Genomic DNA, 257588 nt, shown 5'->3' with positions numbered 1-257588 from the left:
GTTTGTAATGCTTGTCGGTCATTTGTATTTAAGGTTAAAATCCCAATTATGTCAATTAAATCTTTAATACATACATTAACCATTGTTGTTATAAAATGCATAGGCCTATGGTATCATTGTTATGTCTATAATCAGTTGACATATCACTTCCTCCTAAAAGCTAAACTAGGGATTGTGCTGGCTTAATGATTATCGATCTCGAGTGCTAAAACAAAAGGATGCAGATTCAGTCCGAGGCAGGTTACTAAAATTTCAGTCCTGATGCATTAACATTGTGCCAAAAGAACATGGCTAGAATAGGATCACTGATATTAGTGTACTGTAAATTGCATTACATTTAGATCAATGCATTTTGCAGAGGCTTTCATCCAAAGCAACTCATGATGCATTCAAGACGTGTGTTTCTTTGGGAATCGAACCCACAACCTTAGCCTTTCAGCATCATACATTGACAATAAGTTATTCGAACATAATATTTTTGTCTTTTGAGTTTTACAGTAAAATTGTGTAAAGTTATATCCACCATTACAACTTTGTTGCCATGATGTGGTAAACCCTGTAGGCAATTTTATCACACTAAAATTGTGTAGAACTGAGATTTTATCACACTAAAATCATATCAACACATATAATGTTTACGTCTTGTGGCTATACTTTTAAAACAGTGTGTATTTTATTGTTTATGGCCTGGCCCCATTCACTTCCATTGTAAGTGCCTCACTGTAACTTCGATTATTACATGAACGAGGGATGAATAAAAAATATTTTCTGTGGTAGTCAACATTATACTACAAATGCTGTCGATTGAGCTTAACTTGCATTGAACCCGGAACATACCTTTAACACAATATAAAACAAAAACACTTGTTTTCAGAGAATATATCTTGAATTACAGTAAGTCTATTTTCTTACCCCTTGGGCAAATTCTTGTTCTAAGCATAAACCTCACAATATTTCGTTAGATTTAAAAATAACTTGCCAGTGTGGTAAGAAAAGTAAACTTAATGCATGATATATTCTATGAAATATTACATATCATTATTGTTGCAACACCCCTTTAAATATAGTGTAACTGCAATGCAGAAAGGTCAAAGGGGGCAACAACATACCCCATTCTTGGCTTTAATGGTAAGCAAACAGTGAATAAATGATCAAACTAAGTATTAGATCACACCCACACTACTTATGATGTTAAAGGGATAGTTCACCCCAAAATGAAAATGTCTCTCATCATCTCTCATGTGTATGACTTTCTTTTCTCTGCTGAACACAAACAAAGATTTTTAGAAGACTATTTCAGCTCTGTAGGTCCATACAATGGAAGTGAATAGGTACCAAAATGTTGAAGCTCAAAAAGCACATAAAGGCAGCATAAAAGTAATCCATAAGACTCCAGTGGTTAAATCCATGTCTTCAGAAGCGATATGATAGGTGTGGGTGAGAAACAGGTCAATAGTTAAGTCCTTTTTTACTATAAATCTCCACTTTCACTTTCTTCTTCTTCTTCTTTTTTTTTTTTTTTTTGTCAATTTGCATTATAGTAAAAAAGGACTTAAATATTGATCTGTTTCTCACTCACACATATCATATCTCTTCAGAAGACATGGATTACACTTCTGGAGTCTTATGGATTAATTTTATGCTGCCTCTATGTGATTTTTGAAGCTTCAAATTTTTGGTCACCATTCATTGACTTGTGAAGACCTACAGAGCTGAGATATTCTTCTAAATAATTTAGTTTCTGTTCAGCAGAAGAAAGAAGGTCATACACATCTGGGATGGCATGTGTGAGAAACTAAAGGAAATTTTAATTTTGGGGTGAACTATCTCTTTCATAAATTCAAATTATTCTTGTTAGGGTAGAAAAAGGACCAGCACATATGAGGTTTAACATCAAGCAACTTATAGCACATTCAATGTATATGTTTAATTATATGTATGCATGTAACCTTAGCCTTGCAAGCTACATGCGCTACTACTTGAGCTACAGAAACTATTTGTTGTATATTGCTTTGGAAAAAATACAAAATTGTTAATGTAATCCTAAATGCATAAAAACTGCATATTTTCTGTAAATTTACATTCTCGCTCCAAACATATATTGTAAACACAAAGAGAAGACTAATCTAAGACAATCTATCTCAGAAAACAAGAGTGAATTGGACCAAGCGAAAGGAAAGTTTGAGGCTAAAAGTCTTCCAGGCATATTTCCTCTCTCTGACTGCAGGGGAGAGAGTATGCTAAGATAGAAAGTATTATTTTCCTAAATGGAAGGTGTCAGATGGTCATGCTGAGGTGATCAGCTGTTCGAGATCACTGCTCCCCATCTGCAATTTGTGACGTGTGAAAGATTCAGCCCAAATGTGCACACAAACTGGAAATCCACAGCACTTTTTCTTATCAGTGCCAAGCAAGATAACCAGCTGCTTTACAGATCAGGGAACATATCATATTAATATCATGGAGTGTTGTGATAGCATCTTGTTTGTAAAAATATATTTTGTTAACTAAGTGTAGTGGGACGGCAACCTTTGAAAGTGGCTCATTTATTTATTTATTTTATTTCGCACATAAAAAGTCTGCTAAAATCATATTAGGCAACTGGATGGAACAAGAATTATTTTGTTTAAATAAATGGAATGCTCTACATTTATTTACTACAGCATTTGGATTTCATTATCAGTACAAGATGATAAAATGGTAAGGTAGTGTGGAATTAGGCTACATATAATTTAGCGTGTCTTTATGGTTTAAATACCTCTAAATACAGTTTAACTGCAGTGCAAAGGTCAAAAGGGCTTTAATGAATCCCCATTCATGGCTTGAATGGTAAGCAAACAGTGCATTAGATGGCACACACTACTCATGATGGTAATAAATGATCTTGTTAGGGTAGCACAGGGACCAATGCTTATGAGGTTTTACCTCACTGTGACTAACAAATTACTCTACTGTCAATAACAAATCTGTGTTTAAATAACAGACTATATAATGTGATATGCAGCACAAGGGATTAGAGATACTTAAAGTGTGCTAACTTCAGGTGGAAGGCAGTGTAGAAGAAATATCCGTAGTATCTGTTGTCTAATACAGTGGTTCTCGAAGTGGTTCTCTATGGCATTCAAATATGCCCTGTTTGCAATACACATGAACTAGTTATGAGTTTGTGTGTGCATTTCTTCTACTCTGCTGCTTTCTTATATGGTGGCAAGTGAATGTAGCTAAGCATCACTTGTGTAAACAAAGACGTCCTTGCGATGCACCAGATTTGAATCGGTAAAGAGGAAGATTGTCTGTGAATACTTTAACTTAAGGCTATTTATCACACAAAGCTATCATAAGACTTCAGAAGATTTGGTATATAGCACACAAGGGATATGGTGCCTTTATGTGGTTTTGGGCCTTGATAGTCACAATCACGATCCCCTTGTCATTGTGCCACATGGATGAAAATTAAGACATACATTCTATAGCTTTTTGGCTGTTTAAATATTTATTTTTTAACACAAAGTATACAAAGCTAGATGAATGTAGGCCTTAAAAAGGACAACAAATTAATTCCTTTTATTTATTATAGATAATTTTTCCCATTACTTAACAAAACAGTGAAAACTGAAATAACACATGCAGTTTTCACAATTGTCGTTATTTTATCAATCAGATTATGGTGTTAACTAGAAAGTTTTTCTAGCTTCAAAGTGGGGCGTGACCAAAAAATTGTTACTCTAGTTTATCTAGTAAATGACTGTAAAATGGCCAGTAAATTACTATATCATCAATAAGTACATCATGGGCAATTTCTGTAACGTCACTCATTAATTACAGTAAATTAGTTTTTATCTAACGATTACAGTAACAAACTGCTCCATTAACATCCATTGTGAGTGCCTCACTGCAACCCAGATTTTTCCTTGTTTTAAAATAAAGGAGGGACACGCCAAAATGTATTTTAGTTGTAATCAACTTTATGCCACAAATGCTGTCGATTGAGCTTAACTTGTTTTGAACCTGGAATATTCCTTTAATATAAATGATCAAATTGATTTATCATTGACACATCACAGAACACAGTTTAAAAAATACCTTAGGATATTAGATATCAGCATAGGCCTACATCATCTAATGTTACTAGATTTCTACATTTTCTGAACATTTCCTTGTTAAAAGTTGCTGACACAATGCTAGGGTGTTGTGGGTGGTTGCTAGAGCGTAGCTATGCAGTTGCTAAGGTGTTTTGAATCATTTTTAGGGCGTAGCTGGGTGGTTGCTAGGGAATTCTGGGTGATTGCTAGGGTGTTGCTAGTAAACAAGATGTTTTGTTATTTATGTATGCAAAACAATTTGGTACAGTGTTGGGTTCCCTCTTGTTGTCCAATGTAAAATGTGGTTCCTGGAGCAAAACCAGATGAAAATCACTGTGCCAATGTATGGTGGATATTCTAAAATTGTCAAAGATAATATGAGATTTTATGAAAAAAAATACTGTCACTGCGGCCCACAGTGGTGTTGATTAGGTGTGGAAAGTTAGGCGCGGTGTGTCTCCATCACATATGGGGTTCTAATGGGCGAGTCCTGGACCAGGTGGGCCCTGGCGTTTAGAGACCTGCAAACGATCACTCATGACAAAGAAAACAGCAGAAGAAAAGAGAGACAGGGAGAGGGGGGGTTTATAAGGGTAGTGGGGTGTACCTCAGGGAGCAGCTGGGCTAGGACAAATGCATGATGGGATACTGGAGGGACACTAGTATGCATGTGTTTGCATGTCTGTGTGTGTATGTTTGCATGGGTGTGTGCCACAAACGGGTAGCCACCCTCAGGGTTGGCAGCGGCGAAGGAGCCGTGTGCGCTGGAGCAGCCGTGGACGCAGTGGTGCGATCACCTGGGGAAGGTAAAGCCAGCAGAGCAGAGCTGATGCTTATTTCTGGGGAGAACTGGGAGATTTTATTTGTTAAAGTGCACATGAACACTCCCCATCTTAAAAAATGTATAAAAAATTATATGAACAAGGAAAACCTCATGGGAATTGGAAGTGTTTTTTGAGTCAGATGCTAAATCAGTACTGTATAAGAATATGTGATTTGAGTTTGATAATGTTATGTTTACTTCAAAAGATTTTATTTGCATTTTGATACATTGGGCCTCTTTGAGTGTGTTTAAATGTAGGGTACATCAGGGCTAAATGCCCCCTGGGTTTAAAGGAACTTAAAGGATTTTTTTTTTTCTCTCAAAATGCTAAATAGCAACAAAAACTACCACAGCACTTTCCTTAAAGGGATAGTTCACCCCCAAATTTAAATTTTCTCATCATTTACTCACCTTCATGCCATCCAAGATGACGTTCTTCTGCAGAACATAAATGAAGATTTTTTTTGAAGAAATTCTCAGTTCTGTAGGTCCATACAATGCAAGTGAATGGTGACTGAAACTTTGAAGCTCCAAAAAGCACATAAAGTCAGCATAAAAGTAATCCATATGACTCCAGTGGTTAAATCAATGTCTTAGTGTTGAAACAGATCAATATTTAAGTCCTTTTTTACTGTCAATCTCCACTTTTACTTTCACATTGTTCTTCTTTTGTTTTTCGTGACTTTGTGCATTTTGCCACCAACTGGGCAGGGAGGAGAATTTATTGTAAACTGCTCCAAGATGTGTGTTAAATAGAGGTTTAGCATAGACCAATAAATACATACAAACTCCACATCCTACCTACTTACCCATTCTTATGACAAATAGCACAGATAAATACAAACACACACACACACACACCATCCTAACACAGCTACACAGAGCAACACACCATTATTACATCTATAATCATCCCCCTCCTTTTGCTAATCTTACACAAACATTCAAGGCAAAAAAACAGACATTAAGTCTTTAATTTCTCTCCACTCTTTTGTTCTGACACCAGCGTTTCCCCCGTCGAAAATGTGCTTTGTGTCTAATATGGTCAGGGCCACACAATTACTCCCTCCAGTGAAAAGTGAAACAAATGCAGGGCAAGCAGAGCATTTAGCATTATCTGCGCTCCTTGGATAGTCTAACAATAATAACTGTAAGACAACGTCAAGCTGCAGCTGCCAAGCTCAGATAGCATCCATTAGAACTTCGGAAATGAAGTTTAACTCAAAATGGAGTGAAATAAAGTGCTGGAAACTGTCACATAGTGGAATTATGGCAAACACTTATATACTGCATAGTGTATATACTCTATATGTGTGTAGTCACTCTATAGAGTGGCAAGGAATTTGTCATACCACAGGACCATTTAAAATAAGACAAAGTGAAGACAAAAAGTTATTAAAATTAAGAATAACTTAATATGTGTTACCATATTGCATATGCACATCATCAACATAAAATCTTGATGTTGAATTACAAACAAAATTCATGGACATGTTATACTGTATGTCAACTACACACACACACACACACACTCACACACACACACACTTAGTTTTATGATGTGAGATAAATATTGATTCATCTAATGTGCTCTGCTAAACTGCCAATCACATTTACTATATATACACTGTCAAATCGTTAATAAAGTTAAAATCTCAAGGCAACATGATGCAGTACGATTTTTGAGTTCTATCAACAACTATCTTAATAATTGTCCTCAGTAACATTGCTTTGTTTAGTCCATTTGAATTTGCTCACTAAATGCCAAATATTCTTGTTGAGAGAACTGCTAATTTCTTGTTCAGCCAACTATCAATTCACAATACGAGTGCTTTTGTTTTGTCGCCATTTCAATGTTATGCTGTATATGGTTTTAAATTACTTTTACATGAAGATAACTGCAATATTTTCCTCTGAAGAAAGATGTGTCTTGCAAGGCAAGGCAGCGCATACAATTTTTTGATAAAGACACACAATAGATCTCAATAACACACAAACCTCTATAATGGTGACAATCAACAAACCTCATTAAGTTAAAAGATAATCTCTTTAAATCACTACACCACAATTAACTAACAGTATAAATAATAATAATAATAATAATAATAAAACACACACAATAACAGCATAAATAAAGTGAGAAAACAGCAAAAAAAATAAGCATTTAACACTTACCCGCATAATTTATTCATGTTGCAGTGCACACTGGGAACTCACAAATCAGCAACATTGTTCAATATATATTTTGTTTGGACTCGGTTAGACTAGGCAACATTTGGGGGAATACTGTTGGACAAAAACATGTGTTTTTATGGAGAAGCAAAGTAATTCACCTTTCATAGTATCTGTAACTCAAAAACCCCCATAAGCTGGATAAAATTTTTATTTTTTATTACAGTGTACATGACTATCACAGGTTAATGACATATGTAATGAGATACCGCGGATACAAAACTATATCCACAGTAATTTTAAGTCCTAATCTAGGCCCAAAAATGTTCTTAAAATGTACCCATTTATAGTGACAGGTGTATACTATACATATATTTAAAAAATAAAATTTTTTAATGGAAGTGCTTTTATAAATTTAAAAGCTTCACATTTCTGCCTTTAAACCCTCCAAAAATTGGCCCCATTCACTGTGTTACATCCCATGTCAGTCGCCTCTCAGCAGGTGTCCGCTGAGACCTGTGAAAAGTTTCTGCAATTATTTAACCATAAAGTTCAAGAAATTAAAGCCTCTATTAAGCCCTTGAAATTTCATTTAGCACTGGTAGCTCAGCCTCTTGGCTCTTTAACATGCTTTCAGCCAGTCTCCTTTGCCCACCTTGTTGATTTGGTGTCTGTGATGAAGTGTTCTAATGGCAAGGCTGATGTTCTGCCTCCATGTTTGTTCAAATATTTTTTTTCTACATTGAGCTCTGCTGTGCTATTATCAATAACTCACTAGCTAGTGGGTTGAGCAGCCATTGCTCAAAAACCACATATTGATCCTACTGTATTTACCAACTATCTCCATGTTGCCGTTAATTTCTAAGCTGCTGGAGAAAGTTGTTTATTCTCAGCTAAACTCATATTTGAAATCCTTTAACATCTTGGATAAGTATCAGTCTGGCTTCAGAATGTTTCATAGCACAGAATCTGCTCTCCTGAAGGTCACTAACAATATTTTGCTCACTCTTGATTCTGGATCATGTGCAATGTTAGTTTTATTGGATATGAGCTCAGCATTTGACACTATTGATCATACAGTACTTTTAAATAGGCTGGAGTGTATGGCTGGTATTCAGGGTCTGGCTCTGCAGTGGTTTGCCTCCTACCTTAGAGAGGAGTTTCTCTGTGCATATAGGAAATTGTTCCTCTTCAACAGCCCCTCTATCATATGGTGTGCCCCAGGGCTCTATTCTGGGACCATCATTATTCACTCTTTATATGCTTCCACTGCACACCATATTTCAGAAGTTCAATAAACTGACAACTCCCAATTTTATTCAAACCTGGTAGTAGCATCAATTTTAAAGTGTTTTGAGGAAATTAGATGTTGGATTGCGGATAATTTTATGCAATTAAATTAAACCAAGACGGAAGTGATGATCTTTGGCCCGCCCAGGGACTTGCTCTGCCACTGAAGCCCAATTAGGGCCTCCATCTGCTAATACACATAAGAATGTCAAAAATCATTCGGGGGCCTGGGTAGTTCAGCGAGTAAAGACGCTGAGTACCACCTCTGGAGTTGTGAGTTTGAATCCAGGGCGTGCTGAGTGACTCCAGCCAGGTCTCCTAAGCAACCAAACTGGCCAGGTTGCTAGGGAGGGTAGAGTCACATGGGGTAACCTCCTCGTGGTCACGATTAGTGGTTCTCACTCTCAATGGGGCACGTGGTAAGTTGTGCGTGGATTGTGGAGAGTAGCATGAGCCTCCACATGCTGGGAGTCTCCGTGATGTCAGGCACATTGAGCCACGTAATAAGATGTGCGGATTGACGGTCTCAGAAGCGGAGGCAACTGAGACTTGTCCTCTGCCACCCGGATTGAGTAACCATGCCACCACGAAGACCTACTAAGTAGTGGCAAATGGGCATTCCAAATTGGGAGAAAAGGGGTAAAAAAAAAATAATAAAAAATCTTGGGGCAATTTTTGACACGTCATTACTTTTCGACAGACAAATAAGTGCTGTTATGAGAGGGTGTTTATTCCAGTTAAGATCAATTGCAAAGTTGAAACATTTTCTTACTAGTAAAGATCTTGAAACTGTAGTCCATGCTCTTATTACCTCATGACTGGATTAGTGTAATTCTCTGTATGTTGGTTTGCCTCAGTAATTTCTCAGTTGCAGATGGTCCAAAATGCTACAGCTAGATTTTTAAAGGGGTATAGAATTTATTTTAAAATTTTGATCTATGTCTAGAAGACTCTGACTGGTCTTGCTCCACAATACATTTGTGACCTTTTGCACCCATACTCACCTCCTAGAATGCGGAGATCTTGTAACCAACTTTTTCTATCTGCTATTGTTGCAAGTCCAAGAGAGATTGAGCATTCTCTGTTATTGCCCCCAAGCTTTGGAACAGTCTCCCTACTCACGTGAGGTTGGCCCCATCCTTGTCTAATTTTAAGACTTCTCTTAAAACGTATCTGTATCTTTTAATAATATCTAGGGTCGTTTTATATAAAACTTGATTGCTTTAGATATTTGTTTATACTATGTCTGTAACATGTGCTGGCAATGACGAAGAGGAGAAGATGAAGAACCCAAGTGCAGTTGTCTTTACAGAACATGAAATCCAAAAACCCTAACTAAATATAAACATGACTTGACTAAAAACATGGCTTAAACATATACACTCACGTTCAATACTTGACCAGGGACAATGGAAAACATGAGGGCTTAAATACAAGACATGGGAGAACATAAACCAATGAACAAACAGAACTCTAACAAGATAATTAAACAATAAACCAATGAAAACATGACATATGAACATGGAGGGAAAACATAGAATCACATGACAAGGGAACAGGAACTAAACTTTTCAAAATAAGACATGAATCAACAAAATACACATGACACTAAGGGGCGGCTCACGACGCCCCAACACAAAACATGACAAATTCAAAGTTCTGTAGGGAGCTGGGGGGGGGAGGGGGGTGTCTTGAGGCGTGGGGTGTGTGACCAGGGCAGAGTCCGTGGGGGGTGGAGCCATGAGAGGCTCGAGGGGCGGAGCCATGGAACTTGGTGCCCGGAGAGTAGCCGAAGAGTCGAAGGGCCAGGGTGGAGCCGATGGCAGGGAGGACCAAGGTGGTGCTGGAGGCCCGGAGGAGCAAGGCGGAGCTGGGGGATCGGAAGACTGAGGTGGAGCCGGTGGAACTGAGGACCAAGGTGGAGCTGTAGGGAAGGAGGTCCCCGGTGGAGCTGACAGATCAGAGGGACGAGGCACAGCCAGAGGATCGGAGAGCCAAAGCGGAGCCAGGTGACTGACAGACCAAGGAGGAAAGCCGATAGGCTGAAGGACCGCAGTGGAGCCGAGGGAACGCCGAGCTGAGGCAATGTCAAGGGACCGACAGGCCAAGGCGAAATCCAGGGCTCGGAGGGTCCAGGCGGGGTCGGAGGGCCGAAAGTTCCCCTTGCCTGCTCAGGAGAACTAAGGGTGGGTATAAGAGTGGGAACCATCTCTAAGTCCAACTGCTCAGGTGTGGCTGTGACGTGGCTTGGAGCAGGCTGAGGCGTTGCTGTGACGTGGCATGGAGCAGGCTGAGACGTTGCTGTGACATGGCATGGAGCAAAAGATGGCGCTAACTCAGCGACCATGACTAGGAACTCTGGTTTGGTGGCTATGACGTGGAACTCTGGCTCGGCAGTGGCCATGTCATGGAACTCTGGCTCGGCGGTGGCCATGTAGTGGAACTCTGGCTCGGCATCCGCCTCCCCCACAGTGAACGTGGAACCAATGATATGTAGGGCGAGGTCGATATATTGAGCCAGGCTGAGGGAACTGCGACCGCCAGGCATCAAAAAAAGAAATGGACTCATTCAGTCCAAATCTAAAACAGTCTTTGAGGGCAACCTCATTAAAGTCTTCTACGTAATCCTCCAGGGGACGATTCCCCTGACGTAGGCATATGAGCCGAACTGCTGGGTTCATAATTCGGTCAAGTATTCTGTAATGTGTGCTTGCTGCTGGCAATGACGAAGACGGAGACGTGAATATGAAGAACCCAAGTGCAGTTTTATTTACAGAACGTGAAATCCAAAAACCCTAACTAAATATAAACATGAACATGACTTGACTAAAAACTTGACTTGACATAAACGTGGCCTGAAATAAACATTTACACTCACATTCAATACTTGACCAGGGACAATGGAAAACATGAGGGCTTAAATACAAGACATGGGAGAACATAAACCAATGAACAAATAGAACTCTAACAAGATAATTAAACAATAAATCAATGAAAACATGACACATGAACATGGAGGGAAAACATGAAATCACATTACAAGGGAACAGGAACTAAACTTTTCAAAATAAAAGACATGAATCAACAAAATACACGACAATGTCACTCTTTTATCTGTTTTGTACAGCACTTTGGTTCAACTGTTGTTGCTTTTAAGTGTGCTTTAAAAATAAATTTGACTTGACTTCCATTGTAAGTGTCTCACTGTGAACCTGATTTTTGCTTTTTTTTTTTTTTTTTAAGAAAAGTTGGGACAATAAGAACTTACTTTTTGTGGTAATGAACATTATTCCACAAGTGCTATTGACTGAGCTTAACTTGTATTGAACCTGGAATATTCCTTTAATAAAGAGATTTTATTAAATGTATGATGTTCAATTTTCACCAGGTCAGTTTGACTGAATCTGTCAGATTCTGGAATTCTTTAATGCATTTATTAAATACAGCAGCATATCTTTATTCCGTCCAATCAATTTCTGATTCAACTAAAATGCACTGCTAAATTGCCAATCATACTTACATATTACATATGACATATCCATCACAGGTTAATGATAGATCCTCTTTCATATTAGACCCAAATAAAACCATTATGTCTCTTCTAAAGTATTTATTGTCTCAGAGGAGTTTTAATAAAGAGATTTTGTTGAATGTAAAATGTTTAATCCCACCAGGGCGATTTGACTGAATCTATTCTGTTCAAAATGGGGTGCAGAAAACTGTAATTTTGGCATGTTTTCATGCATTTATTATACTGTATACCTCATTAATTCTTAATTCCTACAAATTCTGACTCAACTAAAATGCCCTGCAAAATTTCCCAACACATTTATACTACATATGACCATAACAGGTTAGTGGTACATTCACAGCCCAAATCAAACCCTCATTTCCCTTCTACAGTATGTTTTATTCTCAAAGTGGAAGTATTAATAAAGAGATTATGTCGAACGTAACTCGTGTTTGATTTGACTGCATCAGTTCTTAAGATTCTGCATGGCTTTAATTCTACCCCCCTGCCCCCCCCCCCCCTTTTCTGTTCATCTGCCTCCGTTTCATATAATTCCCCCTACTGCACCCATCGAATTGGCACAAAACCCTTCAAGATGTCCCCAGCAGGCTCGTGCATCGCTGGCTGCGTAGTAGACTGTGTGGTTTCCTTTAAACAGCTGTAATTTGTATTTCCAATCACTGTGCTGATTTCTGCTCATTATATCGCTGTTTCACACCGGTAAGTGAGCAAAAGTTTGGATTGATTGACTCTAATTAACTAAAAAACTTTCCAAGCCAGGGGTTTATTACCATGCTAGCTAGCCACAAATGTCAGAGGCTTTCACAAATTATTATCCTGTTAAGATGAATGTGTGGGAAGGCAGGGAAGTGTGGAGACAAAGAGAACATATATTATTTTCATGACGAATTTGTTTATCGGTCTAATTTCCCCCTCTTTTTTCACATTTTCAGGTGTCTTTTTTTTCCAATTAAACAGACACAGACTCACAAGCATCTGTACACACTTCAAGGGCTGTCATCGCCTTCAGCATGAAGTTTGTATGCACGTCTTGTAATTATGATCTCTTCGCACCACGAGGGCCAAATTAATATTGAATAGACCATCAGAATATTATACATTTGGGTCTTATAGTCTTAATCATGAGCACAGGGACATGCATAAATTTAATACATGACAAAATACATTTTGAGAGTTGCTAAAATGATTGTTAGCTTATTATTATTTAAGTTTCATGATATGTTCGCTATTGGGCCACATACAGTATTATGTAAACTGGTATATGTATAACTTCATAGTACATATGTATTCATAGATAGATATATTTCATACTACTACAATAAAGCAAAAATGTATACATTTTTATGGATTTCATGGAACTGATCTGTGTTGTAAGTTAATAGTCAGTTAAGAAAAAAAAATATGCTAACAAGTCTTCTTTAATATCTCAATAGTTTCTCCTGGACAGTGAGATCAATGGAGAGGATATTGAGAAATTGAGTCTATTTCTTCTCTGGTTTTTCTCTTGAGAACAAGACAACAGCAATTTCACATGAACAAGACAACAGAGATCTCAGCAATGTCACAAACTGTGCTTGGATTTGTCTTCCTTCAAAAGTCAGATATTTCAATAAGAACTCAAATATTTTTCACCAAATTCATCCAAGACCAAATCATCTAAGCTGTGCCATCCACAATAATTTTATAGCTCTATACTTTTTTCTCCTAAAGGATTTTAGAAAAATCATCTGAGACAAAGTTGATACTAAATGAAATAAATGAAATATACCTATGTAAGTTCAATACAGCAATAGTTTAACCAAAAAGCACAATTCTGTCATAATTTACTGTGTGGAACTCAGAAAGAGAGATTAGGCAAAAAGGTGCAATAAAAGGGAATGTTTACTAAAACTGTCATTCTGCATTTTTGTGTATCACGGAAGAAAGTCATACGTGTTTGGAACAACATAAGGGTGAGTAAATGATGACAGAATCTTCTCCTGAAAGAGCAATCTTTGATCAATAAAGTTTCTTCTGGTTTTGTGCATTTTTAGTCACATAAAACTTGTTGCATCACTATAATGATTTGTGCTTTTATGAAATTTCGGGAAAACTGTGACTTAGAATTAGTCCAAACAATAGGTCTATATAAGCTTTAAAATTTGTCCTCGATTTAGATTTCAAAAGCTAGTAAAGTGAGTGTACAACACAGCATCTGTGCATGCTATGCGTAATAGAGCCGTCTGACGGTAGCTAACCCACTGTGAGGTTTGATGCATGTTTCTGTTGAAATTAATGGCAGTGGTGTTTCCTGGCCTGGTGTCATTTATTTCACAGGATTGATTGAAGCCAGGAGGAGCAGACAAATGTGTTTGGGAAGTGTTCTAATTTAAAATATGGCTGCCTGACCTGGAAGAGATGGGAAAGAGACAATTCATCCTTCAAAAACATGACCTGGGCATCCAGGGTGCCTAGAAAGTTTAATGCACACTCAAAAGAGTGCTTTGAAACACTTCAGTACAGTGATGATTTTGCTTAAATATATTCTCAGCATGCAGTCATGTGTTGTGGTATGGAATACCTGAACTGTATGTGGCCACTATATTAAAGCTGTGATTATATAGACTAAAGCAATGAGCTGTTACAGTGCTACAGTAATTTTACTACGTTAAAGGCATGACACAAAAAGGGTAATTCCCTAAGAATGAATTCCGCACGCAATCCCGTTCTTGCGGGCCAGTTCTGAGCAATATTTAAGATGAGGATGCAGCAGACCACCGTGATCTGACACACTGCTGGGACTGTACAGCATTATTCCACTACTGTTATCCAGACACATGAATCATCTCTTTAACATGCCAGAAGTGCGCTTGACTACATTGCTCATCTATGGCAGGTTAAAGCGTTTTTCAAGGAATATTCCCAGTTCAACAAGTTAAGCTCAATTGACAGCATTTGTGGCATAATGTTGATTGCCACAAAGATTAATTTTGACTCTTCCCTCCTCTTTTTTTTATTTTTTATTTTTACAGTGAGGCACTTACAATGGTGAATGGGGTTTACCAATTTTTGGAGGATTTAAAGTCAGAAATGTGAAGCATACAATTGTATAAAAGCACTTACATAAATGTTTCTATTAAAACTTGTGTATTATTTGAGCTGTAAAGTTGTTTAAATAGTTGTTTTTATGGTCTTTTTGGGTTTACGGCATTGCGTCGTCATGGCAACGGAGTTATAAAATTGGATATAACTTTACACAGAAAAAGTTAGCAAGTTATTTTATCATGCTAAAATCATGTTAACATGCATACTGTTTACATCTTGCGGCTTTACTTTTAAAACAGTGGGTGTTTTAACGTTTACGGATTGGCCCCACTCACTTCCATTGTAGAATTTTTGCTTTTTTTTTTTTTTTTTAAATAAGTCGGATAAGTCGAAAGTCAAAATTAACTTTTGTGGTAATCAGCATTATGCCAAAAATGCTGTCGATTAAACGTAACTTGTATTGAACCTGGAATATTCCTTTAAACATCATTTGATCATCATTCAGTGAATTACTGCTGCCATGGTTGATAGTAAATAGAGGTCTGCATTCCTGCGGGACCCGATTAGATTTCTTGCGACACGGGATAAAATTTCAGAGTTGAAGGCGGGAGTGGACGGTACTTCTCATGACAAAGAGTGGACGGTACTTCTATGAGATGTAGATGGGAGCAGGCAGAGAATAGAATGAAAAATCCAATGTGGATATCTTTTTTCTTTCTTTTTTATTAAATGATTAATGCAAAAAACAATAATAATTGTTTAATTTTACAACTAATTTATTTTTGATAACAATAAACTGAAAATATGACTTAAAAATGTGCATATAAAATGGTCAGTTTAGTGTTAAGAAACCAACCTCAGGCAAGTCAGATGGGCATCATTTCACACGTCATCTTATAATAGCAATAACAGAAAAAATAAAACATTATTTGTATAAACCTAAAGTCTATTTGTTAACATAGAGTAAAATTCAGCGGGAGCGTTTGGGTGCGGGACAGAAACTTGCAGGAACAGGATGGGAAAAACAGTCCCGCACAGACCTCTAATAGAAAACGTACAAAATCTCTTTTTAATGAAATTCACTTTACCTGCTTTCCTCAGGTGGTAATAGCACAATCTAATAAGAAAGGGGTCGTGTTTGCGTGAAAAGGAATGATAATGACTTAATTTAAAAACTCAAGACGCAGTGCTATTTCAGCGCTGATTATTAGTGCTGATTGCGAATGGTTAGTGAATAAGACGCAGGGTTTTGCACTGAAAATCCATGTGCAAAAGTGCCAAAAGTTTATTGAATTTGTCCTAAAGTGTTAATAGTCTTGAAGCTAAATTGTGCAATTTCTGCGCAACTAGTGGCACCAAATGGAATTGCAATCTGTTTGTTTGAGAGGCCGGACTTCAAGACAAAACAATATTCACTTAACCAATGGCATGAGTCTGGGGCAGGACTTCCTGTTTGACAGGAGAAATGTTTGAAAATTGTTTAATGTGCTCTGTTTAGTCCTGCAAAAATTACATCACCTTTAACTTAGTAAACCTTGATTAAATCAGCGTTACGCAAGGCTTCGAGTGGCCTATACAACAGCAGCAACAGCAATATGCTAAAGACACCAATGTTCAATAAATAATTACCTTTATTAACCTCCTGAGACCCGAGCGTGACTGCTGTGTGCATTTTCCATTTCCCTTTTTTGATTTGTAACTAGTTACACCTAATACACATGCAAAAAAAATTTTTCTTGAGCAAACAGTTTTCCTAAAAATGTACGTCCTCCTGTGTGCTGTCTGTCTGCACTGGTCTCAGAACAGTCCGAAATGCACCTTATTTTCATCCTAACTCCATATAAAGCCATATAAATCACCTTTTTTCTCTCAATAAATATAGGATTTCTAAGGAAAAAAATAGCGCTATATTCCACGTCAGTGGTCATTATGTTTAACAGCATAACGTTTCGTGATAAATTGCTCATATGTTACAAATAGCATATCGTATGAAACAAGAGACTCTAATCTTTTGACTCATGTTATTTTGTCACATCACAAGAGTGTTCTGAACTGAAATCAGTCAGTTTCAATTAAATAAATTTATGCATAGCGTATAATGAAGACAAAACACACAGTCCATGCATGAGGACACAGGGTTGCACGTAATAATCACAATAAGTATTTCTTCTGCCAAGTAATATAGTTCATTAACCTAACTGCAGTCTGTTTATGGTTGCTTAGCAACATAACAATCAAATATAATTCTATGAACAAATGATTGCTGCATTAATGTACAGTAGATATACACACTGGCAGTCAAAAGTTTGGAATAATGTACAGATTTTGCTGTTTCGGAGGGAAATTGGTACTTTAATTCACCAAAGTGGCATTCAACTGATTACAAAGTATAGTCAGGACATTACTGATGTAAAAAACAGCACCATCACTATTTGAAAAAAGTCATTTTTGATCAAATCTAGACAGACCCCATTTCCAGCAGCCATCACTCCAACACCTTATCCTTGAGTAATCATGCTAAATTGCTAATTTGGTACTAGAAAATCACTTGCCATTATATCAAACACAGCTGAAAGCTATTTGGTTCATTAAATGAAGCTTAACATTGTCTTTGTGTTTGAGTTGCCACAGTATGCAATTAACTGGCATGTCTTAAAGTCAATATTAGGTAAAAAAACGGCAAAAAAGAAACAGCTTTCTCTAGAAACTCATCAGTCAATCATTGTTTTGAGGAATGAAGGCTATACAATGCTTGAAAATGCCAAAAAACTGAATATTTCATACAAAGGTGTACACTACAGTCTTCAAAGACAAAGGACAACTGGCTCTAACAAGGACAGAAAGAGATGTGGAAGGCCAGATCTACAACTAAACAAGAGGATAAGTACATCAGAGACTCTAGTTTGAGAAATAGACACCTCATATGTCCTCAGCTGACAGCTTCATTGAATTCTACCCGCTCAACACCAGTTTCATGTGCAACAGTAAAGAGAAGACTCAGGGGTGCAGGCCTTATGGGAAGAATTGCAAAGAAAAAGCCACTTTTGAAACAGAAAAACAAAAAGAAAATGTTAGAGTGGGAAAAGAAACACAGACATTGGACCACAGATTGGAAAAGAGTGTTATGGATCTTAACCCCATTGAGCTTTTGTGGGATCAGCTAGACTGTAAGGTGCGTGAGAAGTGCCCGACAAGACAGTCACATCTATGTGCTACAGGAAGTGTGGGGTGAAATGTCACCTGAGTATCTGGACAAACTGACAGCTAGAATGCCAAGGATCTGCAAAGCTGTCATTGCTGCATGTGGAGGATTTTTTGATGAGAACTCTTTGAAGTAGTTTAAGAAGTTCTGAACATTTTTTTCAAATTGTAATAGTAATTTTTCAAGTTATTAATGTCCTGACTATACATTGTGATCAGTTGAATGACACTTTGGTGAATAAAAGTACCAATTTATTTCCATAACAGCAAAATCTGTACATTATTCCAAACTTTTGGCCGCCAGTGTATCTATAAACAGTAGATATTAATTTATCTACTTACTTACATTAGCTTCGAATGTGGCTCATCCAATCAGATTTTAGAGCCTAGAAAACTATCCGTACTTTAATATTGTCTACACCTGTCTACTATGTCTAAAGAACTCAGAACGACTAGTTAGTTGAAGAAAGTTTGAAGGCAGCTACTTGCCACTATAGACCTTATTCACAGCAGTGGCATTTTTTAAATTTTTGAACGGAATGACAAAGATGCTGCTACTGTGAATAAGGTCTATTATCTACCAGTGGACACTGAAAACACAGAAGGGCAGGACACAGATCCTCTCTGACAGTCTCAAAAGTATCAAAAGATCTCTCTCACTGAGTGTTTATTGAAATAGTATGTTTCTTCACCATCCATAAAGATCTTTGTCTGTATTCTCTGCTTAAAAAAAAAGTCAAGTCAAATATATCTTGCAGCACTTTTTCAGGAAACAGACATAATTTCTGCATAACCACCCAAAACTGTTTTTCAGTGGTTCTCTGGCCTTAGTTTCAGCAAAAAGCTTTCTTCTAACCAAGAACTGTTTTTCAGAGTATAGGGTTCCTGAACTAGCTATGCAGTTCTTTGGAGATTAAAAAGTTCTTCTTGTTATATTAAAGGTTCTTCAGATCAGTATATTGGCTTCTGGGGTCTTTATAACACCAGTACTGTACATAGATGGTTTTATATAGAACTAGACAATAAAAAGTTCTTTGCAGAACTTCAAAAGGTTCTTAAAGAGATTTAAATTTAAATTCTGTTGTGGTTTACGCACCCTCATGTTGTTCCAAACCTATATTACTTTCTGTCTTCCATGGAACACAAAATGAGATGTTAAGCAGAATGTCTCAGCCAACAGTCTCAGTCACCATTCACTTTCATTGCATCTTTTTTTCAAACAATGAATGTGAATGGTGACTAAGGCTTACATTCTTTCTAACACCTCCTTTTGTGTTCCGCAGAAGAAAGAACATCATATGGGTATGGAACAGAAGGAAAGTGAGTAAATAATGACAAAGTTTTCATTTTTCCATTTTTGATTCTAACTGTATAAGGTTAGGGGTGTTAAATGCGTTTTATTTAGTACCATGAGTGAGTAAAAGTCTTAATCAGTTTCCAAAGATCTAATGGATAATCTTATCCTAAACTATTACGACAGGGATACCACTTTTTGATGTCTTTTCTTGTCTATGATACTTTCTGTCAATTGTAACTGACATGTCATTATGTTACATTACACCGGGGGAGATGCAATAAAGGCACATGGGTTAAAAAAATAAATAACTAAGAAACAAAAAGGCGCATATACCACAACATCAAAATGGAAAGTCATTTTTGCAAATGAAACCTATTTGTCAATAGAGCACATCAGCGTTATGAAGCGGGGGTAAATTAGCAGCCTTGCATTTCCGTGGGGTTGTGCGGAATGCCAGTGGGTAGTGTTCACAACATCCCTCTGTGCATACTATTTACCCCTGGATTGCTTCAGGCTAATGTCTCAATAATTTTCCGTCTTTTTTTTTTTTTTTTTTTTTTTTTTGCAGGTCCTTCCCACAAAGGACTTGACTAATGATCCATGGTCAAAATGAAGCATTCAAATTTATTCATTAATCATTCATCTCCAGCTCATTGAAAATGCTAAACTTCCACAAAATTAAGATTGAATATTGAAAAGTGATTGAGGGAGACAGCTCTCGGAGGAGACAAGAAAAAAGGGAGGATAAACAACGAAAAAAAGGAGAAAAGGACACAGAGCGAAAAGAAGTCGAGACCAAACCCCTAGTCTGGTTAGGGTTACACAGGTATACTATCTGCTAGTTAAGGTCAGAGGGGTTTAAGTAGGTGTAATTAGATCCAAGAATCTAGAGAAGCGTAGAATTTCTGTCAACACAGCCCCCTAATTATTCTCTTTTCCAATTAATGGTGACATAGATTAATTATCTGATGAGGCAAAGCCAATTGCAGTCACTCACCCTGCTAAAATTAGATAATTCCTGACAGCGGCATGAAAGTCACCTGTTTCATTGTTAAGGATTGGGTTGTGAGCAGCGGACAAGGGAGAGTGAAGCATACTGACTATTTAAGTAAGTTGTCCCGGCCCAGGTGAGTGTCCAATTACTCAGCTATCTGAACTGTAGGTATCTTCCCGCATGATCCATCGGCATCTGCGACGGGTCTGTTTGGTTGCTGTGGGACATGGCCGATAGTTGAGTCATCTGTCAGTGCAAGTAGGAACTCGGAGAGGTGGTGGATTGGGTTTGATAACTCCTCCTGTTTAAATAGTCAAGCAAATGGAATCAATGAGTGTTGACTGATTAAGTAAAAAAAAACTTCAGTGCAGTCGAGGACAGTGGCAACCACCATAAACGTACAAAAGCAACACCAATGCTTTGGCCTCAAGGAGGTCAATAACACAGAGAGCTACTGAATTTGTCAGCATTCACATTCATCCCAATGTCAGTTGATGACTGTCGCATTTTCGGTACAACAACAACAACATGATATTGCCTAATTATATGTTGCTTGCAAAAGAAATATATGCTGTGACACCGTCAATGGAAAAATTAGCTTTTTGCCTGCAGAATGGTGTTGTTACAGTATCTACCAGCAGGGCTGGGAACAGCAAACTTTTTAACATTTTTTATATTGGAACTGAATGATTTTCATGACTTTTGATGCAACACTGTACTAAAATACTCTGCTGCTACCACTAAGTCACACTGCAACCCTGCTATTGAATCAGCAGCGCGAAACATGCAGTGTTATCAGCATAGTTCGACTGCCAAATGAATGACTTACCGTATAAGCTGGTTTGTTTGAATCTAGCGTGAGAAACATATAGTGTGAGTATTATAGTCCGATTCCCAAAAGATTAACTCCTTAATGAGCCGGTTCATACAATGCGACCAGTGTAGCCTGATTCCAGAAAGAATGAGTCTCATGAGCTGCTTAATCTGATCTACAACGCGAAGCATCTAGCACGACCAGAGTACACCAATTCCTGAACACATGACTCTTTTGAGCCGGTTAATTTGAAACAACAGCGCAAAATATACATCTTGACCAGGATAGTCCGATACCTGAATGCATGACTCTTACGAGCCGGTTCTTTTGAATCTACAGCTAGAAACATATAGCGGGACCAGTGTAGTCCACTTCATGAACGAGTGACTCTTATGAACCAGTTCATTTGAATCTACAGCACTAAACATACAACATGACCAGTGTAGTCTGGTACCTGGACGCATGAGCCAGCTCTTTTGAATACAGCTCGAAACACGCAGCATGACCAGTGAAGTCCAATTCCCGAACAAATGACTCTCATTAGTCGGTTCTTTTCAATCTACAGCATGAAACATCCAACACGGCCAGTGTCGTCCGAATGACCCTTATGAGCAGGTTCTTTTGAATCTAAAGCATAAAACATACAGCTTGACCAACGTAGCCCGATTCCCGAACAAATGATTTATAAAGAGTCGGTTCTTTTGAAAACCAGCCAAGCCTTGATCTCTATGTTACAAACCTACAGAGCAATAGTGACGCTCCTGCCCTCATTTGAGACTGCCGAGAGCTGCCTCGGCCTTTTATTTTGTAAGACAGGAGAGCGAGATTGACAAAACGAAGGAATAAGAGAAAGACAGGTTGCACAACACTCCTGGTGAACAGCGCAGACGTGTTCATTGCACGTCTGTTTTTTAAAAAAAAACTCAGCAAGCAGTCTATCTGTTAAACTGCATTGCACTTTCAACCAGCTTGGGAATCTGAGCTGGCCTAGTCATGCAGACATTTTCTGACTAACTATTATATAAGAAACAAGATCTTGGATTACGGTCCCACGAGAGAAGCACAGTGGGCATTCGCTCCAATTATTACTGGCCATTCACAACTCTCCACCCTGCTCTCTGTTGCTTGCAATTGTTAGTTATGCCATTCCTGATGTAAACTTGCATAACCCGAAACTGAGTGGCCAATCTTGCAGCAGCGTTACGAGATGACAGGCTTGCATGCTTTCTCTCTCTTTCTTTATACTCTTCCCCCACTTCAGTAGAGCTGCTTGGAAGCAGTCATTTGTTTCTCGGGAAGACACAGTGACAAATCAGTAGAACTAGTTTTTGTCCGCAACCTTCTGCAGCTGAGGTTCCTTATGAGTAAATGGGTGGACATCTTTTACTTGTGGTATCCTATGGGGAATACGTTCAGATAGAATCAGCATGGATAAAAAGTCTTTGCACTCAGGACAATGAAATATTTGTTTTTGAAGTTGGTTTGAGATTGTTGAGTATGTTGTTGTTCAAGACTCCAAAATGTGTGAAAATAAAACCAAAGTTTGTTACTAATAGAGAATTAAAGGGATAGTTCACCTGAGAATGAAAATTGTGTCATAATTTAGTACTCAACCTCATGTTATTCCAAACCTGTATGACTTACTTTCTTCTGTGGAATACAAAAGGAGATGTTAGGCATAATGTTTCAGACTGACAGCCTCAGTCATCATTCACTTTCATTGTATGGATTTGGAATGACAAGAATGTGGTAAACACTCCATTTAATTGAGAATGGTAAAGAATCTTGAACAGAAAGAGAGTGAGAAAGAAAATCGATGCAAGATAAAAAACTTTTATTTAAATTTTTGTCTCAAATTGAGTCATCTAGTGCAATGGCTGATTTGTTAGTCTGTTAAAAAGCTTGACCTCTTTTTTCTGGTATGTATACTGTACATTAAAAACAATACTGCCTTACAGAGGCACAATGTAGTAAATACGCCAACACTTAAACAGAGAAATGACTTCAAAGTTACTTTTATTTTAGTGTGGATTTTGCAATTGCTGTAAAAGTCTCTGATTCTGAGCAAAGACATTCTGCAAAGGATATGTGTTTTAATTTTCTGAATCATTATTTTTTTTTATAGGATAATGTATACTATATTTACAATTATTTAAAAATAACAATTTACATTTTAATTATTTAATTGCTATATATTCAATTATTGTTCTTAGAGGGGATTTCTCAGCAAATCTTTGTATATGTGATTAGCCCTAGTTAAAATACTTATTCGTAATCCAGCTTAATATGCAGAGGCAACTTATGCCATTTGAAGGTTGATTTCCCTGAAAAATGTAAACATTGTGGCTCTGTAGTGCTATAAGAATATTGCTCTGTTTGTTTGAGCATCTGACCAGCCCGACACAGTAACATGGCTCAACCAATAGCATGAGTTTAGGGTGGGAATATACTGTATGTTTGTCCGATCAATGGAAGATGGAGGGAGTATTTGGGGAAAGCTGTCTGAAAACAATTACAATTTTTGCAATTCCATTTGGTGACACTAGTGGCGCAAAAATTACCAGACTCACTTCAGCTTTAATGCTATGCGCTGCAATACTGTGGTTTGTAATGTAAAGTCAAATCTCATGCTTGTGTGTGTGTGTGGAATCCAGGGGAGGAGATCAACGCTCAGCTGTGACAAAGTTTCGGGTAAGGCTGCTCCTTTTGTCCTTCACACTCGGAGGAGCCTGAAGAACTCCTCGTCTTCATGCTTCATTCCCTTGCCTGACTTCCAGAGCCGGCCTCCCCTGACTGAGCCAAAAACACACCGCCTTTCACCTCATTATAAACGTGCATAGCACACCTTCCACTGAGACCAAATATCTGCTGTGTTAGATCACCATGGTTACACTATTGCAATATAAGAAATAATAATACAATTGTAGTAACAGGTTATGCAAACTTTCGTCATTAGTCAAATATGTTTATTGACATTTAATTTGTGTTTGTGTGTCTTAAACCAACTACATTTGTGAATTAACACGTTGAGTGCTGTGACAAGTTTTGTTAATACTATATTGTTATACAGGTATAGTGATTTTTGAGAAGTCGGACAAACAGACCTTTGATCAGACATGAACGCTAGGCATCTGCGTACAGGACGCGTGACTCAAATTTTGTAAACAGATGAGTGCTCAAGCACTGAATGCATGCGGCCCGATTTTTCAAAATGTGCGCATACTCTGGAATTATTTGCACTAATTAGTGGGTCAACAAGGTGGCAGCACTCAAAGTTGAGCCGTTACTATCACAAAGAAATGCTGGAACAAACAACAGGAGATGAAGGTGGAAACAACAACAGTGGATGTGCACGTCAAGATTTCAATGGTGAGGAGATTCCCGCATTGGAATAACTCAAGTCTGAATGAACATAAAGACATCTTTATGGGTGTAAACTCCTAAAGAAGAATAGTCCAGTATCTCATAGCAGTAGTAGCGCACATGCGGCAACCACCTGTGTATGTGCGTACAGTAAAATGAAGTATACTTTAAAAGGCTGAGCGTTTGAGTGTGCGGACATGCTAAGCGTTTGTGTCAAAACTGAAGTATAGTTTGGGCTTAAAGGTGCTGTAAGTGATTTTTTTATGGAATGGTATGCAGAAAATGTTCCTTCTCCTTGAAAGATATGTGAAAAACATTTTGTTACCACTGGTATTATGAAGCTTGAATCTATGGTATACTTTGGCACCGGTATAGGCTACTGTGCAACTCTAAGATCACATAGAACCATCTATTTATTTTCTTACTTTTGATTTAATATTTGAGTATATGAACTGGCTAAATGGACCTTATAATTTTACGTACATTTATTAACAGCCAGACATGCAAAAAACAATTGCTACAATCCGCTGCTGATAGGTTTATATTGATTTGTTGCATCCTCTTGTGGAGGTAGGAGACAATGTTTATTCAGAGTCTTGTAGAGTTTCCCCCCATCTGAAATAATGTCTTTAAAATGCAAACATAATTTGAATATATAGTAATTAGAATTTGAATAATATTTCAGTGAAAAATCCAATTTAGTTTCTCAGCCCTGTTAAACAGCCCTAGTATACACATAAAACGGACTTCAACCGAACACGACGTTGTGCACATGCTCCAAAAGATGTGCGACGTGTGTTAAACCCATCATATTTCTCATCCTTACTTCATATATTTGATTACACATTGTGCCATGTTACTCATATATACTTGAATGGACAGATAAAGACTAGCTCAGCTACACAAAAACCTGCAGTAGCTTGATTATAACTGTGCTTGTAAACGTACTGACTGGGGCTGTTAATTGAATGCGTTAATTAGTGAAAAATAACATGTTAAAATAATTAACACAATTAATCATGCCCCTGACCTGTATGTAAATACTGGTATAAGGAACATGCCTATCATCGGAGCAATTCAATTGATGTACCGCCTTGATGCAGTAGGGGGCAGTCAACGCTCTAGCTGTACACGCAACACTCTTCGTCAAACCAGCAAGCAGGCAGCATAGCCTTCCACAGATGATGCGTTCTTGCACTCAGTGACAGCTCGACCGAGCGCAAACGAAATGCAGGGATCTCGAGACATCTTTTTCAAAGTTTCAAACTAAGTTTAACTTGACATAGCTTCCTAATACAAAGCGCTTATGACTAGAGGCACTGAAAACTATTGAGACACAACACAACCACAGTGAGCCGTTCCAAAAGCATCCGTCTGACGCACAAGTACATAAACCAACAATTTTAAATAGAGCAGAGGGAAGACGGCCAATAATACGGTCATGTTCAATTATATGGAAATAAAAACAATTTCACTTTTAAAGCCACTTTTTGTTTTGTCTAAATGCTTTACTTATTTGTTTCTACAATATGATGTACAGTATTTGAATTATCTGAATTACGATATTTATTAGGTCTATATATCATATTTATAATTATTTTAAAGGGATAGTTCACCCAAAAATGAAAATTCTCTCATCATTTACTCACCCTCATGCCATCCCAGATGTGTATGACTTTCCTTCTTCTGCAGAACACAAATAAAGATTTTTAGAAGAATATTTCAGCTCTGTTGGTCCTCACAATGCAAGTGAATGGTGACCAGAACTCTGAAGGTCCAAATTTCACATAAAGGCAGCATAAAAGTAATCCACAAGACTCTAGTAGTTTAATCCATGTCTTCTGAAGCGATCCAATCGGTTTTGGGTGAGAACAGACCAAAATGTAATTCCTTTTTCATTATAAATCTTGACAGTCTCCTTGGCAATCATGATTTCAAGCTCAATTACACTTGTAATAAGAGACGGCAAGATGTACAGTGAAAATAGAGGTACGTTTTGGTCTGTTGTCACCCAAAACCAACTGGATCGCTTCAGAAGACATTGCTTTAACCAATGAAGTCGTATGGATTACTTTTTTGGACCTTCAGAGTTCTGGCCACCATTCACTTGCATTGTAAGGGCCAACAGAGCTGAAATATTCTTCTAAAAATCTTAATTTGTGTTCTGCAGAAGAAAGAAAGTCATAAACATCTGGGATGGTGTGAGGGTGAGTAAATGTTAAGAGAATTTTCATTTTTGGGTGAACTATCCCTTTAAAATACCTTTTTTGGGGGGCATTCTCAGTAAATAATGGTATGTAATTCATTCGATTAATTAATCTGCACATTATGTAATTAATTTGATTAAAAATTTCAATCAATTGACAGCCCTCGTACTAACTGATAGCAACTGTATCTCAAGTGTCAAGTGACCAATGGTGCGCCAATTTGAATATGCAGAATGGAGAATGAGGTTTCAGAGCCGCAGCAAAGGGGGAAGATTTTCAGTGAATAATGACTTAACTTTCAGTCTGTTCCTCACACAAAGCTATCGTATGGCTTCAGAAGAATTGAAATATAGCAAAAAAGTCAAATAGACTACCTTTGAGGTGTTTTTCGTCCTTTTTGGAGGTTGAAAGCCATAGTCACTATGAATTGATATTTGTGTTCCACAGAAAACAAAACAGCATATAGGTTTGGACTTAAATGAAGGCGAGTAAATTATGATAGAATTTTTATTTTTGGTTGAACCATTCCTTTAATCAACATCATTATTATTAATAGTTCATTTATTTTGCTACAATGTCCCATCTTATCAGTGAAAGTGACCATTGTCCTTACTTATTAATAGTTTCATAATAACATATCTGTATATCACAATTAACCATCTTAACATAATCAAGCCTTAACCTGAATGCCTTTGGGACACATCGTTGTATATGATACAATACTTACAAACAGTTGTGTGAGTGTGTGGGTTTGTGGGGGTGCTAAAGAGCCCATACCTGGAGGGCTTTCATTTTCTGGTTGTTCTGGTTGGAGAGGGCCTGGAAGTGGGCCAACTCTGCCTGGCTGTAGACGCTGCGGTGTTTGAAGTATTTTAGAATGGCTTTGTGCATCCTCTTCTGCAACAAAGAAAGCTGGGGAGGAAAGAAAAGAGGGGGGAGAGAGAGAGAGAGAGAGAGAGAGAGAGAGAGAGAGAGAAAGAGGGGGATCGGTAAGGCAGGAGAGGAAATTAATGGCAGTGTTCAAGAAGAATGATGGAGGGGAATAGAGAAAGCAGTCAATAGCCCATTCTGCAGTACACGGAGCTGACAGGAATTTCACAGTCTCTTGCTCTCCCTGCCCACTCATGTGCACTGGGCGGAAACCAGTCACATCTGGCTGCCAGGATGGGGGGTTAATTTTCTCTAAATGCTTCAGCGGTTTTGTTCTAGCTCAGGCAAACTCAGTGACTGCAAAGCTGATGAGTAAAATATTTCGACTTCACTCACTTTAACTTTGTTCCAATCCCCTCAAGACATATTTTACACATACACAAAGAGTCATGAACCCCCCGCCGCATCGAGAAATTATTCCGAGTGCACTGGAAAAAAGGAAAAATGGAGAGAGAATGTGTGTTTGTGTATGACAGAGAGAGATTAGAGGAGAAAGGAGAGAGAAAGAAAGAAAGCATGCTGTTCTCTTTATTATATGAGCAGTTATTCTGAAAAAATAAAAGGGGGGGCGGGGGGGCTTGTTGATGTCGCTGCTTGTTGCGCCCCATCTCTCATCTCTTCCTTTAAGCTTATCATTGCTTGGCAATTTGTTTTTCGAAGCATGAAAAAACTAAAGCGAATTAGCTCAGCCTTTAACTGAGTGAGTACAAAAAAGGTCCTTTATGAAGCTGTCAAAACCTTCCGTATTAATGCTACAAATAAAAAGATAGTTAAAAATATACAGAAATGACCTACGGACAAAAAAACAACTTACATTCACTGAGCTTGTATGCTGGACTTTGTTGGTCACCAAGCTTGGTTAGCTGGTTTAAAAGAGGTTTTAAGCACTTTAGGCCAGCTAGACCAGATTAAACCAGCTTTGGCTACAGTAAAACAGAGCTACATGATACTTGTAAAATGCCAGGATGATAACTTCAGGAAACTGCGAAAATGATCACAGGAGATATGTTTTTTTTTCTTTATATCGTAAAGAAAATCTTTATGTTTATATCTGAGCTGTGTGATGAGCATCCAGATTGTTTAAAATGCACTCATATGTCTTTCTGGTAGGACTTAGGTGGTACTATTACAAATCTGGCACCAACCATTTTGTTTACAAGGATTAAACTCATTTGGGGAAGTTTAAGCAGAGCTGTTTCAGCATTTAGGCCCAAGGTTTGTACATGTTACTACAGCAAGGGGGCGTTCTAGTTCTCTCTTTCAGATTAAACTGGCAAAGTCAAATGCTAAATGCCTATGTTTGTCATTATATACGTTAATCGGGTCAGTGACGTGACATAATTTTTATTTATTTTTTGTCCGGATCTATTAAGTTATTCAAAAATACTTTAAAAATGCAATTCACACAAAACAATTACATGAGTACACCTCTATTATGATGAATATGTTTTCAGTTACTGAGTTGAAAGTCATTTATTTTTTATGGGGCTTAAAGTAAAAAATGTCAAGTGATGTTACCATCCAGAGAAAAATCAAAGACTCGTTAATTCCTGAAAAAAGAAATATTGGCATGAGTAGTGCAGAATAATCTTTTATTATAATTTCTTTTAAAAATAAGCAGTGAAACCATTTTGTTTTAAAATATTATTAATATTTGAAAAACTTTTGTCCACCAAATCAAAGTCAGGTGGTGTAACCAACATGTAGTTTGCCATTTAGTTGAAAAATGTAAAAAAATAAAACAATAAAAATAAAACAAATATAAAATAGAGAGAACCCTTTTAGAAACTCATGAATGTGTATGAAGTAAAAAAACATAATAATAAAATAAAATAAAATAAAAATAAAACAATCAGATATTTTGACATTTTTATGAAACGGTGCATTTTGTTCAGGTGATATGGATAAAACATTTTGATATTCTTGACTCCATAAATGTGTGAAAAATATGTTTTTACTTAAAAAAAATATATATTTAAAAACTTTTTTTAAATTAATGATAAAGTTATGTATGCTCTCATGTATTTAAGGTGCAAGGAAAGTATTTTAATACCTTTTAGTTGATGGTAACACCACATGACATTTTTAAAATCATTAAATGTAATTTTTTTGTAGAAAATGTTTTTCAAAAATGTATAAAACGAATAAACACTATTCTTTGAACTTGACATATGTTTTAACCCTTGTGTTCCCATTCAAAAATACCCACTAAGATTGTTTATAAATCTCTCATATTGCATATATTATCACAAGATATTGCATTTGATTTTTTAGTAATTATGATTTTTGTACTCCTTTTTTTGAACATATTTAAATATATATATATATATATATATATATATATATATATATATATATATATATATATTTATGTATAGAAGGATTAATTGAACTGAGCTTATACTGGGCCAGTGTAGGGCACTTCTTGCGGAAACACAAAAGATAATAATTACGTAATAAATTAATAACCACTTGCTTGATCTGAACAAAAAAGGTGTCATTTTAAAGCCTAGAATGGACTTTACAATGCATATAGCTGATCCTACCAATTCTTTATTTTAATTTGCTGATAAATTAGAACTGTTTCGTTCTCATCATTTGCAAAATTGTTACCACAACAATGATAGTCAGAGTTGGTAAAACCATAAAAAAAGTTAAGATAACCATGTGTTATATATCGTTGGAAAGGTCTCAAATAGTAGAATGCAATGAGCAAATTTGTTTCACTCAGAGACTGAACTGCAGTGTGTCTTAGTGTATGAAATACCCACTGACATAAATATAATACACAGAGGTCTCTTTTTTGTCAAATTTTTCCTTGTTACTTATTGAAAATACATATAACATAGACGATGACGTATCGTAACTTCCAGCAAACTATCCCGGTTCAAACGAGCCCAAACGCAACATGATATGATATAGATCTTGAAATATTCCTCAAAGAGTGTACATGCAAAGATGACGCACAAGAGGGCGCTCAACACACAGATGTGTGTGTATTTGTATGTGTGTGTGTGTGTGTGTGTGTGTGTGTGTGTGTGTGTGTGTGTGTTTGTGTGTGTGTGCACATGTCCGAGGACTTTGTGTGTGCAAACACACATCCACATATGTGCTCATCTAAAGGATTATGGTGCTCCTGAACACTTAATATTTCTGTATTTTGTACTCTTAATCCATTTGTTTTCAAAGGCTGGTCATTTTTGACCAGGAACACAACAATAAAAAACCAATAAAATGTTAATAAAATTGTCAATGTACAGATTTTGCTCTTATGGAAAGAAATTGGTACTTTTATTCACCAAAGTGGCATTCAACTGATCACAATGTACAGGTGCATCTCAATAAATTAGAATGTCGTGGAAAAGTTCATTTATTTCAGTAATTCAACTCAAATTGTGAAACTCGTGTATTAAATAAATTCAATGCACACAGACTGAAGTAGTTTAAGTCTTTGGTTCTTTTAATTGTGATGATTTTGGCTCACATTTAACAAAAACCCACCAATTCACTATCTCAAAAAATTAGAATATGGTGACATGCCAATCAGCTAATCAACTCAAAACACCTGCAAAGGTTTCCTGAGCCTTCAAAATGGTCTCTCAGTTTGGTTCACTAGGCTACACAATCATGGGGAAGACTGCTGATCTGACAGTTGTCCAGAAGACAATCATTGACACCCTTCACAAGGAGGGTAAGCCACAAACATTCATTGCCAAAGAAGCTGGCTGTTCACAGAGTGCTGTATCCAAGCATGTTAACAGAAAGTTGAGTGGAAGGAAAAAGTGTGGAAGAAAAAGATGCACAACCAACCGAGAGAACCGCAGCTTTATGATTGTCAAGCAAAATCGATTCAAGAATTTGGGTGAACTTCACAAGGAATGGACTGAGGCTGGGGTCAAGGCATCAAGAGCCACCACACACAGACATGTCAAGGAATTTGGCTACAGTCAACGTCAGAGGCGTCTTACCTGGGCTAAGGAGAAGAAGAACTGGACTGTTGCCCAGTGTTCCAAAGTCCTCTTTTCAGATGAGAGCAAGTTTTGTATTTCATTTGGAAACCAAGGTCCTAGAGTCTGGAGGAAGGGTGGGGAAGCTCATAGCCCAAGTTGCTTGAAGTCCAGTGTTACGTTTCCACAGTCTGTGATGATTTGGGGTGCAATGTCATCTGCTGGTGTTGGTCCATTGTGTTTTTTGAAAACCAAAGTCACTGCACCCGTTTACCAAGAAATTTTGGAGCACTTCAGGCTTCCTTCTGCTGACCAGCTTTTTAAAGATGCTGATTTCATTTTCCAGCAGGATTTGGCACCTGCCCACACTGCCAAAAGCACCAAAAGTTGGTTAAATGACCATGGTGTTGGTGTGCTTGACTGGCCAGCAAACTCACCAGACCTGAACCCCATAGAGAATCTATGGGGTATTGTCAAGAGGAAAATGAGAAACAAGAGACCAAAAAATGCAGATGAGCTGTAGGCCACTGTCAAAGAAACCTGGGCTTCCATACCACCTCAGCAGTGCCACAAACTGATCACCTCCATGCCACGCCAAATTGAGGCAGTAATTAAAGCAAAAGGAGCCCCTACAAGTATTGAGTACATATACAGTAAATGAACATACTTTCCAGAAGGCCAACAATTCACTAAAAATGTTTTTTTTATTGGTCTTATGATGTATTCTAATTTGTTGAGATAGTGAATTGGTGGGTTTTTGTTAAATGTGAGCCAAAATCATCACAATTAAAAGAACCAAAGACTTAAACTACTTCAGTCTGTGTGCATTGAATTTATTTAATACACAAGTTTCACAATTTGAGTTGAATTACTGAAATAAATGAACTTTTCCACGACATTCTAATTTATTGAGATGCACCTGTATAGTCAGGACACTAATAACGTGAAAAATTACTATTACAATTTGAAAAAAAAATTCAGAACTTCTTAAACTACATCAACGAGTTTGTAACAGTTCAAGGAGGAGGTGGGAACTGGCTGAACAATCAACATAGTTTTAATGCAAAACTCAACATAAAACAAACATAAACCATAACACAAACAGACGCGCACAACGCGGCCGCGTGCGTCTTTCTCTCTCGAACTGGCGTCTCCGGCTGCCCTTTATCTCGCTTTCCCATTGATCAGCTGATTCAGCGCAGGTCATGCTCCATCACAGCCCGGCCACGCCCTCCTCCTCATCACACTCCTCCCCCGCCCGATTCAGGCAGGGGTGCCACTGGTCTGACTAAGTCCCCATCTCTGGCTGCCCTTCCGGCTGTTCTGTCAGCCGGTGGTCCACCCCACTTCCAATGAACCTGGCGGGGAGAGACGAGGGGAGGTGTGGGGAGAGGGAAAGGGCGAGCGGAGACACAGAGAGAGAGAGAGGAGAGAGAGAGAGAAGAACTTGTTCACTGGCTCCCGGTCGCGCTGTCGCCTGGTCCTCAACTGCTCCTCCGCCCTCTGGCAGATGCCAGCTCGCACCTCCCCTGGCGGATGGCAGCGAGTCTTCCAGCCCCTGGCAGACAAAACCGCTCCTCCCCTTCTCGACAGATGGCCACGGTTCCTAAGGCTCTCGGCGGCCGGCAGCGACCTCTCCTTCCCTAGGCAGATGGCCGTGGCTGCTCCCCTGGCGGATGGCAGCGGCAAGGACTCCGTGACAGCGCATCCCTCCTCCTTCCTGGGTTTCGGCACCACTGTAACCGTATAAGGATGGGCAAGGAGGAGGCGGGAAATGGCTGAACAGTAAACATAAAGTTTAATGGTAAGCTTAAAACCAGCATAAACAAAGTGCAGCGCGGTCGTGTGCGTCTCTCTCTCGAACCGGCGTCTCCGGCTGCCCCTTTATCTCGCTCTCTCGCTGATCAGCTGATTCAGCGCTGGCCGTGCTCCATCATGGCCTGCCCACGCCCTCCTCCTCGTCACAGAGTTCTCATCAAAAAATCCTCCACGTGCAGCAATGACAGCTTTGCAGATCCTTGGCATTCTAGCAGTCAGTTTGTCCAGATACTCAGGTGACATTTCACCCCACACTTCCTGTAGCACTTGCCATAGATGTGACTGTCTTGTTGGGCACTTCTCACGCACCTTCTCAAGTCATCCGGGTCAAAATTTACCGGAACACAACGTAAGGTTTAAGCTAGATTTATATGCAAATTTCTCATTTTTATTATCTCAGACAACCTTATTTGTCAATGACCCAAACTATATTAAAAAAATATAAGTATTTGATGTTGATGCCATGGTTGCAGTGTCCATTATAGTGGTTTGGTTTGTTGCATGACAACAGACATCTAAAGTAATTTAAACTATAATCGACTGACACAAATTCACAAGAAATAAGTTTGAATTTGTCAGCATACTGTTATTGCAGGAGACCACATAAATCCTGCTTTGGTAGAAGCTTAAAATCTCTCTTTGTCCAAATATCAGTGAATAAGTACGATGAGGCTAATACAGACACCTGTCACTGCCAGTACACATTTGCAGGGGTGTAAAGTAATTGAGTAAAAATACTTAATTATTATATTAAAGTATTATTTTTTGGGATGTATACTTTACTTGAGTGCAATTTAAATGGAATACTTGTACTTTTACTTAATTACATTTCCAAAGAAAAAATAGTACTTTTTACTCCTTACAGTTTTATTTAGTACTCACTACATTTTTGCAGATAATTTTCTTTTGTCTTACTGGACTGAAGCTGCCTTTTGACTGCATCCAAAAAACAACAGATGACAAATTGAGTGTCGCACGGCAGCTGTGTGGAGTTCTGACCATCTGCAGAGGCAGAATTTCGGATCTGATTTGAGCTTCGGATACGTTGAAATATTTGTGTGTCTAGACCGCATGTAACCGCCTGACTGAATGTGACGTATTTATTCAAAACTATGAGCACGAAATGAGAAACACTGACGGTTTTTGTCCTAAACTTTATTCTAAACACCTGCTACTTCTACAGATTGGACAGTTATGAAGTAAAAAATAATCAATCATGTTGCAAATATATATATATAAATATACTGTATAAACAAAAGGCTTTTGTAATTAAATGTCTACATGTAATAATTTTTTACACTTGCCATTTTTAAATCATATCTATGAATTTCTATTCCCTACTCCCTATTTTCTGAATTATTATTGTTGTTGTTAGGCAGCTGTTAATTATAATAATAATAGTTATATAAAACCAAAAATGATAATGATTATAACAATGATAGTAAAAATTATGATATCTGAGTAAATATTAATTAAATGTTTTTTTGTTTTTTTTTCTCCCAATTTGGAATGCCCAATTTCCAATGTGCTTTTTAAGTCCTCGTGGTGGCGTAGTGATTCACCTCAGTCTGGGTGGCGGAGGATGAATCCCAGATGCCTCTGAGACCGTTAACCCGTGCATCTTATCATGTGGCTTGTTGAGCATGTTGTTCACACCATCCACCGTGGCAATCACGCTCAACTCACCACGCGCCCCACTGAGAACGAACCACATTATAGCGACCATGAGGAGGTTACCCCATGTGACTCTACCCTCCCTAGCAACCGGGCCAATTTGGTTGCTTAGGAGACCTGGCTGGAGTCACTCAGCACGCTGTGGGATTCGAACTAGTGAACTTCAGGGGTGGTAGCCAGTGTCTTTTACCACTGAGCTACCCAGGCCCCCAATTGTGAATTTTCTTGAATTATCCATCTGCTCAACAGCAAGGTTTGGTAGCAAACCTCAAAAAAACAATTCACAAAACCAACAACATTACTAACTTTCTTCAAAGCTTATATTGAATTTATTCTATCTTTCTCTATGTCTCAAGGGGCTTCGTGCTCTTACATCGCAATTCATGAGTGCCTTCTCCCATGCTCCCTGTGGCAACTTTTTTGCAAAATAAAATTATGTGGTTTATTACACGTCTCAGGGCAGTTTCGAAGTAAAATGTCCACTGTGTGGCAATAAAAGTGAGTGAAATGTTCTCCCGAGAAGATGAGGTTTTTAAGGTTAATTCTCTATCGAGATTTAAATCAAGAAAACCTATCTTCCTACCCTAAACCTTAAACCTAAACCTAACTGATAGTGTCATAAAAAGCAAATGTTAGATGAAAAACACAATTTCTGAAACAACCATGTAATTTTGTGGTGCTTCTATGACACTCTGGGCTCACGTGTCGACTCGTGTGCTCTTCAGGACTCGTATTCTGACGCATATGCTACACTCTATCAGTCGAGCTACCGCGCAATTTGATCACTCATAAACAAGCTTGTAAATGTTGTTGGTTATTCAATGCAAACATTAAAATAAGTCATGCGCTATAGTAAAAGTGTTTTATTTGTCATAAGATTGCATTATGTGAGGAACAGAGCGAAAAATATATGTTTATGAACTGATAATCTGTTTTACTCTTGATTTAAGTGAATGGGGATAAAAGGCATTGTTGTTTTTGCGCCTCTAATGTTCATTCCATCAGGAAATTGCCATGTTACATACAACAGGCCACATAAAAATAATTTTGCAAAAATGTATTTATTGTAACATGATTCTTTGACTAGATTGCGAATGCCACTGGGAGAGAAATATGAGTTATCGGAGACAGTAAAAAGGCGACTTAACAAACCAATAAAATTTAACAACATCCTCTCTCACACAATCTCCTCTCTTGATTTCATTCTAGCTAGGAAAAAAAGTTACTTTTTACTTTTTAATACTTATGTACAATTTAATGTGAATACTTTTTTACTTTCACTCAAGTATGTTTTTGGCTAAATACTTGGACTTTTACTTGAGTAAAATTTTCACTTAGTATCCATACTTTAACTTAAGTATAAATTCGGAGTACTTTTTACACCCCTGCACAGTTGCAAATAACCAAACCTGTAGAATGTGAAAATTATTGATTTACTGTTCAATCCAGTAAATAACTAATAGAAATAACTGCCTTCATTTCAATTACTTTACAACGTTATCATTTGCTCAGTAAAAAAAAATACACATTGTTAATTCACACCACTCTTAATAGACCATTATGACCCTTAACATACTCTCCATAGAATAAAAAATCCTTATTTAAAGTTAAGGTGTCATAAGAATCCATATTTAATTGAGTGCAACATGGCCTTCACCTCCTTACAGATCCCTATAGAACTTTAAGAACAACTTGTCATAAAACGCTATGAAATATAAGACAATATTCACTGTGAAGTAGAGAAAGCACTACCTCCAGTCTGAAAATAAACAACAAACTGTAAAAGAGCTGAATACTGAGTAAAAGAAAATCAGGCTTTGATCACGAGCGTGGAGAATCCCGTCCACAGGATTTGCCTTTTGCATGCATTTCTCACTTGATAACATTCATGTACTTAGATGATGAGGAGTTGTTCGAGTATTAGTCTTTAGGGGAACAAACAATGTGTCTTGCTCCTCAGGAGAGTTTTACCATCAGCAGTAGAATAATAAATCATATTAAAATGACTTGCGGCTAAAAATAATGTTATATAACTAAAGTGACAGATTATGTGTAGATCAGAAGCTAAACTATAATAATCTCTAGCAGAAACAATGCTAACATAACAATAACAATCTGCAGACTAATGTCATGTATGAAAGACACAAAGCTTTAAAGCTGAAGTGTGCAATTTTTCTATGTTAAAATACTTTTTTTCTCTCCCACCTTAACCAAACCAAAATTATGGTAAAAATAAATAAATAAATAAATACATGGTTACTATAGTTTTTCTATTAAAATGCATGGTAAATATTGTGGTAACTATGGTTTTAATACAAATACCCCAGTTCAACTAACATTACTGAAGTAAAACCAAGATTAATTTTTGTTAGGGACAAATTAAAGGAATAGTTCTCCCAAAAATAAAAATTCACCCTCATGCCATTTCAGATGTGTATGACTTTCTTTCTTCTGCAGCACACAAATTAAGGTTTTTAGAAGTATATTTTAGCCCTGTAGGTCCATACAATACAAGTGAATGGGTGCCAAAATGTTTACGCTCCTAAGATCACATAAAGGCAGCATAAAAGTAATCCATATTGAATCCATACATTCAGAAGTGATATTATAGGTGTGGGTGAGAAACAGTTCAAAATTTAAGTCCATTTTTGCTCGAAATTCTTGTCCTTGCCTTGTAGGGGGCGAATGCATGAAGAATGTGAATCACCAAAACCACAAGGAGAAGAATGTGAAAGTGAAAGTTAAAGTGGAGACTGACAGAGCGGGGAGGAGAATTTATAGTAAAAATTATACTGATCGTAATATATTGATCTGTTTCTCACCCACACCTATCAAATCACTTCTGGAGACATGGATTTAACCACTGGAGTCATATGGATTATTTTTATGCTGGTTTATGTGATTTTTGGAGCGTAAACATTTTGGCACCCATTCACTTGCATTGTATGGACCAAAAGAGCTGATAAATTCTTCTAAAAATCTTAATTTGAGTTCAGCAAACTATTGAGAAGGAACGCAAACTATTGCGAGGGAATGCAAAACTTATTGCGAAGAAACACAAACTATTAAAAGGTAATGCATAGCTTTTAAAGAGAGAATGTAAAACTATTGCGAGGGGACGCAAAGCTTTTTGAGAAGGAATGTTTGGGAAACCCATTCGAAAACATTCATTATCATTATTTTTGCAATTCCGTTTGGTGATACTCATGGCGCAAAAATGACACACTTAAGCTTGAACCCCTTCTGGTAAACCCTGGCACCTGAAAACATATTTGCATGGTTAGCATTTTTTTTTAAATATGTCATATATGCCATCCTCACCAAAACATACTGTACATAAATTCTGTTTGCCACTGAATAATGTACAGCACTGTATAGGTAAACAGTGCACTACCACAGAGTTGCTTTGATGAATTCCAGCAAAACCACCCATCCTTTAGTGATGGACGTACGTGTCATATTAGCATTTTCCTGAACATTCCAGAGATATACGCTGGATCTTGCGAGTGTTTGGATCTGCTATGCTCCTGTTTCCCCTCCCTGCCACACATGCACGCCAGAGCAACGCTGTCATGAAGCTTATCTCATCGTGATTAGATTACTGCAGTGGCCTCCTCGCTTACTGCCCAACTAAAACCAACCACCTATGACAGGCCGCGCGAGTCGAGCATGCTCGGGTACGCCGTTCCACTGCAAACCTCTCTCTCTCATCACTATTTTGCATGCCTGCTGTCTATCTTTGATCACAAAGATAGACATGGCTGTATCATGCACACATGCAGAAAATAGCATTGATGTATATGGGTGTTTCTGCATACGGGTGTTGTTTCATCATGTTTATTTACAGTCATTTGTCTACTAACAATGACGAAAAAGTGTATTTGCTTGCATCACAGGAAAATTCTGCCACTGTTGTAATTTTTCCGAAAAAAGATTAACATTTTCACCACAATGTCATTTCCACAACATCTCAGATTTTGTATTATTGAATAGCATTCTGTGGTGGAGATGTTTTTTTTATAAAAAGGACCAACTTCTTTGTCTTGTTAAGGCTAATTTCATAGCTAGCATTTTATGTATCCTAAATGGAGACAATAAAATCTTATTTTCACAATTTTTGCACAATTCGTCAAAATTACATTCTGAAATGACAGAAAAAATGCTCAAAATAAAGAGATATTTACCTTTTTTTCTTTACAAATCACATTTCATATCTCATACTGCTTTTCACTGACATTTTGTCTCCTTGGTAACCAAAGTGCACTAGCATTATTGATAAACATATTTAATTGTCTACTAACAGTGTCCAGTGTCCATGCATCACAGGGGAAATATGTGATGAAATGACGGTGCTGGAAATGGCATTTTTAATGTTTTTGAAATAAAATGGCAGATTGTTTTGCTAAGGCTGATTTTAAAGATAACAATTAATGCATCCTAAATACAGATAATGAAAAAATATTTTCACACTTTTTGCATAATTTGGCAAAATTACAGCTTGATTGGAAATGACGGCCATTAAAAATATTCTGCTCACAAGTTACATTTACGTTGATTTTTCTTTTGTTTCTTCCAACATCACTTGTCTCATATTTCATCTCAAGCATACTCTTCATTGACACTTTTGTCCACTTGGTTAACAAGTCCACTAACTTTAGAAAAAACTTAATGCCACAACTGCGGGACAGTCACAGTTTGTGTAAAAATTCATATGAATTATTTTCATACAATAAATATTAAAATAGTTTATGATTATTTCACTCTTTTTTCTAGGACAAGGGTAAAACAATAAGGCATTTGAAAAGTAGCAAAAATAAATGAAGGCAAAAAAGTTTCCAAGTTTTTCAGTTCACCTTTATGTTACTAAAAGTAAAGAGCTGTTTTAATAAAAGTTAGTTTTAATAACATTAAACCCCTGAGACATGAGAGTGACCATAAATGAAGAAACACCCATATACACACATACAGAAAAGCCACACACTATTTGAGATGATGTGTAAATGTGTATGAGAGAGTGATTTGTTGTGTTTGTCACAATGAGAGTTACCTGCTTGTGATCTTGGAAGTAGACTTCTGCTCTGTTTCTTTTGTCAAAAACACAAATGGCCTCTTGTCTGGCAATCATTAGCTCTTCTTGCAGCTCTCTGTACTCTTGTGCTAACTTCAGATTCTTGTTTAGCGCTTTCTGTAGATGAATCTGGAACAGATTGGCAGAGAATATTTCCATTAGCCTTATTTTTTGAGGTTTGATGTTATTGACGTAGTCGCCATATTGAATTTCAGCCCTGTTTATGTACTTTATTACTTATTTGAGAGTGAATAACGACTTATATGATGGTCTGTTCATCATACAAAGTTTTCATATGTCTTCAGAAGACATGGTATATGACACACAGGTCACACAATAGACACTTTTATGAAACTTTTGGGTGCTTTATTAAGCGTTAAAGCGAGTTACCATGTACTGTCATTGTGATGAATTCAGCCAATGGGGCATTTATTAAATTATTTTCTTTTGTGTTGCATAGAAGAAAGAAAGTCAAATGGGTTTGGAACGATTAGGGTGTGGGTGACATGAATAATCACTTTTGGATAAAGTATACCTTTAACCTCTACACAGACGCCATGAAACAAAACCTCTTGGCTCCGAATGCAGTAACTCTAGTAACTGTACAAGTATGTAAACAAATTACAATAAATAACTGTCTGATTTGCATGCCTCCCCTCATCTCGACAACCATCGGAGACACATGAAGAGAGAAAGAGAGAGGGCTATGAAAAGTAGAGACACAGAGAGAGAAGAGAATCTTTGCTCTACCTGGGAATAAGGAATAATGAAGTGTGTCTGGATAGTAAAACGAGCCAGTGCTAAACTGATGAGTTTAACCCAGCACTGAGAGTGGCAGTAAACATGACAAATGCAGACTATTGATTTAAAGCTTAATTACTGCATGCGGTGCTGACAAAACCCGTCTGATGCACCTCTGAAGTGTAAATGGGACAAATTACACTTCATTGGCCATAAGAAACTGATGGTGTCTGCACTTTGCGTCCTACTGCTTTTCTACTCACTAAACATCTGACTTCATCAAGTAAACAAGCTACATGAGAATATGATGAGGGGATAAATAAATCTGGATTGAGCTCATGAGGAAGATCACAGTGGAGAGTGTCCATAAGTGCAGGTTAGTTTAAACATGTTTCGGCTGGTTGTGTACAGAATTGCGGAACTGTTTAAAACGGTTACCACTGTCACAAGGTTATACTCCGTGCTTTGTTAAAGTCAACATGAAATCAAAATGGAGCCTGTTTACTTTCTTAACACATGTTGATGGTCTTATTGTGAGCGATTCTTTGGTGCATATGATTCCAAAGAATGTTTGTCTTTGTAATCTTTCATCAAAATGCAATAACTTGCTCCGCTGAAATGATTCCAATCATCTGCGAAATAGAAAAAGCTTTTACCTGACGTATAAAATAAAGTCCCACCTTTTTTTATTGTTGAATGTCCTATTTCATGTTTAACTCAATGTGTCCCTATTGTCGAACTGGCAGAGCATGCACTGAAAACCCTAATAAGATGACTTTACTCAAAATATAGAATGAACTTAACAATTTAAGTTAAGGTAACTAGATGCAAGTAGACTTTAAATGTTGTTTTTCTACCTAATAATTTTAGTTGAATTTACTCAAATTTAGATCATACAACACTCAAATCAAATAATAAGATTCAATCTCAATCTCCAAAAATAAGATCAGAATTTATTCTAGGTCAATCATTAATAAACTACACACAAGATGACATAGATCACTCTAATAGTGTCATCATACGAAACAACTATTCGCAACAAAACAACACAAATAATATTACAAAAGAGCTAAAAAAAAAAAAAATCTATGAATTCTTAATAACAACTACTGAAATGCCCCCATAAATTCCCTTTGACCAAGGAAACAGAATTAAATAATTCAAGAGCAAGGAATTATGGGTACTCCCCTCAGCCTCAATTTTGTATCAATTGTTTGAGTTATTTACACTTAACATGAATGAAAGTTACATTTATATAGCACTTTTCTGACACTACACTCAAAGTGCTTTACACAGTGAATAGGGGACTCTCCTCAACCACCACCAGTGTGCAGCAACCACCTGGATGATGTGACAGCAGCCATAGTGCACTAGTACACTCACCAGCTATTGGTGGAGAGTAGAGTTATAGAGCCAATTAGTGGATGAGGATTATTAGGAGGCCATGATTGAGAAGGGCCAACAGGGGTAATTTAGCCAGGACACCAGGGTTACAAGAAGCACTCAAGGATTTTTAATGACCACAGAGAGTCAGGACCTCAGTTTAACATCTCATCCAAAGGCATTAGGACCCACACACAGCACAGGTGAACACCCCCTGCTGGCCTCCCTAATACCTCCTACAGCAGCAACCTTACTTTTCTCCAGGAGGTCTCCCATCCAGGTTCTGGCCAGGCTCAAACCTGCTTAGCTTCAACAGGCAACCAGTCTTGAGCTACAGGGTGATATGGCTGCTGGCAACTTCTTGCATCTATAGATTTTTTAAATAAATAAGTTCAAGGAACATATATTTTTAAGTTATGTGCCCAAAACGTACTTGAAAAATTTCAAGTAACGTTTAATTAAGACAGCTTGGTTTTTCCAGTAATGACAACATTAGGGTTTACAGTGTGGTGCAAACAACAAGGTCATGGGTTCAATTCCTAGGAAATGTGCATACTGATTAAATGTTTACCTCGGATGTTTTGGATGAAAGTGTCTGCTAAATGCATAAATGTTAAGGTTCTATAAGCACTAAATACTCTTTCTGGGCACATTAAGCCATTGCGCTAATGTGGGCAATGAAAGTTAGAATTTGGCTTGCAACATTTCATGATTGGTTCATCCATCATTCCCTGTCCTCTCTCTACTTTGTCTCTGTCCAATAAATAATAAAAAAAAGTTTATTGTTTAAGTAAATAAAAAAAAGAGTAACCATTGGAAAAATCTATTACAGCAAGTAATGTGTGGTTCCTTATACATATTGTGACAGTTCTGAGGTGAAATGTCTACTTAATAGCGCTAAAAGCTAGTTAAATTTTCTCCCAAGTGAGTTACATTTACATGCTCTATCGAATTTTAAATCAACAAAACCTACCACCCTACCCTAAACCTTAAACCTAACCGATGGTGTCATTAAAAGCAAATGTGACATGACAAACACAATTACTAAAGCAACCACTTAATTTTTATGTTGCTTCAATGACACTTTTGGCTCACATCAACTCACATGCTCTTCAGGACTTGTACCTGGTCCTTTTCATTGCAAGAGCAACACTCTATCAGTTGAGCCACCGCACAATTTGATTGCATTCGAAAAAAGTCGTAAATGTAGTTGATTATGCAATGCAAAAATGAAAATGTATCACTATATACATGTCATGCACTAAAGTGAGTGTTTAGACGTCACTGGATAGCATTGTGTGAGGAATGGGTCGCAAAGTGTTTATAAACTGATTATCTGCCATTTTATTTGTGATTTGAGTGAAAGGGAATAAAAGTCATTGTTGTTATAGCGCTTCCAGTGTTTATTTCACCAAAAAACATATAACGAGGCACGTAATAATCATTAAACAAAAATGTTGTTAAAGTTCTGTGATTCTCTGTGACAAGGTTGCCGAAAATACATGACACCCAAAAATAAGATCACTTGTTCCCATCCAGTATTGTGCGTCAACATCCATACTTCCTGTTTACATTTATCTGATGAATGTGACGTCCCAATGTTGCCCATCCCTAAATTGTGCCGTTAGGTCAATTAAAGGCATTTTAACGCTGTGTCTCTTTGTTGAGCACATTAAGTGGAAACATTTCTGTTGGGCGATGAATCTTTGTGCCGCGTTTATTGTTTCCTGTGAGAAGTCTAAAGAGACTCTCTGCTCTGTTGCCCTGCAGCAAGTTAATGGCAGACTGCCTCTATGAGCGAAGACTTTTAATTCGGCTCCCGTCTCGCACCAACAACTTGTTTGGAGTTTGCTGCTTCTGCGCGCATGGCGGATTAAGCCCCATTGCCTTTTCTTGTTTTGAACTAATGCATTCTTGATCACCGTTTAATGAAACTATATACCACATGGCGATTTCACATTAGATAAGCCATGTGAGACTTTCATCAGGAGCCGGGGCTCTGACTGAGGCCATAATCCGAAACTCAACTCCCCCAATAAATAGCTTTTCCCTCTGAAAATGAAGTGATAATACGTGGGTTTCATGCAAAACTTAACATATTATCTCTAAAACAAAATTATAAGAGCTTTCGTCAAATTGTTAGAGGAAACGTTTGTAGAGGTGAATTAGGGTGCTTAATGCAGTCCACACACACACACACACACACACACACACACACACACACGCGCTAAAATAAAATGCATTACATTAGGATGAATACACAATTGTTTGCTTTACTAGTACACCCAGAGTTTGTCACAGTAGCTCAGCTGGTCTTCTGTTTGTTTCTAGGGCTAGTTCACCCCAAAATTAAAATTCTGTCATCATTTACTTGTGGAAGGGGACTGGGTCTGTCAAGCTCCAAAATGAAAAAAAGAAAAAAAGAAAAAAGAAAGAAAAAGGAACAGACTGAAATTTAAGTTATTACTTCTTGGGGGCCTGAGTAGCTCAGCGGTAAAATACAGGCTACCACCTCTGGAGTTCACTAGTTCACTAGCTCAAATCCCAGGGTATGCTGAGTGACTCCAGCCAAATCAAATCACTTTTATTGTCACACAACCATATACACAAGTGCAATAGTGTGTGAAATTCTTGGGTGCAGTTCCGAGCAACATAGTAGTCATGACAGTGATGAGACATATACCGATTTACACAACACAATTTAAAATCTAATATTTTAAATTGGTCTCCAGGTCTCCTAAGCAACCAAACTGGTTGCTAGGGAGGGTAGAGCCACATGGGGTAACCTCCTCGTGGTCACAATAATGTGGTTCGTTCTCGGTGGGGCGCGTGGTGAGTTGAGTGTGGTTGCCACGGTGGATGGCGTGAAGCCTCCGCACATGCTATGTCTCCATGGCAACACGCTCAACAAGCCACATGATAAGATGCACAGGTTGACGGTCTCAGATGCGGAGGCAATTGGGATTCATCCTCCACCACCCAAACTGAGGCAAATCACTATGTGACCACAAGGACTTAAAAAAGCACATTGGGACTTGGGCATTCCAAATTGGGAGAAAAAGGGGAAAAATCTAAAAAATAAAAATAAAAGTTATTATAACTCTTCCCTTCCACTATAGCTCTCAAATTAAATATGGTACAAGAACCAAAGAAATTTTATGTGAACACACCATTTTTGTAGTCCGTATGACTTTTGTAGTCCAGCAGAGGGGATGATTATCAGTGAATAGTGACTTAAATTTCAGTCTTCCTCACACACAGATATTGAATGTCTTCAGAAGACTTGGAATATAGCGCAAGAGTTGTGTGGACCACTTTAATGATGATTTTATGCAGATTTGTTTGTAATTTTGGAGCTCAATAGAACCAGTCCCGTCATGGTCATGAGAAAACACTGCTTTGATCTTCTAAATGTTTAATGAACATTCAGAATTTATAATTTGTATCATCGGGCAAACATAACATGATCCATCACGATGCAAAGGTAACATCTAATCTAAATATTTAAATATTTATAAAGGTAATTTCAGCTTGTATGTTGATTGGGGTAGATCAAATCCCTTAACCAATCAAATGTACTCTTGCATGTTTGACTTCAGATGATCAGTTTTCCCATTTGTAAAGAAAACATTTGTTCCCCTGTATTATAAATATATAAATAGGCAGTAGCAGTGCTGATGTAGGATCAGCCCATTACAGTACCATTGCTACATAAATGTAAATAATATACAGTAAATATGAATTAAAGGGTTCTTAACCTCTGTGTCCATCATGACAGTCTTGCGCTGTCTGAGTGAATCTGTGTGCATCGAGACTTCCTCTGTTTACAGGAAGTTATGTCTCTGTGCAGGTTACCCATCACTACTGTGGCTGTGCCATGTTTGAACGTCACAGCATCTGATATACTCCTAAAACAAAACAAATGAAAACATGCATGGGAGTGTAATATACAGAGACTGAGGGCTACATGACACACTTTTTACTCCAGTTAATATGTCTCAGGGTAGGTTTGTCTTTGAAAGTCAACTTCTGAATAGAAACATACCTTAAAGGAATGTTCCGGTACAAGTTAAGCTCAATCGACAGCATTTGTGGCACAATATTGATAACCACAAAAACTTTTTTTGAATCGTACATCCTTCTCTTTAAAAAAAGCAAAAATTGAGGTTACAGTGAGGCACTTACAATAGAAGTGAATGGGGCCAAATTTTACTCATGTTTTATTTGAGCTGTAAAGTTGTTTAAATCATCATTTTACAGCCGTTTTAGGGTTTGTTGACATTACATCATCATGGCAACAAAGTTGCAATATTGGCTATAACGTCACACAGAAAAGGTTAGTAAACAATTTTATCACACTAAAATCATGTTCACACACATATTGTTTATGTCTTGTGGCTACACTTTTGAAACAGTGAGTATTTTAACATTTACTGATTGGCCCCATTTAATTCCATTGTAAGTGCTTGTGACAAGGAGGAGGGCGGGGCTGGGCCGTGAGTCTGCACGGCCAGCCCCCAATCGGGCTAATCAGCCAAAGAGATGGATAAGGCTGAGCCAGATGCGGCAGTTTGAGAGAGAGAGAGCCACACGCAGCTGCCGTGTGTGTGTGTTTGTGTTTTGTGTCTTTTTGTTTCATTAAATATTACTTTGACTGTTCAGCCGGTTCCCGCCTCCTCCTTGCCCATTTGAACCATGTTACAGTGCTTCACTGTAATTTTTGCTTTTTGATTTTTAAAGGAAAGGAAGGACGAGTCAAAACAAATTTTTGTGTCAATCAACATTATGCCACAAATGCTATCGATTGAGCTTAACTTGTATTAAACACGCAATATTCCTTTAAAATCTTGGCTACAAAAAAGCTTTTGAATATTTTCACCGTTATTGTCCAGGAGAAAATATACAGTTCATTTAAGACACACTGACCTATAGCAGGGCGTGTTGTCACACTCGGTGGCATAAGTTATAGCAATGGAACCTGCCATTAAACAGCCTATTATAATGTAGACTTTAATGCAAAAAAACAACATTCAGTAAAAAAAATTAAATAATTCATGAAATCAGAAATGAGAAAAGTGTCATAAAAAAAATATCAAACTATAATTTTGTCCAACAAATATTATAATTAATAAATGCATCATTTGGTCATATTTAAAATGCATGTGACAACTTGCCCTGAACTGAGGTTTGTGAAATATAAACACTTTTTTGGTTAAAATCTACCTTCATATTGTTGACCCTTTCCTGAATGAATGCCAGTGTGGTTTTATTGTGTTCACATGTTTACCCAACAGCTAAAGCAAAAATATGATTTTGGAATTTTAGTTTTTATTGGAGGACAAAAATTATTTTAATTTAAGAGCATTTTGCACTATTGAAACTAACATATAAAAAAAACACTGCAAGAGGAAAACACACATTTGTGTAATTTGAATTTTGACTCTTGGCATAATAGTAACTGAGATATAGCCCATGTGACAACTAGCCCCAGCCTCCCCTACAGGAACTCTTTATGTGACAGTTAGGTAGCTTTAGATTGTTGTACAATATTGATTGTGATTTGTCGAGCTAGTGTTAAAACTGTGTAGTTCTCACTTAAGCTCCTCTATAATGTCTGGCATAGTTCTGATGGTTTGCTCCATTGTGTCTGACGCTTGTTTGAACTCATTAGACTTCAGGCTGAGCTCCTTGATCCTGTTTGAAATCTCCTCATACCTCAATAACGCTACATGAAGGGTTTCCTAATAACAAAAATGCATAGTAACTATGGCAGCACTATCACGGTGTCACATCTATAAAAATACTTGATCCAAAAGTTACACGTTTATTCGAAAATTAATCGGCCGGTATTTGGCCATTTGTGAATATTGGAATCGGACGATAACTGTGTTCTCTTGGCCGATACAAAAGTGTTAACTTTCCCTTGTATCAGATTTATCAATGGATAGTCAACACTTTATGTTTTCAAGGTTTTTCTTTTCAAGTTTATGCAAAGTTCAGTAACTATTGCATAAAAACCTGCAAGTGTTTGTTTCACTTTAGATTCTTTTTGTACATCTGATTTGCTGTTGTTAAATTGTTTTATGTTGATCGCAATTTATATCAGTTATCCTGCTCTCTAGACTTCATTATCAGCCTTTGAAAAACCCATATCAGTCAACCATTAATTTGTACCTTAATGTTCAGATAAGATATGGCCATCTTATGGGGTAAAAGATGCATTTTAGATTTAGGCTGGATTCACACGTTTTCTTTGTCCAGTAGCATTATTTGATAAGCTTGCAGAAAATCGTGGAACCTTAAAATGGGCCACATTTTACACTTCTGTGGCATTTTATTTATTTTCCTTTATTTTATATTTCCCTCTTTTGAATTTTTTATTAATGAATTTTTTTCATACATTCATTAAGTGCTGCAGATTTTACCTTGAGAATGTCTAATGCCTGCATTTCAACCGTTATCTGTATCTTCAACGATTCAGTCTGTTCCTTCCCCCCACAAAAAAACATTAATTTAATTAATTTGATTATGAAACATTATTACATGATTAAAACCAGCATTGTTGATTATTAATACCAGCATTGAACAAATCATTGAAACAAGACAAAAACATGCAACAGCAACTCAAAAGTGACTAAATATTACATATAATTTGCTTTGACACATCCTTGACATCAATGGATTTACTGTCTAAAGAGACCAACACAACCTAGTTTCATAGAATGAATGTTACAATAACTAAATTTTGCAAAATGACTTTTACGTGCCATGGTCTACGTTTTGCTGCAGTTTCCTAGTAAAGCTAACACTAGAGGCAACAGTGGTGTGGTGGACTAAAGCACTAAACTAGTAAGCAGAAGGTTGTTGGTTCAATCCCCACAGCCACCACTATTGTATCCTTGAGCAAGGCACTTAACTCCAGGTTGCTCCAGGGGGATTGGCACTGTAAGGTGCTTTGAATAAAAGCATCTGCCAAATGCATAAATGTAGAGGCACTTGCAACAACTTAGGGTTAGGATGTCTGTTTTGTTCACCTCTGATTTGCTTTTAGGACACTATTGGTTAGGTTTATGCTAAAAGGTTTAGGTTAGGGAGGTATGTTTTACTCATTTAAACCTCAATCTAATATTTACCTTAAAACATTTGTCTGATTACGACATCATGTCACTCTCTTTTGGCGCCCCCCGCTGGACATTTCACTGGGAAACTGCAGCCTAACGTGCAATGAAGCATGTAATTTCATTTTGCAAAAATATTGTTACAGTCACATAATTTTCACGAGATCAGGCTGTTTAAGTCTGTATGGTGGCATCTCTCCTCTTACCCTGTTCTTCAGGTCCTCCAGGAAGGTCTACTGCTGCTGGACGTCTAGTTCGACTTTGGTGCGAGTGTGGGCGGCAGACACACCATCCAGCTCAGCTTTGGAAAGTTTTCTCTGTTCCTCATTCAATCTGATTTTCAGCAGTGAGCGATCATGGTCCTGTTGTAGCTGTCTCACAGTCTGTTCACTGGAACAACAACGCCACAGTTAAATAACATAATAAAACACAGCCTGTCCCTCGAGACAGCCACGCCACAATGTACTGAGAGTGTACCGACAGCAGCCTGCTCACAAAAAAGCTGGCATCGCATTCAGCAAACTTCAAAACGGAAATGACTTGAAAATGTGACATCAAACTGAGTACACAAGATGTGCCAAATTAAAGGTGATATGTGTATTTTTTTATGTTAAAATACTTTCTCCTATCCCAATTTATAGTAGTTTAGAGTGAAAATTCTCTCATCATTTACTGACTGTCATGCCATCCAAAATGACTTTCTTTCCTCTGCTGAACACAAACGAAGATTTTTAGAAGAATATCTCAGCTCTGTAGGTTCATACAATGCAAGTTAACAGGGTCCAAAACTTTAAAACTCCAAAATGCACAAAAGGTCAGCATAAAAGTAATCCAAATGACTCCAGTGGTTAAATTAATGTCTTCAGAAGCAATATTATAAGCGTGGGTGAGAAACAGATAAATATTTAAGCCCTTTTTTACTTTAAATCTCCAGTTTTAAACAGTCTTCCTAAGCGCTATCTTCTCTCCTTAGAGTTCTTCTTTTGTTTTAGGCTATTCACATTCATCCTACATATACCCACCTACAGGGCAGGGAGGGGAATTTATAAGTAAAAAGGACTTAAATATTGATCTGTTTTTCACCCACACCTATCATATCGATTCTGAAGATATGGATTTAAGCACTGGAGTCTTATTGATTACTTTTATGCTGCCTTTATGTGCTTTTTTTTTCTTGTTGCATTTTACGGACCTACAGAGCTGAGATATTCTTCTCAAAATCTTAATTTGTGTTCCATGGAAGAAAGAAAAGCATACACACCTGGGATGGCATTAGGGTGAGTAAATTATGAGAGAATTTTCATTTTTGGGTGATCTATCCCTTTAATTTTCCGAGGAACAACTAAAAGTACCATATTTAGTTAGTTGGTTTTGCCCGAAAAGTGTAAACACTGTGGCTTTGTCAAAACATTACACTGTTTGAGCATCCCGATCAGCCCGACACAGCAATTTGTAATTCAACCAATAGCATGAATTTGGGGCAGGACTATCTGTTTGTTTGACCAATGGCAGGTGGGAGGAGTGTTCGGGGAAACCTGTTTGAAAACTGTCATTATTTTGCCAATTCTGTTTGGTGCAGAAGTTGCAAACAAATTTTGCTCGCTGAACATGTATGAACATCTAACAACCTTTATAATAGTATTTACACAATATTTAATAAACTGCAGCTTGTTTCCAGCTATATCAGTGGTATATCAAGATATCTGACAAACAATAAATAAAGGACTTTAGTAGCTTTAGCCACCTAATTACTACTGTATAACAGCTATACATTTTCTGTATTTTACATTGACAAACTATAGTAAACAAATATAACAAAGAGGCACTTTTCAACTCTGTTTTAGTTCATGCTGTTGTGTTGCTTTATAGCATTTTGATTTTAGTAGCAACGCCACACACACCTACACAATTTTAATGAAGTGCAATCAGTGTTGTTGCAGGATTTCATGATGACATGATCTGCTGAACACACATTCTGTGTTGATAATTAAATAATCCACACTCACACAACAGACCAATGAACCACAAGACATATCCAACACATTTCTCATAGTATTGTCTTCTGAGTTTCGATCACCAACATGGAACCAGTCTAATGCTGATCTCAATGTTGGGAAGGATCACTATAGCTGACTTTTATTCAGTGTCATAGTTACTTATTACACTGTGCATTGGCTTGAGCTTGAAAACATATTGGGGTGAACAATATGAGGGAAATAAAGTGCAAATTGCTCTTCATTTCAAATTTGGAATAAATTATTTTCTGCAGTACTATGATAAATATACGTATGCGTCGGGTTTGTTGTGGTCAGATCAAATTACGTTATTGATTGGATTGAAAGAGTGATTTACAAAGGCTGCTTTACAAAGAGAACCTTTTGTTCAACATAACTGATGTGAAGTTTATGAGACAAACCTTTGGCAGATTTTTTTCTTGTAAACTTAATTTTCCAGTTTGTATTCTTCATTTTCATCTCGCAGGGCTGACAATTCACATTGCTTTTGACTCAAGATTGCATCCAATTCAGAGACTTGTTCATCATCTTCACGTTTCTGATAAATAGAGTGATAGCCATTATTTATTTATACAAATATGGGAACCATTAATTGTCTGATGTTATATTGTTTGGAAGCTTCTTTATCATATTCCATTGTTTGGACCTTCTTTATCACACACACACACACACACACACACACACATACACACATGTTGGTGCGGCTATCCTTATGAGGACTCTCCATAGACATAATTATTTTTATACTGTACGAGCTATAGATTCTATCCCCTAAACCTAACCCTAACCCTAGACCTAACCCTCACAAAAAACGTTCTGCATTTTTACATTTTCAAAAAAACATTGTTTAGTATGTTTAAGCGATTTAAATTATGGGGACACTAGAAATGTCCTCATAAACCACATTTATAGCATAACACCCTTGTAATTACCAGTTTGTAATCTAACAACTTTCCTCGTAAACCGCCCAAACCTGCCCACACACACACACACACATATATTATTTATATAGATATATTTATATATACTGTATATTTTATTTTTTGGAATGATTGCAAAATGTTTCCTGATTTTAGGTGCATCTCAGCCATTCAGCTGTTGGCTAAATCATTGAATGGTCCGCTGGTTGTTATAGCACATTTACATTTAAACTTTTTTAATTTAATGAATATTTAAAAACTATTAATAGTTATCTGTCAAAACATTCTTGAAACTCGAACATAACATAGCGCCACCAAGTCGAGCCTAGCTCTATTGACACTTTCAAATTTCTATCTAATGGAAATTTTTTAAACTTTGGAAACAGATATCCAGTTGAAAAAGTGACGGCATCAAAAATGCAATAAGTACAATTTTAAAGAGGAATAAACAAACTGCTTAACCTCTTAACTGGCAGACCCACCTGAGGGATAGAGTGGACACAGCTATTATAGGGTTTACCCTGAACTATAAAGGGTTGACCATGGTTAACCCTATTATACAGTAGCTGTGTCCACTCCATCCCTCAGGTGGGTCTGCCAGTTAAGAAATTAAGAAACAGCTGAGTGCTCTGCAGCTCATTCACTCAGGTGTACCTGTAATTGTGAAAATAAGGGCTTAGACAAAATGGAGGCTTTGAGAGAGTAACCACAGCAGACCCGTGAAAGAAATCGTGGGTCTTTCCAGCCCTCCAGAGGACGTGAGGGTGTGACATCTCCAACGTAATTTCACCTCAGATTTATATGTTTTAAAATAACAAGCAACTTCTCTAATATGCTTTTATACTTACAGCTGTTTGTATTTGGTTTTGAAGTTGTATAACTTGCTTCTTCTTTTCATGAATATCTCTTCTTTATCTTCTAGCTTTGCTTTTAATGTCATGACCTAAAATATGGTGAATGAAATCATGAATAAAAGATAAACATCAAACTTTCAGTGGACTAATGACAAATGTAGCAATTCATTAATATATATATATATACTGTAGCATATTGCAGTAAACATCAATTTATGATGTGAAGTGACACATTTTTAAATGTACAGGGTTCGAATTTTGACCATTGTATTTCCATGACTTTTCCACTCATTTATGATTACTGATAGGAATTTGATAAGGGATGATAAGTATTTTTTTTAAACATTTCTTGCTAGGATGGATTTACCTTTGTATTTCAGGTACCAAGTCACTTATTAGTGCACAAATGTCTGCAATAAAACCTAATAGACAGACCAGCAAGTTTTACTCTGTATCTCAATATCTCTGATTTAACCCTTTAAAGCAGAGCAAACTAGAAACTCTCTACAGAAATTGTAAAAAAAAAAACACACTTTTACTCATTTCCATGTCTTTTCCAGCCTGAATATTAAAATGTTGTTTTGCATGACAGTGAGACAGAGGCGGATCTAGAATTTTTTTATGGGGTGGCAAGGGGGTGGCATGCAGACTATGAGGGGTGGCAACACCAAAGCAAGCGCCCATGCTTGGTTTTAATAGATTAAGGTACCAAACTTCATTGCAACAAGTACTAGTTCATTAAATGAAGTCACTATCAAATTACAAATGCCCATGAATTTGCGATACAACTGCATTTTCACAGGAACCACATAACCATTTTGCTACTGATCTGCCAACATAAAAAAAAAAAAAAAAAAAATTACATTTGTTTTGGCATAACAATAAAAAATAAGTAACAAAATGTATTTCTCCAGAGCACCAAGACATTGTCTACTAAACACATCAACAAATTCTAAATGTTCCTTAGCTTGACATTTAGAACTGCCAATCTGGACTAAACATCACTACCTTATGCAGGCCAATTTTTTTTATTGTGTTAAGTGTACCCATGGATGGAGAATGCATGCACATCCTGCTTATAAAGTCCTCTAGGCCTATCACCTTTGTACCAGCTGGAATAAGTCATTTGAAAGTGAACATTAACACAAAGTTAGGTCTAAATAAAAATAAACTATACGGAAAATTGTACTGTTGGGGGCAGTGCTGTGAAACTCATGAATATTAATGATGTTATTCACAGTAAAAGATTCTTTTAAATTACCTGTTTTGATAAACAGTCATTCTTAATGACCGATTCAAGCACTCAAATAAATATTTCACATAATATGGTTATTTCATCTCTACGTCTGCCACTATCAGTCTTGGGTTTTTTTTTAGTCAGTAGATTGATTCATAGATCAACACTTTGTTTAAGAACATGATTGATTGATCTAGAGGCCTCTAGTTTTTAGAGGTTCTGTTCTGTGTGTTTTTTTTTAATAAACCAAGACTGCATCTGTATGTCAGTGGATGGGTGGAACACTTTAAAAATAAAATGCGATAAAAGATGCGGGAGATGAGAGTAGCAGAGACACATTTATTGACAGATCTGTATATGAAAAAACAGCAAACTCTGAAGTTCAGACAGTGACAACCACAAACTCTCCACACCAGCAGTGGTAACCCAAAAAAAAGTCAATGTGCACCTGTGCACCTGAGCACCCGTGAACGAGATGACACAGCTCACAAACACCTGTCTGCCATCGCACAACCCAGCCATGGAACACTCAGTTTATGTAAGGAGGAAACACACTGCACGCAGTGTGCCGGTGCGCCCCATCAACAATCAGCTCCTGGTTACCCCAGACCTGAGAGCGATTAAGAGAGAGGGAGAGAAAGAGAAAAAGGCAACACACACTCTACATACAAACAATATGGCAAAGAAGATCATCACAATGGGGGACACAGAAAAGAGAGCGAGGGGCGGAAAAACTGCTAACACTAACGACACTGATAACAGCCGCAGCGAACACTTATTATAACACTCAAAGTAACTCATTCGAGCGCCGGATCGCCAGCCAAAACACACAGATGAAACAGAAACTCCTACTCAAGAACTGGATATGTTTCAACGGGATTATACCCATACCAGATGAAAGCTATTTCAAAAAGTGGTGAGGACACATCTCATCCGTCTCAACCCATAACTGACAGCGATGTATCTAATAATCATTCAGTGAATACTTGGAACTGAGAAATTCATCTTTTACCTCTTTTTTCCATGTAATTCTTCATGTGGTCATTGAGAAAATAAACAAAAAAAAAAAAGCTCAACAGGCAAAAGCCCAAATACTGTACACACGCTGCAATAGCAAGTGCACAATTGGTCTGATGCTGTGATTGGCTGCTGCTGTAATTTGAGTCTGGAATGGGTCTGTAGTCATTTGTGTGTTCGGTGAGAGTTGAGGCAGTTTGACATGAATAAAACTCTACACAATGTCAACATCAACTATAATATACTTACATTTATATTTAATACATTTGGATATTTATGCTGGGGTGGCAGATGGGGTGGCAATGCTTTTTCTTAGGGTGGCATTTGCCATCCTTTTCCAGCCCGGTAGATCCGCCCCTGCAGTGAGAACCCTGGATATAATATTTAACACAGGAAAAATGCAATATATTTTAATTTTGTTTTTTTTTGTTTTTTTGATTTGGTCAAATATCTTGTGAGTTAATTGGCTTGTGAATGTTTTATTATATTAATGTGTAAACTAGTACTAACAGCATTGTTTGTGTCTGTTTCCTGCCTCTCAACCTGGCGGATCTCTTGCAGCAAGGATTTGATTTGTCCGTCTTTCACTGCCACTTCTCTTTCAAAACTCACACTGTGACTGCAGCTGCTGTAACTCACTCCTGTAAGCAGAGAGAGAGAAATTGTGTGATTCCTCTATAAAACATTTTACATGTGCACAAACCGCTTCATACTACAGATGGAAAGAAGCTTCTACTCCATGAACATGTTATCAAACATTACCTTGCAATCTGAACATTGGACAATGTTTTCAGTTTTTTATATGAGAATCCACACAGCTTTTACTAAGGAAATTGTATTAGCAAAGCTTTTATACTTTTAAAAGTTCAATTACTTATTGATTTATTAATTTATTAATGTAAATTCAAGGTTTACTTCTGACAAGCAGAGGCTATTTGTATGAATAAGTACATACTAATTCTAAAAATCTGCCATGTCAGACTTAGGCTGCTCTTAAGCAAATATCAACACAGCCTGACTATGTTTTTTGCATGGCACATCTAACACGGATTTTGTATCAGCAGTTTGCTAAGCACAAAAACCACTGCTTTTCACCAGAGGTGGGGGCAAGTCACACATGTTGAAGTCACAGCAAGTCTCAAGTCTTAACCATCAAGTCCGAGTCAAGTCTCAAGTCGCGGTGCAGACAAATCAAGCCAAGACAAGTCAGCCACTTACCTCAAGCAAGTCAAGAAAAGTCCTGCTAAGTATCAACTCAAGTTGAGTCAAGTCACAGTACCAAACAGAAATAAATAAAAGTTAATATTTGGGCTACATATTTAACCCTTATATATATTTACTTATATACATATCTTTACATACATGTATATGAATTATATACATATCTGTGCTACATTAATATCTGAAAATAATATAATCAATCTCGCCATCTTGTGGTCTTATATTGTTTATGAACGACAGCATTTTAGCCTGATCTCATGGTATTTCATATGTATTTGAACATCATGTTTATAGGTACATACATTTTCTTACGCAATTACCACTCGTATAACAAAAGTAAAGACATTTGCAGTTTGCATGATGAAATTTATGAAATTATCATAAAAGCTAAAAAATTATGAAATATCATCCTATATATATATATATATAATATCATATGAATTAATTAATGCCACAATAATTATTTTTTAAACAAAAATGTAATTACTGTTTATAAGTTAATAAAAATAAAAAACATTCAAGTCATTATGAGACACTACGTTTACAGAAGTGATGTGACAGTGCAAACGTACTTTAAACAAAATTTTATTTGCAATCTTAACACACACACAAAAAAACGTCTCTGTTACGTACGTAACCCCGGTTCCCTGAGATGAAGGGAACGAGACATTGCGTCCTGCTGACGCATATGGGGAGTGTCCTTCTAAACGACCTAGTTGAAACCCTTCTACAATAACGGCAATTCTAATATTGGCTACGGTGTTTGAGCCCCGGCATTTTGAGCACGAAGCTGTCCGCTATAAAAGTGGGCGCGCGAACACGATTCCTCAGAATTTTCTGACTGAGGGACAAAGAGCGCAATGCTCGCACCTCAAAGAACACTGAGTCTTGTAGTGTGGCCAGAATTCGCAATGTCTCATCCCCTTCATCTCAGGGAACCGGGGTTACGTATATAACCGAGACGTTCCCTTATGATTCAGTACACTTGACATTGCGTCCTGCTGACGCATATGGGGAACAGAGTCCCATCACGCCGCACTACATGACATAACTTTCCCAGAGAGGAAGGGACGGCAACCGACATAAGTATGTTGCAAGTGAATGACCCTCATGGTCAGCTGGGAGGGGAACACTCAGAATATACGTATATATATGAACTACGGTCATATAGTATGCATTAACCCCTTCACAAACCCAGTTGGGAAGGAAGTTTTATTTATAATGAAGTGCTTATGACTTTTGGGAACATAACGGCCTGAATGCAGGCGGTAGTGTAAAATGATGGAAAGCCTGTACTTAAAAAGAGAGGGGCATAATATATATATGGCCAATAAAATAGCAAGCGCTCTAAACAGAGAAGACTTGCAAAGAGAGAGATGTTACATCTAGGTTGTAAAACCTTGCGAATGGGTTTTGAGAAGACCATCCTGCTGCAAAACATATGTCTTGTAAAGACTCACCGTTCGTCCATGCCCATGAGGAGGTTATGCCTCTAGTTGAGAGTGCTTTAACACCAATTGTGCAAATCTTACCCTGCAACTCATAAGCCAGGGCAATCGCATCAACGATCCAGTGAGAAAGACTTTGCTTGGAGGCGGACATTCCTTTCGTGGGTCCTCCATAGCACACAAAGAGCTGATCAGACAGTCTGAACTGGCGGGTGTGCTCAACGTATATGTGATGCCGCCACCATAAGCCCCAATGTTTTTTGATGTTTGAAACAGTCTCACTGGAAGTGTTCTGTCCGGTTTGAACTGTAGAATGGCCTGAACACGCTTGCTCGTGAGGTGTGTGCACTCACCCACGGAGTCAAGACGGACTCCCAAAAAGGAGATTTGTTGGCTAGGGGAGAGCGTGCTATTCACACAGTTGACATTGAGGCCCAAGCTGTTTAGATATTGAAGCAGTAAGTCTCTGTGCTGGCATAACAGAGCCTATGATTGGGCCAGTAACAGCCAATCGTCGAGGTAGTTCAAAATGTGCACACCGCTCAGTTTCACATCGATGCACTTTGTGAACATGCGAGGAACCAGAGACAGTCCAAACGGCAGGACTTTGAATTGATACACCATTCCCTCGAACGCGAATCTCAAAAACATCCTGTGATGTTGTACAATTCGGACATGAAAGTATTTGTGATTTCAGATCTATCAACGCAAACCAACCATGTGGGCGGCATGTGATAAGATCCATTTCTGAGTAATCATTTTGAATGGGCGCTTTGCGAGTGCGCGATTCAAATGTCTCAGATCTAGGATTGGCCAAAGCCCACTGTATTTCTTTAGGACAAGAAAATAATGTCTGTAAAACCCTTTTTGTGTTTGACAATTTGGAACAACCTCTATCACACTTTTCGCGAGGAGATTATGTATTTCGGCTCGTAACACTGGCGCGTCTTCAGACTAAACCGTGAAAGAAGAACACCGTTGAAACGGGGGGATGCCTTGCAAATTGGATCGTATCCCCAAGTTTGATCATTTTTAGCATCCAATCTGAAATACACGTAAGGGCTCGCCATACGTCCGCACAACGGGACAGAGGGCAATTTGGTTTGTTCACTGTATGATATAATGCGTCGCTCGCAGTTGTGCACAATGTGAGGGCTTTGAAGAGGAAAAGAGCTCTTTATTGAGAATATGTGAGCGTCTCGTGCATGTGCAATGGGCACTGTACGCTTTTTTGCATTTTTTATTTCATTTATTTGAATGTGAGACACAGAAACAACATTTTGAACAATATTGTGAACAGCATTCTGAACAGCAGTATTCCTTTCTCGACAACAGTGTTGTGTGTCTTCAATCAAGCCTTCTTTGGAACAGATCCGGAAGGAACAGCGAGCTCTGCATTCCGCTTCAAATGGCTATGCCCGTAAGGAACAATTTTGCTGCGTAGGGGGGGTTTCCTGTCACGCTGATGCAGCTGCTTTCCACAGGGGGTAGTTGGGCATAACCTTTTTCTTCCCCCCTGATCCACATAAGAGAGGATGGAATCACTGCGTGAGCGAGCTGAATAGAACGCACGCCAAGATTTTGACAATTCATTAACTCCAGGAAGAATGGGGCAGATCTGCGGAACGCGGTTGCTTGATGACATCCGGACTGCAGGAACCACTCATCAAGGCGAGATTGTTCAGGTTACTCTGGAGGAGACCACTCGAGATTGAGCTCTTCGACTGACCTTGGAAGGACGCTCCTTGCCCTCGCGGGGGGGAGCGGAGGCGTCATCCACTGACCACTCACCAGATGCAGCGAAAGACATGACATCGTCATCATCCCCAGCGTCAGAAACACTGAACGAGACGAGGCCATGCGTTCCTGTAGAGGGCCGGAGCTTGCAACGCACATAATATATCGGCATAGACGCATTACATGGAGATTGAGGGGCTCGCGGGGTGTGTGCCGGCACAAGGTCCAACGCAAATTCATCCTGCTCAACCTCACAGCCCCGCCGTGCCTCCTCGTGTGATCCCTCGGGTGTCACAGAAGAGGCGGGTGGGAGGGTGTGGAAGACTGTATCGTCCCTCAGAACGAGGGTGATTCACGAGTGAAGCGTCTTGAGACTCATGCCCTCACAATGAGGGCAGTCTGTCTCCATGAGAGCTGACTCTGCATGGGCGTGGCCCAGACAGCGAATGCAGCTCTCGTGCTGATCTGACGGCAGGATGTGCCTCTTGCACAAGGAACACTTACGGAACGAAATCTTTAAAAAGACACGAACACGTAACCGACACTTTTATATATATATATATATATATATATATATATATATATATATATATACATACACACACACACACACACACAATATCAGCAATTACTTATAAGGATACACAACTCCTGCCAAAGCGCTGTGGAGAATCAGGATGCTGAAGCGGCCCTTTCACCAGCGAAGAGTCAAGCGGTGAGGCGGAATGATGTTCGCCGGAACACTGCAGGGGAGCGGAGAGTCTTCTCGATGCCGTGAAGATCCCACACGCTGACTAGTGTAGTTGATGGCGAAGTAGTAGAGGGCTTCTAGATGAGAGATGAATCGCTGTCTTGAAGGAAGGAAATTCTGTGAAATGGTGTTTGCACACCTGCTTTTATAGCGGACAACTTCGTGCCCAAAAGGGCGGGGCTCTAACACCATAGCCAATATTAGAATTGCCATTATTGCAGAAGGGTTTCAACTAGGTCGTTTAGAAGGACACTCCTTATATGTGTCAGCAGGATGCAATGTCAAGTGTACTGTTTCGTGTATGAAAACTATTGCGTGAATTGGAAAAGGCGGATATTGAAGCAGAATATTGTCTTGACAGATTTCCTCTGACTGGCGTTAGACTTTGGCTGTGTCTCAAGACTTAGTGAGCTGCCTACATACAGTAGACAGCATTTTTGGGCATCAAAACCACAGCATTTTGAACTTGTGGTGGCTGTTGTTCACACTGAACACATTTGTGCTTCTGTCCGCATTGTTTTTCTATGCAAATACGTGCTAGACAGACGTTCAAAAGTGATGTCTAGTAAGGCAGTTTCGCGACACAGCCTTTAACTTCCTCTTGGACGGCAACGGAGCGCAACAGCTCAACACTCGCATCACTGTGATGGAGGAGCCGGTGTAAAGCAACTAGAAAATGTTCTCCATCTCAGTCAGTTGTTGAGATTTTTTGAGATTTTGTGAGTATGGAAATATATTTTTCGATTGGATTGTAATTTAAATGGTGAGTTTGCTTAAACTTTTTGTTCTTCTTGTTTTTTGGGGGTTTTTTGGTTTTTGTTTTTACGTAAAAATATTGCCTACTGGCTTTTAGGCTACCCATTTCTTTTAACATGATGAATTTCAAATATCAACTGAAGCGAAGATTTTCCTTTCTTCATTTAAACGTTATTCTATAACAGATTAAAATTGCCTTTGTTTACTGTCATGCTTCTCTTCACTTCAAGTCAAAGTCGAGTCTCAAGTAATTTGCTCTCAAGTCAAAGTCAAGTCAAGTCATTTTCTTACTTTAATCAAGCAAGTCGCAAGTCCTGAAATTTGCGACTCGAGTCAGACTCAAGTCAAGTCATGTAACTTGAGTCCCCCACCTCTGCTTTTCACTGCAATTCACTGCTTTTTAAAATAACATAAACTAACGAAAGAGCATTAGTTAAATTAATTAAACTTAAACAAGACCTTAAAACTGTGCAAAAATCAACATCAACAATTTCAATGCATTTTCTTTGTGGTATTGTAATCTGCCTACATAAAAAAATAAACAAATAATAGTTTGGAGTTAAACTCTGGGGAAGCTTTTTAGTGACACCTGCTGTCTGGACTGATATAGCACATGTATATTGAAATAAAATGTAGGCCTGGTGACTCAGTGTTTGTCCTGCAGCTGATTATTGATTGTTTCAAGTTCTTTGTTCATTTTCTCTCTCTCTCTCAGTGTCTGCTCTAAATTCGTCTTATTTAAACTGCTGCTGAAGAAGCTGGAGAAGTTTTTGAAATGCCTATAAAGACAATGAATGGGAAAAATAGTTCCAGAACCAAGGTTGCTGGGATGGTCTTGGCTCTATCCCAGAAGTATGCAGAGTTTCTATCATTCCATCGATTTTAAAGGGATAGTTCACCCAAAAATGAAAAATATGTCAATATTTACTCACCCTCATGTAGGGCTAGGTGATATGACAATATAAATATATCATGGCGACGATATAAAGTGTCAGTCGAAAGAGAATTTGCTATATCGTGTATATTGCATTATGTAAATATTCATGTGTGCAGCATGGGCTTATCCATCAGTTGGCAAGGCTTCATATGAGACTGAGAGAATTTAAGAAACATGGACAGGGTTTAAAAAGATTTTGGCAGGCCGCCCAAGCAAATTCAATTACATTCATCTCGTTTTCAGCGTTTCATAAGCACTTAATATGCTTCTCATCGTACACGTGCATCTGTGTTGCATGAGAGCATGGCGTGCCATAGCTCTGGAGCGTGCAAGTTCGTGCGAGTCCAGCATGCTTCCTGATATTTACAGGAGAGTAAACCCATGAAACCCAACACGGAGCAGAAAAATATATGTCGCTCGACGATAATCACTTGTAATAAAAGCAATACATTTTACCTCAAAATGAAGCACGTAAAAGAATATTATGAAAGCCAAAAGATGCGCTCCGTATTAATTTGGCTATAATTGTATTTATTTATTTTTTTTGCAAGAAGTGTTTATATTTATTTGATATTTATTTTTTGCAAGAAGTATTTACATAATTTTAGAAATTTTCTGAAAGAAGTGTTTATTTTTGATGCATTCTTATTATTATTATTTTTTACTTAAAAGTATGTATTATTCTCTATGTTGTATCGCTTTGGGAAGATCTTGAGGAATGTTTATATTAATACTGGTCAACAACATGTCAGATTGAAATGTGGCATAATTTGAAATTTAGCATTATGGTAAGAATGATTAAAAAAACAATTTGTTGTTGTTGTTGTTGTTGTTTTACTTTGACTATTGTCAAGTTCCAAATACAGAGAAAATTATATATGTGGAAATATTTGAAAGTGTTTAATTCACTGACAGAATTACAAAATAGACATTACAGTATGGTTATTTAATCCATAAGCCAATTGTTCTTGATTTTCCCCAAAGAATTACAATATCATGATAGATATCATTATCGTGATATAAAATTACTCATATTGTAATATAACATATTTGTCATATCGCCCACCCCTACCCTCATGTTATTTAATTGGACTACTTCTGTCGGTAAGCCTGTAGAACTTTCTTTTTTCAGTGGAGTACAAAAAGAGATGTTAGGAAGAAAGTTAGCCTCAGTCACCATTCACTTTCATTGCATCCTTTTTCCATACAATGCAAGTGAATGGTGACTGAGGCTTTCAGACACTAACATTCTATCAATTTTTAGTTTCATGAAAGAAAGAAAATCATATAGGTTTGGAACAGTATAAGGGTGTGAATTATGAAGAATTTTAAATTTTTGGGTGAACTATCCCTTATAAATAAAATATTAATTAATTGTATTAAATAAATGTATTAAATTAACAGCCCTCATTTTAGTGTTTATGTCATTCAATCAACTTTCAAATCTTATTATCATCAAAGGATTTTCCAGTTAATATTCCCTTTCTAGAGTAAAACACTGTCACTGTCATGGAAGAGCATATAGTTCATTATTTATAATATTCATAAATATTCACAATGTCATATTTAAAACATTACTTTCATAACATAATTTCTGCAACTCCAATTTCTGTGTAAAAACACCAACACAGGAGACATATTCGTCACCATTCACTTTCATCTTTTTTTCATTTCTTGCATACAATGAAAGTGCATGGTGACTGAGGCTGTCAGTCCTTAACATTCTGTCTAACAGCTCCTTCTGCATTCCACAGAGGAAAGAGAGTCATACTGGTTGGGAACAACATGAGGAATTAATTTAACGAATTTGTTTGGGTGAACTATACCTTATGCCACTTTAGATGTGGTTTCTGTACCATCTTTGCAGTGTAAGACTGCCTAACATACTTTTTGAACACTGAGTTAAACACTTTTATTTGGAATTTCATCCCCTCTTTCAGTTGTATCTTATTGATTTCAGGTCCTCCAAACAAGCCAACAAACAAACAGGCAGTGGAGTAAACTCACCTCACTTTGTGCTGTTTGGATCTGCTTCATGATTTCACTCTCCAGATGGAGTCTCTCGTGCGTGAGCGGCACGTGTTTCCTCATAAAATCAATATCCTCCTTCAGTCGGTGGTTCAGCACCTCTGTGTGGTCAGCCGGTCTCTCATTTGCGGCAGCTGATCTCTCCTCATTTTTATATGCAACTTCAGCTCAGCGATGTCTGTGCCACAGGCTTCACGCTCTGACCATGAAAGTATAATAGAGACAGATCCGAATAGTCAGGGTTTTTTTCAACCCATGGCAAATTAGTTTTTTCTTGTTTTAAGAAAATTCTCTGAAAACAAGTGTCATTTTTCCTCTCAATTGCTGTATATTTATCTCAATCTAAGGATGTTTAGATATTTATACTGGAAAACAAGACAAAAATACTAATTAAGAATTTTTTTTTTTTTTTTTGCAGAGAGCGGACATAGGCATTAAAAATCTTTTCATATTGATAACTCATCAGGTATGTATACAAATTTTGGTCCAATAAAATGCTCTTTACATTGAGAATAATACCACCTGCCTCTGACAGGCTTTATATTTGATTCTTTTTCATTATATTTCTGTTGGCCCCACCGAGGCATGTCACCACCATAATACACTGAAAAACATGTTAACCAAAGAATGTGCTTCATGTGGTAACATCTAAATTAACTAGTTTAACTCAACTCAAAAATATGATTTAACATCATTTAATCCACCCAAATACATTAGGTTACATGAACAAATATTATTTTAATGATTAGATCAAGTAGAAATAGCTCATCAAAGGAATATTCCAGGTTCAATACAAGTTAAGCTCAATTGACAGCATTTGTGGCATAATGTTGATTACCACAAATATTAATTCCGGCTCATCCCTCCTTTTCTTAAAAAAAAAAAAAGCAAAAATCTAGGTTAAAGTGAGGCACTTACAATGGAAGTGGATGGGGCCAGCTTTTTGTACCAATTAACAATTGTTAGTAACAATTGTTGGTACCATTTTTACAATGCAGAATAGAATAGAATAGAATAGAATAGCCTGACCTTTCTGCATTGCAATGGGAAACAAACTTCTGCTTCCCGAGAGAGAGACTGTCCTGTTTTCTCCAAAAGTTTCTTGGCTTTCTCCTTTTCTTCCTGCAGAGCCTTCTCTGCTTCTCTCCGGTCCACCTCGAGACGCTCCATCAGACTCATCACCTCCATCAGGACATCTGCGGTCTACGTCCAGAGTGAAGTCAACATCTCTCTCTCTCTCTATTTACAATTATAGTATTAGCATTAAGTCTAGATTTTAACATTTTCTGAAAAAGTGAGAGGTTCTTGCTCGTGCAAATGTTCTTTCATTATATGTCCATCATTACCTTGAATACAAAGCCCCATTCCTTCAATACACAGTTCTGTGTTTTCTACCGTGGTTTGGCCATCAGTAGAAACACATCTAAAGACACAAAGGCTAAATACATTAATAAACAGTGCAAGAATAATAACTTATCATTATTATTGGATTGCAGTTATTATCTAATTATATATTAGAGCCCATATACAGTATAATGGATATAAACCCATAATGACCCCTGACCAGAAGTGCCATCTTACTGTAATAATGGTTACACTAGATGAGTAATATTATAGGGAAAATCTATAATGCTTCATGGCTCACTTCCAAATGATTTTCTGGTTGTTTTCATTTGCAGTTTCATGCTGTGCATTATCACCCTAGAAGAGAAGAAACATTCATTATTCATTCATTCTATAATGTGAGAGAAGAGTACAGAACATTCAACCTATATAAATGTGAATTCAATCTTGGTTTTATCTACGTGACTGTGTGGAACTGGTTTTCATATAGGGATCTACCATAAAGTAGAGTTTTGTGGTTCTGTCTTGGTTTGGATCTGCAGTTATGGTCTGAAATATCAGAATGCATCTTCATCTCCAGATTACTGTACATTATGTTTGTGTGTATGGTCCTACCTGCTGGGGTTTTCCAGTTTGGTCTTCAACTCTTGGATGTGACACACTGCCTTGTTCACACATGGTGTTGGAGTGTTAACCAGAGCACAGCTGCGACGCCTACTGGAGCAAACTGTCTGTAGCTCTCTCTGGTCTGAAACATGCAGCCAATATATTTGGAAGTTGTCCTGCGGTGTGACATGCTTTACTGCATCTAAAACCATTTTAAACAGCATTTTTTAAAACATTGAACTTAATGAAATAGTGACCAGTCATAGAACCCAAAATGTATACATTCCATTGTACATTCATAATTTATATCCAAAACTTTAGGTTAAAATGGATGTTGATTTTGAAAAAAGTAAATGGACACGTTATGCATTAATTACCCATCTGAAAACTGGGGTGATTGCACAACAAAACTGTAATAAACTAGGTTTGTACATTTGTTTTGTTTTTCATTTAGCTTCCAAGTATTTCTTCCAAGTAATTTTAACTTTTTTTTTTTTTTATGTAGTAATTTAGAGCAGAGCATAGTGGTTTTCAACAGGAGACATGATATTACGGTGTTTTGTTGTGGTATTTTGATTCAGTGACTTTTTTTTCTTCCTCCCCTTTTCTCCCCAATTTGGCATGCCCAATTCCTAATGCGCTCTAAGTCCTCGTGGTGGCGTAGTGACTCGCCTCAATCCGGGTGTCAGAGGACGAATCTTAGTTGCCTCCGCGTCTGAGACAGTCAATCCGCGCATCTTATCACGTGGCTTGTTGAGCACATTACCGCAGAGACCTAGCGCATGTCGAGGCTTCACGCTATTCCCTGCGGCATCCACGCACAACTCACCACGCGCCCCACTGAGAGCGAGAACCACATTATAGCTACCACGAGGAGGTTAACCTAACATGACTCTACCCACCCTAGTAACCGGGCCAATTTGGTTGCTTAGGAAGCCTGACTGGAGTCACTCAGCACGCCCTGGATTCGAACTTGCGACTCCAGGTGTGGTAATCAGCGTCTTTACTTGCTGAGCTTCCCAGGCCTCCCGACTCGAGTCTTTTAAATCCATTTTTCAAAAATTTGTTTCGCTTCATTCACTGATTTGTCACGATTTCTATGATTACAACCATACGCCAGTAGATGGCGACAAACGAGCGTATTATGAGCGAGTCATTGAGTCGCTGTGTCTGAATATCCAAACTTCCCTACTACATAGTATGCCAAAAACAGAATGCCAATGGAGCATTATGTCCGAATCCAAAGTTTTCATAAAACAGTAAGCAAGAAATACCCAAGATGACCTAGTATTTCCAGCGAGTTTCTGTAGTATGCATCGACTGGGCACTTTATCATCTCATAATCCCTCGGGAGCTGAGGAGACGTCACGTTCAAAACGCTGGATTTTTTTTTTAAAAGTGGTGAACCGCGAGTTGGATGTCTCTTTTCAACTGTAAGTGATATATTTATATACCAAGTTCTTAAATGGTGCTTGTTTAACAAAACCAGAGTAGATTTTTATCACGGTTGTCATTATTACGTCATATATTCGGGTCACGGGTCAATACCCACGTCACCTCATGATGTCTGAAATCTATTCATACTACTCGCATGAATACCTAAAAGATCGTACTGTTTTACCAGTCAAGAAATGCGTCCTTCATCAAATACAGTATATAGCCTGACAGTACGTGATTTCGGACACAGGAGTTGATTCAACTGACTTGTTAAAACAAGCAAATCGTTCACGACCGAAGCAATGGAAGTGAACGAAAATTATTTTTTTCACTTGAAAAATTTGTTCAAAACACTGAATCGTTGAGGCCTGGGTAGCTCAGCGAGTAAAGACACTGACTACCACGCCTGGAGTTCGCGAGTTCGAATCCCAGGGTATGCTGAGAGACTCCAGCCAGGTCTCCTAAGCAAACAAATTGGCCCGGTTGCTAGGGAGGGTAGAGTCACATGGGGTGACCTCCTCATGGTCACTATAATGTGGTACGCTCTCGGTGGGGCATGTGGTGAATTGTGCATGGATGCCGTGGTGGATGGCGTGAAGCCTCCACGTGTGCTATGTCTCCGCAGTAATGTGCTCAACAAGCCACGTGATAAGATGCGCGGATTGACGTCTCAGACGCAGAGGCAACTGAGATTTGTCCTCCGCCACCCGGATTGAGGTGAGTCACTACACCACCACAAGGACTTAGAGCGCATTGGGAATTGGGCATTCCAAATTGGGGACAAAAAGGGGAGAAAGTAAAAAAAAAAAAATAAATTTAAAAACACTGAATCGTTCACGAATGATTGGATAAAACGTAACCACTGGAACTATGACGATTAGTAGATAAAATAAGAATTCACATGCATCATGCGAAATAAAGAACCATGTCCACCATGTTGTGTTGTATTTTCTGAGGTGCTCGCAAATGACAGTTTAAAACCTGAGAAACTAATAAGACACTTCTAAACCAATCACCGGACATTCAGAGATAAGCCTGTAGACTTCCACCATAAAAAGTCAGGGCTGACAAACCAAAATCTAACAATGACCAGCCAAACCACAAAACAAAGTCACATTTTCCATACTCACATCAAAAACAAGTACAGCTTATGTTTATTAACAGTGGAGGATGATTTATGACTACCTGTGTCTAGTATTGAACCACAGATTGACATGATGTTCTCTCAGAAAGAGAATCGACTGTCAAATGGAATACGGTCAGGGCCAAGTAGTTATAGCTGCAGGATGGATATCTCCAAATGGGGCAGAATCTCCAAAAGAGGGCAGAGTTACTCCAGAAGGGGGCGGAGTTACTCCAAATAGGGATTGCGTCAACTCTTAAAGGGGGCGTCACTTCCACACAGGGTTAGGGAAAGGGTTGAGTTAGGGGCTCTCTATATCTTTGCTGGCTCCCGCCCCTTTTTAGAGCTCTGCCAGCAGCAATATTCTTCTCCTCAGGGCCGTTTATATGCATAGGCAAACTAAGGGGTTAACTAGGGCACCAACAGCTGTGGGGGCACCAGTGAGGAGGCCTCCACCATGCCCAATTTTTTACTACAAATTTACTGCGACACAACACCATAAAGATAGAAGATTTTTAAGATTTGGGAATAAAAAACATGTTTTCACCAAATACGGGAGCCAGTTTGTACGTGATAGATGCGCTCGGAGCGGGTCGAGCAGGACTGGTGACAGTGGTGCCGTGACCCGGATGGGAGTGAGGTTTAGGGTGGGTGAGTGTAACGGGAGCCAGCTGGTACATGATAGCTGTGCGATATGTGTAAAACCTCACTCCCCTGGCCTCAAGAGGCGTACTAGCGACTGCTGCTAGAGGCTGTAGCCTTTAGCCTCCTCGTTAGTGCGCCTGGCTCCTATGCTGGAGACGCCGGTTCGGATCCCGTTCGGAGTGGGTTGAGTAGAACTGGTTACAGCGGTGCTGTGACCCGGATGGGAGTGAGGTATAGGGGGGTGAGTGTAACGGGAGCCAGCTGGTAAGTGATAGCTGTGCAGTATGTGTAAATCTCACTCCTCTGGGTAGGGTTGCACCAGCTGTGCGTAAGGTCTCACTTAAGTTGAGACGTAAAGTTCACACTAAGGGCTTAGTAACTACTAGTTAATTTGTAACAAAGTCAGTGCTTAATTTGGTTGCACCACCTGTTCTTAAGGCAAGACTTGACTAGTAGGTTGTAAGCTCTCCGTTAAGTAATGCGTAATCGCATAATATGACGTTTACCTTAATTAATTCAATAAGCAGCCTTCAAATTTGTACACGGAAGTGTTAAAAAGCCATGAATTTCAGTTTGAGCTTGTTACGGTTGATGTTCAAACCTTGTTCGCTCTTGTAACTGTCAGCTGTAATAAATTATATCCCCGTTAAAATACGATACATAATAAAAGTAGATTTGATAAATAGTATATTTGCCCTGTGTAAATAACAATATATAGGAACTGTATCTAAAATAAATAAGGGGTGATAAATAAATACTAATACAACAGGCTGGAAAAGTAGACATTTATTCATTTTAATATCCTATATTATTTGGAATGTGTTGAAACTTAACACCGGGCGATGCACCCTGAAAACTGCACCGGTAGATCGGTTTCATGCTGAAGAGCTTCCTCGTTAGCGCGCCTGCGTCCCATGCTGGCTGATGCCGGTTCGAATCCTGCTCGGAGCAGGTCAAGGAGGACCGGTTATATTAGCAAATAACATTGGCCCTCTGATGTCAATATTGCACTTTACCTTGAAAGAATGACCCTTCACTTGAAGGAAATTTGAGTAACTTTATGTCCAGCATGGCTCAAGAGGAATCTGCATGTCAAAATCACAAACAATCAACAGTTTATAGGTAGCAAAGTTAGATTTATTTTTTATGGTACAGTGATGGTTGTAGACAAAAACGTGATATATTGTACCTTGGTACTTTTTTATACATACAGTATATTGGCACACATTTGTTTAATAAAGCTTGATCATGTACAGTATTTGTGTTGCCTTATTGAAATATACTGTAGCTAAACAACACTTTGTGTACAAATGAAATTTATGAACACTGTTATCTTAAGTTAATTAGTAATGAAAGCTAGGTTAAGTAAGGTTAATAGTCGCTTATATCAGCTGACTACAGTAACACAACAGGTTTGGTGGTGCCTCAAGCTCTAAATACTTACATTATTCGCAGCCAAGTGCAGAACTTTCAGCCGTGAATGTGATTTATTATATTTTTGACCCAGCATGCACTATATGATAAATGTTGACACATTGTATCTTCGTATTGTGTGACGTCGTGACCTGTTTGATACTATTTTTTTTCCAGCCCCCAGTCTCTGCACCACGCGCCGTTACTAAGCAACAGGCAGGGCTTCATTCACCAGAGACAAAAATAAAAAAAAATAAATAAAAAAAGCCCTTTCAGGGATGCAAAGAATGGTGAATAATACGTAATACGTATTGGTGAATTAATATATTAATAATACGAATCACGTATTAAGTTTATGCTGGCTCTGGTTGGTAAAACGTTTTAGTACGGATGGATATATATATATATATATATATATATATATATATATATATATATATATATATATATATATATATATATATATATATATAATATATATTTGGTAGAATTCAAAATGTATAAAAATAAAAATTAACAAGCATAACTATATATATATATATATATATATATATATATATATATATATATATATATATATATATATATATATATATATATATATATATATATATATATATATATATATATATATATATATATATATATATATATATATATATATATTTAGTTATGCTTGTTAATTTTTATTTTGTATACATTTTGAATTCTACCAAATATTATTATATTATATTATATTATATTATATATAAAACACTTTTTCTGCTTATTAAATTTCATTTTTATATATTGTAAATTCTACCAAATATTATATTATATTATGTTATGTTATGTTATGTTATGTTATGTTATGTTATGTTATGTTATGTTATGTTATGTTATGTTATGTTATATTATATTATATTATATTATACACCGATCAGCCACAAAATTAAAACCACCTGCCTATTATTGTGTACGTCCCCCTCGTGCCACCAAATCAGCACCAACCCGCATCTCAGCATAGCATTCAGAGATTATATTCTTCTCACCTCAATTGTACAGAGCAGTTATCTGAGTTACCGTAGACTTCATGAGTTCGAGCCAGTCTGGCCATTCTCTGTTGACCTCTCTCATCAACAAGGCATTTCCATCTGCAGAACTGCCGCTCACTGGATGTTTTTTGTTTTTGGCACCATTCCGAGTAAATTCTAGAGACTGTTGTGTGTGAAAATCCCAGGAGATCAGCAGTTACAACAGGGCCATAGCTAGTGGGGTGAAAGGTGGTATGAAAGGTGGTATGAAAGGTGGTAACGATTCTAGGGGCCCAAAGTTACTGTATTTCTTAAATAGGTAAGGGGCCCAGAGAAATATACAGTCAGGGGGCCCAGAATTCCTTGCTACGGCCCTGGGCACCTACAATCATCAATGCGATTATCTAATCAGCCAATTGTGTGGCAGCAGTGCAGTGCATAAAAGCATGCAGATATGGGTCTGGAGCTTCAGTTAATGTTCACATCAACCATCAGAATGGGGAAAAAATGTGAGCTCAATGATTTGGACTGTGGCATGATTGTTAGTGCCAGATGGGCTGGTTTGAGTATTCTGTAACTGCTCTCCTGGGATTTTCACACACAACAGTCTCTAGAATTTACTCAGAATGGTGCCAGAAACAAAAAACATCCAGTGAGCGGCAGTACTGTGGATGGAAATGTCTTGTTGATGAGAGAAGTCAACAGAGAATGGCCAGACTGATTCGAACTGACAAAGTCTACAATAACTCAGATGACCGCTCTGTACTACGATGGTGGAATGGTGCCATGGCATCATGCCATCTAAGATTTTGAGATTAAAGTCATAATATTTTGAGAATAAAGTTGTACAATTACGAGATTAGTCAGAATATTTTGTGAATAAAGTCACAATGACCAGAAACAGCGCGTCATTATCACAATGATAGAATGCTGAGCCAGCAGCTTCATCAATGCAAGAAATGGATGTGGATGATTTAGTTCAATCATACTTTAGTTTAGAATTTAGAAACAAAGAAATCTTTTGACATCTTTTGGCACATCAGCACAAAGTTATTATTGGGATCCGAACACTGCAGAGGTTTTGTAGGAATGAAATTTATTCAGGAGAAAGAATCAGACTGACATTTGCGCAGTCCCGCTTGGCATGGGTGATGCTTGGGCTGGGTTTCCCGAAGCTCTAAATTGAACGTTAGTAGCACTTAAATTGTACTTACTACAGCACATTTCCCAAAAGCATCGTTATCTAGCATTGTTAAGTAGCATGTAAAAATGCTCGTAAATTAACTAGAGCTATGAACAGCTCTTAAGTCCATAAATTACTAGGCGTATTGTTCTAGCATCTTTCACAGTTTATCAGATACAAAGGGACATGTAGTAAATTATATTCATATATTTTGATCATTGAAAAGCCATTGTACACGGTTTCAGTGGATAAAAAAGTGTTGATAAAATCGCATTGAAATCAATAGGCAGTCTCTGCAGTCTGTGCATGCGACATGATAGGTGTAAATTACATCTAAAGATCTAAATTTACATGACACATAATACAGCATAACGTTTTATTGGCCTTTTTTGATAAGCATAATTGTAATGGCATCAGAAATATATGTTCTTATTGAACAGATTTGCTTCGAAGACACGTGAGTAATGTGAACCTGCAATTTAAAACTTAAATATACCAAAATAAATAATTAAAATGTGGTTAACAAAGGAGATTAGGGTGAGAGTGTGCAATGAGCGATTCATTCTCTCTATTCCTCCTCCTCTTCTTCCTCCCTCCAATGGATGATTCAAATAGTCCTAGTCTTTTTGCATGGCAGTCACAAATTGCATTCTGCATAATGGCAGTAAGACTACAAAAAATATCGCCATATCCGATTATATCGTCAATGGCTGGGTTTCCTGATAACATTGCAACTAACATCTTATCGAATGTTGCTTGTTGTTGAAGATCGAGTAACGTCTGTCTCCCAAACCAGCACGTAGATCCCGCGTTATAAAGTGTAACTTAAGTGCTTCGTTACGGGAGCTGTCCAGTCCATAGGTGCTGAAACTTTGGTCAAAATATTTCCAGGAGTTTGTCTTCTCAAAATGAAAATAACGTGGATATACTAACAAACATGTAAGTTTTAACCTTGTCAAGGCATTGAAATTGATGAACAGAATTTAATTACAGAAATAATTATGGCTCTAGTAAGACAGGGTTTCAAATGTATTAATTCTCAACTTCATAGAAGTTAATGAAAGTGACGCAAAACATGCATGTAACATGAATGTACGTGATGTGCATCATAAGGGGCTCTCACATAGCCTTAAGTTTTGCTTCTTTGGCTGGGACCTGAACAGATGCACAAAGAACAGTATTAAAGTGATAGACATCAGTAGGCTGAACTATAGACACAAAGACACGTGCTTGAAGAAACACACTTTATTATATATCGAAGAATAGACGGCAGAAAAGCCATTGATGCACATTTCTGATGCGCTGTTTGTTCAGAGGAGTGCAGCAGGAGCGTGTCTCGTGATACACACGTAAAGCGGCAGGTTCACTTTATATAGCAGATGTGTATATAACCTAAACAAGTTCACCTTGAACCCAAAATGTATTTTTATTTTAATTATTATTATCATTATCATTATTATGTTTACATTTTATAATTGTCTTCAGATCTTAATTTGTATTAGTAATTTTCCACCTGTTGAAGATGGATACTTGCATGATGTTGGCAAAAGGAAGGGTGCTTATATTCGATTTTTTTTTTTATTCTTATAGCTTTTTCGTTTCATTTGAAGTGTAATTTGAATTTAGAAATATCTTTGATTGAAGTTTTTCGTGTTTCAAGGGCGATGTAATCAGATATGGTGATATTTTTCGCAAAAATATCATGAATATATTTATTTCATATCGCCCAGCCCTACTGTGCACTTGTAGCCTTACTGCCATTATGCAGAATGCAATTTGTGACTGCCATGCAAACAGACTAGGAGTATTTGAATCATCCATTGGAGGGCGGAAGAAGAGGAGGAGGAAGATAGAGAATGAATTGCTCATTGCACACTCTCACCCTAATCTCCTTTGTTAACCATATTTTAATTATATATTTTGGCCTATTTATATTTTAAACTGCAGGGTCACATTACTCACATGTGTCTTCTAAGCAAATCTGTTCAAAAAGAATATATCTTTCTGTTGCAATTACAATTAAAATGTTATACTGTATTATGTGTTAATAAATTATGTGTTATGTAAATTTGGATCTATCTTTAGACCTAATTTACACCTATCATGTTGCATGCACAGACTGCGGAGACTGCCTATTGATTTCAATGCGATTTTATCAACATTTTTTAATCCTCTGAAACCATGTACAATGGCTTTCCAATGATCAAAATATATGAATATAATTTATTACATGTCCCTTTGTATCTGATAAACTGTGAAAGATGCTAGAACATTACGCCTAGTAATTTATGGACTTAAGAGCGGTTCATAGCTCTAGTTAATTTACGAGCATTTTTACGTGCTACTTAACAGTGCTAGATAAGGATGCTTTTGGGAAACGCGCTGTAGTAAGTACAATTTAAGTCAGGCCCAGCTCTACAGGGGGGCCTGGGTGGGCCTGGCCCACCCAATCATGAACTTGGCCCACCTTGAGAACTACACCTACACCCACCCCTCAAACTGTTCGGCCCACCCGGCAGGTCCTATGGCCCACCTTGCATCTTAGAGCTGGAGCCGGGCCTACTAACATTGAACTTAGAGCTTCGGGAAACCCAGCCAAAGCATCACCCAAGCCAAGCGGGACTGCGCGAATGTCAGTCTGATTCTTGCTCCTGAATAAATTCAATTCCTACAAAACCGCTGCAGTGTTCGGATCCCAATAATAACTTTGTTCTGATGTGCCAAAAGATGACAAAGAATTTCTTTGTTGCTAAATCCTAAACTAATGTATGACTGAACTAAATCCACCACCATTCCGCCGTCGTACGGTACAACTGTGGTGAGAAGAATATCATCTGAGATGCGGGTTGGCGCTGTTTTGGGGGCACGAGGGGGACCTACCAAATATTAGGCAGGTGGTTTTAATATTGTGGCTGATCGGTGAATTATCTTCATTTGATAACATGTTCATAATCTCTATGAGTTGTAGCCTATAAGGTTCATTTTTCTCGCTTATACTAATATTTATTAACCGATGTCTGGGTACAATGGAGAGATTCCGCATTACGTCATCGCGAGAGGCGCATTACGTCACATCAAAGCAAAAGAACACTAGAGATCTGAGATCGGCGCTGCTCTCTGCGCGTCTCGTGTAAATGAAAAGACACTTTTGTGTTTAAGCAGTGAATCTGTTTTGGTTCATACGCGTTGTTTGAGCGGATTGGGGACGGATTGATAGACGGATTGGATTTGAACCCGTTTCGGCGATGACATGCATTTGGTGAGTAGCAAGTGCACAGCTACCCAGACGTTTCTTATAGAGCCTGATTGTCAGTGCTCCACAGTCTACTTTACTATTAAAATGCATGATAAAGATTCTTAAACTATGTCATACATAGCTCATGTATATGTAAATGATTCTGTACTAAATCATTGGCTGCGTTCACAAAAGTATGTTGGTCCATTAACCCAAAATTTTTTTTGCAATTTGAATTCTTATAAATTCTACTTTTTATTGCATGCATAATGTAAATGTATCTATTAGCATGCATTTGAGTTAGGATTTTTAAGAGTTTTGGATTACTGTTTGATTTCCTATACTGTGCTGTATCTGCTATATGTTTCCTTTTTCAGACATTTGTCAGCTTTCAAATGCTCTTTACATTAAAGGTGTATTTGTGTTTTCTGTACTTTAAGTGTAATTGGAATTAATTTTAAAGTGATCCTGCAACACCATCTAATTTTATGCCCTAACCAAAGTTGGAAATGGGTATGACTGCAGCAATATCCATCTCTATGATGAGAGCGTCCCTGTAAACTGCAAAGCTGTAAGACTGTACCCAGATTTCTGTGCTATTTCATGGTGGTACCTAGACAATCACTGTAGCATCAGGCTTCTGAGTTACTGTCCTTGATTGGTGGAAACGTAGTTAATTTGATTAATGGCTCACTTTGGTGCACTTGAACAGAATGTAGTGCTCATGGAAGCCTCTTAAAACCTTTATGTGTTTCATAACCTATAATAAAAAATAATAATAATAATAATAGAACTCTATTGACTGTGGTGTTGATCAGTGGTCCTTAACAGGTTTCGAAACAGGACCCAGATTTAATTTCGGCTTGTCCCTCCTTTTTGTAAAAAAAAAAAAAAAAAAACAAAGTGAGGCACTTACAATGGAAGTGAATGGGGCCAATTTTTGGAGGGTTTAAAGGCAGAAATGTGAAACTTATCATTTTATAAAAGCTCTTAGCCTACATTAATTATTCTGTTCAAATTTGTTTATAAATCGTCTCTTTTACGTTTTTGTAGGGTTTTAAGGTTTAAGGCGTAAAGTCGTCATAGCAACGAAGTTATAAAATTAGATAACTCCACAGGACATGTCAATATCACTGTATTTCAAGTCAAATTTTAACACAATTTTTGTGCAGTTATTCTCTATATGTGTTTACTGCATTAATCAGCTTCATAAATCTTCCATTTCTTCTTCAATAATCCCTACATTGATGTTAGCTTTGCCTGGGATACAGCAATGCCATATCTCAAATAGATGCATTATGTGGTTTCGGAAAAATGCAGCAGCATTAGCTATCAGTTACTCCCACAGACAGTGTGATGAGAGTAAGCCAGTGCTAATTACTCAGTGAACATACTCTGAACAGCTGTTGTATGTAGAACAGGACTTTCTCCTCCAGGTCAGATCTGTCAGTATTATATGCCAAGCCCACTCCCTATAGGACATTTATCAAAGGAACAGGAATCCAAAAGCATTATGCTTCATTTTCTTCGTTTAAAGCAGAATAAATCATGCAAAGAGAGTGACATAAACGGAGTAGGACTCAAAATGCCTGGATGCCACAGACTGTCCAAAAGGATATTTATAGGCTTGGAGGTCCCACAGCCACAATAAAAGGAGGAAGAGAGAGAGAGAGAGAGAGAGAGAGAGAGAGAGAGAGAGAGAGAGAGAGAGAGAGAGAGAGAGAGAGTGTGGAGGAAAGAATCTGTGAAATATGGGATCTCTTTAGAAATGTCCCATTAGAGGGCTTGAATTAGTCTTCCCTAGCAACGCAATTTTCCGTAATCTCATCATTTTGCCTAATAATTTCACATGGAGTGTCTTTAAACTGCAAACAAGCCTCCAGTCCCTTTGTATGCGGTGGGGTCCTAAAGTCTTAGACCATATTGAAAATCTGGGATATTTTCCAATTAAACCTGAAATTAACAAAGTTTTAGGATTTGAAAAAGTAAGTAAAAAAAAAAAGACAAAGGTGACGTAAAATGAAGAGGAAATATTTAAGATTCTGCACTATTTCTAGGCCACTTATCAAATGTAAGCAAGTCTCATGACAACTCGTCATACTTTGTACGAGATTGCGAAATCGTAAGATATTGTACAACTTGCCTTGTACCAAAATGTACACCTTTTATTGAATCGATACAATACAGGCATCAATCCAGCAACTTATTACTGTATGTTAAGTGTTTTACTAAGGGGTTGAACTTTATGTTTAGGTTTTGTACGAACCAACTCGTAATGTATGATTTCTTACGATTTTGCCATCTCGATGCCTTTTGGACCAATCTCAAATCATGACCAATCTCATCAACCTGGTCATCAAGTTCCTATACATTTTTCTATTCAACTTTTTGCTCAAATTGTTATATCATTTATAACATATTATATAACTTTATAACCGTTCATCCCACTATAGTGGTCTCAGACTTTTGGACCCCACTCTATAGGGCCAGGCTTCCCAGTGGAGGGATAGGAGATGGTACAAACTTGCAGCCGGAGCTAAGCAAGCCATCTAAACCCGACAAGAATGTGAGTCTCGCTCATTGGAAGTTAAACATAGAGGCAACATATGCTGGATCTTTGACCGGTTCTAATTTCAGTGGGTTGCGAAGAGTTCTATGGGCTGCTATTGTTGAAGTTGAAGGACCTGACGAAAAGCATTATTTCAAAAACCAGCAGACTTATTGTGGTGACTCATAAATACTGTATAAGAGGGGAGAGGACCATGGTGCTTTCTGAAGGGTATTTGTTTTCCTGTTTCTCTAAGTTTTGTCATAGCTACATGAAAGTTTGATTTCTTTTTATAGCAATAGTTTATGTCTTTTTCCTCCATTTGGTGTAACATGATAGATGGAGTGTTGAAGTAGTGAAGCAAAACACTTAATTACACAGTGGGAGTTTGTTTATCTTGGATGTGAATTCAATAAGTGTCAGATTACTGACGGATTAATATTGTGCAGTGTGTTCTGTGTATCTTACACATCTGCAGGTGAATTTGATAATGATGATTGTTTAGTGTTTTGTCCCTGTGTTGTCATAGTGAAAGTATATACCACAACTGTTCTGAACTCTTGGATCTCTTGCGATTGTACATTCCTTAAAGTTAATTGAGCATTAAACAGCTTTGTGGAGGAGTTTAGACTGAGGGAGTATTAACTGTTGAGTTTACTAGATCAACTTTATATTTCTTCTAACATTTTAATTCAGGTGCTGTTTTAAAGTGTAAAAGCAACCTAGACTTATGGTTTTCTCAAAGGATTTTAAGTCCTTTGTATTAGTTTTTATTTCTTAAATTCCTTAAAATTTCTTGGGGAAAAAGCATGTTCCAGCTTTGTATGTTGGTGCCAGATGGGCTGGTTTGAGTATTTGTGTAACTGCTCATATCCTGGGATTTTGTCTCTAGAGTGTAAAGAGAATGGTGTGAAAAGTAAAAAACATCCAGGGAAAACAGCTTGTTAATGACAAGAGGTCAGAGGAGAATGGCCAGACTGGTCCAAGCTGACAGGAACATGACAGTTACCCAAATAAACACGCGTTACAACAGTGCTATGCAGAAAAGCATTTCTGAACATACAGCACGTCGAACACTGAGGCGGATGGGCTACAGCAGCAGAAGACCCCTCTGTGTATCACTACTGTCAACAGGAAACTGAGGTTGCAGTGGGCACAGGCTCACCAAAACTTGACAGTAGACGATTGGGAAAACATTGCCTGGTCTGATGAATCTCGATTTCTGCTGCGACATTCAGATGGAAAGGTCAGAATTTGGTGTAAACAATATGAATTCATGGATGCATCCTGCCTTGTGTCAGCGGTTCAGGCTGGAGGTGGTTGTGTATTTATGCTGTGGGGAATGTTTTCTTGGTGCACATTAGGCACCTTAATACCAGTTGAGCATTGTATAAATGCCACAGCCTACCAGAGTATTGTTGCTGACCATGTGCATCCCTTGTGACCACGGTCTACCGATCTTCTAATGGCTACTTCCTACAGGATAACGCACCATGCTACAAAGCACACGTCCTTCAGCGCCAGCCACAGGGGAACACAGAGGAAAAAACACTTTCTGCATGGATTTTTGCAGATAACCAAAAGTTCCAAAAAGTAACTTTTGGCATCGATTGATTAGTAGAATCGATATTGGTCTACCTCTATATTGAATAGTACATTTATGCTTGGTAGGCTACATGTACTGTGTGTTTTTCATCAGCAATTACAGGTGCATTCAGAAAGTATTCAGACACATTTTATATTTTAGCCTTATGCTAGAATGCTTTAAAAAAAAATTCTGATCAATCTAAACTCCATACCCTATAATGACAAAGCAAAAAACAGATTTTTGATAACATTGCAGATTTATTAAAAAGGAAAAACTGAACTATCACATTAACTTTAGTATTCAGACCCTTAACTCAGTACTTAGTTGAAGCACCTTTGGCAGCGATTACAGCCTCAAGTCTTTTTGGGTATGATGCAACAAGCTTTGCACACCTGGATTTGGGGATTATCTGCCATTCTTCTCTGCAGATCCTCTCAAGTTCTGTCAGGTTGGGTGGGGACCGTCGGTGGACAGCCATTTTCAGGTCTCTCCAGAGATGTTCGATTGGGTTCAAGTCCGGGCTCTGGCTGGGTGACTCAAGGACATTCACAGAGATGTCCCAGAGCCACTCTTGCGTTGTCTTGATGAGAGCTGTGTGCTTAGGGTCATTGTCCTGTTGGAAGGTGAACCTTCAGCCCAGTCTGAGGTCCTGAGCGCTCTGGACCAGGTTTTCATTAAGGATATCTCTGTAATTTGCTGCGTTCAGATTTCCTTCAACCCTGACCAGTCCCTCAGTCCCTGCCACTGAAAAACACCCCAACAGCATGATGCTACCACCACGCTTCACCGTTGGGATGGTATTGCGCAGGTGATGAGTGGTGCCTGGTTTCCTCTAGATATGACGCTTGGAATTGAGGCCTAAAAGTTCAATCTTCATTTCATCAGACCAGAGAGCCTTGTTTCTCACAGTCTGAGAGTCCTTTAGGTGCTTTTTTATGTGTCTTGCACTGAGGAGAGGCTTCCGTCTGGCCACTCTGCCGTAAAGCTCAGATTGGTGGAGTGTTACAGGAATGGTTGTCCTTCTGCAAGCTTCTCCCATCTCCACACATGATCTCTGAAGCTCAACCAGAGTGACCATCAGGTTCTTGGTCAGCTCTCTTACCAAGGACCTTCTCTCCCGATTGCTCAGTTTGGCGGGGTGGCCAGCTCTAAGAAGAATTCTGGTTGTTGCAAACGTCCATTTAAGAATTATGGAGGCCGTTGTGCTCTTGGGAACCTTCAATGCTGCCAAATGTTTTTGTAGCCTTCCCAGATCTGTGCCTTGACACAATCCTGTCTCTGAGCTCTGCAGGCAGTTCCTTTGACCTCATGGCTTGGTTTTTGCACTGATATGCATTTTCAGCTGTGAGACCTTATATAGACAGGTATGTGCCTTTCTAAATCATTTCCCATCAATTGAATTTGCCATAGGTAGACTCCAATCAAAGTGTAGAAACATCTCAAAGATGATCCAGAGAAATGGGATGCACCTGAGCTAAATTTCAAGCGTCATAGCAAAGGGTCTGAATTCTTATGACAATGTGATATTTCAGTTTTTTCTTTTCAATACATTTGCAAAGTTATCAGAAATCTGCTTTTTGCTTTGTCATTATCGGGTATGGAGTGTAGATTGAGGTGAAATTTTTTTTTTTTTAAAGCATTTTAGTATAAGGCTGCAACATCACAAAATGTGAAAAAAATGAAGAGGTATAAATGAATGTTACATTTATATAGCACTTGACACTACACTCAAAGTGCTTTACACAGTGTACAGGGGGCTCTCTTCAACCACCACCAGTGTGCAGCATCCACCTGGATGATGCAACAACAGCCATAGTGCACCAGTACACTTACCACACACCATCTATTGGTAGAGAGGAGAGAGTAGAGTTATACAGCCAGTTAATAGATAGGGATTATTAGGATGCCATGATTGATAAGGGCCAATTTGGCCAGGACTCTTTTAGAGAATTGTCCTTAGATTTTTAATGACCACAGAGAGTCAGCACCTCACTTTAACATCACATCCGAAGGACAGTGCCTTTTTACAGTATAGTGTGCCCATCACTATATTGGGGCATTAGGACCCACACAGACTGCAGAGTGAGCACCCCCTGCTGGCCTCACTAACACCTTTTCCAGCAGCAACCTTAGTTTTCCCCAGGAGGTCTACCATCCAGGTACTGCCCAGGCTCAACCCTGCTTAGCTTAGTGGGCAACTGGTCTTGAGCTACTGGGTGATATGTACTTTCTGAATGCACTGTATCTAAAAATTTTACTAGACGATAGATCTGTCAAAAGTTGATATTGGAGAGAATGTCACAGCAGTACTCTTGTTATGTTATTTAAATTGTATTTTTTAAATCAAAGTCAAAAGTTCAGGGTCTTGTGTGCCCATACCTCAAATTGTAACAATGTGTAAATTGTAACAGAGGAGCTGCGTGGACAAAGACAGGGAGTTATTTACACAGTTTAGTTGCTAAGTGCAATATCAGCACATTCAATCTTGCAGAATGGAACAAATTTGTTTCCATATCCTGGGTACTTTTGAGAAATAAATTGTTGAAAATAATTTAAATATAGTCAAGTGCACTACACTAAATTGATTAGAGGATGATGATTCATCATTTGTTATTTTTAATCAGCACCAGTATCGCTAAATGTTAAAAACTGTTGGCTGATTAATAGTATCTGCCTTTTCCACCTCTTCTGTTATCTGTATTATTTCAAAGTCCCTAAACAAAGACCAAAATGATCAATTGTAACTCCTTCTAGAGCTTTCAAGCAACATCCACCAAACTTAGCACCCCTTCAGACTGTTCTGACATAGTGTGCTATGTCTTTTCTAACTTCATTTTAAACGTTTAGACATGGCTTTGTCAGCCAACATCAAAGTTCATCTTGACAAACTTTACTATCTAGTTAACTTTTGCAATTAACTATGCAAAATAGTAAACTATACGCAAATTCTTCAAAAGCCATTTTGTCAATCACCAGCCCAGTTTGCCTTTAGAGCTGTGGTACGTCTGTCCCATTGTCCTTTTGTTTTCTTTGCCTATGATGGTTTGCAGAATGACTGAAGAGTCCAGCCGCAGCAGCAGTGCCATGGCAGACAGAAGACAACTGTTTGCTGAAATGCGTATGTATCATGTGATATTTCACTGTATCATTCCATACTCCAGCTAATAGGATTTTAAGCATTTTTATAACAGGATTTAGTCATGCCAATAGTTCTCTAAACGGGTTCAGTAATGCAGGACGTTGTTCAAATACGTTTTGGGATGGGCAGCTGAGTAACCTGATCCAGAGACTAAAGTGCTGTAATTATTCTCACAGGTGCACTAGATCTGGACTCCATCCGATTGTCTACGTACAGAACAGCATGCAAGCTGAGGTTTATACAGAAGAGGTGCAATTGTAAGTATGCAAGGGGTTATGAAGCTTCATTTATGAAGCCCTGTTCACACTGACAATGATTTTATCACTAGAGGTCACCTGTTTGCTGTATTATTGATTGTAGGAGGTGTTTATCCTGCTGGATGCCATAGTTATTGCAGCCTGATCTTATGAACATTATGTTTTTGCAGAACAAAATAGCGTGCTTCATTACACTTTTTGCTGCAGTTTTTCCAGTGATTTGTGTGGAATTGAATAAAATGCAGTTGTTATAGCACCTCTGGTGTTTATTTCACTGCGAAACATGCTGCAAAACGTAGAACGCGACACGTAAAAGTCAGTTTGCAAATATTTAGTTATAGTAACGTTCATTCTATGAGACTAGGTTGAGTTATTGGTGGGGTGCACAACTGGCCATTTAAAATCTGATCACATGGGATGTATTGCCAGTTATTCTATTTTGACAAAACCCATTTGCTATAAATTAATAATAATTGCGCTCTATAACATTAACTTCTCACATCACGTCACTGCTTATTTGCATAATCGTTGTTGTGACCCTAACCCTCCTAACCCTAAAGCAGCGGTCACACTACATTTAGAGTATGCAAAATGATTTCAGACACCGCAATGGACAGGACATGATGTCATGCTCGAGTGCTTCTAGTTTTAATATTGTAACGTTGTTGGCTGCGGCAATGATGAAGACGAAGACGATGATGAAGATGAGAACCCAAGTGCAGTTTATTTACAAAAGTGAATCCAAAACCCTAACTATAAACGTGATTTAACAAAAACATGAACTTGACATAAACTAGACTTGACTATGGCTTGGCTTGGCTTGGCTTGGCTTGGCTTGGCTTGGCGGCAACAAAACAACATTCACATCCAATACTTGACAACCACACAATGGAAAACATGAGGCTTAAATACATGGACATGGGGGAACATAAACCAATGAACAAACAGAACTCATAACAAGCTAATTAAACAATAAACCAATGAAAACATGACACATGAACATGGAGGGAAAACAGAAATCACATGACAAGGGAAACAGGAACTAAACATTTCAAAATAAAAGACATGAATCAACAGAATACACATGACAAATATATATCACAAATGGCATTATATTGAAAATGCTGTATATCGAGGGGGCCTGGGTAGCTCAGTGGAGTTCACAGTTCGCTAGTTCGAATCCCAGGGCGTGCTGAGTGACTCCAGCCAGGTCTCCTAAGCAACCAAATTGGCCTGGTTGCTAGGGAGGGTAGAGTCACATGGGGTAACCTCTTCATGGTCACTATAATGTGGTTCATTCTCAGTGGGGGCATGGATGGTGTGAAGCCTCCACATGTGCTATGTCTCCGTGGCAATGCGCTCAACAAGCCACGTGATAAGATGTGCGGGTTGGCAGTCTCAGATGCAGAGGCAACTGGGATTCGTCCTCCGCCACCCAGATTGAGGCAAATCACTACAAGACCACGAGGACTTAAAAGTGCATAGGGAATTGGGCATTCCAAATTGGGGGAAAAAGGGGAAAAAAATCCCCCCCTGTATATCTAATCTACTGCTGTATATCTAATCTACTGCAACAATAAAAACATGCAGCTTTGAAATACAGTTCTGGAAAAAATTAAGAGCCCACCACAAAATTATCAGTTTCTCTGGATTTACTATGTATGTGTATGTGTTTGAGTAAAATGAAACTTTTTTATTATTCTATAAAGTACTGACAACATTTCTCCCAAATTCCAAATAAAAATATTGTCATTTAGAGCATTTATTTGCAGAAAATGACGACTGGCCAAATAACAAAAAAGATGCAGTGTTTTCAGACCTCGAATAATGCAAAGAAAACAAGTTCATATTCATTTTTAAACAACACAATACTAATGTTTTAACTTAGGAAGAGTTCAGAAATCAATATTTGGTGGAATAACCCAGATTTTCAATCACAGATTTCATGCATCTTGGCATGCTCTCTACCAGTCTTTCACATTGCTGTTGGGTGACTTTATGCCACTCCTCGTACATAAATTCAAGCAGCTCGGCTTTGTTTGATGGCTTGTGGCCATCCATCTTCCTCTTGATCACATTCCAGAGGTTTTCAATGGGGTTCAGGTCTGGAGATTGGGCTGGCCATAACATGGTCTTGATCTGGTGGTCCTCCAGCTATGGAATGTGAACAAGAGGAAGATGGATGGTCACAAGCTATCAAAGCCGAGCTGCTTGAATTTTTGCGCCTGTAGAAACTATTTAACTATTTAAACTGGATGACTTTTTGTCATGAAAAAGCTTGGAATTTTAAAGGTACAGTTCACCCAAAAGTGAAAATTATCTCATCATTTACTCACCCTCATGCCATCCCAGATGTTTATGACTTTCTTTCTCTTCTGCAGAACAATCAAGATTTTTTAGAAAATATCTCAGCTCTGTAGGTCCATACAATGCAAGTGAATGGTGATCAGACCTTTGTAGCTCCACAAATAACATAAAGGAAGCATAAAAGTAATCCATATGACTCCAGTGTTTAAATCCATATCTTCAGAAATGATGTTACAGGTGTGGGTGAGAAACAGAACAATACTGAAGTCCTTTTTTTAATCTAAATCTCCACTTTAACTTTCACTTTCAGATGTGAAAGTGAAACTAAACAGGCACCACATGTGACTTTCAGATGTAAAAGTGATTTAGAGTAAAAAAAAAAAAATACTTAAATTTTTATCTGTTTCTCACCCAAACCTATCATATCTCTTCTGAAGATATGGATTTAACCACTGGAGTCTTATGGATTACTTCTATGTTTCCTTAATATGATTTTTGGAGCTACAAAGATCGACAGAGCTGATATATTCTTCTAAAAATCTTTGTTTGTGTTCTGCTGAAGATAGAAAGTCATACACATCTGGGATGGCATGAGGGTGAGAAAATGTGAACCATCCCTTTAACAGCAGAACCTTAATTGGCATTTTCACAAAGTGTTTCTCAATGCACATATTTCTGTATACATGCGTACAGCTTTAGCGCAATTTCGTTACTATTTGTTGCATACTCCTGTCAATTTGGGAATGTTAGAGTCAAGTCAAGTCATTTTTATTTGTATAGCGCTTTTCACAACACACATCATTTCAAAGCAGCTTTAGAGAAAATCATGCATTAACAGAAAATTTAACTGTAATATCTATAAAGTCTTAGAGTCATAACTGTGTAATTGTTAATTGTGTATACAAAATAAATAATTAAATAGTTAATTAATAATTGTATTTAGAACCCGTGAGCAAGCCGAAGGCGACTGTGGCAAGGAACACAAAACTCTATAAGATGTTGGTTAATGGAGAAAATCAATAAACAAAGGTGATGCAGGCAGAGATCAATGAGATGCATCACAATTCAACAGTTCAGGTCATTTTGGTGAGGTTCGGTGGGTCCATCCTAAGTCCAAGGTTCAGGCAGTGGCATATGAAGTATCCGATGTCTTACAGTTGGAGATGATCCAATCTCTTTACTAGCTCTCACTCTTCATCAGAAGATAACAAAATATTAGAGCTTTGTCTAATATCTTAAGCCAGTCAACACCTTGTCATGCTAACTCTTCTTGAGTTTATTGAAAAAGCTTAGTTGTGTCTTTTTCAATGCTTATTTTGACTTCGGCTGACCAGCACAACTTAAACAAGTGTAAGTAGACGAAGTAAATACAATGGAAAATTCCTGCTTCACCACATCATCCTGTGACTTTGAAAACCTTGAAATGGAGACAACTCCTTATCAGTAACTTGAGAAGACAAAACAGCATACAACATAAGATTAAACAGCAATAGTGAAGTATAGCAAAAGCAAGAAATGATATGAAGGAAACAGCATAAATGCAGTAAAACACACAGATGTATGTGAGCTCTCTTGAAGCCACACGCGCAGGTTGCTTTTAAAAACTCAAATCTTTAGAGTTTTGAAATGACACAGTTGTAGAATTTGCTGCTACCAGGGCTGATTTATTTGTTTCCTCTCACAGTGCATCTGGTGGATATCTGGAACATTATCGAGGTGTTTCGGGAAAACAGACTCAACACTATGGACGTCAACACAGAGTTCTCAGTGTCGCACCTGCAAGCAATATTGTCTGCCATCTTTTACCAGCTGAACAAGCGCCTGCCTACAACTCATCAGATTAACGTCGACCAGTCCATCTCGTTCCTCCTCAACTTCCTGTTAGCAGCCTACGACCCGTAAGAACATTGACAGTATCGACTGCAGAGTTGCTTTAAAATACTTTAAATAGTTCACCCAAAATCCTGAAAATCCCCTATTTCGTTCCAAACCTGTTTGACTTTCTTTCTTCCGTGGAGCACAAAAAAGAAGATTTAACAGAATGTTCACACTGTCCAATAAAGACATCTGCTGTACATAAAAGTAATCCGTAAGACTTGTATGCTATATTCCCCTCCACGACAGCTCTCAAGTCTCATTCACGCTTCTGCATAGTTTAATGTCAGTGATGACAAATGGCATTCGTTCTTGCTTGTCTTTTAACCGAATGTGTGTTTGATTATGCAGAAGTGCAAAGTGAGTTTTGAGAAATAATTTTTTACTTTTGGGTGACTTTTTCTTTTAAATTTGTCTGAAAGTGACTGAATCAAATCAGCATATTATGATACGTGACATTCATTTTAAGAGTTACTTTAAAAGTTTCTTATAAAAACCATTCTTGTTTGATTTGTGTTTCAGCCATAACATTTTTGAGATGTTTTGAATGAAGTTTGAAATCCCAAACTGCACTTTACTTCCTGTATTTGACAAATTGAATTACCTCTTCAACTAACTGAATTGACTTAAATTGCTTTACACATCACTTGCTTTGCCATTTGCAAGGGCGTAGATTTGGCTTGAACATTTGGGCATTTACATATTTCCAATGATCGTGGTATAAATAATGGGAGGGTTGTACTTGCTTGTTTTGATTATTGGGGGGGGGGGGGGTGCTCCAATCTATGCCCTTGGCCATATTTAACCTAGCAGGCTGTATGCATCCATGTGTTAATTCACTGATGTGTCTTTTTTTAGTAAAGGTGTTGGAAAAATCTCCATTTTGATATTGAAGATGGCCCTGGCTACGCTTTGTGGAGGGAAGATTTTGGATAAACTCCGATGTAAGCTTCACTTTGAATTTGTCTTTGAACTTATGTGTGTTCAATGGATTGATGCTTATTAATGGACTCTTAAACGAATGGGCTCGATTAATCATTTTATCATCATTTTAAAGGTCAGAGCAGCTGTCATTACTTGAAAGTCACTTCTAACCACGAGGCATATTTGCTTTTTTATGACCTTGTCTATGTAGTTTGAGCTCCAGCAGTTAAAAGTTTTTGCCTCATTTATGATGAAGCATTCCTAATAATAAAACTTAAAACTATATTCGGATGTGTATGAAGTACTTATAGTGTGTAGACATTGAATAATGTGTAAATTAAGAAGTCATATCCTCAAATCCTGTAAGAAGCTGCATGATGCTTTAATTAAGTGAGATCCAGATGTATCAAGATTAAAATGATGAAATGCAGAAAGACATGCCTGCATTGCTTCTTTTAAAGAAATAAAATGGCTGATGTCAGTCTTGTTTTCTTCAAGATATTTTTTCGCAGATATCAGACGCGAATGGGGTGATGATATACTCACAGTTTGACCAGTTCCTTAGGGAGGTGTTGAAGCTGCCCATGACTGTGTTTGAGGGACCGTCTTTTGGGTACACTGAGCAGTCCACAAGATCCTGCTTTCCACAAGAGGTTTGTCAACAGCTTGAAATTGCCCTGTTAAAACATATTTCATTATATTTTATGATTTTTCAAGCATGGATTTATAATAAATGGATAAACTTTAAATAATGATAAAAGGAGAATGTGAAAAAAAGAACTAAAAAATAGACTTGACTGCTTTATATACCAATATAAAGTAAAAATGAATTGGTAATACATGTGCTGTTAGAGCAAAAGAGAATGCAAACTAATATTTGATGTAGTCTCCCATCCACTGCTACAGAAGTTTACCCTGCTATAGCTTGCTTCTGCCAAACCCGGAAATGTGAAAATGGTCCACTGTTTTGTATTACTGTATGAGTTAATTGTAAGTTACATAATCGTTCTAAAGTGTCTTGTACGTATGCTCCAAATCTTGACTAATTTGTTTTCAAACTGCTGACCTTTCACAGAAAAAGGTCTCTCTCAACGTGTTTCTTGACATATTCATGTCGGATCCTCCACCTCAGTGTCTGGTTTGGTTACCGCTGATGCATCGGCTGGCAAATGTTGAGAATGGTGCGTCTCTTTCATTTTTGTTACATGTATATGGCTTTTCCATATGTTAGCTGAAAGCTAGAAAACATCCACAACATAAATGAATGACAGACATTGTGACTGTCTGGTATTCCCCTCCTCTCCAGTCTTCCATCCTGTGGAGTGCTCGTACTGTCACAACCAGAGCATGATGGGATTTCGCTACCGTTGCCAACAATGTGATAATTACCAACTCTGCCAAGAGTGTTTCTGGAGGGGCCATGCCTCGGGCAGCCATAGCAACCAGCACCAGATGAAGGAGTACATGTCATGGGTAGGTGAACGGCCATGTGGGAAGCTGACTGTGAGTAAGCGTCAGTGACGGCACGACTCGTGTCATCCAAACAGTCTTCAGCCTTTGTCAATGTATGCCTAATACATGTATTATACTGTCAAATCACTTATCAGCTTTATCCTAAATGTCATGACCCCGGTCTTGACTTTTGACATTTAAGCTATTTATGGATCATTGACAAACAAGGTTGTCCGAGGCGATTAAAATGAGAAGTCTTAAAAAAAAATCTTGTTTCAAACATGTGTGTCGAGTTCTTAGAAATGTAATCTTTGGGGGCCTTGGTAGCTCAGTGGTAAAAGACGCTGGCTACCACCCCTGGAGCTCGCTAGTTCGTTAGTTTGAATCCCAGGGTGTGCTAAGTGACTCCAGCCAGGTCTCCTAAGCAACCAAATTGGCCCGGTTGCTAGGGAGGGTAGAGTCACATGGGGTAACCTCCTCGTGGTCGCTATAATGTGGTTCGTTCTGGGGCACGTGGTGAGTTGAGCGTGGATGCCGTGGTGGATGGCGTTAAGCCTCCACACGTGCTATGTCTCCGTGGCAACGCGCTCAACAAGCCACGTGATAAGATGCGTGGGTTGATGGTCTCAGACGCGGAAGCAACTGGGATTCATCCTCCGCCACCCGGATTGAGGCGAATCACTACGTGACCACGAGGACTTAAAAGCGCACTGGAAATTGGGCATTCCAATTGGGTGAAAAAGGGGAAAAATAAAAAAATAAAAAAAATTATTCTTTGTGTCCATGTTGGTTTTAAATGTTTGATTTAATAGCATTTTCTACAAAAAAATTAATTAATTACTTTAAAAATGTCAAGTGGTGTAACCATCAAGTAAAAGGTACTAAAATACCCCCCCCCCCCCCAAATGTCATATATTTCATACAATCCTTGCATTAATTTACTGTTTACAGTTCATATTTGTTGTAAATTGCATTGATTTCACTATGCATTTTATTATTTTATGTCATAATTATAAAATACTAATGGTTCTTTGTTCTGTTTGCACAATATAATACATAATGCATGTCTGTCAATTTTAAGCTGAACCTTGACAGATGGGGTACATGTCTTTAGGAACATGTTGTGTGAGACTGAAGTGAGTGCAAGAGCCAGGTGAACACATGTATATTCTTCCCACGTTCATTTGGAATTACTGTATTCCCAATTCATTTTTGAAATAAAACGGACCTTGTATCGTCAGACAAAACACTTGTGTACCTGGTATGTAACAGTTACACCACTTGACTTTGATTTGATTTATAAAAGTTTTTAAAATATTCATAACATTTTTACATCATTGACCCTTACGCTGATTTCGAAGGAGCCACATTCTGCAGTTTTGTAGCACTATTTTTCCCCCGAAGGACCTTTTAGTAAAGGTTTCCTGTAGTGGTTGACCGCAGTCCTCAAGTGACTGTTATATAAGGGTGGCCGATATACTGCAGATATATTTCATGATGGCTAATGAGACTTTTTTTTTGCCAAAAAATGTATTGTAATTTGGTGTAATTTACTTTTAAATTACTATTTGCCATCCTCTCTCTGACCCTTTGAATTAAACAGGCTGTTTTTGCTACTGTACCTTTAAGATTTCTTTTGATACTGTAAATTATCTCTGTTACGATTGGCTAACCTCTGTGTTCGTGCATAGTTCATTCATACTGTCATTCATTAGCATAGGCCAAGTTGATGTCTTCTGAAATAGGAACTGTAGATGTGTAAATGTGGGTGGTCTTATGTTAATGTGCTCATTGTTGTGACATGAAACTATGAGCATTTATGAGTGACCCATTTTTGCAGCTTAGTTTCAATAAGTGGCCTGGGTGGACCAGAGAAGAAGCTTTGCATTGTAAATGTAGAGTATTTCTACATAGTACAGTTAACTCTTTTAAAAAGAATGTTTTCCATATGTATTGGAATCTTTAATCATATTCACATAAATTTTAATGGATATTTTATTTCTGGTTTAACCTTCTATACACTTCTTTCTTATTCTCAAGAAATCTCCAGCTAAGAAGTTGTCGGACGCTCTCAGTAAGTCTCTGAGCTGCACCTCCAGTCGAGAACCTCCATACCCGATGTTCTCCGATACACACGAGAAACCTCTCAACCTCAGTCTTGTTGTGTATGTGAAGTCTCATATCAGTAAATCCTGAACACATTGCTCTGATAAACCTCTAAATGGCTTTGATGAAGTTTATGAAATGTGTCCAATGAGCTTATTTTAATGAAATGGTTTATGATTTGAATTTGCTATTTGCTGTTGCTTAATGTTACGTAAATTGTGCATGCTAACATTTTGCTGCCTTGTGTTTTCTTTGCTTTTATGCTGCGAAACAGAGACACATGGTAAGTGGAGCATTAAGAGTTATATTTCTTGTTATATGGTTACAGAATTATTTGACTGGAGCCAGTTTACAAACATACTGTACATGCATACGTACTCCAATGAACAGGCACTAAACAGGCAAAACACACATACACACACACACACACACACACACACACACACAAAAGCAAATGTGTTCTTATCATAACACCTTCTATTTTATTACCTCCAGGCCACCCAGACCTGTGGCCAGTGGAAATGAGTGCATGTTTTCTCACTCCATGCCTTCCTCAGGAAACCCTTACTCCAGTAAAATGTAAGTATGGAATTGCGTTAGGCCAGAAACATACTCCACATGAGTATGCCAATGCTTTGTTGCAAGCATGCAGTCCCATTGTACTTATGTACTTAACAAGCATTATTGCATTACTATGTGTTTTTTTTTTTTTTTTACCCAATTTGGAATGCTCAATTCCCTATGTGCTTTTAAGTCCTTGTGGTTGCGTAGTGATTCGCCTCAATCTGGGTGGTGGAGGACGAATCTCTGCGTCTGAGACCGCCAACCCGCACATCTTATCACATGGCTTGTTGAGTGCGTTGCCATGGAGACATAGCGTGTGTGGAGGCTTCACGCCATCCACCACGGCATCCACGCTCAACTCACCATGTGCCCCACCGAGAATGAACCACATTATAGCGACCACAAGGAGGTTACCCCATGTGACTCTACCCTCCCTAGCAACCGGGCCAATTTGGTTGCTTAGGAGACCTGGCTGGATGCCCTGGGATTCAAACTAGCGAACTCCAGGGGTGGTAGCCAGCGTATTTTACCACTGAGCTACCCAGGCCCCCACATTACTATGCGTTTTGACAGTAACAAACATCAGTACTAAAAGGGGCGATAGTTACCTTGAAATATTTATACGATTAAATCATATGTATTATTATTTACATAGCTAGCTATGTCAACAGTTTAACTAACTTGTAACTAACTTGCTCTGCAAGATTCTCTTTAAATTGTTGCTCCACCGTAATAGTAGTTGACCTGAGAGTAAACTGACCATAAATTAATGTAGTTAACACTAATGCCCTCTATAGCGCTCCTTGTGGCAATGCTGAGAATGCAATGCATTCTTGCGACACGCTATATGAATTGCTTTCAAACGCATTCCGGTAAAGACACGTGAAGTTGAGCTTGAAGTAGCCAGAAGTATTTGCGTTCATGTACTTGTGTAGAGTATGTTTCCGGTGCTAATACAAGCATTTAGCAGGAGTATGTTTACAAATGTAGAGTTTGACTACAGGCTTTAAGAATGTATGTCTACCTGAAAGGAATATTCTGGATAAGTTAAGCTCAATTGACAGAATTTATGACATAATGTTGATTACCACAAAATTTAATTTAGAATTTATTTAAAAAAGCAAAAATCTGGGTTCCAGTGAGGCACTTACAATTGAAGTGAATGGGACCAATCCGTAACGTTAAAATACTCACATTTTCAAAAGTATAGCCACAAGATGTAAACAGTATGTGTGTTATGATTTTAGTGTGATAAAATAACTCACTAACCTTTTCTGTGTAAATATATATCCAATTTTACAACTTTGTAATCCGTTAACCCTAAAACAAAAGTTAAAATGACGATTTAAACAGCTTTACAGCTCAAATAATATATGAGTTTTAACAGAACAATTAATGGAAGTGCTTTTATAAAATGATGTGCTTCACATTTCCGCCTTTAAACCGTCCAGCAACTGGCCCTATTCCCTTCCATTGTAAGTGCTTTACGCCACGGTAACCTCGGTTTCTGCCATTTTTTGTTTTTTTAAAGAAAAGATGAGTTGAATTAATGAGTCAAAAAATAATCTTTTGTGGTAATTAACATAATGACACACATGCTGTGAATTGATCTTAACTCGTATTGAACCCGGAATATACTTTTAATTCAAAATAAATATCATTGAAAACTTTTTTATGTCTTTGTTGTGTCTGTTCTTTATTGGTGTGTTCAGTCAGACGGGCTGCTTTGAACACATTTTCAGATTAGTTCAAAGAAAGCTTCGGGTGTGTTTTAAATATGTCTGAGTGTGTGTACATTTGTTGCTCATTATTTGATATGTTACAACTCTTTTTTTGTGTAATTGTACTCAATAGTGGTGCTCACGATGAGGCAAAACAGAAAAAGCTCTTTTCCCAGACGGCCCCGGATCTTTTAAAAGGCAAAGGGTAAGTCAGGATGAATGAAGGAAATTTTTATGTCACAATTGTCTGTTTAAAGCATTTAAAGGCATAAACAAAGATCTGATGACATTTTTTTGCTGTTATATTTGAGCTTGGTATAACAACCAAATACTGATATAATGGTTTATCATTTGAGCTGTATAGACTTTGGTCAAAGTGTACAACAAAGTTGGCCTACTCAGTCTGACCCAAATGAAAATGAGGATGAGGGACTGAAATACAGTCTATTCAACATTTCGTATTGTTTTGAAACTGGGTGTCGTCTTTTAGCCAACCAAACTGTGTGAATGTTTCCACTGGAAATTTGTGGATAGACATACAGTATTTGCAATGTTTTGTGAACAGAATGAAATATTGAATAGAATTGACTATACTTCCATCTCACTACCCAATTGAATTTGCATGAAGTTACATTTTACAAAGATGGGGGCCTGGGTAGCTCAGTGGTAAAGATGTTGGCTATCACCCCTGGAGTTCACAAGATCAAATCCCAGGGTGTGCTGTGTGACTCCAGCCAGGTCTCCTAAGCAACCAAATTGGCCTGGTTGCTAGGGAGGGTAGAGTCACATGGGGTAACCTCCTTGTGATCGCTATAATGTGGTTTGCTCTCAGTGGGGCACATGGTGAGTTGTGCGTAGATGTCTCTGTGGTAACGCACTCAACAAGCCTCGTGATAAGATGCGCAGATTGACGGTCTCAGACGCGGAGGCAGCTGAGATTTGTCCTCCGCCACCCGGATTGAGGCGAGTCACTATGCCACCACAAGGGCTTAGAGCAAAATTGGGAATTGGACATTCCAAATTGGGAGAAAAAGAGGAGAATTTTTTTCTTTTTTTTTATAAAGCCCAAATGATGCATTAATGGAAATGTAAAAAGATTTTTTAGATTTTATAATTTTTAGTCTAAAAAGTGAAAAAATAATTCAGCACACTAAAAAAATTAGTCTTTGGCTGAACTTAATTCAATTAGAGAAAGTTTTTACACAAATACACAATATAAAAATGCACAATATATGCAATTAATTGTGAATTAAATCAATTTGAATCAATTGTCAGCCCTAAAAATATAACAAAAATAACACTTAATTTCAACTCTCCCCATTGGGAATGACCATGCAAAAATTAATAACACAATTTTACAACCATTTTACAAATTTAAGTGGATTGCACATAAGTAAAGTAAGTTGAAGCAAAGAATAGAATAGAGTTGAACAATAGATTTGCTTTAACTTATTTTAATTTAGTAAATTAAAAAAGCAGCAAAAAAATGAGTGCACCATTAAATTCACAGGAAGTTGTTCTTGTTGTACATCAGTTTTTTTCTTTAAGTAACGCTCATTATGATGTTGTGTGTGTTTCTGAAACATGGTTTCAGGGTTCAGTACAGCATCGATATTGCGGATAGGCTTGCTGATGAGCACATACTTATCGGATTATATGTGAATCTCCTCCAAAAGAACCGCTTATGGTCAGTGGGAGCTGTCCATTTGAGGTTGCTGTGGCAGTTTTCTCCTTGTTTTTAAAGATCAGATGTCACCATCTCAGTCTGATAATACCCAGAATGCAATATAAAAAAGTAAAATGCATTTTCAAAAACATAGCTACCCAATGTAAAACCATCTTTTAAGGCTTTTTAGTTTCCTTTTCAACATTTTAAATGATTTTTTTTTTTTTTTTTTTTTAGTGACACCAGATATGGTATGGTGACTGTTCTGGCCCCAATGCTGTCTTATGTTTGCTGCTTGCTATCTGCTTAGGCTTTTGTTTTAAAGCAATGTATTTATGGCACTGGTATTATATTTCACTGCCATTGCACCAGATGTGTACAGTATGAAACCAGTTTAAGCCATTAATAACATCCCCCACTTATTAAATAGATACTACCAATACAAATTAATCTCACCCAAACTCCTTTGCTCTAATTGATTAATTGAGCTTGCCAGTGAAATCCACTTTAATACATTTTCAATTAACTCAGGCTACTGATGTACATATGAACACATTCAGACACACATACAGATACTTATTTTATTGACTCAACTGTAACTCATTTGGATTAATATTTTGTTATAAGTTGAAAAATGTGTAAACTTCTTATTTGAAGTTAGTAATTGTGAATATATGAATTATTATGGGTATATGCATATACAGTTGAACTCAAAAGTTTGCATACCCTGGCAGAAATTGTGAAATTTTGGCATTGATTTTGAAAATATGACTGATCATGCAAAATAAAAAATAAAAAACTGTCTTTTATTTAAGGATAGTGATCATATGAAGCCATTTATCATCACATAGTTGTTTGGCTCCTTTTTAAATCATAATGATAACAGAAATCACCCAAATGGCCCTGATCAAAAGTTTACATACCCTTCAATGTTTGGCCTTGTTACAGACACACAAGGTGACACACACAGGTTTAAATGGCAATTAAAGGTTAATTTCCCACACCTGTGGCTTTTTAAATTGCAATTAGTGTCTGTGTATAAATAGTCAGTGAGTTTGTTAGCTCTCACGTGGATGCACTGAGCAGGCTAGATACTGAGCCATGGGGAGCAGAAAAGAACTGTCAAAAGATCTGCGTAACAAGGAAATGGAACTTTATAAAGATGGAAAAGGATATAAAAATATATCCAAAGCCTTGAAAATGCCATTCGGTGCTGTTCAATCAGTTATTAAGAAGTGGAAAATTTGGGGATCTCTTGATACCAAGCCAAGGTCAGGTAGACCAAGAAAGATTTCAGCCACAACTGCTAGAAGAATTGTTCGGGATACAAAGAAAAACCCACAGGTAACCTCAGGAGAAATACAGGCTGCTCTGGAAAAAGATGGTGTGGTTGTTTCAAGGACACAGTATGATGATACTTGAACAAAAATGAACTGCATGGTCGAGTTGCCAGAAAGAAGCCTTTACTGCACCAATGCCACAAAAAAGCCCGGTTACAATATGCCTGACAACAACTTGAGATACCTCACAGCTTCTGGCACACTGTAATTTGGAGTGACGAGACCAAAATAGAGCTTTATGGCCACAACCATAAGCACTTTGTTTGGAGAGGGGTCAACAATGCCTATAGTGAAAAGAATACCATCCCCACTGTGAAGCATGGTGGTGGCTCACTGATGTTTTGGGGGTGTGTGAGCTCTAAAGGCACGGGGAATCCTGTGAAAATTGATGGCAAGATGAATGCAGCATGTTATCAGAAAATACTGGCAGACAATTTGCATTCTTCTGCATGAAAGCTGCGCATGGGACGCTCTTGGACTTTCCAGCACGACAATGACCCTAAGCACAAGGCCAAGTTGACCCTCCAGTGGTTACAGCAGAAAAAGGTGAAGGTTCTGGAGTGGCCATCACAGTCTCCTGACCTTAATATCATCGAGCCACTCTGGGGAGATCTCAAACATGCGGTTCATGCAAGAGGACCAAAGACTTTGCATGACCTGGAGGCATTTTGCCAAGACGAATGGGCAGCTATACCACCTGCAAGAATTTGGGGCCTCATAGACAACTATTACAAAAGACTGCACGCTGTCATTGATGCTAAATGGGGCAATTCACAGTATTAAAGACTAAGGGTATGCAGACTTTTGAACAGGGGTCATTTCATTTTTTTCTTTGTTGCTATGTTTTGTTTTATTATTGTGCCGTTCTGTTATAACCTACAGTTGAATATCAATCCCATAAGAAATACAAGAAATGTGTTTTGCCTGCTCACTGATGTTTTCTTTAAAAATTGTACATACATTACCAGTTCTCCAAGGGTATGCAAACTTTTGCGCACAACTGTACGTGTGCAAGTGTATTTGTGTATAAGCGTTTGTTATTCTTGGAGGAATTTGTGTAACTACAGTAATTATTATGCAAGAATAAGATATGCATTTACATTTCACATCTATGCATTCGGCAGAGGCTTTTGTCAGGGTACCCGCGGGTCCTTAGTCTTAAAAGGTTTTACATTTATTTTTTCATATTTAAGGCCATAGAAAGTCTTTAATATCTTAATTAAAATACAAGAAGACTTACATTTCATTTGCAGAGGCATTCAGCTGCTCATAAACGTTTGAGTTAGTGTGAGCACGCTCAGCGAAGAAGCACATTTTTATTGCTTATTTACTGAACCTAAGATGTTACATATGTATAAATCCAACATGCAAATTACGTTATACCGTGCCTCTGTAAGATAGCGATGCGGTAAATCTATTGCTCCTGTTTATAATCAACAATGCTGAACACTGCATCTTGCAAGCGAATGAGGTTGAAGTGGTCTAGCGCCTTTCACATCATGGCGCTCCCTCATATTACAGCACCTTTGACAAGAAAGACAGAAATAGAACAAATGCTTTGTGTAAAGCTACCAGATCTACTCAGGTGCAGGTTGTGGAGAAACGCTTAAACACGTTACATCTTTCATCTCCATTTCTCTGAAGCTCCATCTGATGTATCTGAGGTGTTTTTTTCTGCCATGTGAATCGGTCAGTTTTAATAAGTATGTAGTAATATACATAAATAATAATATTAATATAATTATATAAACATTATAATATTAATAATGCACATAATATGAACATAAATGATCTATCTTTAATATATAGTATATTATCTGTTTTCAATATACATCATAACTGATTATGTAGCAAGGTTCTCTTTCATGATTGAATCTGTTAACTTTTCAATACATTTTGTCAACATTAAACAGCCAATCTATATTGTAAAGGATGAGTATTGACTTGTACTAGTGATAGTTCACTAAAAATGAAAATGTCATCACTTACTCACCTTCATGCTGTTGCAAATCTGTATGACTTCCTTTTTTCAGTGGAGCTCAGAAGGATGTTAGGGAGAATGTTAATTTCAGTCACCATTCACTTTCATTGTATGGAGAGAAAATAATGCAGTGACAGTTAATGGTGACTGAGACTAACATTCTGCCTAACATCTCCTTTTGTGCTCATCGGCAGAGAGAAATTCATACAGGCTAAGTGGTGAGGGCAAGTTATGATAACAGATAACATTGTATTTTTGAATGAAATGCCCTTTAACTACCTGTTAAAGGTATCTGCCAAGAAAAATAATTTAAATGTAATTCAGCACATGATTGCCTCACATCTTGCTGGTAAAAAATGACTGAATGGGTCATAACATGGCTACATATTTAAAAAATAATTTAGTCTGAATAAAACTAGAAAAGAATAAAACTAGCCCTCTGTGACATTGTTGTAAAATTTCTGAGTTTTATGTTAATAATTACTTATACAGTGTTATAATGTTACTAATTCATATAGACAGTAAAAGTTGTTTTAACATAATGTAATCATAATTCATTCATAAGATATTTAAAGTTTTAAATAAAAAAATTGTAAATGCACAATACAATGTAATAAACCTGTCCAGAGACATCCAAGTAATCTCAGTGGTTTTGTATTGACCTGCTAATTAATTATTTAATGTGTTTTTAAACCATTTGTTATATTGCGAAAGTGGTCTTAAATGTTTATTTTATTTGGCATTAAAAAGTCTTAAATTTCATACCTTCGAATCTGCAAATACCCTGTTTTATCCAAAGACTTACAGTGTATTCAAGATGGTTCGGTCTGGGTTTCTATACATCTTAAGCAAACAAATTCTAAAAACAGCATATCTGTATACATAAATGTTAGTTTCCATTGATTATGTGCTGCCTGCTGGAAAAAAAAAAAAAGATTTTATACATGATCAATGATTAAACTTTTAGTTTGTTAACTATCTTTGCTTGAGCTTCGCTTACTAAATTCTTTATTTGTGAGATATTAAATACTTCTGTGAAGAAGAGCAAATAACTGTAATGCTAACTGTGCGATCTACACCCTTTCCTTGATTGACAGTTTCCAGGAGAACAGTAAAAACCAAGACGATGAGCACTGCCTCATTGCTCGTTATGCCTCCCGACTGGCTGCTGATGGAGCTGCAATGGTAAGACAAGCCAATAGGAATGTCTGAACAACATTCAAGTATTTAGTGCCAATCGTTGCTTAAATTGTGAATAAGCAACGATTGGCACTCAAATCATATGTTCTTCATAATTATTTGTAAATAAATAAATTGAATGCATTTCAATTAACTGTTTATGTATAATTTGATATCTATCTCATGAACAGAAGAACAGTGTACCGTCTGACATCACTCTGTGTCTGGACTCCAATATACAGCAGAGACAACTTATAGCCGAGCTAGAGAACAAAAACAAGTGAGCTGATTATATTTGTTTTTTCCATATAATAAAAGTGAATGGTAACTGAGGCTGTCGAGCTCCAAAAATTACAAAAAAAGCACCATAAACGTACCACAATATTCGTCCATGTGACTTGTGCATTACATTACAAGTCTTCCAAAGCCATACGGTACCTTTAGATGAGGAACAGACTGAAATTGAAACTCATCATCTCTGCAGCAGCTTTCAAATCTCATTCATGCTTGCGTACATTCAAAAATGGTGCATCAAAACGCATCACACTGGGTTTGTTGTCGGTGATGTCAAATGCCATTGGTTCTCTACTCTCTTGACTGATTGTCGGTGACTGAATGCATCTTGATGTGCCAAATTTTTGAAATACAATCATACAGGTTTTAATGACATGAGAGTGAAAAAACAATGACAGAATTTTCCTTTAACGGTCTATCTACTCCTTTAATGGTAAATTGTAATGGAAGTATATTGGGTGTTTGCAGGGAGATTTTACAAGAGATACAGCGATTGAGACAACAACATGAGGAAGCTTCCCAGCCTCCATTAGACAAAAGCCAACAGAATCCAACATTACTGGCTGAACTGAGACTGCTCAGGTAAATAGGTGCGCATACACATGCTCTTAAACCCAGTCACCTGCATAGACACACAGTGAACAGCCATGAATAACAACCTGAAACCTGATGAGTTGTGCTGAACAACAGATGCTGATGGTTACGCGATAGACGGCATTGAAAGTGAGAGTAACCTGATCACCGCTCGTCTCGTGAAATCACTTTAGAAGCAATTTACAACTCTGGGTCTCTCTTCCTGTTTGTGCACTTAAATAGTGAATTGAGCCAAACTTACAGTAGATATTGAAATGAGCTCTAGACCAAATCCCATCCTTTGGAAAGTTTACAAAGGCTTAAGATATCATTGTTAAACTGTGCTTACAATGCAAATCTTCTGGCTACTATATTTTTAATGGTCAATCGGCTTTGGTGATTGCACACTTTCATGGATGTACTGTAGCTTTGGTAAGATATTGGTTAGAGAACATACAATGTTCTGTTTACTCTCTCTCTCTGTTTCTTTGTCTTTCATTGTCTCAGGCAGAGGAAAGAGGAGTTAGAGCAGAGGATGTCAGCGCTTCAAGAGAGCCGTCGAGAACTTATGGTGCAACTAGAGCAGCTCATGCTGCTGTTAAAGGTAGAAAACACTGAGAAACACACACACAAACAAGCATTACACATTTTTGAGAAATGAAAATCAGAATGTGGACTTGCATCATTCAGTTTTAATGAGCTGAAGTGCTCCATCTACAGGAAGAAGAACAAAAGCATGCTGTAAATCTAACAGAGCCACAGTAAATACAACTGTGTATTAAAATGCATAAGCTGACTGTAAATTAACTGTATGCTGTTTTTGATTTCCCTTAAATTAAACTTTAAGGGTTTGTTTGCCCAAAAATGAAAATTATCTCATCATTTACTCACCCTCAGGTCATCCCAGATGTGTAAGACTTTCTTTCCTCAGCAGAACACATTTTAAGTAAAAATCTAAGCTCAGTAGGTCCTTAAAATGCAAGTGGATGGTGATCAGACCTTTGAGTCTCCAAAAATCACAGACAGTCAGCATAAACATCATCCATACAACTCCACTGGTTAAATTAATGTCTTCTAAAGTGAAACGATCGCTTTTGGTGCGTAAAAGGTCAATATTTAAGTACTTTTTAAATATAAAGCATCGCTTCCGGTCAGCAGCAGTATGCGTGTGTGATGTAATCGCGTTGGCATGTGAGATACGTGAGAATTGACGCACGTGCAACACACCCGGAAGAGCAGCGCTGTTTATAAGTAAGTTGGAGGAATGCTGTACAGAAGCCTCGTTGGTTTTGGTTTAGGTCTGTATTTGTATCTGTATGTTTTTCACAATGGTCCATTTGTGTGCTTATCCTGGATGTCTCAACCGAGAGAAAAACGTGAGATTACGTCCGTAACATGCTAATGCGAATACTTCCCACTTGAGAAAGTGTGAACTTGGCGCTCTCATGAACGCGCATACTGCTGCTGACCGGAAGCAATGATTTATTGTTAAATAGTACTTAAGTATTATCTTTTTTACACCAAAAGCGATTGTTTCGCTGTTCTCTTCCAAACCACTGGATTAAACCACTGGAGTCGTATGGATTACTTTTATGCTGCCTTTGTGTGCTTTTTGGAGACTCAAAGGTCTAATCACCATCCACTTGCGTTTTAAGGACCTACTGAGCTGAGATATTTTTCTGTTTTTCTTTAAATGTGTTCTGCTGAAGAAAGAACGTCATACACATCTGGGATGGCATGAGGGAGAGTAAATGAGAGAATTTTCATTTTGGTGTGAACTATCCCTTTAAGAAATGTTGATGATGGTTGTTCTTTTGGAATGCATGTGACTTCAAGCTTTGCACAACTCACAATTAGCGCATGCCGTTATGCAGACTGACCATATTTAAAGATATCTTTGGGTAGGTAAAGTAAATGTGAGCTCCCTGCTGTGGGTTTTAGTCAAGAGCTAACCAGGAGCAAATCATGTCTGTCATTGTGTCTAGAAGAAATTGAAATCCATTGGCATAAAATTTGGCTTATTTAAGAATAGCAAATTAATTTTACACGTTACTTTTGCTATCACTGCATGTGTATATATTGTTATCAGTGGTTAAAACGCATATTGTTTACATCTTATTGCTATACTTTTGAAACAGTGAATATTTTAATGTTCACGGATTGGCCCCATTGACTTCCATTGTAAGTGCCTCAATGTAACCCAAATTTTTGCCTTTTTTAAAGAAAAGGAGGGACGAGATATTTTTAAAAAAAAATGTTTTTAGTTTTTGGTTATCAACATTATGACAACATTATGCTGTCGATTGAGCTTAACTTGAATTGAAACCGGAACATTCCTTTAAAAGATTTATGTTAATTGCAATAAAAAGTTGCTAATCATTATTTGATTTACAATAGTTGACTTTAAAATTGAGGTATTTTGTCTTGATTGTTACTATGTTGCTCATTCAGGGACTGTGAAGACATGAAAATAATTCAGCATTTGTGTGGTAAAGCATGTAAATATATAACATTTTGACTTCAGGAAAGCAGAACTGGTTTTATTTTACATTTTATAACTCAGGGTTTTATTCTGTTTTCTAGAACCAGGGCCCTGGCCTCTCCCCTCGCTTCTCCCCCAGCCACACAGTCAAAACGTCCATCCAATCAGCATCCGGCAATAGCACACCCATCCCCATGCCTGTCCAATCAACATCCGGCAATACCACACCCAGTCAAACACCTCAAGACTCGCTCATGGGCCTGGGAGGAGAGGTGCAGCAGGCCTTCGCTCAGGGTAACCATGGGAACACATTCCTTTCTCATTTTCATATTAGTTTTGTACTTAAACTGTTTGGCTTGACTTTTTATCTGGAATACTTTATCTGGATATTTTCAACAAAAAAGCCATAATGTAGATTGACATTTATTCAATATTCAAGGTTAAATACAGCTTAAGCTTTTGATAACGTCCCTCAATTTGTAAAAACAAAAACACGTTTAGGGGCTGTTCACACTGAACGCGTCCTTGGGCTAAAAAAAGCTAAGTGCAGCGCCATGAATAGAGCTGAAAGCAGGTGTCTCGAAACATGTTTTTAAAGAAATAGATCACCCAAAAATGAAAATTCTCTCATCATTTACTCACCCTTAGGCCATCCCAGATGTTTATGACTTTCTTTGACTATCTCAGCTCTGTAGGTCCATTCAATGCAAGTGAATGGTGACCAGAACTTTGAAGCTCCAAAAAGCACATAAAGGCAGCATATAAATACTCCATAAGACTCCAGTGGTCAAATCCATGTCTTCAGAAGCAATAAAATAGGTGTGGGTGAGAAGCAGATCATTATTTATGTCCGTTTTTACTAGAAATCTCTACTTTCACTTTCACTACCACATTCTTCTTCTTTTGTTTTTTGGTGATTCATATTCTTGCACATCGCCACCTAGTTGGGGCTGGTCAAAGGTGGAGAGTTATAGTTAGAAAGGACTTACATATTGATCTGTTTCCCACACCCATCATACAGCTTCTTAAGACATGGATTTAACCACTGGAGTCTTATGGATTACTTTTATGCTTCCTTTATATGCTTTTTGGAGATTCAAAGTTTCATTCATTCGAAGAGAGATTTTGGAGATTCATTCGAAAATGCATTGTATGGACCTACAGAGCTGAGATATTCTCCTAAAAATCTTTGTTCGTGTTCAGCAGAAGACAAAAAGTCACACATCTGGGATGGCAGGAGGGTGAGTAAATGATGAGAGAATTTTCATTTTTGGGTGAACTATCACTTTAACAGTTGAAGTTCTTTTTAACCTGACACTGTGTGAGACGCTGAAAAAAAACTGCGAGACGTGCCACAACAGTCCAAGGCGTCCGCCTAGCACATGTTTAAACAAGTTTAAAAAAGTAAACGACAGCGTTTGATGTGAAGCACCCCTTACAGTAATGGCCCAAGGGTGTAAAAGTGAAAACACAGTATGAAGCTCTTATTTTTGTTAAAGCACTTGTATGAATTATTAATTAAAATGTGTATCATTTGACCTGTAAAGTTGTCTAAATTGTCATTTTGAGGTGGACTACTTAAAGGTGCTGTAAGCGATATTAGCGTTCTGAAGCTTTCACGTGACTGAGCCATTGAATTAGCGACGCCCCCTCGTTCCAAAACCCCGCCCTCCAAAGATAATTTTGAGACCAAAACTGAGCAAAAGAGCAGCATTGTTTTTCCTTTCTCTGTCAAATTCAACATTAGCACAATAGCGCCCTCAACTGACAACAATATGAATCATAGCCTCAATGATCTGCTTCATATAAGACGCTGTGAGAACAGAAAAGTGATTGACAGGTGTCAGTTTGTGTTTGCTGTTTACAAAGTCTACAGCTGTCACAGAGACCGGTGAGATATCTCAGGACACTTATATCAATAATATCTTTAAAGGAGCAGGAACATTTTTTGCATACTTTTCCATGAAAAAAATCGCTTACAGCACCTTTAACTTCTGGTTAAGTATTACCAATGTAATTTGCTTCATGTAAAACATTTCACATGCTTTTTTACAAATTGAGAGATAAGTCTGAATTATTTTGTGTGGTTATCAACAGCATGTTACAGATAGACAGTCGACTGATTTTGGATTTAACTTAAAATATTCCTTTAAACTGAGTTATAGAACTGAAATGCACTTGTACCTGGTGATTCATTTTATTTTGTAATATTAACTGATGTGCTTTTATTTCTAAGGCTCCAGAAGAAACTTAAGAAATGACCTCCTGGTAGCTGCAGACTCCATTACCAACACAATGTCATCACTTGTAAAAGAACTTAACTCGGGTAACACTGTAATCTACTCTATTATTTTAACATATGTAGGACTTATTATTTACTCCTGCCACAACAAAATAATGTGTGTTTTTACGAGTAAAAAGTTACGTTTATTGTTAAAATTTTGTTTAGAGGTGGGGAGTGAAATGGACAGTATCAGTGACCTGACATTCTCAACATCAGATGTTCTCCACACACAGACGGGTTCTTCAAGAACAGGGTAACAAACACTGTTACACAGAAAAGCACAAGAACTTCCAGTGGGTTTTAGAATAATGTTTTTTGAATTACGACTAAAATAAGGTCTGTGGTTAATGTGAACATTAAGGAGATGTTTCGTTCTGCAACATAAATTCAAATAATGTCAACCACAGAGTTTATTTTACTCATGACTCAAAAACCACTAATCTAGAAACATTTTGAGGGAAGCCAATCGATGACTCGAAAATGCTAATTATCGCCTGGGTTTTTAGACTATAAACTGAACAGCTCTGTAATGCATTGAATACAATTTAGTGATAATTATGTGCCTTTTGCATCCAAGGTTTGAATGATAGCATTTCCAACACTGAATCTTTGACCCCGTTTACACCTGGTCGCTTTAAAACGTCTCCCGTGACCACTTGTGTTCAGATTTCAGGGGCAGGGTCTCCATTTTGATGACATACATCAATCAGTATGTCAGTGTGTTACTGCATGACATTAATGTGCAACCATGTCAAAGAATACAAAGAGAGAGCGAAAAAAACGGCTCCCAGATGCATCTGAAATTTAATCTAAGCACAAACGTAGCATTTCAAGCAGAAATATCCATTATATTAGTGGATGACCTGTATTAAAGGAGCTTCAGATGTTCGTACATCTCATCTGTGTTGATTTCAAACACACCAAAGAAGATCTGTAAAGTTCTTGTGCTTGTGTATGTATCCGCTTTTTTACATTTGCAGATCGGACGGTTATTTCCATTTTAAGCCGCTTGTTTACACTCTTGTTTTAAAACAGCGGTTAATTGACAGGTGAGGGGTGGTGCTTCACTGCTATACGGGATGCATACAGGATGGATTAGCGTTTACACCCAAATTGCAATGTGGTCACGTGTGTTTTTGACTACCTCTGGATGTGATTTTTGTTATCCGATCACAAAACGTTTTAGACCCCGTTTAGACCTGTATTCAGCGCTGACCACATGTGATTGGGACACGCAAATTGCATCTTAATGCTAGGTGTAAAGGGGGTCTTTGAGAGGGGAACATGTTTTTGAAATTCAAGAAAAGCTCTTTGTATTTGAGTCAATGACTCATTGGTGAATTTCCAATTGGGCCAGTGCCCAGGGACCTTGACTACCAGATGCCAGTGGGGGCCCTGGGATGCAAGGTCACGCAGCCAATCAACATTATAAAAACAAATGTTTATATACGCTTGAACATGTAGGACCCACAGCCTATACAAGTCCCCTTTAATAGGGCCCTGTGACTATGAGGGCCCCCGAGGACCCTTTTGCCTCCCTGTTTCTAATTACATTTTTAAAATGTCAAAATAGTGTTTGGTGTATAAAAAACATATGATTTAGGTTTTTGAAAGAAAAAATATTTTATTAATATTGTATTTGATATGCGAAGCTGTAAAGTCATACATTTGTATAGACCAAGGAAGTTGTCATGGCCAAACTCCCAGACATTTGGTATCTCTGAAAAGCACGGGGTGTCCTCTTAAGATACACCAAGATTTACTAATGTAGCAAATATAGGCTTAAATAAATTAAACTTCAATAACAAAAGTCTTAAACAAAGTTTAATTCCTTTAAAGCCTGGTGTATCAAATATGATTAGAAAAAAATCACATATTAAAAAAAAAAAGTTTATTTAGTTGTTTCTTTTATTTTGTCTGTTGGGTAAAAAAAAGAAAAGTTTTCTGAATATTATTTCAAATGTTAGGCTTTAAGGGTTAAGCTTTATTCTTTGTATGTAAGGTGCTGTCGAATCTTTTATACTATTAATTATTATAACTGCATGTTAGACCTACATTACAAAATAAAACTTGGTTTAGCAGGTTGGTATTTTCACACACAAAAGTGCATGGTGCAAAAGTATTGATTAATAGATTAAAGGGCTTTTACTATTTATTACTAAGATTCAATTCTTTATAATAGATAAATCTCCATAACCACAATCAATATATATCATAAAAATGATGTAAATCCTGTATAAGGTCTACAGGTGCTTTCTTGTCCTATGGAACAGGGTAACACGGGGCAATATGTGCACATTAAACTGTACGACTCAAGGCACATTGACAGCGATAATATAGTTATCATGCTAAAAGATGATTGGCAAAAATAAAAATGTAAATTTGCACAAAACAGTTACTTGAATACACCTCTACTACGTTTCTGAGCTCAAAGTTTTTTTGATATTTTTTTTTTAAGTGAAAATGTTCAAAGTGGTGTAACCGTCCAGAGACAGTAATAAATAAATACCGGTAAGTAAAAGTCTCATTAAAAGCTGAAATAAATGAAAAAAGAAATGTTGGCATAAGTAGTTTGGAATCAAATTGTATTATCATTTCTTCAAAAAGTAAGCAGTAATACAATTTTGTTTAAAATTTGTATTAATATCTGAAAAAACTTTTGTCCACCAAATCTAAGTCAGGTGGTGTGGTGTACATACATATTAACATGTTGTGCAGGTAGCCATTTCTTTGTCATGTGACAAACAATAGTATAAAACAGAGAAGACCCCTTTAGACCCTCATGAATGTGTGTGAAGTTCTCAAAAAAATATCAGATATTTTGATATTTTTATTAAAAAAGGCACATTTTGTTCAGATCAACTTAAGTAACCTTAAGAAATCTTACATTTATATTTGTAAAATATAATTTTTTACTTTAAAATTAACAATTACGTTGTGTACACTCTCATGCATTCATGGTGCAAGTAAAGTATTTAATACCTTGACATTTATTTAAATGCTTTAAATGTTTTTCAAGAGTGTTTTTCTAGATTTCTCATTTTTATCACCCCGAACAACCTTATTTGTTAAACTGCCCAAAGCCACATCTTCTTACAGCGTTTGTGGTCTCATAGGGCTGCAGGTAAGCTGGGAACAGGGGAATTATATGGAAATGATCTAGAAAAGCAGCTGGACAGAGATCTAAAGATGGATGAACGACTCAGACACACACAGGAACCGGACAAGAATTTCCTGGTGAGCTAACCGAAAATACAGAGTCCGTAAAAGACCTTTTCATGTAGGATTTCAATACTGGAATTCAAATGTAATGTAAAAATACAGAAGTCAGTCCAAAATATTAAATAAACCAAAACATAAAATTCCACAAATTGCTCTTGGGAAATATTGGCAGACAGAGGCACATTAATTAATCCAAATGATATGGAAATATCCCCAGGCTGCTGCCAGTCACCTGTTTTTGAACGCAAAGATGACATTCATTTTAATTGTGCATTTGCACATAAGTATTACCACGAGTGCTGTGTTCAACGCGCTTTATATATTACTGCAAATTTTTTCCATATGTTCTTGCCATCATGACATTTATGGTTATTCAGGTCATTTTTGTACTTAGATATGGAGAGTTTTGTTGTCTATAATGAACATTTACCACCTCTGGCAATTCAGTGAATTATAAAATCAGCTTTTTTTTCTTTTCTAGGTGACTTTACAAGAATAGCTGAATTTTAATAAGCAATGGTACAGTAAGTATTCCTCACTTGTGGCACAGATTCGGTACAATGATGTTTGATAGACGATAACAAGGCACATTTAGGTTCAACCTTTGTTCTTTTCCCTCATCACAGGGTGAATTTACTTCTCTGAAGCACTGTGCAGTAACCAGGCCTGAGCAGGATGATACAACATTTCTGAAATGCATCAAACAGCATTTAAACCAATACTGTGGTACGAAACACAATCTATAAATATAGAAATATATTTTTAGAATCTACAAAATGTTTTTAGACATGGAAATGACAAACAATGGAACTGTCTTCAACACCGCCAGTGCCATAAAATCCATTGATTTTGAGATTACTTCATTTATTTGGTGTTAGTGTGATTTGGTTTGATTTATTTTCATGTGTTCAAAGTTTTGCACTGTATTTAAATATCTGTCGGGCAAAATGGGTGTGGTCTTTAATGAAGCTGCTATCTTTACAAATGACAACTTTCATGACACTTTAAGAGCAGAATGCCCAGATCTAATTTTTAAAAGATCTTTTTTTTTTGGGGGGGGGGGGGGGATTTTTCCCCTTTTTCTCCCAATTTGGAATTCCCAATTCCCAATGCGCTCTAAGTGGTTGCATGGTGATTTGCCTCAATCCGGGTGGCTGAATCCCAGTTGCCTCCGCGTCTGAGACAGTCAACCCATGCATCTTATCACGTGGCTTGTTGAGCGTGTTGCCACGGAGACATAGCGCATGTGGAGGCTTCATGCCATCCACCATGCTCAATTCACCATGCACCCCACCGAGAACAAACCACAATATAGCGACCACGAGGAGGTTACCCCATGTGACTCTACCATCCCTAGCAACCGGGCCAATTTGGTTGCTTAGGAGACCTGGCTGGAGTCACTCAGCACACCCTGGGATTCGAACTAGTGAACTCCAGGGGTGGTAGCCAGCGTAGTTTACCTCTGAGCTACCCAGGCCCCTTTAAAAGATCTTTAATATATACAGTTGTGCTCAAAAGTTTGCATACCCTTGAAGAATTGGTAATATATGTACAAATTTTAAAGAAAAACACATTTCTTTTATTTCTTATGGGATTCATATTCAACTGTAGGTTATAACAGAACGGCACAATCATAAAACATAACATAGCAACAATGAAAAAAATGAAATGACCCCTGTTCAAAAGTCTGCATACCCTTAGTCCTTAATAATGTGTATTGCCCCCTTTAGCATCAATGACAGCGTGCAGTCTTTTGTAAATGTTGTCTATGAGGCCCCAAACTCTTGCAGGTGGTATAGCTGCCCATTCGTCTTGGCAAAATGCCTCCAGGTCATGCAAAGTCTTTGGTCCTCTTGCATGAACCGCACGTTTGAGATCTCCCCAGAGTGGTTCGATGATATTAAGGTCAGGAGACTGTGATGGCCACTCCAGAACTTTCACCTTTTTCTGCTGTAACCACTGGAGGGTCAACTTGGCCTTGTGCTTAGGGTCATTCTCATGCTGGAAAGTCCAAGAGCGTCCCATGCGCAGCTTTCATCCAGAAGAATGCAAATTGTCTGCCAGTATTTTCTGATAACATGCTGCATTCATCTTGCCATCAATTTTCACAGGATTCCCCGTGCCTTTAGAGCTCACACACCCCCAAAACATCAGTGAGCCACCACCGTGCTTCACAGTGGAGATGGTATTCTTTTCACTATAGGCCTTGTTGACCCCTCTCCAAACATAGTGCTTATGGTTGTGACCATAAAACTCTATTTTGGTCTCGTCACTCCAAATTACAGTGTGCCAGAAGCTGTGAGGCGTCAAGGTGTTGTCATTTGTGGCATTGGCACAGTAAAGGCTTCTTTCTGGCAACTCGACCATGCAGTTCATTTTTGTTCAAGTATCGTCGTATTGTGCTCCTTGAAACAACCACACCGTCTTTTTCCAGAGCAGCCTGTATTTCTCCTGAGGTTACCTGTGGGTTTTTCTTTGTATCCCGAACAATTCTTCTGGCAGTTGTGGCTGAAATCTTTCTTGGTCTACCTGATCTTGGCTTGGTATCAAGAGATCCCTGAATTTTCCACTTCATAATAAGTGATTGAACAGTACTGACTGGCATTTTCAAGGCTTTGGATATCTTTTTATATCCTTTTCCATCTTTATAAAGTTCCATTACCTTGTTACGCAGGTCTTTTGACAGTTCTTTTCTGCTCCCCATGGCTCAGTATCTAGTGCATCCACGTGAGAGCTAACAAACTCATTGACTATTTATACAGACACTAATTGCAATTTAAAAAGCCACAGGTGTGGGAAATTAACCTTTAATTGCCATTTAAAGCTGTGTGTGTCACCTTTTCAAAATCAATGCCAAAATTTCACAATTTCTGCCAGGGTGTGCAAACTTTTGAGCACAACTGTATATACAGTATATATATATATATTTGCATTACTGTGGGGTGAACTTTTGTTTGTTTTTTTCATTAGGGTTGAAAAATATTCTCAGTTTTCATGAAAATAATGTCACAATACAAAAAATAATTAATAAAGAAATAATGGTCCAAAAAATAGGCTTCATTTTAATATATTGATTTTGGAGTGAAATAGGACCAGGACATGTTGTTAACAGATTTCATGAGATTCACCCCTGTAAAAATTTGTACCTCTGCATTCAATAAGTCATCCTTTGACTCTGAAGAGCACACAGTAGGTGTTTGCACAAAGTTTTAATGTTTAAAGGAAAAAATAAATACGTAATGGCAGGGCCGTAGCTAATGGGGAGAAAGGTGGTAACAATTCTAGGGGCCCACAGGTCCAGGGGACCCACAACAAATTTTAAACTGTATTTTTTAATACAGAAGGGCCCAGAATTTCTTGCTACGGCCCTGCGTAATGGATATTTTGAGGTTAACATGACATTCACATCTTACAGTAGCCTATGTGAAACTACTGAAACTGAATTTTGCGGTTATGTTATTCAAAAACTGACAAGATGCCTTTTGGAAGTGCATTTAAAATAATATTTTGGTGTATGGTATGTTGAGCTTGAACATAATTATCATGTTTGGATTGAATTTGACTGAGGATGAATTCTTGGAAAACTGGTTTGATTTTGATCATCTGCAGACTCTTTTGTTTACACTGCAGCCGTCACATTGTACACATTGTTTACTTGTGCTTTTTCAGACAGGCAGTTATAAATCAGTACAAAAACAGCACCCTTTCCCTGCTGCAAACATTGCACTTTTCAGTGATTTTGCATGGTACTAAGGAAATAATATATATATATATTGCATTGCACAGGTGTTATGAATCTGTATTCATAAAATAACATTGAAAGTTTCTGTCTTTCTCTGTCTTAGAGTTCGCCACAATAAATTCCTAATTTCAGTTTTGTTTTTAGTTTTTTGGCAATCTGTGGATGACCTGATAAATTGATGCAATTTGTTGAACAGTCACTAGGTGTCGTTGTTGAACAACTGTATCTAACTGCATTCTTCTCAGTGGCCATTTGAGAAAACTGTCAGGCTGAAATTTGCATGGTTAGGGGTTAAACTGGACAGGAAAATGTTGCACATGCAAAGCTACCATTGTTAGTTTTTTTATAATAAAAAACTAACAATGGTAGCTTTGCATGTGCTACATTATATATATATATATATATATATATATATATATATATATATATATATATATATATATATATATATATTACTAATAACAAATATATATATATATATACACTGATTTTATATATCAGCTAAATACTGATTTATTTGCCTTATATTTATATATATCTCACCTCCCACTGTCCAGGAATTTTCCAATGAAACAAAAGCTTCTTACTCTGAATGCAGTCTTTTATCTATCTTATCTATTCAAACACGCTATTAATAATCGCTAAATAAATTATCCCCTCTGATACATAAAAATATAGAACATCAGGAAACAACAGGCCACTTAAGAACCTTTATTCAATGAGCAGCGCATTGCATTCCCATTGGCCGAGATCGCCAACATCCGTTCTACCTACCAACCAATCACCTGATAAGAGGGAGGAGCCGGTGAGAAAAACGACAGCTTTTTCATCTGTCAGCCAATCAGCGGAAAAGAGGAAGGATCGTCCGCCAATCAGCTGCAGGGATCCGTGTTTTGTGTCGCTAGTCCTCCCTGGGAGCTGGAGGCGGGTGGGGTGCGAACGGAGACGCGCAGCTGGTCTGGTCGGTTTGACTGTTGAGTTTACGGGTGAGTCGAGTTTATATCAGGCGTTGTCTTTAAACTATTGCTGTGATTTGTATGGGGAGGGGTTGATCTTGTTCTGACAGGACTGAACCTCCTGGAAAGCATCGTTGAATATAATTGTTTCGGTCTGTAAGTTCATAGATCATGCAGGCAGAGTAGCTCGTGAGCGTAGTAGCACCAGCTGTTTGCCTATGACATTAAAGTGCATTGATGGTTCGTTTATCTAAACTGTCACTTTATGTTTTATTATGGCGTTTTTAATAAAAGCACAATTTTGCTGACACAAATTTGTACTGTTTTATTTTGGTTTACATATTTTCCTTTTATAAAAAAAAAATGGTTTTGTGTGTTAAACTGATTAAGGTTTGTAACTTGCAAATTGATGTTGGACATTTAGTTCACATATTTGCATGAAAAAGTAAAAGATTTTAATGACTGTAAAGCCTTGTGGGGGGAAGGCAAGCCAACAAAAGGCAATTGAACAGACTGGTGCAATTGAAATGCAATAATCCGAGCACAAACCACTTAATGAATGAATGCATATGTTTAACACAGACACTTAAATCTGACCTAGATGCATTTAATTCAAAATATTTTTGCTGACCATTTACCAATATGCTTTATGAAATTGAATATAGTGGAACACAGATATATTGACCTGGCCATTTTGAGATCATCGGCATCAGCCTGCTTGGCGGATAAAATTGTGTATCTGCATTATATATTGGCCATTGGAGGACCTGCACTATAGATATCGGTATCATCTGTTATATGATTAAATAAATGTATGGTTTAACATTTCCTCCAAGCTAAATATATGTTAAGAGATTTGTATGACAGCCATAATCTATACCAGATTGTCTATACAAGTATCTTTATCTTTACCATGCTAAATGCACACAATCCCTTTTCTAAAATACAGTTGATTGCACAGGCATTTTTGCAAACAACAAAACTGATTTTTAAGTGTTTGCTTTTAGCAATTCACTTTATTACCAAATTTCAATGTAATCATTGTCCGCGCTCAATGATGCATTGCAGTGAGGTGTGCTGCCTGACCACTCACATAAATATGTTCAGCAAATTATCTTTTACTTGTTGGAGGGAGAGTATATATTACCTAAAGCTCATCCTGTACAAAGGCAAATGCAATCAAGTCACTTTAAAATTTTAAAGTAACCTAAAAATCTTATTGGCCCTGGCATTGTTGCCTTGGTTGTGAAGAATTATCCTGATTTCTTCTATGCACATGATCTTATTATATTTGAGAATTACTAATATGTACATTTGAACACTTTCCCTAATATCTATTTTGTTATACATCCTCTCCATATATAAAGAGTCTCTTGCATGTTGGTTCTCATTATTAGCAATAATACTTAATTGTCAGAATAGCACTGGTTTCATCATACAGTATGAAAACAATAATTTAAGATATCAGACATTTTTGTTCAAAACATGCTGTGTAGTTTCTTGATCCCATCAGGAATAGTAAAACTGCATCACAGACTGATTTAATTAAATTTACTCTGGGACCATTTGCCAGAGACATACATTAAAGAGAAATATCTCGGTCACAATTAGATTTGGTTTATGGTTTATAAGCATCAAGTTTGAAGCTTGAGAGTTTGTTTAATCAGTGAGGATAAGTGTAAGTAAATTTCCTCACTAATGTGTTTTGTCTTGTAAATGTTAGCACTTGTAAAGAAAACTTAATTTATTATATAAATAAGGCTACTCGTTTGCTCATGACCTGGCAGGCCTTCTATATCTTTCTGTGTTGACTCTTAAAAACAAGGATTTGATTGGTTGGAAAGACTACATTGTAAATATGCCACACTACAGACATTAACAAGAGCCATTTCTAAACATTGCACATTGTATATACAGTATAATACCTTCGAGCGATAACAGCGCTGTTTGCAATGCAATGAAGAAGATTGGGCCACATGCCCCATCACATATAGGCTGAATAATCTAGAATTTGAATCCACTGCACATATCTGTTTGGGCTGTGTGCATTGTATAAACAGTACATAGATAGGTAAACCTACACATACACTCAAAAATATTTTTGACTATTTTTAAAATGTATGCATTTAAATTTCACAACAAAATTCAATTGGGTATTTTTTTTTTTTTTTTTTTTTTTTACAAAATTAATTAAAAAGAATATATATTAAGCACTAATATTTAATATTAATATGGAACTATTTATTTATTTATTTTTGGTTAAAGATTACTCAATGAAATTCAATTTGATGGAATTTTGTTATGAAATTGAAATGTGTAATAAAAATTGTGTGTATACAGTATATGCATATTATGGTTAAATATATATATAAACCTGTCTAGAACATGCCAGGGTGATATTTCACCCCACGATCAAAAAATAAAATAAATAAATAAATAAATAAAATGTTGCTTAAAGAAAATTAAGATTTTCTTTCATTGTTACATTATTTTCATTACAATTACATATTTCTCCCCACGTATTCCTACTTAGAAATATAAATTGAAATGATTTGATATCACATGCAGTTTTTTCACAAAGTGTAATTGTGTAAGTTAAATGTAAATGTTTATATATGTACAGATCTGGAAAAAAGTTAAGAGACCACTGCAAAATTATCAGTTTCTCTGGATTTACTATTTATAGGTATGTGTTTGAGTAAAATTAACTTTTTTTTATTATTATTATTATTATTATATAAAGTCCTGACAACATTTCTCCCAAATTCCAAATAAAAATATTGTCATTTAGATGCATTTATTTGCAGAAAATGTCAACTGGTCAAAATAACAAAAAAGATGCAGTGTTTTCAGACCTCGAGTAATGCAAAGAATACAAGTTCAAACAACACAATACTAATGTTTTAACTTAGGAAGAGTTCAGAAATCAATATTTGGTGGAATAACCCTGCTTTTTCAATCACAGCTTTCATGTGTCTTGGCATGCTCTCTACCAGTCTTTCACATTGCTGTTGGGTGACTTTATGCCACTCCTGGCGCAAAAATTCAAGCAGCTCGGCTTTGTTTGATGGCTTGTGGCCATCCATCTTCCTCTTGATCACATTCCAGAGGTTTTCAGTGGGGTTCAGGTCTGGAGATTGGGCTGGACATGACAGGGTCTTGATCCGGTGGTCCTCCATCCACACCTTGATTGACCTGGCTGTGTGGCATGGAGCATTGCCCTGCTGGAAAAACCAATCCTCAGAGTTCGGGAACATTGTAAGAGCAGAAGGAAGCAAGTTTTCTTCCAGGATAACCTTGTGTGTGACTTGATTCATGCGTCCATCACAAAGACGAATCTGCCTGATTCCAGCCTTGCTGCAGCACCCCCAGATCATCACCAATCCGCCATCAAAATTCACAGTGGGTGCGAGATACTGTGGCTTGAAGGTGACCAGCTGGAAGATTGGTGATGATCTGGGGGTGCTGCAACAAGGCTGGAATCGGCAGATTCCTCTTTGTGAAGGACGCATGAATCAAGCCACATACAAGGTTATCCTGGAAGAAAACTTGCTTCCTTCTGCTTTGACAATGTTCCCCAACTCTGAGGATTGTTTTTTCAGCTAGGTCAATCAAGACTCTGTCATGGCCAGCCCAATCTCCAGAACTGAACCCCATTGAAAACCTCTGGAATGTGATCAAGAGGAAGATGGATGGCCACAAGCCATCAAACAAAGCCGAGCTGCTTGAATTTTTGCGCCAGGAGTGGCATAAAGTCACCCAACAGCAATGTGAAAGACTGGTAGAGAGCATGCCAAGACACATGAAAGCTGTGATTGAAAATCAGGGTTATTCCACCAAATATTGATTTCTGAACTGTTCTTAAGTTAAAACATTAGTATTGTGTTGTTCAAAAATGAATATAAACTTGTTTTGATTGCATTATTCGAGATCTGAAAACACTGCATCTTTTTTTTTATTTTGACCAGTTGTCATTTTCTGCAAATAAATGCTCTAAATGACAATATTTTTATTTGGAATTTGGGAGAAATTTTGTCAGTACTTAATAGAATAAAACAAAAATGTTCATTTTACTCAAACACATACCTATAAATAGTAAATCCAGAGAAACTGATAATTTTGCATGCTCTGTGCATGCCTGTGTTTGCCCTAGACTACACTACTGGTAGATTCCAACATTTCTGGAACTGAACACCTCTAATAACCTATTACATGAATTATGAAATATGTGTGCATTGTGCTGCATGGTAGTATTTGTTGTCCTACCTTTAATATATGCAGATTTTCATTAAAATCATTAAAATAACTGAATAAATGCAATCATCATTGTGAATGAGTTAAGCAAACTCTAAAGTAAAAAAAAAAAAAAAAAAACATTCTCAATCCTAAAAAATCCTAATGGTTTTCAAAATAGGTTTTTACGCAAAAAATAAATACAAATAATTTCTCTTTTTTTCCCTTTTGATTTTAGGGTGAAACCTTGTACATTTATAGTATACATTATATACATATATAATAAACCTTATACTTTATATATGCATTAAGCAGTATACATTAAACCTATAGGAAAAAAAGTTCCTGGCTCAAACAGAAATCACCCCTCCCATAGTCACATGACTGTCGTTTAGTGAATCAGGCACCAGTGAGGTCGCTGTTTAACCGGAGACACACACACATCCACAAATACACACATACACGGGATTTACTGAAAAGAAGCAGGCAGAAGGCAGGGAACAACCCGACAGTCCCTTTCTTCGTCCGTTCGAGTATTTCACAGAGCCAAATGCCCGGTCCGATGCAAGCTCTGTCCCCCAATGGAGAGAACAACAACGACATCATACCGGACAACAACGGCACCAACATCATTCCCTATAGAAAAAACACTGTGCGCGGAGAGCGCGCCTACAGGTAAACCATTGCCATTACCATCCGCCGGGAGCTTTACAAAGAAACCTCCGCTTTAACCGTACTGAAATCAACGCATTTAGCCTAAAATAGCACAATCACTCGGTTTAACCCATGCATTTCCAATGCACTCGTTCTGGGAGCCATAAACTCCCGTTATGGCTGCGTTAGATATCCAATGGTGGGGCTTTTCCTGAGTTCGCGATGGCGTTTCCCCCGATGGTGCAATCACTAAAACAATCATAAATGCGTTTTAGTGAATGCGTTCTTGCTTTTTGGCTTTTCTAAACATTGTGCATATGATTTTAAGATGGATACATGTTGGGATGTTTGTTGACAGGCAGCTTTCCCTGGTTCTGACAGTGCACGGCCTGTATGTTCACCAATCAGTCAGCCATTGCGTAATGTAATTGATTGCATTTTTGCCCCAAAATGTGTTCTGATATTTTATTTTGTCATGCATATCGTCCCTAATTGTTGTTACTGTCTCTTGCATTGGTTAAAATCCTATCACATGTGTATTGTAGGTCTATAAACGTGATATGAGGTTGATTTTGATTGCTTTTGTTGACACTTAAAGGGCTCCTGATTTTTCTTTCCTCCCCCCTTCATTCCAACATCTCACTAAACTGTTTATCTTTACTGCTAAATTTAGACGAATGTCTGCTCTTTAAGTAGAGCAACAGTAATGTCTGGAAATACACTGTAAGCTTTTTAAAAGCTTGATAAATTAATAGGATGGTGAATTTGTCTTCTTGGAATTCAAACACTGTTTTTGAAGAAATCTTATACAAGATATGTTGGTTTTCTTGAGTGATTTGGTTAATAATTAATGTGATTAAGCAGTGACTGCACATTTATTTTATTATGAAAGGGAAATCAAGGGGAGTGAATTTATTTGGTGTTTTCATATAGGCTACTGGCAGTGAGCTGCAATTGATTTCAATGTGTATCTCAGTTGATTGAATTATTTGTGTAATACCTGCAAGTCCAGATATTATTATATGAGCTCATATGCTTAATCGGGGCCTATTAATGACTAGTTGTGGACAGCATTGCTTTTTTGCTCGTGTTACGGAGTTGTTGAAATAGACTTAAGCATCTCTGCTCTGTTGTCAGCTTTTAATTGCATACTTTTCCCCAGATTTTTTTATTTGAATTTATAATTAATTGTAGTTACCTTTGAGTGGAGAGTAGGTGTGCTTACAGTTCTCTATGAAAACATTAGCATTTCAAAAGCTTATCTTTAACATTGTTGAGTGCCCTGTAGCTATACCTTGGTACTTACATTGTAATTACCTAATTTGCATTATGGTCATGGTTATGAGCAACATAAAGCAACACTAGAGAGCTGAAAAAGTTCAGAGAACCTTAAATAAAGAGAATAAATCCAGTAACAAATGCTAAATATTCCAGTCTAGGGCCTTTGTTGTTTATGTAAAACCGGCGGATCAAACATGGGGATATCTATGTTAGATTTGTTCCCTTTGGGGCTTACTATGCTTGCCTTAAAGGAAAAGTTCACCCAAAAATGAAAATTCTCTCATCATGTACTCACCCTCATAACTTTCTTTCTTCTGCAGAACTCAGATGAAGATTTTGAAAACAATATCTCAATTTGTCCATTATACAATGCATGAGAATGGTGACCAAAACTTTGAAGCTCCAAAAAGCACATGAAGGCAGCATAAAAAAAATCCATATGACTCCAGTGGTTTAATCAGTGATCTAGTAGGTTTTGGGTGAGAATAGACCAAAATATAACTCCTTTTTCACTATAAATCTCGACATCAGCAATCTCTTGGCACGGTCATGATTTTAAGCTTGATTGCATTTCCTACTGCTTGATGAATAGATGGCACTAGGAAGTATAATTGAGCTTGAAATCAGGATCGCCAAGGAGACTGCTGATGTCAAGACTTATAGTGAAAAAAGGAGTTATATTTTGGTCTGTTCTAATCCAAAACCAATTAGATCACTTCAGAAGACATGGATTAAACCACTGGAGTCGTTTGGATTACTTTTATGCTGCATGTATGTTCATGAATGATCACTGTTCACTTACTTTTTATATGGAACTACAAAACTGAGATATTCTTCTAAAATCTTGGTTTGTGTTCAGCAGAAGAAAGAAAATCATACACATATAAGATCGCATGAGGCTGAGTAAATGTTGAGCGAATTTTAATTTTTTGTGTGAACTATCCCTTAAAGTTTGCTTGTCTACAGTTTGCATTCACATGGCCCAAAAAGCATTATAAGTAGGTTAAGTGTATAATATTAGACATATTACATACCAGGGACAGACATGAACAGGGTTCAGGTTAGAAATGCCCCAGATGTTTAAAATGTGGGGTAAAATCTCCCTGTAGTATATTCTGGATATTGTTTTTTAATCTCTTATCTATTGTTGGATTATATTTAATACTGTTCTCTTTTAGGCCTGTCTAGTTTGGGGTTTAGAAAATGTATTGGCCATTTCAATTAATTGGTCCAACTTAAATATTTGACATAAATTGTCAACAACCTATGTTTTATGTGTCTTCGTGTAAGTAAAAATGCCTCTTAAAATCGATGCCTGGGGCAAATATCACCCTGTAATAAAGTTATCAATTAAAGTTAATTTCCAATACTGGAACATCCCTTTGTTTAGTTATTTCAGCATGCAGTGAAAATATTTTGATTAAATTAATATGAAATTTGGAGATAGTTCACCCAAAAATGAATACTCTGTCACCATTTATTCACCCTCATGTTGTTCCAAACCAGTATTACTTTTTCTTCCGTAGAGATGGAGATGTTAGGCAGAATATTAGGGACTGACAGCCTTAGTCACCTTTTCACTGTCATTCAATCTTTCTTTTTTCCCCCCAATGAAAATGAATGGTGACTGAGACTAACATGCTGCCTAACATCTCATTTTGTGTTCCATTGAAGCAAGAAAGTCATACGGGTTTGGAAAGACATGAGGGTGAGTAAATGGTGCCAGAATGATCATTTTGGGTGAATTATCTCTTTAAGACAGTCAGACTTTGAACAGTCTTTTACATCTGTCCATAATTATGATGTTCACGACTATGTCTGTGTCTCGTTTCCAGCTGGGGGATGGCGGTCAACGTGTATTCTACCTCAATCACCCAGGAGACTATGAGCAGGCATGACATCACGGCCTGGGTGAACGATCTGCTCAGTCTTAACTACACTAAAGTAGAGCAGCTGTCATCAGGTTAGTGAACAGCCAATTTAAACAAAGACTAACACTCATTACAGACAAAGATTAGTAATCCCAATGGATTTACACTACAGCATTTTGTTCATGCTCATCCACTTTTGCAGAATGACTGCTGCTACCTTTCAACATTTGTGTAAATAAATGCATGTGTCTGTATGGTGAGTAATGCTGGTGTAAATTATACGCTGCTTTAGGTAATGCTGCCATTATGAACCCGGCCATTATGAACAGCTATGAAACCACAATTAATGTTTTAGGCCCTGAAACTAAAGCATTTTTATCACTGCCAAAAAGTCAATTACAGCTTTTTGCATCATATCCATTTATAGTGAATAAAAATTGTGATGTAACCCAAAATGTGCTGCATTAACTGGTTTTCTTAAATGAAAAAAATATGATTTAATATGTATAAATCATCAAATTGAATACAGTACACCACTGAAAGTATTTTTTTAAGGGTCAGTTTAGTTATAAATAGCTCTTTAAGGTAACAATTGCTCATATTTTACTTTTTACGATGTAGCATGAAAGTATTTGAGTAATTGACACAGCAAGTTTACGTGTCCTGTGGTGTATGCATGCTATACAAATGTTCTAATTATTATTCATGTATTTTTATAACATAATATTAATTTAGAGGCTACGTGGGATATTTTTGTCACACCACAGGACCACTTAAAAGGATAGTTCACCCAAAAATGAAATTTCTCATCATTTTCTCACCCTCGTGCCATCAAAGATGTGACTTTCTTTCTTCTGAAGACCACAAATGAAGATTTTTAGAAGAATATCTCAGCTCTGTTGGTCCATACAGTGTAAGAGAATGATGGTTTGAATCTTCAAAAATCACATAAAGATAGCATTAAAGTAATCCAGTGGTTTAATCCATGTCTTCAGAAGTGATATGATAGGTGTGGGTGAGAAACAAATATCAATAAGTCCTTTTTTACTATAAATCTCCACTTTCACTTCCCCATACTTCTTTTGCTTTTTGTCGATTTGCATTATTCGTGCATGTTGCCATCTACTGGTCCGGGCTGGTCAAAGGTGGAGATTTATTGTCAAAAAGGACTTAAATGTTGATCTGTTTCTCACCCACACCAATCGTATCACTTCTGAAGACATGGATTTAAACACTGGAGTCTTATCAAATACTTTTATGCTGGCTTTATGTGATTTTTGAAGATTAAAAATTCTGACCACCATTCACTTGAATTATATGGACTATTAGAGCTGAGATATTCTTCAAAAAATCTTCATTTGTGTTCTGCAGAAGAAAGAAAGTCAAACACATCTTTGATGACATTAGGGTGAGCAAATGATGAGAGAATTTTCATTTTTGGGTGAACTATTCCTTTAAGTGAACTTCAGAAAAGGGAAAAATGATTGGGTGGAATCAATAATCAGAGTTCCCTCAGTCATGAAGTTCCTGGAAATATAAGGGAATATAAAAATTTGATCTGATTTCCAGGCTTTAAAAAAATTATGGAAATTGATGAAGTCATTAAGTCAAGACATTTCTCAATATAATATACAATATACATGTAAATGTATATAAATTATTTAAAGTAAGGATATTAAAGTGAATATTTATTTTTCTTTACATTATGGTCTGTCTGTCGAGGATAACCATCAATGGGTCTCATTAGGTGGCAGATGTATAAGACACATATTTCATCTTCAAGGGGCCAAATTCACATCTCAGGACTTTCAAAAGTAATATGCATTAATAATTATGACTATAAGAACAATTAACTATTTATAAATGCCCATACAAATGGAAACCACTCAGAAATAATGTTACAATTATTATCCAGTAATCACGAACGACTGCAAAAATCAAGGAAAGTTAATGGAAATTCATTGGTCAAATGATGTGGAAACCCTCAATAGTAATAACCGTAGATGTTTGTGAACATACCACTTCTGTGCTCGAGACTCGAGTATGACATCACTTTGGAAACTGAGAACTTAATTTAGCTCAGTATAAGCACAAGTCAGGCCAGCGGTATTTAAAGATCTCCAAGACACTGAATATCCCATGGAACAGGTCCAGTTCCACCTTTAAGACAGGCAAAGAACATTGATCTACATCAACACAGCATTTTTAGCTTACTTCCAATGGAGCTCACTTTAAGTACCCCTTTTTTATTTCTTCTAATTGAGCTGATTGAGTTTATTGCTGATCTACATGAGTAAATTATACACTCAGATGACTGTGAGACTGAAACTGAATCTGATTGAAAGCTTTGGTGATGTTACTGAGATGCAAAATGAGTCCAGAACTGGATCCAAGATGCCGTTTAATGACTGGGTGAAACCCATTTCGTTTCTGCATCACTTTACAGGAGCGGCGTATTGTCAGTTCATGGACATGCTGTTTCCTGGCTGTATCAGTCTTAAGAAGGTGAAGTTTCAGGCCAAGTTGGAGCACGAGTACATCCACAACTTCAAACTCCTGCAGGCATCTTTCAAGAGGATGAATGTTGACAAGGTGAGACAAACATGACTCTGTAATTTCTGTAGGAGCTTCATCTAGTCTGTGTTGGGGAAGAAATCCCAAAGAAGTACTCTCATTGACTACATTATGAGTAGGCCTTTGTGTAATTTGCGTCTGCAGATCTCCAATGAAAGTAGAGGTAGACGATAATCGGTTTGATTGATATATTTACAGTAACTGATGTTCTTTAATAGTGGGTCTACTGATAATGTTGGACACAAAAGACTTCACATTTTAAATATTAATTAGGCTCAATGAGGGGCTTTAAACAAGTGTATATTGCAACTAAAACTAGTTAAATTAATTATTTGTAGACTGTGCCCAATATTAGTTTAGTAAAGCAGTTTACCTGAGATTAGTGAAAAATGATTAAGTTGTTAATGTGCCTAAATCAGAAATAAAACAAGTGAAATTTTAAATAAAAATCTAAATGAAAGAACCAGAAATTACAGCAAAACCGTACACATACTGTATCTCATCCCTTGTGTGTTTATGTTTTATATATATATATATATTTTCCTTATTATACAGTAACTGTAACTGCACTTTGAATGAGTTTTGAATTAGAGGTCCAATTTGAAGATTCTCCTTTTAAAGATTGTAGTACTATTACACTAAATAAGATTGTTAGCTCCATTAAACACATTTTGCCATATTTAAATCCAGTCCACAGATATTCCTCCATAACAAGCAAAGGAAATATGATAAAAGTGTGCAGGTTCCGTGTTAGTCTGCATTTTAATAATAGTAAAGTAATATTAAAGGAAAAGTTCACTCAAAAATAACCTGTGTGACTTTCTTTATTCTGTGTAACACAAAAGAAAATAATTTAGCCTAATGAATGTCTCATTTGCTGAATTCAATACAATGGCAGTAAATAGTGACTCACTTAAAGGAACAGTTCACCCAAAAATGAAAATCTCTCATCACTTACTCACCCTCATGCCATTCTTGATATGTATGACTTTCTTTCTTCTGCAGAACACAAAGAAAGATTTTTAGAAGAATATCTCAGCTCTGTAGGTCCTCACAATGCAAGTGAATGGTGACCAAAACTTTGAAGCTTCAAAAAGCACAAAAAGGCAGCATAAAAGTAATCAATAAGACTCCAGTGGTTAAATCTGTGTCTTCAGAAGTGATATGATAAGTGTAGGTGAGAAACAGATCAATATTTAAGTCCCTTTTTTTTTTTTTACTGTAACCTCCGGAGACCCGAGCACGACATGTTTTCCTTTTCCTTTTTGATTTGTAACTAGTAGCCCCTTTTTTAGAGCAAATAGTTTTCTAAAAACTGATGTCCTCATATGGGGACAGCGGGACTGAGTTGTGAAATCTTAAATAATACCAAGCTATAGAAAGTCAGATTGTTCATTATATTTCCAGGAGTGTTGGTTATTCATGTTTTTAACACATGACAGACGTTACAGCTGATTTTCTGTAAAGCTGCTTTGGAACAATGTGTATTGGGAAAAGCACAAATAAAAAACTACTAATAAAAATGATCTGACTGGATTTGACTTTTATGATACAATGTTTTTTTTCTACTTTGGCAACAAAATCTCAATGTCCTCTCTTTGCACTGTCGATCAAACAAGTGATAGCTTGTGCTGAAACATTTTACCAATCAGAAATTAGCATAATTAATTATGATACTAGGAATGGCCAGCATCATCCAATCACTGCCAACCATGTTAAAATAAAACTATACATGATTAATTCTTAATCTATGTACTGATTTCCATTGTCCCATGTCTGGCAACCATGTCCTTATATCGCCATCTACTGTGCAAGGAGGAGAATATATAGTTAAAAGGACTTAAATAACGATCTGCTTCTCACCAACACCTATCATATCGCTTCAGAAGACATGGATTAAACCAATAGGGTTGTTTGGATTAATTTAATGCTGCCTTTATGTGCTTTTTGGAGCTTCAAAGTTCTGGCCACTGGTCACTTTCATTGAATGGACCTTCAGAGCTGAGATATTCCTCTTAAAATCTTAATTTGTGTTCTGCAGAAGAAAGAAAGTCATACACATCTGGGATGGCATGAGGGTGAGTAAATGATGAGAGATTTGTTATTTTTTTGGTGAACTTTCCCTTTAAGTCGTTATTTATTCTCAGATCATATCAAATCATTTAAGTCCATAAACAGCTCTGAAATGTATTATGATGTCAGTTTGTGGTGGCTCAGCAGTTAAGGCTCTGTGTTACTGACCAGAAGGTCAGGGGTTCAAGCCCCAGCACCGCCAAGTTGCCACTGTTGGGCCCTTGACCCTATCTGCTCCAGGGGCGCCACATCATGGCTGACCCTGCACTCTGACCCCAGCTTAGCTGGGATATGTGAAAACAAATACATTTCACTGTATATATGCAAAAATGTATGTATAATGTGTGACCAAAATATAGGCTTCTATTCTAAATTTTTGAAAATAATGTGTAATTATGCTGTATTAAGTAGCTTAAACTTTAACTGATAAACTTTTCATCAAAATAAGCCTTGTATTTCTAAACTGCATGCCTGTTCATTTAGGAAAGGCACAATTTCAGTTCTTTTTATTGTTTTTAATGGCAAGTATGATGTCATTTCCTTACTTTCACACTCAAATCCTGTTTCCCTTCCTCTTAGATTATCCCAGTAGAGAAGCTTGTCAAGGGGCGATTTCAAGACAACCTGGACTTCATTCAGTGGTTTAAGAAGTTTTTTGATGCAAACTATGACGGGAAGGAGTACGACCCAGTCCAAGCCAGACAGGGCCAGGATGCCATCCCCCCTCCAGATCCCGGAGAGCAGATCTTCAACCTTCCCAAGAAATCCCTCCACGCTGCCAGCTCTCCCACCGCAGGTTTAATTTAGTTCCTACTCGAGCTACCTTTATTTAACCATTCATAATTAATCAACAGGCAAATTAGTATCTAGTAAATATTGAGCATCATCATTATGACATCTGTTAACTCATTTAAACCCATTTGTGTGCAGGAGCCACAAGGTCAGCCACTATAACACCTAAATCCTCCATCACCACCTCCACCTCTCGACCCTCCTCTGCCAAAAAGATCCCTGTGATGTCATCGACACCCGCTAAGGGCGAGAAGGAGCTCGAAGCTCAAGTAACACAACTAAATGAACAGGTGGACAGCACTAATGTTATTAACATTAATAACATTTTTAAATAGACCATTCCAGCAATAATCAAATGCATAATCAAGCCTAAATAAATCATGAGAAAAGATGCTTTTTTAGCAGATATAAGACAGAATGCATTAAATAAAAAAATGGTTTTAGGCATCTTTTTGGGCACTGTCGTTTACATTTACTCATTTAATAGACACTTTTATCCAAAGCAGGAATATAAGCGGAGTTGGAGGGGGCATGCCCCACTTTGGCCACTTCATTCTCAAAATGTGGACCCCTCTGAAATTCCACATGCCTCCAAACGTATTTTGTCCTGGCGCCGACTCAGCATTTTGGGTACCTGTAGTGAGCTGCCTTCTTAGACAGCATTTCAGGGCATCATAGACTGTCTACTTAGACATCATTTTGGATACTTAATGAGCAACCTTCTTAGGCATCATTTTTTTGACATATGGGCTGTCTATTTAGACTGCTTTTTTAGGCATCTAAGGCTGTCTACCCACTCAGACATCATTTTAGTTTCCTAGTGAGCAACATTCTCAGACATCTTTTGAGCTGACTACCTAGACAGCATTTAGGGAATCATATGCTGTCTACCTAGACAGCATTTTCGGTTCCTAGTGAGCAACCTTCTTAGACAGAATTTTGTGGACATCATAGGCTGTCTATTTAGACTGTGTTTTTGAGCATCATATGCTGTCTGTCTAGACAGCATTTTGGGTACCTAGTGAGCTACATTCTTATACAGAATTTTATAATTGTCTACCTGGACAGCATTTTGGGTATACCCAGTGATCTACCGTCTATGACAGCATTTTTTTTAGACATTTTAGGTTGTGTATTTAGACAGTGTTTTTGGACATAATAGGCTGTCAACCTAGACAGCATTTTGGGCACCTTGGAAGCTGCATTTTTAACAGCAGTTTTCTTTTTTTTTTTTTTCTCCTTTTCTCCCCAATTTGGAATGCCCAATTCCCAATGTGCTCTAAGTCCTCGTGGTGGCGTAATGACTCGCCTCAATCCGGGTGGCGGAGGACGAATCTCAGTTGCCTCCGCGTCTGAATCCGTCAGTCCGCGCATCTTATCACGTGGCTTGTTGAGTGCGTTACAAGCAGAGTCGTAGAGCATGTGGAGGCTTCACGCTATTCTCCGTGGCATCCACGCACAACTCACCATGCGCCCCACCGAGAGTAAACCACATTATAGTGACCATGAGGAGGTTACCCCATGTGACTCTACCCTCCCTAGCAACCGGGCCAATTTGGTTGCTTGGGAGACATACTCGCGACTCCAGGGGTGGTAGTCTGCGTCTTTACTCGCTGAGCTACCCAGGCCCCCTTTAAACAGCATTTTTGAGAATCTCAGGCTTTCTACCTAGACAGCATTTGCACACTTGGTGAGCTGCCTTCTTAGACAGCATTTTTTGGATATCATAGGTTGTCTATTTAGACTGCATTTTTGGGCATCATATGCTGTCTATCTAGACAGCATTTTGGGTACTTAGTGAGCTGCCGCCTCAGACAGCGTTTTTGGGCATCTTGTAAGTTGCCTACCTAGACAGCATCTTGGAAATCATAGCATTTCTACCTAGACATCATGTTGAGCTGCCTTCTAAGACAGCATTTTTTGGGAATTATAGACTGTCTGTGTAGAAAGCATTTTTGGACATAATAGGCTTTCAACCTTGACAGCATTTTGGGCACTTAAAATGCTGCATTCTTTGACAGCGTTTTTGGGCATAAATGGCTGTCTACCTGCACCCGGTGAGCTGACAGCAGACAGCATTTTTGGTGCCAACTGAGCAATCTTCTTAGACAGCATTTATTGGACATTATAGGCTGTCTATGTAGACAGCGATTTTAGACATTATATGCTGTCTACATATAAAGCATTTTGAGTACCTAGTAAGCTGCCTTCTTAGACAGCATCATTGGGCATCTTGTAAGCTGCCTACCTAGACAGCATTTTGGGCATCATATTGACTGTAAACCTAGACATCATTTTTGGTACCTAGTGAGCAACCTTCTAAGGCAGCATTTTTTTGTACATTAAAGGCTACCTTTTCAGACTGTATTTTTGGGCATAATATGCTGTCTGCCTAGACATCATTTTTATTTAAAAACAATTTTATTTTCTCCCCAATTTGGAATGCCCAATTCCAAATGCGCTCTAAGTCCTCGTGGTGGCATAGTGACTCACCTCAATCCAGGCAGCGGAGGACGAATCTCAGTTGCCTCCGCATCTGAGACAGTCAGTCCGCGCATCTTATCACATGGCTTGTTGAGCACATTACCACGGAGACATAGCTTCACGGCATCCACCATGGCATCCACGCACAACTCACCATGCGCCCCACCAAGAGCGAGAACCACACATTATAGCGATCACGAGGAGGTTACACCATGTGACTCTACCCTCCCTAGCAACCGGGCCAATTTGGTTGCATAGGAGACCTGGCTGGAGTCACTCAGCACACCCTGGGAGTCGAACTCGTGAACTCCAGGGGTGGTAGGCAGTGTCTTTATTCGCTGAGCTACCGAGGCCCCTCCTAGACATCATTTTTGATACCTAGTGAGCAACCTTCTGAGACAGCATTTTGGGCATCATAGACTGTCTACCTAGACAGCATGCTGAAGTTACTAGTGAGCAGTGTATGTAACTTACTCAAATGACATCTTTTGGGCTCTTAGTGAGATACTTACCTAGACAGCAGGCACGTTTTTGGGCAACATTCATAGGCTGTCTGCCTGCACCCGGTGAGCTGACAGCAGACAGCATTTTTGGATACCTTGTTGTTGGACTATTAGGTTTTGACACACAGCTAGGAGATTTGTACAACCAAACATTACAGTCTCTCTGTCAGTTTTGAAGACTGTGTAGCTGCAGTAGAAGTCTTTTATTTCTCAATATTAGCTTATTCCTGGATATCGCCAACTCTGTTTCTCTCTCCTCTGCTACATGTAGCTGAACACATTAAAGTTAGCACTAGAAGGAGTGGAGAAGGAACGGGATTTCTACTTTGGGAAGCTGAGAGAGGTTGAGCTGTTGTGTCAGGAGCAGGGTCAGGACAACGGCCCCTTTGTGGAGAAACTCATGGAGGTGCTGTACTCTGCAGATGACCAGGTGAGTCCTTCACATTGTTTGAGTTTTACATTTAAAAGCTTAAAATGTTCAAGAATTGAAAAAAGTATTATTAAAGGAGATTCTGGACAGTTCTCACCCAAATCCGATTGGATCGCTTAAGAAGACATGGATTAAACCACTGAAGTCTTATGAATTACTTTTATGCTGCCTTTATGTGATATTTGGAGCTTCAAAGTTCTGGCCACCATTCATTTGTATTGTATGGACCTACAGAGCTGAGATACTGTTGTAAAATCTTCTTTTGTGTTCTGCAGAAGAAGAATATTCTGACAACCTCAAACAAAATACAAATTCATTGTTTTTGATGATACGACTCCTTTAAATTGAGTGCGTCCATCTCATAAATAGTGCAGTGTTTGTTGGTCATGACGTTATTTGAGAGACTTTTGATTTTGATGAATATGCTGTTGAGCTACGATACTGACATGATAAGATTTTCACAAACAGCTAACAACAAACAACTGCATGTGTATTTATGTGTGCAGGAGGCAGGTGGTGAAGAACACGAGGCTCCGGCTCAGGAGGAGGACGTCCCCGACGACACACAGGACGAATACTGAACAGCTGTCAATCAAACTGACACCCGAACATACATTCACCCAGCCAGTGAACTGCTTTTGGGTTATTCATTTCCCCTCACTCATCACGGTTTATTGTTCATTTGCTCTCTTGATGAAGGACTGAGACAAATTGGCCAAATTGGAGACAAAAATCATCATTCACTATTTTTGTCCTTTTTTTTTTTTTGTTTGTTTGTTTTAATTTTGAAACCCTTATGTACATGTTACCTGACGACAGCTTAAATGATAACTACTGCACAGCGCAACTGCATTCAATTTTTATTTTGGCAGAAGTGAGTTATTTTTTTAGTCTTACCAGACTGATGGAGCATTGGCCCTTTTTTTTATTCTGTTTGATTTCTGCTCTTTTCATTTGCTGTTTGTGTTACTCAGGTTTTAATTTTGTCATTTCAAAAATAGTCCATTTGTGCTGTAACAATACCATTTGTGAAAAAAACTCACCTCACTATTAGCTCCCTTACAAAAATTGGCTATGGTAGCCATATTTGGTGCCAAAATACCATAGCTACTACAGTTATTGTTACTACAATGAAATTAGTAACTTGGTATTGGACACCATTGTAATATGATTAAATGAAATAAACTAAGAACAAAAAAAATTAATTAAAATGAAACAAGATGATAAAAAAAGTATTCTGAAAGCTTTCATTTAACCCTGATTTATTTTGGTTTTACAGTAGTAACAAGAACTGTATTAACTTTGGTATTTTGGTTGGAATTGTGGCTACATTTGCACATTTTTAAGCACTGCTGCCTGAAATAAAATGATAAGCTTTACAGCTAAATGGATCGTGGTTCTATGCATGGGAATATAAAACCCATGCCATTAAAGAAACTTTGTTTTTTAGAGCATTTGTTTAATTTTATTTTGTGGCTAAATGTGTCTCAACTTCACAGGGGTGAAAGCCAATCACAGTGTTTGATAGACAGCGTTTCATTTTGAGCTGTGCAATCCGTACTCTGCAACTAGACATGTTACGTTTTATTTTAAATGTACAGTTATAAAAGCAGCCATCATCTGAAGAAAATGATGCATATTGCAATTTTTTTAACTGTTGTTCTAAAGCACAGGTCTTAGCAGAAGATCTTCTGAACAGAATTTCTTGTTATCTCCTGATACTCGTCAATATTCTCCACAGGTCAATGCTTATGTCATTTATTATTGTGTACAATGAAATGGAATGTAAACATATGTACTGTTAATAATTATAAATAGACAATGTGTTTTCTTTTTATTTCCCTTACAGGATCTCCTCTTATGCATTCCCCAAATGTGTTGCATGTTTGCATTTTATTTGTGAATAACTTGACCTGCTTTTTACATATTTAATAAAAAAGAAGAAAAAAAAACATTATTATTATTCTTTTATTTATTTTCTTATTTGCTGTTTAAAATCTGTAGAATTTACTTGATAGACTTGCGCTAATAAACCCTTTCACTTTCAAAAGGAAAAAATATTAGTTTTTATTGTAATTAAGTTATGAACTATGTAATCTTTAATAATAGAATACAACTATAAAAAAGGGTAAGGCACTTTATTTAGAGTGAAACAATTTGTTTTATCCATGATTGTAGACATATTATTAATTATTAATTGAACATCCTAACACCTCTTAAATAATATAATATACACTGGTGGCCAAAAGTTTGGAATAATGTACAGATTTTGCTCTTATGGAAGGAAATTTGTACTTTTATTCACCAAAGTGTCATTCAACTGATCACAATGTATAGTCAGGACATTAATAACGTGAAAAATTACTATTACAATTTAAAAAAAAAAAAAAAAAAAAACTACTTCAAAGAGTTCTCATCAAAAAATCCTCCACGTGATCCTTGGCATTCTAGCTGTCAGTTTGTCCAGATACTCAGGTGACATTTCACCCCACACTTCCTGTAGCACATAGATGTGGCTGTCTTGTCGGGCACTTCTCACGCACCTTACAGTCTAGCTGATCCCACAAAAGTTCAATGGGGTTAAGATCCATAACACTCTTTTCCAATAATCTGCTGTCCAATGTCTGTGTTTCTTTGTCCACTCTAACCTTTTCTTTTAGTTTTCTGTTTCAAAAGTGGCTTTTTCTTTACAATTCTTCCCATAAGGCCTGCACCCCTGAGTCTTCTCTTTACTGATGTACATGAAACTGGTGTTGAGCGGGTAGAATTCAATGAAGCTGTCAGCTGAGGACATGTGAGGCGTCTGTTTCTCAAACTAGAGACTCTAATGTACTTATCCTCTTGTTTAGTTGTACATCTGGCCTTCCACATCTCTTTCTGTCCTTGTTAGAGCCAGTTGTCCTTTGTCTTTGAAGACTGTAGTGTACACCTTTGTATGAAATATTCATTTTTTTGGCATTTTCAAGCATTGTATAGCCTTCATTCCTCAAAACAATGATTGACTGATGAGTTTCTAGAGAAAGCTGTTTCTTTTTTTGCCATTTTTGACCTAATATTGACCTTAAGACATGGCAGTCTATTGCATACTGTGGCAACTCAAAAACAAACACAAAGACAATTTTAAGCTTCATTTAATGAACCAAATAGCTTTCAACTGTGTTTGATATAATGTCAAGTGATTTTCTAGTACCAAATTAGCAATTTAGCATGATTACTCAAGGATAAGGTGTTGGAGTGATGGCTGCTGGAAATGGGGCCGATCTAGATTTGATCAAAAATGACATTTTTCAAATAATGATGGTGCTGTTTTTTTACATCAGTAATGTCCTGACTATACTTTGTGATCAGCTGAATGCCACTTTGGTGAATTAAAGTACCAATTTCCTTCCGAAACAGCAAAATCTGTACATTATTCCAAACATTTGGCCACCAGTATAATATAATATAATATAATATAATATAATATAATATAATATAATATAATATAATATAAATTATTCTGTCAAAGAAGCATGAGCTTTCTTTTGTCACCGGCAGGTGTCAGTGATGTGCAGCATTACAAGAAAATGAGCGGGAGAGACTAGCCGAAGAAGAAAATCAATGGCGGTTTGCTGCAGACTTTACCCACCAGTGATAAATTGTAAAAAATGTAAACATATGCCACTTCATAAGAAAATAAGGCCTGTCGAGTAAAAAAGAAAGTCGTAATAAGTTTACCTAATATCATGTCCAAGGTAAGTGATCAGTTAACACTTGTGAACTTCTGAAAAGTTTTCTCAAACTTTAATGTTTACATATATTCGTCTGTTTTTCTATTATTCACTGTAAGTCCAGTCAATATTTATTTATCAAATGCACAAGAACACAGCATGTAGAAGTAGGTCCTGTCAAGGGAATGTTATTTTTGCAAGCTCCAAAAAAAAAAAAAAAAAAAAAGGAAAAAAGAAAATATAAATCACAAAATTAAGGAAACAGAATACAGTATGCAAAGAAAAAGGAAATAAAATATACGAACAATATTACATATATGTAAAACATTGCAAATCGTGTAGTATGACTCAATATAAACATGGCTTTTGCTTTACAAAGGAAACAGTCTTTGAAAAAAATGTAAGTAACTGCAGCTTGATTCCTTTATTTAGTAGTGTTATTGCCTGCTGGTTGGTGTTTGTGAACTCAGACCTGTTCTGCCTTATGTATTATCTGCTTAAAATCCCTTTTTAGTTTTACAGTCTAATTATATTTGTTTGTGTATGTGAATGTGCAGCGCAAGAGAAACCGGGACATGAGATGTGTGTTATTCCCAGACGATGTGACGGACACCTTCACAAAGAGGGGAAAAGAATCTGCCAAAACATCCATACAAGCCACAAAGTCCTGGGACAGATGTGGGGACAGTTTCCTGGACACTTCTGTCATCCAGGTGTGTTGCCTGTAACATTAACGAAACGCTGTCGGTCTGTTCCACACATGCACTGAGCATCATATTTTTGTTTTTCAGAATCTGCAAACGTCAGAGAAGAAGAGCAGCGGTGTGCGTAAAGTGGCTCCAGCATCTATTACAGGTAACAGTACATTTACATTTATTCATTTGGCAGACGCTTTTATCCAAAGCGACTTACAAAAGAGGAAGACGTAAGCGAATCATCTTAAGGACAGTGGTACGAAAAGTGCCATATTACAAAGTTTCACTAGCATCAGAATAGTATTCAAAACAGAATAACGTGCAACAGGAATTATTTTTTTTTTTCTTTTCTTTTGTTTTTTTAATGACTGGTTAAGTGCTCATGGAAAAGATGTGTTTTTAGTCGTTTTTTTGAAGACAGAGAGTGAGTCAGCTTCACAGATGGAGTTGGGAAGGTCGTTCCACCAACGTGGTACGATGAAGCTGAAAGTCCAGGAAAGTGTTTTGGTGCCTCTTTGTGTTGGTACAACAAGGCGACGTTCCTTAGCCGACTGCAGGCCTCTAGTGGGCGCGTAGCTCTGCAGAAATGATTTTAGGTATGCTGGAGCAGACCCAGTGACTGTTCTGTATGCCAGCATCAGAGCCTTGAATTTGATACGTGCATGAACCGGCAGCCAGTGGAGAGAGATGAGGGGTGGTGTAACATGTGCTCTCTTTGGTTCATTAAAGACCAGAAGTGTTGCTGCATTCTGGATCATTTGCAGGGGTCTAATTGCACATGCAGAGAGGCCTGCAATGAGAGCGTTACAGTAGTCCAATCTAGTTATGACAAGTGACTGAACAAGCAGTTGTGTGGCATGTTCAGAGAGGAAGGGTCTTATCTTCCTGATATTATAGAGTGTAAATCTACATGATCTTGCGATCTTTGAGATGTGGTCTGTGAAATTTAGTCTGTTGTCGATGGTTACCCCTAGATTTCTGACCGGTTTGGAAGGCGTTACTGTAGTTGCACCCAGCTGCATGGTGATGTTGTGTTCAACAGCAGGGTTGGCTGGAAAGACAAGGAGTTCAGTCTTGGCTGGGTTGAGTTGCAGGTGGTGTTTCGTCATCCAGGCCGAGATGTCTGCCAGGCAGGCAGAAATTCGAGCAGTTACTGTGGTGTCGTTGGGCTGGAAAGACAAGTAGAGTTGTGTGTCATAAGCGTAGCAGTGGTAAGAGAAACCATGTGCCTGAATGATGGGTCCCAGTGATGTTGTATATATAGAGAAGAGAAGTGGCCCAAGCACTGATCCCTGAGGTACCCCAGTAAGTAGCTGATGAGGCTTGGATACCTCACCTCTCCAGGCTACCTTGAAGGACCTACCTGAGAGATAGGAGTTAAACCAGTCAAGCACAATACAATTTGATCAATCAATAAATTGGGTTAATAGTCTTCTGTCTGTCTGTCTCTTAATTATCTATGTATCTGTCTGTCTGTCAGAATTAATATATATTTGTATTCATGTGAAGGAAATACAGAGGCCAGCACTGATGAACCAGTACACATTGCCTGGAGCTCCAGTGAGGAGGAAGAGTCTAACAACGATAATCTTCATCCTCCTCGATCAACTGTCTTACATGCACCACAGCCATCCAGACCACACAAACAACATCCCATCGACTATTACAGGTGTCTACGGATGCTCAGCGCTGGTGTAGGTACGAACAGAGCCAGTAAAATGTTGCTGGTTATTGCTAATGAATAACTCAGGAGTTTGATTTGAAATATCTTTTAAAAAACATAGTTGAAATAGGATTTTAATTGGATTCCAATGCATACACTGAATATAGGACAGAATAGAATAAACCTGAAACAAAGTGTATTTTTGGGGTTCAGCTTTGGCTGTTTCATTATTCTTCATTGTTCTTCCTCTTTCGTTAAAAGTTTCAATGTGCATCTTACTCAACAAGCGTCTTAAGTGTGGCTGCAGTGCTAACTGTGCTAATTTGTATAATATGCACTGGGATGTTCTCGAATCTAGATAACACATAATATGCCTCACTGGTTTGCTCTCAGACACAGATGACCTTCCCTCTATTGATTCAGACAGTGAGTTAGAGGAAGAGAATTCCACTTCAAAGGAGCAAATTGACTTTGTAAATCCTGTTGCGGTAAGTACAATTAATAGTTTTATGATGGTAAAGTGCATTTAGTTCAACACCTGCAGAAGTGGATTTAAGATTATAGCAAATGTGTTTTTTACTCCTTTACTCGTTTTAATTGTTGTTTAGGCAATTTTCCTAATCTAATGATTTTTTAACATAATTTTATTCAAATTACACAGAAGCTACTTTTTATTTTTATTTTATTAAACATTTTTAGTTGTCTGTCTGACAATTTTAGTTCAATATTTAAGGCTGTTTGGCTTGGTTTCCATGATATTGATACCATGTTTATAGAAGTACATTATCTGTACAGTTCTCACTCCAATACAGCAACTTTTAAAGTGTGGTGGTGGCGGCGTAGTTGGCTAAAGCACTGATCTTGTAATCAGAAGGTGGCCGGTTCGATCCCCACAGCCACCAACATTGTGTCCTTGAGCAAGGCACTTAACTCCAGGTTGCTCCGGGGGGATTGTCCCTGTAATAAGGGCACTGTAAGTCGCTTTGGATAAAAGCATCTGCCAGATGCATAAATGTATATATGTAAAGACAACATGAAACATCAATCAAAAAATATTTAGCTTCCATCATGTGATTTATTTCAGAGTGAAACAGAATATTCATATCAAATGTAGGGCATATGTAGGATAAATCATGTAGGGCAGGACTTCATTGCATAAGTGGGTTTTGAATGGACTACTTGGCCGTTTGGATTGATATTATTGGTCAATGTTATTTTTCCCCACCAAAGGCACTTTCCACTAATAATGGACAAACAATGGACTTGAATCCCCCCCAACAAATGGGCATTTAAAAGTAGGTGCTTAGCCTTTAGAAAGCCTTTTTTTTTTTTTTTTTTTAATTAGAACAACTTACACTAATGAATTTTGCACAATAAGACCAGGTGCATTTATTAATAAAGTAAATAGACTCAATTTTGATTTCATCATGACTTTAAAAGAAGAAAATAAATGTTAAATTGCAAAATCGGAAGACAAGTCATTAAAGGAGACTGAAAGAAGAGATTTAAAGAGTGTGACTGAGAAGAGGAAGAGTGGATTAGAGAGTAGAGATACAGCTGAGGGTTCATATTTACATTTACATTTATGCATTTGGCAGACGCTTTTATCCAGAGTGACTTACAGTGCACTTATTACAGGGACAGTCCCGCTGGAGCAACCTGGAGTTAAGTGTCTTGCTCAAGGACACAATGGTGATGGCTGTGGGGATTGAACCAGCAACCTTCTGATTACCAGTTATGTGCTTTAGCCCACTATGCCACCACCACTCCACATATTTCAGGACACACTGATCAGGCCAAAGGTTATGTTGCTTAAAGACTGACAGTAAACCTTAAAACTGTTGCTCAATAGGTGGCAGTATAATTCCTCAGAGAAGACATCTTAAGTGTTCATCAGGGTTCACAATGTCCCTTCTTCTTTTTCGGACTGACCTTTCCCCCAGATATTTATTTTAACACATTTTGAGTTGTAGCTTATTAATATTTGACATTCTGATGCAAAGTCATGTGAATACAAGGTCACGTGGTTCAAAGGGCCTTGCCGTATTCCTAAAGAAATAAATATATTTCTATGATAACACTTAAAAAAAAAAACATCTACACTTATCCTCCCAAATATTGTTTTGAGTTGAAATTATGATATTATGTGAGAAGAAAGAGATCGTGGAGGCATACGAGACACATCAAACTAGCACTGCTAGTATATAGGAAAGTTGTCAGTTATACAGGTCATTCTACAAACTATTTGAAAGTGACTTTTAAAACTCCTTTATCGACTACTATGCAATTGCAACACTTAAACTAAAGGTAAACTGCAGGTTCTGTGACTTTCTAAGTTTCTTTGAATTAAAATTGTTAAATGTGTTATTTATAAAGTATCTGGGTCTAATTGTTGGCATTCATATTGTAGCTTCTGTGATTAAAGTTTTGTCTAATGTTTATGTAAAATACACTATATTGCCAAAAGTATTCGCTCACCCATCCAAATAATTGAATTCAGGTGTTCCAATCACTTCCATGGCCCCAGGTGTATAAAATGAAGCACCTAGGCATGCAGACTGCTTCTACAAACATTTGTGAAAGAATGGGCCGCTCTCAGGAGCTCAGTGAATTCCAGCGTGGTACTGTGATAGGATGCCACCTGTTCAACAAGTCCAGTCATGAAATTTCCTCGCTACTAAATATTCCACAGTCAACTGTCAGTGGTATTGTAACAAAGTGGAAGCGATTGGGAATGACAGCAACTCAGCCACGAAGTGGTAGGCCACATAAAATGACAGAGTGTGGTCAGCGGATGCTGAGGCGCATAGTGTGCAGAGGTCGCCAACTTTCTGCAGAGTCAATCGCTACAGACCTCCAAAGTTCATGTGGCCTTCAGATTAGCTCAAGAACAGTGCGTAGAGAGCTTCATGGAATGGGTTTCCATGGCCAAGCAGCTGCATCCAAGCCATACATCACCAAGTGCAATGCAAAGCGTCGGATGCAGTGGTGTAAAGCACGCCGCCACTGGACTCTAGAGCAGTGGAGACGCGTTCTCTGGAGTGACGAATCACGCTTCTCCATCTGGCAATCTGATGGACGAGTCTGGGTTTGGCGGTTGCCAGGAGAACGGTACTTGTCTGACTGCATTGTGCCAACTGTGAAGTTTGGTGGAGGGGGATTATGGTGTGGGGTTGTTTTTCAGGAGCTGGGCTTGGCCCCTTAGTTCCAGTGAAAGGAACTCTGAATGCTTAAGCATACCAAGAGATTTTGGACAATTCCATGCTCCCAACTTTGTGGGAACAGTTTGGGGATGGCTCCTTCCTGTTCCAACATGACTGCGCACCAGTGCACAAAGCAAGGTCCATAAAGACATGGATGAGTGAGTTTGGTGTGGAAGTACTTGACTGGCCTGCACAGAGTCCTGACCTCAACCCGATAGAGCACCTTTGGGATGAATTAGAGCGAAGACTGCGAGCCAGGCCTTCTCGTCCAACATCAGTGTCTGACCTCACAAATGCGCTTGTGGAAGAATGGTCAAAAATTCTCATAAACACACTCCTAAACCTTGTGGAAAGCCTTCCCAGAAGAGTTGAAGCTGTTATAGCTGCAAAGGGTGGGCCGACGTCATATTAAACCCTATGGATTAAGAATGGGATGTCACTTAAGTTCATATGCGTCTAAAGGCAGATGAGCGAATACTTTTAGCAATATAGTGTATATGTTTTTTTAGTTTTGTTTTTTTTGTCAGAAAGCGGGAGTGTTTTTTCCCCAACATCATCTCTGGCATTAGCCATGACATCATCACCCAATCTGTCTATTTTATGCTGCAGTGATCATAATTTGTTACAATGCATTTTACTGTCATGATGGTATAACTCACAATAATTTCACAAGCAGTAATTCTGTCCAAACTGTGCAGTCTAGATAGTTTCTGTAAAGCTCTGTTTACTACTCCTGTGCTACTTAATTACTGGCAATGGTAAAACCTTAAAAATGGGATGTTATGGACTTTGTGTGCAACACTGAAAAAAAAACTCAGCCCTGCTTTGACTCATTTAATAGTTGGAATAGTTCAGCGCATCACACATTGACTGAACAACCAAAAAACAGTTTATTTTAGTTGTCCCTGTAGTTTTGTGGTCTTGTGGCAAAGATTCAAATGTAAAGGAATAACATACAAAAAAGAACCTTTAAATTATTATTGTATTTTTTTAATCTGATGACCAAATATTTCCATTTTAGAGTGCTCTAAAATAATTTAAAGCAATAGTTCTCCCAGAATTTGTTTTATTTTTGTAATTTATCACCCCCATGTCGCTCCAACCCTGATTTATCTCCTTTTGTTCGTGAAACACAAAAGGAGGTGTTAGGCAGAATGTCCGAGCTGCTCTTTTCCATACAGAACAAGTCCTGTAGCTCTCAAATATAATTTGTGGTCATTCAAACTAACCAACAAATGCTGGTTGGCATCAATAGCCGCTTTTCCACTATCAGGCCGAAAGGTTCAGGCCATGGTACGGAACAGTTACAGTAGCATTTCCACTTGAACATGGTTCAGCATGGCATGGTTATAAACCGTTCTTGGCACAGAATTCTCGGCACGGTTAGCTAACCATGCTCAACCGTGCTGCTGGAATGGCTTTAGTACGTGGCGACTCATTTAGCGTATCTTCATGATTTTATTATGATGGTTTAACTAGTATTGTAGCCTTTCATCAGGGAAGTAGATTACTAGCTCATTTAAACTCAAAAACGCATCAGTATATTCTCATATACAATTTTTCATATAATACAGATAGAACATTTTGTCAATGAATATCCTTTATACTTAGTTTGGGAACATTTTACCTTTCTGTGTATTTGTGTCCGGTGGCAAACACAAGCCCTCAGCAAATGATGGTAAACCTCTCGCCTTTTTCTCTTTACTTTTTGCGACATGATCCATGCCTTTGCTGTTTGTTAGCAGAGTAAAACCAGGGAAAAAAGCCGTCCTAAAAACTGGAATATGCTATAATATCCTCCATAGTGCACTCGCTCCAATGTTTACCTCTCACGCCGTCGCCAACAGACGGATCTGTTACGTACATTCTCCTAATTTCAGTGCACCATAGTGGAAAAAGAAACTGTGACCGCGCCAACTGGCCCGGACCGGCACGGAACGGTACAGTTTTGCGATGAGAACTGTTCGGCCCAATGGCGGAAAAGCGGCTTATGACATCAAACCTGGCTTGATGCATATAAAGGTGTCATTTTTTTAATTTAACGTAAGCACAAATGAGATTTGTGAGCTACGGTGAAGAGCAAGTTTATCTTAATGATTTATATTCCGTTCTGTTCCTCATAACCAAGCTATCTTTTGGCTTTAGAAGACTTGGAATATAGTATAATACTTTATACATTTGTAATACTTCAGTGGTGCTTTTTATTTGTCCTTTTCGGAACTTGGCATTATAAAGTCATCCATTTTTGTTGTATGGAAAAAAAAAGCAGCCTGGACATTCTGCCTTGCATTTCAGGTTTCATAGAATAAAGTAAGTAATACGTTTTTGGGTGAACTGTTCCTTTAAATCATTTTAGAGCACTATAAGCAGTTTTTTATTTTTACACGGGGCATCAGATTTAAAAAAAAATCTTCATGGTGTAAGACTCAAAGTTTTTACACTGAATTTGTGAGTCATTTTAAGGTAAAAAAAAAATCTTTAGTGTCTTTGAATAGTCATTTTTGAAATTTGCCATTGTGTCACCGCCTATTGAATGAATGAAACGTTATTTATTAATATAAACTTTTTTTATTTTATTTATTTACTTAAAAATGTATTTAACTTAACCCAAAACTATGCCTTACTCTCATGTCTGTTACATGTTACTATGTGTCTTTTAAAGCAGCCTTGCTTTCTGGATTCAAAATTGAAACCATTTGTTCAAAGGAAAAAAAGTTTGGCTGAAAACTTGCTCAGATTTTGCAAGAAAAGCGCTTCTGGTCTCTTTACAGGAACAGCGGAAAAAACACAGCCAACGAAGACAGACGTATGTCTAGATGTAATGTGTTGTTGTGACATTAAACGCGTGTTGCTTAATTTCTCAGTTATTACACCTAGTGTGTCTACCCACAATTAGTTTTCTTATGTCTTCCTATAATTACCAACCAACTCATGTGTCTTTGGTGATGCACAGTTATCCATGGTCTGGCATCCCTCTCTGTAATGCAGTAGTTCCATCCTGTTCCCGCTGGTTTGGGAACAGCCCCTGTATGACGTATGTGGGAGTGAGAATTGATAGAGTGAAAAATTTGTGTACTCCTCCATTCATTTGGAGCCAGTGAACACATTTTTGAGTCCGTGCCAGGAACATAGCGTACTGCGGAGAGAGAGCGAGAGAGAGAGAGAGTAGCGTGATGTTTGCTGGCAGGCTGCCTTGCAGAGTCAAGTTGATTCAAATAAAAGAGTGTGTAGGCTGTTTGAGCGATGGAATGCTGATCGTGTCACCACATGATAAGGAGGCAGTCGATTTTTCCAGAACAAAACCAGTTTGTGACATATAGAGCCCAGATGCCCCCCTCCCCTATTCCTTACGTCCATCTTTTACAACCTGTCATAAGGTCTGTGTCGTATCTGAAGCACGTGGAAAGTATTTTCTCTTTATTGTTTGTTTGAGGGCATGCTTCAAATACTTTGAAGATTATCCCAAACTGCATTTGAACTAGGGATGGAAATCGTAAGGAGTTTAATGATTCCGGTTCCCAGTACTTTTTAGGCAGAATTATTTGGAAATAAGCAATGCATTTCTTTTTGGATTTACTCCCCTCAGCAGCCTGTTGCCAAATAATGAGATAATTTCAGATTTCGTTAGAACAAATGTAACAAATCAGAAATAAATGTAATACATTTTTGGTAAAAGGAGTGTTTACACAGACTTCAGGAATCAGACTACACTGGTAGCGCTGTATGTTGTGTGCTGTAGATTCAAAAGAACCGGATCATTGGAGTAATTCGTTTGGGAATCGGACTACACTGGTCATGCTATATGTATTTGATTCACTTAAAAGAACTGGCTTATCAGAGTTATTTGTTGGGGAATCAGACTACACTGGTCATGCTGTGAGTTTTTGATTTACTTTAAAGAACCCATTCATTAGACTAATTTGTTTGGGAAAAAGACTGCACTGATCGCCTTTTTCACCCAATTTGGAATGCCCAATTCCCAATGCACATTTAAGTCCTCGTGGTCACGTAGTAATTCGGCTCAATCCGGGTGGCGGAGGGCAAATCCCAGCTGCGTCCGCGTCTGAGACCGCCATCTTATCACGTGGCTTGTTGAGCGCGTTGCCACTGATACATAGCGCATGTGGAGGCTTCACGCTATCCACCACGGCATCCACGCTCAACTCACCACGAGCTCCACCGAGAACGAACCACATTATAGCGACCACGAGGAGGTTACCCCATGTGACTCTACCCTCCCTAGCATCCGGGCCAATTTGGTTGCTTAGGAGACCTGGCTGGAGTCACTCAGCACGCCCTGGGATCCGAACTAGTGAACTAGCGAACTCCAGGGGTGGTAGCCAGCGGGTGGCGCTGTTTTTTGTCAGAGGTGTTCCATCTGCATTGGGGAAAATTATGCAGGGAAATACATTTATTGAGAGGCCACAGAGTTGCTGTCTTTGTACCACATTTGCCTTTGACATCACATGAATTTGAATGATGGTCACGTAGAACGAATTCAGAGGTTGTTAATTCTCGATACTTCAGGTTTTCTGGAAGAATGTTTTGCAAGTTGACCCCATTTAAAATATGTACAGTATATTTCCATGAATTTAGTGGAGTTTGTGATGTTATTGGATGTACCAGACATGTATGAAGCGAGGGCCTGATTCTTAACTACTAAACTCATGTTTAGTAAATTTTGTAAAAATCCAAATAACTTTACAGATCTTTATTGTAAAGGGTATAAACAATGTTTTCCATGCTTGTTCAATGAACCATAAACAATTAATGAACATGCACCTGTGGAACGGTCATTAAGACACTAACAGCTTACAGACGGTAGGCAATTATGATCACAGTTAAAAAAACTTATGACACTAAAGAGTCCTTTCTACTGACTCTGAAAAACACCAAAAGAAAGATGCCCAGGGTCCCTGCTCATCTGCGTGAACGTGCCTTAGGCATGCTGCATGGAGGCATGAGGACTGCAGATGTGGCCAGGGCAATAAATTGCAATGTCCGTACTGTGAGACGCCTAAGACAGTGCTACAGGGAGACAGGAAGGACAGCTGATCGTCCTCACAGTGGCAAACCACGTGTAACAACACCTGCACAGGAACGGTACATCCGAATATCACACCTGTGGGCCAGGTACAGGATGGCAACAACAACTGCCTGAGTTACACCAGGAACGCACAATCCCTCAATCAGTGCTCAGACTGTCTGCAGTAGGCTGAGAGAGGCTGGACTGAGGGCTTGTAGGCCTGTTGTAAGGCAGCTCCTTACCAGACATCACCGGCAACAACGTCGCCTATGGGCACAAACCCACCTTCGCTGGACCAGACAGGACTGGCAAAAAGTGCTCTTCACTGACGAGTCGCGGTTTTGTCTCACCAGGGGTGATGGTCAGACTCGCGTTTATCGTCGAAGGACTGAGTGTTACACCGAGGCCTGTACTCTGGAGCGGGATCGATTTGGAGTTGGAGGGTCCGTCATGGTCTGTGGCGGTGTGTCATGGCATCATCGGACTGAGCTTGTTGTCATTGCAGGCAACCTCAATGCTGTGCGTTACAGTGAAGACATCCTCCTCCCTCATGTGGTACCCTTCCTGCAGGCTCATCCTGACATGACCTTCCAGCATGACAATGCCACCAGCCATACTGCTCATCCTGTGCATGATTTCCTGCAAGACAGGAATGTCAGTGTTGTGCCATGGCCAGCAAAGAGCCCGGATCTCAATCCCATTGAGCACGTCTGGGACCTGTTGGATCGGAGGGTGAGGGCTAGGGCCATTCCCCCCAGAAATGTCCGGGAACTTGCAAGTGCCTTGGTTGAAGAGTGGGGTAACATCTCACAGCAAGAACTGGCAAATCTGGTGCAGTCCATGAGGAGGAGATGCACTGAAGTACTTAATGCAGCTGGTGGACACACCAGATACTGACTGTTACTTTTGATTTTGACCCCCCTTTGTTCAGGGACACATTATTCCATTTCTGTTAGTCACATGTCTGTGAAACTTGTTCAGTTTATGTCTTAGTTGTTGAACCTTTTTATGTTCATACAAATATTTACACATGTTAAGTTTGCTGAAAATAAAAGCAGTTGAAAGTGAGAGGATGTTTCTTTTTTTGCTGAGTTTATTTTCTTCTTATTTTTTAACTTGAGTAATAAAGCTACAGATATTTCATATACCCCCGAAAAACCTTCTTATTTATGTTCTTTTCTCTTAAACCGTCAACGTTTATAGCTTATTAGCTTCATATGAACTTCTTATAATTTAGAATTTCAGTTTTTTTCTTAAGAAGAGTTTTGTGAATACATCCCCAAGTTTTCTTAGTTCTTAAGGCTCTTAAAAAGTTGTTCGAGCTTAGTAGCTTGTTCAGAGCTTAATAGCCAGAACATTTTGTCGATCGCTTGATCAATTGTCTATTTCTTCTACGTTACACTGGGTAGCCACTCCCACTGTAAAATCTCATTGTTCCAAAATCCTGCTCCCCATAACTGTATATTAAACAACAAAAATGTTCGGATTTGTTGTGATTGTGTCCTGCAGTATTTTCAAATCATCACATTTGAGATTGTGGCGACATTGATATCCCAGAAAAACAGTTTGTTTGTAATGAAGATAAAAACTCAGACTGCCATACATCTGTTTAGTCTTTCATTCCACCTTGACAGAGTGGCAGCAGACTTGTCAGGAATGGTCTAGAGGCATCATTCAGGTCCCATTATTTGTGTGGACCATACATTTCGAAGAATTTATTCACAGCTTGAGGATGAGTACCAGGAATGAGTTCAAAAAGTTATATTCATTGACCTCGAGGTAGGCAATGAAGATTTAATGGTAATCTTTATAAGTCTTTATGCTGGAAGCATTCAAATAGTGTCATACATTATTGATACTTGTTGATTTCAGTTTTCAGCTTTTTAGTGTTCATTTAATTGATGACAAGAGTCAAACTTTCAAACATAAGGGAAGATCACTATCAGGCAGACAGTGAACTTGAGGCCACAGGTCTATAGTTTCCATTCAACACTGAAGAAAGGTCATGGGGACATTGACATTTAATCTTTACATTTAAGACACTATTGTCCAAAGCGATTTACAAAATTAGGAAAAACACAAGTAGGATGTTTATATTATATTTAATTATAGTTTTAAAATAATAATGAAACTGAATCAGAATTTTTAATAATTAATTGCAGTATTCTGCGATTTAATCACAATTAATAACAATGTATTATGTTACTTGACACATTAAAACAAACTTGAAAATGTAATCATAAATATAATTACTTAATACTTTGTCTCAAAGAACTTGGAAGAAATTGGTTAGTCATCATTTATTTTAAAATATTTAGGTACATGTAAAAATGTTCAGTTCAGAGTTTATGAGACATATTTTTACAGGTATAAATCTTTGATAAAAGTGTGAAGTGGGGAAAAACATTAGTGAAGTTCCAGGAAGTGAAATACTGCGTTAATTGCAGTTGATTTTTTTTAACAAGTTAAAAAGTCAACTATTAATCGCAGAAATTATCACGTTGAATTTCCCATCCATAATTTTAATTTAGTTGTCATTTGAATTTTTCATGTATAAGCACAAAACAACAGCGCAAATGCTTTTTATAGACAGGAAGAGCAAAGCCACAGTAAGAGAGAAATACAAGCAGATACATTTAAATGTAAATAAAATCATTAAAAAAAAATCTGCCTTGGTGCTCATGCAGGCGATGGAGGTTTGACTGTGTCCCAATTCCATTCCCCATTTCTCTCCTAAAATAATTTTCTGTCTTCTCTATATTTTTGTGAACATAAATATAGAGAACAAATGTAAAAAAATAAATAAAACATTTAGAAAAATGATCAAATACATTTTAAAAGGAAAAATACAAAATATATGTAAAAAAAATAATATTAAAAGGAAAATCAAAATAAGATTAAAAAAAAAACATTCATTTATAAATTAATTGAAAATAATAATAAAACTGTATTATTGTCTTCAAATACTTCAAATTCCCTTCATACTAACTGTCCTCGCATTTTTAGTCACCGGCTGAAATCTCAGACTATTCGTCAAACGATGATGAAGATCCAGATGAGAGCAGAACAAACTCTTCTGTTCTCGATCCAGCTGATTCCAGCAAGCAATCTGTCAGCGAGTGGGTCCGATCTGCTCAGGCGATTCTTCAGACACCTCAGAAACTTACTGCCAAAAGTATCAAGACCCCAGAGGACTCCAGTAAAAAGAGGAGGAAGTTTGAAAGGTATGAACCATGGAGCTTGAAACATTTCTGTGCAAGATGAATCAAATTTATGAGTGAAGCAATGATGACTGTCTTTATAATTTGGGTTTACCATCTTAAAGGAACTGTTCACACAAAAATAAAAATTCTGTCATTATTTACTCAGCCCATGTTGTTCCAAACCCATAATCCGTATGACTTTCTATCTTCTGTGGAACACATAAGATGTTAGACAGAATGGTAGCCTCAGTCACCATTCGTTTTCATTGCATCTTTTTGCCGTTCTATAAAAGTGATTGGTGACTGAGGCAGTCATTATGCATCTCATAATGGTTTGGAACAACATGAGGGTGAGAAAATGTTGACAGAATTTTAGGTGAACTGTCCCTTTAACTGACAGTAATCCTTTATTTATTTTCTGTTTTGTTTTTTTGCAACCTTTTACACTGTTTGACATTAAGTTCACAACCCCAAATATTATAGTGTAAACACACAGAATACAAAAAGGGTTCAAAGTCTACTTTAGCCCTTTAAATAATACATCCACACCCTTACTGTAAAGCCTGGTCAGCTTCTGATTGGCTGATGAGGAGCAGCTTTCTTTACTCTCTTTTGTCACCTAATTTAATTCATCTTTTCTTTCATACTATACTCACAAGAAATGCTGTACCACGTGCACAGGAATGTTCTCAGAGCCCTTGATAGTAGTCTGATTACTCATAGCGTTAGGTTTCTAGTGGCCACATGCTGAACTCAACATCAAAGATTGTGTTCTTTCTGGCCACAATCTACTTACTGTAAGTGAGCCGTTTCTTTCATTTTGTGAATGGGAGTGGATGAACCTGACATTCGATGCATGTAGAAGTTTGTCCCCTCAGGGGGGAGCTGTGTCTCTGTTTGGCTTTCGGCTGAAAGTCCAGAGATGTTTCCAGCTGACCCTTAGTCCCTGCTTTGGGCAAGCGCAGAATAAATTGCCCTTTGGCACAGATGTTAATGCTGTGTCTGTATCTATGTTAATTTGACTGTTTATGTTTTGTACTGTTTGATGCTGTTATATTAAGTAAATGAGAGGAAAGTCTGTTTCATTGGGGTGACCTAACAAAACACTTAAAAGAAATCAGAATAATGCAAAAATACTGTAAACCATAAGCAAAACAAATAACAGTAAGCCTAACGTATGCAAGCAGAATGAATCTGATCCATCCTTCAATAAAGCATGTCCTTTAGCCAACAAGCCTTTGAGTCTATAAAGTTTTATGAAAGAATGCAGGTCTCTTTAAATCTGTGATTTCTTTCACCAATGAATATAGATTTGTCTATACTGAGTTATTCTGAGTAAATCTTCCTCTTGGATGAATTTTACCTCGTAATAGACCTTTTTCACAGACTTTGATGACGCGTTTCCGCCTTATTTATCAGCGTACATTTTTTTGTATTATACATTTTTTAAATATTTAGTGTAAATGTATAACTTTATGCTTTGTGTTATATTACCTTGGAATTAAAATATGAACCACCACAGCTGCGAGAGGGTTTCTATTACAGCTGTTGAGAGACTGACAGTAAATTTGGCATCTTCTCCCATTTTACTGTCTTAATCCACTCTCTATTTTTTTTCCTCTTCTGGAAAGTCATTCAAATATAATGGTGTAGTTTTGCTTTTGCTCTTGGAGCAAATGGGTATGTGAAAATAATATATGCTGTGATCTCCCATTCACTCCCATTCACCGCTGCAAACATTTAGTGTGAAAAAGGTCTATTGATCACATTTGATTGATTCTGAGATATTGAGTTTTATGGCTTTGTTTCCATGGAAATGATTCTGTGGGATTCTTTGAGACTGATTCTGTAGGATGAATTCTTTGTGAATGATTCTTTATGATGAATTCTGATTCCTTAAGATGATTTGATCTTGTGTGGTTCATTCTGTGTAATTAATTCGAAAGGAATGATTCTGTTTGATTGACTCTATGGGATTGATTCTGTGTTATTGATTCTATAGGAATGATCTTGTGTGGTTGATTCTATAATTGATTCTATAGGAATGATTCTCTGTGAATGATCCTATGGGATTGATATAGAAGGCTTTGATTCTATGGGATTGATTTTATAGGATTGATACTGTGTGATTGATTCTAGGGATTGATTCAGAGTGATTTGATTCTGTGGGATTTACTCTATAGGATTGATTCTAAAGGAATGATCTTGTGTGGTTCATTCTAGAGGAATGATTCTGTGTGTTTAATTCCATGTGATTGATTTGGAGTGATTGATTTGATTCTATGAGATTGATTCTGTGTGTTTGATTCTGTATAATTGATTGTACTGGAATAATACTGTGTTATTGATTCTATGGGATTGATTCAGAGTGATTTGATTCTTTGGGATTGACTCTGTAGGACTGATTGTGTGTGATTGATTTGATATTAATGAATCTGTGTAATTGACTCTATGGGACTGATTCAGAATGATTTGATTCTATGGGATTGATTTTAAAGAATTGATACTGTGTGACTGATTCTAGGGATTGATTCAGAGTGATTTGATGCTATGGGATTAGCACTATAGGATTGATTCTGTGTGGTTGATTCTAAAGGAATGATCTTGTGTGGTTGAATCTAGAGCAGTGGTTCTCAACCCCCCCTGGATGAACGCCCCCCTACTTCATTCCCTTACCCTAGCATACTGTACTTAATTTTACACTTTTGTTAATAAATTAAGCAGGCTTACGCATCATGAATGTGAGACCAAACCTTGCGTTTCTTGAATTCAAGCAGATAGAGGGATATATCTAGGGCCTATAAAATGAAAATGCAAAGACAGATACTAATAATAAAAATGATATTTTTATTATATTTAAAAAATAAGTGAAAAGACCAATAATATTGGTGATACCAATGATAACTGGTGAATGATTCTTTGGGACTGATTCAGAGTGATTTGATTCTATGGGACTGATTCAGAGTGATTTGATTCATTGGGATTGACTCTACGGGACTGATCTTTTGTGACTGAATTGATATGAATCTGTGTTATTGAATCTATGTGATTGATTGAGAGTGATTTAATTATATACCATTGACTCTATTGGATAGATTCTGTGTTATTGATTGATTCTAATGGAATGATCTTGTGTGGTTGATTCTATAGGAATGATTCAGAGTGATTTGATTCTATGGGATTGATTCGGTGTGGTTGATTCTAAAGGAATGAAACCGTGTGAACGATTCTATGAGATTGATTCAGAGTGATTTGATTCTTTGGGATTGACTCTATGGGACTGATCTTGTGTGATTGATTTGATATAAATGAATCTGTGTTATTGAATCTATGGGACTGATTGAGAGTGATTTCATTATATGCCATTGACTCTATGGGATTGATTCTGTGTTATTGATTGATTTTATAAGAATTATTCTGCGGGATTGATTGAGAGTGATTTGATTCTGTGGGATTAATTCGGTGTGGTTGATTCTATGGGAATGAATCTGCTGGATAGATTCAGAGTGATTGATTCTATATGATTGATTCTATAGGAATGATACTCTGTGAACAATTCTATGGGTTTGATTCAGAGTGATTTGATTCTGTGCGATTGACTAAATGGAATTGGTTCTGTGTGGTTGATTCTATGTGAACGATTCTATAGGAATGATACTGTATGATTGATTTTATGGGATTCATTCTGTCTAATTGATACTATGGGACCAATTCCGTGTTTCATAATATCTCTTTATAGAGGAGGTTTCGCTGAAAGACTGAACCGACTTCACAGCAGACAGAGATCAGCCATCAGTTTCTGGAGACATCAGTGCAGCTCAAACACATCAGCTGGTAAGACACGTTTATTTATGTGCAAACTCATTAACTTGCATTTTGTTTCAGTACAGATCATGAGACATTAGCCCTCTGTTTGCTGACCACAGATAAGAATAATATTAGAAATGTTTTCCAAAAGAAAAATTAAGCCTATTCATTTGATTACTCTTAAGGCCCTTGTCTGATATGTTCCAAGGAAAACCACCAACCAGAGGTTTTCATATTTCCTTGATTGCTCGTCTTGCCTCTGTAGAAATCTGTACAAAATCTGTCGAATATTCCATCGATCAGATCTTGCAGTGAGGTACAGTTAGAAGAGTCGGACTCTTTGTTCACCTGTTAAAAACACATACAGTACACCTACCAATGTGATACAGGTGACATTGCGACTTAATTTTCTCTCAACCAAAGTAACCTGCTAAAAGTGACAGGAAACCACAGGCACTCAGTCATACACACATCAAAACACACTGCAGACAGTCACGTACCTTACCATTTCATTTTCCATGGTATAACGACTTTCTTTTCATACTGTGGCCTACTAGGTGCTAAGAGGGGGCTGTTTGAAAAAGTTAACACTATTCAGTTGACAGTGGAAAGTCCAAAGAGTTGAAATGCACATGGAAATAAAACTTCTGTGAAGCACTCTGATGTAAATAAGGGCAAAAGGCACCATAATTCTTCATGCAGCTCAACATGTTTAAATTATTGTAATGTTACAGTAAATAATAAGTGCATAACCATGATAGCTAACCAGCATTACAACAAGGCTTTTTTTGTCGCTTATTTATTAGTCTATTACTATTGCTCATACTTGGGGTTAGGGATTGGAATAAACCCCTAACCCCAAGTATTAAACATCAATGTATTCCTCACTGTTTGTTAGTTATGGACATGAAGGATACCTACCAAATTCTGCAGCACGGTGAGGAGTGGTATTCTATTGCTTTTCGAAGCAATTGCATGATTTTTACCAGGCAGAAGATAAAGTGGGTGAAAAATGTTTGTGTATACATAATGTGCTAAAAGCACTTCTTAGCAACCACATAGCAACGCCCTGGCAACCACCCACAACATCCCAGCATCATGGATGCAAGTTCAGTCAAGCACAACTCATATTTTCTCTAAAAAATGTGAAAATCTCTCACTACACTACATTTGATTTTTATCTAAAGTGTTTTTAACTAATTACACTTGTGTGGGTGGGTGGGCTTGACAACTCTAAATTTAGTTCTCAGACAAATTTCTTAGTATTCATTCCTGTTTGCATTTGGAAAAGTGATTTAGGATGACTGGACATGGTTTATGGACAGCATTGCCACAGATTTACACTGGCATCATTCTCAGTAAAATTCCACAGCCCAAAGAATGGAACTCCCACTCGCAAGATTTATTATTTTCAATTTTTATTGACCATCCTATTAGGTGTTCTTGTGGCTTACAAATCAGATATCAGTGTGTGCGTCTAACAACAGTGATCTTTTTTGACACGTACCAGTGTTCCCTGGTTTTATTTAGCATGTGATTAGATGAAGTAGACATTAATTTCTATCTTGCCCATTGCCTGTTTTAAGTTTGCTCAAAAGTGTTCCATTACACATCGCTCTGAAGTTCTTCTGCTGAAGACTTGGTTGGGGTTGTTCCCATTTCAGCAACTGAGTCAGTTGTGTTCATGTGTCCAATGGAAAGGGCCAACTATTGGCTGAACAGTCACCATGGGAATAAAACTGTGGCATCCGGTCAAAGAGCTGAATTTTATTTCATTTCCTCAAAACTGACAGAAATGACAAATATCTGACGCAGCGCCAGCTGTGGCTGGGCGATTTGGATCAAAAATAATATCTCGGTATTTTTAGGCTGAATGATGATACACGATATATATCTCGGTATTTTCTACGAAGTGGGCAAATGTTCAGTTGTAAGTCAAAGCCACAAGTGAGATGGTAAATGAAGCTTGCAAAGCGTTTTGTTTCGGGGCAGAAGACTTTTTGGACTGCGAAGGCTTCACGGCTGGGGTTGCAGCAGCAGGACAAAGTTTAATACACTCTTCGTACTTCAGTTTATGTTTGTTCCCTAAAAAATCCCACAATGCACTGTAAAAACCAGGGAGCATCGTTGCTCACTATGTTCCCTTACCGGAAACGTTCTCGTGTCTTCTGAAGTCTCTCAAGTCGTTAGATGACGAGCACAAGTGTAAAACTATGAAGTCCAAGCATTATTTTCTCTTAAAAAGAGATGTTTTTTGTATTGTCTTTCATCTGGAACATAAGAGTGTAAGAGTGGATTTTTTCTTTTGGCCTTGGAGCAAATGGGTATGTGAAAATAATATTTGCTGTGATCTCCCATTCACTCCCATTCACCGCTGTCGAAGTTTACCCTACAAACATTTACTGCCGCGTTCCAAAACCCGGAATGTTAAAAAGGACTGTACGTTTGAATATCTTCAATGAAAATGAATGATAGTGTCATTTATACTGTGATGGTGCTGATTAAAAACAGCTACGCTTCAATGCGCGAGCTCATTAACATGTCGCGGGTGATTGAGTCATACGTTTCCCAATGTTCAGTGGATCAGTACCCTTACCAGTGCCCGAATTCTTGTTCACGATATACTGATTCACGACATAGGGAGCTAGGGAGCTAATTGAGGCACAGGGTGAGTTTTCTTCAGCATTGTGGACCGGCGCATTGTCTCCCTCCATGTTGTAGGAGAACTTGTGAGTGAGTGGTAGTGATGGGTTGTTCATGAACGATTCGTTCGTTTTGAACGATTCTTTTATGTGACTCAGAAGAACGAGTAGTCTCGGAGAGTGATTCGTTCATTTTGTGTTGGCCGCGCATGTGCATTGCGCAACCTCCGCTCGTTTGCTGCGTGAAAACCGCATTGGCTGTACAGGAAACAGAAATTATTAGTTCACCTTTCAACTCTTTTGGTCCAAGTCGTTCGTTCTTTTGTCACGTGACAGCCGTATACGCTATGCATTGCTCACACAGGAAACAGAAATGATTAATTCACCTCTCGAGTTTTCTAGTCCGAGTTGTTCGTTCTTTTGTCACGTGACAGCCATATACGCTATGCATTGCTCACACAGGAAACAAAAATGATTAGTTCACCTCTCGAATCTTCTGGTCCGAGTCGCTATGCACAAACGGCTGTCACGTGACAAAAAAACGAATGACTCAGACAAGAAGATTCCAGAGGTGAACTAATCATTTCTGTTTCTCATCATTTGTCCTTGGCTGCATTATAAATTTTTTCCCTTATTGGGACTATAATCAAAGTTTGCGTAAGTAGTTGTGTTGGGGGGGATTTGGCTATTGAAAATTTAACATTTTAATGTAATTCTGCTCAAATGAATGAAATGACTTGATTCGTTCTTTTGCTGAACAAGACTCAAAGATGATCCGATCTTCCCATCACTATTCAGTGAGAGGGGGTGGGGTTGCGCGGAGAGTGTGAGAGAGGAGAGATGCAAACACTGGCACAGCTTTATGGAAGAAACGGGTTATGTAACGCAACATCAAACTGTATCGATATAAACGGTACTATCTCGTTTGAAAATATATCGATATATCTCAAGTCGATATACTGCCCAGCCCTAGCGCCAGCTCAAGTTTTCAATGCTTAATCCAAAATATCCCTCTGCTGTTATTAATTTACTGGGCCTGTGTTGTATCTTCATTGTTTGGCTAATCATAAGTATTTTTGAGCTGATAAGTTTAACAAATTAAATGTATATGTTTAGGCCAATTGTAATGCTATTATAGCATTTTCATCAAAAACATTTAACATTAACTTTGATTATAAACAGTGAAATTTATAAGCAGAAAAGTCAAGATGGAATCAAATTTGACCCTGTGTTCTTTCATACACTTTTGTGCGTGTTATTCCAAAGAAAAAATTGTTGTGCGGTCTATTAGATAAGGTTAACCGCTAGCCAAACAGCTATTTAGGCATTGTTTTAGCATACTCACATTCAGGTCTGGTGCCATTCTTGTATTGAATGCCCACTTTTCACGATCCAATCAATTCCAATAGTTAAAATCAAATCCGGCCCTACATTTTTGTATGCGTAGAATATTCTGTTTCATTCGTAAATACGTCACATTATGGAAGCAAAATGGGTTGCAAATTAGTGATAGACCGATATACTGGGCCAGGCTGATATTTGGCCATTTTGCGATTATCGGCATTGCCCGATAACCGTGTTTGCTTGGGCGATTAACAGAAGTGTTATCTTCCCTTGTGTCAGTTCAAGGTTTTTTCTTTTCAAGTTTATGCAAATTTGAGTAAATGTTTCATAAGATAAATGTTTGTTTCACTTTAGAAATTTTGTGTACATCTGATTTGCTGTTGTTTAATTGTATCATGTTTATCGGCATTTATATCGGCCATCCTGCGCTCTAGATATCGGCATCGGCCATTGAAAAACAAATCGTTCGACCACTATTGCAAATGTTGTTTCATGTTGACTTTCATCGTACTGAATATTGTGAATATTATATTGGTATTGTGAATCCTTAATCAGGATTGAAATGATTAAGTGTATTGTTTCATTTCTTGTTCTATACCCAAGCTGACAGGCCGGGTGTGCTAACGCTGAGGATTCTGGGAGTTCAGGAGGAATGTGGCATGCAGGCCGCTCTGTGTGACAGACTGCCGGAGACAGAGAAGTGTGTGGCTCTTTTCAGCAAGGATACGGCCGCCCAGCTTCAGCCAATGCCCGGAGACATCGTCCACATCTATCCTCCATGGTGAGAGACCTGGTCCTTTTTACAGACCAAAATTAGTCTTCTAAATAGAATTAAAAAAATAAGCAATATTGGAAAAAAATAATATAGGACTACAGAAAGATAAAGTCTTGACTGTGATTGTGTTTGTTAATAAGCAATACAGTTTTCTTATGCAAACAACCATATGCAAATTGGTTTGCTTATGGTTATTTATATATTTTTACTTTTAACTTGATTTTTAGATTATTAAAAGAAAATGAGTGTGTTGCTTGTCTGTGCAAAACTCGTCACAATGAGTGTTTTTAGTGGTTGCCAGGGCACTGCTATGCGATTGCAAAGATGTTCTGAGTGGTTTTAAAGCATGTTGCTAAGCAGTTGCTATGGTGATTTGGGTGGTTACACGCAAGTCTGATCACTCAGAAAAGTAATAGTACACTTCTCCTCAACAAACGGCACAATTTGAGATATCGTTTATGTCTATAGCTGAACGAGTTACGTGGATACGTTTAATACTTAGTGTTAAGGGTTTGTTACAATGCCTAACCCAAGTATGAGAAATAGTAATACTGATGCAAGCGTTTGGAGGTAACACTAATTAAACATTTATAACTTCCAGTTTTTTGGTATTCTAAAGCTCATTTCGTATTAAAATTTCTGATTTGCGTTGCCTTTTGGCAGTTTTTTTCTTTCTTTAAATTTCATCATATTTTCATCATGACTGCATTACTTTTATTACTTAACGTTAGCACAAATCTCTATAGTTTCTGAAGTGTGTTGGTGATTTGTGATGAATCACTGTTAAAGAAATCAGCTGCAGGTTGGCAGGAACTGTTGTGCTGTGTGCAGTGGTGTGTCTTGCACAGAGCTGATAAGAGCAGCTTGTTCGGGAGGCCCATAGGGCTAAAGGTGAGCGGGACAGACGAGCCAGTCTCCAGCTGTGTGGGAGGATCCAAAGATCCACAGATCCATCCAAACTAGAAGATCTCTCTTAGACACAGTTTGGTTATAAACCAGAGTAATCAACAAGAAATAGTTTTCTTTATCATTGACTTTGTCTTGTTTTCCAGTTAAAATATTTAAACATCCTTATAACAAGATACATTTAGTTTCGTTAAAATTGTGTTGTTTTCAGAGCATATACCTTACAATTGTAATATTTTTTTTTCTAGTATAATGCATAAACCTCACTTAATTTTTTTGATTTATTCTTAAAACAAGAAGAAAAAAATAATAATTTGCCAGTGGGCTAAGAAAAATAAGTCTAATTCAAGATAAATTCTCTACGTTTTAAGATAATTAAGAGTTTTGCTTCTCAGATAAATGTATCTGGTTTTAAGGATATTTATTTATTTATTTATTTATTTCCCACCCAATTTGGAATGCCCAATTCCCAGTGCGCTTTTAAGTCCTCGTGGTCACGTAGTGATTTGCTTCAGTCCAGGTGGCGGAGGACGAATCCCAGCTACCTCCGCGTTTGAGACCGTCAACCCGCACATCTTATCACGTGGCTTGTTGAGCGCATTGCCATGGAGACATAGCGCGTGTGGAGGATTCACGCCATCCACCGCGGCATCCACGCTCAACTCACCGAGAACGAACCACATTATAGCGACCATGAAGAGGTTACCCCATGTGACTCTACCCTCCCTAGCAACTGGGCCAATTTAGGAGACCTGGCTGGAGTCTCAGCACACCCTGGGATTCGAACTAGCGAACTCCAGGGGTGGTAGCCAGCGTCTTTACCACTGAGCTACCCAGGCCCTCTATTTTAGATATTTTAATAGAAGAAACAAGGTAAAATCAAAGAGATTTTTTTAGCAGTGTGATAACCACTTTCTATGACCAAACTTTCTCCCTGAAATTTTGAGGACTAAAGGGTATACTTCATTTTTATGCCTTACAAAGTATACTCTTTTGTAGGACTTGGTAAAAATATCCATTTGCCGATTAAAGGAATATTCTGGATTCAATACAATTTAAGCTCAAGCGACAGCATTTGTGGCATAATGTTGATTACCAAAAAAAATTATTTAAACTCGTCCCTCCTTTTCTTTAAAAAAAGCAAAAGTCTGGGTTAAAGTGAAGCATTTACAATGCAAGTGAATGGGGCCAATTTTTGAACTTTAAAATACTCACATTTTCAAAAGTCTAGCCACAAGACATAACACAATATGCGTGTAAATATGATTTTAGTGTGATAAAATCACTTACTAACCTTTTCTGTGTAAAGTTATAACCAATTTTACAATGTCATTGCAATGAGGATGTAATGTCAACAAACCCTAAAACCCTAAAAGTCTGTAAAAATTAGGATTTAAACCACTTTACAGCTCAAATAATACACAAGTTTAACAGAAGAATTAATGTAAATACTTTTATAAAATGAAAAGCTTCACATTTCTGCCTTTAAACCCTCCAGAAATTGGCCCCATTCACTTCCACTGTAAGTGCCTCACTGTAACCTCGATTTTTGCTTCTTCTTTTTGTAAAGAAAAGGAGGAACGAGATGAAACAATTTTTTGTGGTAATCAACATTATGCCACAAATGCTGTCGCTTGAGCTTAACTTGTACTGAAACCAGAATAGTCCTGTAATCATGATCTTCATTTGAATGATCCGGATATCGATTCTTAAATTCTTAGATTGATCTTTTACTCTATGTGTAACCCTCTGCAGTGCATGTAAATCATTCACATATGCGACCAAAGTTTGCGCTTTGCTACTAAAAATGTCTGCATTAGACACTGGATGGTAAATGTTCGGATTTCACTAGCCAGCGATTCTGTAGTATAGTGGCAAAAAAGTTGGATCCTTTAACTGCGTGTTGAGAGTAAAAGTTTGGTTTGACTTATTCCATGTAATGTGTGTTCCCTTCCCTTTTCAGTTCAGATTGTAATCAGTATTTGAGCTGCCCTTGTAAGTTGTTGAATGAATAGGACAATTTCGAAAGTCACACTTTTTACTGTTACTAAATACAGATGTCAATCCCAAACACTGACCGAGAGAGCATAGCCTCTCTCTACCTCCCGTATCGCCCCCATGTAGTGTAGCTCCCACGTCATTCCCCCAGCTCCAGGGAATGGCCTGCATACCTCTTCCTGGCAGCTCTGAGCTCATTTCCAGCAAGCTGGGAAAAAAACAGCTCTGGATCCTTTTTCTTCCCTTGCCTTTTCCCCCTTTTTTTTTTTCTGAGAGCGTTAAGGAGTGGATCACAATAGCTGTGACAGAGGCCAGAGAGAGGAATAGAAAACACATGCAGCACAGTGTGTTACTGGCACAGTTTCTCCTCTTGTCTTACTTTCCCCTGCGGTGTGTTTGCTTTAAGGGCAGGCATAGTTGACCCTGGAAAGTCCAAGAGTTCATTTTATGCTGGAAAGTCCACAGGATTAACTTCAGTTCAGTCCACAAAGTGTGCAGAAGAGAACATGGGTGGCCGATTCTAGCACTTTCTAATTATCCATCAAATATATTTACAAACAAATGGGTAGTTGATAAATAACATAGACCTGGAACTTTTCTTTTCAAGTTCAAGATTTTAGGTTAAAATTTACACACTACCAGTCAAAAGTGTAGATACACCTACTCATTCTTTATTATTACTATATTTCAAATTGAAGAATAATGGTAAAGTCATCAAAACTATGAAATAACACAAACGAAATAACACAATTTTGTTTTTAATTAATTACAATATTTGAGCATCTTCAAAATAGCCACTCATTTTGTCTACAACCCCAATTCCAAATTGGGACGGTATGAAAAATGCTAATAAAAACAAAAAGGATCGGTTTGTAAATTATATTCACACTGTGCTATATTAAAAGCACTACATCAACATATTATTTGACGTTTTACATGATGAAGTTAATAGTTTTTTTTTTTTGTTCTTTTTTTTTTATAAAATATACACTCAAATCAGATGTTTGTAACATGCTCCAAAAAAGTTGGGACAGTCAAGCGTTTACTGGGTAACATCACCATTTCTTCTAATATCACTTATTTCTGCATTTGAGCACTGAAGACACAAGTTTGTTAAGTTTAGCAAGCAGAAATTTCCCCCATTTATTCATTACGCACCAGCTGTTCAGTTGTACGGGGCCTTCATTGCCGTATTGTGTACTTCATAATGAGCCACACATTTTCAATTGGATTGCAGGCAGGCCAGTCTAGCACCCGCACTCTCTGATAACACAGCCATGCACTTGTAATCCGGGCAGTATGCCGTTTGCCGTTGTCCTGCTGGAAAATGCATGGACGTCCCTGTGAAAGACGGCATTTGGATGGCTGTATATGTTGCTCCAAAATTTGTACATATCTTTCTGCATTAATGGTGCCCTCACAGATGTGCAAGTTACCCATACCATGGGCACGGACGCACCCCCATACCATGACAGAAAATGGCTTTTGGACCTGACGCTGATACCAGCTATGATGGTCCTTTTCCTCTTTGGCCTGGATAACACGACGGCTGATTTTTACAAAAACTATTTGAACTCGTCGGACCACAAAACACGATTCCACTGTTCTTCTTTCCATCTCAGATGAGACCGAGCCCAAAGAAGTCAGCGGTGCTTGTGGACTGTGTTGATGTGGTTCTGCTTTGCATAGTAAAGCCTAATCTTGCATCTGTGGATGCAGCGATGAATAGCGTTGACTCTCAAAGGTTTACCGAAGTTTTCTCGAGCCCAGGTCATGATATACACTATATTGCCAAAAGTATTCGCTCACCCATCCAAATAATTGAATTCAGGTGTTCCAATCACTTCCATGGCCACAGGTGTATAAAATGAAGCACCTAGGCATGCAGACTGATTCTACAAACATTTGTGAAAGAATGGGCTGCTCTCAGGAGCTCAGTGAATTCCAGCGTGGTACTGTGATAGGATGCCACCTGTGCAACAAGTCCAGTCGTGAAATTTCCTCGCTACTAAATATTCCACAGTCAACTGTCAGTGGTATTATAACAAAGTGGAAGCGATTGGGAATGATAGCAACTCAGCCACGAAGTGGTAGGCCACGTAAAATGACGGGGTCAGCGGATGCTGAGGCGCATAGTGCGCAGAGGTCGCCAACTTTCTGCAGAGTCAATCGCTACAGACCTCCAAAGTTCATGTGGCCTTCAGATTAGCTCAAGAACAGTGCGTAGAGAGCTTCATGGAATGGGTTTCCATGGCCGAGCAGCTGCATCCAAGCCATACATCACCAAGTGCAATGCAAAGCGTCGGATGCAGTGGTGTAAAGCACGCCGCCACTGGACTCTAGAGCAGTGGAGACACGTTCTCTGGAGTGACGAATCACGCTTCTCCATCTGGCAATCTGATGGACGAGTCTGGGTTTGGCAGTTGCCAGGAGAACGGTACTTGTCTGACTGCATTGTGCCAACTGTGAAGTTTGGTGGAGGGGGGATTATGGTGTGGGGTTGTTTTTCAGGAGCTGGGCTTGGCCCCTTAGTTCCAGTGAAAGGAACTCTGAATGCTTCAGTATACCAAGAGATTTTGGACAATTCCATGCTCTCAACTTTGTGGGAACAGTTTGGGGATGGCCCCTTCCTGTTCCAACATGACTGCGCACCAGTGCACAAAGCAAGGTCCATAAAGACATGGATGAGCGAGTTTGGTGTGGAAGAACTTGATTGGCCTGCACAGAGTCCTGACCTCAACCCGATAGAGCACCTTTGGGATGAATTAGAACGAAGACTGCGAGCCAGGCCTTCTCGTCCAACATCAATGTCTGACCTCACAAATGCGCTTCTGGAAGAATGGTCAAAAATTCCAATAAACACACTCCTAAACCTTGTGGAAAGCCTTCCCAGAAGAGTTGAAGCTGTTATAGCTGCAAAGGGTGGGCCGACGTCATATTAAACCCTATGGATTAAGAATGGGATGTCACTTAAGTTCATGTGCGTCTAAAGGCAGATGAGCGAATACTTTTGGCAATATAGTGTACATTACAGACGATTGATGGATTTTAAGACAGTAACGTCTGAGGGATCGGAGATCACACGCATTCAGAAGTGGTTTTCCAGCATGACAATGCCAAACCCCATACTGCCCGGATTACAAGTGCATGGCTTCGTAATCAGAGAGTGCGGCTGCTAGATTGGCCTGCCTGCAGTCCTGACCGATCTCCAATTGAGAATGTGTGGTGCATTATGAAGCGCAAAAAAAGGGCAACGAAGCCCCCGTACAACTGCGCAGCTGAAGAACTGCATAATGAATGAATTGGGGAAATTTATAGTTGCTAAACTTGTGTCTTCAGTTTAATTAGTGTTATAAGAAGAAATAATGATATGGTTACACAGTGTTAAACACTGGACTGTCCCAATTTTTTTGGAGAGTGTTGTAATCATCTGATATGAAATGAGTGTATATGTAACAGTTAAAGGATGGTCAAGGAGGAGGTGGTAACCGGCTGAACAGTCATCGTAAAATTTAATGATATAAATGAACTTAAAACAACATAAACGAACAGACACACATGCAGCGTGGCTGCGTGCTTCTCTCTCTCTCCCAAACTGGCGCCTCCGGCTCGTCTTTATCCCCCTCCTGGGTGATTAGCCTGATTCAGGGCCAAACAGGCCCCGCCCACCTCCTTGTCACAGTATATTTTCAAAAAACAATTAAATTCACAAGGTAAAACATCAAATTATGTGTTGGTGCAGTGCTTTCAATGTAATACAGGGTAAAGAGAGTTTAAAAATCTCTCTGCTTTGTTTTTATTAACATTCTCCATACTGTTCCAACTTTTTCGTAATTGGGGTTGTACTGTAGATTCCAGCTCTCACACTTTTTGTACAGTATTCCCATGTTTGCTGGACACTTCAATATCTGGTCAGACTCATCCACTACAAAAGTAACAGGTTTTTTTTTTGTACAAATTTATATTTGTCCTTTATAATAGTTTTCAAGAATTTAAGCATATGCCTTTAGATCAAACATTTTTTTAAATCTGAGAAACAAATTCAATCAAGCATTTTAACATTTGACTGGTAGTTTAGGTTTAATGGAAAGTGTATATTTGGGTGCTGTAACTGGTTTCACCATTTTTAATCACTTTTTAAGTTTTTCAGTTCACTCAGGTGATGTCATGTGATGTAGCAAAGTACAAATATTCCATGTAGACTCAATGAACGTGGTCATGTATAATAAAAAATAAAAAAATCCATCTTGTTTTAAATGGAGTATAGTTTGTCATGCTGCAGGACGCTGGTGTTACTTCTTCCCAACTTCCTAAATATACATTTAATACATCCCTCATATTTGTTTGAAGTTAAGAATGATATATCATAAATTCCTGGCTGCTAATGTTTTCTCTTATTTCAGATGTTATTGGGATATTTGTTTTCTGTTAATCAGTACATCTATTTTCTGGCACGCTTTGAAGTGAGTCAAACTAAAAAATTCAAAACAGTGTTGATACTTTGTGTACCGTGTTCTGCCTGTATTCCAATATTGGTGCATTTCCGGTGGCCAACTCAGTCTATTGCGCACACACACACACACACACACACACACACACCTCCTACACAATCCAGTAATGAAGGAAATACCTGCCATCGCAGGGCTATGATTACACCTGTACCGCACCCTTACCTGTTTCAGCTCTGACGTCAAAACAGTCTGTTGTTTTTTTTTTAAAGACTTCCTGCTTCGATTTGCCGGTAAAGATATTCATTCATGCATCACGATCACAGTGTGTCACTATGTTAACTGTCCTTAAATATCAGTTAAGGCTTTGTTTCCTGTGGAACTGATATCTAAGATTTTGCTTTGTATTATTACAGCATTTTGATTTCCTTAAAACATAAAGAGATCCAATTCAGTAGATCTCTTATGTTCTAAGAACTTTTGTGTGGCTATGGTAGTATTAGCTTCTATTTTGTAGCTTGTATCACTGGCTTTATTCTTTCATCTGTTCTTTAAAATATAATCAAGTGTGTTTCTTCAAATGCACGTCTTTGTGTCTGACAGCATTTTTTTGTCACATGTCACTCCCAAGATTTAACCCACAGAAATAACCCACCACTGCACATAAAATATCCACATTTGGCAGGCTGGTGGGTGCTAATTTTACTCTGAACAAAAGGAAAAACATGGAATTTGCTAATTTAATTAACCAGAGGTTACATCACAAATACACACACAATTAGTTGAAGGGAATCAAGCAATAATATTTACAAGAAAAAGAGAGATCCGCTCTCTCTTTGGCTGGAGCTTTAGCCTTAATAAACCATCTAAAACCGAACATAAGCGCCAAGGAACTGAAACATGCTTGAAATTAATAATAGTTCAATGGGACGGAAACAATGCAACAGTTATTACATCTAATATTTGTCCTTGGACCTGTCGATGTAGTCATTATTTCTTTGAGAGAAACTTCACTGTAGGAATGTGTGGCCATGGAAGTTGTCACCCTCAGACATGTGTGGCGTTCGCTGAAACGCATGACTTTGCGAGCGCTAAATGTCCCACGAACATTTACATTTATTCATTTGGCAGACGCTTTTTTTGCGACTTACAAAAGAGGAATACATTATAAGTGAATCACCTTACAGAGACAGTGGTACGAAAAGTGCTGTATTACAAAGTTTCACTAGCATCAGAATAGTGTTCAAGACAGATTAAAGTGCAACAAGAATTTTTTTTTTTTTGTGACTGGTTAAGTGCTCATGGAAAAGATGTGTTTTTAGCCATTTTTTGAAGACGGAAAGTGAGTCGGCTGCACAGATGGAGTTGGGAAGGTCATTCCACCAACGTGGTACGATGAAACCGAAAGTCCGGGAAAGTGTTTTGGTGCCTCTTTGTGTTGGTACAACAAGGCGACGTTCCTTAGCTGACCGCAGGCTTCTAGTGGGAACGTAGCTCTGCATAAATGGTTTTAGGTATGCTGGAGCAGACCCAGTGACTGTTCTGTATGCCAGCATCAGAACCTTGAATTTGATATGTGAATCAATCGGCAGCCAGTGAAGAGAGACAAGGAGTGGTTCATTAAAGACCAGACATGCTGCTGCATTCTGGATCATTTGCAGGGGTCTAATTGCGCATGCAGGGAGGTCAATGAGAGTAATTAAAAGAAGTTCCTTTGATCAAGCATGGTATAACATAGCTACTGCACAATTGTTCTGCTGTTGCTAATAAAATAATAGTATGAATACAGCTTACCCAAGTTACAGGCTAAATCAATGTGTTTTCAAACATTACTTATTTATTTTTTCTGCAAATCACCCTGCAGGCCGGAAATGACTCCTTGAGGGCCGGTTCTGGCCCACGGGCCGTATGATTGACACCCCTGATTTAAAGGAATGCATGTCCAAAACCTGACAAGAATCACATTTTCTATGCTTATAAAAGGAGCGTGTCACTGTCATAGAAATATTTATATTTTTCTAATTCATTGCATACAGCACATTTACACTACCAGCTTCTTATGAATGTGCTGTCTTTGTTTATATTGCTGGTGTGTGACAGAGAATGGACTATATAATGGGATGCAGATGCTGCAATAACAGAAGAATTAAATTGCACTTGACCCAGCCCATTAGCACTTTGCACGCGAAATTTGGCCAAACCCACTTGCGCCTAGACTTAGCGCAGGCTTGTACGAAAATACCAAAACTTCATGGCCATGCCCACTGACTTTGCACTTATGACTTAAAGCATATGTGACACAACTGCGATTCTGATGCTCTTTTATGTTTCCCCCACAGTCACTCTTCGATCAAGAAATAAATCCACCCAGTTGGGAAGAAATACACGGACACAGAATGTCACAAGCAGTTCTTCGATTTATTAAAAGCAAGCATGGGTTTATATGGTTCTTGTCACACAAGGCTGGTTATACCCTTTACCTTGAACTTTCTCAGTCCTCCATATATGGGGTTGTTTCCTCTCGCTTACAGAAGTACATTCTTGCAAAGTGCATTTTTTGATCAAGACAGTGCTGAAAACTTACAAAGCAGATAAGCAAGCATCAAGGTCACATTGTTCCATCTGAGTCCTATTTCTCACAGCATAGCACTGTGCTTAGCACTAGCACTCTTAAATTAGGGCCCATTGTCTCTAAAATCAAGTCTTATAGTCTTACAAAATTTTGCTTCTCAAGTAAGTTTATATTATTATCAAGGATGTTTAGATATTATTACTGGATAACAAGACAAACATACAGAATAAGAAAATTATTTTGCAGTATACACACCCACACACACACAAACACACACACATATATATATATATATATATATATATATATATAAAATTGTATAATAATATTAATCACACCCGACTTAAAAGTAATCGTACACACTTGAAACTTCTAGATTTTTTTTTTTTGACCATCATATTTCAGTAATTCTGATTTTCTATTTTGCAAAAGGTCTCTTTCAGTCCTGTCACTCTAGGATTGTCAAAGATTGGAATTTTCTTGCCTTCTTAGGTTATCAACATGTTGGGGAAAAAAAAAAATCCTCTTGTTTGCACTAGGGTGGAGAGAACCACCTCTCCTGTGTAAACTTGCCTGTGCTGGCTGCCCTCAAGCTGCTCGCTGTTGGCTGAAGTTCATTTAGTTCACTTAGATTAGTCCTCTCTGCTGACACCTGTTCAGTTTTCTCTCTGGGCAGAATGATTTGAATACTTACGTTCATGCTACGTCACATGACATGAGCTCTTCAAGCCTCGGCTTGTAACAGTGGAGCTCTCAGCAGTGCATATGTTTAGAACATATCTGTTTCTTAAACTAATTACCCTACATTCAATGCAAAGACTCATCGGGGCTGTCTGTAACCTACTTCTGAGGACATCTTTGATAAATTCTCATAGTGTCCCTGGCAGCGTGTTCGATTTGTATGTTTACCGCATTTTAGAACATATCGCCTTATTGATAAAGGAACTTTCCCATACAAAAAAAAAACCGCATATATATATATATATATATATATATATATATATATATATACACACATGTATATATATATATATGTATATATATATATATATGTATATATATATATATATATATATATATATATATATATATATATATATATATACATATATATATATATATGTATGTATGTGTGTGTGTGTGTGTGTGTGTACCTGTGGATGTATTTTAAGGCCTAACTTCAAACAAAAAAGAAATCAGCCTCAGAAAAAAAAGACCTCAGAAAAAAAATTGTGGGCCTCCACAAGTCTTGTTCATCCTTGGGAGAAATTTCCAAATGCCTGCAGGTACCACGTTCATCTGTACAAACAATAGTATGCAAGTATAAACACCATGAGACCACGCAGCCATCATACCACTCAGGAAGGAGTCTTCTAGAGATGAACGTAGTTTGATGTGAAGTGCAAATCAATCCCTGAACAACAGCAAAGGACCTGGTGAAGATGCTGGAGGAAACAGTTAGACAAGTATCTATATCCACAGTAAAACGAGTCCTATATCAACATAACCTGAAAGGCTGCTCAGCAAGGAAGAAGCCACTGCTCCAAAAGTGCCATAAAAAAGCCAGACTACAGTTTGCAAGTGCACATGGGGACAAAGATCTTACTTTTTGGAGAAATGTCCTCTGGTCTGATGAAACAAAAATTGAACTGTTTGGCCATAATAACCATTGTTATGTTTGGAGGAAAAAGGGTGAGGCTTGCAAGCCAAAGAACACCATCCCAACCGTGAAGCATAGGGTGGCAGCATCATGTTGTGGGGGTGCTTTGCAGCAGGAGGGACTGGTGCACTTCACAAAATAAATGGCATCATGAGGAAGGAAATTTATGTGGATATATTGAAGCAACATCTCAAGACATCAGCCAGGAAGTTTAAGCTCGGTCGCAAATGGGTCTTTCAAATGGACAATGACCCCAAGCATACCCCCAAAGATGTGGCAAAATGGCTTAAGGACAACAAAGTCAAGGTATTGGAGTGGCCATCACAAAACCCTGACCTCAATCCAATAGGAAAATTTGTGGGCAGAACTGAAAAAGCATGTGCGAGCAAGGAGGCCTACAATCCTGACTCAGTTACACCAATTCTGTCTGGAGGAATGGGACAAAATTCCAGCAACTTATTGTGAGAAGCTTGTGGAAGGCTACCCAAAATGTTTGACCAAGTTAAACAGTTTAAAGGCAATGCTACCAAATACTAACAAAGTGTATGTGAACTTCTGACCCACTGGGAATGTGATGAAAGTGAAAATATGTGATAATTATCTCTGCTATTGTTCTGACATTTCACATTCTTAAAATAAAGTAGTGATACTAACTGACCTAAGGCAGGGAATGTTTTCTACGATTAAATGTCAGGAATTATGAAAAACGTTTGAATGTATGTGAACTTCTGACATCAACTGTATGAGTGTGTGTGTGTGTGTGTGTGTGTGTGTGTGTGTGTGTGTGTGTGTGTGTGTGTGTGTGTATATATAGTAGTCTGACAGTGTAGGGAGGCTGACTCAATTGCATCATTTACAGTGCGTCCTGGAAGTGGGCAGTCATTGCAGAGCTTGTTTGCCGTGGTTTGTTGGTCATGATTCTCTGATTGGTGGATTTCCCCCTCAGGATCATGGGCAGTGTAGTTCTTTACTTTAAATTCCAATATTAAACACTTTTTTTTTTTTTTTTTTTTTAATGACATTGAAATAACACATAACTTCAACTTAAGCATGTATCGATTTACAACCTCAGAGCTCATGGTAGGTCTGTCTTTAAAAGTGTTTAACCCTTGTGTGACCTTCTGGACATTTTTGTCTTTTTCATTTTTGTTTTTTCGATCATTTATTAATAATGGTGTTAATGCCAATGGCGTAAATTTTGCCAAAGGTGTGCATTTTTTGGGGTAATTTTGATATCAACCTCAGTTCCTGTAATACATCTAGTATACACTGTGTACACAAAATAGTTACACTCAGGACCTTAAGGACAAAAATGTCCCCATTGAAACCCATTAAATCTGCAATATTTGATCCCAGTGCCATTAAAGCATAAAATCATGAATTCTATGATATTATGCTTTCATTCTGGAGCCCTGGCTTCAAAATTTAATTTTTTTATATTTTCTACCAGATGGCGCAATTTTTCTCATGTTTAGCCTATGGAGCAAATACATGCTTTTTTGCTGTTTTCTGTTTGCTGGATTATAGAGCATTGGAGGCCAGTTGAGTAAATGATGCAGCTAAAATTGTGTGGGTGTGTTGGTATGGATGTCAGAGTGTGTTTTGTATGTGTGTTATGAGAAATTTGTATGTGTGTGTGTGTGTAAAAAAACAACAGTGGCATTATGTAAACAAACTGGCATTTAAAGGGTTAAAATCCTGAAAATTAATGAATATTTGGTAGTTATGATCAGGAGTGATTTATTAAATTAACTCAATTAAAGTAGAAAATAATATTAATATATAATATTATTATGGCAGTGTTTTGACGCGGACATTTTTGTCCTCTAAGGACCTCTGAGTAACTTTTTTAAAATACCGCACAAGGGTTAAAGTTATCATTATAAAGCTATAAGGTTTATAAGTTATCCTTACAAATCAATTTACCTATAGAGAAAATGAATGTTTTTTTTTTTTTTTCAGACTTCAGAGGCTTCTAGAACCAGACTGTTGTGCTCTACATAAATAGTTTAATTTACTACTTGATACATCGGAAAAGACTTGCAGCCCATCAGTAACATCACAACACTGTGAAGTTTCATACCAAAGAATACCAAATGTTAGTTAATTGTTTGCTTCGGCATGTTATTGTCGACTGCCATTGTCATGACCTTTGTCAAATATTTTGCTGTGAAGGAACTATTCAAAAAGTTGTCCTTTATAGAAAAGAATCATTGTAAACCACTAAATTGACATCTTTTTACAAACAATGTATGTCACTTGGTTTTTGTTTGCTAATTGGATTAATATACCGAAGTACACCAAAGTGCACCTGAGAGCTCAGCATGCATCACAGTTGACCTTTTAGATGCCAAATCAGAAGAAATAATGTCAACTTTAGCAAATTTGCCTCTTTGATATGAAGATGTTTTCTGAGTGCATGTGAAATCAGAACGTGAGTAGCTCTTACAGGAGTGGAAAAGAGCATCTTGTTGATCAGTTAAAGTCATTCTTTATCACCAGTGGTTGTTTTCCACCCAGAGAGGGGAAGGGCTTGAGGGCACGTTGTGAACTTGAGGATATTCTGAGCCTCTTTTATGTGTGTGAGAATTGTGGAGGTGGTTGGCTTACAGTGTGCTCAGTTAGACCGCTGTCAATCAGCGTAGTTCAGTATAATATGTTTTTGAAGCACATAAAAAAAAAAGATGTTTTTTTGTTCATTCTGAAAGATTGTCATTTGGCAATTCTAAAAGTTTTGTTGTTTTCATAATTATTTTTCCAAAAAGAAGATGGCTATGTTTGGAATAGCATACTAACATACTACATACCAACTTTTCTGTAGTATATAGTATGCATACTGTGCATAGTATGTGAATACCCTGATGACCAGTGACATCTGCACTCAGTGACACCTATTTGTAACATGTCTTTTTTGACTCATTATTTGATCACACATTCCAAACATTAAGACATTTTAACACAAAATTGAATTCAATTTGGCAAATAAATGTTTTCTTTCCAAAATAATAACTGGATTCCACTCACATGCAATGTGTTGAGGTCATGTGATAACAATGTAGCATACTACTGTTTGAAACGTTTATCGTGGAATAATACTTACTGTTTCATTATTCCATTTTGAAATAAGCCAGCCTTTAAGCCAACCAATAACCTGTTCTCTATCCCCCTTCAGGCAGAATTTGGTTGTTGAGGGGGAAATCTATCCCATAATACTCAACACCCACTTCAGTCAGAAATTCTGCATGGATACAAAGTCGGATAACAACGACTTTTCAGAGAGCTGCGGACACTGTGAAGAAATGCCGACCTCCACCGTTAGCCAGGTGTCAGTGGTCAGAGACGAGCAAAGTGTCAAGAGAGACATCCATTCCCAGTAAACAGGTTGGTCAGCTGTTCCCTCTCCAAGAATCCTGTGATCATGGGAAGAAAACAGAAATTCTCAGAAGAGGGAATGTTTACACAAGATTTCAATTTTGGCCCCACATAAAAATTTACTTTAAAAATACTGACGTTTTGTTGAAATGGAGACAGCTGCCATTTCCTGTGTGATCATCTTGTTAGTACAAATGATTAATGAGGAATGTTTTTATATATATATATATATATATTTTCTTTAGTGTAAGTGGCCAAACTTTCTATGGTTGCTCACATTTTTTGACAAGACTCCATCATTGTAAATGTATTTATTTATTTTTATTTAATTTTATCCCCTTTTCTCCCCAATTCGGAATGCCCAATTCCCACTACTTAGTAGGTCCTCGTGGTGGCGCGGTTACTCACCTCAATCCGGGTGGCAGAGGACAAGTCTCAGTTGCCTCCTCTTCTGAGACAGTCAATCCGCGCATCTTATCACGTGGCTCGTTGTGCATGACACCGCGGAGACTCACAACATGTGGAGCCTCATGCTACTCTCCGCGATCCACGCACAACTTACCACGTGCCCCGCTGAGAGCGAGAACCACTAATCGTGACCACGAGGAGGTTACCCCATGTGACTCTACCCTTCCTAGCAACCGGGCCAATTTGGTTGCTTAGGAGACCTGGCTGGAGTCAACTCAGCACACCCTGGATTCGAACTCGTGACTCCAGGGGTGGTAGTCAAAGTCAATACTCGCTGAGCTACCCAGGCCCCCTATTTATTTATTTTTTTTTAAGAAATTTAAAAAGTGATGTATATGATTTTTTTCAAGCTTAAAATACTTCCTCCTATCCAATGTTCCCTCTAAGCTGCGTGCGTGCACGACCGCACACTTCTGATGTTGCACCCGCGCACCTGGAAAAAACATCCGTGCCGATGGCGGACTCAAGTGTGTGGAAAAACCTACAGGTTTCCTGAATCTGAGCTAAATTCATGCTCAGTGTTTCAATTGGAGTCCATATGAATGTTAAATTTTTCCAGTATGGAGCTGAAGCTTTGAGTGAAATCATGTGTGGTAATACACATTGAGTCGTGAAACAACACATCGACATAGCACATTTACCATGAGGCATGAACGCTACTGGTGAAAGTGGAAATGTGACTGCACGCCCGAATGGTCTTTAAATGTGCTTCATGGTCAATGCCCGTCCTGCGAGTGATCAACATAAACAGTTGACTATGTTTCACGTGCAACAAATCGGATACTGCATATGTCAAAATATTGGATCTGTGCAAAACACTTTGCAGTGTAAACGCACCAATGCAGCCTCATAGATCTGCCACTGTCTATTATGTTGTTAATATTAATCAAACAACAATATTGAAAAGAAAGCCACTGATTACTCTTTATTTATTTGTTATAATTAGCCTACTATGTTCTTAGTTTACTTAACATTTAGGCTACTTCTTTATTATTATGACTATTTACCTGAATAAAAAAAAAAAAAAAACATGAAGCAGTGTTTACTTTAATTTACTTACATTTTATTTAATATGTTTATATTTACATAATAATAGCATATTATCAATTTTAAATTCAATAAGTGTGAAATTTCACTGGGACTGATACCAACAACAATTTTGGTATTATAGATATACAGTATTAGACCAATAGCAGATAGGGGAAGTGTTTGGGGAAACCTAATTTTATTTTTTGTAATTCCGTTTGGTGCCTCAAACGGTGTAGAAATAGCACACTTCACCTGTAGATTTCCAGTGAGATGAATGAACCGTAATATCAGCTGAGAACTCTTTTATGACTCATTATTTACATGCTACTGAAAGTCAGGAGAATGAAATGTTTATGCTGTACATTTTTCAAAATGTTCAACTTTGATTAAAGTTTGGTCTATTACAGTTTGGCATGTTTTGTTATCATTTTGAACATTATTGTCAACTAAAATATGTTATTTTCTATCTAAATGATATGTCAGTTTAGTCAGAGTTCAGGTGACTAAAATATGACATGAGGAAATATTGACTAAATTGAAAGGACACTGGTCACGTCAAAAGTGAACCGCTCCCATTAGAATAAATGATGCTGTCTACACTGAATGTTTTCATATGAAAACACATTAATTTAACTACGATTACACCTCTTAACCACACTACAATGACATTTTCCTCCACCAAAACGGAGCATTTAGAAAAAAACGCTTTGCATTACCGCATACTTTAGACGTTAGGAAACTGAAAACTGAGTTTTCAAACATGTGGACGTGGCCTAAATGTTTCCATTTTTTCCTGCCTCAGTTGTCCAGGGTGGATGGAAGAGGCATTAGAAACTCTCTGCTGGACACAGTGGAGGAGTGCGGATCATCGGGATCTCAGAGCGGTCCCGTTGAGGTGTTGGTCCAGAGGGTCTACTGTATACCCATCATGCACTCCCTTAACAGAGCTTCTCTCCAGCACAGAATGCTGGGAAGACCTCCACCAGAATCAGCACCACCGGCCCACATTGGCAGGTACCAAAATGTGGTGTTTCATTTGTTGTTTTTATGTTGTTTTATGTTTTCTTGCTGGTTTGATTAACGTCACAACCTAAAATGAAGAATGAGTTCATTTTCAGGTCACTTTGGGTAAATTTCGTGTACAGTTCTAGTTGAAAAAGCAAACAAATCATTGGATTGTTCACCCAAAAATGAAAATGAACTTTCTTATTGTTCCAAACCCATATGACTTAATGGCTTATGAACAGCATTCTCCCCTTTTTCTCCTAATTTCTCCTAATTTGGAATGCTCAATTCCCAATGTGCTTTTAAGTCCTCGTGGTCGCATAGTGATTCGCCTCAATCCGGGTGGTGGAGGACGAATCCCAGCTGCCGACCATCAACCCGCGCATCTTATCACTTAGTTTGTTGAGCGCGTTGCCACGGAGACATAGCGCGTGTGGAGGCTTCACGCTATCCACCGCAGCATCCACCGTGCGCCCCACCGAGAACGAATCACATTATAGTGACCACGAGGAGGTTACCCCATGTGACTCTACCCTCCCTAGCAACCGGGCCAATTTGGTTGCTTAGAAGACCTGGCTGGAGTCACTCAGCACGCCCTGGGATTCGAACTAGCGAACTTTATCTTTACCACTGAGCTACCCAGGCCCTTCTTTCTTTCTTTCTTGTTTGTTAATGTTAAAAGCATAATCACAAAATAGCTAGTTTTGAACAAAAAATTGAGCCATTACCAGCACAGTGGTTTTGTTTAGTCTTGTTGACCCTGAGATCTGCTGTAAGTAAATATGACGTGCAGTTAATCAGAGAGTCTCTGCCAGCATAACCAGCCAAACCAGTTTAACAAACCAGCAACCAGTTTACTTCTCAAAACATGTCTTATTCAGTTTGCCTGAATTGATTGGGAATGTGCTTGGGGACATGATTAAATACAGCTTTTGTGCAAGGGTCTAATATAAATATCAATAGATGCACTTTGCAAACCATTAATTTAAGACATTCTGTGGTCGTCTGAGTACTTGTATACTAGTTTTACGAGATCTCTCCTGAACATGATCCGTCATCAGATTTCGTGTTTGCGGTTTGCGTTGACATGTACCTAGGGTTTCGGTGATGGTATAATTAGGCCATTGTCTGTTGTAAACTCCACTGCTACAGCTTCGAGAGGTCAATCTCCTCATAAGAGTGATAAATGGGGAGAGAGACAGAGAGAGCAACTTTGCTCCAGTTTGCTTCTGTTTATTCATGTCTATCTATCTCTCTCTCTCACACAGTTCTTGAGGCCATATGGTAAAACTCTACAAATATCTATAATTTAGCCCAGTGATGTCAGTGATCCATTGCTACACGCTTCTAAGGAAAAAAGGATCTAAAGGAGAGAAATAGAGAGAGAGACATGTGACATACAAGGGAAAGTAATTTTAGAAATCTGGCCATGAATTGACAGCATAACCAAACTTGATTTTCACATTTTCTCAGCAACATGTAAGTGGTGCTTGTTCATGCAAAATTTGCTATTATGATGCTAGGGTTTGATAAGGTGTTGGGAGTTTTTTTTTTTTTTTTTTTTTTAGCACTTCACTGCAAAAAAAGTATTTTTGTCTTGGCCACACCCCAGACTCCACACTTGTCTTGAAAATAATTTTTTGCAGTGCTATGCGATTGCTTGGGTATTCTGGGTGGTTGCTAGGGTGTTGCTAGGTGGATGCAAGTCAAAAGATTCCACCTCCAAGTCTCTATAATATTCTGGCCTCTAGATATTTCTTAGTAATATCAGTGACTTTTAAAACTGTGATTCCCAGGCCTGGAAAAGCTTAACCTTAAGTTTCTAATGAAAATAGTGTTTTTCTAGTTATGCTTCACTCTAAAAAAAAATTGATTTCTGAGAAATTGCTCTTTGTTAGTGCAATCTCTATAAAGTTATTTTTAAAAACCCTGATCCTTATGAAATGTCTGGGAAAGTCATGGAAATTCATTGATCAAAAAATGTGGGAAAACTTAATTTAAGTCTATGGGATTTGCCCCAAACCCCTGTTTTTTCATATGCCAAGACAAAATCTGATAAATCTGATAGCTTAGAAAAGTAATAGAGCGCAAAAGTGCTCGTCCACTTTTTCTGCCAGCTTGGTTGCGGAAGTGTTTTTCCCATTGTTTTTATTTTTATTTTATTTCAAATCCTTCATAAAAGAGTTCTAAGACATGAACCAAACCCACCTTCACCAGAGGTGAATCACAACATTACAAACTTTCATTTGAAGCAAAAAAGTATTTAAAAATCGGACAAAAAGATGTACAAGACTGTGTGCTTAATGTCTTTAATGAACTACAATCCCATTAACCATTGTGAATGATGTAATTGAAATAAAAATGATGGACATATATAAAACTATTGATTTAAAAGGGATAGTTCACCCAAAAATGAAACTTCTCTCATCATTTACTCACCCCCATGCCATCCCAGACATGTATGACTTTCTTTCTTCAGCAGAACACAAATGAAGATTTTTTTGAAGATCTCAGCTCTGTTGGTCCTCACAATAAAAGTGAATGGTGACCAACATTTTGAAGCTCCAAAAGGACATAAAGGCAGCATAAAAGTAATCCATAAGACTCCAGTGTTTTAATCCATATCTTCAGAAGCGATATAATAGGTGTGGGTGTGAAATGGATCAATATTTAAGTCCTTTTTTACTATAAATGTCCACTTTCACATTCTTCTTCTTTTGTTTTTGGCGATGCACATTTTTCGTGCATTTCGCCACCTACTGGGCAGGGAGGAAAATTTAGAGTTAAAAAGAACTATAAATTAAATATTGATCTGTTTCTCACCCACACCTATTATATAGCTTCTGAAGACATGGATTTAACCACTGGAGTCTTATGGATTACTTTTATGCTGCCTTTATGTGCTTTTTGGAACTTTAAAATGTTGGTACCCATTCACTTGCATTGTATGGACCTAGAGAGATGAGATATTCTTCTATAAATCTTTATTTGTGTTCAGGAGATGAAAGGAAGTCCTACACATCAGGAATGGCATAAGGTTGAGTAAATGATGAGAGAATTTTCATTTTTGAATGAACTTTCCCTTTGAAGTTAGTGATCAAAACTATAGAAACAATGTATTTTAATTTGATTGCAAAATATTCAGATAGATACCAATGTGTAAGTAGTTTGAGAGTGTTTTGTGCATCTTTCTGTTCAGCAACATCGGTAGTGTATTTCTTCACCAGAAATTACATATACCATCGATTAACAACCTCAGAGCTCACGATAGGTCTGTCTTTAAAGGTTTATAAGTTATTGCTAAAAATCAGTTAGTCTATGGAGAAAATGAATGAGGTTTTTACTTCCGGAACCCGACTATAGCACACATTTCCTCAACTTGCTGCATGATTTAAGATATCATTCATGTCCGTAGTGCAAACAGTATGGAACAAGATACATGCAAAAGTGTAATTCTTAGGGTAAGGGGTTTGTTTAAATCCCTACCCCTATATATGAGTAATTATATTTGTGATTTTTGTGCCTTATAATAGGCTAACAAGCTTTTTGCTTTATTAAAAAGCATCAGTGTTCTAGATAAATCCAACAGGAAGGAAGGAGTTGAAATAATCTCTACAGGTTATTCTACCCCTTTCTCCTCCCTCACTCTCCCTCGATCTCTCCCCTGCTCCGAGACACATTGTTTTGTTTTCAAAAGTGCAAGTGGTGCCATGTTGATGAAGGAGATGGAAAAAGAGAAAGTCACTTGACTGTCGGTAACCGGATACCCGCCAGACGCTGCAGCGCTGTAAACATTGGAGTGCAGGAAACTGAGACGCCACCGCATGGAGTGTGTGTTGACGAGGTTATAATGCGGTGGGCAGGAACGAAGACTGGACTCAACCTGGTGTGAGTGAGGGTAATGGCAAAGACAGAGCCAGCACATAAACACACACACTCCAAATTTTTGCTGACCCCAGCACATGCCTAGCTGGGATTTGTAACCCAGATTCTTCTTGTGTCACTTACTCCATTTGAGTTGGCAGGCCTCGTGATGTCTGATTCAGTGAGTGGATAGAAGTCGGTAATGTCAGTTTTAAACACAGCATTACACCATTTCTTACTAAATGTTGTGAGATTTCTCTGACAACAAGGCTTAATTTGAGCCTGATCTCATGAAAAAACATGAGTGTGGTGATATTTTGGGAAAATGATATTACGTGTTTCGTGACCTGTATCGTGGCAGTTCCTAGGTGAAATGTTGCTCAAAATGTGAGTTCAAATTTCTCCCAAACAGTTTTTAAGGTTAAAGTTCTATCAAGATTTAAATCTACAAAACTTTCCTCCCGACCCTAAAACTTAAACCTAAACCTAACCGATAGTGTCATAAAAAGCAAATGTAACTTGAGAGAATTAATTGCTAAAGCAGCAGTGTCATTTTAGGGTGTTTCTGTGAAACTTTGGGCTCACGTGTCGACTCGCGTCCTCTTCAGGACTCGTACTACGGTCCTTCTCATCGCAAGTGCAATGCTCCATCAGTTGAGCTACCGCACAATTTGATCATGCTAAAACAAGCTTGTAAATGTAGTTGGTTATGTAATGCAAACGTTAAAATGTATCAATTACAAGTCATGCACTTTAGTAAAAAATGTTGATGTCATAGGATAGCATTGTTTGAGGAACAGGCCGAAAAGTACGTGTTTATGAACTGATATTCTGCTGATTTACTCATGATCTGTTTGAAAGGAAATAAAAGTCATTGTTGCGCCCCTAGTGTTCATTTCATCAGGAAACTGCAGTGATACGTACAACGAGCCACATACAAATCTTTTTACAAAATTTAGTTATAGTAACACATTTCTATGAGGCCAGATTGGAGCAGCTGTGCCTTTCATGTATATTTATATTGTCATGTACATTTAGCTGGTGTGCCTGCATGCTGTTTTCTGCTCAGTATTGTGCTCAGTTCATTACACCATGCCATAATTGCTTCCACTTGATTTGATTGTTAGAAATTTTTTCTTGGCCAGAGTTATCAGACTGAGTGAAAGAACATTAACTTTGTGTGGGTTTGTGTGTTCAAGAGATGAACAATAAACAGTCCTTCTCTGCAGAGCAGCATGTTTTGTTTGCCCAGTATGAGTCCGATTGTGCCAGCTGACTGTGTTCCGTTCAACTTTCTCTGCATCCTCACAGTTCCGAATATTTCATCTGCATTTTACCTTAAAAATCATTTTATTAGCGGATCTTGCTAAGGCAAAGCTCAAAACTAGCGTAAGGGAGATTTCAAAATCCCTAACCCTAAGTAGTAAACTTTGGAGTTTAACTTGTCCTGTACCGTTTGTGCTATGACATCAAAGATGCCTGAAACCATGACTTGTTAAAGAGAGGTGTGCTTTTACTTTTATACAGGCGCTTCGGTGGCGCATGCGCCTGGGCGCGTTGTTAAGAGTATACTTTGAAAGGCTAAAGTGCTCGACCGTGCGTGAGACAGAATGGCTTGCAGAAAAACAAAGTATACCTTACCCTAAAGCAATCAGATTTCAATGCCTAGACGATAAAACAGGCGGGGGAAAAATCCCATAAACTTACACTAAAACAAGGAAACGGGACAAATTTAGAGACCAGAATATCATAGAGATATCATAGGGTGGGCTTTTTTGACTTGAGCCAGTAAGCAACCACCAAGAACACCCTAGCAACAGCATAGCAATGCCTTGGCAACCAATCACAATACCCTTTTATTATGGCGGCAAGTTTGCACAGGCAAGCACCACTCACATTTTCTTCAGACAATATAAAATCTAGTGCCATTTTGCAAATTTGGAACAAAATCATGCTTGTTTGTTAATTTGTTTCATCAAATTTGTCTTCCAAATAAGAGTTCTCGCTTTAAGCTTCATTAAGTAAAATATCTAGAAAAATGTCTTTGTTATTTTTATCATCTTCCTTCATCAAGTTCAGGCTTTACCAAACTTCTTCGCATACTAAATTGCCTATAGCGGTGAAATAACTGTTATATATTAATATTTTCATACTTTGCCAGTACATTCTAGATTCCAGTAAAAAGGGCGTATTGTTCCCCATATTTGATCTGTTAGCTAGAATCATTAACTCACTATGGACATGCTTAAACTAGATTTTATGGATATCCTTCAAATCAATTTTTTTCTTGTTTATCTTTTCTGACATTCAGATGTTGACAACATCTCTGTGTATTCATATGTGTGCCTGAACAAGACCAATTCATCTCATTACAAATCACTTTTGTTGATTTTGGTTTGTTAGTTTGCAATTACATCATCTTGATTATTATTTATTTTATTTTTTGTTATTTTCTTAGATTTTTGTGGCCAATTTCCAGATAATAATTAGGTTTTTACATTGAGTCTAAGAAGATATGTTGTTCCAGTAAAAACTCAGAGCTGTATAAACAAGCTAAAGGAGTTCTCTGTGCGATGACAGGAGGGGTTCGATGTTTTCTAGAAGAAGTGAAACACAATGTGCTTAAAGTTTTGGGTTACAGCCCTGTTTATCAAAAGCTCCGCTCCCATTGGTCAATTCCACCCGGAAGGAATCCCGCCCACTCTGCCTCAGCTAATCAGGTGGTACAGAAGTTTTGTGTGTGTGTGAAGGAAACAAAGGGGGAGTAGGGTACCTTCATCGAGTAGGCTTGTGCGTGTGTGTGTGTGTGTGTGTGTGTGTGTGTGTGTGTGTGTGTGTGTGTGTGTGTGTTTGGACTAGCTCAGTGGATTGCATTTCCTGGAAGCGCCCCCAAGTTGCTGCAAATTCCTGCGAACGCTCACAATAACAAATTCCTGAAAGTGGCTAGTGACTGAAGCTGACCAATGATACGAGTCTCTGTCTTGCTCTTCTGGAGGAAGTGCCTGAAACAGGCGAGACGGGTGTCAAAGAAGGGGGTTGTTTATGTCAACCTGGCCATACCACAAAGTGCTACTGCCCCGTCATCCCTCTTGCTCTCGGGTTTCATAGACACACAGGTCTAAACAAGCCACTGTGTTCACAACGGCGCACTGATTTAACCCTTGTGTTCTTCAGCAGAGCAATAACAGGGTAACAGTAGGTCAGGATGACTGTCGTAGTTCATCAAAGGTCATCTCCTATCAGCCCGTCACAGTTACAAGTCTTTTCATATTCAGTTAGTAGTTCTTTGCAGTCTGTGTTATTTTAATCTAAATTGAAAGCTCATTCCCCTTTTATTTGCTTTTGGACATCAACGCTCTTGAGTCGAAACATTTAACACAAAACATCTTGTATCTTTATCTTGATCTGGCCCAACTTGTGTTGAATGTAATGTTTCTTGGAGACAAAATGCTTTTTAGTAGTTTTTCTTGGACAAATGAATGATTGTCAATAAACTGTTAGAAACTTGCAATTCGCTCTGATGTGGACCAACTGAAAGCAAACTGGATTAGCATTTTCTGAAGGAAGTACCAGTGCTTGCAAGTAGCGATGTTAAAAGTGCCGGTACTTCGGTAGCAAGTTGGTACTAAAATAAAAAAGATGCCACGATACCACAGTTTCTGCAGCACCAGTAGTACCAAGCACCGACTCAATCAGTTATCCGTACTCTGTCTGACTGACACCAGACTGCTTCCAAATGCTCAAACACAAATTTGACATATCTCAGGGGAAAATGCACAGTTAATCAAATTAAAATCTTGACATGTCCTAGTGTGATTATTAAACCACGAATGACTGCAATCTTAGTCTGCATGAGCTGCGCACTTTAGTGAATGTGTGAAGCAGGCCACTCATAACCAAACTCCACAGAATTACACTTGCGCACTGTGTTATATGAGATGGCAGTGCAGAGCACTAATTCACTGTGAAGCGTGCAGCACATGCAAACTGAATATTTATATAATTAAATCTCAGCATATGATTTTTTTTTATTTTTTATTTTTTTATTTTTTTTTAATTTGGAATGCCCAATTCCCAATGCGCTCTAAGTCCTCGTGGTTGCGTAGTGATTCGCCTCAGTCCAGGTGGCGGAGGACGAATCCCAGTTGCATCCACGTCTGAGACCGTCTACCCACGCATCTTATCACGTGGCTTGTTGAGCATGTTGCCACGGAGACATAGAGTGTGTGGAGGCTTCACGCCATCCACTGTGGCAACCACGCTCAACTCACCACGCGCCCCACCGAGAACAAACCACATTATAGCGACCACGAGGAGGTTACCCCATGTGACTCTACCCTCCCTAGCAACCGGGCCAATTTGGTTGTTTAGGAGACCTGCTTGGAGTCACTCAGCACGCCCTGGGATTCAAACTAGCGAACTCCAGGAGTGGTAGCTAGTGTATTTTACCACTGAGCTACCCAGGCTCCCAGCATATGAGCTTTAACGATCACACTGGGCCATGTAGCAAACTGTTTACCCGGAAAAGTTACGTTTCTGTCAAAAACACACATCAAAATAAAAGCTCACGTCAAAATAAAAGCACGATTCAAAATAAATGCTAGACGCCTGAAATTGAAGAAATTGTGACAGAAATATATTACAACTGTATAGTCAAATATAATATTCACTGTAGTGATAATATTGATAATGATTAATAATAATAATAGTGATATTAGAGTGCTGTTGTACTGAATAAACGTTTGGTAAAAAAAAATGCAATGGTATGTTCTATATTCATTTGTTATAAGTTTAGGAATTAATTTTATTAGTTACTATTTTGATAATGAAATGAAATTAAACTTTAAAACATGAAATTCTAAAATCTTTTATTTAATGGAAAACACAGGATTTGGGGAAAAAAAATTTAACTGATTTCAGTAGTGCCGTACTCAAAAACACTTAAGCAATGCATACTTAATTGAGAAACACTTGAAGGACACATGCATTTGTTTTATTTACTTATTTACATTGAAATCTAACTTTTTTTTTTTTTAAATAGGCTAAAGAAGTGTGTTCAATAGCACGTTACCATAAGAATATTTTTGCTCTGAAATTTCAGTATCGGTACAGACTACTGAAATTTTAGTATTGTGACAACACTACTTGCAAGGCAACAAAAGAATAGTGTTAAACGTTTAGGTCAGTTTAGGTTTTACACTTTGGTTTTGCGTAAATGCGTCAATTAAAATCCACATCAGAGCCACTTTGCTGTTGTCATGACCCTCAATGCGCAGTTTCTGTCAGCTGTGCGCAGGAATGAACACATAAATGTGGTTTCTGTTCCGTCTTTTGAAATGCATTGCAGCAAAAGATCAGATTACAATTCAGTATACAAAAAAAGTAAGAATAAAAATCAGTTGCAATTCAGCAATACGTCATCAGTGTTATTTTCGATCTGAATAGTAAAAAGACACTAGCATTATCAAGGAATACTGTATTAAGTAAAGATCAACCTAAACAAACTGAGCTGGCTAAAATGAATGTAGACTGCGTTATTTTCATACACTACTAGTGTTATCTCCTATATGCAATTAAATCACTGTTTAGCATGTGATAATACAGTATATTTAAATACCAGCCTGTTTGTTTAATCTTGTGGTTTACTGGCTCCAAATGAAGTTTCTACAAAGTTACTTTCTAGGGAGACTATTAATGCCTACAAAAATATAATTTTGAGTTTAGAAACACCACTATGTGACCGCTGTCTGTCATGCCATATATCAAGTCATTAGTGACTGTCTGTCTGGTGCCAAAGCAAACATATTATTTATAAACTTTAGCAGTATGGTGTGGTTGTTGTTGGGGTAAAGCCTGCTTCTTAATCAGAAACTTTTTTCCATCTTAGAATTTGTAAATATATATACGTATATATACTGTATATATTTGCTTTATTGGTAACAAAACCTGTTCATTTGTTTTGCAGAAGCAGTGCAACGTGTAAATGGAGTAAACGCATAGTTTCAAAAATAAATAAATAATTAATTAACAGTAGTGTTGTTTTTGAAATATACAGTGTAGAGCAAGATTAGAATTTAACAATCCAAAAACTAGAAATATTTTTTTATTGAGTTTCTATTAACTTATTTAAAGAGGTATGGTAAAGATGAAGAAATAATACTAAGTGTGCCAGTGATAGTTATGAGTTCTCTCTCTCTCTCTCTCTCTCACAGGTTGTGTGCTCTAGTTCAGGATCATTATGGGATGTTCAGTGAAATTGTCTTGCAGTGTGTGTCCACAGAATCAGAGGTCCAGCAGAACTGTGAGCAGCTGGAGGGGCGTGTATGTGTACTCCAGGCCGTGAGGGTCGTTCAGCGTCTGACTCGCGACAGGTGAGTCTGAGAAAGAGGTCATGTGGTCATATAACACTAAAAACGTCCTGCTAATCTAAACAAAACAACACCAATAATATAATTTTAATAAGCTTTATGATCATTTATTAAGGTCACTCTTTTCCCTATCATTACTGGCCCTCTCTCTGCTACAGCTATCAATAAAATTGGTGATAATCAAAAAAAATTTGTTTTGTTTTTTGCCATTTTGTCCCCCTAAATACTTGTATTTGCATATTGTACATGCAGTATATCTTAATAATAATTTGACTCAAACTGCACCCTGTAGTTTACAGTTTTGGGAAGTAACTAACTAAAAGGAGCGACACTACTGAATAATTTTTAAGTATCTTGACCGTATAGTTCATCTGTCAGTAGTGAGTCATTTCTAATAAGGATTCACTGATTCTTTTGATTCATCCCTGCACAGAAGTCCCAACGAAGCATTTCAACATGTTCTTTATTGTAGTAAAATATTACATTAAATGCTGTTGTTCCTCACTGTTTTGAGTGTATTTAGTATCTTTGTTTAGTATCTAAATGCTGTCATCCTAATTGAGATCCTCATCATTAGATCCCTTAGTTCATTAGAAGCTTGTGGTGTAGCTACATTTAAAGGGATAGTTCACTCAAAAATGAAAATTCTCTCATAATTTACTCACCCTCATGCCATCCCAGATGGGTATGACTTTCTTTCTTCTGTAAAACATAAACTATGATTTTTAAGAGAATATTTAAGCTCTGTAGGTCCATACAATGCAAGTGAATGGTAACCAGAACTTTGAAGGTTCAAAAGGCAGTATAAGAGTAGTCCATAAGACTCCAGTGGTTAAATCCTTATCTTTTAAAACAATATAATAGGTCATTAATAAGTCATTATTTAACTATAAATCTACAATTTCACTTTCACTTCCACATTCTAGTATGGAAGTGACTAACACTTTCACATTCAGCCACCTACTGATTGGGGCTGGTAAAAGGTGGAGATTGATGGTAAAAAAGGACTTAAATATTGATCTGTTTCTCACCCACACCTATCATTATATTGCTTCTGAAGACATGGATCTAACCGCTGGAGTCATATGGAGTACTTTTATGGCTCCTCTGTCATTTTTGGACTTTCAAAGTTCTGCTCACCATCCACTTGCATTTTGAGGACAAACAGAGCTGAAATATTCTTGGATGGCATGAGGGTAAGCAAATGATAAGATAATTTTTGGGTGAATTATCCCTTTAAGCAGCAGTCATACATACTAGTCTTGGAGCTTGCAAAATTATTTTGGACACTGCAACAGACAGGATGTGATGTCACACCCCTTTGTTTCGATCTTTTATTGGACACTTGTATTCTCATCATTCGAACTTCATCACATAGAACCTTGAAATGTCTTCACTTGACGTTTCCTGTCTCCCAAATTCTGATGCATTTGAATGGAAGTGAATAGTGTGACTGTGGCTTTAGTCATATAGCAGACGCTTTTAACCAAATGAGGAATAGAGCAAGCAACTTGCCATACAAAAGTCAAGAACATTTGCAGTATCGCATTGCCAAACAAACTGCTTTTTAAGAAGAGTAGCTTGCCTATAGTTTAACCACTTCAAATTATGAGTAGCTTGTCAATCTACAGTTTCAAAATAGCTTCCCCAACACGAATAGTTTGAAAAAAATAAATAAATGTGCCCCAATACTGAACTTTGCTGCACTCTTTTAAACTGAAACTCAAGATGATCTTCTGTTTCCACACATCCTGCTCAGATTAGCAGTCCTTTAAAGACTCTGTGTCTAGTCTTGAGCACGCCACCCTGCAAGATTTATGTCTGTGTTGGATATTTCTGGCATTTCACCACACATGTCCTCTCACCCAAGGATGTCTGCGGTCACTCCTTTAACATGCACGTTGTTTAAACTAAAGATGTGCATGTGATCAGAAATTCTGGTGACATGTTTCCTGAGATCTTAACATGAGCTGTGTGCATGGACACAAGACTGCTCTCAACAGACATTGGTTATGTGGGATCAACAGCCATGTAGTGACATAGGTAACGAATTCATAGTGTATAGAGGGTCTGTGAGACATTGGACAGTGGACACACTAAGCAATAGTGTCTGTCATCATTTACTCACCCTCATGTTTTTCCAAACCCATATGACTTTCTTTTTTTCCCCCATGAAACACGAAAGGTAAAGTTTAGCAGAATGTTCAGGCCACTCTTTTTCATACAACAAAAGCAAAACAGGGTGTTTCTTCAACTTCGGGAAAGTAAAGTCTTATTAAAACTAGAGCTGTCAAATTAACACTTTAACGCATGCAAATAATTACAAATGTTTAATGCGTAAATTATTCTTTAACACAGTTAACGCATTTACCAATTTTCACCTTCAATTCTGACATTTCATTCAGCTCCGTGTGAGTGTGCTGAACACTGGTTGGAATAGGTCAGAACCTATGGAAGGTCATAGCACAAATGCACACACCACAAACACACACAAAACAGCAATTCCATGAATGATGTCAGTGATCAAGTGATGGATAAAGGGTTTCTTAACTGTACTTTTTGTACAGAACAAACCCAGATGTGACCTGTGAAAAGCTGCTTTCACATGACTCGCTCCAGTGAAACATCTGCGTTTCCCCGATGCCGTTTTGCGCTTACGTCTTACCAGATAAATTGGATGAAGTATCATTACGTGGACAGTGTCAGTGCTAAAAGCAAAACAAGACATTCTCTGCAAGCGCTTTTCATGTGGGGTTCAGAGCAGTGCAAATCATGTGAATATGACTTCACGATGGCTATAGTGAATAGCCACAATTAATTTTGTGGAGGATGAGGGTTTTAAGAGATTTAATGCCCATTACAATGTATACTCAAGTGACTAGTTCTTTCAATTAGTCAACCTCCCACTTACACTTTGGCGAACGTGTAGGGCCCTATTTTAAGAGCGCTAGTGCTAAGCGCAGTGCTATGCCATAAGTCATAAGTGCAAAGTCTGTGAGCATGGCCAAGAAGTTTTTGGTAATGTCGTGCAAGCATGCACTAAGTTTAGGCACACGTGGGTTTGGTGAAATTGTGCGCACAACACGCTAATGGGCTGGAGCAAGTGCGATTTTATTCAGAGGTTCTTCTGCGGTTATTGCAGTGTCTGCGTCGTATTTTATAGTCCATTCCCTCAAGCACCAGTGATATAAACAAAAGCCGCACATTCATAAGAAGTTGGTACGGTAGTGTAAATGGACTGTATGCAATGAATTGGAGTGATATAAAAATGGACACGCTCCTTTTTATATGCTTAGAAAATGTTATTCTCGTCAGGATTTCGATGTATGCGCCATGAGATTATAGGAAATGTAAGTATTATTAATCATTTTCATCTACACACAGATCATGGCAAGTATTAATACTGATTGTATCAGCACACACTTCTACCGGACAATTTTGAACAATGAAATTCATTTATTGAAACAGCAAAACATTTTACCAAAAATATTTCTAAATTCAAATTACACAACAAAACAAAAATATTATCAAAATAATGAAATGGTCATAAAAATCATACCAAATCCAAACACTCTACCCTCTCCAACTTCTTTCTCCGGCACCTTTTGCCTAAAAATCACTCTTAAGACAACAGGTGGAAAAATACCAATACAAATGATATCATAAATACAAATGTAAATATAAACATAATGATAATAATAATTGAAAAATAAACCATGACTTATCAATAGTTTAACTCAAATCTCATACGTTTTTGTTTCATAAGACATTACAGCTCTGATCGTCAGGGACATAATTTGATGTTCCACTTTATTTTCAGAGTTTGGACGTTAACTTTATTACCACCTGCTGGTGGAATCTCCAAACGCAAGAACTGAGTTTGGACTTTGCACTGAAAACAGACCTGCTTTTGAAACGTTTTAACGCAATTACCTATTTCTCAGGAAAATTGCAAATTGTGTTTTGCAGCACTTCATTTACATGCAATACACTCACAGTTTGCACGGTTACACCCACAGTTACAATATGCGCAGTTGCGCTTTGCCCTGGCATGACAATTGCACTTAGAATTAGCGCTCTCAGATTTGTTTGTGCAATCACGAAAATAGAGCCCTTAATGTTACTTAAATTGGTGCAATTTAGAGCATTTCTGTCTTATTTATACTGTGGAATACTTGTTTGGAAAATGTGAATAAAACCTTGTTGTTACATATTGTTTAGTTTTCTTTACTAAGATAGAACTAAATGCATTTTGATGATCGGATTACATGGTCAACGCCAAATACAGGTCTAGACGGGGTCTAAACCGTTTTGTGATCCGATCACAAAAACCACATACGTATGTGGTGAAAAACACATCTGAACGCATCACATTTGATGTGTAAACGCGAATCCATTCTGTATGTGTCTCGGCAGCAGCGAAGCACCACCCCTCGTCTGTCAATCAACCGCTGCGCTAAAACAAGAGTTTAAACTTTGCCGGTTATGAGCAGTTTAAAAGGAAATATCCATCCGATTGGAAAAATTTAAAAAGCGGATATATACACAAACAAGAGAACTAATTCCATAGCTGACTTTTATATACCTTAAATACATACAATTAAATATTTTTTTCCTTTTGTTTTCTTCAAACATCACTTGTCTTATATTTTATTTCAAGCATGCTCTTCAATGACACTTTGTATCAATTTGGTTAACAAGTACACTAACTTTTTTTATCTTTTTCTCCCCAATTTGGAATGCCCAATTCCCAGTGTGCTCAAAGTCCTCGTGGTGACATAGTGACTCGCCTCAATCCGGGTGGCGAAGGACGAATCTCAGTTGCCTCCACGTCTTATCACGTGGCTTGTTGAGCGCGTTACCGTGGTGATATAGCGCGTGTGGAGGCTTCACGCCATCCACCGCGGCATCCATGCACAACTCACCATGCGCCCCACCGAGAGTGAACCACATTATAGCGATCAAGAGGAGGTTACCCCTTGTGACTCTACCCTCCCTAGCAACCGGCCAATTTGGTTGCTTAGGAGACCCGGCTGGAGTCACTCAGCACACCCTGGGATTTGAACTAGCGAACTCCAGGGGTGGTAGCCCATAGTACACTAAATTTTGAGAAAATAAATAAATAGGGGCAGCATTGTTTGGTGTGGTGAATATGGTGCCACAACTGTGGGACAGTCATAAAAAAAATTTATAATAATGCTGTTTGAAGAATACAAAATTCTGAGCTGAAAGCGTGTGGTATTTAGAGTTATTGTACAGAAAGAGAAGACTTTCTCCAGACAGGAACAATATGATTGTCCTAGACGTAATAAGATATATCGCCATAATATCTGTCTTATTGTCTCTCTCTCTCTCTCTCTCTCTCTCTCAGTTTGTACTAGCCCTCTGCTCCTCTCTTTAGTGATTTGAGCTGAGACTCGGCTGTGTTTCTGTTCCTGCTGGACTGGATGGGGCAGTTGAGCGGGTCAGGGGAGCAAAGGCTGGGAGAGTAGAGCTAGACTGCGATTAAGACTGCTGTAGGACTGGTTATGAATGATCACTTCAGACTGCACTGACACACACTCTTAAAAATAAGGTTCAAATATGCTAAAAGAGACTCTTTTTAGGTTCCACAGTAAACTATTTGGAACCTGGAATGTAATATCAGGAACTTTTGTAGTTTGAAAGCAACGATATAGGCAACTCACGAACGCTACACAGCCCAATTGTTCTTGATAAGCAGAGGGATATTTGGTAAACCTAAAGTTCTGCAAGTAATTATTTGAAAGAATGTTACATACAATTTAAGCTGTGACATGCTGTCGATTGCCACTGATAATAATTCCCACAGTAGACTCATCCCTCGGTTTGTAAATGCAAGTAATTGCAGTAATGCACTTACAATGGAAGTATAGGTAGAAAGAAATTCCTGAGAATTTAAAGCAGTTGACATTTTTTTAAATGGTTAATATTTATCCTTCTGTACAAAAATGTGTTCAGTTTCAGCTGCATTTGTATTTTAAATCATCATCTTCGCAGTGGGATGGCTGTCTCTGCAGATGAATTTCTTGTAAACACATAACATAACACACAAGAGGTGCTGGCAAGCAATTTTATCACTCTAGTCGCATGTTGAAACATATAATGTTTAAGTCTTGTGGCTACTCTTTCAAAACAGTCTTTATTTTAACATTTATCCCAGTGGAACGTCGTGCCCCATTCTAAGTTTATGCTTAAAAGGTGATTATTTTTTTTTTATTATTATTTTTTTACATCAGAATGCTTTCTCGTATCCCAGCTTAATATTTAGAGTCAGCTGTAAGCCAGTCGTAGGCTCATTTCCACGAAAAGTGTAAACGCTGTTACTCTGTAGCGGTATTAAATAAGTGATCTGTTTGTTTGGACATCCCGACCAGCCTGACACTGCAACATTGGCTCCAACAGTGGTGTGAGTTTGGGGGTGGTACTATCTTTTTTGATTGACCTGTGGCAGACGTGGTATATACTATGTCAGTTGTTTGAGATGTTGAACAAGCTCAGAGCAGAAATGGTTTAATTGGAGTTTAAAAATATCAGTTTGCTTGACTAATATTAAATGGACACCATTTTCATTGAGCAATTAATTTAGTTCTTGAATGTTTAAATGACAGTCTATTTACCCCCACTGTGTGCACAAGAACAAGCCTCAGCCTGCTAGTGAAACTGATCTCATACTCTCCAATAGAAGCTTAAGTTGACTGACTGAAACTAATGAGACTGAGATTGTAAACTCTTCTCTTTTCCTTCTGCCTCCTGTGTTTCTGGAAGGGTCACTAAGTTTATGCATTTGGAGATCGAAACCATGTTTTTCTTTCTCTTCTCTTTGCAGATGTTCTCAGCTCTTCAGTATGATTGACAGTTTGTGGCCTCCACTGGTTGATCCTAAAACATATGAAAATCTGCCACAATCTCCCAGCGTAGGTCTTCATCAGCTTCACTGCCTAATTAACAGCCATGTTTGTTTCATATTTATTGCACACATTTGCTGTTTCTGGGAGTTTCCATTGGGTTAGCAGCAGCTCATTCGTTCAAAACAACCACTTCACTGCATACTTTAAGGAATAGTTCACACAAAAAGGAAATTTCTGTCATAATCTTAAAATCCGTGGTGTGCTCATAAGTGCTATGAGAGAAGCGCGTTCACTTGTGATGTGTAAAAATTATATATATATATATATATATATATATATATATATATATATATATATATATTAGTATTTATACATTGACTTAGTACTCTCTTTTTACTGCCTTTCATTTTAACTGACTTTAATAAAAAAAGAAATTGTACATCTGCATCTTTTACTGGAATACACGTGTTTGTGCCTAATACATGTGAATCATCATTGAAAACAATAGCAAAAGTTAGTAGTAAACGTTAAACATCCAGATGTGTTACGGTAATGGGAATCGGGGGGTAAAATGTTCTAAAGGGTCCTGAAAATAATGTCACAAGGCAAAACTGCGCAATGGTCATAATTGTGGACTTAATTTCATTATGCAAAATGTAATTTCACATTTTAGTTTTGTATTGATTTGGGGTTAAATATGACCAGGACATTTCCTTTACAGGTTTTGTGAGAATCACCAGTTAGTTTCTAAATGGTCTAGGTGGACTGGGAAAGGAACTTCAGGTTGTGAACGTTATATTATGTCTACATAGGCAATGTGATCTCATGAGAATTTATATGTATTCTTTCGTTAATTTTGGTTCTAGTAAACGTACATTTTCTTATGTTTGTATAGAGACTGAAACGACAATATTGACGTATTGACAGCATCTAAATGTCATAATTTTACACATTAACACCTTTTAGAAACGTACAAATGTTTACGTATACTGATTAAATAGATACATATAATGGAATTAATCAGTTAATTTCATTGCATTTATAATCAGTGAGATTAGTTAAATGTTCAGTGCCATCACATTTATTTAATGCTGTTGATGCATTTACCTAATTTGACATTATAATGGTTTCATTTGGTTCTGTGTTGTTTCTGCTGCCCTATTCAATGATTTAAAGGATTATATCACTTTAACCAAGACTATACTTTAAAATGAACAAAACATTCTGCATTCATTAAGCATTTCATTTTTATTTTGTTTGCCATGGGACACAATTAGAGGTAGACCGATATGCCGGTTTTACAGATTAATCGGTGCCGATAGTTGCTTTTTGGAACTATCGGTTATCGGCAAAAATCTGTCGATAGTTACCGATAGTTTTTCCGTCATTTCAAAATAACAGTGTAAGAGAGAACATAAGTGTGTTTTGGACTTTTTTTAATGCGTAAAAGTCCCGCATTATGCACATGGGATTTTGGTTGAACAAAAACTTCATCTGGGATTTTAAGAATTTTGGACTCTTTGTCTTTGCCCGCCATGGTAAAGAAAGAATAAATACATTCTATAAAGTGATTTAAAAAAAAACATTTGGCCGATTAATCGGTTGTCGGACTTTGCCACCACTTTGGTTATCGGTATCGGCAAAATCCACTATCGGTCGACCTCAAGACACAATAGGAGTTTTCAGAATATGCCAAAACAAAACAAAAAATGAACCACATAAACACCATAAAACAATCATAAAAGTAATCCATTTTATTTGTTTGCTGTGATCCAAACCTTCAGGAAGCTTTGTGTGAGGAATAAACCCAAGCCTTTTATTCAGCGATCTCTGTCTCCATTGGTTTCCTATTAATCATTTAAAACTTGACGCCTCAAGAAGCATTACGACACAGTTTTTTATGGCAGTGATTTCAAATGCTCACTAATTGAGACATGTCGTGTCCTGTCGTGTTTTGGTTTGAATGAAACAAACAGCGCCTTCACAGAGTGAATCACAAGATTTCCAGGAATTAATAACTTAAAATCTACTCTGTTCCTCAAGCAAAGCTACTGTATGCTGTCAGAGGGTGCATCGCATGCATTAGGACTATTTTGTACTGGATTTTGCCATTTTTCTGAATAAAGTATTCATCAAATTTATCTGCCTGTTACAATATATGGTTTAGAAATTGTTAGGGGTAGGGTGGGATTAGCGGCTGTAAAATACAGTATATATATATATAAATTAATATATTACAAATTATTGTCACTGTACATTAATCTGCCTCTTACATCTTTTTATGTGGTTGAAAAGTGGTTATGTTTAGGGGTTGGGGTAGGGTTAAGGGATCTAAAATATCTATAAAACAGCACAAATGAAAATAATTGTTTTTTATTTGTTTCAATATATGATAAATAATTTATACAAATATATTTGTAATGAATTAATAAATATTAGACGTTTCTAAAGCTGTAAATATATTTAAAAAAAATGCTTAGATGCTTTCAAAACATACATTGTGCACGTTTTAGCATTTTTCTAAACATAAACAAATGTATGTTTAAATGTTATAATTATTATTATTATTTTTTTTTTTTTGGATTTTTCCCCTTTTTCTCCCAATTTGGAATGCCCAATTCCCAATGTGCTTTTAAGTCCTCGTGGTCACGTAGTGATTCGCCTCAATCTGGGTGGCGGAGGATGAATCCCAGTTGCCTCCGCATCTGAGACCGTCAACCTGCGATCTTAATGCACACTTGTTGAGTGCACTGCCACGGAGACATAGCGCGTGTGGAGGCTTCACGCCATCCACCGCGGCAACCAAGCTCATCTCACCATGCGCCCCACCGAGAACGAACCACATTATAGCGACCACGAGGAGGTTACCCCATGTGACTCTACCCTCCTTAGCAACCGGCCAGTTTGGTTGCTTAGGAGACCTGGCTGGAGTCACTCAGCACACCCTGGGATTCGAACTAGCGAGCTAGCGAGCTCCAGGGGTGGTAGCCAGCGTATTTTATCACTGAGCTACCCAGGCTCCGCAAATGTTACAATTATTAACGTACAAATAGCTATGTATAATTGTGAGATCAGGCTGACATAGTTCTTACATCAAATTGTTTTATTTCAGTAAAATCCTGTTTTCCTGTTTTCTTGAACTAGCAATAAACTGTTCCTGATTTTAGTTAATCAGAACCATTAAGATTAATTTTATCATGTTGGTTTGTGTGCAACAGGATAGAGTCCCAGCACCCAGTTTCTGCTATAGACTGAGCGTCCAGCAGGGTCACATGGTTCCGATATCAGAACAGACTGTATCTCCACTTTACCGACCAACTGTACTACAGACCCTAAAGGAAATCCTTCAGGTGCAGCACTCAAATATGCATCACACTTACTTTTCAAAGACCACTTTTGATGATCCAGTCAATGGATTTAAGAAAAAACATTTTTTGTTGAATGTCCCGTTTGACTCAGAAATTAGTCCTATTACTAAAGTTGAGGGTTAAAAAAAAAAATATATATATATGAATGACTTCATAAATGCATGCTAAAGGGATAGTTCACCCAAAAATTAAAAATCTCTCATCATTTACTCACCCTCATTCCATCCCAGATGTGTATGGCTTTCTTTCTTCTGCAGAACACAAATTAAGATTTTTAGAAGAATAACTTAATTTGTGTTCTGCAGAAGAAAGAACGTCATACACATCTGGGATGACACGAGGGTAAGTAAAGGATGAGAGGATTTTAATTTTTTTATTTTAACTTATGATAACGATGTACTAAAGGTTTCTCTTACTAAAGATTCTCTTGATGGTTTCCTCTTTTTTTTTCTTTCTTTTTTTTTTTTTTTTTAGGTTGAATCTGTGACAAGTCGTCGCAGCTTTCGGGCCACTGTAGTTCATAAACAATTACTGGTAAATTCTTTTCATCATTCTATTTTTTTTTTTTCAGAACCCAAATGTGTAAAAATCTTAGATAATCATTTTTCATCATAGCAATGTCTTTGTGTACCGCTTTGGCATGCCTGGAAAAAGTATGATAAATGGTCCATAGCTTTGCCATTAGATTGTATTCTCAAGAACCAACGATAGCTGTTTTCCCAGCACGTTTGCCAAGTCTTTTCCCCTCAGGGAATCTTCCAAACAGTACACCTTTGGAAAAGCTTTCAGAAAGCTTCACGCTTTGTTTGACGTTGTCTTACTCTTAGTCACATCATCTAGTGAATATCTATATGGTTGATCTGACAAATATTTAGACTTTTGATTTTGATAACAAGGGATTTAATTTGTACAGGGTGACTGTTCAAGCTTATACACTGTGACATGCTTTCCTGGACAGCAGTTTGACGATATGATTTTTCTTTTCTTTTTTAGCCATTGACATTGCGTCTGCGTAGGTGTATGAATACTCTATCTGGGAAAGTGCGCCTTAAGCATTTTTGCAATGTTGACATATTTATATTTAAATTAGGAATATAATTAAAGTGTTTTTGTCTGTGCATGCTACTGTACGATAAATAACCATCAATCACCCATGTATCTGTATACACCCATATTATCTGTTTTAATGTTATAAAAAGAAAACTGTTTCTTTTTTCTTTTCTTTTTTGTTTAAGCTAGTGTCACTGTTATTACAAGAAATGTAGTATTTTCTCCTTTTTTTTTTTTTTAAACTAATGCTCCAATATTGTTTTTTAGGGATTTTTTTTCATGTTGATGCTGATGTCTAGAGAACAGAGTGGTTACTGTTTAAGATATATAATGTGCTTATTCATATATTGAATATCAATGTCAGAAATTAACTTTTACATTATGGGCAATATTTGGCCCCTGGATTTGATTTTCTTTTTCTCTTACCCTGAGACTAAAATCAACATTTATTCCTATTTTATGGCATAATATGTATAACTAGGCCTATAATATAATATTACGAACTATATCTGAAGTTTAAAATAAAAAACAGAAGATTTCATTATGAGGGAATTATTGGCCCCCAAACAAATGTTTTAACCACTCCACAGATGTCATATTAGCAAACTATAGTTTTGGCAAGTCGTTTAGGACATCTACTTTGTGCATGACATGAGTAATTTTTTCAACAATTGTTACAGACAGATTGTTTCTCTTTTAATTGACTAGATCACAATTCCAGTGGGTCAGAAGTTTACATACACTAATTTAACTATGCCTTTAAGCAGCTTGGAAAATTCCAGAAAATGATGTCAAGCCTTTAGACAATTAGCCAATTAGCTTCTGATAGGAGGTGTACTGAATTAGAGGTGTACCTGTGGATGTATTTTAAGGCCTACCTTCAAACTCAGTGCCTCTTTGCTTGACATCATGGGAAAATCAAAAGAAATCAGCCAGGACCTCAGAAAAATGTCCTGCACATGTCTGGTTCATCCTTGGGAGCAATTTGCAAATGCCTGAAGGTACCACGTTTATCTGTACAAACAATAGTACACAAATATAAAAACCATGGGACCACACAGCCATCATACCGCTCAGGAAGGAGACACATTCTGTCTACTAGAGATTAGCATAGTTTGGTGTGAAAAGTGCAAATCAATCCCAGAACAACAGCAAAGGACCTTGTGAAGATGCTGGAGGAAACGGGTAGACAAGTATCTATATCCACAGTAAAACGAGTCCTATATCGACATAACCTGAAAGGCTGCTCGGCAAGGAAGAAATCACTGCTCCAAAACCACCATAAAAAAGCCAGACAACAATTTGCAAAGTGCACATGGGGACAAAGATCTTACTTTTTGGAGAAATGTCCTCTGGTCTAATGAAACAAATAATTAACTGTTTGGCCATAATGACCATTGTTTGGAGGAAAAAGGGTGAGGCTTGCAAGCCGAAGAACACCATCCCAACCGTGAAGCAGGGGGTGGCAGCATGATGTTGTGGGGGTGCTTTGCTGCAGGAGGGACTGGTGCACTTCACAAAATAGATGGCATCATGAGGAATGAAAATTATGTGGATATATTAAAGCAACAGCTCAAGACATCAGCCAGGAAGTTAAAGCTCGGTCGCAAATGGGTCTTCCAAATGGACAGAGACCCCAAGCATACCCCCAAAGATGTGGCAAAATGGATTAAGGACAACAAAGTCAAGGTATTGTAGTGGCCACCACAAAGCCCTGACCTCAATCCAATAGAAAATTTGTGGGCAGAACTAAAAAGTATGTGCGAGCAAGGAGGCCTACAAACCTGACTCAGTTACACCAATTCTGTCTGGAGGAATGGGCCAAAATTCCAGCAAGTTATTGTGAGAAGCTTGTGGAAGGCTACCCAAAAAGTTTGACACAAGTTAAACAATTTAAAGGCAATGCTACCAAATACTAACAGTGTATGTAAACGTCTGACCCACTGGGAATGTGATGAAAGGAATAAAAACTGAAATAATTCTCTCTACTATTATTCTTAGACATTATTAGACATTTCACATTCTTAAAATAAAGTAGTGATCCTAACTGACCTAATACAGGGAAAGTTTTCTACGATTAAATGACCGGAATTGTGAAAAACTGAGTTTAAATGTATTTGTCTAAGGTGTTTGTAAACTTCTGACTTCAGCTATATACAGTATATATAATATTTGGGTATACTCTAAATGAGACACAAAATTACACTAATATTTCAACATTAATTTACACAATATTTACTCAAAGTGCACTAATTTTTTTAAATATTTGCAATACAGAAAATGTGCATTATTTATTGAGAAAGGTTTTTGGTAGATTTTGAAACTGGCACACTTCTGTTTTAGCATCCAGGTTGTCTATTATATTAAAATGTTTAAATATCAACAAATATATCAGACTATCACTACATTTTTCAAGAAAATACACTGATTGGTTTCCCAGAGGTCAAATGCAGGCGAGAGGGAGATGTTGCTGTTTGTGACGGATCCCAGTCTCCAGACCGAGCCGAGAGTAGAGGGGAACAGAAGAACCGTTGCCGTGTGTCTGAGCCCGTCCTGTCTGATCCAGAGCACAGTAACACAGGCCCTGGACGGCTCTCAGCAAAGACCCATACTGAGATTCAAAGATGCTATGAAGGAGAACGGTATATCACTATCCATGCTAGCCATGCAACACCTAAGTGAATACATTGTCTCTTGTACAGATTGAGTTTGGTTGTGTTGCAGCGAAGTGAATTCCATTTGCTGAATAAGGTTTTACGATAATGATATTCACTGCTCGATTATGATAATTACTAATTCCTCTTATTATTAGCATGTTTCCATAATTCTGCTTGCCTGCTTGCAGTTTATTTTTATTATTTTTTTTTGCTCTGGAAAAAAATATGTGGTAACATTTTGCATGACAAATGCTTGGTTACAACTTTTAAGAGTATATTGCTTTTATAACATAAGACAATACAGTAATAAGAAATCGCAATATAGAATAATGGGAATTTAAAAACAAATGTTACAGTAATGAGAATTTGGGAATTGCATTTGCTTAATTTGTCACAAATGTAGGCTTTTCTTATACCAAAAAATAAATAATATATATATATATATATATATATATATATATATATATATATATATATATTTTTTTTTTATTTTTTTTTTTTAGATGAAATTGTTTATACATGTCACCAATGAATGCCTTATAATGCATTAAAGATTTTGCTTGTCTGTTATCTTTAAAAAGGCTCAATGCTACTGAATGGAAGTCATTCACATTCAAAGTCTCTGTTGTTGCTCCAACTATTTTGAGATGAGGAGTTAATGTTCTGTCTTAAGAACTGTGTCTGCTGAAAATGCTTTGACATAACATTACTGGCTCTTTGTCAAAACCAGGTCAGATATTCTGTTGGGAGCAGACAGTGATCCAACTGGAACCAGAAGATCCATGTTTCTCCATTCCACAGCCCATAATGCTGGACCAGCTCGGTCCAGAGACCCTCCCATACTCTCTCTGCACTCTCACAGGTTGGTATATTCCTCCTTAAGCTCTCCCTTTTTTCTGCAGTTGGTATGTTCCAGCTTGATAGAACAGAATCTCAGGGGGGTAGAACATGTTTGTCCACTTAAACGAAACCAGTTGTTTATTGGCCTTGGTTTTGTTCTTGATGCCTTGTTAGGGACCTTCTTGTGGTTGTTATTTGCTTTTCTCTATTCCTCTATAATGATCTCTTTCTCTCATGTTGAAGGAAAGTTGTCTGTTTGCCTGGTTTTGAGCTATAAAAGTCTCATTTTGTTAAAAAGTGTTCTGTTCTTTTTCTTAGTATATTATTTTAACTCATGCAAACTGATGCAATGTCACTGTGGGGGGGAATTCACTACCAATAAATTACGCCTATTGATAGCGTTATTTTGCATGCACTGTCTGCATTGTTTTAGCTCTCGGTTCTTTAAAGGAACTAGGCAAATCAGTTAACGGCACAAACGCGCACACAAAATTAGTGCGGAACAGAAAGCTGTTAGCATGATCTGGCATTCTTAACTGGGACTGTACAACATGGTTGATTTTTTTTATTTTTTATTTTTTATTTTAAAAGATCTCGTTAGAGACTAAAAACAGAATCACATTTGAGAATAATGGGAACCACAACAAAAATGCATTACAGTAATGAGAATTTGGGATAAATTTGCTTAATTGTCATAGAAATAGTATTTTCTTATGTAAAATAAAATTTATTTTCTTTTTATTTTGGGCTTGAAATACATTGTGACCCGGACATGTTTTCCTTAGATTCACCCATGAATGCTTTAATGAATGCATTAATGATTTGGCGTGTGGTTGGCGAATGCTGAAAGTCAACCAAAGTTGCTCTGTTTGAGTATCCTGAACAGGCCAATATAGAAACATTGGCTCAACCAATGGTGTGAGTTTGGACTATCTGTTTTCCTACCAATGGCAGGTGTCCGACTAATGGAAGGTGGGTAGTTTTACAGTATGTACTTTCAGATTTGCATACTGTACTTCAGCATTATTCTACTACATTTTGTAGTGCAAGTAGTGTTCACAATAAAAAAAATACAAGAAGAAGTGTACTATGAGAACCCGACTGATGCACTTTTTCAAACTGAAATAATTGTTTGGAATTAGAGGTCGACCAATTGTGGATTTTGCCGATACCAATAAGTAAGGTGGTGGAAAAGAACAATAACCGATTAATTAGCTGATATATTTTTTTTATTTTTATCGATTTACAGTGTAAAAAAAAATTGACGTGATGCAAATTTCATCATTAGCACAGTCAAATGGCCCAGATTTTCTCAACCCGCAGACGCGATCCTCGTCTTTACGCATCGTCGGCACATTCGCTGGGCATTGACTGTACTTAAAGATTATCACAAAGCGGCTGTAGTGGGCATGTGTTGAACGCATTCGTATTCGCTCGCAGTCAGTAGAGTAGACTCAAGGCCTCGATATACTTCCGGAGAAGTTCCTTTTTGTTCTTCGCTCAGGGGTAAAAAGCAGTTCGAAACTGCCGAGCAACGGTGTGCTGTTTCCGAACATTTAGGCACCGTTCACACCGCTGTGGGAGGTGCTTAGAAGTACATTTAAACATGAGGACGCTACATGTAAAACCTTAACCAATGTGTTAAACTAAAATGTGTTATAATGACTTTATGCCTCATTCTATGAGTAGACTTCACATGAGGTCAGTAAAAGAAGCCGTTTTAATCACTCGATGATGATTTATATATGATTTCTTAGTAATACAAATGCAGTAGAACATTTTTATATTCTGAATTCATGACACTAATGCACTAACATGCTATAAACAGCCATTATATGTGCTGGTTACACACTGTTATTGTGATTTATAATGACACTGATACTATTGCAAAGATAAGTGTATAAAAGTGATAATGTTCAGAATAAAGACAAAAGAATGATCATGGGCATATTTTACTTTTGACAGATGTGTGAATGGCTTTTGCTGCACATGGCACATAAGTGAATGGGCACTTGAGAGTATTTGAAAAGATTTGATTCCTTTAGTAGACTAATTAAACAAAAATAAATCGCATGACATGGTCTTGGAAATTATTTCTAAGCGAACAATCGTACAGATATATATAAGTTGCACCAGGTCGCTAATAACTCCGCACGCCGATGTGTTCATGTTGACTGATTTTGACTCACTAAACAACACAAACAGAACTTGCTGTCGGCATCAAGATAGGGGGAGCTCTAGGTCACACCTACTGATGATGTGGACCAATGACAGTAAGAGGGTGTTTTGCTGTCGAATATAACTTTTCCAGCGAGCTGTTATGAACCACCGAAACGAACGCAAAAACACCTTCTTTTTGGCCAGATTTTGTTCTAAATGATGTCACACCCGTTCGTTCTTCGATTTCGTAGGAAGTATATCGAGGCCTTCAGAAATGCAATGCGGTCGGCTTGGCAGACGAGTAAAGCATTGATAAGACAATACAAAAAGTGCATTTTGAGGTCATCATTGGCCTACAGTCCACAGCAATCCATTTTGCAAATTAATTTGTCAATCTGTCTTGAGATAGATTAAGATAGATAAGCAGGGGTTAAACTGGGATTTCAGAGATGGGGGAACCCTAAAATCAGGTGATGTTGGAATCTTTGATCTATGTTGATGTCATACAAGGAGATGTGCAGCTTTTTAGTAAACTAAGCAAAATTGCTAATGTATATCAGTGGATCCAAGAAAAGAGTGAGCAGTTGATTCCATATTACACGATTTCTATGAACCAGAGATCAAACCACGGCGCGATCCAGACATGCGTTCCGCTTCTGTATGCGGGGGCACGTCTCGTGCTGCTCTTGAATATGCTGCTTCTGCAGTTGACTAGTGCGAAACATAATGAATTCGAAATATTTTTGAACAGTACATTTGCTTAATAGAGACAGAATGTGTCAAATGAATCAAACAAAAACCACATAAAAGAATATGAGAAATGGAATGGATTGACAAACAAGCTTTTTTTTTTTTCTCTCTTTGGAATCGAAGGTGCCGGGATGCCGTTCTGGACTGTACCGGCTCAATTTAACCCCTGACTATTAAGAGCTTTTCTAAGGATGCATCAGTGTACACATGCGTCAGAAAGATGCTTTTGGAGCGTCTCACTTTGGTTGCGTCGCGTTGTAAACAGTGTGTTTAGATTGCTGTGTCAAGTTGAATGCAAGAACACGTCCTCATCTTGTGCTGTCGCTGGTGTCAAGCAAGCCTGAGTGGGGTTTGTTGCCTATACAGCTGGAGTTTTGCTTACTGCCCCCTGCTGAAAACAGGTCGTACTTCAAGCTTGAATTGCTCCGATGGTAGGAATATTGCATATTACGGTTTGGGGACGTTTAATTGTGTTAATTTTTTAATGCATAATTTTTATATAAATTATTACATTGAATTAATGTGTTAAAAATAACAGTCCTATTATTTTAGCTATATGTAGCAATGTCACACGAAAGTTGCGGGAACAAATTTCAACAGCCCCGGTCAAGTGGCAAATTCTATTCTATTCTAAAGCATTGCATCTGCCTAGCTTTCTCTGTTTTGCTTTCTCTTGACATATAGCAATGCATATGTAAATTCAGATCAGGTAAGATTTGAGAACATTTAAACGTTGTTCCACACTGATATTTTCACTGGTTTTATATATGCAGTCTTCATTTCTTTCGGCTCTGGTTTTCCCTTGTATATTTGGAGAATTATAATGAGATTTTTTGACGCTCAGAGTTAGAGGTTTTATCTCTGTGGCTTTCACCCTGTAGATAAGACCAACAAACTGACTCAAAATTGTAACCAGCACAAATGATCTGCTGCAGTGGTCAGCAACTTTAGTCTTTGGCTGCTTGCCTGAGGTTCATACAGGGGTCTTATCACTCTGGGTGTTGTGTGTTATGTAAGAAAGATGTGTGTTTGAGCGCTGTGTGTTACTGGTTTTATGATGTTATTTGTCAATGCCAGTTGAGTTTAGGGCCAGAATTTAAGTTTCTCAGAAGAGAAATGGATTTGTTCTTTTTGCAAGCAAATACACAGACACTATTAAATATATGTATATTGTATGTCATTGCATATATTTTATCATGATATTGTTATAATGTTTTAGCTTGTTTCAATATGTATACTAATTGTTGTAGGTTTTACATTTCTAGGTTATGCAGTTTTCTTACATTTTATGATTAAGGTCAAATCAAAAGATCTAATAGCTGTAATTACTTACTAATTAAAAACCTGTAACCTGGAAACACCTAGTTATAACTGTGTTAATAACAAACCAAGTTATATCCATTTATTGCATATATAACTATACTGTAAATCTAGACATGATTGTTTTAGTTTATAACATTGAATGCTTTAGTGTTTATCAAGTGTGGAAATTAAATGGTTTTAATGAATCTGTGATTTGCATGTCAATGTGCAGGTGTCATTGTTGAAGTGGATGAGAGCACAGCTTTCTCTTGGCCTACCTGCAGTCGATGTGCAGGTTGCCATTTAGAGATTACTCAAGAACAACAGTAAGTCCAAAGTTCGGTTGCAGAACAGCTCTAAGTCCAAACCACCAGGCTTTAAGGACACTCCTTTTCAAGTCAAGTACCTGCCGTATAGTCTGCTGTAGGGATGGGCAGACAGATTAAAGGGAGTTTTAGAGAAATAATTCACTACAAGTAAGAACTTCATTATGTAAATGCACTAATGGCAGAGCCTACAGACAATATTACTTATCAGAGTCACTGCTGAAAATTCCCACTGATTCATCTTCAAAAAACTGATTCTCATGTTTCTCTTTGTGTTATTTCTTTATTGTAAGTATTAAGCAGTAAGTAATTGAGCTTCCTATATTCATTAAAGATAATTGTATGCTCCTTTGTAGCATTTTATGTATTCCCAAGTCTACTTATGTTAGTCAAGGTTCACAAAAAAAAAAAAAAAACTAGTAAGATTTTATTATTATAGTTTTTGCAAGTAAATTTTAATGGTATAAAATTAAGTAAAATCTACTTAACGTAAAAAAAGTAAATTTAACTGAAACATCAGTTCATTCAGTTAATACTTTTCAACAATCAAATCAACAATAAAAACTGTAAATACATTTGCAAACAGTGAAACCATGCAAGCTCATTAATTATGCTGGGAACACCCGCTTTGAAAAGTTAAGTACATTTTACTTATTTTATTTACCTGTGAAATTTACTCAAATGAGCGAATAAATTAGACTAGGTTTTCTACTTTATGACTTATACACTATATGGCCAAAAATATGTGGACACCCCCTTCTTATTAAAGAGTTTGTTTACTCCGTTAATACCAGTGAAGATAAATCATAATTCTACTCCATACAATGGCATTCTAGGGCGTTCTGTGCTTCCAAATTTATGGCAACTTTTTGGGGATAGCCCTTTTCTATTCCAGCATGAAAAGGCCCCTGTGCACAAAGCAAAGTCCATAAAGAAATGGTTTTACTCTGTTTGGCGTGGAAGAAATTGACTGGTCTGCACAAAGCCCAGACCAGAACCCCACTGAACCTTTGGAGTGAATTGGAACAGCAACAGTAAGTCAGGCCCCATCGACCAACATCAGTTCCTGACCTCACTGATAGCCTTGTGTCTGAATGAGAGCAAATCCCTGCAGCCATGTTACTACATACAGTACAGTGGAAAGACTTCCCAAAAGAGTGGAAGCTGTTATTACAGCAAAGGGGGAAATTGATGCCTAAGGTTTTGAAATCAAATGTTCATCAAGCACATATGGTGTCCACAAACTTTTGGCCATATAGTGTACATAATGACGCATTGTAAAGATAAGAAACAATCATAAATAATGTTTACTTACGAGCTAGAGCATTCATTTTTACATGTTTGAATTTAGTACAGATTTTTCTTAATATTTTCAAAATCACGATTCAACTTGTTCATTGTAGAAAGTGCTTAATCTTTTATGCTGTATTTATTTTGCCACAATATTATAATTTTTTTTCAATGTTTCTTGCACCAAAAACCATAGTAATTTAGTTTTCTATGCACTCTTTAACCCTTACAAAGAACCAGGGGCTGTTTTCACAAAAGTCGTCTTAAAAATAAAATTAAGAAGGTTCTTAGGGTAAATTATAAGAAGTTCGTATCTAGCTGTAAACCTTGACAGTTTAAGAAAAAACATAATAGCATTCTTTAGAAGTCTTTTTTTTCTTCAGGATACAAAATAACAAATAGCAAAACCTTTTTTTGTATTTTCTGATGGCCCCTTTAAGTAATTTTTGGAATGCCAGATGCGTTTATATTGTTGACTTGTGTTTGTTCAGAGTTAATATGTAAGATGCCTCCTAGCTATCACTTTGAGTACAATCACAACCCACCACATGGCTTAATTGTTTTCACAATCCGGTTGAAGTAAAGTTGAACTGATGAATCATAGTGACTTTGAACCCTTAAAGGTATAGTGCACCCAAAAATGACAATCTGTCATCATTTACTCCTCATCATGTTTTGACCTACTTTCATGGAACACAACTTAGAAGATTTTAGGCAGTATGTTGGCCTCAATCACCACTCCCAATACAATGAAAGTGAATGGTGACTGAGGCTGCCATTCGGCCAGACATCTCCTTTTGTATTCTACAGAAGAAAGTCAGTCATACTGGAACAACATGAGGGTGAGTAAATCATAACAGAATTTAAATCTCTTTAAACTGAAATGCACAACAAATGTCTTAAAAACAACAATAGAAATTGCATCTGTATTGGTGTGTTTGCTTCCAGGAAAGGATTCCTCTGTTTGATGTGTGGAACAATAATGGAGGAACCAACCACAAAAATGCAGTTAGAAGTGTGTTTGAGCTGCCCCTTACTGAGCCACTGTACGGTCAAAATCAAGGTGAGGTGATTTTCATCTGATTTAATCTGAAAATGTTGATTCAAGTGGATCATCAGATCTTATTCTATTCTGAAGCATTTCTTAAAAACAATCCTAAAATCTTACACATCTGTTTCTACAGTGTTACTCATACATACAGTTGTGTTCAAAAGTTTGCATACCCTTGGAGAATTGGTAATATATGTACAATTTTTAAAGAAAACATGAGTGAGCAGGCAAAACACATTTCTTATATTTCTTATGGGATTCATATTCAACTGTAGGTTATAACAGAATGGCACAATCATAAAACAAAACATAGCAACAAAGAAAAAAATGAAATGACCCCTGTTCAAAAGTCTGCATACCCTTAGTTCTTAATACTGTGAATTGCCCCCTTTAGCATCAATGACAGCGTGCAGTCTTTTGTAATAGTTGTCTATGAGGCCCCAAATTCTTGCAGGTGGTATAGCTGCCCATTCGTCTTGGCAAAATGCCTCTAGGTCATGCAAAGTCTTTGGTTGTCTTGCATGAACCGCATGTTTGAGATCTCCCCAAAGTGGCTCGATGATATTAAGGTCAGGAGACTGTGATGGCCACTCCAGAACCTTCACCTTTTTCTGCTGTAACCACTGGAGGGTCAACTTGGCCTTGTGCTTAGGGTCATTGTCACGCTGAAAAGTTCACGAGTGTCCCATGCGCAGCTTTCGTGCAGAAGAATGCAAATTGTCTGCCAGTATTTTCTGATAACGTGCTGCATTCATCTTGCCATCAATTTTCACAGGATTCCCCGTGCCTTTAGAGCTCACACACACCCAAAACATCAGTGAGCCACCACCATGCTTCACAGTGGGGATGGTATTCTTTTCACTATAGGCCTTGTTGACCCCTCTCCAAATATAGCACTTATGGTTGTGGCCATAAAGCTCTATTTTGGTCTCGTCACTCCAAATTACAGTGTGCCAGAAGCTGTGAGGCGTGTCAAGGTGTTTTTTTGTGGCACTGGCTTCTTACTGGCAACTCGACCATGCAGCTCATTTTTGTTCAAGTATCGTCATATTGTGCTCCTTGAAACAACCACACCGTCTTTTTCCAGAGCAGCCTGTATTTCTCCCGAGGTTACCTGTGGGTTTTTCTTTGTATCCCGAACAATTCTTCTGGCAGTTGTGGCTGAAATCTTTCTTGGTCTACCTGATCTTGGCTTGGTATCAAGAGATCCCTGAATTTTCCACTTCTTAATAAGTGATTGAACAGTACTGACTGGCATTTTCAAGGCTTTGGATATCTTTTTATATCCTTTTCCATCTTTATAAAGTTCCATTACCTTGTTACGCAGGTCTTTTGACAGTTCTTTTCTGCTCCCCATGGCTCAGTATCTAGCCTGCTCAGTGCATCCACGTGAGAGCTAACAAACTCATTGACTATTTATACACAGACACTAATTGCAATTTAAAAAGCCACAGGTGTGGGAAATTAACCTTTAATTGCCATTTAAACCTGTGTGTGTCACCTTGTGTGTCTGTAACAAGACCAAACATTCAAAGGTATGTAAACTTTTGATCAGGGCCATTTGGGTGATTTCTGTTATCATTATGATTAAAAAAGGAGCCAAACAACTATGTGATAATAAATGGCTTCATATGATCACTATCCTTATATAAAAGAAATTTTTTTTTTTTGCATGATCAGTCATATTTTCAAAATCAATGCCAAAATTTCACATTTTCTGCCAGGGTATGCAAACTTTTGAGCACAGTTGTTCCTCTTGCAGAATTTGTAAGATTTTTTTAATAAGAGGGATCATGAAAATTTTTTTTTTTTTAACTTAGTACTGCCAAAATGAAAGTATTTGACATAAGATATTTTAATAGATTACACAAGACAAATAACTGAATTAACATCAAATTCTTTTGCTCTTTAGTTGGTTTTTAATATTTCCTTCTTAAGCATCAAAGTCTGTAGCCTTTTCTGATGGTTCTGCATGAGAAAAACGAATGAAAAGATAGAACATTTTTGATCTCATTGTTTTGAAATGCCGAACTTCTTACAGAATCTGTAATGGGTATGTATACTTATAAGCTGTATACATGTCAGTACATGTCAAACAATGATGAACTCAGGAAGAGAAATCTACCATGATTTTATCACCCCTGCAGAAACTAAAAATAAAATATCTTCGCTTTGAGTTTATCTTTATTCTGTCTTATTTCCTAAAAGTTTAAGAAATAGTGTTGGGCCTTATTTACGGAACAGATTTCTCAAGATATCTCCAATGTTTTATCAGAAATGTTCACAGAACCTGAATAAAATGATCGAGTTTGTGGTAACAAGCTGCAATTTTGGACCACTTAATGTTGTTTTTCTAAAATAAACCTCATACATAGCAACAAAGGTTTATACAGTATATTCTATTCTTAGAATATCATATTGTCTGTAATGCTTGTTTATATTGACATTTAATCAAAAATCCTCGACAGGTTGTCTTGATTAAGTTTTAAAACAAGAATGCATTTGCTTAGTGCAATAATCAGTATGTAAAAGAAGCATTGCATTTACATAAATTAAGCTTGAAAGATGATTCTATCAAACACTATCATATAGCGCACGTCAAGTGCAGATTTCTCAAGATAGCTGATTAGAGAAGGTCAAACAGGGTTGATTTCCTGAGGCTTTCAGAGTCTGTGATGTCTCTAGATGTTAACGGAAAACATTAAGGTTTCATACAGTTTTTAATTTCTCTTGCATATTATGAATACGACTGTGATATTTATGATTGCATGCATACATGTGTTTACAGTTGCAGCAAAATACTATTATGTCTCTCTTAAACTCAGCAAGGAGTTCAGAGGTAAGATTTTTGACTGTGTTACACTCTTCTAGAACTGGGTTACTTATAGTTGTCTCTGCATATTAAGATGGGATTTAAAGTATTTTTACTTCAGAAATTGCACATGTCCTCCTTAAGTTAAAACATCAAATTCACATAATATTTATGCCTTCAAGAATCTCCCAACAACATGTGAAACTGTCTGTCAGTTCCAATCATTTCTACCCCTTCTTGAGTCTTTAGGTATAATTAATGATCAAATGTGGCATGATTGTGGAACTGTACTAGCCTTAATCAGTGCTATTTCAATTGTGCTTAGGTGGTTTAAATTACAGGTTGAGTGTCTGTAACCACAGCTTTTAATGGATGATTTCTTTGCTTTAAAGGGTTACAGTGTGGAAAATGTTCTTGGGATGGAGATCGGTCCTCTCAATGCCTTCGTCCATGTGGTCAACCGAAGTCACACTGTTTGGGTGGGTTTGGAGGAGTTAAACCTTTGACCTGCACTGAATAGCTCTCTTATCTGTTTAAAAGAGTAATGAGTCAACATTGTTCTTGCCCTACTTCCAAATGTATGTAGATAAACATACCCCCAGAAATCTGAACGAAAAAATAAGCTTCTGTTCACTCAGATAGTGTAACTGTGCACTGCTTAGACCAAAGTACTGCTTGAACGGTGGCAATTTTGTACCCTTTAGTTTTAGTTTAAACCGTTATGAAAGCCAGAACTGCAAAATGATTACTTTTAGTATGAAAAATACTAATGTGATGTTCAATGTAAGCTGATTAAATGACTGGCAATTGCTGTCAATCAAACACCTGCTACTTTGCTGCTAGCCAAATGATAGTGTGTTTACGTTAAATTCTTTGTAAATAAATATGTTCATACTCCTGGTCTGTATTACATATTTGTGTACTACTGTCTATGACAGTAAATAAAGTTTAATACCACCACATAATTGTTGAAATGATTTTGTTATTACATAACTGTGAAGTCTGATTTTGTGTTTTTTTGCACTAATGCATATTGATTTTGTCCTAAGCTACTACTACACATGGTCACATTGTGGTGTTCAACATTGACAGCTACACCTTTCCGGAGGCCACGCCCCCTCCGCCCCGCCTCTCTGTGCACACAGGCGCGTTCGCATGGAGCAGAACGAGGTTTTATGAATTTTTACATCGTTTTATTATACATTTGTATACACTGTAAAATTGCAAAACATACTCTGGTATTAATACGAAGTTTGGAATTATAAAACAGGTACCATAAAACTACATATATATATATATATATATATGAATTATTTTCTGTAATAATTTAGAATACAAAAACAACAAAAGAGATTCACAAAAATAATCGCCGTTCAGTGCCAAAGTCCAAAGTCATCCAATGTGTAACGCGTTTGTTACAGAAAAAATAATTCAAGTTCACTGAGGTATGTTTGAGAGAAAACTGGCAGGATTTGTTCTGGGGATGGGGGGTGTCACCGACGCGCGTCACCGACTGTCAACAGCCGTGCGCGCCCCCGTGCCAAAAGCAGGTTCGGGCTGCTGTTTGAAGAAGTGTCTGAGGCTCCCCAGTTCTCGTGTCAACTGATCGATGGTTTTGTACAGCCGCTCGTTCTCCGCGCTCAACTCGATCATCTTCTGCTGCATCTCCAAGTTGCGCTGCTTCGCCTTGTCCCTGCTTTTACGCACGGCGACGTTGTTCCTCTCGCGTCTCTGCCGATACTCCGGACTGTGCCTGTCGATTGTCTTTTTGCCCTTCTCCTTACCCAACCTCCTGTGGATGGATGGCTGGCCGACAGCCTCGGGTTCTGGCGTGGTGGGCGGCGTCGGTTGCCCCGTGTGCAGGCTCACCGAAGTCTGCGCGCACGTCTCGATCTGCGACGGTAACGAGGAGGACAGGTCACTGTCACTCCAGTCCGCCTCCTTCTTGATTGGTGCGCAAAACGCGCCCTTTCCAAAGCCCCCATCCTGGTGCTGCTGCCTCTCCAAGCTCTTTTGCGCAAAGGTGCCATGTGTACTTCCCAGCTGCTGGTGGCTGGGCATGTAAAAGTCAGGCTTTTCTTGCTTCACAGTGTTGTTAAACAAGTCTGCAAACAGTTCGTCGTTGCAGATCTCCAGGGGCACCGTGGACATGGACTCGATGTACGCGCTGAAGTCGATGGCGCTCTCATCGTCGTAAACGGCAGGGGCGTTACTGAGCTCCACCATGCTGCTGCTGCTGCTGCTGCTGTTGTTGTTGTTGTTGTTGTTGTTGTTGTTGTCCTCGGCGTTGCCATGCTCACCCCCTGGCATCCTTGATTTGGCATCCCCTGGCATGACTTTATTATCATAGAAGTTGGCTGGCTCCATGGCCCAGCTCATGTTGCATGGTGGCGAGACGCACTGCGAGTCCAGGTTGTATATGTCAGACATGGACGCAGTGAAAATACACCAAAATCTCTAAATGGGCAGCAAAATAACCCAAACACAAGCAGATCCCTGCTGGTTAAAGTGTCCCAAGCGGTCCACAAGTGAAATTTCTATTGCGATCACACCTCTTATCTAATGCACCCAGTGCGTATTTCCAAAAGGACACCTCTTCGATCAAGTCCGCACGTTGTCGGATTGTCTCTAGATCAGGTGTCAGAGTCCTCGTAGCTCTCTATGGAACTGTGCTGTCCTAGTGCATAAGTACAAGCACGTTGCTGACGTCAGAGGGTTTCCACCCCCTTCCAGAAGCCAGTGAATGTCCAGTGTCAGTCACATGTTCCGCCCGGGCTCCTATTTGAGGAGAGACGGGTGTGCGTTGAACGCCTACCCAGCACCAGTACACACGAGACCAACTTTTAGTACGCAGTTTGTTAAAGGTTCGAGGAGCAGTTTGAGCAGCGTGTGTTTTTGACACCGGAACATTTTAAATATCGTAAAAATCACTGGAACCTTTTGGCACATGGTGTTTACACAGAAATGTTAAAGAAAATGAATAATTGCTTATGCTCATACTATTTAATTCGTGTTGGTTAAGTAATGCGTTTTATGACAAAACACTACGTTAAAATGGTACAATTATTATGTTTTCTATGACAAAAAATATTGGTACCAAGATTAATTGAATAAGACACTTATTTAAATAGCCTACATATTAACAACAATAATAATAAATGTTATGTTATTAATATGTTATTATAAAAAATACAATTAATAACAATAATAATTATATTTTATTAACAATAATTTTAATATTAATTATGATCAATATTTAGGCGTGTACACAGTTTTTATTTTTATAATAATAATTAATATATAATTAAAATAAAATGTATCATTTTTAATAAAATACATAATCACTATTATTAGGCTAGCATTATTACGCATATTTGTGTGTATTACGCAGTGAGATATTATATATCGCTTCTTTTCATCTGTGTTTACATTTTACTGTCAAGTCGTAATGTTTAATTAGAGTTGAAGGTTATTTATTTATTTATTTATTATTTATTTATTTATTTATTTTTGTTATTTTTATTTTATTAATTTTTTTCAACCACACCGCAGACATGTGACAGGAAAATCCTGTACTCAACTTTTCTAGGTTGTATTTTTGGGAATGAATGGATCGAGTTGTCAACCACGTGGCCATCTAGTGGATGTAAGTGGAATTACCTCCATTTTTTTCTGTTATTTCTTTCCCGCGAAAATGTCGGACGAGACCAACTAGTTGCTGGGACCTATTCATATCAGACCTCCTAATATTGTTAGTCTGCACATAAGCACCTTTTCATGTTGCTTAAATACGTATTTTAAACGCGTATAACTACAATGTTATGGAATAATCTACGCAATGGAGATTGTTATAGTATATATGAACACTAGTAACGCACTAATAATCCCCCTCTGGACCGATAGCAAGAAATGTGGATTCCTGATTGGTCTAAATTTCCCCGCGAAATTTACGTCACTGTCAGTTTCGTGCCACCACTGACGACAGGAGATATCACAGAAGGTACGTGCTCCTTTTCTGTATAATCTTTTCGACTTTTTAAAATGAACACAATCAAGATGACCTAAAAAAAAAATATATGTTTTATAATAGGGAGTTAACGTACAGTAACGATTTTGCAAAATTAAAGTGCATGTTCAGGGTGAAAGCATTGTGAGGAATAATGACACATGAATAGTTTCTACTCCGTTCATGGTTACTTTATGATTTTCACAATATACGACATTAATCTACAGAATTTTCCATCGTGTTTTAAACAATAAACATCCTGTTTATATGCCTTTGAGTGTACTGTTGATGTACACATGCATGTTTCTATGAATGTAATCACTAAGCTTATTATCTGATGTTCCTTTCCAATAATCATTTGCAGACATAAACATACATTAGATTGTCTTTAAAGTTGTGTTTTAACAAGATAAATTCTTGTGTGTTTAGTTAGGAGCTGTTGTTGCATCCTCACCAGTGTAGGGTGTAATGCATTACTAATAACTAATGTAAATTACTTTTACTTTGGGAAAAGTAAAGTAACGGATTACTCTTAATTTTTCAGTAATTTAATTAGTTACTTCTGATGTAATTGCGTTAAATACTGTACAGACTATAGAACAGTTCTATATAAAACAACAGTGAATTTAAAATAGAAATGTAATGTCTAATGTTAAAAATATACGTTTTCTAATTTAACGCTGCCCCTTTAAATTCTTTGGCCAGTTCATGAATAATTTATTTGATTTTATATGATTTATTTGAAAGAAATAAAAGAACAATTTTATGTCTATCCTTGTATTTTTTATCTGGTCGAGGATGATAAGGGTTTTAGAAAGTAATTAGTAACAAGTAATGCAGTTACTTTTCAGACAGAGTAATTAGTACAGTAATCTAATTACACTGTAGATGTAATTAATTACTTTTTAGAGTAACTTACCCAACACTGATCCACACTATGTCTTTTGTGCAGTATAAACTGCAGTGATGTTGATGAATTTATTTTTGAAGTCATTTTCTTGTGACAAAGATTTTCTATTTCAGAGTGTTTTAATAGTTACTTATTTAGATTGGAAGGAATCGGTAACAAAATGACATACCACACTACAAGAGAGTAATGAATAACTTATATATAAAACAGATGAATAAAGAGTTACTCTTTATATGAACTTCAATTAAAATGTCTTTAACAAACATTATATATTGCTTTAGAGAGCAGTTCTTCAGGTCCAAATCTTAAATGTCCATACAAATGTTAACTTTTTAAATGCACATGAACTTGATCTCATACATTGTACTGTATGCTAATGTTAATCATTTTTAATAATAATAATAATTCTACATTTAGATTTTTGTGTGAATTAAATTTATAGATTTGATTCGAGATGTCTTCACCATCATCATCTCAGAGCGGGCATAAGAGAGACCCTCCAACCCGTGAGTTTTATTTTCTTCAATGGGAAAATTATCTCATTTACACACCCTCATACCATCCCAGATGTGTATGACTTTCTTTCTTCGGCAAAACACAATTGACAATTTTTAGAAAAATATCTTAGCTCTGTTGGTCCTCACAATGCAAGTGGATGGTGACCAGAACTCAGAATGTCTGAAAAGGATATAAAAGCAGCATAAAAGTAATCCATAAGACTCCAGTGGTTAAATCCATATCTTCTGAAGCAATATGATGGATGTGGGTGAGAAACAGATCAATATTTAAGTCCTTTTTTACAGTAAATCTACACTTTCACTTCCACATTCAGCCACCTACTGGTTGGGGCTGTTCAAAGGTGGAGATTTATAGTAAAAAAGGACTTAAATATTGATCTGTTTCTCACCCTCACCTATCCCCCTCTTATCGCTTCTGAGGACATGGATTTAACTACTGTAGCCTTATGGATTACTTTTACACTGCCTGCAGAAGAAAGTCATACACATCTGGGATTGCATGAGGGTGAGTAAACAATGAGAGTTTTCATTTTTGGGTGAACTATCCCTTTGATTGCACATTAACATGGACAGTTTTTTCCTCATAAGTGCGCGACAGGTTATTAGCAGTTGCTAAGTACACATTTAGACTGTTGGTCGTTTCCTTTGTTTACAGCTGCAAGCGAGGACCCTCTCTCCCCACCGTCCCAGCGCTCTAGAGCCCATGACACGTCCACAGAGCTGCAGCCCATGCCCACATCTCCGGCCATGGACACCCAGAGTTCAGCCGCACAGGACATGTCGCTGTTCTCCAGTCCTGTGGCCCATCGCTCTGGTAATGATCCATTATCACATTCGAGATCCATTAGTGTTCATAGGAGCATGATTTCATATTCAGCATATTCAAAATAGAGTTAATTTGAGACCAGTCTAGATGAAGATTTCTAAACATCTGGATTTCTTTCTTTCAGTCCTGCAGAGTGAGATTGATGCAAGTTCCCCGCTGATGTATGGCACTCCCAGCTCCAGGGTCGAAGGAACTCCCCGCAGCGGAATACGCGGCACTCCGGCCCGTCAGAGGGCTGACCTGGGATCAGTGCGGAAAGCTCCGCAGGTTGACATGCACTCGGAACTGGTGAGCGAGAGCATCAAACTAGTTAATACTCCACGATGACACAGATCGATTTTCTTTCATTTATTAATTGCTTTATTTCTCGACTGGTGGCTCGTGACTAGTTATCGACCATTGTATCGCCGAGGCCGAGAAAATCGGCCGTTATTCGGATTCTTTTAATTATCGCATCGGCTGATACATTTTCCCGTTTGGCCCATTTGTTTCTTGAGGGAGCCGAGAATTGCCTGCTTGCATGTGAAGCGACTGAGTCTTGTAAACGACCAGTCACGGTTCGTTTTGTTGTTACGTGCCATCATGTTACTACAATAATAGACTGGTGTACATCACAGTGTCATTCAAACGGTCCGCATATCACAGTCGCGAAAGACACGTTTGAGCTCATAATGTTAAAGTGCTCGCCTGTTTCATTCTCCCTCTCTCTCCTCACAAGCGCCAATGATCGGCTGTCTTCACCGTATCTCTGGAGCGTGCATATGTCAACCGGCTTTCCTCGATTTCGTGGCGCAGACTGCAACACTGATGCCACCCATTTTTAATTCTTGTGAGATTTTTCTAGTTTAAAGCGCTGTGGGGGAAGACAAACCTTTCAAACCGTTAGACACCCCTGACATTTTAACCAGCACTGACGAGGAAAAGAGACAATACTGTGCATGCGCCACAAAAAACGTTATCCAAATGACACGTTATCAACCTTACTAAAATGAATCATGATTTTACAATAGTAACAGTAACTGGTATTTTGACAATGTTATAGTTAATAAAATAATTTGTATTACAACTGTGGCAGTTGCAGTTAAAGTTTCTAAATGTGTTTAGGCTATTAGTTTTTTCATTACAAAATATTATGATTATTTATAATATATCCTCCACAATAGTGAGGAGCCATCTATGGTCTTACCTGGACAAAGCTATGGACAAAGTTTTTCTACTGTGAAATACATTTTCTGTTTGACTGATGTTTGATATTAACAAATAAACTGGATAATAAACATAACAGGCTCATATAAATAAACAGGCTCATCATTGTCTTTTAAAAAGAGCGTTATTAACCGTTCTTTTTTTTTGTTCTAACCGGTTACCATTTGGAAAGGAGGCTGTGGAACTTCTGAACCGGAACAAAAAGGAAAGTTTTTGCTCTGAACGAACCCAAAAGCATTTTGTTTTTAGTCCCTGACATTAAGTACAAGTTAATTGAGGTCCAATGTAAAATCTGGGTCCTGAAGCGAAGCCAGTTGAGAACCACTGCTTATTATATACTTCGCTCGTTTGGGCATGATTATAATATGTTTTTTGTGGACTCCTTGAGCAGGGCATTGATAACATTTTCAACGTGTTTTTTATTGGATCTGTCTTTTCTCCATTTTCAGCCATCTGGAGATGCAGCGGCTGGCAGTGAGCAGGGAGTGGGACAGAGACTCGTGATCTGGGGGACTGATGTCAATGTGGGAACCTGCAAGGAGAAGTTTCAGGTGCGAATGAAGTTTTTGTAAAGCGTCCATGGCTGACTTACCAACAGCTGTTTCTTTCATACTTGCCTTTCTTGTGAAAATGATCAGTCTGTGCTCTTTTTCTGCAGCGTTTCCTTGAGCGCTTTACTGACCCCAACTCCAGAGAGGAGGAGAGTGCTGGTCTGGATCTGAATGAGCCTCTATACATGCAGAAACTGGATGAGGTGAGATTCACAGGACTGATTAGAAACAGATTTAGTAGGAAAGGACATTATTTCACCAATTTATAACACAATAGAGATGTAAGTTTGGCATTTATGATGACACATTTCCATAATGGCAGTTCTTGTGAAATCATACTGTTATTTGTGTGTATTTTCAGATCAGTGTTGTTGGAGAACCTGTATTGAATGTGAACTGCAGTCATATTCAAACATTTGATGCTGATCTGTACCGTCAGCTTATCTGTTATCCACAGGTAAGAACAACAGCGGTAACTAATTCCTGAAGTCTTGAGGTGCGCACACTTCTGCACAATTCTTCTTCATTTTTGTTGTGTTAATAGTGCAAGTAGTATGTTAACACTGAAAATGCAACAAAAAGAAGTGTAGTACGACACCCAGGCACTTTTTCAACCATCAAAACGGAGAGTGGAACGTTGGACACTTCATGCACTCAGCGCACACAGCTTTCTGTACATAGCGGAAGGGGCGGAGTTACCTGGCTGTGCTGCTGGAATGTCGCAACTAGCGAAACTTCAGTGAAGACAGCACCTTACAAATATAAGTTGAATGCTTTAAAGTCCTGACACACTCACGCACTACTTCGCTCAGAGCCTAAAAGAAGTTAAAAACAGCTGAGCAACGACGTACTGTTTGCGAACATTCAGACACCGGCCACATCGCTGGGGGAGGCATTTAGAGGAGCATTTAAATATGAGGACGCTCAAGACTACATGTAAAACAGAAACTAATATGACATTAAAATGTGTTAGCAATGCCTTCATGCCTCATTTTATTGGTAGAATTCACATGAGAGCAGTAAAAGAAGCTGTTTTAACGTTCTATGATGATTTAAAGTAATACTGTATATATGCAGTAGATTATGTGTCATTTGTAATGTTTACCTTTTGCATTCATGGTACTAATGCGCTTATACGCAGCCATAATATGCGCTGATTACACTGTTATTGTAATTTATGATGACACTGATACTACTGCAAAGATTGGTCTATAAAAGAGTGTTAATGGGTGGAATACAGACAAAATGATGATAAGAGAGGCATATTTTCAGGCAGATGTGTGAACGGCTTTCGCTGCAGATGGCACATGAGTGAAGCAGCATATTAACAATGAGTGAATTGGCACTTGAGTATTTGAGTAGATTTGATTCCTTCTGATACTAAAAAATCTCATGACATTCTTGGGAAATGTTTCTACGCGAATGATGGTACAGATGTAGGTAAATTTGCACTAGCTCATTAATAACTCTATTTTGTGTGTTCATTTTGACTGATCTTAAACTGACTGAACGGGAATTAGCTGTCAGGCCTCAAGGTAGGTGGAGCTCCAAAATATGTGCGTTGTTTGAGATACAAGCGTTGAACTAAGGTTGGCTAACACGCTAAAGCTAGCGGCAACACATCGCATGCGTTTGAAACATCACTTCCGTCACCTGTTAAATGCCGAATTCTTCCGTGTAGTGAAGAAAAATATGAAGTTTTGCATTTGGTACGATACTTCACTTTGAAAATGCATACACCACATGGCTGAGTGCATAATTTATATTGTAAATGTATAGTGCATCATTTGGGACCATGTGTTTACAGGAAGTCATTCCAACCTTTGACATGGCAGTCAATGAGCTGTTCTTCGATCGATTTCCAGACTCCGTTTTGGAGCATCAGATTCAAGTGCGTCCGTACAGCGCGATAAAAACCAGAAACATGCGCGCACTCAATCCTGAAGGTAAGAAAATGCAAAGAACAAATCCACGCTGTATGCATGTTTTCGAAGCGGTTTAAGTGGATTAACACAGATTTTTCATATCGGTAAACATTTATGTTCTCTGATGCGCTAGGCCAGAACACCCCTGTATTTTCATAAATATTTTAACATAAAGAGCTTGTGACACTAAATGTAAATTCTAAAATCTTTAAGCCTGTTAAAAATTACATTTCCTCCTTTATCACTGTTAGACAACATTAGAACTGAATCATAATGGATATGTATGTTCTCAGATATTGACCAGCTCATCACTATCAGTGGAATGGTGATCCGCACCTCTCAGCTAATCCCGGAGATGCAGGAGGCGTTTTTCCGCTGTCAGGTATGTGCGTTCAACACACGCGTGGAGGTGGACCGCGGGCGGATTGCTGAACCTGCCGTCTGCCGGAACTGCAACACTACTCACAGCATGGCACTGGTTCATAATCGCTCTGCTTTCTCCGACAAACAAATGGTGAGTGATAATTTTCTATTATCAAATCCGTTTTTCAATTTGAACAATTATCTTTGCTAAATAGTGCTAACTGGCTGTTTTGGCATCATATAACATGTTGGTTTGGGAAGATTTCCTTTTGTGACGGCATTAAGATTTGTCTCTAGAATCTGGTGCCGTGACCCTGTGTTGGAAATGTCTGCCTTCATATCTTGTCCTTTTTTATCTTTTGCAATGACAGATAAAATTACAGGAGTCTCCAGAGGACATGCCTGCGGGTCAGACACCTCATACCACAGTCCTATACGCGCACAACGACTTGGTGGACAAAGTGCAGCCCGGAGACAGAGTGAACATAACTGGTATGACCTGTCATCTTATGTGCTTTGTTATAGGTCTCATTTAAGAGTCCTGTTTATATTTAGTTTTATACTCATTTTTTTGCACAAATACCAACAGCTGAAAAGTTTTGTTAACAGGATGCCTTCAAGTCCTTGTATATTTATAATTGCAAGGTTTTAAGTTGAAAAAGCACCAATTTGTATTAGCTCCTAGAATGTCTTTTTCCTGCATCTCAGGTATTTACAGAGCAGCACCCATGCGTCTAAACCCCCGACAGAGCCAGGTGAAGTCTGTGTACAAGACGCACATTGACGCCATTCACTTCCGTAAAACAGACGAGAGACGTCTTCATGGTCTGGATGAAGATGGCGAGCAGAAACTCTTCACCAAAGAGCGAGTCGCAGTGCTCAAAGAACTAGCCGCAAAACCTGACGTCTATGAACGCCTCTCCTCCGCTTTGGCACCTAGCATCTATGAACATGAAGACATTAAGAAAGTGAGTTATAAGTATTTGAAACAACAGATTTTTCTTGTGGGATTGGTTTGTAGTTGTGTTAGTTGGTTCATATGTTGGCTTGACAAAGCCATACCATAATGCTGTAAAGATGTTGAAATATTCATACTACAGTGCATCCGGAAAGTATTCACAGCGCTTCACTTTTTCCACATTTGTTATGTTAGAGCCTTATTCCAAAATGGATTAAATTCATTATTTTCCTAAAAATTCTACAAACAATACCCCATAATGACAACATGAAAGAAGTTTGTTTGAAATCTTTGCAAATGTATTAAAAATAAAAACCGTGTACGTAAGTATTCACAGCCTTTGCCATGACACTCAAAATTGAGCTCAGGTGCATCCTGTTTCCACTGATCATCCTTGAGATGTTTCTACAACTTGATTGGAGTCCACCTGTGATAAATTCAGTTGATTGGACATGATTTGGAAAGGCACACACCTGTCTATATAAGGTCCCACAGTTAACAGTGCATGTCAGAGCACAAACCAAGCCATGAAGTCCAAGGAATTGTCTGTAGACCTCCGAGACAGGATTGTATTGAGGCACAGATCTGGGGAAGGGTACAGAAAAATTTCTGCAGCATTGAAGGTCCCAATGAGCACAGTAACCTCCATCATCCGTAAATGGAAGAAGTTTGGAACCACTAGGACTCTTCCTAGAGTTGGCCGCCCGGCCAAACTGAGCGATTGGGGGAGAAGGGCCTTAGTCAGGGAGGTGACCAAGAACCCGATGGTCACTCTGACAGAGCTCCAGCGTTTCTCTGTGGAGAGAGGAGAACCTTCCAGAAGAACAACCATCTCTGCAGCACTCCACCGGTCAGGTCTGTATGGTAGTGTGGCCAGATGGAAGCCACTCCTCAGTAAAAGGCACATGACAACCCACCTGGAGTTTGCCAAAAGGCACCTGAAGGACTCTCAGACCATGAGAAACAAAATTCTGTGGTCTGATGAAACAAAGATTGAACTCTTTGGCCTGAATGGCAAGCATCATGTCTGGAGGAAACCAGGCACCGCTCATCACCTGGCCAATACCATCCCTACAGTGAAGCATGGTGTTGGCAGCATCATGCTGTGGGGATATTTTTCAGCGGCAGGAACTGGGAGACTAGTCAGGATCGAGGGAAAGATGAATGTAGCAATGTACAGAGACATCCTTGATGAAAACCTGCTCCAGAGCGCTCTGGACCTCAGACTGGGGCAAAGGTTCATCTTCCAACAGGACAACGACCGTAAGCACACAGCCAAGATAACAAAGGAGTGGCTCCGGGACAACTCTGTGAATGTCCTTGAGTGGCCCAGCCAGAGCCCAGACTTGAACCCGATTGAACATCTCTGGAGAGATCTGAAAATGGCTGTGCACCGACACTCCCCATCCAACCTGATGGAGCTTGAGAGGTCCTGCAAAGAAGAATGGGAGAAACTGCCCCAAAATAGGTGTGCCAAGCTTGTAGCATCATACTCAAACAGACTTGAGGCTGTAATTGGTGCCAAAGGTGCTTCAACAAAGTATTGAGCAAAGGCTGTGAATACTTATGTACATGTGTTTTTTTTTTCTTTCATTTCTTTATTTTTAATAAATTTGCAAAGATTTCAAACAAACTTCTTTCACATTGTCATTATGGGGTATTGTTTGTAGAATTTTGAGGAAAATAATGAATTTAATCCATTTTGGAATAAGGCTCTAACATAACAAAATGTGGAAAAAGTGAAGCACTGTGAATACTTTCCGGATGCACTGTATGTAAGGCCTAAATAACCTTCAAACCTCCAGGCTTTTTAAGATGTTTTAAACTTTCAGACAGTGCTTTGTCAAGCCAGCTTGAAAGTTTGTCTCAAGTTATGTCTCAACAACAGATATTTGGTAATGTTTCTTTCCCAGGATGTGCATTAACCTCTTAAACTCTACTAACCGGTTGGTCTGCGGGCAGGGCCAGAAGTGTGCAATAAGTTTACCCTTAAATTGTAAAAGTCCCCGGATACACAAGTTACCCATATGTGGTACCATTTGAAAGATTAGATTCATATAATATCATCACTTTTGCATTTATGTTACATAAAATAACAAAATAAAGTCTGAAAGCCTCTGTCGCAAATGATCGCCACCTTGACGTGATGTAGAGATACGAGTATGAATATAAACGTTTTTTACTTAGGACTTTTTACTCTGTAAAATTTGACAGTTTTTTTGCAGTTAGTCTACTGTATGTGTGTAATAAAAGATCTGCGTCTCTTTTCAGGGCATCCTCTTGCAGTTATTCGGTGGAACCCGTAAGGACTTCACTCAAACGGGTCGTGGAAACTTCCGTGCCGAGATCAACATCCTGCTTTGCGGTGATCCAGGCACTAGCAAGTCCCAGTTGCTCCAGTACGTGTATAACCTCGTTCCACGTGGGCAGTACACATCCGGGAAGGGTTCCAGTGCCGTGGGTCTCACAGCCTATGTGATGAAGGATCCAGAAACCCGACAGCTGGTACTGCAGACGGGAGCGCTCGTGCTCAGCGATAACGGCATCTGCTGCATCGACGAGTTTGACAAGATGAGCGACAACACACGATCAGTGCTGCATGAAGTTATGGAGCAGCAGACACTCTCGATTGCCAAGGTGAGGGAAAGAACCAGATACAAATCTGAAGGTTTTTCTTGTAGTAGTTCTGAGAATGATTAAGATTTTGTTAGAACAGATAATTAATGCAGTTTTTCCATGTACTAGGCTGGAATAATTTGCCAGCTCAACGCTCGAACCTCCATCCTCGCAGCAGCCAATCCAGTGGAGTCTCAGTGGAACCCCAAAAAGACGACCATTGAGAACATCCAGCTTTCTCATACATTGCTGTCCAGGTAAAAACAGCTTTATGTGGAGTTAGCATGAAAATAAGGTGCATTTCAAACTGTTCTGAGACCAGTGCAGACAGGCAGCATACTGGAGATTTTGTCATTCACTAAATAGGGAGCATCCTATAGCTTTTCTTATGCAGCCAAGTGCATTCACTCCTAAAATCCAACCAAAAGTTCAGTTTCACGATGCAGATGGTGTTTGGACCACTCTACGTGTTTGGCAGACATGGGACAATGATGATCAGTACATAGATTGAGAATTTACAATGTATAATTTTATTCTAACATGGTTTTCAGTGATTGGATGATTCTAGCTATTACTCTGAATTAGAATTAATTATGCTAATTTCTGATTGGTAAAATGCTTCAGCACTGGCTATTACTTGTTTGTTTGACAGTACAGAGGGAGAACATTGAGATTTTGTTGCCAAAGTAGAAAAACTACGGAGGCCATGAAGTGCAAAACAAAACAACAATCTAAAAACACAACACCAAATCCAGAAACAAAACAACAATTATGAGTACAGTGTTCAATTATTTTGACATTTTTACTACAAAGGTTGAAGATGGCTGCTATTAGATATGCTGACTTGCTCTATGTGAGATTTTCCCAGGATGTGGAATTACACAGTATTCAAATACATTTTTTTTTTTTTTTTTTTTTAAATAAAACAATGTTAGTCATTCACACCACTGGCAGCCCGTTACAACCTTTGTAATGTAAAAATTACATTACATGTTTTTTCTCAAATAATTGAATACTGTACCCAAATAATTGCATATACTTGGAAAATCAATCCATTGGCAGCAACAAGAACCTTTATAATTTTGATCTTTAAGTTATTTTTTAAACAGTGTTTTTTAAGTTAGAACATGCAACTTGATTGAACGCTTGGATGCCACCAACATTTTAGCACAGTTTGTGGACTTACATACTAGATGAACCATGAGACCATAGATGAACATCGTACCTAAAACTAACTTTTCCCGCTCGCTGTTTTTACTCTGTGGCTGTGTCTCATTTGGAAGGCTGTGTACTCCGGAGGTCGCATTTGTCGGCCCCATACGTCATCAAGGCTGTCTCATTTCATAAAAGCGAGTAGGACACTTCCAATGCAGCCTTCGAATGTGACCTTCTTTCACGGGAATTCGGAGGATGCATGAGGTGTATCCTTCGTGGGCACTCACAACCCACAATTCTTTGCTTCAACGGAAATGTCTATAAAAAATGACGGCAATTTGCCCTTAAATATGATGTTCAAACACAAGGAATGTTAATTCCCAAGTTGAAGTACCTCAATAGATGGGTGCAGAGTATATAATATGTATAATTATATTAATATATAATTAAAATAAAGTATTAGACTTAAAGTACACCTGTAAAATCTATTTTCTTTTCTCTCTACATCATTATAACTCTCCTAAAATGTACCTCATACATTCCCTTCCAGAGGGACTTTGTTCCCTTCTCACTCAAAGCGCTCGCGCTTGTTAAAGAGTGGCATGCTGTCATAGCAACCATGATACGTTCCGTTTCCGTTTGTCCTACGAAGGCCGTCTCGTTTAAACGAGGACACTCGGTATACTGCATCCTTCAAAGGACGTGTCCTACCTAGCACGCAGCCTTCGAAACGAGACACAGCCCATGTTACAAAGTTTCCTGTTACTGTTTTCTTGAGAGAGAAAACACTCCAAATGATTTAGTTTTTCAGTCAGTGACCATTTGGCATGGATTTTGATATAATCAGTGAACCAATCCTGAAGAAAGGACTAAGTCTCATTCACACAGCCAATCAGGTGAGAAGCTATGGAACCTACTCTCAAATCAAATCAAATCAAATCACTTTATTGTCACACAGCCATATACACAAGTGCAATGGTGTGTGAAATTCTTGGGTGCAGTTCCGATCAACATAGCAGTCGTGACAGTGATGAGACATATACCAATTTACAATAACATCAAATTAACACAACACAATTTAAACATCTGTTATACATAATTAAACTCGACTTAAAACATCAAATTAACACAACACAATTTAAACATCTGTTATACATAATTAAACTCGACTTAAAACATCAAATTAACACAACACAATTTAAACATCTGTTATACATAATTACACAACTTAAAACATCAAATTAACACAACACAATTTAAACATCTGTTATACATAATTAAACTCGACTTAAAACATCAAATTAACACAACACAATTTAAACATCTGTTATACATAATTACACAACTTAAAACATCAAATTAACACAACACAATTTAAACATCTGTTATACACAATTACACTCAACAATATACAAATAATAACATACACTGTACAGTATACAATATGCTGTTTTTTTTTTTTTTACTATATAGATACTATATAGATACACATTATTCAATAAAAATTAAAATATATATGAAAAAAGTATATATATAGAATGTACAGTATTGTACTGTATTGACATTCAGGCTGTCGGTTGATAGTCAGTTGTTAAGAGAGACATAATATAATGACAGTAATATAATTTATGACAGTCCGGTGTGAGATAAAAGAGTAATAAAGTGCAGGGCTGATGTATTTTGATCGTGGGAGATCAAGAGTTCAGAAGTCTGATTGCTTGGGGGAAGAAGCTATCATGGAGTCGGCTGGTGCGGGTCCTGATGCTGCGATACCGCCTACCTGATGGTAGCAGTGAGAACAGCCCATGGCTCGGGTGGCTGGAGTCTCTGATGATCCTCCGAGCTTTTTTCACACACCGCCTTGTATATATTTCCTGGAGGGAGGGAAGCTCACCTCCGATGATGTGTTTGGCAGTTCGCACCACCCTTTGCAGTGCTTTGCGGTTGTGGGCAGTGCTATTGCCGTACCAGGCGGAGATACAGCCAGTCAGGATGCTCTCCACAGTGCAGGTGTAGAACCGTGTGAGGATGTGGCGGTTCATTCCAAACTTCCTCAGCCGTCTCAGGAAGAAGAGGCGCTGATGAGCCTTCTTCACAACGACTTCAGTGTGGACGGACCATGTGAGTTCCTCAGTGATGTGGACACCCAGGAACTTGAAGCTGCTGACTCTCTCCACTGGTGCTCCATTGATGGTGATTGGACTGTGTTCTCTGTCTTTTCTCCTGAAGTCCACCACAAGCTCCTTTGTCTTACTGACATTGAGGGAGAGGTTGTGCTCCTGACACCAGTGTGTCAGAGTGTGCACCTCCTCTCTGTAGGCTGTTTCATCATTGTCAGTGATCAGACCTACCACCGTCGTGTCATCAGCAAACTTAATGATGGCATTGGAGTTATGTGTTGCCACACAGTCATGTGTGTACAGGGAATACAGTAGTGGGCTGAGAACACAGCCCTGCGGGGCTCCAGTGTTGAGGGTCAGTGATGAGGAGATGTTGCTGCCTATTCTAACCACCTGGCGTCTGCTTGACAGGAAGTCCAGGATCCAGCTGCACAGCGAGCTGTTTAAGCCCAGAGCCCGGAGTTTCTCATCTAGCTTGGAGGGCACTATGGTGTTGAATGCTGAGCTGTAGTCTACAAACAGCATTCTCACATAAGTGTTCTTTTTTTCCAGGTGGGAGAGAGCAGTGTGTATTGTAGATGCAATGGCATCATCAGTGGAGCGGTTGTTGCGGTAAGCAAACTGCAGCGGGTCAAGATAGAGTGGTAATACAGAGCAGATGTAATCTCTGATTAGTCTCTCAAAACATTTGCTGATGATGGGGGTCAGAGCAACAGGACGCCAGTCATTTAAACAAGTTATTTTCGATTGTTTTGGAACAGGCACAATGGTGGATGTTTTAAAGCATGTGGGGACTACAGACAAAGAGAGGGAAAGGTTGAAAATGTCCGTAAAAACACCAGCCAGCTGGTTCGCGCACGCTCTGATGACGCGGCCCGGAATGCCGTCTGGACCCGCGGCTTTGCGGATATTCACCCGTCTTTCCATTTCGACTGAATTGCTTTTGTGTTTTCTAACTTGTTGTTTTGTTTCTGGATTCGCTGTTGTGTTTTGCTCTTTTGTTAGCGGATTTGCCGTAGTTTTTTTAGATTTGTTGTTTTGTTTTGCACTTCACAGCCACCGTTTAAAACACATTGTAACATAAAAGTCAAATCAAGTCAAATAAATTTTATTTGCATTGTTTTTTTTTTCATTTGTGGTTTTCCCAGTGCACATTGTTCCAAAGCAGCTTTACAGAAAATCAGCTGTAATGTCTGTAACGTCTTAACCTGAATGACCAACACTCCTGGAAACATAATGAACAATTTGATGAAAACTAATCTGACTTTCTATAGCTTGGTGATTATTTAAAATTTCACAACTTGGTCCCGCTGTCCCCATATGAGGACATCAAATTTTAAGGAAAACTATGTACTCTAGAATTTCTTTTTTTTTTTTTTTTTGCATGATTATTAAGTGCTACTAGTAACAAATCAAAAAGGTAAATGGAAAATGCACACAGCAGGTTAAGTAATAAAACAAAACAAATTAAAGGTGCTGTAAGCGATTTTAGCATTCTGAAGCTTTCACGTGACTGAGCCGTAGGGTTGGGAACCGAGAACTTGTTTTTGTTATGAACTGGTTCCATTCTTTAAAAATTTCCGGAATCGCATGATCTTCGTGACTTTCGGTTCCATTAACGGTTCTCCTGTGTGAAATTTCCGCCGATGCGGCTGGAATACAGTCCTGAAATACTCTGACAGTGTTTCCAGCAGCGCATTTCTGCAGCAGTGCTGCCCTCTACTGACTCTGCGGCATAAAACACACAGCTCTTCCAGTGTATTTGATTCCCGATCTCGAGCCGGCTCTTTTGAATCTACAGCGCGAAACATATGGACTTCCGATATAGTTCGATTCCCAAAAGAATTAAGGAACCAGATTCCTTACGATTCCCATCCCTACTGAGCCTTTGAATTAGCCACACCCCCTCATTCCAAAACCCCGCCCTCCAAAGATAATTTTGAGACCAAAACTGAGCAAAAGAGCAGCATTGTTTATTCCTGTGGCTGTCAAATTCAACATTAGCTCGATCCGCTTCAAATACAATACTATGAGAATGAGCAAAATGATTGACGGGTGAAAAGCGTCAATGTCCGACACGCGATCCGCGGACACATTTGTCTTTGCTGTTTACAAAGTCTACAGATGTCACAGGGGCCGGTGAGATATCTCAGGACACTTATTTCATTAATATCTTTAAGGGAGTAGGAACATTTTTTGAATACTTTTCCATGAAAAAAATCACTTAATTAATCCCTTCTCTTTTTGTCAGGTTTGATTTAATCTTCCTGATGCTGGACCCTCAGGATGAGGCGTATGACAGACGTCTTGCCCATCACCTGGTGGCTCTGTATTATCAGAGTGAAGACCAAATTGAAGAGGAATATCTGGACATGGCTGTGCTGAAAGACTACATCGCTTTTGCTCGAACATCTGTCCACCCCAGACTTTCTGAGGAGGCTAGTCAGGCCCTAATTGAGGTATATAGTATATCTCAGGGTACCTGTTGTATTGTAGACGTATTTAATGCTGTATTTAATACTTGATACATGTTTAATTTGTGCTCTGCAGGCGTATGTAGACATGCGCAAGATCGGCAGTGGGAGGGGTATGGTGTCTGCATATCCCCGTCAGCTGGAGTCACTCATCAGATTGGCTGAAGCTCACGCTAAAGTGCGTTTCTCCAATAAAGTTGAGTCCATCGATGTGGAAGAAGCCAAGAGACTTCACAGAGAGGCACTGAAACAGTCTGCAACTGATCCCAGAACAGGATTTGTGGACATCTCTATTCTCACCACAGGTATGACGTGGAGATCTTCTACAAACAGTGTATATGAAGGAATGAAAGAAGAATAAGTTCCTCTGATTTACGTTCAATTTAATTACCCAATTCATCCTTAACTGGCACCTTGTCTGGTTTGCTGTCTTGGCTGTGGCTTTCCTTTATTTAGAGTGGATATCATATGCAAAGTAATGTGGATCTGATGCTTTTGATTGGTTTGTTGGACAGGCATGAGCGCTACAGCACGCAAGCGTAAAGAGGAAGTGGCCCAGGCCCTGAAGAAACTCATTCAGTCAAAGGGCAAAACGCCAGCTATGAAGTACCAGCAGCTGTTTGATGATCTTCGTGGCCAGTCAGAGGCTGTAAGCTTGCTCTTTTTCATATAGCTAATCTAATGCAGAAGCTTCTCTATGTTTCGCTGTCATTTGATGTAAATTGCTTGCTTGTTGCCCAATTTTTACAGAGGGAAACCAAAAATATCTGTAAGCTTAAAATATTTAACAAGCATTGTTGTCTTCTGTTTCAGGCCATCACTAAGGACATGTTTGATGAGGCACTTCGGGCACTTGCTGATGAAGATTATCTGACCATCACAGGAAAGACTGTCCGACTGCTGTAAACACCCTTCGCTGCTGCTTCCTTTTTCATTATGTTGCTTATTCAATTCTGTGTCTCTAGAGCAATATTTGTTAATAGCAATGATATGTATGAATCATTTTCTGGTTGCAATAAATACGTTTTGTTGATCAAAAGATGCCTTTTATTTCTTAAAAATAACCGTTTTTATAGTTTATACATGAATGCTGTTTACATTATGCAAATGCTTTTCATCCAAAGCGAAACGGTACACAAATAAATGTCTATGCATTTTGTTTGATTACTGTTGTGGAATAATAGTTCGGCTACGATAACCACATCTATTCACTGGCCCAAATGAATCAATTGACTTTTTTATGCAATACGTAATTGTTGTCATTAAAGATTCAAGGAATGGCTTAAAAGCAAGATGCTAGACTTTGACAGAATATTACCAAAAAGAAAAAAGGCTGTTCTGGGTTCAATACAAGCTTAGCTCAATCGACAGTATTTGTGGCATAATTTTGATTTCTACAAAACTTAGTTTTCTTTTTTTTTTTTTAAAAAGAAAACAAAAATTGACAGTGAGGCACTTGCAATGGAAGTGAATGGGGCCAATCTGTAAACATTAAAATACTAATTGTTTTGAAAGTACAGCCACAATACGTAAAAGTATGTGTTAACATGATTTTAGAGATTAAATCACTTACTAACCCTTTCTTTCTTTGTTAAAATTTTTCAACTCGGTTGCCATGACAATGTAATGTCAACAAACCCTAAAACAACTTAAAATTAAGATTTAAATTTATAAACAGCTCAAATAATACATGTTTTTTTTGTGTGTGTGTGTGTGCTTTTATAAAATTTCAAGCTGCACATTCCTGCTTTTTAAACCCTAAAAAAATTGTCCCCATTCACTTCCATTGTAAGTGCTGCTCTGTAACCTCGATTTTTGCTCGTTTTATAAGAAAAAGACGGATTTTTTTTTTTTTTTTTTTTTTTTTTTTTTTGGTCATAAACATTATCCAATATATGCTGCAGATTGAGCTTAACTTGTATTGAACCCAGAATATTCCATTAAACCTCTCCATTTTGTCTGTTGAATAAAATATTTCCTCAGAAACAAACAAATCAACAATATAAATGATCCATTGCAAAATGTGCATTAAAAACCATTTAAGGTGGCATATTAAGAACAAGAGTAACTTGCTTGCATATTCACTCTTTCTATTGCTAAAAATGGTAATATATAATAATAATAATAATAATAATAATAAATATAATAATAATTAGTCTTCTAGACTGTAGTTTCTTTGCAGGGGTGCCACGCCCCTTTCTCACTTCCTCCAACACTAGCGATGTTGTCCTTTTCTTTTCTTTTTTTATTATCGAATCGATTCGTTCGGACACTTGCTTTCAATGAATCGGTTAAAAAATGATTCATAGATTGTTTTGAGTGATCACTCAAAAGTGTCACCAGAAATCCCCACGTGAAACTTCTTGATCGACTGTTGTAGTCAAATTGTTTATCACTTTATTCTGGATTAGGTAATATTGCGTCAAATGTGTGGAGTTTCAACATTTGCTATGGATATTAATATTAATGGCATATTAAAATTGACAAATAAAATTAGGAATTGTGTGTGTACAGTTTGTTGTTTGGGTTTGGGGTGTAGTGTTGTGTGCCTTGGTGTTGGTTATTAAGTCCAAGAAACATTGAAAATACATCTTTCCAAAAAAATCCCAGTGGGCAAAAAAAATAATATTCGCGATTTTATTACTCATATAAAACAATGCTTATTATTTTATACAATTATATATTAATTATTATCAATATTCATAACGATATTGTTCCCACTTCTACACACCTTGTGAATCGGTTCGACCGAATTAATACGAAGAATCGGTACAAAAGAACGACTCGTTTGTGAATCGTGAATCGGGCATCGCTATCCATAACCACTACTGCTGACGCATTAGTCACATGACGCGTCGACGTCACGCTATCGTACGCTTTTGGATTCGGGCTGGAGAAGATGGCGGCCTCCTCAGGTTTGTCTCACAATCTCTTCAATCCTCGCCTTGTTCCGCGGCCGCATTTTCATAACAGAACCGCTAACCCCACGTCTCACAAACCCATATACATTATCTGAGAGGTTTGCGGTGCTCAAATATCTTTATTTACTTCACTTAACACAACTGTGTGTGTATTAGCATCGAGCTAACGGCCCACAAACAGACCTTTAGTTTAAAAATAACACACCATATATTTTATATAATCACTCAGTTAATTTTAGGGACAGGCGTGTAGTTTAATTATGCTCCTCTATGGTCAGAAGATATAATTTAAATGCTATAATATGGAGTTGGGCGGGTGTGTCAGTGCTAATGTGAGGCGAGGCGAGGCGGAGCGTTGACGCGCGTGTTGCTGCTGCTTCCGTTTAGTGTCATGACAAAACGGGCCTTTAACTGATGTTTGTGTGTCAAAGCAGACCCTGAGCAGGTTAACAAACCTTTACAGAGTCGTTTAAACATGTTAAATATTATAGAACATTAGCAATGTGCGATTTGGATGTGTAATAGGGATATTTAGGCGCAAATAACGACACCTTTCAGTGCAGTCATTTGCTATCCATATAAATATTGCATTTAAAGTGTATATATGAGGATATAAATTCCGTTCAGGTATATATATATAGATGAGACGGATCTTATATATATAAGATCCGTCTCATTTTAACCAGGGTCATTTTAACCATTTAAATTATATATATATATATATTATACGCACTGGCAGCCAAAAGTTTGGAATAATGTACAGATTTTGCTGTTTCGGAAGGAAATTGGTACTTTAATTCACCAAAGTAGCATTCAGCTGATCACAAAGTATAGTCAGGACATTACTGATGTAAAAAAACAGCACCATCATTATTTGAAAAAAGTCATTTTTGATCAAATCTAGATCGGCCCCATTTCCAGCAGCCCTCACTCCCAACACCTTATCCTTGAGTAATCATGCTAAATTGCTAATTTGGTACTAGAAAATCACTTGCCATTATATCAAACACAGTTGAAAGCTATTTGGTTCATTAAATGAAGCTTAACGTTGTCTTTGTGTTTGTTTTTGAGTTGCCACAGTATGCAATAGACTGGCATGTCTTAAGGTCAATATTAGTTTAAAAATGGCAAAAAAAGAAACAGCTTTCTCTAGAAACTCATCAGTCAATCATTGTTTTGAAGAATGAAGTCTATACAATGCTTGAAATTGCCAAAAAACTGAATATTTCATACAAAGGTGTACACTACAGTCTTCAAAGACAAAGGACAACTGACTCTAACAAGGACAGAAAGAGATGTGGAAGGCCAGATGTACAACTAAACAAGAGGATAAGTACATCAGAGTCTCTAGTTTGAGAAATAGATGCCTCATATGTCCTCAGCTGACAGCTTCATTGAATTCTACCTGCTCAACACTAGTTTCATGTACAACAGTAAAGACAGTAAATCTTGTCTCTCCACTTTTTCCACATCAACGTTTTGGTAAAAAAACCAAAAACCCAACTGTTGATGGCTCGTTGGCATCGGACTGCACAGGTTATTGCACATTTGATACAAGGAGATAGGACAGGGTTGATTTCTCTAGTCTAAATCTAATATGCGCACATTATTATTAATCATGGTCATGAAATCATTTGAGAGACTGGTGTTGGCCCACCTGAAGAACATTACTGGATCCTTTTCAATTTGCTTATCAAGCAAACAGGTCTGTGGATGATGCAGTCAACATGGGATTGCATCATATCCTGCAACATCTGGACAGACCAGAGACATATGCAAGGATCCTTTTTGTGGACTTCAGTTCGGCTTTCAACACCATCATCCCAGCTATACTCCAGAATAAATTACACCAACTCTCTGTTCCCACGTCTATCTGTCAGTGGATTACCAGCTTTCTGACGGACAGGCAGCAGCTAGTGAGACAGGGGCAATTCACTTCCAGCACCTGTACAATCAGCACTGGTGTCCCCCAGGTATGTGTGCGCTCCCCACTACTCTTCTTCCTCTACACCAATGACTGCACAGCAGATGACACTACTGTTATCGGCCTCATCCGAGATGACGATGAGTCTGTATACAGAAGGGAGGTTGAACAGCTGGCTGTCTGGTGCAGTCAAAGCAACCTTGAGATGAACATGCTCAAAACGGTGGAGATGATTGTGGACTTTAGGAGGAACACCCCAACACTGACCCCCTCACCATTCTGAACAGTACTGTGGCAGCAGTGGAGTCATTCAGGTTCCTGGGCACTACCATCTCACAGGATTTGAAGTGGGAGACCCACATTGACTCCATTGTGAAAAAGGCCCAGCAGAGGTTGTACTTCCTTCGCCAGCTGAGGAAATTCAACCTGCCACAGGCACTGCTGATACAGTTTTACTCAGCAGTCATTGAGTCTGTCCTCTGCACTTCATTAACTGTCTGGTTTGGTTCAGCTACGAAATCAGACATCAGAAGACTACAAAGGACTATACACTTCCAGAGTGAGGAAAAAGGCTAGAAAAATCACCCTGCCCACTACCTTTTTGAACTGTTGCATTCTGGCTGACGCTTCAGAGCTCTGAGCACCAGAACCGTCAGGCACAGGAACAGTTTTTTCCCTCAGGCTATCTCATGAACAGTTAAATTGTCCCATTGAGCAATAACTATGTGCAATACGCAGCTTAGTCTTTCTTATATTTATCCAACACATCCAACCTCTTCTGCCATTCCATTTCTCTGAGAAAACAAAACAAAAACATTTGCACTGTACATAACAGATAACAGATTGTATTAGATTTGCACAACCCGTGTGTGTGTGTACGTATGTGTATAATTATTTTTATTATTATCTATGTCTTGCTGCTGTTTTTGTATTGTTGTACACTGGAAGCTCCTGTCACCAAGACAAGTTCCTTGTGTGTGTAAGCATACTTGGCAATAAAGCTGATTCTGATTATTATTTTTGTCTCTGGTTGGTTAGATTATTTTGATTTTAAGGTTTTGGATGACAGGGAGATTACTAATATCAATGTTTTGGTTTAAAAAGTTTCCACTGGGTCAAAACATCATATGTTCCTCAAATAAGAGGTTTGCCTTACGAACAAAATAGGGAAACTGATTTTGCTTTTGTATTGAAATGTTTGTCATCATTCTGAAATTCTGAGTACCAGTATATTTTCTTTGTTGTTATTCTGGCAGTGCAATGCAATTTGTAGCTGGGTAGTTGAAAAATAACATTAATGAACATTATTATTTCTTCAAGATTTTAGCTTAACTTTAGTCATAGACCGCTACATCGGCCAGGTTTGATAAATCGGCCAATATTTGGTCATTTTGTGATTATCTGCATTGGCCAATAACGTTGCTTGCTTAGCCGATTAACAGAAGTGTTAACTTGTGTCAGTTCCAAAAACTACCAGTAGATTTGTCAATGTATAGTCAGCACTTTCTGTTTTCAAGTTTTTGTTATTTTTTTGTTTATACAAATTAGAGTAAATATTGCATAAAACAAGTGTTTGTTTTTCTATAGAAATGTTGTATACATTTGATTTGCTTTTGCTGAACTATTTGGTTTATCGGCATTTATATCAGCCATCCTGCTCTCCAGACATCATTGAAAAGCCCACATCGGTCAACAACCAGATAACGTACAGTATATGTATAAGTGAAAGTGTAAATGGTTCATGGACAAATAAGGTGGTCTGAAGTAATAAAAAACGAAATCTAAAAAAAAAAAAAGAATAATGAAACATTTTTTATAAATATCTTTAATCAAGTCATGAGGGTCTAAAAGGCTGTGTAAGGCAATGTAAACAACAAAATAGCTGCATACGTGTTTATTACACCACGTGACTTTGATGGACAAAAGTTTTTCAAACTTTAGTCATATTTTAAACACTTGTTTCACTGTGGTATTTAATTAATAACGTCTTTTTTTTATTTTTTTTATTCAGCTTTTGATGATACCTCTTTTTTTTTTACCTTCTCTGGACGGTTACATCATGACATTTTTTACTTTTGAAGCCCCAGAAAAAAATATCAACTAAGAAATTCAAATGTAATTTTTATTGTATTTTTGAATGACTTACTAGGACAAAAAAAAATTATATTGTCACTGACCCATATTTCAACTGCTGTAACCATTTTCCACCATTTTATCGCTTGTGCAGTTCACTTAAATAGTCCTGCAGTGTGGCAGATCTGTCAGATCAAAAATGCAAATATACCAAACAGTCTCAAGTAAAATGAAATGTATTATCAAAATGTTGTTTAAAGTAGTTTTAGCTGAAGTGTAGCTTCTGTTAGAGCTTGGCATCATGTTATTTACTCCACTGCAAATAAAACTAAAAGTTTAACTGACTGCTCCTAAAGAGACCACTGTCTTGTTTACTTGTTTCTGAATTATCTTTTGCTTCTTGCAGGAGTTAAAGTTCCTCGTAATTTTCGTTTGTTGGAAGAGCTTGAAGAAGGGCAGAAGGGTGTTGGTGATGGCACAGTGAGTTGGGGTCTGGAGGATGACGAGGACATGACTCTCACACGGTGGACAGGCATGATCATTGGACCTGCGCGAGTATGTTTTCATTTATCACATTAACTGTTAAATACGACAGCGACAATGACGACTGTAACTTTTGTGACAAATTGTTACTTTTTGAATTGTTAATTCTGCCTAAATGATGACCTGGAAATCAGGCTTGTATTTTTGATATTACAAATATCAAACTCCTTTATTGATTGGAAGCATTGAGCACCAACGTGCCTCCATCATACCATCCAACCTTATTCTTGAAACTTGACAGCTGATGGTGTAGATTAAAGGTTTTGGCAAACAATCATGATGAATGATGATAAATTTATATATATATATATATATAACGTGTGTGTGTGTGTGTGTGTGTGTGTGTGTGTGTGTGTGTGTGTGTTGTCAAAAGTACAGGTACTTCGGTACTAAAATAAAATCGGTACTAAAATAAAAAAGATGTAAAGATACCAGTGATTCAACAGTACCGGTAGACTTACTGACACATGACTGCTTTAAAATTTTCACACGCTTATTTGTGCGTGTGCTCGGTTACTCCTTTTACACTGAAACAAGTAATCAAATTAAAATCATGATATGTCCTAGTGTGATTATTAAACCACGAAATGCTGCAATCTTAGTCTGCATTTTAAATGAATGCGTGAAGCCAACCGCTCATACACTGAAAACTCCACAGACTTTGAGAATCATTCATGTTATATGAGAGATGACAGAGCACTAATTCACTGTGAAGCATTATTTTTATATAATTTATATAATTAAATCTCAGCATTTGCGGTTTAACGATCACACTGGGGCATTCAGCGAACTCTTTATCCAGAGAAGTTAAACTTCTGTCAAAAAACACGTCAGAATAAAAGCATGATTTATTCTAAAAGCTAAACGCCTGGAATTGCAACAGAAATATATTAACTGTATAGTAAAATGTAATCCTCACTGGAAATAATAATAATAATAATAAATATAGCTGCAAGCAGCAATGCGGATTCCTCAAAACTGCAAATTATGTAAAAATTGACATGGTAGAGACATGTACTTCACACATGTACACAACATTTCATTAATTTGTTATTAAACATTGCAAGAGTCTTCATATGAACTGGTGGTTGAATCAAAGTATCGGTTTTATGACTAGCGGATTTGTAAAGCATTATTTTAGTGTTAGCGATTAAATAATAGTAAACTGTAATTCTGTCATCTTTTGACATATCAAGGTGAAATTTTGCACAGTTCTTCAGAGTGATGTCATCTTGAATCCTGTTAGGTTGGAAAAAACATTAGTCAAAATGGCATTAGATTTTTTGGACATATGGATATTGAGACAATGTGGACATTTACATATATGCACACCTTTCAGCCATTTTGTATTGTATTCATTTTTGCTAAATATAAAATTGAAAGACATTTATCCTACACTTACATACAGAGTTTCAAGTCAGTTGGAGCTATGGTTCAGGAGGAGTAGATTTTTGTTGTTTTGGACAAATTTGTATTGTACAGGAAAATCCATCATGGCGGACTTTATGGGTTCTAGAGGCTTTTTTGTTCCTCATGAGAAATGAGACACATATACCTGGTTTCAGAAACTTTGGACTTATGGGGTGCAAATGGCATCACTTTGAAAATGGACAAATTGGGGCGTGGACTGTAGCGCCAACTATAGGCTCACGTGGGCCATTTTTGGTGTGGTAGATACTCGTGGCCTGTAGTATCAATGTGCCAAATTTCAAAACTTTTTACCAAGGAGATCTTGAGTTATTTGGCAATTTAGAGCTACAGGAATAATAATAAGAATACTAACAAAAACAAATGGTTTCCTCCTACTGGAGGAATCCTAATAATAAATAATGATTAATGAATAATGATTGTAATTATAATAATAGAAATTAAACTATATATCACAAGCAGGAGTGCTTTTGTACTGAATTAAAGTTTTTAAAAAAATGCAATGTTATGTTAAGTAAATGTTCTTTTTTACTTGTTAAACATTTTTAAAAGTTTAAGGAAAATTTTATTAGACACTATTTTGATAATGAAATTAAATTTTAAAACATGGAAATCTGGAATTTTTTTTAATTTTTTTATATAAAGTAAAAAAGATTTTGTGAAATATAAAACCGATTTCATTAGTGCCTTGCTTTAAAACAAACAAGTGTTAGAAATTTTGACGGAAACATGCATATCTTTTAATTTATTATTTACATTGAAATTAAACTTTAAATAGGCTAAAGGAGTGTGTTCAATAGCACATTATCATATAAGCAAATTTTTTTCTGTGGTATCAAAATTGGTATAGAGAACCGTGAAATTTCACTGGTATCAGTACAAACTACTGAAGTTTTGGTACTGTGACAACACTATATATAACACTATCCAATTTTAACGGACTTGGACATGTCACGGACTCGAGTGCATTTTTACTCTGACTCGATTCTTTCGGACTTTTTGATGATCGGAGTCCATGGCATTTGTGATGCAATGAAAGAAAAACAAACAAAGAAATAATGTAACATAGGGTGACCATGCGTCCTCTTTTACCCCAGACATGTCCTCTTTTTCAGACCTGAAAAAAGCATCCGGCCAGGATTTCAAAATTGCCTCTAAATGTCCGGGATTTGGCTTTGTCTTCATATTGATGTGCTCTCTACAGTTAGTACTATCATACATTCTGTGTATTTGATACTGCGCATCAGTTCATGCGGATATGTCCTTACGTGTGTTATTCTGGCTGAGAGCAGCAGCGCGCACTCAAAAGTATTTTCTCTCTCTCGCCCACGCGTGGTTGTTCTGCTCAGTACAATTGTACAGAGGGGTAATCTGAGTTACCGTAGCCTTTCTGTCAGCTCGAACCAGTCTGGCCATTCTCTCATCAACAAGGCGTTTCCGTGCATAGAACTGCCGTCACTGGATATTTTTTGTTTTTCGCACCATTCTCTTTACACTCTAGAGACTGTTGTGCGTGAAAATCCCAGGAGATCAGCAGTTACAGAAATACTCAAATCAGCCCGTCTGGCACCAACTATCATGCCACGGTCCAAATCACTGAGATCACATTTTTCCCCATTCTGATGGTTGATGTGAACATTAACTGAAGCTCTTGACCCATATATGCATGGTTTTATACATTACACTGCTACCACATGATTGGCTGATTAGATAATCGCATGAATAAGTTGATGTACAGGTGTACCTAATAAAGTGGCCGGTGAGTGTATATCGCTGCTTCTTGCTGGCTTAAAAATAGCATTATTGCTGCTGCCATGCAGTTTTTCAGGGAGTTATTTTAACTAAATGACCTATTAACCAGATACAAAATTTCTAAACAAAATGTGATATATATACACATACATATGCACACACACACACAGTTGACGTCAGAAGTACATTTAAACTTAGTTTATAACAATTCCTGTCATTTAATTTTAGAAAACATTCCCTGTCTGTGGTCAGTTAGGATCACTATTTTAAGAATGTGAAATGTCAGAATAATAGTAGAGAGAATTATTTATTTCAGCTTTTATTTCATCACATTCCCAATGGGTCAGAAGTTTACATACATTTTGTTAGTATTTGGTAGCATTGCCTTTAAATTGTTTAACTTGGGCTAAACGTTTTGGGTAGCTTTCATTAAGCTTCTCACAAAAAGTTGCTGGAATTTTGGCCCATTCCTCCTGAAACAACTGGTGTAACTGAGTCAGGTTTGTAGGCCTCCTTGCTTGCACACACTTTTCCAGTTCTGCCCAAATATTTTCTATCGGATTGAGCTCAGGGCTTTGAGATGGCCACTCCAATACCTTGACTTTGTTGTCCTTAAGCCATTTTGCCACAACTTTGGAGGTATGCTTGGGGTCATTGTCCATTTGGAAGACCCATTTGCGACCAAACTTTAACTTCCTGGCTGATTTCTTGAGATGTTGCTTCAATATATCCACATCATTTTCATTCCTCATGATGCCATCTATTTTGTGAAGTGCATCAGTCTCTCCTGCAGCAAAACACCCCCACAACATGATGCTGCCACCCCCATGCTTCATGGTTGGGATGGTGTTCTTCAACTTGCAAGACTCACCCTTTTTCCTCCAAACATAACAATGGTCATTATGGCCAAACAGTTACATTTTTGTTTCATCAGACCAGAGGACATTTCTCCAAAAAGTAAGATCTTTGTCCCCATGTGCACTTGCAAACTGTAGTCTGGCTTTTTTATGGCGGTTTTGGAGCAGTGGCTTCTTCCAGGCTGAGCAGCTTTTCAGGTTATGTCGATATAGGACTCGTTTTACTGTGGATATAGATACTTGTCTATCAGTTTCCTCCAGCATCTTCACAAGGTCCTTTGCTGTTGTTCTGGGATTGATTTGCACTTTTCACACCAAACAGCGTTCATCTCTAGGAGACAGAATGCATCTCATTCCTGAGTGGTATGATGGCTGCATGGTCCCATAGTGTTTATACTTGCATACTATTGTTTGTACAGATGAATGTGGTACATTCAGGCATTTGGAAATTGCTCCTAATAATGAACCAGAATTGTGGAGGTCCACAATTTTTTTTTCTGTGGTCTTGGCTGATTTCTTTTGATTTTCCCATGATGTCAAGCAAAGAGGCACTGAGTTTGAAGGTAGGCCTTAAAATACATCCACAGGTACACCTCTAATTCAGTACACCTCCTATCAGAAGCTAATTGTCTAAAGGCTTGACATCATTTTCTGGAATTTTCCAAGCTGCTTAAAGGCACAGTTAAGTCATTGTGTGTAAACTTCTGACCACTGGAATTGTGATTATAGTCAGTTAATTTTTTTTTTTCTCTTTTCTTGTTTTTTTTTTCAGGAAAAGACACTAGATTGAGGATAATTGCTTTTAAATGTAGTTTTAGTTTTAGGGAACCTGTTAAACCAGGGTTCCCAATGTCATTTTCCAGGAATTTCCAGGCCTGGAAAAGTAATGGAAATAAATAAAATGTTAAAAACTCATAGAAACTTCATTTAGTAAATATAATTTTTTTCTTGTCATGCTCAGCGCTACAATTTTTTTTAATCAGTCATGTCATGCAAAGTAAATGAACTGGTCAAAAGGTGTGGGAACCCTGTAAACTCTTTGATCTTGTTGCCACTAGCGTGATCTAAAGTGGAACAAAAAGCTATTAAATGGAACCCTGCTGCTTCCTGCTTGAATAGCTTCATAGGTGCATAGGTCTGTTCTCTTAATGAGTAGTTCAGTTCACGTTTAATTTCCCATTTGCATTTCAGCTCTAAATTTTGACCTTTTGTTATTTTTCAGACTAATTACGAAAACAGGATATACAGCCTGAAAGTGGAGTGCGGACCTAAATACCCCGAAGTACCACCGACTGTTAGATTTGTAACAAAAATTAGCATGAATGGAATAAATAATTCCAATGGGATGGTAAGTGCAATCATCTTTATAACACATCATTTTGAGCATCCTCTTAATTTGGACTAAAGTCATTTGCAACAGCATATTGCCCATGTAATTAAATGTTTTAATGTTAAATTGTTATATAATAATATAATTATTTAAATAATGATGCTGCAGTGCTTTCAGAGTGACATCCAATGGTACTTGGGTCAGTATTGCAGAGGAGGGAGCATTTTTCAGAGTGTATTAACAAAAAATCAAACCATAATTTAATCTGAAACACTTCTGCTGAAGTGGTTTGCAGCTGAAAACAGGACTGAAAAGAATCCACTGTAAAGTAGCAGCTGTTTATTACATCACAGAGGATTGTTGTATCATTGAAACCTATTTGGTCATAATTATTCTTAAGGTTTGGTAAAAATATGTCATACACTGTGGGAAATTGAGTCATGATCTTTAAAATGCATGATCTGAAGTCAGAAATGTTTTTCTGGTAGAATTATATTGGTAAGAGAGTAACTAGATTATTGGAACAAATGCACGCTACCATAAATTGTAATGCTCCATCAATTCACTACCTACTAGGTAAATTTCAGTGGGGCAGTTTAATAATGTCACCCTGCGAAAAAGTGGAGAGAAAAAAAAAAAAATATAGAGCCTGTTTGTACATCCCTAACAAAATGTGTTACCCGCAATTTTGAAAGCCAAAGTACTAATTTAGTAGTCAAAATGATACCACAGCATACTGCTAAATCCTGTGGTCACACTGTTGTTGGTCCTGAAAAAGTTTAGGATGTTGAAATGTTACAGAGAAATGATTTGTTTCAGAGCAAGCATTTTTTTCCTGTTCCAAGTTTAAACTTTGGTCTGCTTTAGAAAGTTGGCATGTTTTGTTTGGCAAGAAAATTTCCTAGCCAGAACTTATTTTTTTCCTAAATCAATGTTCTGGGTTCAATATAAGTGAAGCTCTGTCCACAGCATTTGTGGTATAATGGTGATTTAACACCTGAAAAAATTGTAGACTTTTTTCCCCTTTTTTTTGAAAGTCAAAAATCACTTACAGTAACACACTTAAGCCCTATTCAGATGGCAATTGTTTCTCAGGGTGATGTCTGTAAAAGTAAATTTTTATGGCTCTGTGAGAAAACTCATGCGTTCGGATGACAGTTAAATCATGGAGGACGAGCAAGACTTTTTGTTGATCACATGATTGCAGTTGCGCTTCAATCCACAAACTGTGTCGTCTGTATTTGCGTTTAAATATGTTTGGAGTTACACTAAAGTGAAAATAAAATTAAAGCATGAGGGAACCACTCTGCGGAAATTTACAGTGTACATTTTCACATACGGAGCAAGCCAAAATTCTTGCGAAGAGCAATTAAACAAATCAAGAAACTGTAGGGACAAGACTGTTTATCAACGCAGCCAAATAAATCTGTCAATAGGGGTACACGTTTCATCACCTGCATCACTTCAGTTGTGCCGCTTGCGCGCTCTCTCCTAAGTGCACGCAAGGCGATATAGAAGCTGCACATATCAAGGACAGTAAAGATAGTTAAAATGACATTTGAGGAGCTATGGTAAAAATGTTTTTCTTACGTTTTATCTATCAAAATGACGGACATCATTTGAGATTATCTGTGAGTGTTTAAAAAGTGGAGGTGGAAATTAAACCTTTTAAATAAGAGACATTAACCCAGCAACTTTTCTGGGACTACTCGAACTGTATAAACGAGTAGTCATGCAAGCCCTCTGTATAAATGTATATAGTAAACGTTTCTACATTAAAATGTGATATATTAAAATTTTACTACATTGCTGCCATAATAATGGACCATCTCAAAAGTTTGTGATCTGGCTCTCGTTTATCTTTCCCTTCTACTTAAGAGTTCGCACTCACTGTGGTGGAGCGGCAACTTAATTTTATTATTGTGAATTATTTAAAAAATTTCTGTTACACGATCCTCCAACTTTCACAACTGTCCATTACCGCCAGAGCTGTTACCACATGCAGCACAAACGTAGGGCACTTAGCAGTGGTCAAAGAGGATTTCCAAAACGGCTTTTGGATTATAAACTCAGAGATGTAGATTCGGACAGTAATTAAATTACCACACAACCTTAGTGTTTGTCAAAAAACAGTAGGTAATTTGGCCGGGAATTTTCTCGTGGGAGGTGGAAGAAAAACACGACATTTTTGATTTGGACAACAATAAAATGACTGAGAACCCCCTGTAAATGCTGGAATTACCTCTCATCCCCATGTAAAATAATTGCCATCCGTATAGGGCTTTACAATGCATATTAATTGTTCCAGAGGGAACGTGAAGAAATGTGAAGTTTGATATATTGTTGAAGCACTAACATGAATTTATCAATAAAATCCTATTTATTTGAGCTGTAAAGTTGTCTAAATCATCCTTTTTGAGGTGGGACTATTTTTGTAAGTGGATGAAGTTCTGGTTATCCGTTACTGATGTAGTTCCTGTGGGTGAAATTTGCTCCTTGTAAATCGTACTTTACAGACAGTAACGTCTCATCACTTTCAGAAGTAAAAAATGCATCTTGAGGCACCTGCATTCTACTTTATTCGTGGTGCTCTGTCAAACTTTTTTAGCATTAGAACTAGTGCTGTTGATTTATTAATTAATTGTGATTGATTATATAAAAAATAACGGCTTAAAGAAATAACTAAATTAATCTTTCGCCCGGGCCATAATAAGGAATTTTCCTACCATCGTAGCAGTTTAAGCTTAAAGTACCACATTTGTTTATACGAATCTCAGTCAGCAGAGGGCAGTAAGCGCAACTCTAGCTCTACAGGCAACGCACAGCTGTACACACAACAAACCACGGAAGACAGCTCGAGGACGCGTTCTTGCGTTCAAACACAGCTGGACAAAGCGCAACTCTGAATGCAGAGGTCTCGAGACTGCAGGGGTCTTGTATTTTTTCTTGTATTGTAAGTTTCAAACTACGTTTAACTTGACACAGTGCACTAAAAACGCTGTTTATTATGCAATGCTTAAATGGGCTATTTATTTGGAGACCTTTCTCTGCAAATATTGATATGAGATTAATGTGATGTATTTAACTTGATTAAAAGTTTTCATTGATTGACAGCCCTAGTTAGAACACGTTCGGACAGTAAGTAATTCTATAACACCATTCTCATGCCAACACATATTGTTTAAAGGCCAAAGTATACCTTGGTTTTCCCGCATGACGCAAATTTCGTCATCGCCACAGTACATGCGCAGACTATTTTTTTTCTAGACATTCAGACAGTCCGCATCTTTGTGTGTCCTTGGTAAATGCACCTGGTGTTGACTGCGTTAAAAGAGGATCACAAAGCAGACAACGTGCACGTGCATTAAATGCATCAATATGGGCTCGAGAAAGAACAGCACGTGGAACAATCGAGTATACGCTAGCCTTGTGTCTTGTGGCTATACTTTGGAAACAATGTGCACTTCAGTGTTTACTGTCTGACCCCATGCAATTCCATTGTAAGTGCGCTACTGTAACTGTGGTTGTTGCTTTTTATTTTTAAACTAAGGAATGAGTCAAAATGATTTTCTGTGGTTAGAAACATTATGCCACAGATGCTGTCGATAGAGCTGAACTACTGGTATTGAACCCAGAACATTCTTTTAATAAATCCTTTTTATCCTTTTATATGAGTTTATTTTTGTGGCAGATTATTAGTGCAACATAAAGACTGTAGCCATGTTCAAATGAAGTATGCAACTCACAGAGTGAGCCACTCTGTAACTACATAACTCACCTCTGCATGTCCCCTCCCTTTCTTTCTCTTCTGTCGTTACAGGTGGATGCACGTAGCATACCAATTCTAGCAAAATGGCAAAACTCATATAGCATTAAAGTCGTTCTTCAAGAGCTAAGGCGTCTTATGATGTCCAAAGAGAATATGAAGCTTCCTCAACCACCGGAAGGCCAGACATACAGCAATTAATTGTAAATGATTGTGACCCTCTGTCTTAAACCTTACTCTCTTAGAAATGTCTTGTAAATCACCAGAAAACAAAACAAAATCATTTATTGCTCACTCCACTGTCAAAACAGTCTCCGCTGCAGGAGCAAGATTGGACATTTCTAATAGTTTAGCTTGAGAAACCAAGAAAGGAAAATGTCTATAATGTGTTGGCACCATGTTCAATTGTATTTTAATATTGCGAGTGCACAAATCTCTTCCAGTAACGTTACATCGATCACGAGCTTTATGTTGAACTGAATCCTGTCTGCATAGACGCAGAAGGCATGTTAGAACTGTGAGGTTTATATTGATCTATACATATTAAGTTTTAAGTGACTGGACACCAAAACAAGAAATTAGGATGCATATATGACGGCATGCTTATTAAAGTGAAAATGAAAAAGCACCTGAATTGTTTGTTTACTGAATTTATTTTGTGTATCTGAACCCCTCACTGATAATATTGTTAAGGGTCCTAAAAGTGTGCCTGTAGTCTACTAGTAGTATTGCAGAGGGGTGTGAGTGGTTCTGAACTCTCTTCTTTTTTTGTTTTTATTTTTAATGTCTGTATTTGACACAATGGCAGTTTGTTTCAGCGTGGAAGCTCTTAACTTGTACACGGATGCTTTGTTCTTTTCTCAAATCAAACCATGCACTTAACATGTTGGGTGCATTAAAATGTGACTCTCCAATCCACTGTCAGACTCTGTTTGTATATCACCACAGAAATATGCTGAGATGTTACAAAACAGCAAACCCTTGCCATTCAGGCACGAGATATATTCAAATCACATGAATCATTTGATTTGAATCACACAGCCTAACTCGGTGTTCGTTAATTGTACACCAAACTAAACCTAAACGTTCCAGTAAAAGCTCACAGAGATGCATTTCATGCCAGTGCCAATTAACTGATCAAGAGAATAAATGCAACAAGTTCTTAGTGTGTTGTGGTATATAAAATGTAACTTCCTAAACGCATGTATTACATTTTCTTTTTATTTTGATGAGCTGCAACATGTATACACTGCTGTTTTAAATACATTTTAAGGTGACGTACTGTGAAAATCCCATTAAAGAGTGAGTTTGGAAGGTGTTCTCATTAAGGTTAGGTTTTTTGAATCACTTTGTGTAAATGGTGAGGTTTTGCTGTACAAAACTTGCCCTTGCTTAACCACAGTGCTTTAAAACCACCTATAACTGCAATGGCATGCTGTTATGTAGCTATCATTACAACAAATTATTACTTCAGTAATTCGCTGTTATAATCCTTAGGTACTCTAACAAAGTTAATAATTGTAATTCCAGTGAATGGTAGGGGTTTGTTGGACTGTTCCTTTATGCTTCGGTTATGACAATTTCACTAAAATCTTCATTAGCAAAACAAATAGGCTGGTCATTGTGCAAATTAATATATGTAGTGGCAATTTCTTATGGCCTCGACATTTTTCAGAGCCACGTATAAATCACTCTGCTTTTGATTGACTTGTGTAATGCATCTAAGAAACATGTTTCCTCCCTGTTCGTTTTGTTTTGTTTCTTTTTTTATTTAAAAAAAAGACATATAATCAAATTAAGTTGAATTTGTGACACCGGGGCCATGTTCAGAATAATAAAACAAACATTGTGGAACACACACTGCTCTTACTCTGGTTATTTTATTGCAGGGTACTTAGAGAATATTGAAACATTTATTCCAAAAATGTAATTAATAGGAAGTTGCTCGATGAGAGCAATTTCATTTCAGGTTCTCCAGGTACATTTTTTTCTCTCTCTCTCTATTTGTTAGATGCAGTTGACTCGTTTTGGCAGTGTTTTCGGCAGATTTCTTTATGTGTAATGAAATTGACACATTTTATGGCTTGGCTAGGGCAGTCATTGTCTTAAGTCTGAGACATTTAAGCTTTGGAAAACTGCCATAGCGGCATATTTAGATCATTGTTCTTTTGTAAGTATAAGCCCCATTTGGTTGGTTTTAGGCCTTTGGTCCATCGAGTCCACATTCTCTTTCAAATTCTCTTGTATGCATTCATTTTATCTTCTATTGCGCCATTAAACTTTGTTTCTGAGCTTTGTTGACTCTTTTACACTTGAAGGGCTAACATACTCTGATCTTCAGATTTACCAGAAGAATGGTGGATCCTAGCAAGACCTTTTAAATATGTTCTATGTATATTTTTCAAATGGAAGTTATGTAGTTTAGTCATAATAATAATAATAAATGTTATTTATAGGTGCCTTTCAAGACTCTCAAGGACACCTTACAGACAAAGTTTACAATAAGAGAACATAAAAGATAAATACAAATAAAAAATGTGCATTATCATAGGAATAAATACCTTCATAAATAAGTGTTATTTGTAGTAAGCTAATTTAAAAAGGTGGGTTTTGAGGAGGGACCTGAAAGTGGAAAGACGATCACAATTATGGATATCTGGTGGTAAAGAGTTCCAGAGTCGTGGAAAAGCACTGCTAAAGGATCTGGACCCCATAGAACCGAAGGTATCACAAGAGAGAGAGAGAAACAGGATCTAAGAGTGCAGGTAGGACAATATACAGTTGTGCTCAAAAGTTTGCACACCCTGGCAGAAATTGTGAAATTTTGCCATTGATTTTGAAAATATGACTGATCATGTCTTTTATTTAAGGATAGTGATCATATGAAGCCATTTATTATCACATAATTGTTTGGCTCCTTTTTAAATCATAATGATAACAGAAATCACCCAAATGGCCCTGATCAAAAGTTTATATACCCTTGAATGTTTGGCCTTGTTACAGACACACAAGGTGACACACACAGCTTTAAATGGCAATTAAAGTTTAATTTCCCCTCACCTGTGGCTTTTTAAATTGCAATTAGTGTCTGTATAAATAGTCAATGAGTTTGTTAGCTCTCACGTGGATGCACTAGATACTGAGCCATGGGGAGCAGAAAAGAACCGTCAAAAGACCTGCGTAACAAGGTAATGGAACTTTATAAAGATGGAAAAGGATATAAAAAGATATCCAAAGCCTTGAAAATGCCAGTCAGTTCTGTTCAATCACTTATTAAGAAGTGGAAAATTCGGGGATCTCTTGATACCAAGCCAAGGTCAGGTAGACCAAGAAAGATTTCAGCCACAACTGCCAGAAGAATTGTTCGGGATACAAAGAAAAACCCACAGGTAACCTCAGGAGAAATACAGGCTGCTCTGGAAAAAGACGGTGTGGTTTTTTTCAAGGAGCACAATATGACGATACTTGAACAAAAGTGAGCTGCATGGTCGAGTTGCCAGAAAGAAGCCTTTACTGCACCAATGCCACAAATGACAACACCTTGACACGCCTCACAGCTTCTGACACACTGTAATTTGGAGTGACGAGACCAAAATAGAGCTTTATGGTCACAACCATAAGCACTATGTTTGGAGAGGGGTCAGCAAGTCCTATAGTGAAAAGAATACCATCCCCACTGTGAAGCATGGTGGTGGTGGCTCACTGATGTTTTGGGGGTGTGTGAGCTCTAAAGGCACGGGGAATCCTGTGAAAATTGATGGCAAGATGAATGCAGCATGTTATCAGAAAATACTGGCAGACAATTTGCATTCTTCTGCACGAAAGCTGCGCATGGGACGCTCTTGGACTTTCCAGCACGACAATGACCCTAAGCACAAGGCCAAGTTGACCCTCCAGTGGTTACAGCAGAAACAGGTGAAGGTTCTGGAGTGGCCATCACAGTCTCCTGACCTTAATATCATCGAGCCACTCTGGGGAGATCTCAAACATGCGGTTCATGCAAGACGACCAAAGACTTTGCATGACCTGGAGGCATTTTGCCAAGATAAATGGGCAGCTATACCACCTGCAAGAATTTGGGGCCTCATAGACAACTATTACAAAAGACTGCACGCTGTCATTGATGCTAAATGGGGCAATACACAGTATTAAGAACTAAGGGTATGCAGACTTTTGAACAGGGGTCATTTAATTTTTTCTTTGTTGCTATGTTTTGTTTTATGATTGTGCCATTCTGTTACAACCTACAGTTGAATATCAATCCCATAAGAAATACAAGAAATGTGTTTTGCCTGCTCACTCATGTTTTCTTTCAAAATGGTACATATATTACCAATTCTCCAAGGGTATGAAAACTTTTAAGCACAACTGTATATGAAGAAGATCGAGAAGACAGGAAGGTGCTAGGCTATGAAATGCCTTGAAGGTCAATAACAGAATTTTGTAATCAATATGAAATTTAACAGGGAGCCAGTGAAGTTGTTGGAGAATAGGACTTATATGGACAGAGTTTGAGGTTTGTGAAATAATCCATGCAGCTGAGTTTTGTACCAGCTGTAATTTATGCTGAAGTTTTTGTGGTAGACCAAATAGAAGGGAATTACAATAATCCAAGCGGGACGTGACCAGAGCATGTACGAGAGTGGCAGTGCTGTGAGTTGAGAGGGAGGGGCGAAGAAGATTTATGTTGTGCAAGTGGAAATAAGCAGACCGGATAATATTATTTACATGTGCTGTATGAAAGACAGCGTAAACACATTTGTCCTGTGAAAAAGTGCAGGGGATGAACTATGGTTTTATTATTTATGAAGGGGACATGTCTCCTACATCCCCCGTGTATTCTACGCTCATGATGATAATAGGGAAATAGGGTATGTTCTTTACAATAAAATCATCAGCCTTATAAAATAGTAAAGTGCACATGTAAGCCACACTTAAAATTGTATGAATGTCGTTGCATTAGTTAAATACGGAGCCCTTAGAAAATACTTTTGTGTTCCCTCACAAAAAGTTTTGCATTAACTTGCAATAGCTTTATCCATCTCTTTCGAAAGTTGACTATGATTTTTACTACAGTAATCATAGTTGAACTATGGTATTTTAGTAAAACCATACACAAAAACAGCATTTTTTCTATAGTAACACCATGGTTAATTTGTGGTACATGTACATGATGATTATTAACATGAAAAAAGACTACTGCAATTTTACTTTTGTGAAATCATCATGGGCGTAGAATATGCAGGGGATGCAGGGGACATGTCCCCCTCACTTCAAATAAAACCAAAGTTCATCCCCTGCCATTTTTCACAGGACAAATGTGTTTACGCTATCTTTCATACAGCAAATGTGTAAGTGCAAAAGTTAAAATTCAATGGTCAATCATGTAATTAATTCGATAAAAAATTTTAATTGATTGACAGCCCTAAAATATATATATCTTATATATCTATGTTTGTCTTGCGCTAAACATTCTGCCCACCTCACTTTTGAAATTATTGCTACGCCCCTGGAAACCATGTTAAAAACCATGGTACAGTGCATCCGGAAAGTATTCACAGCGCTTCACTTTTTCCACATTTTGTTATGTTACAGCCTTATTCCAAAATTGATTAAATTCATTATTTTCCTCAAAATTCTACAAACAATACCCCATAATGACAATGTGAAAGAAGTTTGTTTGAAATCTTTGCAAATGTATTAAAAAACGAAATAAATCACATGTACATAAGTATTCACAGCCTTTGCCATGACACTCAAAATTGAGCTCAGGTGCATCCTGTTTCCACTGATCATCCTTGAGATGTTTCTACAACTTGATTGGAGTCCACCTGTGGTAAATTCAGTTGATTGGACATGATTTGGAAAGGCACACACCTGTCAATATAAGGTCCCACAGTTAACAGTGCATGTCAGAGCACAAACCAAGCCATGAAGTCCAAGGAATTGTCTGTAGACCTCCGAGACAGGATTGTATCGAGGCACAGATCTGGGGAAGGGTACAGAAAAATTTCTGCAGCATTGAAGGTCCCAATGAGCACAGTGGCCTCCATCATCCATAAATGGAAGAAGTTTGGAACCACCAGGACTCTTCCTAGAGCTGGCCGCCTGGCCAAACTGAGCGATCGGGGGAGAAGGGCCTTAGTCAGGGAGGTGACCAAGAACCCGATGGTCACTCTGATAGAGCTCCTGCATTTCTCTGTGGAAAGAGGAGAACCTTCCAGAAGAACAACCATCTCTCCAGCACTCCACCAGTCAGGCCTGTATGGTAGAGTGTCCAGACGGAAGCCACTCCTCAGTAAAAGGCACATGACAGCCCGCCTGAAGTTTGCCAAAAGGCACCTGAAGGACTCTCAGACCATGAGAAACAAAGATTGAACTCTTTGGCCTGAATGGCAAGCGTCATGTCTGGAGGAAACCAGGCACCGCTCATCACCTGGCCAATACCATCCCTACAGTGAAGCATGGTGGTGGCAGCATCATGCTGTGGGGATATTTTTCAGCAGCAGGAACTGGGAGACTAGTCAGGATCGAGGGAAAGATGAATGCAGCAATGTACAGAGACATCCTTGATGAAAACCTGCTCCAGAGCACTCTGGACCTCAGACTGGGGCGAAGGTTCATCTTCCAGCAGGACAACGACCGTAAGCACACAGCCAAGATAACAAAGGAGTGGCTCCGGGACAACTCTGTGAATGTCCTTGAGTGGCCCAGCCGGAGCCCAGACTTGAACCCGATTGAACATCTCTGGAGAGATCTGAAAATGGCTGTGCACCGACACTCCCCATCCAACCTGTTGGAGCTTGAGAGGTCCTGCAAAGAAGAATGGGAGAAACTGCCCCAAAATAGGTGTGCCAAGCTTGTAGCATCATACTCAAAAAGACTTGAGGCTGTAATTGGTGCCAAAGGTGCTTCAACAAAGTATTGAGCAAAGGCTGTGAATACTTATGTACATGTGATTTTATTTTTTTTATTTTATTTTATTTATTTATTTGTTTAAATTTGCAAAGATTTCAAACAAAACTTCTTTCACGTTGTCATTATGGGGTATTGTTTGTAGAATTTTGAGGAAAATAATGAATTTAATCAATTTTGGAATAAGGCTGTAACATAACAAAATGTGGAAAAAGTGAAGCGCTGTAAATACTTTCCGGATGCACTGTACTTGTACACCACAAATTAACCATGGCCTTACTATAGTAAAACTGTAGTAACTATATGTGTTGTTTTTTGCAGAATAATTATTAGCAAAACTCCTTTATTATTACTTTGTTTTACTACAAATACCATAGTTACTGAGGTCAAAACAATGGTGAGTTTATGGTTACTGTTGTAAAAGTATACTATAGGTGAATTAACGTAAGAGATAGATAAAGCTATTGTGAGCGATCCTAAAATAATGGGACACAAAATATTTGAGAAAATAAATTCCTTCTCTGTCTTCTAAGAGGCTCTGTACACCGTAAAAATGATTTAGCTTTTTAGTCATCATAACTTAAAATGTAGAGTTAGAATAAATGCCCTGGATTGATCTTGAGTGAACTTAATTTTCCAAGTTTTTGTTTGCTGAACTTGTCAAAAGTTACTGAACGACAAGTGATACGTTATAGAAATGCTATTCAGCTGAAATAAAAAATCTTAGTCAAGAGAACTACGCACATTACGCTCACATATTCGAAATCCCAGCATGCAGTGCGGCATGAATATACATGATGCAAATTGCAGTGTTACTGTCTTTTCATTTTTTTCTTTTAACTGTTGTTGGTGGTTGTGTTTCGTTGTCATTTTCAGTTATTTGTCATATAGCAATAATTCAAATCTCATCTTTTTACTCAGTTATGTGTTTGATGATCGTTACCATCATTGTGATTTGTGTGTAAAGTGTGGAGGCCCATGTGTGTCTTTTTCAGTGTCTTAAATCTGAATATGATGGATCAGATGTTGGACTCTGGTCTTCATCTGCCATTTACCATTAAATGGCAGTGTATGTTATCTCTGACAATGGGACAGCCCTTATTAGTCTATGGTTGACAATACTATTAAATGATAGTACAAGTAATTGCACTGTTATATATAGTTTGGATTGATTTAGAGTATAGAAGTTTACTTAGACACATTGTTTAAACAACTTTTCCTCTTAATTTGACTACTGAACATTTTAAGGCAGCATACAATTTTTTTAATCTATATTTTGTTTTGTTTTTTTACTGTGTAGATACATATATAACCAACTGGCTTTTATTTCAGTGAAACAAAGCACAGGCGCACTTTTCAAGCTAAACATTTCACAAAAGGATGTTCGGGATGCATTTTAAATGATAAAACAATTGATATACTGTTCAAAACGGCACTTTCTGGTTGTCAAGCATTAGTAGCATTAGTGGACCATGTCCTAGTTAATGGGGTTCCTCTGCTGGGACATGTATGAACTTGAGGGAAAGTGACTTCATACATCCATCGCAAATGCCTCGGAGAAGTTTGTTCTGATAAAAGCTCTTGCATCATTCGTTGCCACTTGGTTTGACATTTTGTTATTTAATGCAATGAAATTCTTCCTCTGAGATCTGAAAGATACAGCCTCTTAAGTACTGGGGAACTAGTGCATTTTTCACCCTGAACATATTTTTCGGATGTGCTTGTCTAACTGATCGAAATATGTGAAAGTATGCCCTTGCACGCTGCATCTAGTATGTTTGTGCTCTTTGAAATATTCCCTCATACTCAAAGGTTAACAAACTGTCACATTATACCCTTGCTCAACATTAAACCCTCCACGAATTCTAAAAGATCAAACTGAGCTTTGACGTGTCATTCTAACTAGCTGTCACTAAGAGGCACTATATGCTCAGCCATTCACTTCATTCCACCTATTTCTCAATTCAAAGACGTGGACGCTTCTCTGTGCATGCAGTATCAAGTCTGATCACTAGAGTGCGCTATCATGACTGTTGCATCTGTGGCCCAGAGCTGCAGCAATGCATTATTTTTATGTTTTGAAAAAAGTCATGCTTTATTGACCTTGCCAAAGGGAAATCTGACGACAGAGTGAGATCCAAAGCAGTTGTCTCATGGCTTCTCTTGGCTGTGTTGTAAGAGTGTAATTGGAGCATTATCCTCGACACTTGGAAGGGGTTTGTCTCTGTCCAAGGGGTCTTACCGCTACTGAACAGGCAAAACTCCCTCATTATAGAAAGTACCGAATGTGTGTCAGATGTTAATACAATTATGCTGTAATTGAGACTGCATGACAACTGTGATCATAAAGTCACAAAAGCCTTTATCATTTATTTTCATTGATGTAAACAGTCTTGTCAACATGTGCGAAAGTGCTGCCTTTAAATATAAAAAAAGGTCACTTTCATTACAAAAAGTACTGTGATAGTACCATGGCAATGAGTGTGTGAAATCTATGGGCAAAATTCTACATGTGCCAATCGGTTCATGAATAAGCCGTTAATGATCTTACCCAGATAAAGACAAGTCGTTTAAGGCGTTTACATTATTTTATGTGTTGTCGGCTTTTTAGAAGGCATAATCGGTGTAAGATTGGGTGTGCAAACATTCAAATAGTTAGAAATGTCAAGAAACATTAATGGATGTATTTTAAAATACAGTGGGGTCTAAAAGACTGAGAACACTAGTAAAAATGCTTCTGTTTTGCATTTTTTATTACCAGCATCATAATTTGAGTGAAATGCTGAATTCTGTAGTTTACATAAATTTCAACCTCAAGTTTTTAGTATTTGGTATGTCGCCTTTTTGCTTACAGAATCTTAAAGGAATATTTCGGGTTCAATACAAGTTAAGCTTAATTAACATTATTTGTGGCATAATGTTGATTACCACTAATTCATTTAGACTCATCCCTCCTTTTCTTTAAAAAAAAAAAATCATGGTTACAGTGAGGCACTAACAATGGAAGTGAATGGGGCCAATTTTTTGGAGGGTGTAAAGGCAGAAATGTAAAGCTTTTTTTTTTTTTTTTTTTTTAAATGCACCTACATTAATTCCCCTGTTAAACTTGTTAGAAGTAGTTTTTGTGGAATTACATGGTTACAGCATTTCGTCATCATGGCAACTAAATTGTAAAACTGGCTATAAACTTACACAAAAAAGGTTAGTAAGCGATTGGATCAAACCAAAATCATGTAAACACGCATATCGTTCATGTCTTTTGGCTATACTTTTGAAACTAAGTATTTTAACATTTAGAGATTAGCCCCATTCACTTCCATTATAAGTGCCTCACTGTAATCCAGAATTGTTTTTTATTTTTAATTTTTTTTAAGAAAAGGAGGGACGAGTCGAAATTAATTTTGGTGGTAATTAATATTATGCCACAAATGCTGTTGACTGAACTTGTATTAAACACGGAATATTCCTTTAAATATTAATTATTCATTTTATCTCATTACTGTGTTTGTTTTTTGAAGTCTGTAAACTAAAACTTCCCTGGTTTAAATGAAGAAGAAAAAAAAAAAGATTTTAATGCATTTTTATTAAGATATGTTTTCATATTTGTATGTGCATGATATACTAATTTTTAAGCACTATATAATGTTTGTAAAATACTTATTAAAGTCATCATAAAGTGTTTCCCTAACATAAAACAAACGAACAATAAATTCCCACCATCTTTGCTTTGTTCAGTGCCAAACTGACAGCCAGTGAAGTTATACAGTATCAAAAGTGTGCTTTGTTGCAGATGTTGATACGCATGAATGACTTTTTCAGAGTGTGAGAAACTCTGGCAGATTGAAATCATATGTGAGTCTTCTCATCTCCCCCTGTCGCCTGTTCTCACTCTTGACTGATGGGATGCAATTGTAAATTTCTACTGGAGACAGTCTGCTAGTCTATTTACACAACGCTTTGCCGAGCTGCAAACCATGACATCAAGTTTATTATTACATCACAGAGTAATCAATACCTCGCTGAGATGAGAACAATGAATCACTGGGGTTGAAAGTTTGGTAGCACCTTAGAATAACTTTACATAAATACTTCATTAAACATTATTTAATACTAATTTTAATGCTTTATATACATTTTATATATAATATATACACTGACTGGCCACTTTATTAGGTACACCTGTACATTTACTTATTCATGCGATTATCTAAACAGCCAAGCATATGGCAGCAGTGTAATGTATAAAATCATGCAGATACGGGTCAGGAGCTTCAGTTAATGTTCACATCAACCATCAGAATGGGGAAAAAATGTGATCTCAGTGATTTAGACATGACATGATAGTTGGTGCCAGACGGGCTGATTTGAGTATTTCTGTAACTGCTGATCTCCTGGGATTTTCACACACAACAGTCTCTGGAGTGTAAAGAGAATGGTGCGAAAAACAAAAAACATCCAGCGAGTGGCAGTTCTGTGGGTGAAAACGGCTTGTTAATGACAGAGGTCAGAAGAGAATAACCAAAATGGTCCAAGCTGACAGGAAGGTGACAGTAACCCAAATAACCACACGTTACAATAGTATTATGCAGAAAAGCATTTCTGAACATACAACACGTCGAACATTGAGGCACATGGGCTACAGCAGCAGAAGACCCCTCCGGGTACCACTACTGTCTGCTTAGAACAGGAAACTGAGGCTGCAGTGGGCACTGGCTCACCAAAACT

The 257588-nt window shown here is 37.8% G+C and overlaps 6 protein-coding genes and 1 pseudogene across 12 annotated transcripts; 5 read left to right on the top strand and 2 right to left on the bottom strand.

The window, feature by feature from the left end:
* Window positions 1-20076: 20076 nt before the first annotated feature.
* LOC127434539 (coiled-coil domain-containing protein 178-like) lies at window positions 20077-66421 on the bottom strand (annotated as a pseudogene).
* Window positions 66422-76250: 9829 nt separating this feature from the next.
* On the top strand, window positions 76251-113773 carry LOC127434424 (dystrobrevin alpha-like). 5 transcript variants are annotated; one of them, XM_051687166.1, is made up of 22 exons: window positions 76251-76422; window positions 83585-83652; window positions 83850-83930; window positions 87922-88135; window positions 88971-89056; window positions 89535-89689; window positions 90112-90217; window positions 90343-90509; window positions 92529-92653; window positions 93090-93173; window positions 95013-95084; window positions 96474-96566; window positions 100964-101051; window positions 101237-101325; window positions 101808-101921; window positions 102420-102516; window positions 104496-104688; window positions 106631-106720; window positions 106844-106931; window positions 109795-109915; window positions 110382-110419; window positions 110527-113773. In XM_051687166.1, the coding sequence occupies exons 2-21, from the start codon at window positions 83586-83588 to the stop codon at window positions 110397-110399; spliced, it is 2148 nt and encodes a 715-aa protein (XP_051543126.1). In that variant the 5' UTR covers window positions 76251-76422; window position 83585; the 3' UTR covers window positions 110400-110419; window positions 110527-113773. The 5 variants fall into 5 exon arrangements, 4 of the variants coding, with proteins under 4 accessions (XP_051543126.1, XP_051543125.1, XP_051543127.1 ...); XM_051687165.1 differs by having other exon boundaries at window positions 110382-110424; XM_051687167.1 differs by lacking the exon at window positions 96474-96566 and having other exon boundaries at window positions 110382-110424.
* Window positions 113774-114544: 771 nt separating this feature from the next.
* LOC127434193 (microtubule-associated protein RP/EB family member 2-like) lies at window positions 114545-133530 on the top strand. Of its 3 annotated transcripts, none has more exons than XM_051686757.1 (7): window positions 114545-114628; window positions 122602-122729; window positions 125084-125229; window positions 127864-128080; window positions 128215-128366; window positions 131335-131493; window positions 132000-133530. In XM_051686757.1, the coding sequence occupies exons 2-7, from the start codon at window positions 122609-122611 to the stop codon at window positions 132072-132074; spliced, it is 870 nt and encodes a 289-aa protein (XP_051542717.1). In that variant the 5' UTR covers window positions 114545-114628; window positions 122602-122608; the 3' UTR covers window positions 132075-133530. The 3 variants fall into 3 exon arrangements, with proteins under 3 accessions (XP_051542717.1, XP_051542716.1, XP_051542718.1); XM_051686756.1 differs by lacking the exon at window positions 114545-114628 and adding an exon at window positions 119234-119506; XM_051686758.1 differs by lacking the exon at window positions 114545-114628 and adding an exon at window positions 121573-122474.
* A 1548-nt stretch (window positions 133531-135078) lies between these two features.
* Window positions 135079-210691, top strand: spidr (scaffold protein involved in DNA repair). Its single transcript, XM_051687357.1, has 20 exons — window positions 135079-135227; window positions 135761-135916; window positions 135995-136058; window positions 137408-137596; window positions 137955-138049; window positions 148797-149014; window positions 152733-152827; window positions 157390-157567; window positions 172318-172519; window positions 174817-175028; window positions 185096-185254; window positions 192099-192186; window positions 195339-195470; window positions 195963-196022; window positions 198979-199180; window positions 199926-200057; window positions 204480-204573; window positions 206812-206926; window positions 209703-209753; window positions 210119-210691. The coding sequence occupies exons 1-20, from the start codon at window positions 135219-135221 to the stop codon at window positions 210230-210232; spliced, it is 2565 nt and encodes an 854-aa protein (XP_051543317.1). The 5' UTR covers window positions 135079-135218; the 3' UTR covers window positions 210233-210691.
* A 206-nt stretch (window positions 210692-210897) lies between these two features.
* On the bottom strand, window positions 210898-212396 carry cebpd (CCAAT enhancer binding protein delta). Its single transcript, XM_051686760.1, has one exon. It carries the CDS (start codon window positions 212154-212156, stop codon window positions 211233-211235), a length of 924 nt encoding a protein of 307 aa, XP_051542720.1. The 5' UTR covers window positions 212157-212396; the 3' UTR covers window positions 210898-211232.
* A 1233-nt stretch (window positions 212397-213629) lies between these two features.
* On the top strand, window positions 213630-230393 carry LOC127434191 (DNA replication licensing factor mcm4-like). Its single transcript, XM_051686755.1, has 17 exons — window positions 213630-213726; window positions 215085-215148; window positions 215816-215974; window positions 216111-216274; window positions 217642-217743; window positions 217851-217946; window positions 218105-218200; window positions 219551-219689; window positions 219962-220182; window positions 220403-220523; window positions 220740-220999; window positions 223261-223626; window positions 223735-223862; window positions 229132-229339; window positions 229431-229659; window positions 229870-230003; window positions 230168-230393. The coding sequence occupies exons 2-17, from the start codon at window positions 215097-215099 to the stop codon at window positions 230258-230260; spliced, it is 2568 nt and encodes an 855-aa protein (XP_051542715.1). The 5' UTR covers window positions 213630-213726; window positions 215085-215096; the 3' UTR covers window positions 230261-230393.
* Window positions 230394-232197: 1804 nt separating this feature from the next.
* On the top strand, window positions 232198-247806 carry LOC127434409 (ubiquitin-conjugating enzyme E2 variant 2). Its single transcript, XM_051687135.1, has 4 exons — window positions 232198-232269; window positions 236679-236827; window positions 242075-242200; window positions 246003-247806. The coding sequence occupies exons 1-4, from the start codon at window positions 232254-232256 to the stop codon at window positions 246147-246149; spliced, it is 438 nt and encodes a 145-aa protein (XP_051543095.1). The 5' UTR covers window positions 232198-232253; the 3' UTR covers window positions 246150-247806.
* The last annotated feature ends 9782 nt before the right edge of the window (window positions 247807-257588 follow it).

This window comes from Myxocyprinus asiaticus, chromosome 44 (assembly GCF_019703515.2).
Source record: "Myxocyprinus asiaticus isolate MX2 ecotype Aquarium Trade chromosome 44, UBuf_Myxa_2, whole genome shotgun sequence".
Classification (NCBI taxonomy): Eukaryota; Metazoa; Chordata; class Actinopteri; order Cypriniformes; family Catostomidae; genus Myxocyprinus; species Myxocyprinus asiaticus.
This window is presented reverse-complemented; position numbering and strand designations above follow the sequence as displayed.

Bases quoted from the DNA above. Each gene is read 5' to 3' on its own strand.
- LOC127434424 (XM_051687166.1), top strand. From the start codon at position 83,586: ATGACTGAAGAGTCCAGCCGCAGCAGCAGTGCCATGGCAGACAGAAGA. The intron at 88,136-88,970 runs GTAAGAACATTG...GTCTTTTTTTAG, and splicing joins CTGTTAGCAGCCTACGACCC to TAAAGGTGTTGGAAAAATCT. The intron at 101,922-102,419 runs GTAAATAGGTGC...TCATTGTCTCAG, and splicing joins GCTGAACTGAGACTGCTCAG to GCAGAGGAAAGAGGAGTTAG.
- LOC127434193 (XM_051686756.1), top strand. From the start codon at position 119,382: ATGCCCGGTCCGATGCAAGCTCTGTCCCCCAATGGAGAGAACAACAAC. The intron at 122,730-125,083 runs GTTAGTGAACAG...ATCACTTTACAG, and splicing joins AGTAGAGCAGCTGTCATCAG to GAGCGGCGTATTGTCAGTTC. The intron at 125,230-127,863 runs GTGAGACAAACA...CCTTCCTCTTAG, and splicing joins AGAGGATGAATGTTGACAAG to ATTATCCCAGTAGAGAAGCT.
- LOC127434191 (XM_051686755.1), top strand. From the start codon at position 215,097: ATGTCTTCACCATCATCATCTCAGAGCGGGCATAAGAGAGACCCTCCA. The intron at 217,744-217,850 runs GTGCGAATGAAG...CTTTTTCTGCAG, and splicing joins CCTGCAAGGAGAAGTTTCAG to CGTTTCCTTGAGCGCTTTAC. The intron at 218,201-219,550 runs GTAAGAACAACA...ATGTGTTTACAG, and splicing joins AGCTTATCTGTTATCCACAG to GAAGTCATTCCAACCTTTGA.
- spidr (XM_051687357.1), top strand. The intron at 185,255-192,098 runs GTGAGTCTGAGA...TTCTCTTTGCAG, and splicing joins CAGCGTCTGACTCGCGACAG to ATGTTCTCAGCTCTTCAGTA. The intron at 196,023-198,978 runs GTAAATTCTTTT...TTGGTTTCCCAG, and splicing joins TAGTTCATAAACAATTACTG to AGGTCAAATGCAGGCGAGAG.
- LOC127434409 (XM_051687135.1), top strand. The intron at 236,828-242,074 runs GTATGTTTTCAT...GTTATTTTTCAG, and splicing joins TGATCATTGGACCTGCGCGA to ACTAATTACGAAAACAGGAT. The intron at 242,201-246,002 runs GTAAGTGCAATC...CTGTCGTTACAG, and splicing joins TAAATAATTCCAATGGGATG to GTGGATGCACGTAGCATACC.
- cebpd (XM_051686760.1), bottom strand. From the start codon at position 212,156: ATGTCTGACATATACAACCTGGACTCGCAGTGCGTCTCGCCACCATGC.